Here is a 226,394-nt window from a genome sequence, read left to right as displayed (position 1 = left end):
AAATTATAGATTTTTTTGTTCAGTTTTGGTTTAATTACATCTGAATGTTTTTTTTCCAGCAAATTAACTTTTTGAGTGAAAACTGAAGTTATTGATTAATCGATTACCAAATTAGCTGATTATTATTTTAATAATTGATTAATCTTCATTTTATTGACATTTATTTTTCTTGATATTGAAATAAAAACTAAATTCAAATATAAACATATAATAAAATGTAGAAAAAGTCAAAATAAAATATTTTGTCTTTAACAGTTAAAACAGATTAAATGAAGTAAATATTTAAAATGTGGTTTTGTGGCTCTGGACCCGTTTTATTAAACTGGAAAATAAAATAAAATAAAATGTCTCTAGATTGTAAAGGTTGCAGACGACTGGACTAAACAAAGGACCAGAACCAGTACCAGGACCAGGAGGGATGAAGGACCAGGACCAGAACCAGGATCAGAACCAGGACCAGGAGGGATGAAGGACCAGGACCAGAACCAGGATCAGAACCAGGACCAGGAGGGATGAAAGACCAGGACCAGGACCAGAACTAGGATCAGAACCAGGACCAGGACCAGGACCAAGATCAGAACCAGAACCAGGACCAGGACCAGGAGGGATGAAGGACCAGGACCAGAACCAGGATCAGAACCAGAACCAGGACCAGGACCAGGAGGGATGAAGGACCAGGACCAGAACCAGGATCAGAACCAGGACCAGGAGGGATGAAAGACCAGGACCAGAACCAGGATCAGAACCAGGACCAGGACCAGGATCAGAACCAGGACCAGGAGGGATGAAGGACCAGGACCAGAACCAGGATCAGAACCAGGACCAGGAGGGATGAAAGACCAGGACCAGGACCAGAACTAGGATCAGAACCAGGACCAGGACCAGGAGGGATGAAGGACCAGGACCAGAACCAAGATCAGAACCAGAACCAGGACCAGGACCAGGAGGGATGAAGGACCAGGACCAGAACCAGGATCAGAACCAGGACCAGGAGGGATGAAGGACCAGAACCAGAACCAGGATCAGAACCAGGACCAGGAGGGATGAAAGACCAGGACCAGGACCAGAACCAGGATCAGAACCAGGACCAGGACCAGGAGGGATGAAGGACCAGGATCAGAACCAGGACCAGGAGGGACGGAGAAACGGCAGCAGATTGTCTTCAGTTCTCATCCTGAAACTCTGAACTCATCTGTGGAGAAAACAAGAACTAATTAATTGATCTGAAACAGAACCAGTTCAGTTCAGAACCGTTCGTGTTCAAAGTCCCAAACTAAACCCTCTGAGCCACCAGGGGGCGCCAGAGCTGCAAGTTCAGCTTCATTTCAGGAACATAATAATTTTTACTTTTATTTGACTAAAAGTAAAAATTGTTGAAGTGATTCTACTCTAACTTTAGTGCAACCTTTGGTTCCTGTTCCCATCTCAACGTTTCATAATTATTTCCAATTATTTTCCACCAAATCGCAGCAAATTTCACCAATAAACTGATTTAAACATTTGTGGAGGTAAAGCGGTTCAGGTCCTCCATTTTAGGGACATTTACTGTTCTCTGATTGGTCAGCTGCTAACCAATCCGGTAGATTTATTGACGGGTATCAACGTCCAAACCAAAAGTTGCTCAATCTGTGGTTCCGTTGCCGAGAAGAGGACGGAGGTGAAAGAGTTTGGGTCGGCCATGCAGAACTACAGGAGCTACACACCAACATGCAGCAGCACTTTACCTGAGGGACAAAGTCCTGCAGGTCCATCTAGAGACAGGAGACGGACAGATTCAGAGCAGGACAGGGGGACAAGGTCAGAGGGCGTCGCTATAGCAACAGTCACTGTCACCACATGATTTGTAGAATCAGCTGATTTGCGCTAAAATAAATACTACAAAAATAAATACATCTAATGCATGTCACGACTGTTAGCATAAATAGCTAACAGGAGTGTTAGCTCCTGTTAGCTATTTATGCTAACAGTCTTAACTGTAATTAAAAACAAAAACACTGAAAATGTTGAAGAACCAGCAGTAGTTTATTGGATGGCCAGTTTTAAAGGTTAATTCTGTCAGTTTATCTCCTCTATAGTTTCTATAAGCACCTCTAATGTTTCTTTTTAAATAAAATTATTATAAAAGATTAATTTAAAGCTTCTATATTTATATGGATGTGAATGTTGGGCGCGCTACACAACTTCTGCCAGCAGGAGGCGCCTCTGGAGCATCGTTGAACAGAAACAATCAGATGTTGGTCTATTAAATCCATGTTTGGCAGTGAGGAGGTCAGATTCTGGCCGAATGTGGGTTTTGGGGTGTGGACAGATTTAAATGAGACATGTGGAGGTGAATGAAGGACTGACCACAGCGTCGATGTCTCTGGGACTGACGTATCGCTCCAGCACCTTGTAGTCGTCAGGCGACATGGGCATCATGTTGTCCTGCAGTCTGGACGGGGGTCTGACCCACAACAAGGCCGTTAGTCCATTTCAATCACGTTTCAGACTCAAAACATCATTTTATAAAACCACAAACTGTCAAAAAGGAAAAGATTTGCTTCTGCATCACAAATAAATTTTTTAAAATAAAAATATTATTTTTTTTCCTTCTAAATTATGCAAATTTATTTTTGAAATGTGACAATGAGCAACTGTACATGAAAGAAAGAAAAAAGGACAACGAAATAGGAAACATGCAGCAAGGCAGCGAAGTTTCTGTTTGTAAAGTAAGTTAAAGTAAAATGCTACAAAATAAAAATAAATGGTTTTGTGAACTTAATCTTTTGAGACATTCAGTTGTTAAAATATGTAAAAACGTCTGATTAAAATGTTCATGTCTCTTTCTGCTAAAACATGCGCTGTGTTTCTGATCTTACACTTCAGACACGGAGATGAGCTCCGTCTTCATGTAGCCGCGGATCTCCTGGACGTCCGTGTCCATCGGCTCTTGAGCTGCAACAGAACCAGAACGTTAACAAGTCCGATCGGGTCTGTAGAAGCGGCGGGACGAATCGGCGCGCGGCTCTCACTCTCTGAGGGTTTGGGGTAGTATTTCCCGAAGGCCTTGTCCTTGTGGATGTCGGGGTAGAGGAAGCGCAGCGGGTTCTCCGGGATGTTCTCCACGGCCATCACCTTGTAGGTGCGGATGATGTCGGGCAGCGACACGGCCGACAGCTCCTTCTTGGTGTACGGCTCCACCGAGTGATAGACGGGCTTATCTGGAGAAACAGAAACACGCTTCAATCATCTGGCAGAAAGAAACGACTAAAGAAAGGAAAACAAGCATGATAAATGCAATCACAACTAATCTGGAAGAGTCACAGCTGCAGCTTCTGCTCCAATGGGAGCCCAGCAGAGTCCTTTCACAATAAAAGCCTGGCCTGCGTTACCGTGGACGTCGTGCTCGATCCAGGTGAAGGTGATGGCACCCTCCTTGCTGCTCTCGCTGAACCTCAGCAGGAACGTCCCGGGACATTTGTCGCTCAGCAGCGCCTTCTCTCTCTCCTTGCTGATGAAGCCCATGATGCAGCTGCACACAGGACGAGACTGTAACCATGGAAACGCCGCAGCAGCAGCGGCCAGACCGGCGGCGGCGCTTACCCGTCGTTCCACAGCGACAGCAGGTGTCTCTTGATCAGGTCCAGGATTCCTTCGATCCACAGCCAGAAGGGGAACGATTTCTCATTGGCGCTTTGCTGCAGAGACGACAAACACATGAACCAGATCCGCCCGACGACGACCCCGACCGCGACCCCGACGACGACCCCTGAGGCTCACCTTGCAGAACTTGGTCCAGGGGATCGTCCCGTCTGGATTCCTCTGAGCTTTTGCTCCTGCCAACAAAAACAATCATGTTACATCAAAACCTGATAATCTGGTGAGAATCAGACTTTTCTACTTCACATGGTTTGGAGATTAACGTCTAGAAATCTGGAGAGAATCCAGAGTAAAACCAGAAAGAAATTAAATCTGAACACAAAAATATCAAGTAGATTCAGAAGAAAACTAGAAAAAAATGAGATAAAAGAGAAATTAAATTAAGAAAGAAAGTGAGAATAACCCCAAGATAAAATCACAAACTAGTGAGAAAAAAATTAGAAATGAGAATCAAACTGAGGCATAAGCAGAACAGAGCTGAGATTAAACAGGATTAAAAATAAAAATAAAATAAAATAAAGATGAAACAAAAAGAAAAACAGCAAAAACACAAAACCAAATAAATTCTTCTGGTTTCTAGAGAAAATATCTTATTACACTTAAAATAACTTTTCGTCAACATGTAGCAGATTGTTTTAAGTCAATAATTTCTTAACATTAATGAAAAACTGAAACTTTTTACTTATTAAGAAATTATTTACCAGTAAATTAGTTTAATCTTATTTTAAGTGTAATAAGATATTTTGAGAGGAAGACAGACGTTGTGTTTTGGCAGTGTGCCTGTCCAGTGTGTTGGTTCTGGTTCTGGTTCTGGTTCTGACCCAGCAGCTTGTCGGCCAGCATGTTGAGCTGCTCCTGGTTCAGGCCTCTCTTGGTGACGGAGGAGAACTGCCAGCTCAGCACCTCGGACAGCTGGGACCACTTGGCGGACGGCGGCGACAGGAAGAACTTGAGGTTCTGTTGGACAGAGCGGGTCGTTAAGTGTTGGGTCGGCACCGAGGAAGAGGAGGAGGATGAGGAAGAGCGGGCCTCACTTTGGGTTCTGTGGTCAGCATGTTGTACCAGAGGATGGAGGCCCAGCCGCTGGGCAGCTGGCAGACGTTGGAGATGACGACGAGGGGCATAGCCATGGCCTGAAACACACGCAGGGTTCAGTTCTACTGGGCCGACCCGGTTCTGGAGCCCGGCTCCGGGTTCCGCTCACCTCCACCTTGATGTGGAGTCCTGGAGAACCGGACTGGTTCAGGTGCAGCTCCGACTCGAAGCTGAGCGAGTGAAGCTCCTCAGTGACGATCAGCGGACCCTGAGGGACGCCGCAGGAAACGGGTCAGAGAGAAACCGAGCCGGACCAGAACCCACTGACCCGGTGGAGTCAGGAGGTTCTGCAGGCTCACATGTGAGTTTAAACCAAACCCGACTGAATCATCTCAGTTCAACAGTCTAATCTAATCTGAAGCTTCTTCTGAGGCAGTTTTTATTAGGGTTGCTACGGTAACAACACTTTGAGTCCAGATTTATTGTGAGAAAAAAAACACTTAGAGAGCAGCAACTAACTATTGATTAGTTATTGATTATTCTATTGATTATTCTTCCAAAAGAAGAAACATTTAAAAAAAACATTCAGCACATTTTTCATTTTAGTCGTTTTTAGAAAATATTAGAAATATACTAAAAGATCAAACAAATACCTTAAAACCTTTTTTAAATAATAAAACATTTTATTGTTTAAAATCCAATACCAATCATTTCATCTTCTGCTAAAAATTATTTCAATATTTTTTATTTTTAATGAAAAATGTTTAGATTTCTGTACAATTTTGTCTTAATAACGGCTCTGAGTTTGCTGTTCTTTCAGTAAACTGTTTTTAAAATTAATTACTAATTATTGATGATTATTTCATTGATTTATTGATTTAACAGATGAACTCTCTCACCTCGTTGGTTCTGTTTCCGGCCAGTTTCTGCTCCTTCAGTTGCTGCACAAATTAAAAATTAAACTTTTCAGGTTAAAAACATTTTTCACAACAAATATGATATTTTAAAGTTTTATTTGATAAAAATCAAACTTTAATCAGTTTTCTCACTCAGTGTAATATCCAACATGACCACTGGGGGGCGACACGTTTCTGCAGCTTCACTTACATTTTATTGTTTCTTTACCTTCTTGATTGTATTTAGGTTACATAAGCTTTATAATTTCCACCTTCAGTCTCATTTGTGTTGTGTTGTTGATAGAAATAATAAAAAACGTAATTTTTATTGGTATTAAATCTAAACCACGGTTATAAATCAGACGTTGTGTTTCTGTTCCTCACCAGATGCCTGAACTCGGCCGCCAGGCTGCCGTTGGACTCCTCCATGTTCATCACCTTGGTGTTCGTGCCCAGGATGTTGAACTTACGGAACCTGGAAACAGACGACATGTTTCATTTGACGTTGGAGATGTTGACCTTTGACCTCTGGAAGCATTTATTGACTTTTTCGATCTATAAAAATGCAGCAGCGCTGATATAATATCATGAAAAATTATTTCAAAACTTCTTCTCAACCTTTAAACTCATCAATTTTTCTGCACAATTTAAAAAACATGTTAGAGAAGCTTTTAGCAGAAACAACCTGGTTGCATTAAAGTGAAGTTCCTCCATATTTAATCAGGTTTTTGTGTTTTCTCAGATGTTAAAGCTAACCCAGCAGGATGCAGCTGTTTCCTAGGTAACGGGGAAAGTTTCAGACGTACCCTTTCTTCTCTGTGACGTCCCTGTGGGAAACAAACAGCAGAGTTATTGCCGCAGACAGAAGCGGTTTGAACTGGTCCACATGAGCTGAGCTTACTTATCGAACACGGCTTTGACTTTGAGCTGGTAGTTGAACTCATGAAGCTTCACCAGGAACCTGAACACAGACAGGAAGTTAAAGCTTCCAGTAAAAACATTCAAGCTGCAGTAGAAGAAGAAGTGACGTCCTGCTGAGTTTTCGGGTCACATTCAGAGGAGTTTGGTTCTTACCGGAGCTTGACGGTGAACTGGACGCCTGTTTTCAGCACCAGCGGTCTCTGTGGGTGTGTGGGCATGCAGGGCTGCCGCTCTACCACCAGAGAGCTGCAAACACAAGCAGACGCCATGTTGGCCCGGCAGCAGCTGCGGCTCCAGAGGACGGGTCGCGGTCGTACCTGGACAGCAGGTTCTTCAGCAGGTCCAGAGCGCGGTTCTCCAGGTGGCTCTTCTTCTGGGAGATCGGGTCGTTTTCGTAGGTGAACTTCTGCTCCAGCTCCAGCATCTTGTTCAGGTGCTGCCGGACCTGCTGCAGCGACTCGGCGACGGCGGTGAACCTGCAGCAGGAGAAACGCTCGTTCAGACAGAAACAGACCGAGAAAACGCTTTTACAGCTACTGAAGTAAAAAATTACTTCAACTAATGATGGATTATAATGGAAAAATTCTGAGATTAATTTGTAGAAAATGTTGACAATTCCAAACGTAAACAAATAAATATACCTTTTCTGATTAAAACTAATTAAGTTCAAGATGTTTTTCTGATAAAATTGCATCAAGATTCTCGTAATTAAAAAAAACTTCCATAGTTATCCTCCATCAGACAAATAACAGAAGGAATGATTAAAATAAAAGAAACTTTTTAAAGATATTTCCTGTAATTTCTGATTTCTGAAAGCAAAAAAAACCAAACTGAAATCTAATCTGGTATAAAAGAAGTAGTCATTGGAAATCAGATTCACCTTTAAAAATAAATAAATAAATACATGAAAAATTATTTTAAAAAATGAAAATAAGGTCTGGTATAATAAAATTAATGAATGAAAATGAGATTTCATATAAAATAAAATAAAAAAACAAACAACTTTATAAAAATATTATTTAAAAAATCTGAGATAAGGTCTGATAAGAAAAGATATTCAGAAAACAATAAAACCAATAATTGGAAATCACATTTGATATTAAAAAAAACTAAATTAATAAACAAATAAATACACAACAAAATTTGAAATAAGATCTGGCATGAAAAAAGTAACAGGAAGAAATCAGATTTGCTATAAAAATAATTAAAATAAATAAATAAAAATCAGAAATAAGATTTTAAGAAGACACTTTCAGAGCAGTAAATAATTGTAAATCAGATTATATATAAAAGCAAAGCCTGTAAATGATATTTAAACTCAGCCGCCTCACCAGTTCTGCAGCTGGTCCACGCAGGCGTTGGGCGGGCCGCCGATGCAGGCGATCTGCTGCCGCTGCTTCCACTCCGGCAGCTCCTCGTTGATCAGGTCTTGGATCAAACTCTGGGTGAGGTTCAGCAGCTCGCTCAGGAAGGACACCACGTCCTGCCACACAAAACACACCGTGAGACAGCGGGACAGGAAACAGCGCAGAGCAAGGAGAGCAGAGAGCAGAGCGAGGCGGCGTCTCTTACGTGGCGTTTCTGCTTCAGCTCGATGCACATCCTGGCCGTGTTGAACTTCTCCTTCTCCAGCTCCTTCGCCGACATGCCGTTCAGCTCGTTCTCTGCAGGAGGGAAGCTCACATCAGCCACACAACGAATGTTACACATGGAGGAACATAAACGTGGCGACACAGTTTGAGTAAATGTACGCAAACTTTGACCTGCTGGGAAAACGTGAAACAAAATGAAGTTACAGCGATAAATAATACTGTTGATTTCACAGACTGAAGATCAATAATCTTTAAATTATGTTGAACATTTAATAGTGGAACTTTTAGATATTCTATTTATCCACAAACAACAGAAATCTGGTTGGATTATCATGAAGCTGGACCAGAGCCCGTCCTGCTTACGGTTCTTCAGCGTGTTCATCTTGAAGTCGTACTCGTCCTGCAGGTCCTCCAGGTTCTTCAGCATCTGATCCAGGAACTGGAGGAGAAAAACTGGACCTTCAGCGAGGTTTAAACACAAACCTGACAGGATGAACGAGCAGCTGTAATCGGACTTTATCAAACCTGAACTTTGTCTTTCAGTTCCTTCACTTTGTTGTCCAGCTTCTGCTTCTCCACCACCATGGCCGACACGGTTCCTTCTCCTTCCTGCTGCAGAAACGGCATCAGGCTAGTGAGGGTCTGAGGTTTTTACCACGTGAAAAACACGCAAAAAATACAGAAAGAACTGGGAACGTGTTCACAGGAAGCCAGTTTATGAAACGGGAGAATAATTGTCTGTCTGTTTAGTCAGAAAAACAGAAGAAGAAGAAGAAGAAGAAGAAGAAGAAGCTAGCAGCAGCTAGCCACACCTGCTAACTCATAAACATTTAAATCAGTGGAAGGAGATTTAGATTATTTAGGAGTTTTTGAAATGAAACGATTAATCAGATCAATCAATTATTTAAATAACTGTCAATTTAGTAGTTGATTAAATGTTAATTGGATTATAAACTCTAAAATTTGATATTTGCTGAAAAAAAACACTCAAAGCAGAAATTAAGGCAAAATTGTACATAAAATATAAACATTTTGTATTTTAGAAAAGTCCTGAAATGTCGTAGTTTTTGCTTATCCTGGTTAAAATTCTGTTAAATTCTAAAGCAACTTTTGTTATAAAGTTATTAATATGTTAATAGATAAAAATAGTTCCCACATCGGTACTAATGTCAAATGAAGCAGAAAAAGCTTTTTTAACTCTTTATTTAACTGTAGATGAATAATTTTTGGGCAATAAAATGTTTTTCTTATTTAGAAAAATGCATAAATGAATTTTTAGCTAATAATTCTTAGCTGCAGGACTATTTTATATTATTCACAACATGATTAATGAACTTTTTTAATAAATTTGGTTAAAATGGAAAAAACGATAAATTCTCAGGGTTTTACCTCGGCTTCCTTTGCACAGGCCACGATCTTCTGCTCCTCCTTCAAGTTCCTGGAGATGATCATCGCCATGGTAACGGGGTCCTCCTGGAAGCGATCCTGCAGACAGACAGACGATGGATGCCGGTTAGAGCGCGTTAACCTCTGACCGCTGGGCGGCGGCGGCGTCTCCGACCTGCAGGTTCCTCTTGATCTTGCGGAAGTTGTGCTGCTGCAGGAAGTTGCTCTCCAGAGCGAAGCGGCTGTGCTGGTCGTCCAGCTGCGCCAGCAGGTCGTGGAAGCGGATGGTGGCCAGCGAGTCCTGCACCGCCACCGTATCCCTGACGACGAACAGGAAGAAACAACATGGCGGCTTCGCTTTGGACGGGAAGAACATCGGAGCAGCTCTTTTTCAAACTACCGCTCCTTCCTGTTTTGGTGCATTTTTCATCCTTTGCTCATTTGTTGTCATAGCAACATGGTGTTTTACAACCTGGAGCAGCTGATTAACATTTGGAAAACTGTATTTCCTTTAAAATTTGTTGCAAAAACATTCAGTTTCACTTTGGGATCAATAAAGTTTCAGGGTTTGTTCTCGTTTCTCACAGGAAAATTCAAACACTTCAAGGTAAGTTTACAAATTTTCCAGCAACAAACCTTGGAGATAAAAACATTAAAATGAACTTAAAACACAATAATGTCTAATTATAAGAGTTGGGTAGTAATGTTTAAGAGAAAATGTACTTTTAGGAGTATTTTACGCGATATTTTCATAAAGTGTCGCTGCTGTTTGTGAATAAACTTGGACTGAAGCAGAATCAGTTTCTTACCAGTCGATGCTCTCGATCCACCTGCTCAGGTACTGCCGGATGTCCATGGGGAAGGAGTCATCGTACAGCTGGTCCACCTGCTCCAGGTACTTACTGTCCAGCATCTGCAGCTGGCACCACTGCGCCATCTGCTGGCCACAAGCAGCAGCTGCATCAGGACTCACTTCAACTTAATTAGAGGAAAAACTGGAAACTACTTCTGCTCTAAAATGTTATCATGTCCACAATTAACCCATTTTAGGGGCTTAAATTGTAGGTATAGTGAACAAATAGATATTTCTGATGTATATTTTAGTATTGGAATCAGACTGCCAGAATAATAACGAGCATTTTATCAGCAGTTCTTCTCATTAAAAGCTTTTGATGCTGTTAAAATATCACCAGACCTGATTATATTTGGCCCTAGAGGGAGAAAGTATTAGGAAACCAGAAAGCTCCTCCTTAGGAGGATTTCATCAGAAACTGAAAGCTAAGAGGAACCCGTTGTAAGCAGCTGTGGAAGATGCTGTTACACTGCGATCGGTGGCCTAGAGGCCAAAAAACACTGAATAATTCAATAAAACAGCCTTTTTGTCTGCTTACAAACGCTTTCTCAAATACCCGGATGTATTTTAAACAATAAATAAAAGCACTGTACAATAATCCTTTAAGAATTTTGGTTTAGTTTTTCAGTTCAGGTTGTTTAAAAACAACAACAAACAATTGTTGTACCTGTTAGCTAGCAGCAGCTGTTCAGGTGGGCGGTGATGCAACTTATTAGCATATTAAACATTAATAACACCGACAACATAGCAAAGCACTTCTACTGCCAACATGTATCCATACAGACCATAAAACCCGACAATTGTTATTTTCTCAAACTTGTCTAGAACTACAAACTTTAGCAACTAGCTTAGCCGAGTGTTTTGTTATGCTAATAAAAACACGTGCATCATAAAACGCTTCCATGGTTATTCAGACATTAAAATAAACTTACTTTTTAGTCTGTGGAAGGTTATTATCTCGCCGTGAAAACAGGTTTTATTTCCTGAAAGCTTGTTCTGTTACAAGGACGCTAGCGGATCCTCCTGTCAACTTTACGTCCCCTTTCCATTAATGAAACCTAGCTAACAGTTCTCAGCCAATCATAACGGAGAACCAACTACAGGCTCCCGCCTACTTCCTGGTCTTAGCCAATCGGAAGAAGAAAAAGTGGCTGTTCCGTCAATCATCACGTACATGCACAATAACAATATCTTAACACCTACTTTTTACGCTCGAGCTTCATTTTGTGTATTTTAGTTCACATTTACAATTAATCCTATACTTTTATGTATTTTAGGTGAATCAGATTGCATTTGAAATACATTTTCAAGCGTCAGATGAAAAACAATTCGTATTTTAGGGGGAGGAAAGACGATTCAGAGAACAGCTTGGAGAAATCACGTGTTTTCAGAGAAAGAAGGTACAACTGCGTCAATCATCCGAAACTGAAACTTAAGGAGAAAATACACATTATGTAGAATAAACTGGAGTTTGTCCAAAACTAAAGACAAACCAAAACACTAATGCTCGAATTCTAAATAAAAAATGTAGTGACTTTTGTTAAAATAAATTATTTCCCAAATATAACACTTAAATCACAAGTCTATATGGAAAAACGTTAGTTATAAATGTTTTATAACATTTATAAGTAATTTCAGTTCACTTTTTCTAAACATTCAGTCAGAAATACAGTGAGTGGTTTAAGCCAAAGCATGTGTGTTAGAGTGGCCTAATCAAAGTCCAGATGTAAATCAGGGTAAGACCTGAACATTGACTGAGATTGAAGCATTTTTGCAAAGAATGGATGGAAATATTAGTATTGAATTATGTAAAACTAACAGAAACATACCCGAAAATATTTGCAAGTGGTGCTGCAAAGAAAATTGATTCTAAATATCGACTTTATAAGCAAATTCACACCAAAATGTTCTGATTTTTATTTGGAAAATATGCAAAAATCAATAAGAAAACACAAAAACATGATTAGTGATAGAAAAACAATGACACTTTACAAAATAATCAAAGATTGTTTCTTAGATTTAAAAAAAAAAAAGTGGTTTTGCTTCCTTTAAAATCAAATGAAACAGACAAAAAATTTGTGCAAATATATAAAACAGGACTTAGCAAATATCAAGTCAGCGGATGTTTTAAACAGGAAATCCATTCAGACTCCTTTGGTTAAATTTACTTCTTAAATTAAGTAAGTTGTGACACAAAAAAGAAACATTTTAGTGACAAGAAGACAGGATGGGAATCAACATGGTTATTAAAGGTCATTTTATTATTTATCAATCAATTTATCTCCAGAAACTGGTTTTAAATGCAAAGTTTGATGGAAAAGAGATAAAGTGCAGATTTAAGAGAAACGTACAACTCAAATTATTTTAAAATCTTAAAAGAAATAAGATTTTTAAAACTTATAAAAGGACAGGATGTGATGTTTAGAATCAAACCAGTTTAATCTGAGTGAGTTTCAGCAGAACAAAGTCTTTTTGGGTCAGAAACCCCCATGAAGACAACAACAGTCAGCACATCTGCTCTGGGAATTAAACTGGGATGGCGCCTCCAACTGGGATCCCAGTTTCCGGTCCGACACTGATCCATGTTTGGGCCCGGGGAAAATACGGATTAAATGTTTCAGATCGACTCAAACATCAACATTTCACATTTCTACCAGACAAAAACTTCAAGCTGGGCTGCAGTTTTCCTGATGCACCACTAGATGCTGCTGTGCTACATTTAGATCACTTCACAAAAATGATTAACAGCGTTAAAATAAATGAGAATTTCCACGTTTAGGCCAAATACTTTAATGATTTGTAGTTTTGTGTGTAAATATAAGAAGATTATATATTTCATTCACCTTTGATGATCTTCTGAACAAATCTCAGCGAGAAATGAGCAAACAGACAAAAGGTGGCGTGTCATTCGGTTCATGTTTTCAAAATAAGCAGGACGTCCTGCAGGGTGTGCGCTGGTCAAGGCTCAAATCAGGACAGGCAGCAGCAGGAAGCCTCGTTTCAGACACCAAATCTATTCCAGGTCCAAACTTCTTCACTCACACAAAACTAAAACTCCTGGATTTGTGGTGAAAATATTGAGGAGACATATATATAAATTTAACAGGAATTTGGAATAAAAAAATCCTGCAGTTTATTACAAGTGCAAACTCAGATGTGATCAACTCACAATAAGGTGCAACACATGAGACAAACTCAGTTTCTCATATTTCTATGTAGTGAGCAGCACAAACGTTGGAATAAAATCATCTATTTGAATAAAAAGAAACTCTTTTCCTCCTCAACATGCTGAACTATTAATGCTTCTCTGTGGAAACAATACTGGCAAAATCTACAGTCATATTTAATGATCAAAGATAAACTGTTTCCCCTCATATTTAATGCTCAGTATTTAAAAATCTTACTCACAAAAATTACAAATATTTGCAGAAAATCTGCAAAATATAAAAATACAATTTAGGGAGGTAAAATACCTAAATTCAATGCTATTGGTTGGTGTTTGTAAACCAGCCAATCCAGGAGCTTCATTTACTTTACTTTGCGCTGATTGGATGAAACCTTAAAAGTGGAGGTAATAAAAATATTAGCTTCTGCAGCAGCACAAGACAGTTTTCACTGCATGTATTAATGCATATTCAGGTTTATTTGGTGTCTGTACTATTAAAATACTTAGCTATAGATGTTTTTAGAGAGTTCTTCGAGAATCTGCTAATTATAAATCTGCAAATCTGTTTATTTTGTAAGTAATTGTATATGGGAAAAAATTAAAAGAACATTTCTGCCAAAATATTTATTAATCTGAGGAATTTCCTTGCTTTCTCTTGAAAAAATGTAAGCTTGAAAAGTTAAAAACTTTCCACTTTTAGAAAATTACACATAAAAGTTGTGAGTTTTAGTTTTTTTTGAAACTCAAAAACTTCCAAGGTTTTTCTGGAATTTTCTGAGATTAATCTAGCAGATTGTTGGATCCAAACTTCTCAGTGGAAGCTGGTGATTCCTGCAGGTTTTCTCCCCAGATCCATGTTCCGACTTCAGAACAAAACAATAAATCATTGTTGGACCCGACTGGTCCAAACCAGAACTACAGTTTATAAAGTGATTTGGCCTGGTACATTCACAACTTGTCAGTGAGAATTTACATTCTTCTCCAACGTCTCGGTGCTTTAAAAATATTCAGTTTGGCTCCTAAAAGTCTCTTAGTTTGGTCTCAAAATGGTCAAAATATTTAATAGCTCAAAGTGTTTGAATGTATTTCCACTCTGTTTATAGTCATATTTATGACGGCATATCAGGGCCACTGTAGATATAAAACATAAATTCTGCCAACAAATTTCTGAACTCAAAATGTCAAATATTTGCAAGAAAAAAAATTAAGTTAATCTCAGAAATTTTCTGAAAAGAAACCATAGAGATTTCTGAGCTAAAAAAGTTTAAAATTTACAAGGACAAACTCAGAAAAGTTTAGGTTAATAAATGGTCAAAAAACCCTGAAAATTACTGATGTCCAAAATTTGAACATTTGGGGGGGAAAAAATTAAAACTTGGGATTAATCTCACAAATACCTCAGAAAAAAACTTGAAAAATTCTGAGCTCTAAAAGAGAAAAAAATTACAAGAAAAAAGAAATAAATTTGGGATTAATTTCAGAAATGTTCCAGTAAAAACATGAACATTTCTGAGATCCAAAAATATGTAATTTCTTACTTTTGAAACTGAAAATTTTCAAAATTTGAAAACGGTAAATCTCTGAGATTCATTTAAAAATCAAATTTATTTGAAATTCATTAAGAGTTACTTTCTCATAATTTTACTTTTACTTTTGGAGCTCAGACATTTCCAGGTTGTTTCTAGAAAAAACGTTTGGATCTCAGCAATATCGTTTTTCCCCTGAGATTGATCTAAACAATTCTCTGTTTTTCTTGCAAATGTTTTAGTTTTGGAGCTCAGAGATTAAAAAGAGATTAATATGAACATTTCTGAGTTTTTGGCAGAAATTGACTTCTTTTTTTCTACCTATAATGACCCTAACTAGAAGTTGTAAATATTTGATCTGCTTTAAATGTTATTTTATTGAAGCTACAGTGTTTTGTTTGGAGAACGGTTTCTGGCGGTCTTCAGGATGACGGCCATTCCTTCAGACGCTTCGTTCATAAACAGGTAAATGAACCTTCGTCTTCACAAACAGCCACAGTTGTCCACCACCATGGACGGGATCTTCCCGTAGATGATTTGCTCCTTGCGGTTGAAGTAAAGCATGTTGATGGGCGACATCTTGGTGGGTGTGCAGCAGGGCCCGGCGGAGCCCCGCGGGTTGGCTTTGTTCACCAGGTGTGCGTGCGGATACTGCTGCAGGTGGAGGAACTCGCACTCCCCTGAGCAGTAGTTGGCGCGGTAACGTTTGGGAGCGATGATCCAGTCCCAGCCAAACTCCTCGAAGTCGACGGTGAGCGGGTAGCGGCAGCAGCGGGTCTCTGAGGATTCCTCGTCGCAGTCCAGTCCGGAGTCTCGCCGGGAACGCTTGGAGCTGTCCAGAATCTTCACTTCGATGAACGGTTGCTGGAAGGAAGACAAACATTCAGAGTCCAAGCAGGAAATTACAACGTTTTGGACATTTGTAAAAGACATTAAAGAATTCAGAAAGCTGGATGTCAGACTTTGGAAGGACAGAAGCTGAGTTTCCTTTACAAATGTGAGCAAAACTGTCAATATTTCACTAATGTAAGAACTATGAAATTTCTGAGCTCCAAAAGTTTAAAATTTACTAAAGAAAAATCTCTGATGTTTTCTGGAAAAAACATGGAAATTTCTGAGCTTCAAAAGTTTAAAATTTACATGAAAGAACCTTAGAAATGTTGAGATTAATTTCAGATCTAAATGTTAAAGAAAAAACCTGGACCTTTCTGAGATCCAAAATTAAAAAAACAACAACATAAAAATCAACTTGTGGATCTCAAATAATTTCCTAAAGTTGAGTTTCCCTTACAAATGTGAACAAAACTTTGTCAATATTTCATTAACGTAGAAAAAACTCAATTTAACAATTACTGAGTTTCAAATAAATAATAGACACAAATAAAAATCACATTAATAAGTTTATTCAGCCAATGATCTGTTAACTATTTTTTGGATTAACCTATTTTTGTTTAGCAAAATTAGGAAAGTGAAATAATCTGCTAGTCTAGCTCTTGCTTTTTCATTAATGTTAAGGATCAATATTATTTTAAAACAAGCTTCTGTTTCTTCCTGAAAAGTTACTGGTAAGTTATTTTGAATTATTTCAAGTGTATTAAGATATTTGCACTAAAAACTAAACCAAAAATACTTGGTAAGATTTTATGAAACTAAAAACTGTTTAAATTCAAAGTGTTTATACAGTTTTGGCTTAATTATTAGGAAGTTGTTTCTCAACAAATGGATTCTATTTGAGTCTGTTTCCTCCAGTTAATAATTCATGGATTACTAAACTAGTTGATTGTTTCCTTAATGAACGTAATGAAAGCAGTTAATCTCACCAGTCCCTCCTCTCCAGGCTCTGCTGATGTGACGGCCAGGTCTTCTCCCCTGTTGCTGAAGGCGTTGATCTCCAGGCCGTAGCTGCTCTCCGGCTGCCGCAGCCAAGCCTGCAGCAGGGACTTGATGTCGACGCTCTGCCAGGAGCCGGCTCCGGCCTCTGTGTCCACCTTCAGGGAGCGGACCCGGACCCGCGTGCCGTTTTCCTCCCTGGCCGGCCGGAGGCGTGACACCTGCAGGAAGACGGTGGTGACGGCGAGGGACGGCCGCAGGTGAACCCACAGCTGGGCGCTCAGGATGTTCTTAGGCTGGATCTTGGGACTGAGGCTGAAGAGGCAGCAGGAGGAAAGCTGCTCTGCAGGGACGGGATTGGCTGGAAGAGAGACAGAGGAAACAAAAACTGTACTCTAGTAAGAGCAGAAAGTACTTGGTTAAAAAAGGCAACTAAAAGTAACACAATTACATCATCAGATGGATCAAAATAATGTAAGTGGAAATATTGGTGTTTTAAAACCAAATAAAAATAATCATATAAATGATCAAATCAGACAAAATGTTGTTTTGTTCCAAATCAATTTCTTTCAGTATAAGAAATAAAACCTCAGTGTTGGGCAGCAACTACTAACATTTTTTCAGTAACTTTTTTATAAAAAAATTACTTTTAGGAGTATTTTGACTGCGCAGTACTTTTTACTTTTACTTGAGTAATTTTATTATGAAGTATTTCTACTCTTACTGGAGTAAAACTTTGGGATTTTCTACTTTTTGAATGAAAAGCAAACATTTTTTAAACTCACCAGACACACCTGTGGTTTTTATTAAAGTTTCATTTGTTTAATATTGAACAAAAATTATTTGGAAACAATTTGTTTTGCCTAATGTTGTTATTTATGCACATTTTTGTCATTTTTGTCCCCAAAAATACCATAATTTCCACTTAATTTATATTTGGTTCGCCTGCTGAGGTAATGTTTAAGTATGAAATAATTGATCATTTGATCAGTTACTCAATACATGAGTAGATGTTTTACTAAATACTTTTTTTTATCTTACTCTAGTATTTTTTTTACTTTTACTTGAGTAAAAATATGTTGTATTGCTACTCTGCCCATCTCTTATCAAAGTTTTCACCGTTTCTGCTCTTAAACCATCTTTACGCGCGGGATTAACGCACAGACTTCGTTTTTTCCCCACTTACGCTTCGTTGCCATGGTGATGATGGTCTCGGTCGTAGCGTGCTCCTCGTCCTCCACCCGCGGGTCGTACTGGTCCAGCAGCTGCGTCAGAGGCGGCGCCTTGGGGATGAGCTGGCGGATCATGTCCCGGCTGATGTTGGGCGCCTGCTCCAGCCGCAGGATGCTGAGGATCTGCGAGCGGATGCTCTGGAGCCGCAGCTGCTTGCTGTGCTCACGGAAGTCGCAGGCTGAGCACTGCTCCAAACTCTCCGCCAGCAGCTTGGAGGTCTGGTTCATCTCCATGGCGCGGCCCGCAGACAGGACGGCGGCGGCGAGGGAGAGGAAGAGGAGCATCCTGCAGAGAGGAAGGAGAGAGTGACTCTGGATTGAGGCTGGACTCAGGACTTTATGATTGGCTGCAAAGGACTTTTTTTCCCTCTTTTGTGGAAGTGATTTTTAAAGAGGCAGAAGGAGTTTTAAAATATTCAGTGATGGGATTTTAAAATATAGAGCAGATTTGCAGAAGTCGGCAGAGTAAGAGTAGCACTACTATAATATATTTTTAATCAAGCAAAAATTAAAAAACGCCTTCAAGAAAATACTCAGAGTAAAAAGGTGTTTGGTAAAATGTCTAGTCAAGTACTGAGTAACTGATCAAATGATCAATCATTTAATATTTAAAAATTACATCATCGCATGGACTAAAATATAAAGTGGAAAGTTTGGTATTTTAAGGATAAAAATGATAATAATTCATATAAGAAAATCAGGCAGAAGAAATATTTCCATATCTTCTTTCAATAAGAAAAAAAGGAAGCTTTTACAAAAACTGCAGGTGTGCGTCTGGTGAATTTTTGATTAAAACATGTTTGATTTTCATTCAGTGGGTAGAAAATCCAGAAATTTTACTCATGTAGGAGTAGAAATACTCCATAATAAAATTATTCAAGTAAAAAAAAAATACTCCTAAAAAGTTCATTTTTTCAAAACTCAAGTAAATGTAACTAGTTACCATCACTCTGACACACAAATTAGCTGAAAACCAGGAAACACTGCAAGCATCTGCAGAACAGAAACGTTTTCTAAAATACAGAAAGAAATTATATTTTTCTTTCATGCGATTTTCCCTTCTGATTATTTAACATGATCAGAACTAAAGTCTGAACACATTTAGATTAAATCATAAGTATAAACAGAGCAGCCCAACCACTTACCTACATTTTTATTTCAGCCTTGACCTAAAAAGTGAACCAAGAAAATATGAACTTTAACTCATTTTATACAGTTTCAAACATCTGCCAACATTTTATTGTCTTAAGTCCAAAATTTGTTCATACATTTTTAGTGGAAAATTTTGCTTTGTGAATGTGGGTTTTTGTAGCTTAAGAACTATTTCATATCAGATTCTGCACAGATGATTAGTGTACTGGTGAGGCAGGATATAAAAGTAATGTTTCCTCATGAGATACTTTAATTTATTGGAATAATCCAGGAGCAGGAATCTTTTTGGAGTCACATTCAGCTCTCCTGTGCCACCTGCTGGTTCAACTAGTCACTGCAGGTTAACGTTTCTTCAAACATTAGCACAGCTGGACTCCCTTTATAAATCTTTTATTTTTATTTTATTGTCTGAAACTTCCAAAATGTCTTCTTTGTTTTAATGGGGTTGGTATCTTGAGCCTTGTTTTGTGCTCTACCCATTGCATCCTGGGAAGTGTAGTAGAAATGCATAAATTAAAGTTGAGCAAAACATCAAATTCTTTGCTTTTAGAGTAAAATAAATCTGCCACATAGAAATCTGTCCTGACATGAAAGAACCATGTAAACATGCCCCAAATATTTACACATTATATTAAATTTTGCATTTATTCTGGTTAAAAACATTTTTCTCAGACGTTTCATTCAAACATGACAGGAGGCTGTTCAATAATTGAAGAGGCTGGATAAAACCTGTTTTATTTTTAAAATCCTGAAGTGTCTGATTAACATCTGCTATTAATTCAAGTTTAATTACCGGCACCATGTTAACAACAAAAACTTTATATCTGGATATAAACAAAGACGTTTCAGTTTATTTCATAAAACCAGAAAGCAGGAAGCATTTTCTTTACATTTCATAAAGGCTGCTGGAATACAAAATACCTGAATAATCAGTTACAACAAGTTAAATGTAAAACATACTGACAGATTTAATATTTCCTGATTTCTTCTTTGGTCGGAGCGCGATCAGCCTGTAAGACAAATTAAAATAAAGGTTAGTTTTCCATTCCTCCTATTTGTGTTGTTTCCATGACAGGATGAACAGAACTAGTTTCTGTTCCCATCATGATGCGTATCGATGTTTGAATGTCACATCCTGATTGGCTCATAAAGTTCAAACACAAACACTTTAAAAGAGGAGGAACTCAATTCAGATTAAGTAATTGGAATCCATGTTTACAAAAAATTTTAATTCAAACCCCTGTTTGCTGTTAAATTATTGAATAAAGAGACATATTTATCGTTTTCCCTCTTTTATTCAGTTTATTGAACCATCAGATTCCCAGTGTTTCAGGAAGCCCTGACCATTTGTGCAGCGTTTTTAGAAATGTGGCTTGTGGACATTAGAGTTAGCAACATATTTAGCACTGAGATGCTATTTTAAACTTGAAAAGCTTCGCTGATAGGCCAACTCCTTGTAGCACAATAACAGTCTCATCCAGCCCCATCAGATCAGGTTTTGAAGCAAAAATTAGCCACCAGAACCAGATTAGTTGCTCATTGCTGTTGACAGTGGTTGTCGTTTGCACGTTAGATTTAGGAGCGTACCAGAAACACAAATACAAAGGTTCCTGCTTGGGACTTTTGTATGTAAAAAAAACAATTAAGTGTGAATATCAATGTATTGAATTAATAAAAAGTAAAAGGTCCTGGCTCTGAGGAAGAAAGGTCAGGGAAACAGAAAGTGACTAAAATACAGCTCAAAGTTTAGTTAAGTCAGCAAAGCTGACTGAAAAAAAACAAAACACTACAAAACCTAATCACCTGTTTTTACTCCTCTAACAGTGTCCACCACGTCCACGGCCACGACCACGACCGTGTCCATGGCCGTGGCCATGACCGTGCTTGCGGTCGCCGCTGCCGCTTCGCTTCCTTTCGCGGCTGCCGCTTCGCTTCCTTTCACCGCTGCATCTCCCAGGACTGTGTCTGTCCTTGTCATGGTCCCGGTCACGACCACGGTCCCGGTCATCGTGTCGGTTCCGGTCGCGGTCATCATGTCTGTCTTGGTTGCGGTCACAATCTTGGTCACATCCCCGGTCATGTCGGTCACGATCTTTGTCCTGGTCAAGAGCAAGATCCAGATCTATGTCGGACATGCCCTTTCCCTTGACCCCATGATCTTTGTTGTCTCCCCCACGGCAGCCATCTTGTCCATGACCCCCATCGCCTCCTTGCAAGGGCTTGTCCCCCGGTTTGGGGCCCAGGTCATAGCCTGAAGGGTGCTGATCTGAGAATGCATCCGTAGAAAGTCAATATCTAATTTTTTAAGAAATATATCCTAAAAAAGTACACAGATGAGTTTTATTTACCAGAGGTGCCGCTGAACATGTCTGTCTCTGCTACAGATGATCCGTTGACAACGAGCTTGTAAATAAAAGAAATCAAGGCGTTGGCCTCTGATGTTACAGCAAAACCAGTTCAACAAGAACCAGGGATAATTACAGGCTTCAGATTTTAGTGTGCAGCACCAACATGACATCTTAGACAAAGAATCAAAATTTAATACTTAAATGTTCCAGCTTAACAATCAAACATGTCTTTGCTTCATATATTCAAGCTTAACTGAAAACTTTGCTTCCATGTTGAGATAAAGTTATGAATTTTTCAATCTAAGAAAAAAAGCAACATTCCTGGCTTCAACTCTGCTGGTGCAGAATGAGCTAAATTCATTAATCCAACATGTTTATCTAAAAACACAATGAGAAACTGTCCGGTAATGAGAAAATAGGAAACTACTTACGATGTGAACAGCAGCCGACGGTCCTGCCTTCTGTCACTGAAGAGGCGGTGCGCCCAAAAGTAGCGCGCACTTTCTGGCAAGACTGGATTTTTGTCCCGGTGACTCATTACTGGCTGTGGAAGGGGAAAGGTGTTTCATGTGAAACATCAATTTAAAAAAAAAAAAAAAGTTTCATGAGCAATCAGACTAAACGTGTTGCTTTATAATTATCTGCCGCTAAACCAAAAAACTTTCTTAATAAAATGCATGCAACGTGTATCAGTGGGAGATTAGAAAAGCTATGTAAGAAGGTCATATATTCCATGGTGAAGACACCATGGAATATATGAACCAATCAGCTCACTGACAGAAAACCAGGAAATTACACCATATTCATATACACCATATATATATATATATATATATATATATATATATATATATATATATATATGTAAAAAGACCACCACCACTTTTTTTTAGCCAAAAGATGAATTGTGCAAAAAAATCAGCCAAGTGAGGGATTGGTGACCTGTCCAGTGTGTAACCTGCATCTTGCCCTTTGACCCCTGGAGATGGGTACCAGCACCCTCTCAACCTGAAGTGTTTAACACTTACTCTGCTGCCAGCTGGAGAGGAACTGCTTTAGAGTCTAGCACAAAAAATGAAAACGCCTGAAATAATTTAATAAAAACAGGAATAAAAACTTATTAATTGGAGGCCAGGCTTCAGTTTTCTCTGCATTTATGTAATATAGTTCAGTTGAAATTGTTCTTTTTCAATTGTTTGCCCAGTCATCTCAAAATTCTTGTTCAGTAATAAACCTTTAAATTTCAATTCAGATTTGTTTTTCTCCCTCTTTAAACTGTTTGTCCCAATTTTTAATAGAAATGTTAAATAACTATCAGATACTGAAAGCTGAGGTTGTTCTGGAAAAAAGAACAACCACAATGCACATTTTACAGCCATAAAAATAAAAAAAGAATACCAGGCGGCCCAGTTACAATTTTGGTCATAAGAGGGTTAACAGGAAGAATTTCCAAAATGAAGAACTTCTTTTTAACAGGAAAACTTCCAAACAAACCCAACACTGCATCCTCCTACTGAGGATCGATGTGAAGTTGTCCTGCAAAAGAAATGAAAACAAGATTCAATTTCAAGAGGCCGCGTGCAAAACCGTTTTTCGCAATTAAATTTAAATTGTTGAACGTAAATTAAATTTGTTTCAACTATTGACTTATTAAAGTATGGACCTGTCTTTGAAATATGTAGATTCAATTTAAAACTAAATATGAAGTAGATACAAACAAATAAAAAGATGTGTATTTTCAAAAGTAAATAAAAGACACTATTTTCACCCAAAAACATACAATATACATCCAAAAGATAATTATCTTAATGCAGCTATACTATGTCAACATAGCCACATTCAATTATCACTAATATATAGCTATGCTATGAAGTTTTATTATAGTAATTTACTAAGCTGAGTCCCTTCCTGCAGTCTCTAAAATGTATTTGCCAAATCCTTAGCAGCCATTTTCTTTCATATCACAACTGATTTTCAACCATGAAAACCACAGAACTAAAACCCCTAAAGACAAAATGATTTGCAACACAGAATCCTTCTCAGCTCATTGGCTCTCAGCAGAGAATCAAACCAAACCAGCAACTCTTCGGCCAAACGCTTAGGCCTTCAACAGCGTTAGCATCAAACAGCGTTAGCATCAAACAGCGTTAGCATAGCATCAAACCCCAGAAGACATGGCTGGTCGAACAGAACCTTGACTCAACTTACCTTTGATGGGTCGGGTGGATCCCCCGGGCAGCTTGAAGCGGTCCTCAGCTTCATTGTCGATCACCCAAGATATCCACTATCGATCAGCTGCTAGTTCCAGACACCATTTTCTTCCTCCTCAAACAAACAAACCGCCTCTGAAACGCCATTGGTCGCTCGGTCGCTCCTCCTCTGCTGCTCTGTTTAAACACAAAAAATAGCTTCAATAACTTCACCAGGTACAAAACAAACAACTTTGAATAAAGTTTCCGAAAAATAACTTACCAAATAACCAACGCAGCTATTTCAAACATGGCGCTTTCGCGGCCTACTCGCCCTCAGTAGCGTCTTCTCAGCAGGTCAAGTACATGGCGTCATATTACTAGGCCTCGATAACGGAAACAATTTCAGGCAGAGCCGCAAGAGTTTGGAGCTATTTAGGCTGGGAGTCCAAGAGAACTCGGCTTCTTAGGCGATTAGAAAAGATTATTTTCAATCCGGGTTCCAGAGTTTAGGAATACCAGACCGCTGGTTTGATGACTGAGTGAAACCGGATGCGAGTGGCGTCTGTTTTTTAAAAAAATGATGACGTAGATGCCCCGCCAAATTTCTATCAAGCATGACGCATGCGCATCACGCTCATAAATAACAAATATGACGCCATTCCACTTGGTTGCCAGATTTGACATTTTCCAGGCCAAGCGCAATTTAAAACCCGCAAAACCTGCCCAAATCTAAACCTCTAATAAAGCTAATAATAGTTTATTTCCAATATAGTTTTAGAATAATTTAGTATTTAATCTGGTATTTATATGTTACAATGTAGGACTGAAGAAAATAATTGTAAGTTTTGAAAATCTACACTTTTCAAAGAACACACCACTTTATCTCTAATACAGTTTTAGAATAATTTAGAGAAACAGTGATTCTCTAATCTATATATTTTTATTTTTATAAAAATATTTATTTAAATACAAATATAAAAATATTTATTTTAATTTTTTTTCTTTGCTCTTGGGGACAAACTGGCTTATTTTTAGAAAAATTAACATTTTCCAAACTCCAGTCCTGACTCTTATGGAGAGTGAAAAATGCCAAATGACAAAAAGTAAATTATGAAATAATTATTTAAATGTATAATTAATTTATTAAAACTCGTCAGTCTACATGTATTCTGGATCGTTTGATCCACAAAGTTATGTTTATGGATAGCATAAGTTTATCCATAAACTGCTTATTAAAAAGAAGTACAATCAATCCTTCTGGAATACATTTTTCTTTATTTGTAATTTGTTTGCATAAATATGACAGACACAAGGTTTGTGTTTTACTACTTTTTATTAAAACATTATTTATTGTCAAACATTTTGATTTGAAATTAAGAAAAAGATTTATAACAAGCATAACTAGTTGATTCACATATTATTTACAAGAAATATAAAAAACAACATAAGAATAATGTTATTAGTGGTAAGAGTTCATCTTTAAAAGATGCTAAGAATTGTTTTTCTTACAAACAGCAATAATTTCTAGACTTTCAAAAAGTAACATTAATTCAAAGATTATATCATAATGAAAAACAGAGACAAGCACAAACTCTATTATTTGTTGAGAGTTTTTCTCTGAGCGGCTATTTTATTTTTTGTCTTCCTGCTCAATTTAACAGACACACTGAGGAACCAGAACACCAGACTGCAAATCCGGGGTAGAGAGGTTCAGTGAATGTGTGATTGAAGGTGTGGAGGTGAATCAGGGAGTCAGAGGAGACTCTGTAGAAGGACAGAAAGCCACCAGGACAGTCCACATACACTGCTACTCTGTTAGCGACAGAGGAGGGAGAGGAGGAGGAGATGGGTGTTCCTCTGTTATTGTGACAGACGGAGTAACGGTCATCAGAGCAGTGCAGACTCCAGGACTGATCATTCCATCCCAGCACACAATCATCACTGCGGCCCTTCCTGCTGATTCTTCTGTAACTCACTGATATAAAAACCCCTCCTTCCCACTCAACCTCCCAATAACAGCGACCAGTCAGCCCATTACTGCACAGTAGCTGAGGCCAGTCATCAAACCTGTCTGGATGTTGGCTGTAAGACTGAAGCTCCTTCACAAGGGTCACCTTCCTGTTGTCTTCAGAAAGCTGGAGTTTTCCGTTCACTGTGTTTGTATCGATTATGAGCGGACAAGAATCTGATAGAAAACAAATACAATCACACCAAAGATAGTGATCATTGATTTACACTTTGATGATCAAGTGAAAAGGATACTTACACTTCCTCAGACCAGGTTTTAACCATCGGACTCCAGCAGGTTCCCTGAAAGGAGGAGGGGGTCAGACCATTAGTCTCTTATGACAAAACATGTAAATCACTTTGTCCTCATATAAACTGTGTTGTTCACAAATGTAAAATAAGGGAGCACTTCAACATCTCCCTGATTTAGAAATATGTAAAGTCCTATTATTGACAAGTTTGAGTACATGAGATAAGTCAATCTCATTTCATCATCAGCAATGAACCAACTGTTCCACATATTAATACAAAGACACACATTTATATAGGTTAATAATGGTTTCTACATTAAGACATAACATAACCATCTTGAGAAATATAACACCAACAAATTAAAGAAATCCAAATTTTGCAGACACACTTCAAATAGTTTGATCACTGCTTACCTAAAAATTTCAAGCATAAAATTGGAAATTTTCAGTTCACCAGCAAGCATCTTTTCCCCTGAGTCCTGTAGGTTGTTGTTGTTACGTAGGTCAACTTCTGTCAGGCAACAGGACTGGGAGCTCAGAATGAATGACAGAGCTTCACACGTTCTCAGAGAGAGATTACAGGACCTGAGGCTGATGGGAAACAAAAAACCTGAAGTAAAGTTCAGCTTTAAAATGATAGAGGAGATGGAGACTGTTTACTGTTTACAATTAGGTGGAAGCTAGGCAAGGTAAAAAGTGCATGTATGTTCGAATACTTAATAAAATCATAGTGGCCTGGCATGACATGTACAGCCTATTCAAGTGTCTTGTTCTCTTCCCAAGACATAATTTTCCACTAGTAAAGAAAGAGAAATGTTCACTGAAATTCAGAGTTATTTTACATTTCCAGAGCAGGACGACACCACAAGGCATCTGTGCTTTGGTCACCCAAATGGCTAGTAAAAAAATTTTAAATCTCAATACATTTTAGTGTGCATAAACTTAAATTGCCCTGCAAAACGTTACAAGTTATTGTATGAAAAAATATCTTACCTGAGGATTTCTAGTTTGCAGTATGGACTCTTTAGTCCAGACAACAGCTGCTCTGCTCCTGAGTCCTGCAGGTTGTTGTTACTCAAGTCCAACTCTCTCAGGTTAGAGGAGTCAGAGCAGAGGACTGAGGCCAGAGCCTCATAGCTTCTTTCTGAAAGGTTACAGTCACCCAGTCTAAAATGACTATAATAAAAATTAATTAAATATACAGGATTACATTTAGAGGGGTAGATTCACAGTGAAGGAGTTCAGTTACTCAAGTCAACAATGGAGCATTTTCTAACAAGGTTGTGCTGAATTTGGTCTATTTTTCTATTTTACTCTAATGAAACAATAGGAGAATTTCCTTTCTCTAAATATAATATGTCTGCTCCAACTTGAAATAACAAGGAATAAAATGATCTTAAAATCCTAAATAAAAATATTCAAACCTGCAAACAAATTTGAGAATTTGTGCTTGTTGGCTGTAGCCACTTATTTTCTAAATAAGTGGCTACAGCCAGTGATGGGCACCTTTTGTTTACTTTAGCATTTTTGATAACTTTGAAAATATTTATGCACTTAGTTTCTTCTTAATTCTTGTTTCCAGATTAATTATAAAGCTCTAATTGACTTGGCTGTTTTGTGAACCTTCAGTTACCAAAAAAGGTCAAAGCAATGGTTACCAAAGGAACGCAATTAGCTTACTTAGTATAATGTGATTGGTTAAATCAGTACTGGGGTGCAAAATATAGCACCGTGTAACTCTGTAGTCTTCAATTGTTTTCAGCTTTAGCATATTAGCATTAGCAGTAGCAGAACTAATATTTCTAATATTAGCACAACTAACATTTTAGTTAGCTGTGCCCACCACTGCTACTGGGTGCTTGATAAAGCTGTAGATCTAAATCCAACTAATGTCAGAACTCACAGAGCTTTTTTGGACGCTTTGACAACCGGCAGCAATCTCAGAAGATCCTCCTGAGAAGCAGAGTATTTCTTGAGGTCAAATATATCCAGATCTTTTTCTGATGACAATAATATGAAGACCAGAGCTGACCAGTGAGCTGGAGACAATTGACCAGTGGGGAGACTTCCTGAACTCAGAGACTGTTGGATCTCCTCTACTAAAGAATGATCGTTCAGTTCATTCAGACAGTGAAACAGATTGATGCTTTTCTCTGCAGACTGATTCTCACTGATTTTGTCTTTGATGTACTGAATTATTTTCTGATTGGCATGAGAGCTGCTTCCTGTCTGAGTCAGCAGGCCTCGTAGGAGAGTCTGGTTGGTCTGCACTGAAAGACCCAGGAGAAAACGGAGAAATAAGTCCAGGTGACCATTTGGACTTTCTAAAGCCTTGTCCACAGCGATCTGATGTAAATGTTGTTGTTTCGGATGTTTAAAAAGTGAAGACCAATTAAGTGAATTGTGTTTTTCTTCCAGCAGGTTAATGCCATGTTTAACAAATGATAGATGGACGTAAAGGGCAGCCAGAAACTCCTGAACACTCAGATGGACGAAGCAGAACACCTTGTCCTGGTACAGCCCTCTCTCTTCTTTAAACATCTGTGTGAACACTCCTGAGTACACTGAGGCTGCTCTGATATCGATGCCACACTCTGTCAGGTCTGATTCATAGAAGCTCAGGTTTCCTTTCTGCAGCTGATCAAAAGCCAGTTTTCCCAGAGACTCTATCATCTTCCTGCTCCCTTGACTCCAGGGTGGATCTGTTTCAGATCCTCCATCATACTTGACCTTCTTCACTTTAGCCTGAACTTCCACAAAGTGGATATACATCTCAGTCAGGGTCTTAGGCAGCTGTTTTCCATTTTGTGGTTTCAGCAAATCCTCCAGAACTGTAGCAGTGATCCAGCAGAAAACTGGGATGTGACACATGATGTGGAGACTTCTTGATGTCTTGATGCTGGAAATTATGATGTTGGCCTGTTCCTCATCTCTGAATCTCTTCGTGAAGTACTCCTCCTTCTGGGGGTCAGTGAACCCTCTGACCTCTGTCACCATGCCAACACACTGAGCAGGGATCTGATTGGCTGCTGCAGGTCGTGTGGTTATCCAGAGGAGAGCAGAGGGAAGCAGTTTCCCCCTGATGAGGTTTGTCAGCAGAACATCCACTGAGCTGGACTCTGTAACATCAGTCAGGATCGGATTGTTGTTGAAGTCCAGACCAAGTCGACTCTCATCCAGACCATCAAAGATGAACAGAACCTGGAACTGTTCAAAGCTAAAGATTCCTTTGGTTTCAGTAAAGAAGTGATGAATCAATTCCACCAAGCTGAACTTTTTCTCTTTCAGCAAATTAAGTTCTCTAAAATTAAATGAAAATATGAACTGGATGTTCTGGTGGGCTTTCTCTTCAGCCCAGTCCAGAGTGAACTTCTGTGTTAAGACTGTTTTCCCAATGCCAGCCACTCCCTTTGTCATCATTGTTCTGATTGGTTGATCTCTTCCTGATTGGACTAAAAAGATGTCTTCTCGTCTGATGGTTGTTTCTGGCCTATCTGTTGATCTAGAAGCTGTTTCAATCTGTCTGACCTCATGTTCCTGGTTGACCTCTCCAGTTCCTCCCTCTGTGATGTAGAGCTCAGTGTAGATCTGGTTCAGCAGGGTTGGACTTCCTGCTTTAGCGATTCCCTCAAACACACACTGGAACTTCTTCTTCAGACCAGATTTAAGTGTTTGATGACAAAGTGCAGCGAAAAGTTCTTAATGAAGACAAAAACAAAATTCAGTAAAGAAACCTTTGATTTACCCTGAAGGAAGCATCTCTCAATTACTGGAAAACCTTTTAATACATGAGGAAAGCATCACATTAGCAAAACAAATGTTCTTACTGCTTTGTAGACAGTTGGCCAAATTATCTTGCTTCATTCTCCTTAGGAAGTACAATGTGATCTTCTCAAAAGCCTCTGTACTGCTCCTTTTCTGCTCTTCATCTTCATCCTCCAGGCCCTCCTCACCATCAGTCTGACTCACTGAAAATTCTGGGTCATCTAAACTCAAAACGTTTTGAATTTTTTGCAGCTCCTTCTTCACAAAAGTGACAATGTGGTCCTCAAGCAACTGGAACAGAACAATATAACACACCAGGCTGATTGTAGAACCTATCAATAGATTTATGCTGGACAGACTGACTGTGGCTAGTTACATATACCGACCATAAATATGGAGTCCAGCTGTGTTTGGTCATTCTTGTTTGACTGATCACTGGAGATGTCTGAGGACTGTTGGTGCTCTCTTAAAAATCAAAGCAATCACAAAATAGCTTTCAGTCAGACCTTTAAAGGATTTGGTTATCATGTTATACATCAAAGTTTTAGATATTTATCACTGATCATATCAGGAATGTTTGATAGTATGGATTTATGGCCACTATGTGTAGCAGTTAAAGAAAATAAACATTTAGTGCAAACCCACTTTTTACACCACTGACAAGCAATGTGGGTTCATGTGATTTAAGACATCACATGAAGTTGTGTCTAAAATCCCGTTAAATCACATGACGTTGTGTCTAAAATCACGTTAAATCACATGAAGTTGTGTCTAAAATCACGTTAAATCACATGAAGTTGTGTCTAAAATCCCGTTAAATCACATGACGTTGTGTCTAAAATCACGTTAAATCACATGAAGTTGTGTCTAAAATCACGTTAAATCATATGAAGTTGTGTCTTAAATCCCGTTAAATCACATGAAGTTGTGTCTTAAATCCCGTTAAATCACATGAAGTTGTGTCTTAAATCCCGTTAAATCACATGAAGTTGTGTCTTAAATCCCGTTAAATCACATGACGTTGTGTCTAAAATCACGTTAAATCACATGAAGTTGTGTCTAAAATCCCGTTAAATCACATGAAGTTGTGTCTAAAATCACGTTAAATCACATGAAGTTGTGTCTAAAATCACGTTAAATCACATGAAGTTGTGTCTAAAATCACGTTAAATCACATGAAGTTGTGTCTAAAATCACGTTAAATCACATGAAGTTGTGTCTAAAATCACGTTAAATCATATGAAGTTGTGTCTTAAATCACGTTAAATCACATGAAGTTGTGTCTTAAATCCCGTTAAATCACATGAAGTTGTGTCTAAAATCACGTTAAATCACATGAAGTTGTGTCTAAAATCACGTTAAATCACATGAAGTTGTGTCTTAAATCCCGTTAAATCACATGAAGTTGTGTCTAAAATCACATGTGTGATTTAAGACACAACTAAGAGTTTTAAGTGATCTAGAGTTGAACTTTTTGCATGAGAAACGATGATTCTTTCAGTCATTTATAGAAAAATGTTTTCAGAAGAAGATATATTGACTTACTCCAGTTTAGAGGCAGATTGTCTCTGAAAATTGACCAGTGGGTGATCGTTCGACCAGTTGCTCTTGAAAGACAGACGATTAGGTCCAGATTCAGTAGTATATGATCTTTCTCGAATCCTAAAATTGATTTCATCATGAATTTACTTTGACATTTCCACTGTAGTTAAGTTAGTTAAGCTGTAAAATTCGTCAGACCAGTAAAATGTGAACTTACTCATGTCTCAAAGCGAAATGAGCTTTAAAGTTGCTAAATGGGTTGTCCTTTGACCCACTACTCTTAGCAGACACACAGTTGGGTTCAGGCTCAGGTGGTTTTCTGTAAAAATAAAAGGTTTGGTGATGTACTCTGAGTTGGATAAGAGTCCTGGTCAATTAGAGATGGTAATCTAACCTCTCACTCTCAAGTTCCTCTTGCAGAGTTGGAAGGAGTCCATCTTTTCTGTCCTTACATTCATCCATTCTATTCAGTTCACATGAGCTTATTCACACACACACTTTCCTTCTTCAACTGTGCAGGAAACAAAAGCTATTCCTACAGAGTGAGTAAGAAAAATAAAGTTTAGCTTTAGGGAATTCATTGGGGGAAACCCAGGATAACAAAGTCTGAGAAAAACGTGGACAAGAGAACCACCACTAAATATAAAACACCAAACCATGGGTCAGTCAGAAGAGTGAAACAGAAACTCACATGAGCTGCTGTACTTCTTCAAAAGTTAAACAGGTCAGTGTATAGGCTAAATATTCTTGCATTTTAAATGTAATTTCATGTTTTATTTTAAGCTTTGGTTTTGAGGCTGTGGATAAATAAGCTTTTGATGTGCAAAATCATTTTGAATTTACCATTAAATCCATAAGTTTTAGGACTAAAACTTTTGTATAAAATACAAAAAAAATCACTTTTTATCAATTGCAAATCAATACTTCTGATTTGTTCCAGCAGAAATGAGCGATGTAAAGGAGACTGAAGCATGCTGTGTACTCACAAGTTATTCTTTCCAGGACTCTGTTCCTCGTTGCTCTGATGTTTGTCTTTGCAGGTCAAAGAAGAAACGCAGCAAACCAGGTTTATTTCTTTCTTTTCAGTCAAATGATCGGGTCCATTTTCACTTCCTTTAACATGTGATGTGTCAGAACTTGCATGTCATATGATATGATCCCACTTTACTCCACTAATTCTAGCATTTTTATGACTTTATAGATTCATTAGATGCTGGCTAAGGAAAATATAAACTGTGTAATACAAGAAATCAACAGCAGTTACTGTGGAGACTATTTACTAAAACTGAATAAATGTGCTGAAAATGAAAGTTCAGCACAGAGAAAACAGGAACTGAAAGCAAAATGTATTAGGAAATAATGAGAAAAAGGAGAGCATGAGATTTTTTGTTGTTGAGATTCACTATGTGTAATTGTAGTAATTTATCACATGCCGAGAAAAAATATATATTTAAAAATCTCTTCATTTAAAAATTATTCACATTTAAACAAAAATCTACCCCAGAGGAATTTGGACCTTTCCACAGTGATCATTACTTTCTCAAGTCCAGATGGAGACAGATTTTTTTCTCAGACTCAGAATGTTTTAATTATTTATGCACCACAAAGAAAATCTAGCCCTATAACACAGATCTACTAATTAAATTTGGGACAGACGTTCAGTGTGGATAAAGTGCAGATTTACATATCCTTTAACAAGTAAAAAACAGCTATGTAATCAAAAGCTTTCTTTTATTTTTTTATAAGAAATGCTGAGTTTTAAGGCAAATAAGTTGGAAAACAATCTGGGCAGGATTTTGTTCACAAACAGGTCATCAAACTGTATAAGTTGAAAAATATACAACCAGGTGACCTACAAAAAGAAACCTCTGACTTGCATTTATTTCCTATCTTTTGTGAAAAAATCATCAGAGGTTGTATCAAAGTTAACGTGTCTGGACAGGAAGTTTCACACAGAAGCTTTAAAAGTTTGCAGCCTGTTAAAAGCTCTTCTGGAATCTGAAAATCTATGAAGCAGTGAATAAATCACGTTTTACATAAAAGGCTGGAAATATAAACAGGAATGAAGAATTATACATTTTCATGAAAATAAAAAAGAAAAAGCTACTGTTTCTTCAGCTTTACAATATGTCCTGTGTTGTTGCGCAACACCCCCCCCCCTCCTTTCTGTCTCTACTCTCTCACTCTCGTACTTCCTCTTCTGAGAGGGGAGATGTGCTACCAGCTCTCCGTCTAACGGGTCCGTTGAGTTTCCTAAATCTGCTGGGATTTACCCTGTCCAGAACTGAAGTAAACTCTGTTTAAGCTGGTTTCGAGAAACGATTCGCCTGGTTATCTGACGGCCTACATCCAGGTGTCCCACCCTTCTTCCCCCTGTGAATTAGCCAGACTGAGCAGCCTACAGCCAACTAGTTTCACAGAGCACACCTGTTAACGGTCGCTCGTTCTCTATTTTACAACGTGCATTTGTTATTGAACCAGGTAGGTTTTAGTGACTCGGGCGAGTCCCAAGGATGATGTTTTACATATGGGCTACCAGCAACCTAAAAACATTTTCCACTTTTTCCTCTCCAGAATCAAACATCATAGCTATTTTACAACCATCAAAGAACTTTAAGGTGACTCATTAACTGAATGTCCACAACATCTTTAGATTTTCTTTATGCTAAATATTTTATTAGTAAGGCATTTTTGCAAGGGTCAGTACAGCTTAATTCAGTAGCAGAAATAATCAAATAAGTAAAATCAATCATCTAGTCTATCTTTCCCTACTGCTGATACTGAGAACTAAAACAGGGAACCTTTGAGAGAGACGGACGGAGTTTGGCGTTTCGAACCCCAGACCTGGCTTGATGATGAAGAAGGTGTGGCAGCAGGAGGAAGATGTTGATCGGCGAAGGCCAGGATCTCCGCAGGTCCGATGAGCTTCTTCTCCGCATGGATGCTGAGGTCACACAGGACTTGGTGCTGGCAGGAAAAAAGGCACCAGTTCTTCTTCCTTGTCTTTGTCTTCATCTTTGTCTTTGGGGTCAGAACCCAGCCGATGAGAGAAGTGCGATTCGAAGCCACAGATTGTGGGCCAGACGGGTTGGTCTCCATGTGCAGGACAGTCTCCGGCTCCGTGGCCCCGGCTCTTCTTCAGCTGCAGAGTTCTTTGTCCATCTCGATCTTGGCTCGAAGCTGCCCGGAGGATCCAACGAACGGTTCCTCTTTTGCACCCACCTTATATAGGGTTTATCTGTCTGCTTAGACAGATGATCTCATATCCGTCACTGTCTTAAGAGACATCATGTCATGATGTCTGTGCCAATGTCTCAGGGCTGCTCAACCTCCTGTTTCCATATAAGGTGCTGATCATCTCGGCTCTCCTGTTAGTTCCCCTGTTTCCCTTCCTGTCACCTTTCACCTACCATCTACCTCCAACATATCAGTGATGTTTAATTGCAGTTTTACAACCTTTTACACCATTTCAAGTTCAATGTCAAAATCACATTTATATCACATTTATTTTCTTTAGCTTCTCTGATTTAGCATTCATTTATAATTTTATAACCATAACTTAATTATTCTTATTATAATCTTAATGTGAGTTATTACAGATGTTTTTCTGAAAAGAAACCAAGAATAATCTATTATTCTAATTATTTGATACCAAAGTTACATTTGCTTGTTTTTCTTATAAGTGTTCTCACAAATGTAAGTGTAAGTATTATTACAATTAAACCAATATTAATATAAGTATTTTACTTTGAATCTTATCCAATTACTCAAAATGTTTAGATTTAATTTTTTTAAACTTTCATGCTTTAAAATAGTCTCAGCTATTTTTATAAATCTGCAGGCTGGAAACTTCCTCTTTTTCCAGGAAACCTGCTTTTCCTGTTTAATGAATCTCTCTGACAGACTATGATTTCTTATGATTAGATAGAAAAAAGTAGAATTAAAGCAAAGTTTGCATGAGACAAAAACAACACACACAACTAGATTTATTTTATTGACACTTAAGTCTACTGCTGGGCCTTGATGTCACTTGAGTGATTCATTTTAAAGATAATTTTATTTATTATTACTGTTAAACTTAAATCTCCAGCATGGGGAAGTGGGATGAGCTCGGATTTTCTTGACACCTGTTATAAATTTCTTACATTCTTTTCTTGCTAAAAATAATGTATGAAACTGACAAAATCTTCTCAACATGAGAATATCTCAAAAATCTGATGATTCTGGTAGGTTTGTGAGAAATTCTTTATTCCATCTGTGAAATTCAGTTAAAAAATTTTAAAAGTTACAATTACTGTAAATATCACAAAATATATTTGTTAAAATAACAATAGTCTACTTTCAAATAGTTTTCTTTAAAAAATTGATTTTTTGCTGGATTATATTAAAATGTGTTTCTTCTGCTCTAACTGTAGATAGAACTTTATAATCACATGTATAATAATGTATTTAGAAAGTCTCAGGGGACTTTCTCAGGCTTGTCTTTGTTTCTTTTATATTTCCAGGTTCTGCATGTTTCAGCCTGATTACATGTATGATACCAGTTTATATTACATGTTGCAGATCATTGTTTCCTGTTTGAGCCGATTGCTGAGGGCGGCACTAAACTCCGGAGTAGAAAGTGATCGTACTCTTAGAGCTGATACTCACTATTTTAGAGTTATTATAGCATTAGGTGGTAAAGAAACAAATACAAACACATGGAACAGTTTCATTAAAGCAGAAAGGCAGATTATCACTAAAATAGAAAAACACAACTTTAGCATAAAAACAAAATTAGCACATTTCACTACAAGGAGGGTCTGACTATTGTTTCGTTTCTCCACAATAAAAGAACTGAGCTTTTTTCACTGTAGCAAACTTACATTTGTGACATTTTCAGCTGATGCTGATTCACTTCCACACTAAACTGTGTCAAACAATCCAAACTGAAAAATCTGTTCCTCTCCTCGCCTGTAGTGGTGCTCCACCAGGAACTACTGAAGGAAAATACACTGAAACTACCAAAGAAGACACTGACCACAACTTCCTTTTTCACAAAATGGAAACAACAATGGAGTGGCATCAGATTGTAGCAATTGTATGATTTCTCTTTTGTCTCTGGTGAAGGACCACAATGACATTTCTCCCGCTAGTGCTAGGCTAATGTATTTGTTTTGGTTGTATTTGCCGCCCTGCACTGTAGTCCATTATTCAAATGCACCACAGTTCACTTGCACTTTTTTGATCTGCTTCAGAGTTTGATTACGCATTCACATTTTCGCAAACAAACCGGATTCTCTAAAAGAACTAGAGTTTGATTAAAGCAAACTAAACAGGGCTGGTGTGAATGCACCGTAAAGCTCCAAACACACCCCACTTACTTGATGACAAATATTTAAATATAAGTGATAATTTTCCATCAAAGATGATTGAAAACAACTTCAGTTTGTTCCCCATCATTTTTCTGTTTCATCTAGAATGACACAAAATATTTCTTTTTACATTCTTAACTCAACCCAATCATGTTTATCACTGATCTGGAGATTTTCTGTCACCATGAGGACAAAACTCTACTTAACAAAGAGTGACTGAAGATCCCGTCCAGAACCCGAAACCAGGATAAAGAGGTTGAGTGAATTCTGTCTTGAGGGTATGGAGATGGATCGGTATTTCAGAAGAAACTCTGTAGAAGGACAGAGTGCCACCTGAATAGTCCACATACACTCCTACTTTGTGGTAGGGAGCAGAAGATGAGCAGGAGGAGATGAACTCCCTTTTGCTCTGATGGCAGACAGAATAACGACCCTCATCGGAGCAGCTCAGACTCCAGGACATGTTGTTAAATCCAAACTCACAGTCATTACTGCCTCCTTTACGTTGGACTCCACTGTAGCTCACAGAGATCTCAACCTTCCCACTCCAAATAACCTCCCAGTAACAGCGATCAGGAAGGCTTTCCTTGCACAGAACCTGGGGCCAGTAATCAAATCTCTGTTCATGGTCAGGGTAGGACTGACTCTCATCCACACCAGTAACCTTCCTGTTGTTCTCAGACAGCTGGAGTTTTTTGTTCACTGTGTTTGTGTCGATGGTGAGTTGACAGGAATCTGATACAAAGACAATGCAGATACAGTTATTGATCATTTCTTGACACCTTGAAGATGGCATGAATCAAATAAAAACACACTTACACTTCTTCAGACCTGGTGTCAACCATTGGACACCAGCAGGCTCCATCCTGAACAGAAGAGGGTTACACCATCAGTATCTTTCAGCAGCAAACATGGACATTACATGTTTCTCAAGCAGCTGGTTTACAAAACAAAACAAAGTGAGTGCTGCTTTCTTTCCTCAACCAGCTATCGGTATTGCTGCAGTTAACATTCCCATACCTCAGTTTTTCTGGTTTCCAGGTAGAACCCTGTACAGTCAGCTTCTTCACCCCTTCCTCTCCTGGATGGTTGTAGCTCAAGTCCAACTCCTTCAGATGGATGGGGTTGGAGTCCAGAGCTGAGGCCAGAGAAGCACAGCCTTCCTCTGTGATCAGACAGCCTGACAGCCTGCAGACATGCAATGATCCATTAGACATATTTTTTTAGGAATTGCTTTTAATTATTTAAAAAATACAAATCATAAGTTAATTCTGCTTTGTTTGCAGTGTGGCTCAGTGGCCTACAAAATCTCCCAAAACCGCAACTGCTACAACCAAACAACACCAGCACAGATAATGATCCCACCACCTGCAGATAACGACCATGCTAGTCTTGCCCCCACAGTTCAATGAACTCCCAAACTTCCTCAGGGTATAAACATCCACAATACACAGCCAAAGAACCATTAAACAAAACACACACTCACATTTGGCACAACTGATTAACCCTTAAACTTCCACTGCAAAAAAAAGACATGTTCATAAATCTTATCCAGGTTTCTAAAGCCTGCATGAACTGGAGAAATAAATACCTAGCATATTCTCTGGGTTAAATTCTTGGTCTCTTTTCATAACCAGGCTGAAAGTCACCAGGAACTTTCCAAATCTGCTTTTTGGTTAAGGCTTCCTTTAAACCACCCTTAAACCAGATGCAAAATGTTGCTTATGCAACTACATAAGGCACAGTCCTCCTGCCCACTTGGTACCAATATGGTACACCAGGAGTCTCCTGAGCTTCTCCAGATTATTTAGCTGTTGCCACAATTGGCAACAATGAATTTTGGGGCATACTGCATGAAAGCCATATCTGCATTTTGGATCTTGAACATGTGCTGTTTGAATTTTCTGTCACTTTTATATTATATTTCCTATTATGAAAAAAACATCTCAAACAAATATATATTGAAAAACAAAATACCACTAAGATTTAGAGAAGAACCATTCTTCCAGATCATACCTACACAAAAACCCACATGGTCAGTGAAGTCCTCCAGAGCACAAAGGAATTCCCAATTTTTAAATGTAAATTACCTTATTCAATAATAACCTGCAGCTAAATTGTATGTGTTCCCTTTCATGTGCTATTAGATATGATTTCCTCAAAATTGTACTATGAGAGATTAACACAAATACATAAAGAAAAAAATTACTGGTTCAAGGAAGGTTACCTTAGAGTCGTTAGAGTGCAGTGTACACTTCTGAGTCCTCCACATAGAAGCGTTACTCCCTTATCCCTCAGGTCATTGTTACTCAAGTCCAACTCTCTCAAATGAGAAGACTGAGAACTTAGAACTGTGGAAAGGGTTGCACATGTGCTTGGCGAAAGGTTACAGACACTTAATCTGAGAAAACACAGCAGGAGAAGTAACTGTCAACACCTGACCTTCTCCACCAAATGCAACTCAGCAGTCTATTGTTACTGAATAAATACAAAGTGTGTCATACTCACAGGGCTTTGCTGGACACATCAAGAACTGGTAGCAACCTTGCAAAGTCATCATCTGAATTGATGAATTTCTTCAAGTCAAACAGATTCAGATCTTTTTCTGACGACAGTAAGATGAAGACCAGAGCTGACCACTGGGCAGAAGACAGCTTATCTGTGGAGAGACGTCCTGAACTCAGAGACTCTTGGACTTCTTCAACAAGGGCAAGGTCATTCATTTCACTTAGGCAGTCAAAAAGATTGATGATTTTGTCAGCAGCCAACTTTTCACTCATCTTCCTCTTTATGTATTGGACTGCTTCGTCAGTGGTTTCTGTGCTGGGTTCTTCTCGTGTCAACAGGTCCTTCAAGAGAGTCTGATTAGTCTGGAGAGAAAGACCCAGAAAGAAGCGGAGGAACAAGTCCAGGTGGCCATTGGGACTTTGTAAGGCCATGTCTACTGCGCTCTGGAAGAACCGATGTTTTTCATTTCTTTTAGATTTTTGGGGAAATGTCAGATTTTCTTCAAGAAGATTGACTCCAGAGTTGATGAAGGTCAGATGAACATGAAGAGCAGCCAGAAACTCCTGAACACTCAGATGGACGAAGCAGAACACCTTGTCCTGGTACAGCCCTCTCTCCTCCCTAAAGATCTGTGTGAACACTCCTGAGTACACTGAGGCTGCTCTGATATCGATGCCACACTCTGTCAGGTCTGATTCATAGAAGATCAGGTTTCCTTTCTGCAGCTGATCAAAAGCCAGTTTTCCCAGAGACTCAATCATCTTCTTGTTGTCTGGACTCCAGTGTGGATCTGTTTCTGATCCTCCATCATACTTGACCTTTTTCACTTTGGTCTGAACCACCAGGAATTGGATGTACATCTCTGTCAGAGTCTTCGGCAGTTTTCCTCCTTCTGTGGTCTTCATCACATCCTCCAGAACTGTAGCAGTGATCCAGCAGAAAACTGGGATGCGGCACATGATGTGGAGACTTCTTGATGTCTTGATGTGGGAGATGATCCTGTTGGCCTGCTCCTCATCTTTGAATCGTTTCTTGAAGTACTCCTCTTTCTGTGAGTTGGTGAACCCTCTAATCTCAGTCACCATGCCAACACACTGAGCAGGGATCTGATTGGCTGCTGCAGGTCGTGTGGTTATCCAGAGGAGAGCAGAGGGAAGCAGTTTCCCCCTGATGAGGTTTGTCAGCAGAACATCCACTGAGCTGGACTCTGTAACATCAGTCAGGATCGGATTGTTGTTGAAGTCCAGACCAAGTCGACTCTCATCCAGACCATCAAAGATGAACAGAACCTGGAACTGTTCAAAGCTAAAGATTCCTTTGGTTTCAGGAAAGAAGTGATGAATCAGTTCCACCAAGCTGAACTTTTTCTCTCTCAGCACATTCAGTTCTCTGAAGGTGAATGGAAATATGAACTGGATGTTCTGGTTGGTTTTGTCTTCAGCCCAGTCCAGAGTGAACTTCTGTGTTAAGACAGTTTTCCCAATGCCAGCCACTCCCATGGTCATCACTGTTCTGATTGGCCAATCTCTACCCGGTGGGGCCTTAAAGATGTCTTCTAGTTTTATTGCTGTTTCTGGTCTGTGTGGTTTCCTGGATGCTGTTTCAATCTGTCTGACCTCATGTTCCTGGTTGACCTCTGCAGTCCCTCCCTCTGTGATGTAGACCTCAGTGTAAATCTGACTCAAATGCATTGATTTTCCAGCTTTAGGAACCCCTTCAAAAATCTGCTGAAATGTGTTCTTCATGTTTGCCTTAAGATTACTTTGGCAGGTGACAGGAGAACCTAAAATAATAAAAAAAGGAGAAGTTAAAATCACTTTTCCCATGCTTGTAATAATATCACACAACACACTTCACTAAAACCATCAAGTCAACTCTTTGGTACAACAAGGCAAGTCTATTCGTGTTGGGTTTCAGGATTCATCTAGCTCTGTGTATTTAGATTGTTTACTTGTTTTTCCTCACAACTGCACCCAATTTCTAATCAACCAGCTACTCATTGTCTTCAATCAACTCTGTTGCATAAATCTTGGTAAGAGATAAAACCATTAAAATCACAAATTTTTTCCAGTTCATCCTTGGCCAGTTTGCAACACAACCAGTCTGATAGTAGACCAGCACTTTATAGTAGTGGAACTGAATTGTATGAAAGAAGTATTTTTAATTTTAAATGTCATTAATGAGGAAAGGAGAAATAAGAGTATTAACCAAAGCAACATTGACATCAAGCTGCTTAAAAGCTTTTGGAGTGGTTACAATATTGTCAAATAGCTGCAACTGGAAATATGGTCAAGTTTTAATTAATTTAATGGAGATAAAAAAATAGATATACGTCACCAAGTCTGTCAACTTTACAATTACATACAATTGTCTGTCCATAGCAACAGTGTTGAAAATCATTCAGATGTTTAAACCTAATAAATATTTACTGTTCCCAAAAAGAAACCCAGCTAAAAAGATCAACATCACTGAACATTTTGAAGAAGCTAAAGTTAAAGCTGTATTGTTAGAAGATAAATGATATGTGTGTGGATAGAAATGACTATTCAGAGTGAAATGATCACTTACTGTTGTGCAGGCGTGTAGCCAGACCCTCCTGGTTCGACCTCCTCAGGAAGTTCACAGTGATGTTAAGTAAGTGCTCTCTGTTCTTCCTCCTGTGCTCCTCATCCTCACCCTCCGTCTGACTCTCTAAATACTCTGAACCAAATGGACTCAGATATGTTTTAAACACATTTAACTCTTCCTTCATAAAAGTGAACATGTTTTGTTCCACCTCCTGAAAAACAACACGAGATGAAGGACATCAGACTGGATCAGAACATCTGGTCCATGTTGGACAGACTGAAGGTTCTCTGGTCTACAAAGACTGAGCAGAACCGATGTACAGACCATAAATATGGAGTCCAGCTGTGTTTGAAGCTGCTGGGCAGACGGACCACTGGGAACCTCTGAGCTCTGCTGGTCCACTCTGTGGAGGAACCAGGAACAATTAGCAGATATTGTTTTTTCTAAAATGATACAAACTCTGATTAATTATTTACTTTACTTTCTGTATGGAAGAATATTTACTGAATGTTCATCTTTGTAGCGTTCAGCTCTGGTTAAGGTTGTCCTAGTTAAAGCCTCCCTCTCCTCCCTATATCTGTCCAGCTGCAGCTGACTCGTTATACTTGGTAGCTCCCAGTAAAACTGTCTTTAACTCACATAACTGAATAATCTCACCTCTATATTTTACTTGATGCTTCAAATTTCCAACTTTTCCAGGTTTAGTCAATTTTTTCTTTTTTACAACATTTTTAAATTTGAGCAGAAAACATAGTTGAGGGTCTTATTATCTACACAATCAACATATTAAAAACAAAATGCTAGAGATGAGTTTTCTGTTTTATTTGGACAAACTTAAATCAGTAATATTTTTTTTAAATGGAATAGAAGAACCAGAATAAACTTTGACAAATGATCTAAAGCTGGGAAATATCCTGCATGATCTACTGTACTTATCCATTTTCCCCTTTTTTAGTCCCAAGGTTGTGAAAAAACTCCCACCAAATAGGGGTGAGTGACACTGAACTATTTTTAAATAAATCCATTACTTCAAATTTATCTCAATTTCACTGCATTAAAACATTTCAATTAAAAATATGAAGCAAATAAAGAACATTTCAGAACATTTTGATCAGGTTCAGAAACTTTACTAAACAACTGTTAGAATGTAAAAACCAAAGCTACATTTATCACAGAATGCTGAAATATCCCCAACTGCTGTGAGGAAACGCTGCGGTTAATAAAAAACAAGAACTTTCCATAAAAGTGTAACTGAGCATGGCTTTTATGGTAAATGTTATTCTAAAACTGTAAAACTTTTGTGGTAAAAATGAAATGCTCATCTAAATGTTGAAACTTTGACATGTTCAAGTCTTTTATGATTTGATATCTACCTGAAATAAAATAAAACAACCTTAGATGATTAGAGACAACTCACTTCTCAAAATTAATGAGCCGACCCTTTGATGAGTCACTGCGTAGGGAGGCTGAGCTGGATCCAGAGTCTGGTTCTGGTTCTGGTTGCTTCCTGTGAAAACATGAGGTTTGATGATGTGAGGACAGCAGGAGATGTTTGCCAGATGAGTCGGTAAGATTTAAGCAGCAACACTGATTCATCTTTGCTTCACAGAAATGTTTCAACTTTGACTAGGCCACTTCATAGCCTTCATTTTGTTTGTCTTTCTAAGCCAATCATATGGTGGACCAGGTGATGAACTTTGGATTGATGTTCTCCATCAGGTCACCTTCAGGATTTACTGCTGGAGAGACTCATGGTTCCTCCAGCTGCTAAAGCTGTTTAGCATTCCAGACCATCACACAGTGACCATCACCATGCTGATGGTCACTGTGTGGAATTATGTTCTTGTTCTATATATTATTGCTGAGCTTTTTCCCCACAGAATGCACATAGCATTGTATGAGTTGGTGATACAATGACAAATGCAAAAAAAAGCTAACAAGGGTTTATTAGCGGTAGCATCAACCACCCCAAGTCACAAAACGCAATGAAAATATCTGTGTGCTGCTCAAACTTGCCTGACAGAAAAAACCCATGACAATAAAAGATAAACATAGAATATATGAGATTATATAGTTCTGTCATGACAGAATTTAAGACCTGTGTTTAAGACCAAATAATGTTTTAATGAATTTAGGACATTTTAAGGCCTTAATTTTAGATAGGGGTGGGCATTTATTGTATCGTTTATCATTTATGTGATAAACTTCTTAATATGATTATTCCTGATTTATGATGTTTAAAACTCCCAACACTGTCCATATCGTTAGTTTGCTTTATTCTCCTCTTTTTGTTCAATGAAAGTATCAATAAAACTGGATTAATAAAAAAATATGATTAAATGAAGTTATTGTGTGCAGTTTAATAAAGAGCTTTACTTTAATTGCTTTAAACTTTATCACATTTAACTGTTGTAACATCTAGAGATAGCTCACCTCTTTCTAGAAGGCTGGCTTTGTTTAAAATCAATGAGCCGACCTTTTGACCTGTCACTGAACAGGGACCCACTTCTTTGTCCTGATCCAGTCTCTGGTTCTGGTTCTGGTTGTTTCCTGGGAATAAAAATGGTTTGTGATGAGAGTGCAGAGCTCTGACATGGAGAGGACTCGGTAGAGACGGTGATCTCACCTCTGGTCCTCATGTCCCCCGCTGAGAGGCATCTTAGAGGGACGGACTGCGTCCTCTCCATCCTCACACTGATCCATCCTGCTCAGCTCACACACCGTCTACCTTCATCTGAAACATCAACACACACACACTGATAAAACCTGACACCTACACATAAACAAAATTAAATTTAATATTCAGATTCACTGGCAGTGATTTTCTATATCTGCTACATCTGATGTCAGGTGAAAAATATCTTAGTATCTTTGAATTAAGACAAAACTAATTTACAAGTAACTTTTCAGCAAGAAATATGAGCTTGTTTTAAATCGATAATTCCTTAATATTCTTAAAAATGTAATTATTCTGGCAGATTATTTCATTCATAATATGGGAGCTGTAATCTACCAATGCAGTAAGTACTGATATTTATTACTTAAAGGTAAGTAACATCTTACTTACCTTTAAGTAAGATATTTTCACTAGAAACTAAACAAAAATACTTAATTAGATTTTGTGTTTTTGCAGTGAGAACATATTCTCAAAGATCAATGACATTTAAATTTTAAAGAACATTTAACACTGGAACTGGAAAACATTTTAAATATCCCAAATAAACGAAACATCAAAAACAAACACATACAATTATTTATGAAGTCTCTGTAAACAAAATTATCCTTAAAAAAGGCTTGTTGAGACTAAAACACAAGTCTGGTGACTTTTATCTTCCTGTTTTTGTTTTAGCAGAAAGAAAAAGAAAAGAGAAAAATGATAACTGATCATGAAACTGGAAATAGTTTGTTTTCATTCATAATTTGATTAACTGATTTATTGCAACAGGCTTATCTCTTTGTTGTTTAATCATTAAAGGAGAAATTGATTTACAAACTCTTCCCTGACTGAAGAATGGTTCAGATACCCTCAAGTTACCCCACAGCATATCAGTGGACTTTGACTAGGCCCAGTTTTATGACTCAGCCACCCCTCTGTGGATTTCCTGGTGCTTTTTGGGTCATCATCATGTTGGATTCAGCTTCAGTTTAGTCCCAGATGGTTTCAGATTTTCCTGATGCATGGTAGGAATCTATAATTCTGAGCTGAACAGGGTCTGCTGCACCTCCATGCTGCCGTTAGCATGGGGTTCTGTTCCCACAGAGCTGGATTTGGGTTATAATAAACATTATTCCAGATGATTCAGTTTTAGGCCCATATTTCCAGAACTTCTGCTCGTTTTCTGCGTTCTCTCTAGGAAACTTCAGCTGGACTTTTATGTTTTTATTAGAGACCAAAGGTCGCCTGCTTGCTCATGTTTCAACGGAGTTAAACTTGTTCAGCCTCTTTCTGAGTGGGCAGATATGAACCGTCATATCAGCAGGAAGCAATTATCCAATCAGCATCGATTCAACCAGACAATTATGAAGAAAAAAACCAATCAGAACCAACAGAGCTGCAGCACCTTGCTGCCACCAGGGGGCGCCTCATACATTGATCTGACACACCTGAGATTTTAGCCAGTTTAAGGTGGAATAAATGTGAAATTGAATTATTTCAGGCATTCTCTTTTTCTTGTTGTTTTGACAAAACATTTTGTTTTTACTTTTGTGCAACATTAAGGTTATTCTTAAATACCAACATTTCCAAACAGAAATTAAAACACTGTACAGCACTTTGGTGCACTTGACAGTTGTTTTTAATGTGCCTCATAAATAAATTGATGTTGACAAAATGCTTTATGTTGTCCATATTTCCTCACATAATTTAAATATCTCCAGATAAAGATTGGACCTCACAGCAGCAGATACTCTAATTTACTGAATATGATCCTCAATTTCATATATTATTGACTTTTTCTGCCAGATTGTTTCTAAAATGTTCCAGAAAAAGTCACAGTCATAACAATATTGTATAAACGCTACAGTTTATTAAACAACATGGAGTCACTCTGAAGAATAAAGTTGAGCTGAAGCACCTTATTGATTAGCTTATCTGACTCTAAATCAATTTTTTTCTTTTTTCATTATAAAATCACTGTTTAGTCCATTTAGAGAATTAACGTATCAGGCCTTTTCAGTGACGTATGACGTTCTTCCTGTTTGCAGATTGACGCAGCTGCGCCTTTTTCTACGTGTTTATTAGAGTTTATACGTTGTTTCACAATCATTAAAAAAATCTCCAACAGCTTCTGACCTTCATCTGTCCTTAATAACTTGTAGCGTAAATAAAAAGAGCAGGAGCGTCAGAGCTGCTCTCCAGCGGCTGTCCGTTAGAACTGTGTCCGGTTTAAGTGCGTCACACTGCGCGGACAGCAGCGGCTCCTCTCCGGCCCTCCGGAGGCTCAACAGATGTTACAGCAAAATCTGCAGCACCTGTTTGGAGAAGCTCCATGTCTCTCTTGTCATCTGCTGACCGGCATCTAATTCCGGCGCTGCTCCTCTAACTCTGCTCAACCATCATGGCGGACAGGAGTAACAGTCCCTTCTTATTACCGCGCTCCCAGTTTCCGCTACTGTGAAAAATGTCTGCAGAGATCAGCTGTTTCTGCACGAGCTGAACTCTTCACAGCTGATTTGAACAAATAAAGCATTAAAAACTGGTTACGTCACCTTCAGACGGAGGCTTGCAGGTAGAAAATCAGCTGCGCCACAACGAGGATACAAGTGAAAGTAAAACTGCAGGAACATGCGGAGTAGTGCAACCGTAAAGGGGCGGCATCGAGTCACCCTGAACCACCAGGACAGGAAGCGTTTTATTTGATCTCAGTGGCGAACTTTCTTTTATTCCTACCTTGATTTGTCAAAGTTTGCTGCCCCTCCACCTCAAGCTTCTTCAAATCTAATATGGTGTCAAACGTTTGTGCAGCAAAAGCTTTTTGTTTGCGCCACGATCATAAAGATAATAATAAATGTGAATAAATAGATACATAAATAAACCAACCAAATGAATGTTTAACGGTGAAAGGGACAATCAGCCACCCTCCTCCACAATATTCACATCAAACTAAATTGGTGTCAAATGTTTGTGTTACTTTTGCGCAGTAACATTTCTTTTATTTGTGCTGTTATTATTTTTTAGATAATACAAAAAAATTTACACAAGTCATCAGAGGTCAAAATATGACCTCTGATTTATGACGTCATTACTTAAAAAAACACTTTGATGTTTGAGACAGAATCTAAACACTTAGTAAAATAGAAATATTTTTGTACTTCAACATTAACTGTCTGCAAAGAGACAAAGGAATTTTAAACTTTGAAATTTGGAGTTACTTGAAATATTTTGCAATGTTTTGAGAAAAGATTGTAGCAGAACATTTAAAATTATGATACATAGCACAGACTCTACAGACACACTTACATCCATGCTTTTAAAATTGACAAACAGTTTATAGATTATGAAAATGAACTTGAAAATGACTGGACCACAGAGTTGCACCTGTGAAACAACAAATATGGGATTTATCTTCACACTACCAAAAGTTCTTGGTATTTGGTTTAAATGCTTCTCTAGCAAAGAGGGGCAGTGGTTCTTACAGACGATACAGAACTATTGGTGAAAAAGAAGTTCAAACCAACATAAAGAGGTTCTGCAATCACTGCGTTGAATGTGCGGATGTGGCTCAGAGAATCCGAGTCAACACTGAAAAAGGACAGAGTTCCAGCCGGACAGTCCAAGTACATCGCTATTTTTGGAGAAACAGGCTGGTTGGAGAAAGCTACTAAAGATAGTTTGCTATTATCCTTCCTAGTTGAGTAACCAGTATCAGAACATCCCAAACTCCAGCTGAAATCCATCAGTTCCAGTGGAGAGTCTCTGTCCTTTTCTTCCTCTTTCCTTTCTCTGTTTACTGACACGTCAATCTCTCCTGTCCACTCGACTTCCCAGTAACAACGGCCAGTAAGACCATTACTACAGAGCAGCTGGTAAGACTCCTCATATTCAGGAAATATCTTCTCTTCCACACGTGTCACCTTCATGTTGTCTTCAGAAAGTTTCAGGTTTCCAGTCACTGAGTTTCTGTCGACGGTGAGTTGACAGGAATCTGATGGAGATAAACACAATCCAGCTATTGATAATTATTGATCATTTATTGACAGCTTGAATGTCATGAATCAGATGAAAAATACTTACACTTCCTCAGACCTGGAGTCAACCATCGGACTCCAGCAGGCTCCACCCTGAATGGAGGATTCAGATTTAGGCAACTTTGTTCATCACAACAGGCAACCACTCCATTCACCTTTGACATGCATACACTGAGCAACTCATCAATTCATTGAAGAAAAACATAGTCCAAGAACAACAAAAGATAAACACAAACAAAAACAACCAAAAGCTTAAGTGCAACTGGTCACTTCATTTCCTTGATTTTTCTGATTTAGGAATCATATGTTGGATTGTTCATAGCATCAGGACTCACCAGTGCTTCTCAAACAGAGCTTTCACTAATTAAAAACTAGGTCTTAAATATTTGCTTTTGGTGTAGAATGGTGCCTGGGCGGCACTTTGGACACCTGTGACATGATTCTACAATCGTCCAGGCATTGTTTTTACAATCTGTCTTCCCATCAGAAGGTAAAAAGGTAAAGTTCTTTTCAAATAACAAAATGTAAAGATCTGTGAGTTTTATCCCCTCTCTTTCTGCTAAAACCAGATGTGTCTGCATACCTGAGAGTCTCCAGTGCCCAGTTTGGGTCATCCAGGCCTGTTGACAGCAGCTTAAGTCCTGATTCTCCTGGATGATTGTAACTCAGGTCCAGTTGCTTCAGCGCTGAAGGCTTGGAGCTCAGAGTTAAAGCCAGGGAAGCACAGCCTTCCTCTGTGATCATGCAGCCTGACAAGCTGCAAATGGATAATAATAAAGCTAAGATAAAGCTAATTTTAGCTTTATTTGATCAAATTTGGTATTTGTTGTGTTATTACATACCTGATGCTGATGATTGTACCCTGGCTTAATGTTTTACTGTCTCCCTGTTTTGCAGTAACTATATTTACTTTGATTCAGTTTTTATAGTTTTGCTTTTTTGGAGTTTTGTCAAAGAAATAGTAAGGAAAAACAAAAAGGTAAGGTCATTTTATTTATATAATGTGGGGATTTGGTTTTCTTTGTCTCTTTGCTCACCTGTTCTGCCTGGATTCTGTGTTTTTCATTAAACCACCATTTTACTCCACAACCTGGGTCCACCTCATCTACTCTCAGAACCTCAGAACCTCAGTATCATGACATATAGCACATTTTCAGCAACAAGGCTGTTAAAACACAGCCTTGTCGAAAGCTGAAAGATAAATAAGTGCTTTTCTATTTATCTTACACTATTTTGAACTCAAAACCATCACAGTCCTAGCGCCTCAAACACTGGGCTTAGCAGGATTTTTGAGGGAAAAATCTTGTTTTTATTACCTTAAAATGAATGAATGAATGATGAATGAATGAATGAATGAATGAATGAATACACATACCAGAATAGTTAAGGTTTCTTAAGTAGCAATGCTAATCTCTCACATCATTCTTATATTTATATACTCTGCTAACATAGTGAAATATTGGAACCGTTTCTCTGAATATAATGCTACAATGCAAAAAATATATATTTTATGATTTCCTTAACTTAAGGTTATTATCATATTAACTAATGATCAGTAGCATTAATGTCTTTGTGATTTCCAAGTAATTTTAACATGAATATTGTCTTTAACATTCATGCTTGTTAGTTCTTCGTAATTAAAAAAAATTAAATGTCTTACAGTTACAGTGTTAAATGTTCATTAGAATTTAAAGTTTATTTATATCTGAGAATGTGTTATAACCATTATACTACTGGAAAATGGTCTCAAAATAAAAATATAATTTATCACAATAACCTCTGTGACAATCTATCATCCAGAAAACTTTATCATCGTGACAGAACCAACAACTTCCCCTTTTGCCTCAGTTGTTTCTTCATAAAAACAGACAACAGCAGCAGGACACAATTTATTTTTACTTTCTGGTTATTGATCCAATCAAGCCTGTAACTCAGACTGAGCTGAAAACACTAAAGACGTTTTACTGAACTTACCTGAGCGACTCAAGCTTGCAGTTTGGACTCTCCAGTCCCTCGCACAGCAGCTGCACTCCAGAGTCCTGGAGGTCATTGTTGCTCAGGTCCAGCACTCTCAAAAGTGAAGTTTGAGAAGAGAGGATGAAGCAGATGGCTTGGCAGCTTTTGTCTGACAGGTAGCAGAGACTAAGTCTATAAAGATAAAAATAAAAAAAATCTGTGAACAATAATGTAATTCTGATGAACACATTCCAGGCTGCAGTAAACTATTTTACTCAGATTGCCTAAAAAACTATAATTACTAGACTGTGTTTTTCAATTGTTTCTTAATTCAAGTTTGATTTTATTCCCATTAATCTTTTATTCTTTACATTTCCTGTCAAATATTGATGTTACTTTACAGTACCTGAGAGTTTCCAGTTTGCAGTGAGAACTCTGCAGCCCAGCACACAGCTGCTTCACTCCTGAATCCTGCAGGCTGTTGCTGCTCAGGTCCAGCTCTCTCAGACTACAAGGCCGGGAGCAGAAAAGTGACGACAAGCTCTCACAGCTTTTATCGGACAAGTTGCAGCGACTCAATCTGACGACATAGCAAGAAAGATGACGTGTCAGGCCATGGTGAGTGAATATATGATGTGCCACGGCAAAACCAGGAACAAGTTAACAGAGTAGAAATGGAAAAAATTAAAAAACAAGACATTAGAAGCCAAGTGAAACTTAATGTATAACATCTACGGAAAAAGTCACTAAAACAAAGTGGAACAAAAATTAATATTTTTGAAAATTGTGTAAGCAAGGGTTGGGCTAACCACTTTTGCCCTTCAGTTTTTCTTCAACTTTTTTGTACGATTATAACTGAAAGGTTATAAAACAAGCAAAAAAATTAGCACAGAAGAATTTTTACAAAACTTATTTTAGGGGAAGCAAAGTGCACTAAACGTCCCAAAGTTACTAAAAATGCAAAACGGAAAATTAGCTCGGCTGTGAGCGCATTAGTGGATGTGGCATTAAGAGCAAAAAGCAGCTCAGTGAACTCAGGCTATGAGTTGGCAATGTTGTAATGTAATAGCTAGTTACATTTACTCTTTTTTTTTTTAAAATCTACTTTTAGAAGTATTTTTACTATGCTGTACGCTTTGCTTTTACTTCAGTAATTTTATTATGAAGTATCCCTACTCTTACTAGAGTTGTTTTTACCAAAATTCACCAATTATAGACACCTGCAGTTTTTGTTGAAGTTTAATTAATTTTTTTTAAAAACTTGGAAAAATTTATTTTTCCTGATTTAGTTATTTTTTGTTGCTTATATAAATTATTGCACTTACAGCCTTAAAATCCCAACATTTCCATTTAATTTATATTTTGGTCTGTCTGATGATGTACTCTTTAAATATTAAATGATTGATCATTTGATCAGTACTTGTAGACTTTTTGCCAAATGCTTTATTACATTTGAGTAATTTATTGGACAGCTACATTTTATTTTTACTTGAATAAAAATTTGTTGAAGTAGTACTACTCTTACTGGACTATAATTTCTGGCTACTCTGCACACCTGATAACCCATGAATTAGATGTAAACTAACCTCACAATTTCCAGTTTACAATCAAGATTTTTCATTCCAAGCAGCAGAAGATTTAGTCCAGAGTCCTCCAGATTGTTGTTACTTAAATCTAGCTCCATTATGCTACATGTCGGGGCGCTGAGAATGGAGGACAAGGCCTCACATGTTCTCCTAAAGAGCCCACAACCTGCCAGCCTGTATAAATCACAAATGAATGCAATTAATGTACAGGAAATTAGAAATGAGAAACGTCTGTATTTGTCTATACTTACAGAGCTGTAATGGAGACCTTGACCACTGGCAGCAGCATCAGAAGAACGTTCTCTGAATCATCATAATTCTTGAGTTCAAAGACATCCAGATTACTTTCTGAAGACAGAATGATGGAGACCAGATCTGACCACTCAGCAGGAGACAAGTTGTGCGTTCTGAGGCGTCCTGAAGTCAGGTACTGCTGGATCTCCTCCACTACTGAATTATACTTAATTTCATTCAGACAGTGGAACAGACACAACATTTTCTCAAAGCATAGAGATTTTTCAGTGTATTTCTTTATGCACTGGACTGTGTGCTGATTCCTCTGTGAGTTATTTGTGGTCCATTTAAGCAGGCCTTTAAGGAGAGATTGGTTGGTCTGGAGAGAAAGACCCAGAAGGAAGCGGAGGAAGAGATCCAAGTGTCCATTCAGACTGTCTAAGGCCTTCTCCACAGCACTCTGGTAAAGAACATTTAGATCAGGCTCTTCCACAAAGGTGTTCTTGTCCATCAAGTTCTCACAACGTTCAGTAAAGGTTAGATGAACATGAAGAGCAGCCAGAAACTCCTGAACACTCAGATGGACGAAGCAGAACACCTTGTCCTGGTACAGCCCTCTCTCCTCCCTAAAGATCTGTGTGAACACTCCTGAGTACACTGAGGCTGCTCTGATATCGATGCCACACTCTGTCAGGTCTGATTCATAGAAGATCAGGTTTCCTTTCTGCAGCTGATCAAAAGCCAGTTTTCCCAGAGACTCAATCATCTTCTTGTTGTCTGGACTCCAGTGTGGATCTGTTTCAGATCCTCCATCATACTTGACCTTCATCACTTTGGTCTGAACCACCAGGAAGTGGATGTACATCTCAGTCAGAGTCTTTGGCAGGCCTCTACTCTTGCTGGTTTTCTCTATATCCTCCAGAACTGTAGCAGTGATCCAGCAGAAGATTGGGATATAACACAGGATATGGAGGGTTGGTGATGCCTTGATGTGGGAGATGATCTTGTTGGCCAGTTCCTCATCACTGAATCTCTTTCTGAAATACTCCTCCTTCTGTGGGTCATTGAAACCTCCGATATCTATGACCATGTCAATATATCCAGGTGGGATCTGATTGGCTGCTGCAGGTCGTGTGGTTATCCAGAGGAGAGCAGAGGGAAGCAGTTTCCCCCTGATGAGGTTTGTCAGCAGAACATCCACTGAGCTGGACTCTGTAACATCAGTCAGGATCGGATTGTTGTTGAAGTCCAGACCAAGTCGACTCTCATCCAGACCATCAAAGATGAACAGAACCTGGAACTGTTCAAAGCTAAAGATTCCTTTGGTTTCAGGAAAGAAGTGATGAATCAGTTCCACCAAGCTGAACTTTTTCTCTCTCAGCACATTCAGTTCTCTGAAGGTGAATGGAAATATGAACTGGATGTTCTGGTTGGTTTTGTCTTCAGCCCAGTCCAGAGTGAACTTCTGTGTTAAGACTGTTTTCCCAATGCCAGCTGCTCCTTTAGTCATCACTGTTTTAATTGGTTGATCTCCTCCAGGTGGGACTTTAAAGATGTCTTCTAGTTTTATTGTTGTTTCTGGTCTGTATGGTTTCCTGGATGCTGTTTCAATCTGTCTGACCTCATGTTCCTGGTTGACCTCTCCAGTTCCTCCCTCTGTGATGTAGAGCTCAGTGTAGATCTGGTTCAGCAGGGTTGGACTTCCTGCTTTAGCGATTCCCTCAAACACACACTGGAACTTCGTCTTCAGGGAGGATTTGAAATGGTGCTGATGAACTCCACCATACATTTCTAAAATTAATAGTAATATATTGATTCAACATAACAAACCCCTTCATATGACAGATTTACACAGATTTGAATGTATGATTTTGAGTTATTTATGTTTTTAGAAAACAAATCTTACTGTTCTGAATCTGATCAGCCAGCTCCTCCTGCTTCATATTTCTCAGAAATTGATGGGTAATTTTCAGAAAAGCTTCTCTGCTGATCTTCTCTTCATCTTCAACATCCATCGAACACGTTAAGCATTCAGGATCATTTGAACATAAAACCTGGTGGATCTTCTTCAGCTCGTTTTGCACAAAAGAGACAATCTTGATTTCCAGCAGCTAAATAAGAAAGAATTTAGAAAATTTAACAAAATATTTTATGTCCAGTGTATGAGATGCAGACTGACAATGAACTAATATCCCAAGTGCTCTGTAGGAGAGAACAGAATCTGTTGTGAACACAGGTAAAATTTCAGGTTAATCTGTGTAAGGCAAAGCTGAGATCCACACTGGTTTTTACTGGAAAACTAAACATTAACACAAATTTCTTTAAAGAATAAATCCATGTTAAGGTAGCCTCTGTTAACTTTCTCAAGTCCTAAAGAACCAGTTTCTTTAAAAAAAGCACTAAAGACAGGATGTCTTCCTGTCATCGCTCATATTCAAAGCACCCAAAAACACCCTGACCTTCAACTCAGAAACAGACTTTGTGGAACTGCTTTTAATCACAAATTGCACAAACACCACAAACAGGATTGGTGACAAGACCTATTCCTACAGAACCCAGATCTTCCTTCTTGTCCTGATGCAGACACAAGGGTCTAGAAACGCTTTTCCTTCCTGGACACCATTAGCAAATGTCTCAAGGGGACATGTACTTTAACCATTTCCAGAACCCAAAAATATGTGGAATGGCTAATCAAGTCTTCAAAATTTCTCAAGACGTCCAAGAAGGTGAAAATGGACTGTTTCAGAACAGAACAAGGAGGCTGAAAAGAATGATGCCCCAGTAAAGCTATGACACTCCAACATTGTTGAAAATGTTCAAACCTTAAATATGGAGTCCAGCTGTGGGAACGCTGCATGTTCAGGAACCCCCGAGATCCTCTGGACACTTCTGTGACAGAATCAGGGAAACTTACTGCGAATGGTAAAAACATGATGCACCGAGAAAGTAAATGGCCCTAAAATGGAAGGCTTGCTTTGAATAAAAAGGTAATCTAGTGATTTTTTTATCCTTCTGAGAATAGCATGCCACCTTAGAAGTTGTTTTCATCACGTTCATCTTTGAACTTTTTTAAAAATTCTTTGATCTAATTCTGAAAATTAAAAAGCAAAACTGTGAATTCAGGAATCCTGCACTAAATCTAATTCTTTTCATCTTTTCTTCTCTGTTCCTACGTCCATTTTATTCTGCTTCTCCAAAAACTGGGTCATGGGGACAACATGTCCTGGAAGGACTCAACTATCAATCTATTATCAAAGAACTCCAATAAAAACCCCATCCAGACAGTTTTTGGCAATTAAAATAATGTTTTTTGATGTCTGGAAAATGAGCCAGTTTAAAAACCTCTAGATATAACGTCACAAATCAGCTGGCACTGCCTGTTACCTAGCAAACCCAGCAGAGTTCCACCCATTTCCTAGCAACCATAGTGGAGTTATGCCAGTTTCATAGCAACCCTAGTGAAGTTCCAGCATGTTTGGTCAGCTGGTTTTCCCGCTGTATGCGCTGTATAATGGCTGCTGGAAAAGACAAGTGTTTTGTTGTTGACTTACCATCCAGAAACCACTAGATGCATTCTTATTGGCTGTGTAGGAGGCTCTTGTTCTACTTTTCAAAGATGTACAGTTGTATAATTGTGGATGTGTTTGTAGTGATTTTCACATACAATTGTAAACATTGAGTAGGGGCATTATTTGGATTTAGAGTGGCAGAACCCTAAAACAGCTCATCTTGAATGTAAAATAGGCAGAAATGAGCAGAAAAAATCTGATTATCTAAGAATGATTTTGTTAAAAATATAATGAACATGTTCTTTAGCTGTTCAAGGCAGGTTAACGGGTCACTTTTAACTTACTCAGATTCAGGGATATTTAGTCTCTTAAAGTTAACAAGTGGGTTGTCCTTTGACCCGTCGCTCTTAAAGGACACACAGCTGGGTCCAGGTTCGGGTCCGGGTTCTGCTCCAGGTTCTGTTCTGGGTTCTGGTTGGTTCCTGTTGAACAAGAAGGATTTTTCACTCAAGTACTGAGCTAAAACATGTGGGAGCCCCTCAACAGTGCAATATGACTGTATTATACTACAGTCATATCAATAACTCAGCATATGACTTCATTTATTGGATGTACAATAATTTAGATTTTATCTGTATGTCTGTTTAATTCTGAAATACATGCAAATGAAGCTCCTAAACTAAATCTGCAAACATTTATTCATACAGTATTAATGTAAATTAGAGAGACGTAAAATCTGATGGCTTTCCATGGAAACTTAGTCAAATATTTAAACCATATTCAAGCAGAAACAAATCTGTTTTTCATTTACTATAACAGGATCTTAGAATGGTACATATTTACAGAGAGTTCAGCTGAGGATTTAACATTCTGACACGTTTCTGGCTTCATTATTCTCTGACTCACCTGATGTCCTTGTGTCCTCCACACAGAGACGCTTTAGAGGGACGGACTCTGTCCTGTCTGTCCTCACGCTGATCCATGCTGCTCACAAACCCACGAAATTCACCTGAGCAGAAATCACAGAAAACATGATCACAGCTCTACAACCATCACATGTGATGAAAAAGTAAAGTCCTAGCATTCATTTTCATCATGGATTTCCTTGTTTTGAAGTTTCAGACACTAATTAAGACTCTAGAGACTAAAAAGCTCTTAAAAATGATTTAACCATAGCAGAAAACTGATGTGTGTCGCAGTAAAAGCTGCAGACGTGGTTATTAAACAGTCTTATTATAAAAACAACACAAATCCTCATTAAAAATGATTGATTTAGCTTTAAATGCTTCCAACATTTTGGATCAATATGAATGTTAATGTGAACCACTCTGAGTTTCTGACTGCTTGTGTGTTTTCAAGTAAATAAAACTTTATTGCGGTCCTGAATTTAAAACACGTTTGATTTTACTTTTTGAAATATTCCCTATGAAAAACACAAAAGTCCCATTTTAAATTATTTTATGAAGTCTTAATGTTGTGCTTTATTGTTGTAGTTTTGTACTTGTATGATATTTTAATTGTATGATTTTTTAATTTTTTTGCTTAGTGCCTTGGAAAAACAAGTTTTATCTTAAATCTAAATAAAAAGAAAGCTGGAGTTTTAATTCTAACAGCTATTAAAACTCTTAAATTAGAAAAGTTATTTTTATGTTAGTTTTAGAAAAATTCAGATATTGATGATTCATTTAATTAAAGCTCAAGTTTGTATAAAAAAAAGTAAAGAAAATCAACAAAAACCAAAGTATGATTGTTGGTTTGGTATATTAGGTAATGTGTTGTTATTCTTAATTTGACCACTAGGGGTCAGAAATTGGCACGTACGTATTGTATGAATTTAGCAGCTTTGTAAATAGGAACAGAGACAGAAGCGGAAGTCAGACAGCTACAGAGAAAAAATCACATTTCAGGAGAAATAAAAACTTTCAACTCGTGTTGTAATTCTGACGGTTTAATAAATGACTGTATTGATCTGCAGAGACTCAGAGCTGCAGGAAAAGCTGCCATCATTTACTGCTGCCCTGATTCTGCTCCGCTTAGTTTCTCTAAGATCTTCCTCCACTGGACTACAGCTCTGAATAACAGATTCCTGCTACTGGTTAGAAACACAAACACTAAAAACTGCTTACTTTACCATCCAACTGAGAACGTCGTCTGAGCCGAAAACTTTCTAAAAGTGAAACTAGAAGAGAAATCAGGAAATGCCATCTGCACCCAGAGAGGGAGGAGGAGGAGGAGGAGGAGGAGGAGGAAGAGGAGGCTCCTTTATTCAGTAAGAGACGTTTCATCATTCAGGAAACAATCAAAATATTCATTAATCAGAGAAAATAACCAACAAGGAGAACAAGAAGAGTTTACATGTTAGGAAAATTACTTACCTGAAGTTTCCGTAAAGATAAAGTTCATCACCTTTTACACACAGTTCTATAATTTTATTTAATGAACATAATTTTACCAAAAAGCCAACAAAGTTCATGGATGAAGGAAACAGAGTTTTCCTTAACGCATCCATTTCTATTTTACTTCAGTTTGACCTTTTCTGTTTTTAGTCACATTTCTAAAATAAAATATTTGACTTTGAAGAAAATATTCAATGAAAAAAAAAACAGATTTCCAAGAATCTGCTTCTGTTGACATTTCTGACTTCCTGTTTCCTCAGCCGTCTCCGTCATGAGTCCAGACGTTTCAACTCTGTTCAAGTCAAAATCTGCCCATCAGAGTAAGTTGGTGTCACAATTTTACTAATAAACTTTCAAAACACTTGCCGCACTTTGCTTTTCCTAAATTAATTTGATCAGATAAATCATGAAACGCTAATTCTTTGTAAAGTTTCAGTTTCATAAAGTTCAACGTCTTTAAGTTTTGGTTATCAGCTGTTCGTCCTTCAAGTAGTCAGATGATGATGTTCATGTTTTTAACAAAAGCAGATAATCCAGATGTGTTTTAATGATCAGGGTTTGTTTTTATCTTAAATCCTTACAGAAATCACTGCTTTGGTTCTGGAAGGTTTAGATGTATTTATAAGAAACAGAGACGCAGTGCTTTGCTACTAATTGTCAACACAATAACTAGATAACAAGGTCAGGAAAAAGTTTTAATTTTAAAAAATGGCAAGGAAGAGACGGTGAAAACATCAAACATGTTTTTACTGTGAATTCATGGTCTTAATAAACTATATGAGAATTTTTAATCAGACCTTATTGTTTTAATAAATTAACAAAGAAAGTTTTTGTCATTTAAAAGTAACCAAACAGTCACTGAAAAAACTTATTACTTGTAGATGAAACATGTTTATGATCCGTTTTTTTACCGCTACATAAAATGCTTCATTATTATCCAGCTGGGCCTCTAATACACACACAGATCAGGAAACTTCATCTCATAGACGGGCGTGGACCGCTGAGACGGCTGTCCTGACGGAGACGGAGGAGGACGGACGATCAGGTCAAAGACCCGGTCCAGTTTGGACTGAAGCAGCGACGTCTAAGGGGAAAGACGATACCGTCTGTCAGTCAGACAGTTTGACATGTTTTCATTAAACAGACAAAGTTTCTAATCTGACCAAAACCAAAAACAGTTTTAAGATAAATTGTTCGGTTTGATTGGGGACCAGCTTGTTACATTTTCTGCTGCTGTAGTTTTCTTTCTCTCTGCTTTCAGTCAAACAATCTAAACTAGTTGAACACCTGTTCCCCTCCTAGCCACTAGGGGCGCTGCATGAAGAACCACTGAAGGAAACGAAACAAAAACCTCTGAAGACACTGAGGGCAACTTCCTTCTTTATGAAATGGAAACCAAAATGGAGGCGTCAGATTTTAGTGGTTATTTGTCTTTGGCTAAAGATCACGAGTCATTTCTCCTGCTAGCGCTAAGCTAGCTGTTTGTTTTGGTTGTATTTACCCAGAATGCACTGCGCTGTAGTCCATTTACTGCTTGTGGAGCGGTCTCTGGTCCGCTCGATGTTCACATATACATTTTAACTGAACATTTTCACTTCCACCAAACCCAGACTGAGGTCTGTAGGCGGACCAGTTTGATTAGCATTCACACCAAGCCAACGGTTCGGTTATTAATCTGAATAATAATTCAGATTAATCTAACTGGAGTAGGATTAAAGTGAACTGACTGGTGCCGGTGTGAATGCAGCCCAAGTGTCTCACCCTGGATCCACAGAGAGCTGCTATTTCCTCAAAAGGAGCCGTCTGAAACCTCTCCACCACCTCCATCCTCTTCCTCCTCTCCTCCTCCTCCACACCTCCACTATCCTCTAAAAGAAAAACAACGTCTCAAATAAACAGAGAAACAAATTAAATCCACATGCAGGTAAAAGGCAGCGGTTTACCAATGGCGTTCTTCAGCATCTCAAAGGTGATCTGCTCAGTCTGAGGTTTCTGTGGAGCAGAAAGTGAAACTTAAATCAACGTTCAGATGAACAGATGAAGTTACAGACAGAAACAAACCTGAGGATCAGCGCTGGCCTCCTGGTCTATGGCGATCTGGAGGGAGATGGTGTCTGCGATACTCATCTTCCTGGACAGACGGTCTTCATCTGGAACAAAACTAAAGTCAGAGAACTAAACACTTCACACTAAACATTTCCTGTCTAAGAAAATCCTGAAACAAACTTGTTTACAGGTGAGGAGTGTTTACCGGTCAGCTGAGGAGTGTAAGGCGTGTTGAGGCGTTCACACTGCGTGCTGTAGCTGCTTCCTGTCAGCGCCTCGCAGACCTTGGACTGGACAAACAGGAGATCTTTGTCCACCTTCAGATCCCCGTTTGGGATCCTGACAAACCAAATCAATCAATCAATACTTCTTCCAATCCAACCGGACGTCGTCTGACCGGCTTGTTTTGGTACCTGGGTTGGTCACACAGGACGCTTTCAGGCAGCAGGTGTGGCGCCCCCTTCTGTCGACTCTCTATGACCTGCAGAAATATAAAACTAGAGTAGACACGCTGAACACACCTTCACTCCTTATTTCTACGCTCTGATCACCTGAGTGACGTGCTGATGGAGAGGCGGCGGCGGCGGGCCGGTCTGCGACAGAACATGGAGGGCGGCGGCGCAGACGGCGTGAAGACTGCAGCGGTTCCAAACAGACAGACTCTCCTGATTGGACACGCCCATTTCCTGAGCAGCCAATCACAGAGGAGTCCATGAGAGAGGAGGACAGCAACATGGAGACCCGCCAGGTGATGTGAGCTCACCTGCAGAGCCAGGATGAGTCGGATCAGGTCCACCAGAACCTCCTCACTGACCAGTTCCACACTGAGGACAACCAGTAAGATGAAGAGCGCCTGGTAGTGGCTCGGCCCGTTGGACTCCTCCTTACAGGCCAGGAAGACGTGTCTGTAGAGCCGCTGGGCGTGCTGCACAGCAGAAACACACATCTCAGAAAGATACCTTCAACAGCTGCAGCCCCCGGCTTCTCTTCCTCGTTTTTATCTCTTTATTATCTTCTTTTCTTCGTAATGTGATGAATTTTGTTGAGCTTCTGAACAATAACAATAAAAATCATCTGGATTCTAAATGTCTGCCGAACATGAACACAGAGCAGCAGCTGTGATCATCATCCTCACCTTCCTGATGAACAGGTTGTCCTGCCGGGAGCATCTGTCCTCCTTCTGCTCCAGAACCGACACGTCAAACGTCACACTGTCCACAAACAACCAACCAATCAACAGCAAGTTCAATTCTGCCGCCTCATTGGCCGATTCAAGCTGGTTTGATGAGTCTGCCACTAGATAGCGGTGTTCGGCATGCCGGTCCTGACCTGACCGCGGTGATCCTGGCTGCGTTGTGACGGCGGTCGATGAGCGAGGTGAGGATGGACAGAACCAGCAGGCGGATCTCCGGGTCGTCCATCAGGGTGAAGGACAGCAGCGGCTCCAGGAAGGAGGAGGGCAGCGCGGTCAGCAGGTTGCTGCTGTCGTAGCGCTCCGAAACCTGAAGAGGAACCACATTTGTTTATTTATACATTATTGATTTGTCATTGTAGTGCTATCACTTGCTTGTTTAGTAAACTAAATAAATATATTAAAAATGAATAAATAACATTTATTTATTTAAACATGGCTCCCCACCTGCAGCAGAGACTTCAGCAGCATCACCTGGATCATCCTGCTGCCTTCAAACCTGAAACACGGGCTCTGTTACTGGTCGTCATGGTAACGACTAGATGGGACAGGGAGGGGGAAAGCTACCCGGTGTTCGGAGATCCCAGAGCCGGGTAGATGCCGGGGACCGGAATTTTCCCCATGATGAACAGCATGACCTCTGACCTCTGGTAGACAGGAAGTGTGTTGGCAAAGGATCCTGCAGCAACACAAATTAAACTTTAATTAAAAAAACATTTAGTGTTTAAAATAATAATTCAGATTAAAAATCAGATCAGGTGATTTCATTTTTAATCCCGGTTCTGACCCGGTTCTGACCGATGGTTTTGATGACGGCATCCTGCAGCGTTTTCTCGTGAAACGACGTGGTTTTGTGTTTTCCGGCATTGTCATAGTAACCAGTCAGCTGGTAGTCGACGCTCTGCCTGAGTTGCCGCAGCAACGTGTTGAACACCTCCAGCACGGTGGGACCTGCAGCACGGAGCAGAAAACTGTCAGATGGGAGAACCCGGTCCGGTCCGGTCCGGTCCGGTTCTGGTTCCGGCTCACCTACGGATCCAGTGGCTTCGATCACAGCTGCCTCAGACAGAACCTCCACGATCCCGGCCCGGACGGACGCCGGACTCCTGCTGTTGGCGTCCAGGTGACCCAGCAGCTGCTGGATGACCAGGTGGGAATGCTGGGACTGTAAACACATCATTTGGTCACAGCAGCGCCACCCGGTGGAAACACGGCGACACGGCGGAGCGGTTCTGCTGACCTGGATGGAGAACATGATGATCTGGAAGCAGCGAACAGCAAAGCCTCCTCCTTCCCACAGGCTGCGGCTGTCCAGGTGCCTGGAAACACAGCTGACCCTCAGACACACTTCCTGTCCCAATGCTAACGCTAATGCTAACGCTAACGCTAACACACCTGCGCTTTGGGAATAAGATCCACACAGTTTACCAGAAACAAGTTCAGATTTTCATAAATCAAATACATTAAGTCAGAGAAAATCTCTTATTTCAAAAAATGGAAAACTGAAACATCCAAAAACTAAATCTGACCATTTTTTTCTTGTTCAAATATTCATTTGAATATTGATAAACAGTAATGGTGGATTATTTAAATTATGTAACATTTTTCCATGTTTTCAGTGAAATAATCTGCCAATAGAAGTAAAACTTCAGGTAAGTTAGTTTTGTTTATTTCAAGTTAGTCAAGATATTTGGTAAGATTTTGTATTTTTGCAATTTGAGGTTTTATAAAAATAAAGAGGTTTTCACACTAATAAAGACATTATATTCTACAGATGAACATTTTAAGTTTCCAAGTCGTCTTGAATCAGCAAATCTCTCCTCAGCTCGACTCACCACTTCACAAAAACTGAATACGGGCCGTAAAATTAAGTAAATTAAATAAATAAAACACTCATGTTGGTGTCAGTTTGTTTGTTGCTTTTGGAACGACTGACATTGCTAGCTGCAGGTTAGCCTGAAGCTAACCTCTGAAAACATGACAGTAACTCAAGTTTTAACCAGAAAACATGAAACTAATTTGCTGATCTAGCAGGAAAATGATCTTATTAGATGAAATGTTGCTGATCTAGTCAGTGAGTTAGAACTGAGGTGATTCTCACATGAGAACGGGTCTGATGGCGTTGTTGATGTGTCCGTACGCGGCTCGGCCCAGCAGCTCTCTGAAGCAAACCTCCGTCTGCTCAGCAGGAGAGTCGCTGCAGGCAAACACATTCACTGATTCATCCTGAAGAAACACACATTCACTGATTCATCCTGAAGAAACACACATTCACTGATTCATCCTGAAGAAACACACATTCACTGATTCATCCTGAAGAAACACACATTCACTGATTCATCCTGAAGAAACACACATTCACTGATTCATCCTGAAGAAACACACATTCACTGATTCATCCTGAAGAAACACACATTCACTGATTCATCCTGAAGAAACACACATTCACTGATTCATCCTGAAGAAACACACATTCACTGATTCATCCTGAAGAAACACACATTCACTGATTCATCCTGAAGAAACACACATTCACTGATTCATCCTGAAGAAACACACATTCACTGATTCATCCTGAAGAAACACACATTCACTGATTCATCCTAATGAAACACACATTCACTGATTCATCCTAAAGAAACACACATTCACTGATTCATCCTAATGAAACACACATTCACTGATTCATCCTAATGAAACACACATTCACTGATTCATCCTGAAGAAACACACATTCACTGATTCATCCTGAAGAAACACACATTCACTGATTCATCCTAAAGAAACACACATTCACTGATTCATCCTAATGAAACACACATTCACTGATTCATCCTAAAGAAACGCACATTCACTGATTCATCCTAATGAAACACACATTCACTGATTCATCCTAATGAAACACACATTCACTGATTCATCCTAATGAAACACACATTCACTGATTCATCCTGAAGAAACACACATTCACTGATTCATCCTGAAGAAACACACATTCACTGATTCATCCTAAAGAAACGCACATTCACTGATTCATCCTGAAGAAACACACATTCACTGATTCATCCTGAAGAAACACACATTCACTGATTCATCCTAAAGAAACACACATTCACTGATTCATCCTAAAGAAACGCACATTCACTGATTCATCCTAATGAAACACACATTCACTGATTCATCCTAATGAAACACACATTCACTGATTCATCCTAATGAAACACACATTCACTGATTCATCCTAAAGAAACGCACATTCACTGATTCATCCTGAAGAAACACACATTCACTGATTCATCCTGAAGAAACACACATTCACTGATTCATCCTGAAGAAACACACATTCACTGATTCATCCTAAAGAAACACACATTCACTGATTCATCCTAAAGAAACACACATTCACTGATTCATCCTAGTGAAACACACATTCACTGATTCATCCTAAAGAAACACACATTCACTGATTCATCCTAGTGAAACACACATTCACTGATTCATCCTAATGAAACACACATTCACTGATTCATCCTAAAGAAACACACATTCACTGATTCATCCTAATGAAACACACATTCACTGATTCATCCTAAAGAAACACACATTCACTGATTCATCCTAAAGAAACACACATTCACTGATTCATCCTAATGAAACACACATTCACTGATTCATCCTGAAGAAACACACATTCACTGATTCATCCTAAAGAAACACACATTCACTGATTCATCCTAGTGAAACACACATTCACTGATTCATCCTAATGAAACACACATTCACTGATTCATCCTAAAGAAACACACATTCACTTATTCATCCTAATGAAACACACATTCACTGATTCATCCTAAAGAAACACACATTCACTGATTCATCCTAATGAAACACACATTCACTGATTCATCCTAAAGAAACACACATTCACTGATTCATCCTAAAGAAACACACATTCACTGATTCATCCTAGTGAAACACACATTCACTGATTCATCCTAATGAAACACACATTCACTGATTCATCCTAAAGAAACGCACATTCACTGATTCATCCTAAAGAAACACACATTCACTGATTCATCCTAATGAAGCACCAATGAAACCAGAACGGTCCAGGTGATGCGTCTGAACTTCCTGTTTCGTCATGGAGGCGGGGTCAGCTCACCTGTTGCCCTGCTCCAGGTTGACCAGCAGGGCGGGGACGATCTGCTCCATGTGCCGCGGCTCCCAGATGTTGACCTGCAGCTCGTCGTCCACCGTCTTCCTGATCACGCCCTGCAGGCCGCGGATCCCCGACACGCGGATCCTGAACCACAGAAAGTCACGTTTGTTCTTCCTCAGAGCCAAACAGAAAACTGATTTCTGTCTTTAACCAGTTATTTTAAAATTAAGATTTGTTTGGCAACCAGAAATATTTATATTTACATTCTCTATGAGGAGAAAATACCTTTTTAGAGATCTGGAACATCAGAAGCAAATGAAAAATTATCAAAATATTTCTAAAGTTTTTTACAGATTAATGTTTTCTTCCAAAATCTTGATAATTTAACAGTTTTGCTCATTTGAGTAATTTTTTGCATAGTTTTGACAGCAGAAACCGTAAAAGTTTCACGTAAAGCATCTGGAAACTGACTTGATCCGAGTGTCGGGGTCTTCGTGGTCGGAGTGACACATTTCACTGAACCGAGACACGAAGAAGTCGTAGCTGCGATGGTACGAAGGCGTGTCCTCCTCGATGTTCGCAAACTTCACAAACTGCAACCAAAACAAACACAAACCATAAAAACAAGATAGAAACATTCAGTTTCATTTTAATATTCAAACACCATTTGCTCCATGTTTCCTGGCTGATTTCATACAAACAATCAATTTACCACAAAAACTAGTTTGTATGTTAACTTTAAATTATGTGAAAAACAACAAATCTAAACATCCTGACCGAATTCTGTGTAAATCTATGTCAAAATCAGAATAAAAAAACAAACATTCTCAGATTTATGTTAATTATATTGTTAGTAAATGGAAATATTTAAACAACTGTTTCTTCTTATTTGGTATGTTTGAGTTTTAAGACTAAATTTGCCTGATGAAGCACAAACACTTCTGATTCTGAGAAAAAAAAAGAGATTAAGTTCGAAATTCTGAGAAAAAAAATCTGAGAAAAGTCAACAGTCTGAGAAAAAAGTCAAAATTATGAAGAAAGAAAATCAGATTTTTTAAAAAAAAAGTCAGAATCCTGAGTAAAAAGTCAAAATTAAGAGAAAAAAAAACAAAATCCTGATAAAAAAAAAGTTTGCATTCTGAGAAACGTGAAACTTTTGCAAAAAGAATAAGATCAGAATTCTGAGGGAAAAATTCTGAGAAATGTTTGAGAAAAAAAGTCAGAATTAATTTGAACACATCATCAATAATTAATTAAACTCTCTCAGTCTGGCTCTGCTGTAAAGCTCACAGAAAGGATGGTAACATAAAAGCCACTTTATGAAGATATTTTCTGTCATTTGTAATTTCCTTCTTAGAAAAGAAATGGATTAAAGCTGATCTGCTGTGGTGTGTGGACCCAGGTGTGTGTTCGTACGGAGCTGGTGGCCAGGATGTGCAGGTGCGGCCTGTCGGCCTCCAGCAGCAGCCGCAGCGTCCCGAGGAAACTCTCCACCAGCAGGTTGATGCTCTGGCAGTGGCAGGCCAGCAGCAGCTGCTCCATGGCCTCCAGCGCGATGCACACATACCTGGAACGGCAACAGCTGCTTTAACAGGGCACTGACTGCTAAACCAAACCCGACATGGTTCTGGTTCTGACCCGTAACGGTGGCGGTTCAGCTCTCTGGTCAGACGCTCCGACAGGTAGGCAGCGATCCTGTCCAGCTTCTCCGGCGCCGACAGAGCGAAGAAGGTCAGCTTCTCCATGTTGGCCTTGACCAGCCCATCCTGAGCAGACAGCACACGACCTCATCATGACCTCACCATGACCTCACCACAACCTCACCACCAGGGACAACGCTCTGTGTGTGTGTGTGTGTTTACCTCTGGGTCCTCAGGGAAAATGTTGTCCACCAGCCGTTTGTAGCGAGGACGCAGCGCCCAGCAGCAGCCACACACACCTGGAACAACAAAACATAAAGATTCTTTACGTTTGTCCAAAATTATTCAGATTAGTCTCAATCATTTAATATTTAAAAATTACATCATCAGACAAAACAAAATGTAAAGTTAAGAGGAAATTTTAGATTTTAAGGACTAAAATGACAATAATTCAAGAAAAATAACATATTCAGAGCAAATAGATATTTTTTTCCAAATCAGTTTTTTTCAAAAAACACTTAAAAAACTTTAATAAAAGCTGCAGCTGTTATTGTGAATTTTTGGTTAAAACATGTTTGTTTTTCATTCAGTGGGTAAAAAATCTAGAAATTTTACTCAAGTAAAAGTAGAAATACTTTAAAATATAATTACTCAAAGTACTGCGCACTAAAAATACTCCTAAGGGTAAATTTTGTTCAAATAATTACTCAAGTAAATGTAACTAGTTTCTACAAACTCTCAGACATCAGTTCTCCTCTCAGCCAGCAGGGGGCAGCAGAGCGTCTGCTGGCTTTAATCTTTAATCTCTCATATTGAGTTTCAGGGATTAAAAGGTTGTCAAACCGTCACAGTCAGGAATCCCCACTTCTCCACCTTAATCCCAATCTGAACCAGAGAGATGAGGCTTCATGTTGTGGGTCCAGATGGACAGAACCGGGCCGGGCCGCAGCAACGCTGCATCTCAGCAGTTAATCCTGCTGCTGCTGCTGCTCGTTGCATAACGTCTTTATACTCTTGTTGTTTTCCGTCAAAAGAGCTTAAAGAGTCCAGAACGCAGTTCAACACACACAACTGGATATGTGACCCGTTTGGACCTCAGAACCAGAAACATGCCTGTAATCAGCTCTGCATAATCTGGTTTATGGGACCAGAGAATTACTGGATTCAGTTTAAATCCAGCCGTAACGCTGAGCTATGAAGGCTTTTCACATGAAACCTGCAGGAAAAGCAGAACTTTCTATTAAAATAAAAGGTCAGGTGCAACTTGTTTGGAAAGAAAAGGATTTTTCCCAAAAAAACAAGTTAATAGTTGCAAAAACTAAATAATAGGAAAGTAACTGAACAATGTTTTACATGAGGCAACATGAAAATATGACTCACATCTAGAAGATTATGACTGACCTGCATTTGCTCTAATGAAAGTTTAAATTCTGCTTTAATTTATATAAAAAGGGACTTAAAGTCTTAAAGGAAGATTTATTAAAGCTCAATATCTATTTTGTTCAGTTTTAGCTGCGTTATATTTTACAATTCCAAACTTTAAAAAACATTTCTCTCAGAATGAGAACCTGAAGGAAACTGGTGCAAAATTATATTTTGAAAAGTTAAATCTTGCTAAAATCTACAACTGGTAGATCTGTATTAATTTATCCCACAATAAATGCAGTTTGTAGATTTTTGATACTTTTATTCTGTTTGTTCAGCAGCAGTGAAATAAAACCATCAAACTTTATTAAAATAAACGATGGAGTTTTTATTTTTAGATTCTCACTCAGTAACTACAGCAGCATCATTTTTCTGTCTGATTTTTAAGGTTTTATCGTTTTAATTTCATCCTAAAGTTAAGAAAAAAAATCTGGACTAAGTAGCCAAAAGGATTTGATCTGAAACCAAACCAATCGATAAGTTATTGAATAGATATAAATACCATTGTACCAATGAAATCAATAAATCCACCAGTTCTTTATGAACAGAAACATGTTTGGTCAGAGTTATAATGTTGGGAAGTTATTATTATTATTTAAACATCCAATAATCAGCATCAGTTTGTGAATATCTGCAGAGATTGGACGAGGATTAAGACTGAAATCTGTGGTGGGGAATTATAAATTATAAATTATGAATTATGAATTATGATTACGCTCCAAACCAATAGGTTGGGTTTGATAAAATTAAATATATAATAATCAGCTGATAGCAGGAAGATGAAAAGGTCAGATGGAGATAAATGAAACAAACTGAGAAATTTAAAATATTCTAAATTAATTTTACATTTTATTTCTTCTATAAATAACAGAAATGTGATTAAAATCCCATCATTATTCTAAATAAGAGCAAACAACCTTTAGAAATATGAAACATTATTTTTAAAATATATAATTTATAAAGAGATTTAGTCGTATTTAAAAAAACGCTAAATTTAATTCGACGATGATGCAGAAAAATTAGATTTATGGTTAATAAATGATAAATATTATCTTACCATACATGAGGATGATTCCTTCAGCTCACATCCACACACCAGTGGAGATAATCCTCACACACACACACACACACACACACACACACAGAGCATCATGGCTCCGCCCACTTTCATTCATGCTCAGCCTTGTGGAGTTTCAGGATCTCAGAGGAAAAATGTTCTGAAAGCTGGAAATGTTGTCAGATTAATAATGAAGAATTGATTAATCGGTTTATTATTGAATCTTTTAAATTTGCAGACATAATTATTTGAACCTTTTAGATGCCGAGGTGAAGATTTTTTAAATAATCCTTCATAATGAAACAGACCCACAGCATGATGCTTCCACCACCGTGCCTGGTAACCTGACCTCCTTCTGGATAATTTCAATTCTTCTTCTCTCAGATTTAAACTTCTAAATAAGTGAAAACTCGCCTGAATGTGAAATAATCAGAGGAAATAAAAGCTAAATAAAACTTCTGCCTCTGGTTTTTCTTTTAACGTTGAAATAAATGAGCAGAATGGACGGGTGGTCCGGTTACCGCCAGAGGCCTGGTGGTCCAACACGGAGCAGCAGTCCTGCAGCAGCCGGCGAGGGGCCTCCGCCACGGTCGGCATGGCAACCACTCTGGGCAGGCTGATGCTGGGGAAGCTGGGCAGACTGGGAGGGTTGGCGCCGCGGGGCAGAGAGCTGAGCAGAGCCGGGACCGTCACCACACGGGGCAGAGAGCCCGGCATCGCCGTGGGAACGACCGCAGAGCCACAGGAGCAGAAGAAGAAGAAGAGGCGGTCCTAAAGTAGAAGAAGAAGAAAGTTGCTTCAGCACATTTCAACACATTCCTGTGGGAATTAATTCAACTGGACCCGGTCATTATAATTATAATAATAATAATAATAATATCTGCTCAAATTAATTAAAAATATTCATTATTCTTTTATTTTGGTGATTTTTGAATTAATTTCAGACACAGTTGGGAGACAAATGAGGAAATAAATTATCATTTTGCTGAAATTACGTTTTCATGTAAGCTGAAATATGAACTTGAAGCTATAAAAATTAACTTTAATATTTTAAATGATAATTTCTGGAGTTTATCTTTAATTAACCACTGCATATATAAAGTATATTTATTGATCACTGTTTTACAGACGATCATTTTGTTTTCATGCTTTAGAAAATGAACTAAAGTTTGGAATCCAGAGAGAATTGTAGCCAATATTCAGACAAATAAAAATAAATTCATGTTGTTTTGTCATTTCTGACAAATATACAATAAAGTCAAGATTATTTATTTCTGAAAAACTCTGCAGCTAAACAATAAACAGAAGAATGAAAACAGTAAAACTGTCTGCTCATCCTTACAGAAAAGTGAATAAATTAAACATTTGGTCTGAAAACGTTGCTGCTATAATTCAAACTCCAGCTAAAGTTTCCCAACAGTAATAAACAGTCGACCGTCTGACTCTGACCTCTGACCTTCAGCTCCTGCAGTGAATCTGTTTCTTACCTGCTGCTTCCCTCCAACGCTCTGATCAGCTGCAGCTTATGCAACATCTGCTGTCCTGCTGCTGCGATCTATAATCAATACGCTGCTCCGCCTCTGACGTCATCACCCATCAGGAGGAGGAGCCGCCGCTAACCGTCGGAGCGTCACATTCTGCTCTGAGGGGGAAGAGGAGCAGCGGCGCCTCCTCTTCCTCCTGACTGGGATGCAGGAACGGCTCCCTCTGCTGGCCAACAGAGGGAAGTGCAAACATTTCTCTGACCCCTCAGGTCCAGTTGGTGACATTTACTGGAGTCCTTTCCACACACAGACAGCAGGAGGCGCTGTGCTCTGATAAACTTACATGTTTTATTAGAGACAAAAACAAACTTCACATATTTCACATCCTGCTGCTACAGCTTCACGCCGTCCACCGCCAGGCCTCCGATAAACAGTCCTCCAAGCTCCGCCTCCAGCTCCGGCAGGTGGGCGGGGCCTGACTCCGCCCCCGTGTTCGTGTCTCCCAGCGTCCGCCACCAGGGCAGCCGGCTCGCCTGCAGCACGGCATTGTGGGCGTTGCGCCCGCGAACCGCGATGGATGCTGACGGGCTCAGGAATGACTCCGCCTGCGTCGCCGTGACAACCGAAAGGGGCGGGGCATCTGTAGGGGTGATGCAGCTGATTATCGATCCTCTGTGTGTATGTGTGTGTGCTCGCGTGTGTGTGTGTCAGACCTCGCAGCAGCTCCAGGTGTGTGTGTGTTTGCGCCAGCAGAGCCTCCACCTGCTGCTCCTCCCTCCTGCGCTGAGCTCCACCCTGCAGCTCTGCCTGCAGCAGCTGCTGCACCTCCTCATGCAGTGCAGCACACGCCTCCACAGACACGCGTGTCGACTGCACACACACACACGTTAGAAACACTGATACGTTGAGGTTTGATTAAGGCCAAATTTAACTTTCAACCTAAAGTACAAGTTTCTTTGTCTGCAAAGATTTTGTATTATTAATCAATAAATGTGGACGTCCTGCTTGTAGAAAGAAAGTCAACCTCACCCTGTGTTCCTGGATGTACTCCTCCACCTGCTGCTTCAGCTCCGCCCGCCGGCTGTCCGTCAAACCCTCCTGACCAATCCAGAGCGGTGTTGGGGGCGGAGCCTGAGCTGCGGGTCGTTTCTCCAGAAGCCGACGGCCCTGGAGGAGCAGACGGCGTTTCATCAGCAGCTGGACAGGTGAGATGACATCATCGTGTTTGTGTCTTACGGCTCTCTGTAGCGTCCTGGCGGCGCGCTGCCGCCTCGCCGAGTCCCTCAGAGCGTCGCTGTAGCGACGTCTGTCTCTGAAGCCTCTCCATGCGCTCTGGATCACCACGGCGGCTCGGTGCTCGCACTCCTCCAGGTACGGACGCACCTGGTCTGGAGACACTAAGGTCAGAAGCTGCTGCTCCAATCAGAGCAGAGGAAGGCGAGGGGGCGGGGCTTACCTGCAGGAAGCAGCTGGAGCAGCTCCCTCTGCTTCTGATGCAGGCGCCGCCTCGCCTGCTGCCGCCGCACACACACCTGCAGGAGCGTTCATCAGGAAAAACTAAACACTGAAATATATTTGATTTTTATTTTGTATCTATAACATATAAATAATTTTACATTTGCTGGATTAAACGGAGGAACCTGGACTGTTATAAAAAACATTATTCTTTCAAAATGTGAGTTTAATAAATTACATAAAGTTGATCTATTAGTTAGTTTTTCATCTTGGGTTAAAGGAACTCTTTTCGGCTCTTTTGTAGTTTTCTGGAAGTTTATTCCAGATCTGTGGTGCCTAGAAATTGAACACTGAACACACAGACCTTCAGCTGCAGCACTGACCTGGTAGTGTAGCTGCTCCTCCCACTGCTGCGCCGCCTCCTGCTGCTGCAGACGCCTGCGCCGTGCCCTGAGGCCAACATGGCGGTAAAAACGTTAAACATGTGATGAGGAGGCGCGTCGCTCTGATGTCGATCTGATCAGATCCTGATCAGTACCTGTATCTACGCTGCAGCGCACTCACGGCTCTGCTGAGATTCTTCACTCTGCGCCGGGTCAGAACCGAACGCCACGCCGCCTGGATCACACACGCCGCCCGCACGCGCTCACTGCTCTCCTTCACACACACACAATTTATTGAGAACGTTTGGTTAAATTTGCTCAATCATATAAAAATTTGCATAATGTTGCTTTATTCCGATTTAAATGACAGGAACTAAATGTATAATTTAGTGATCAATTTATTGATTATTATTACTGATTTATCAGATGAACCTCTGACTGATGGCTGGCGGCTTCTTCCTGCCGGATGACTGCGATCAGCTGATCCACTTCCTGTTCAAAGCCCCGCCCCCTCCAGTCTTTCTCCAGCAGGCTGTCGAGACCTGCAGACACATCGAATGACCTCTGACCTCCCCAATATGTGATAACACAGTCTCACATCCTGCTGTCCGACCTCTGACCTTTAAAGTTGAACAGGAGAGAGCGCAGGCGGAGTCCCAGCTGATTGGCCATCAAGAGCATTAGCCTGATGGAGGCTCCGCCCACAGCGGCGTCCGAGCTGAGAGCCAATTGGGCGACGGCGTCGTTGAGCAGCAGCAGAGCTGATTCGTCGTTCAGCTGGGACAGGAAGTCTCTGCAGTTTCACCACATTAAGGTTGAAACATTTTTACCAGGATTATTTTATCAACTTCAGGCTTAAAGTCTCATTAACTCAGGTAAACAGGAAGTGGTGTGATGTGTTTCTGAGCGCTACCTGTTGACTGTACAGGTTTGAGTCCACATCTGGATGCAGAGCAGAGACACGGTGACATCATCACTCATCTGGATCTGCTCGTAGTGGGCGGAGCTTAGCACTGCAGAGACAAAGTTTGTTTGTGAAGAAGCTGCGGGTGTCGGGGACTACTTTCTAGGGCGGATGAGGTGAGCGGACCCTGAGCCGTGAGGTGGGGGTGAGCAGAGAGCAGCCAGCCCACGGCGTCCATCACTGTCCTGAGGAGGGGCGGAGCCTGAGACAGACCACAGGAGTTACTGCTCTTCATCGCTGCTCTTTATCACACCTGTTGCTCCTCCTCCTCACCTCTGAACGGCTCATCAGCTGACCGGCCAATGACAGCAGAACGTCCACCACTGACGGCAGGAACAGCCTATGAAAAGCCTCGGAGCGGCTGCCTGGCTCCGCCCCCACGCAGCAGGAGCTGGATCACAGTTTTAGAATATCAGACTAAATAAAATAACTAATAATCGATTAAAACAGCTGCTAAAGCTTCTAACAAGCATCATTTAAAACATGTCGCATGTAAAAAGAAAATATATTTTCCAAATAACTTGAATGGTGTCCATATTTCCTTACTAAAGCATTTAATGATGATGTAAAGGTGGACGTTCACCTGGTCAGGTGGGCCAGCGTGGCAGCAGAGGCCCAGATCCCCCTCAGCCTGCTGGGGCTCAGAGACAGAACCCGGACACAGTGACTCAGAACCCCGCTGTGGTAGAACCGAGTCTTGACCCGAGTCAGTGCTCCGCTGTCTGTCTGCACCGCAGCAAAGTTCAGAACCTCTGGGGCAAAAACGGGATGAAATCAGAACCATGCTGACCTCTGACCCCGTCCTCCTCAGCAGCACACTCACTGTTCAGGGCTTCATTCAGGAGGATCATCTGCTCCTCTGGGCTCAGACCTTCATCCTCCAGCTGCCTCCTCAGCTCTGACATCACAGCCTCTTCTTCCTCCATCAGCTCCACCAACCTGAAACAGATTCAGGGAAATTTATCTGGCTAATTTTGATTCAATGACAGATTACATCAGATTTCATTCCTCTCACTTGCTTAAAGTGAATTAAAGAGAAACTAACAAAGGTTTACCAGGTCCTGCTCCCTGTGGAGCCTCAAATATCCAAGCTGGACCGACCTGGACACGTTTCTGGAAGGTGACGGGTTTCTCTCAAACACCTGCTAGCGTTAGCAGCTCTGCTTTCTTCGCCACTTTTCTTCTAAATAAAGATTTAGTTCATATTTCTTGACATCAGTTCAACATCAAAACTACCTTTTGAGTCATTTTTATGCCTCTTACATTATGATAAACTCTGCTGTACTGTAAACGTCACCTAACTACTAGCAGCTAGCTCTCCGATAGAGCCGGCGACGCTTGTTTCCAGGGTAACCTGACGTCACGAGTACGCGACAGCAGAGCTTTCAAAAAAAACTTTATTAGCAATTGACAAAATTATTATCATAACCTCTTTAACAGAAAATTTATACAACAGAAAAAAAGAGAGAACAAGAACCGGTATTATTTGACACATTATTTACTATTTTTAAATATTGATCTTTTAAATGTTGATCTTTAAAGTTATCATAAATAATAAAATCAACAAAATTTCAAAATTTAGCGCAGCTGTTGCTGAAACTCAACTTAACAGTCGATCTCTGCTCGATACAACCAATATAATAAAAGTTTTGCCTAATATTTTATTCTGAACTTTTATTGTAGATAAATATTGATTCACTGCAGCTGCTTTTATCTGTTATTTAGTTTCTGAAGCAGAATCAAACTGATGTGATGATGATTAAGCCTTTCTTTATTTATTTAGGTCATTTTTTTCTTTTGTTTTGTCCTGTTATAATAGAAGGCTGATTAATTTATTATTAATAATAAACTTTTTCCATGTTTGCATTGAATTTATTCCATTCTTTAGCTTTGTAATTGTAAATGTTAAATATATTTTATAGAAGCCGATTTAAACCAAAATCATAATAAAAGTGGAAATCAGTTTAATGTTGTCTTCTAGTGTCTGGAAATATTAACCTCTAATAAACATTTATAAGCAAATGATAAATGTAAAATTTCATTTATAATGTTATTCATATTATCCATTTAATTAGCATGTTATTTATTTTTACTTTATGTTAATTGTCAGATCTAACCATTTTCATAAAATGTCAAAAGGCAAAACAAATATTTAAAATAGGAATGTTTTTTGTGAAAACAAATATTTTATGCTGTTTATGAATACAACTATGTAGGATAAAACAACTATTTAGCTAAATAATAATACAAATGTAAATATATGAATGTGTAAGATGCTTGTAGAATAACTAAATATCCAGCAATGACAATAGAAGTATAATAAAACATAACTCATCTAAATGTCATTCCCACTGTCTTCCTGCAGGTGGCGCTGCTGCTCCAGCTGAGAACATGGAGAACATTTCCTCTGATCAGAACTCCTGCCTCAGATACAGATGCTGGTTATTGTAGCTGACTTTATGATTTATTTATTATTATTCATGAAAATAATTCAACTGAGTCATCAGACATTATCAGAGAAATTATGAATCACCCAAAAAATCACGGGCTGTCAATAATCTATAGCCTGGATTAGGAGTTGATCAATAACTTCCAATTTAAAAATTAATAAACGCTATTAAATAAAAAATATATACCATATTATACTAACATACTATATTTTACTATATTATATATTTTTGTATTATACTAATTATATTATATTATATTATATAAATCCTGATGGTCCTCATGTTGATAGTAACGGTACCGGCAGCACCGGTAACGTTGTAGTAACGGGTGGAGGCGGTGTGTGTGTGAGGGTGTGTGTGTGTCGGTGCAGCAGATGCTGCAGCTCTCGTGCACAGCGCCTCTCTGTCTCCAGTGCGCCTGCGTGCTGAAACACACACCGAGCGGCCGCAGGAGACACTGAGAGGGGATACCCGGCCTGCGTGGGCTCCACGGTACCAGTAACGGCACCAGTAACGGTCCCGGTAACGGTGACGTGATGTGATGCGATGCCGCGCGGGATCACGGTAACGTAAGCGCAGCAGCAGCGGCGGAGGAGGAGGAGGAGGAGGAAGAGGAGCAGGACGGACGGTCGAGGCTGAGCCGAGCAGGATGCAGCACTGACGGTCCGATCGGTACCGGGAGGAGAGGAACGCATCCCACCGAGCGAGCACCGGAGCCCGCGGCTGGTACCGACCCGATCTGATGTGAGGCTGCGGGGATGGACGGGTAGCAGGGAGGCGGAGCGGACCGACCGAGCGACGGCTAATAACGGAGGAGGAAGAGGAGGAGGAGGAAGAGGAGGATGAATCCGGCTGAGGGAGGAGGAGAAGCGGGCCAGGACGGCCTGGCGACGGCAGGTGGGGTGTGAGCGCGTGCGCGAGGCGCGTGCGTGTGTGAGTGTGTGAGAGGGAGCTGCTGTCGCCATGATGCTCCAACATCCGCCCATTGACGGACCGTCTGTGTGTGTGAGTGTGTGTGTGTGTGAGTGTGTGTGTGTGCATCCCTCTCCAGCAGCATTGAGGCGCGTGCACGCGCATATGCAAGCGCGCGCTGTGAGCGTGAGTTGGGGGTGGAGGGTCCGACCAAGGAGGATTGTGGGAAGGCCTGCTGGCCCTTGGAGCTGGTGTGTGTGATGTAATGTGGAGTGTGTTCACATCTGTGGAGAACCTGAGGGGCCGATAGCAGCTCCAGGGGCCCGGAGACAAACTGAGGGTCCCTGGAGGATTCTGAGGGGCCCAAATCTGGTACTCAAGGGACCTGAGGGGCAACCAGGGACCCAAATTCTGCCTTGAAGGGCCTTCAGGGCCCCAAATTTGGTCTTAGATTGGCCCTGAAAGGTTCTGAGGGGCCACCAAGGCCCCAAATCTGGTTGTGATGGGCCTTTTTGCCCCAAAGTCAATCCTGAAGGACCATCAGGACCCCAAATTTTTCCCTAAAGAGACCTGAGGGGCCGCCAAGGCCCCAAATCTGGTCATAAAAGGTCCTGAAGGGCCACCAGGGACCCAAACTCAGTCCTGAAGGGTCACCAGGGACCCAAACTCAGTCCTGAAGGGTCACCAGGGACCCAAACATTTATCTTGAAGGGTTCTGATGGACCCTGCTGACCCAAATTTGGTTCTGAAGGGCCTCCAGGGTCTCCATGCTGGGTCCTGCTGACGTCTCCTTTATGCAGAAGTTTGGCTGAAACTCATAGAAAACCTGAATCTGATGAAGGATTTCTGCAGAAACTAAGAGCCAAATGAGGAAAAATGTCTGCAGTGGGTCTTTGTTAATCCAGATGGATTAGGATTGAACAGATTAGATGATAACTGAGGTGAAAACCTGAACAGACGGTTGTTATAATTATGAATATTTGATCCCATTACAATTCAGATCAAACCCAGAGAGTTTAATGGGATTTCAGCGGCAGGTAACTGGGAGAAATCATTTATTAACGACTTTACAAATAAAACAATAAAATGATTAATGATGTTTTTATGTCTCATATTTAGAATTTTGCTTCTTAAATAAATTTTAGTTACTGTTAGTCACGTTGGAGACAGAAAACCTGAATGATGGAGCTCGGTGGTGGCAGCATCATGCTGGGGGACTTTCAAGTTAACGCTTAAAAAAATAAACTTTGATTTTAACAATTAACTTTGAAACAGAAACATATTTCAAAAATCCAATTTGTTGTTTAATCCAAGATTAAACAACAAAAAACAAATAAAGCAGAAATAAAAAGACAATAATTAATTATAAAATATTAGTAATCAAAATGCTAATAAGGTTTAACAACGATGTTTATTCTCTAATGCTTCATGGTGAAATCTATAGAGGCTTTTTCAAATTCGCTGTGACACAGACTGCTACAGGAGATCCAAACGAGTCAGAACATTTCATTTCTCTTTAGGAAGAGAAATCAGATTTGTAAATTTGAGAAACTCCAATATAAAAAAATAAAATTGCAAGAAGAAATCTGATACGGATTGGTATCAATGCTATCGATATTTTGGGTCAATCTACCCAATATGCTTTTATTTTGAAGAAAGCATTGTATTAATCAGAGTTTGTTACATTTACTCGAGTGACTTTGAAAAAAGTTTCTTTTAGGAGTATTTTTACACGCTGCACTTTTTGCTTGACTAATTTTATCTCTGCTCTTGTTGAAGTGGTTCTGCTCTTACTTTGTCATAACTTTGGGTTCTCTGCCTCCTCTGGTGTTGGTCGGATCTGTTCTGCTGCTATATTATTTTGGTGGATTTCTAAACAGTAAATCTCCATGGCAACGGGGTTTTGAGTAGTAAAACTGATTTAATGTGTTGCTGAATTGTAGCGTGTTCAGCGTTGATGGTAATTATCCAAATGGCGGCGGAGAAATGCCAGAGAGACACAGTGAGGTCATGGAGGGCCCTGCGGCTCGGGTCGGGCTCCGGGTCGGGTTCTGGGTCGGGTTCCGGCCTCTCGGAGGCAGAGTGAGTCTTCAGACCCTCCGGCCCGACATTTCAGGCTGGAACGCAGTCATTAGCTGCTGTTGCGTAATCATCAGTTGATGAGTCCTGACAGACTGACAGCAAGTTCCTCCAAAGGCTTTTTCATCTGCTTCTATTCTGGGCCGAGCGCCGACTCACAGAGGAGGGGGTCCGACTGGAAATCCCCCTGATTGGCAGCTGATTAGGGATCAATCCACTTCCTGACAGAACACGCCGGCGCCAGGCATGTTAGCACCCAGCAGATTACAAACGCCCACCACTCAGTCATTAGCTTCTGCTCCATGCTAACACCAACAGAAAACTCAAGACACGGCAGTGGCAGCTGCAGTGGCACTTCTGGTGGCAGCTGCCACGGCTTCTGTGGGAAAATTAATATATACGTTTATTTAGAGGGAGTAAATTGAAATTTGATTTTAAAAATTCATAAAGTCGCCACTGATTCTGTGGCAGCTGCCACGCTTTTACGGCAGATTGGACAGAACATAAGTTTATTTTGAACAAGTCAAACAATATAATTTAATTTAGAAATTCATAAAACTGATTCAGTGGCAGGTGACATGGATTCTGTGACATATGACAGCTTTTGTGGCAGATTGAATATGAATAAGTTTATTTTAAACAAATCAATTAAAAATTGTCTAAAGCTGACACGGATTCGCTGTCACCAACGTATATGTATGTATTCTTGTTTCTGTTGTTTTGTTTGTTCAGAATGAGCTTCTTCATATTAATCATCCAATCCACCAGTGAAGCTGTGGCAGCTGCCTCTGCCACGGTTCGCTCTCTCCGCTGCCTGTTGCTTTCTGCTCTGTTAGCAGCTGGAATGAAGTTTAGATCAAACAAATTATCTCCATGTTTCTGCGACTTTCATCTGATTTCCAGCCACGCCTCCCTGGACTGGAGAGAATCGGCTCATAGATATGATTTCACTAATCGATTGGTGGAAAACGTGATTGAAAAATGGACTCAGACCGTTTGGATTTCTTTTAGAGCAGATCGAAGCCCATCACGGTTCAATTTGCTCCCTTGTGAAGAATGAACTCAGCCCATTTCCAGCTCGGTCTGTGAAACGTGTAAAAAGGTTCTGAGTTTCTGTAATCACTGCAGCTCAGCTGGAGCCTGATGAGTTTCCACCAGCACAACGCTTGATTATGGAGATGATCAGAGGCAAATCTAAAGATTCCCTTTGTTGGTTTATGCTAACAGACTTCACACCGAACTCTTCCTGAGGCAGAACTCTGCCTCAGGAACCGAGCCGCTTGGACTCCCAACTGGGTCCAACATTCAGCCACTTCGCTGTTGAAATCAACAGCGAAGTTGATGATCAACAGGATGATTAGAGGGAGCGCTCCTTCCTTTTTGCATCCGCTTTTCAGTGTTCGACCCACAAACCGGTGGTTTGATAAGCTACAGGCTCAGTCATACTGAAGATGTGTGGAATACGTCTAGGAGCCGATAAAAAAACTAACTTTTAAACGCTTCAGTCCAACTCCAGTCCGTTTGTCTCGAAAGCCCAGTCCGGTTGGTGCGGTGTGAATGTTAAATCGAACTCTGGTCCGTCTCCAAACCTCAGTCAGTTTGGCTGAACTGAACTCTGGTGCAGTTCAAGTGTGAACGCCAAGCGAGCTTGAGACAGCCCAAAAAACAGGAAGTGGGCTATTGCGCAGAGCATTCTGGGTAAATACAACCAAAACAAATGCATTAGCCTACCGCTAGCGGGAGAAATATCTCGCAGTCTTTAGCTAAGTTCAAATGACCACTAAAATCTGACGCCTCCATCTTGTTTCCATCTGGTGAAGAAGGAAGTTGAACTCAGCGTCTTCAGAGGTTTTTGTGTTTCTTTCAGTGGTTCTTGGTGCAGTGCCCCCACAGGCCAGGAGGGGAACAGGTTAGTTTGACTCAGAGCAGAGAGAAAGAGAGCAGCTGGAGGTGGAGCAGATGATGAAGTTTGATCAGAACCAAATCTACCGGACTATCAGCCTAAATAAACTCTGCCTTGAAGAATGATACCAGAAGATGCTGTTGGCTACAAAACTTAATAATTTTAAAGCTGAGCGACTAAAATCAGTCATGGGAAACTGTTTTTAGTTTTTGTTACCCAGTGATTCTGATCTGGAAAAGTTCTGATAAATTATTAAAATCCCAAACTTGGCCGGTTTATGGCTGTAGTTCAATGGAAACATCTGATCTAAACTATAAAACTTTTAAGGAATATAACTGCCTTTCTGCTGTGTTTTTTCTGGTGTCGTCTCTTTATGCATAATTCTTATTATTGCTTTTGCTGGAGCAAAACGGCTCAGAGAGAAACAGAATATTCAATACCTTCACTCAGGATTTTTCCCAAATCGCTGAAGCAGAAACGTTTCCCACTTTGCATCCCCACATCACCAGTAGTCATCTGGAAACCAGGGAGACGTTAGTGAAGTTTCCTCTTTCTTTTGATAGAAATATCAGTCTGTAGGTTGGCAAACAGAGAAGCCTGCTGTTAGGTAAAGATTAAAGACTCAAAGATACATCCATCTGAAACAGAGTAAATATAACTGCATAAAGACATCAAAACCATCGTAGGCTTCAGAAAAGGCCTGAGGGGAAAGAAAAGGCGTCTTAAGTAGGAAAAGAGGTTTGTTTATTATAAATGGTGAATTCTGGAGTTATTCCAGTTTCATCCAGATGTAAAATAGACGACAGGACCAGAATATATTAGCTGTTCCCAGGATGGCGTGGAGAAAATTCATAAACCAGTAGCATCAGTGGAAGATGGTTGGAGTTGAACTCCAATCGACTTCGCAGCAACACTAAAACCACAAAGGTTTGAATCCCAAGTCTAAAATGTCGCTGAACAACAACAGGCCAACTTCTGATCTGATTATTCTTAGAGGCAGAAAGAAAAGAGTGTGATCGTCATCGTTAGTGAAGTTTTCAGCAGATGTATCTGCAGCTGTCACTAGGGGGCGACGTAGAGAGAAACTGACAAAAGTGGTTAAAATAAAAACATGAAAACATGTTCCACTTTGCTCAATTGTCAAACTTATTGATCCTAGGATGTAATATTCATTGTCATCAATCAGGAAGATGATCAGATGAAATGAGTTGACTAAATCCAATCAGCAGACGGCCTCAGTTTACGTCATTAATAAAATCTTAAAGGTTCCCAGTAGAACATTCACTCCTTAGTTCTCTGTTCACTGGATGTAAAGAAGTTCATCTGAAGATTAAAAAACCCAACGATTGGAAACATTCTGCATGAGGAAGCAGAAGCGTACAGCTATCCTCTCCTTGTTAGAAAACATCCTCTCTTTATTTCACGCAGACATCAAACATTCTTGTATCCCAAGGTCGTCTCTGCTGTAGTTGCTGGGTGTTTTTGGTGTGTGAGATGAAAGCCCGTTGGGTGTGGAGGAGACGGAGCAGGACGGCGGTGGAGAGCCAGAGACGTTTCTCTCTCTCAGGGTTATCTCTGCCTGTTGGGCTGCTAATGTGAGGCGTTTAATGCCCTCAGTGTGCGAGTGTTGGATTAGCTTCCTCCTGCTGAGCGGGATGATCTGACGCATATGGGAGGCATGTCTGAACACACACACACACACACACTCGTGTTTCTTTCTGGGGATCCTGGTTACATTGTCTCTAAACCATCAAAACCATAAAATCAGCTTATTAAGGTTTTAACACCAACTCTAAACCTGTGAATTTGCCAAGTTAAATCCTGACTTGTAAACTGTTCTCACACTCCTTCATTCTGTTGAAATTATTTGTTTCATTGATTAGAAATTTATTGCTCCAAAAAGCCCAATTAAAGCAACTACTCAACTAGTTTTCAGTGAATAATGTCACATTCTTCTAACCACTTAAGTTTAATTTATACAATATTTGATAATTTATGGATTAACTGTCTAATAATTTGATGCAAAAGGTGCTTAATGAGAGCCAGCTCCTGCCTGAACGTCGGTAGGATTGAATCTGCTTTGGATGTTTTAGGTGGATTTCTGGGGGAATAAAAAATGTCTGTTGGGTTGGAGGACACAGACTGGACACCAAACACAAGCTAAAGACGTTGATGTTTGTCTTCCAGGTTCTGGTAAAGCAGAGACTGTTCGGGCCGTGGATGTCCTGACGGTGCTCAGAGAGAAAGTGGCCTTTGTATCAGGTAAAACAGTACTGGTTTTATTCTGGTCCTACTGGTTTAATTCTGGTCCTGCTGGTTTTATTTGGAAGAGTGTTGAAGTCACGGTTGTATGTGATTTCCAGGTGGAAGAGACAAACGAGGCGGACCAATTCTTACCTTTCCAGCAAGGACCAATCACGATCGAATAAAACAGGAAGATCTCAGCCGACTGGTCACCTATCTGTCAACAGTTCCCAGGTACAACTCTGAATATCTTTACTGCTTAGACTGATAAGGATCGGCTTTAATGTTTTATTCAGACATTAAATGCTCTGTCTTTAGTTTTGTCAGCAGTTTGTTGAAGGAAGAGACGTTGGTTTCATTGCCGCTCTGTGTTTCCCTCAGTGAGGACGTTCGAGCTCGTGGCTTCACCGTTGTGGTGGACATGCGCGGCAGTAAGTGGGACAGCGTGAAGCCAGTGCTCAGGACGCTACAGGAGTCGTTTTCCTCCAACATCCACACAGCACTGCTCATCAAACCCGACACCTTCTGGCAGAAACACAAGACCAACCTGGGCAGCGCCAAGTTTAGCTTTGAGGTACCGCCAGCTGTTCTTCAATCGTGGGTTCTTGACTTAAGGCCAACTGGAAGATGTTGCAACTTAAAAGAAAGAGGAAACATCTTCAAGTGCCGCTCCCTTATGTTCAAGCTGTTAAGGTTTCCAGAGTGTCCTGCATCGAGGCAGTAACCCGTCTCTGTCCCCAGACCAGCCTGGTGTCAGTCGAAGGACTCTCCCGGCTCATCGATCCCTCCCAGCTCACGGCGGACCTCGGCGGCTCTTTGGAGTACGATCATGTGGAGTGGACTGAGCTTCGTCTGGGACTTGAAGAGTTCTCTGGAGCTGCAACGCAACTTCTGGCTCAGTTGGAACAGCTGGAGGCCGGCTTGAACCGCATACCAGAGCCGAAAGACGTGGACGAGGCCCGCAAGTGAGTACTTAGGATGTTTCATAGGTCAGGGTCATTCAGGGTCGACCTGAACGGTAACTTTAGGGTATTCTCATCATTAGACTTCTAGAGGAACACAGTCGTCTCCGGAACACGATCGCCACCGCACCAGTGGACGCCCTCGACAGAGAGGGGAAGAGCTTGCTTCAGCGAATGCGCCTGGGCCCCTCACATGGTGATGGCTCCACTGAGGGCGGGGGCGGAGGTGGAGGAGGCGGAGGCGGCGGCACCTGGCTATCAGGGGGGGCCGATTTCCAGAGTGTAGCCCCAAAGGTTTCCTCTCTGCTGGACCGGCTGCAGGCAGGTCGCACCCACCTGCTCCAGAGCTGGAATGACAAAAAGCTGCACCTAGACCAGGGTCTCCAGCTGCACCTGTTTGAGCAGGACGCCACCAAGGTGAGGTCATGACCCAGCAAGAAAGCTTTGCATTATTTTTCCTATTGTTCAATCAGGTTTTGCATCATTATATGCAAATCCAGAGCTGCTGTCTGACCCGTCTGTGTTGCTGCTGCCTCTCCTTGTCTCAGATGTCGGAGTGGATCGCCCACAGCAAAGAGCTCTTCATGCAGAGTGTGGCAGAAGTCGGTCAGAACCACCAGCACGCTGTCGACCTGCAAACACAACACCAGCACTTCACCGCCAACTGCATGGTCAGTGTGTTCGTCTCTGTCTCTGGCGCCTTGCTGAGAATTTCATGACTGAACGAACATGGCGGCGCCTGTGCTTCTACAGAACGGGAGCGTAAACGTGGACAGCGTGGTCACCGTGGCAGTACGACTCGCCGAGGCCGGCCACTACGGAGCGGAGCGCATCACCATGGTGTCGTCACGGTTACAGGAAGACTGGAAGGCCTTGACGACCGCCCTGGAGGAGCGCAGCAACACGCTTGCCATGGCAACTGGCTTCCACCAGGGGGCAGAGCAGGTACGGTTACGTCCAACACTCAGTAAGCTGTTATGAACTGAAGTAATGTTTTATACGCAGCAATGCCTCACAATTCATTGACTGCCAGAGTGTCATTGAACTGTTCTTTGCTTTATCCGTTTCATCGTCCTCATTTGACCTCACTAACCACAAGTTCGTCTGTTTCCTTCTCTGCATTACTCTTGTTCTTTCTACTTTCCATTTTTTAAACTCCACCGACTGAGAGCAGACCTTTTACAACAGGATGGACCTCCGGAGAAAAAAAATTAAGAAGAGCTACCAGTAGAGGCGTGTTGTGGCTTTATGCTCTCTGCTGATCTAGCATAAAGCATAATCTATCTTTATGTTTCCACCAAGGGGCAGAGAGCGTACCTTTATATCAGTACAGTATAAACCATTATGACCTAAAGTAGCAAAAAAGTCCAATGGAAGGATTCTTTCTCAGCTCCTGGCTCTGTTTCTGGCTCTAAATCACATTTTATAAATGCTCAGAGAGAAATCCTACCTGTCCTCTCTGAACTTGTGGCCTTATGGCTGTTTGGAGTTGCATCTTTCTTCTTGCTATAAATATTTAAATTATGCAACAATACAACAATTAATGAATTCTTTACCTTACCCGTTTCATTGTCCTCATTTGATGTCACTAAAGTCTCCAAAAGTCCAAGAGAAGGTCTGTGAAAGCCTGTAAAAAGTCTCAGCATTGTCCTTTACCCGTCTACGTTAAGGCGTGTCTGTCTCTCTGTCCAGTTCCTTCTGCGGGTGGAGGGTTGGGTGAAGACGTGCTCTGATGGTCCCTTACCGACTGCAACAGCAGAGCTGGAAGCTGCGACTAAAAAGCACCAGGAGCTAAACGAGGAGATATCTGCCAACTACACGCAGGTATTCACCTGAAGTCCCCCACTAAAACCTTTGTGTCTGCATGAAGGAACCTGAAGTCTTCCTGTCTGTTTGCAGGTCAGTGAAAGTGGAAAGGCCTTAATGGACGTCCTCCAGCGTAACGGCAGCAGTGAGTCTGAAGAGTCGGCAGCCAAGCCAGACTTCGCCCCGGCCACGCACACCATCATGGGAGTTCTGCACCAGGTGATGCAGGTGAGGCTCGGTGCAACGTGCCGTCAGGGCAGGATTACGGCAGACAGACGTGAAAACGGACCAGGACTTTCTCCTGTCTGCTCAGGGTCATCATGATGTGGAAGGGGCCTGGCAGCACAGGAAGCTCCGCCTCCACCAGCGCCTGCAGCTCTGCGTGTTCCAGCAAGACGTTAAACAGGTCGGACCACCAACACCAACGCTTACGTCAATCAATCAATCAATATTTGCATAGCCGAAAACACTTGCTTTAATGACCGCCCAGATTTTCCTTTCACCTAATTTTCCGTCAGGTGTTGGACTGGGTGGAGCAGCATGGAGAGGTTTTCCTCAACAAACACACCGGGGTGGGGAAGTCCCTGCACCGGGCGCGGGCCCTGCAGAAACGGCACGACGACTTCCAGCAAGTTGCTCAGGTGACCCAAACATTCCCAGATCCTGATCCTCCGTCATGCTGGACCGACCTCTGACCAATCTCTGACCGACCTCTGGTTGTCTTTCAGAACACCTACACCAACGCAGAGAAGCTTCTGGAGGCGGCCGACCAGCTGGCCCAGGCCGGAGAGTGTGAGGAGGAGGAGATCTACCAGGCGGCCCGAGACCTGGAGCTGCGAATGCAGGTAGCCGGGGGTGTCTATGTCCTGGAGGGAGCAGGGGAATGAGCTTCTTCTACATGCTGGGAGGAGCTGGGTGTGTCTAAATGCTGGGTTGTTTCTACATCTTGGGTTGCTGGATTACATCTAAATATTGGTTGTTTCTGAAAGCTGGTTTCTGACATCAGTGCGGTGCTTTGCAGGCCTTCATCCAGCGTGTGGAGCAGAGGAAGCTGCTGCTGGACCTCGCTGTGTCCTTCTACACTCACACTAAGGAAGTAATAGTCCTAGAAACACTGACTCATTGTTTCTAAACGTTCATGATATTTCATAGCAGTAAAAGCGCATAATCAGAACAGATTTGTAAAAAGAAAAAGCAAATACAACTTAAAATCAACTGAGATTTTCAAACATTAAGGTTCAGAAAGGCGATGAGTGAATGAACTAAAACGACCTGCTCTCTTCTTCTTCTGCTCCTCAGCTGTCGGTGTGGATGGAGGGCCTCCAGAAGCAGCTGACCTCTGACCTCTTGGTGTGTCCAGACACGGTGGAGGCGCTGCAGGCTCTGATCAGCCAGCAGCAGCAGCAGCAAGCCAACACACAGGTACGCCGTGGCCTCAACCCCAGCGTCTCCATAACAACCTAACACTCCCTGCTGACCTTTGACCCCTTGCCCCGCACTAACACTCTAACCCTGACCCGCAGGAAGCTGCGATGAGTGTCATCCGGGAAGGAGAAGACCTCATCCTGCAACTCAGGTGATTCATGGCATCAATGATACAGAATCTAGAGGGTGTTTTCTAGATCAGATAATCTTTATAGATTATTATTAAAACATTGATTGGCTGATTGATTGATTGATTGAGTGGCTAAGATTTTATCAGGAATGTGATGAAAAGATACCATGTGTTGTCGTTTAGGTACACTAGTTGCACTTCTATTCACTGTAAAACTGTGCAAATTGAAATGATAAAATTAATCCCTTAATTTAAAAAAAACTGCAATAGAAACACTTTTCTACTTGCAATACCAGCTGGCTCCACTAGAGGCCTCCAAACATCGCGTTAAATTCATATTCTGTAAAATCCTCATGGTCGCTGCCGGGATTTTAATGACTAATAATTGTGTTTCTTATTTAATAAAAGCCGTAAAATTGTATTTTTGTAACATTTGCAACGGAAACACATCCACTCTATCAAAAAATAGAAAAAAATAAAACCTTTTTTCTCACTTAAAATTAAGACGCAATGTAAGTGACTTAAAAAAATATATATTTTTAATTTCAGACAACGAACAACAACAAAAAAAAAAACAACAGAAAACACAGTTTGAAAAATCTGTTTAAAATAATTTTGCAAACCAAACTGAGACGGTTTTGTTTCAATCATAGTGAAATTTAGCTTAAAAATGCTTTTGTTTGTTGGTTTGGATGTTTTATAAATTTAAATGCAGAAAACATCATCAGGTGGTGAATTTCTATTTTAATTAGAAATTTTGGTGCCATGTTTTATACATTAAGTGATGTAGATGCTGTTTGGTTTTTCTTTAATAATATTTAGAATTTGGTTCTGAAAGGCTCATTGTTGTTGAAGGAATTGAAAATGATTTTGTGCATCAGATGAATAAATGTTTTCAGGTTTCTTTAAGCTGTGGGATTTTGTTTTAATTTCTGTCTTTGCTTGAATTATTTAACCTTTTTCTGTGCAGATTTTTTTCACAAGCATGCATATATACCTGTTCTGTTTTCTTGGTTATAAATGTGTTGGATTTTAATTTGATTTATTCTGTATTTTTGTGTTTGCATCTCACATTGACTTTTGTGTTTGTAGAATTTTTGTTTTGTATAATTTAGTAAAATTATGTTTCCTTCCAGGTTTGGATACTCTGTGGTATTTTTTCAACCTAATTGGTTTAGTTTCTTTTCTGCTGTATATACTAAGAGGTGCGCTTGTTTTAGGCCCCAGGGCAGCTCGGTGGCCCATGTGGAGTCGGTGTTGCAGCAGTTGGAGGAGTCCCACACTCAGCTGGAGGAACTTTTCCACCAGAAGAAGATCAGACTGGACATTTTCCTGCAGTTCCGCATACTGCAGCAGTGCACCCTGGAGGTAACGCCCGGTTCTACACTTTTCTACCAACTGAAACCTTTTCCTGCTGTAATATTCCTGATTCTTTAACATCATTTGATCTTCAGGTAACTGGGGAAATGGAGGCCTGGAAACAGGACCTACAAAAGCAGTCCCAGGACTTCTCGTCTGAGAAGCTAACGTCTCCACGGCTAGCTGATGCTAACCCGGAGCAGCTAGCCCAGGACAAGCTAGCCCTGGGCCAGTCTCGCCTGGCAGAGGCCACACCTGAGTCGCTGACTTTGGCTCAACAGCGTATCCACAGGTAGGCTGAGCAGATTGGCTCAGTCATCTTGCTGAGTTATGGTAAATATTATTTTTTATCAGGCTTTAATTTATCATCTGACTGCTCTGCAGGCACATGGAGCGAAGGCTGGCGATGAACAATATGATCTATGAGGTGATCCAGCAAGGTCATGACCTTCAGCAGTACATCACAGAGGTCCAGGCATCAGGTAGGTTACAGGTTTTACTTCAAAATGAGAAAAGAGGTAAAATCTACTGTCATCTGCATACAGAAAAAACTAAGATACAAAGAGGCTAATGACAGAGCCTTGAGGTACACCATAACAAAAGACAGGGTTCAGATAAACAGGTCAATCATTACAGTAATCCAAGTCTTCACTAAAACTGAGATTTAGAGATTTCTGAACTGTCTTGTTTTAATACGAGTTCCAGAACCATGTTTAGTCCGACTCCAGTCCAGTTTAGTCTGACTCCAGTCCAGTTTAGTCTGACTCCAGTCCATTTCCCTATTTCCTCCGGTCCGTTTGGTGAGGTGTGAATCCATAACTGAACTCTGATCCATCTTCAAACTTCGGTCTGAGTTCAGGTGAATTAAAATCTGGTTCGGTTCAAATGCATATGTAAACGTAAAGAGGACCGGAGGCCGCTCCAAAGGCAGGAAGTGGACTACAGCTCAGGGCATTCTGGGTAAATACAACCAAAGCTAACATGTTAGCTTAGCACTAGCGGCAGAAATGTCTCCTGGTCTTTAGCCAAAGACTAAAGAGAAATCCTCCAACCGCTAAAATCTGGTGCCTCTCCATTCTAGTTTCCATTTGGTGAAGTAGGAAGTTGTGCTCAGTTTCTTCTTCAGTGGTTCAGCGCCTCCACAGGCGAGGAGGGGAACAGGTTTTTAAATTAACTTAGATTGTTTGACTCAGAGCAGAAAAAAAGAAAATAAATGTTGCAATTCTGGTTCCCAGTCGAACCGAATCTACTGGACTGTGAGGTGTCAAACATCCTGAGTGATTCTGGATTTGGTATCAAATGTTTGTAGCTCCATCGGTGCGTTAGTGTTTGTAGGAATGACGGAACCGGGTAAAGTGAACGAAATGATCCGTGTTGGGCATCGGTAAGATGCGTAAGCAGGTTCAGATCCCCTGATTTCAGAAAACACTGACACTTCTTGGACCATCTAATGTCCAACAGTCCAGTGATGCGAGACAAAAAGGTCCAACAGATTTCGGCCATCTTGAATCCAAAGCCTTTCTATTATTAGTGGTTCAATCTGAACAGAATAAAATCCTAGAAAGCCACAAGAATCCGTCAGCAGATTTTCCCCAGCAGCGACCAGCCCAGCATCACACTGATGTCAGGGGTGGAGAGGGGGGAAAGGGGGACGGGTTGCTATGGAAACTGCTCTCTGAAGCACACAGCTGATCCCCATGGAAACCGGCGTATTGAATTCGCCATGGAGACACACACATCAGTGCGTGCATGCACAATGAGGCAGCTGGTGCGTGTGGTTTCTAAGGTGCGGCGTGTGCTGCAGGTATGGAGCTGTCCGAGGCGGAGGGAGGCCTGATGGCGCAGGTGGAGGAGCTGCAGCGCCTCCTGCAGGACAAACAGAAGGAACTGCAGCAGATCGCTGACCACACACACACATACCTGGAGCAAAACCTGCAGCTCAGACACCTGCAGAGCCAGGTCAAACAGGTAACACACACTCATCCCTCTGCACACACACACTCAGACTTCCTGCTGCCTACCTGCGTGTGTGTGTGTGTGTGTGTGTGTGTGTGTGTGTGTGTGTGTGTGTGTGTGCGTGTGTGTGTGTGTGTGCCTCTCTCAGGTGCTGGGCTGGATCTCTGAGGGGGAGATGAAGCTGTCCTCCTGCATGCTGAACTCCAGCTGTCTGTCTGAAGCCGAGCAGCTGCAGCGGGAGCATGAGCGCCTCCAACAGACCATCGAGGTTACTGCAGACACACCGACCAGAAATAAAACATTTAATCCTAAAATCTGTCACAATAAATAATCAATTAACTGCATGATCAATTATAAATTCCTATTCAGACAACAGAGACGTCACAATGTGGTTTTTATTTCTGTTTAGTTTATTGTTTTGGTTGTCATGTTTTATTTTGGATAAATTAAAATATTTTCCAGCTCCAGTGTTTCTGCAGCTTTAGCAGTTTTATACAAAGTTAGTTTGTTGGTCTCTACTATGCCATCATTATAATACTTGAAAATGATGTCAAAACAATATTATTGTTTATCAAAATCATTTATTGTGGCAGCATGCTTTACATTTTATATAAAAAGCAGCAGAAAATTGACTTTTTCAGAAAAGCAAAAAGCAGGTTAAGGAAAGAGACTCACGTTGTGTTGCAGGCTCTGCTGCATGCAGACTCCCTGCAGAGAACCCACCAGGTGGCGCTGGCTCTGCAGCAGCGAGCCGAGCTGCTCGTCAGGTAGGACGCAGAACTTCCTCCATCAACGCTGGACGGACCCGCTCACCAGGAAGTCTCTGCTTCTGCACAGGTCAGGCCATTACGACCCGGATGCAGTGAGGGCCTGCGCCCAGACGGTGGCGCTGCACTGGCAGACGCTGATGCTGAGAATCGAAGACAGACTGAAGCTGGTCAACGCGTCCGCCGCTTTCTACCGGACGTCCCAGCAGGTAAACGCAGCGCCGCTTCCACTGCAGTTCCACGTTTAACCACTGGGGGAGCTTCATGTTCATCACTGTACTGACTGACCAGGTGTGTGGCGTCCTGGAGAGTCTGGAGCAGGAGTACCGCAGGGAGGAGGACTGGTGTGCAGGAGGAGAGCGGCAGCCGGAGCAGCTGCTGCCGCTCATCAGCAAACACATGGAGCAGAAGGAGGCTTTCCTGAAGGTAACAAAAAATATGTTCAGTTCCCTTTAGAAATGCTCAAAAATGGATTTAAAAAGCAATATTTACCCTTTGGATTAACTTCAATTCTGTGTTTTACTGAGGAGTTCCTCCTGGTTCCATGTTTTCTGGAAACAAGCTCTACCAGATCTGTTTCTTCTGCGACAGGCGTGTACGCTGGCCAGACGCAACGCGGAGGTCTTCCTCAAGTACATCCATCGAAACAGCGTCACCATGGCCAACATCTCTGGCCACAACGTCACTGTCTCCGCGGTGATGGGGGTCACCGAGGTCACCAGGCACTCCAGAGTGCCGGAGCAGCAAGTCAAAGGTTCACAGAAACAGAAATAATCCACATATTGTCAAAATAAAGAGTGTAACCAAAACAGAGCCCAGAGGGACGCCACAGATAACTGGCTTCTATAGTTAGGGATTTTGGAGGTAGTTTAGCTGACAGAGATGCTTCTTTGTGCTAGGAATCCTCAGCGAGCTTCTCCAGAGAGAAAACAGAGTTCTTCATTTCTGGACTCTGAAGAAACGCAGACTGGACCAGTGCCAGCAGTACCTGATGTTCCAGAACCACGCCCAGCAGGTAAACCCAGAAATGATCAAAATAACTCAGAATCATCCCTCTGGTGCTTCTGAACTAATGTAAGCTGCTGCTTTTCCTCAGTTTGTGTAAATATCTTGCTTAGAAATCATTACAATATTTTTAATATTGCATTAATAATGATAAAAAAGGAGCAGAAAATGTGCATTTTTTAGCATAAGCCCAACAAACAAAGACAGTTGTAACTTTCTATAAATCTCTAAATTTCAATCTGTTCGCTTCCAGGCTCTTGAATGGCTGCAGCAGTCAGGTGACCATTACCTGGCCACGCACACGTCACCGGGGGCAACGGCGGCCGAAACGCAGGAGCTGCTGAACCAGCACAGAGAGTTCTGCGTTTCTGCAAAGGTTGTTCCAGAAACCAGTTTAAACTAAGTTGATCTGAAAGTACGACAGCATACTAAGGCCAATGCAGCAAACTAATAAAAAGCCAACAAACTAAAACTTTTAAATTAATCTCAGAAATTGTCTAGAAAAACTTGAAAATTTCTGAGATTTTTCTTGCAAATTTTTAACTTTAAGAGCTCAGGTTTTTTTGTAGAAAGTTTCTGAGCTTAATTTTTTAAAAATCTGCATTTTTTCTTACAAATGTTAAACTTTCAGCTGATAATATATATATATATATATATATATACAGTATATACTGTATATATATATTAAGTTCGGAGTTTTTTCTTGCAAATTTTTGTCTTTTCAAAGTTCCTTGTTTATTTGAGAAATTTTTAAAAATTGATCTCAGAATATGGCAGAAATTGTATTTTTTTCTATTGACCCTGACATGCTGCCATATAAAACTCATTTAAAAATCAGACGTAAATACTCCACAGCTAATTTAGCATTAGCTGTTATCCTAGCATCAGGCAACGTGAAGCACCTTTGCATCTAGACAATGTGAAGCTCAAAGCCAACAGTAAACAATAATTATTTCTGTCCTTTTTAGATGTTTTAATTTGATAAGATGAAACTGTCAAAACAAACGATGACTAAGTAAATTTCTCCCAGCACACACAGGAGAAGGTTCACCTGCTGATCCAGCTGGCTGAGAGCATGCTGGCTAAAGGCCACGCCCACCGCGCCGAGCTGCGCCGCTGCGTTTCGGCGGTGGACAAGCGTTACCGCGACTTCTCGGTCCGGATGGGTCAGTACCGCCACCTGCTGGAGGCCGCACTGGGCAGCAGCTCTCAGGTGACTAAAAGCCTCCACTGCTGCAGATGCTAACAGTTATCTGAAGGCTAACAGCGACGCTCGTTTAGGACAACAAGGACCTGGAGCTGGAGCTCATCCCTAACAGCCTGTCGGACTCAGACCCTGAGGTCAACCTGTCTGACCCGAGTCACCAGGTCAGCGACGAGAAGAGGCGTTCCGCCCGCAAGAAGGAGTGAGTACGGTGTGTGAGCAGCGTGCCGGGAGCAACGCTCTGCTCTAATAATGCTGTGTGTGTGTGTGTGTGTGTGTGTGTGTGTGTGCAGGTACATCATGGCCGAGCTCCTCCAGACTGAGAGAGTTTACGTCAGAGACCTGCAGGAATGCATCGAGGTAAAACCTGGAGGATTAGCTCAATAATTAAACATCTGAACTTAATGATTTAATGTTTTTACTGTGAGTACATCACAATTCTGGTTACTAAAACGTTCCTGAAGTGTTGCCTTGATTCTTTCATGCATGTTTGAGAAGTCCTTTAATCTCCATGGCAACCATTCAGCTGCGAAACACCTGATTGGACCTAGCCCCGCCTTTGAGGTGCAGCTCCTCCCCTTCTCGGCTCCTGCAGACTAGCCAGCAGCAATTAGCAAACAGCTGGTGGAGCTGGTGGAATTTCAAGGAGTTCAATCAGGAAGCAAAATGATTGATATTTATAGCAATTTTATAACAACTGAAAGTAACATAGTTACTTGGTTTTGCAACAAAATGCCACTATGTCCCTTTAAATGTCCACAGTCAGGAGTTACTCAGCTGATTGAACAAAGATTGTTCCAGAAAACATTCTCTGACCAAATGAACCAGATATTCTGTAAATGTTTGAAGTGAAAGTTGTGTAGGAAGTGTTGATTTCCCCGTAAGAAGTGGCAGGAGAAGCTGAAGTGACTCGGTTTGCCGTTGCAGACGTACCTGTGGGAGATGACCAGCGGCTCGGAGGAAATCCCACCTGGACTCACCAACAAGGACGACGTCGTGTTCGGAAACATCCAGGACATCTACGAGTTTCACAACAGGTAGACAAACAGAAACTATTATTATACGGCTGAGTGAAACAACCAGAACCGTTTAGCTTAGCAGCGCTAACCTCTGTGTTCCTCAGTATCTTCCTGAAGGAACTGGAGAACTACGAACAGCTCCCAGAAGACGTGGGGCACTGCTTCGTTACCTGGGTAAACACAGAGGAGCATCACCCACTGATGCTACATTTAGCTGACATAACCAAGCATTAAAGCGTCTGTGTTTGTTTCTGTGCAGGCTGATAAGTTCCACATGTACGTGACGTACTGCAGGAACAAACCGGACTCCAGTTTACTGATCCAGCAGCATGGAGTCGGATTCTTCGAGGTCATTTTCTAATCAAAACTAAAATGATTGAAACTATTAAATGTTTGAAACAGATTTATATTTGCAGCAGCAGCAGAGATTTTTACATGATGTTCAGTTTGACTGAGAAAAGATGAGATGACAGAAGTGAAACGGTCCAAATGTTCTGCTCTGTGCTGGAGGATGAATGTGGATGAATTTTAACATTTTGTTTTGAACAGGATGTCCAGAGGAGACACGGCCTGGCCAACTCCATCTCCTCGGCTCTGATCAAACCAGTGCAGCGGATCACCAAGTACCAGCTGCTGCTGAAGGTAAAAACACATTTAAATCAGAAAATATGTTTTCTCCTCTGTCTGCAAAACAAACCTGGAGATTTGAAACCAAAAGGAGTCAAAGTTTGTGTTTGGAGTAACAAATGAAAGCTGCCATGTTTCTACAGCCAATGAAGCAACCTGCTTCTTCTCTCAGTGCAGATTTCTAATCTGTGTGAACATCAACTGCCTGTGTGTGTTTGCAGGAGTTGCTGGCCTGCTGTGAGGAGGGCAAAGGTGAGATTAAAGAAGGCCTGGATGTGATGCTGAGTGTCCCAAAGAGAGCCAACGATGCCATGCATGTCAGCATGCTGGAAGGTAGAGCTTCAGCCTCACCGTGACTCTGCTGGAGACTTTTTTCTGTTTGGTCTGATCTGACTGATGTTTCTCCAGGTCTGGAGGAAGGCCTGGAGGTGCAGGGCGAGCTCCTCCTGCAGGACACCTTCCTAGTCTGGGAGCCCAAATCCCTGATCAGGAAGGGCCGAGACCGGCACCTGTTCCTGTTCGAGCTGTCCCTCATCTTCAGCAAGGAGATCAAGGATTCCTCTGGACGCACCAAGTATCTGTACAAGAGCAGGCTGAGGGTAACGGACCGCCGCGCCGCACTGCACCGCTTCCTGCTCTGAAAACATTCTAAAGATTTATCACTTCACCCAAACAATGCAAATAATAATTATTCATAGTTGCTTTTGTCAAATAAAACAACAACAAAAGGAGATTAACCAGAGAAATGATCAGATTATCACTAAACACTCAGAGGAAAGAGGTTTAACTAAACTGCTTGTCTCCATGTCAGACGTCAGAGCTGGGCGTCACAGAGCACATCGAGGGGGATCCATGTAAGTTCGCCCTGTGGGTCGGACGAACGCCGACGTCCGACAACAAGACCGTCCTGAAGGTACGCGCTTAACTTCCTCAACTTAAAACCGTCTGAGCTAAACGTTACCCAGAAATCCTGCTGCTGCTTTAAAATGTAACTTAAGCTGTTTAGTGAAGTTTATTATTTAAGGATATTTCAAACCCTCAGGCGTCTTCCTTGGAGCTGAAGCAGGAGTGGGTTCGCAGCATCCGACAGGTGATCCAGGAGAGGCGGGGCCACCTGCGGGGGGCGCTGCGGGAGCCCATCCCCCTGCCCAAAACCCCCAACCCGACCCTGGGCCGGCAGCGCAGCATCACCCGCAGGTGGGAAACACAACCAGCGTCATCATCCCAGCTGTGGCCACAGAGAATCCACTCACCTTAAAATACCAACTCAGGATGTGTTTTCTATTAAAACGAGTCTAATTAAAATATTAAACTGAAGCTGATTTTCCAGAGCAGCAGTTTTGTCTCTAACTGCCTCCCGTATTATAATAATAATAATAATGAAATCCAGATGGGTGTTTGGGTGTGAGGGAAACTAAAGCCGCTGTGGTTTCCAGGGAAACGAGCGAAGACGCAGACAGCCTGGGCGACGCCAGCAGCCAGCCCGACACCGTCTCCATCGCGTCCCGGACGTCGCAGAACACGGCCGACAGCGACAAGGTAAACACTCAGGGCGACGCCTCAGAGGGGCGTGAGCGGCCCAGTGATGACCTCATCACAGCTGCAGGGTGTGTGAGCTTGGTGTGCGTCTGAGGGATTTTCCACTCAGCGCTCTTCTTCTGCAGCCGCTCAGACGAGGTACGTTTGATTTTCTCACCTAACGAGGGCTAGAAGAAGTTGGGGTTAGGGTCAGCGACCTCTGACCTGGTGAACCTGCCAGTCGTGGTCCGCTGGTCGGGGTCAGGGGTGAAAACGCGGCCGGACAGGAGGGCAGGCTGAGAGCAGCGCGGCGACGCTAACGGGGTCAGTTTAAAGATTTATGGCGTCTTTTTGTTTCCGTTTGGTTTAAAACTCCTGAACATGATGCAGCTCTGAAAGTTAAAACTAAAATGATCTAATTAATCAGAAGAATTATAGAAATTAACTGAAGCATTAAACAAGTTTTTATAAGAAGTTTGAAAGAAAGAAAATTCTGAATGTTTTAAATAAAAGTTTTCAGGCAGGTGATAACCTTTAACAAATGTTTAAATTGAATGAAATCTAAGTACTTTGCAGTGCAAAACATTTTTGAATATATAAATGTTTAAAAAATATACATATAGGAGCGCTAAGACTGATTTTAATAAAATGTCTTTGTGCAACAAATCCTAAAATTAAAACATTTCTGTCTAAAAATGAAATCCAAACATGAACTTTAGGATTTCGTCCTTTAAAATGTTTTTTTATTGTTAAGCTCGACAGTTTCTGACCCAAACGGAGGTCAGTGAAGCGTCTGTTTTTCTGCCCGACTCCTCAAATTTTCTCCTGGTTTCTGTTGTTTATTTTCCCTCTCCTGGTTTTCCGATCTTCTCGCCTGTTTTCCGTGTTTTGGGATCACAGCTGTGTTGGATTTAATCGGGGAACTCCCCTCTGGTCCCTGCGGACCGCAGTGAGAGTGGTTCCTCCCCGACCCAGAGCCAGCCGTAACCATAGCTACCTCCACCTATAGCTCCAGTCATGTGACGCCGGCTGGACCAATCAGAGCGGCTGTGGAATGATGTATGTGGCTGTCATCAGTCGTGTGTTTAATCTGCTGAGAGCAGCATTAGGTCAACGCTCATGATGCTTTCAATTACAATCCGTCATCACAGTGTTTCAACGTAGGAAAAAAACTGGAAATATTACTGACAAATACAAAAAATCAGTATGTAAATCTAAACAGAAACATCTTGGTATGTAAATTTGTTCAAATTCTAAAAATAAATGCAATAAAATTATAAAATAGACAAACTAATTATATATTTATATGAATATACAGTAAATTTTCTGTCAGTTAAAAACATTTTAGAATCAAAAATAAAATCTTAATAAATGAATAAAAGCATATATCTTTGATAAGTATTAGTTTAGCCTCCTGCACAGAAGTGGTTTCTGGATGGCAAGTCAACACAAAAAAAAACCACTTGTCTTTTCTAGCGGCCATTGTACAGAGCGTACAGCAGGAAAACCAGCCGACCAAACGTCCTAGAGTTTACTCAGTTTCAGATTTGGTTAGTTTTGGTTAACTGTAATAACCTATTGTGTGTGTGTGTGTGTGTGTGTGTGTGTGTAGCTGTCTGGAGGCTGCGAGTTAGTGGTGGTGCTGCTGGACTTCACCAGCGGCGGCCCCGGGGAGCTGAGCGTCCGCTGCGGTCAGACGGTAGAGCTGGTGGAGCGCTCTGCGGACCGGCCCGGCTGGTGCCTGGCCAGAACCACGGACCAGAACCCTCAGCAGGTAGGACCAACCTGACCGTAGGCAGAGTATCACACAGTCTGCTCCTTCCTCCTGACCAGAACCGTTTCCTCCCAGGAGGGGCTGCTGCCCATGAGCGCCCTCTGCCTGTCACACTCCCACAGTGCGGCCGACATGGAGGGGCTCGTCACGGCCTCCACCTCCACCACCGCCTCCACCACCACCACAACCACCTCCTCTGTCTGCAACTCCTCTTCCTCCTCCTCCACCACCAACACCACCACCTCCTCCTCTGCTGGGAGCACTGGGAGGGGTGAGCAATCTGATTACATCACTTGTTTACATGGAGGCAGATGTTAGCAGCTGCAGCTGTCATGAGCTTCTCAGAGGGGCTTTGAAAAGACAACAGTCTGCTCAGATTTAATCACCGATGTCACTTCCTGTTAAAGCAGAAACATCCTGTCGCTCTAAATATTTAAATCCCTGATTGTTGGCTTGTAAACACAGAGGGCTCGTCCCAGAATATGAAACATTTAAACTGGTTTGTTTACTGGGATCTTCTGCTCCGCGTTGCCGTCAGAGTTTATGTTTGACCAACTTTCAGCTACACGTTGTGCTGCAGCGCTCAGGAAGCCCACAAAAAGGGTTCAGCAACACAAATCAGCAGAAAAAAACCTTCACCAGCGTCGCTGTTTACACATGCAACGATAAATCCACACAAGAATCTGTTCACAGCCAGGCAGGCAGACAACAACCAGCGGTGAAAAATACACTCAACTCACCCAAAACTAATGCAATAATCAAGTAAAATCAAAAAATGCTCTTATCAGCAATTATACAAATATATCAACTGTTTCATTAAATAAAATATTCATTCAAGGTGCTAAATGTTCAGCCTTAAGGTAACAAAGTAAACTTTACTGATCTCAAAAAGCTACAACCAGTAATCAGTGGTGATTCTAACAGGAATGATGCTCAGGGCAAACCAATTAAAATCAATGCAATTATCACAAAAAAAGCCCAAACTGACCAATATTTTATCTTCTAGTTTTTGGGCGCCCCTCTCCTTTATGGCTCCCTGGGTGAATATCATCTCCACAGCCTCTAATCAAACTCAAAACCCCAAAAAGTTACAAACTAATCTCACTGTCTGGCTTCTTCAAATACAACATAAACAAATTAAATATTTAAAAAGTTATTTAAACCCCCAAAATAACAAACGCTTGATGAAAAGTAACCAACAAGTAAAAAAGTAAACAAACTTTACATCCAGTTAAAATCTATCCATAATTACAAAAAGTGGAGGAACTGAGTAGAAAAACTATTTTTAACCAAAAACGCTCAAAATCAACAAACCAAATCTCCCTTAAAGTTACAAGCTAACCGTCCCAAAAGTGACATAAAATAAACAAAAATTAAAGTAGAAACAACAAATACCAAACCAAACAAGCATCATCTTTGGTAGTTGGTCTCAGTTTGTGATTTCAGAAAAATCCCTTAAATGTGAGCCGTGCTAGTTGTTAGCGACCAGCTGCTGTGTGACAGGATATTTAGTGGTGAAGTGGAAACATGAACTCTGCTTCACTTCAGTTTGTTTATGTCGCGCCAAACCTCAATAACTGCACAGAAAACAAAGCTGCAGACGCCTGAGATCCGGCTGGACCCGATTCTGGTCCAGAGGTAAACACTGACCTGAACGCAGGAACCGGCCCGCTAACATCCTGATGTGTGTGTGTGTGTGTGTGTGGTCACCTGCTGTGTTCTCATTTGACAGGCAAACAATATTTCTGATTCCATAAATGAGACGTTACCAGTGACTTCAGCGTGACAGGGTTACACCAGAAAGAAACTTAAGGTGTGAATCAAACATAAACTGGAGGTGCGCTTTTATTTTGGAAGGAGTGTACCCTAAAAAATTTTTTCTTCAAATAAATCTTTGAAGTTGTACGCTGAAGCAATTATATTAATTTAATTTACACTCTACAAACATATTGCCCTATTTTGGGAAGGAAATGTTGAATTTAAAATTAAAAAATTCCACAACCATATAAGTGAATGCTACAAGCCCCGCCCACTCACCTTGTGGCCCAGCCCCCTGGGGACTGCCTCAGCCTCCACATGCCAGCGCCTCGCCAGTTCCACCAAGCCCAGAGTCCGGCTGGTTCTGCTGTTTCTGCTCCTCCATTCCCTCTGGATGGACTGATGAGGAAGCATGCGGCGAGGCAGAGGTGCATGCTGGGATTGTTCAGGAGTTTTGGGATGGATTGTGGGAGCGGATGAGCGAGGTGGGTTCACAGAGAGAGAGAGAGAGAGAGAGTGTGGTGGTTAATGAGTGGCAGGATGAGGTCAGTAACATTCCTGCGGGTTGTTTCTGGTGGACAGGATGAGCAGGTTTCCTCATTGTCAGGTTTCGTCTTCTAACGGGGAAAACAGGAAGTCCTGTCGGCCATAAACTCACCACAGAGTCAAACATCAGAGGTCATTTCTGCACATTCCTCACAGAAATGAATCACAAAATGTCTGCTTCCTCTGTTAATAATTAGGCGTAAAGGGCAAAGTTCACTGAGGAAAAATCCACATAAACCAGAGCAAAACTAAAATCAGAGCCATGAAGCTTTTTCTACCTGCTGGTTTTATCTGGAAACAGGTCGATACATCTTACCGTTACGTAACGATGTCCAAAACGTGCTGCTCTTTATAATCACTGGGCTAAAGGAAGCGTTACTGCCGGATAAAATTTACATTTTATTTTTAATTTAAACAAAAAGAAAAATGTGTCAAAAGAGAAATGTTGCTGGCAGATTTTTAAATGAAAAATAAGCAGCTTAATAAAAATATTTACCTTTTTTACATCAGTTTCATAATTTAAAATGATTCCTGCTACATGTCCTTAACTTGCTCATCAGTCTGGCAACTATTTAGATTTATTTCTTAAAAATAAAACTCCTCAAATTAATTCTTAGATGGATTTTAAAATATTTCACTACACTTTTAATATTGATTTTATGAAAGCTAAACATGAGCTTAATTAAGATGCTTTTATTTTTTAACAATAAACCCTTTTTACATTTAAAATGTATTTTATTTTAAGTAGAATTGCTTTCTAAGGTCGTATAAAATGAAAATATAAATAAAACTGTATTTATAATTATTTGATAAATTTCTAAACTTTGTTTTTATGTATTTGAACAAGATTAAGCGTTTTTCATATGTTTTTTACTTAATTTTGGCTTTATTAATAATGACTGTCAAAAAGTTTTTAATATTTCTTTAAATCTAGTAAAGAGTCTTATTTTGAAAAACTATCATACTTAAATAGGATTGCTTTCTAATTACCTATTTACCTAAATTCTCTATTTGTGTTTTCTTAAATCTATATTTACTTTTATTTTATGTAACTTATTCAACTGACATTATTAAAGTTATTCTTACTTCCACCATCAGGAAGCAGCAATATTCTTTCCAAATGGTCTATTAATTTTGTTTCCGTTTTCCAATTCAACGTTAATGTGCTTTTTTTAAATAGTAATTTGATTTATATATGTATTTTTGTGTTTTTGTGCAGAGTCCAGTCTGTGCAGCTCTGACGGTTCAGGACTTCAGATTCAAACCAGCAACCAAAGTGAGAAAACCATCCTCACTCTGAGTCGACACGATAAAAATCTAAAACTAAAACTTGTTTTTATTCTGCCAGGCGTCACTTCCCCGACTGTGTTTGGTGTCAGTGGACCACCGGGGGGCACTGTGGGGTCTCCAGGTCCGAAACGCACCAGTTCTGGAACTGGAAACACTCTGAAGGTATCAGTTTTATTTAGCTTTACCTCAACGAGGAGAAATAATCGAGCAGCATTCAGTTTCCCGTTTGCTTCCTGTAGCGTTGGCTGACGAGTCCCGTCCGAAGACTGAGTCAAGGAAAAGCCGACGGACAGAAAAAGCCCACAATCAGAACCAGGAGGAGGGACAACAGGTCCGATGTGGCCACGCCCTTCCCTGGGAACTCGCAGGCGGTGCGTAAACAAACACTGAACCAGTGAAGATGGCGGCCAGCTGGCCACATTCTGCAAACTAAAGCCAAAATGTTTGTGTGCGTAAAGAAGGCGAAGAAGGAGGAGGCGGGGCAAAGTGGAGGAGAGGAGGAGCCTGAAGAGGAAAGCCACACCCTTCTGCCACCGCCCATGCAAATCATCAAAGACCCCAACAACCCGGAGGTAAAAACACTGAACCATCCTGCAGGTACCTGAGAAACCAAACGTACCGAAGATCTTTTATCGTCTCAAACTGATTTCACTCATCAGCATTCAGATTCCAGACAGAAAATCATGTAGAACCAGCTACATATGTGGATATAGAGTAAACAAACATGGCCGACCAGAAGTAATGGTGATAGTTTGTGGACTTATTTTAAGGTGTTGGATGTGGAGGTTCGTTCTGTTTTTGCTCCACCTCTTCTCTTTGTCATTTCTGTTGAATGAAATGTTTTTGCCACATAAAGAGTCGGTCCTCCATGTTGGATCTCCACTGGGCCTTGGTTCTCCATGTCAGCTGTCCCCTCCATGTTTACATCACCGCGCTTTCTGATTGGCTGCCTGTCACATTCAACAGGCTGCGTTCTCACTCCTAATCGATTGATCACCACACACGACAGGATCCTGATTATTTCAGAGTCGTCCTGATATTCGAGGCATTCCTAGATTGTTGGAAGAAGGAAATCAGGACTAAAAATGAACTAGGCCTTAGCGTAATTTATGTTAACTTTTGTCCAGGCTTTGGACTCGGATCAGGGATCCAATGAATCGGACACAGAGCAGCGAAATAAAGCACTGAGGGGGCGAATGTAAGTCAAGCCCAACGATAAATGAAACATGGCTGAACTTGAAGAAAACAGGAGGTTTCACTGACGCTTTCTGTGCAGGTTTGTTGTAAACGAGATGATCCAATCAGAGAAGGACTACGTGAAGGACCTGGGTGTGATCGTCGAGGTGAGTCCTGATCCAAGTTCTCATCTCATGAAATGGTGAAAAGAAGGAACTGCCTCCCCTAACGACTGCGACCTCTCAGGGCTTCATGTCCAGGCTGGAGGTCCGAGGGATTCCCGAAGACATGAGAGGCAAAGACAAGATCGTCTTCGGAAACATCCAGCAGATCTACGACTGGCACCGCGAGTCAGTCCCTCTGGAGGAACCAGAACCATCTGTCCAGCGTTTGTTCAGACAGCCTGACGCTGACTCCTTCTTTCTGTTTCAGCTTCTTCCTGGTGGAGTTGGAGCGCTGCGTCCAAAACCACGACCTGCTGGCCGACCTCTTCATCAAACATGTGAGTTCTACTGACCCGGACCGATTCAACAACACGCTACACACAATCGCCAAGACTTTCAGGTCCGGAGATTATGGATAAAAAAACCAGACTGAACTCGACTCAAATGGATTTGAGGCTGGAAACATGGCTTCATGTTCTTGATTTTTTGGTTTTAAAATGGATTTTGGTAAAAATATTGCAGCCCGTTAGATAATTTGATGTTTTATCAGTGCTATGCTGGTTTAGCCTGCTGATCCTTTGAACTTCAGTTTTTAACTTAAAACAAAATGTGAAATTTGTAAGGCATCAGCTCAAATAGAGTCTACTTTATCAAGGTGAAGCAAACAGTGGTAGAGATTTGTCTGGAAAGACCTCCAGATTGGTAAATATTCATTACTGTAATGTATTAAAACATCTTATTGTAGATTTTTGGTCCCTGGTGCATCAATATATTTCTATGATAAAAGTTTTTCTCTTGTTTTCCAGGAGCGCCGACTGCACATGTACATAGTTTACTGTCAGAACAAGCCAAGGTCAGAGTTCATCGTAATAGAGTACGAGACTTTCTTTGAGGTAATTTAACAACATTTTTTATGGTTCTTTTTAATTCTAGATTATTAGATGGTAATAAACCAATAATGTAGTTTTGTTTTCAGGTAAAGTGCTTTTGAATTGAAGTAAATGTCCATTTGTAGGAGATCCAGCATGAAATCAGCTGCAGGATGTCCATCAGTGATTATCTGATCAAACCCGTCCAGAGAATCACAAAGTACCAGCTGCTGCTAAAGGTGCTTATAACTGTGTCAAATAAAAACAATTAGATGGAAATTAATACTAATTTATGAGCTTTGACACTTGGATTTGTCCATCTTTAAGACTTGAATCTGGAACAGAGACGTTGACCTGCTGGTTTAGACTTAATGGTCTTGAATTTATTAAATTATCTGTTTTGTGAAATAATGTGTTTTTCCATCTGACAGGATTTCCTGAAGTACACAACCAAAGCTGGTCTGGACTGTGAAGAGGTGGAGGTGAGTCTCTTCTGTTAATCATTGCATGATTCCTCTAAACTTATCTTCATTTAGGGCCAGAAAATTACATAATGTGAAATCCAGGGAGATTCCTTGTTCGCCCCCTGGTGGCCGATTGGTGCGTGTGTCAGATTAATCACCTGGTATTGTTGTGATTCATGTAGTGTAAAATGTTCTCTGATCTCTGACCCTGACTTTAACATACTTCTATTGGTTTCTGTTTATTCTCCTCTGACCTTTAAGAAGTAATCACGTTTTTAAATCAGGATTTGAGTTCAGAACAAAGACGTGACAAAGTTTGTCAGTTTTGACGTCTGGTTTTGTCTCATGCTCAAAGATCTGATGAAGACAAAGAGGCGGCATTGTGAGGAAGATAATAAATGATTCATACAGGATGGTGAATCATCAGCCTGTGGAACAGCTCTGACCTTTGCAATATTTAACATCAGTCTGTGTGTGTGTGTGTTTTGTTTGCAGAAAGCAGTGGAGTTGATGTCGCTGGTTCCTAAACGCTGCAACGACATGATGAACCTGGGACGCCTGCAGGGATATGAGGTGCTGCAGCGCCCCCTGTGGCCCGAAACTTTCTATGATTCTACTAGATTTTGATAAATGATGTGTCTGAATATAGAAAATAACAAAAAAGAGCTCTGGAGATCATATGTCTATCTGTTATCAGCTTTAATCATATGGTGATGCTGCTGAATGTGGAGTTTTCTGAAGATTTGTATTTTTCTGCCCCCTAGTGGCAAAATATAATTAATGCACCTTAAAATATGCTTAACCACAAAAACCTGTTATTGCCATTGTAGATAGTAAAACCAAGAGTAAATATCTGTCAAAGATTAATATCAGAAGAAGGGATTTCTGTTTCAAAAATCCAAAAAATTCCACTTTTGAAAGTCAAATTTCCAAGTTTTTTTTCCTGAATAATTCTTGACTATTACTCACCTAAATGTAGCTGGTTTTTCCTCTGACTGGCTGCTGCTGTTCTCCAGGGGAAGCTGACGTCTCAGGGGAAGCTGCTGCAGCAGGAAACCTTCTGTGTTTGGGAGCAGGACGGCGGCGTTTTGTCCCGCAGCAAAGAGCGACGAGTCTTCCTGTTCGAGCACATCGTCATCTTCAGCGAACTGCTGCGAAAAGGCTCCAATAACCCCGGATACCAGTTCAAAAACAGCATCAAGGTGAGACCAGTCCCACTGGGAAGACAGCAAAACCAGTACATTACCATTGGGAGGCTTTAATGGTGCTGGTTTGTGTGGGGCAGGTGATCTACCTGGCCATGCAGGAGAGTGTGGACGGAGACCCCTGTAAGTTCGTCTTGTGGTCCCGTGGGTCAGCGGAGCGTTTCACGCTGCAGGCCTCCTCCGCCAGCATCAAGATGACCTGGGTGGAGACCATCGCCACCCTGCTGGACGCCCAGAACAACTTCCTGTCAGGTGGCAACATCATTTAAACCTCACTGAACTCTGAGAACCCTGAAAAACCTTAAAGTCTCCATTTTCTACAACTGTTTTTAAATTAGTCAGTAACTTCTTGTGATTGATAGATTGTGCCAGTAGTGGAAACAGGTAAAACAAAGCACTGAACAGCACCCAGGGTAAATCTGCTCAGCCTGGCACTAGGGGGCACTAGAGCGGTCCATCGGCAGGCCGCAGGGTTTTTGTTATAAATGTTAAAAATGACAAAAACTGAAGTCAACCAGCAGTTGGAGGGACAAGTTCAATGTGTCAACTATAAACTTAGCTTAATACGTCCTTACTGCTGCTGCTGGTGTAATAAAAACACTATTTAAAATAAAAGATGCTGAGTCTGGTGGGGGTAAAGTAAAGCCTGGTGGCCCTCCGGGCTTATAAAACACTGGAGGAATCGCTGGACACCAACCGGATCCACTCAGTGGAAACGAGGCTTTAGAAACCACTTTAACCCGGTTAAAATCTTGTGGTCGCTCCATTACGCTCCGATACGCTGATGACGTTGTTTTTTATTTGAATGTTCTGATCAAATCGTCTCTAAAGTTAAACATCTCCTCTAATCCCAGCTCTCCAGTCGCCTATCGAGTACCAGAGAAAAGAGGCCGGGATCTCCGTGACCCGGCCGCTGTCGTCAGGGCGACCGCCCTCGACCCCGCCCACCCCCAACGGCCACGCCTCTCAGCCTACTCCGGACAGTGAGCAAGACGACCAGGTCTGGGTTGCTTCTGCTGCTCCGACGGTTCCCCTCAGTCAGACTGGACTTAAACCCGACTCGTCCCTGCAGGAGCTGGTTCTGGTGGTGCAGGACTTCCTGGCGGTTCGGGAAGACGAGATCACAGTATACCGAGGAGAGAAGGTCCAGATCCTGTCGTCCAATCAGCAGGGTCAGAGCCTGGTGTACCGGCCGGCCAACACAGAATCGCCTGCTGCCGAGGGATGGGTGCCACGGAGCGTGCTTAACACACCCTGATACACACACACACACTGACTGAGGTCAGAGTCGGGTTTACGCTTAACACACACACATCCCTACACACGCACACACACCTGCCCCCTGCAGGCCAACAGGGTGAACAGCACTGAGGGAAATCCAGAGAGAAACTGAAGAAGAATAATGATGATCAGCTGCTGACCACAAACTCTGATTGGATCAGGACAAAAATCAATAAAGCTATCAATACAGTTATCAGATGAGTTATGTTCACATGTGCCTTAGTTACGACTTTATTTGGATTAATGTAATGTTGAAGGATTTATTTCTGCTTTTTCTTCCTTTTGTATGTTAGACTTTATTTACTGAACTTTCTTTCACTGATATCGATATTAAATTCCAACCAATATTTTACCAAATTTAAGAAAAAAATAAATTAACTCTGCAATGTTTTACTTAGGAGGAAAAATCAGTTTCATTAACTTATTTCATCTTTATTAAGTTTTAGATGATATCCAGCCTCTTCTGGATTAAACCAATTTAAACTAATAATCCGGCTCTTAAGCGTCTAATTGGACTTTATCACCATAAATCAAAGGAAAGAGGAGTTCATTTGCATAATTAAGTCTTAAATCTTTACTGGTACAGAGTTGACATCATCGTCCTTCAGGCTCCTGGTGACAGTTCCCACACACACACACACACACACACGCCCAACACACACACACTCCCAGCAGCGGCTAATGCTAGCCTCTCTCCTGGTGCTTCATCTCGTCCAATCAGATGCTGCCGTCAGCCTGGCAGCAGCCAATCACACTCCCTCAAACTGTTTACTGCGGGTCAGCGGGAGGAAGGCCTCACCCGGCTGGGCGGGGCTACAGGAAGCTGCCGTTGCCTGGCAACCAGAGACAGTATTTAAGAAAAAATAAAAGCCTCCAGAAGAAGGAGGCGTGAAGACCCGTCAGCCAATCAGAACTGAGCTGTCAGTTCTGATTGTCACGTTTATAGTGTGTATAAAGACTGAGGACACACACACACACACACACCCTGCTACGATGAAGATTACCGACATGATAATTATGAGATTTAGACTCGGATTTTCTCCTCCGTCCTGAGGAAACAAGAGAAACTGTCATTAATATCAGTGTGTGTGTGAGAGTGTGTGTGCTTGTGACGCCGTCCTCTGCGTGTGTGTGTGTGAGAGAAAAAAAGAGAGAGAGAATGTGTGTGTGTTTTTCCACAGAAAGTCGCGGTGTCCCGCTGTAGCGTAGCCATGACGACTTGTGTTTACGGTGACGTCATTTTTACTTCGATTACTTTTGATTTTGGAGGGTTTTTTTTTTTTTTAGTGGACCGCCTGCAGCGACGGTTGCCTCGGCAACGGCCTGTTTGGCTATTCTGATTATGCATCGCTCGTTTCTGTAAATAGACCAGAAGTCCAGAAAAGCAACTCCACACGCGTGGACGTCATCCGTCTCTCATCCGCAGCAACCCTCCACACACACGCGCCTGTCTGTCCCCGTCCTCCTGTCTGTCCCCGTCCCTCAACCCGTCCACGTCCCCATCTCTGGGTTTCTCTGGTGCCATTCTCAGACAACACCCCGGTCCTTAAGGAGCTCTGCAGGTCGCTCGGCATGAAACAAGCGCACAGTCCCCGGTTTAAGGTGGAACACCCTGTTGTGAAGGGTTTAAGGTAGAATGCTTGGTTGTTTCCAGTCTATTTTAATTCGGCTCCTGTCCCTCATCTCATTGGTTCCTCTGCAGTTACAGATTATTACCTCCAAAGCTTACAGGACACTTTCCAGAGCGAATAAATTATCTTTCAATTAAAATTAATTGAAGACAAAACTAGCAACATCTTCCATTTTTGCTGCTAAATTATTGACTAAAATGACTTACTGACTTATTCAGGTTCTTCAATCAGCAGATTGGTGCTACATGCTATTCTAGTCACTCAACATGTCAGTGCTAACTGCTACATGTTAGCATTAAGAGGCTATTTTATGCGAGTATAGCTTCACTGCTAGGCTAGCTCCTTTAGCACAACTAAACAGTGTCTTTTCCAGATTTTGAAGCAGAAATGAACCCAGTGGGTCAAAAGAAACAGAAATCAAGGATTACCTTTTATAACTTCCATTTCTGGAACTTGCATCGTTGGTTTAAACGCTTACAGGTCAGGAGAAAGTTAAAAGTGCTTGGTCATCGTTTTAAAACAGTCAGGTAACCGTTCAGTATATTTCAGTAATGAAACCTCAAAGTTACGTTTGTGGAAAGTAACTTCTAATTTCACAGTAGCCTCTAAATCTTGGGAAAGAATTAACTGCTGCTGAGCATTTTAATGAACTGCAATGGTAGAAAGTTGTAGTTTATATTCAGTGTTGAGGTGGTTCTGTTTGATCCGTCAGAGGATCTGAAGGGAGAATTCAACCTTGCTTTAAGGGCGTTCAGGCAGAGTTAAAATAGACTTGAAAAAGACTGACATCTCGCCACGACCAGCTCCAGGCTGCAGTTTATCACATTCCAGCGGCTGCAACAACACCACGACTTTTATGCAACAGAAAAACTGTCAAATAAACCAACGAATCCAACAGAATCTGCTTGGATCGCACCGATAATCTACGACTTTATCATGACACAGGAAACATGAGATCAGCCAACAGCTCTTCTTTACGACGTCCTTTCAAATCTTTTAGTTTAAATGTAAAAATTAACAACTAGAAACCAAGATTTTCAGTGACTGGTTGATGCTGTCATGTGTGATGCACTTCAATGTGATTCAATGCTGAGTTCAAGTTCTGTAGGAGCTGTCGTAATTATCAGTTTTACCTAAAAACATGCTGCTGGAGTTAAAAAAAACAAAAAAACAATCCAATCAGACAGTAAGAAAACCAACCCTAAACGTCTCTGATCCCACACAACCTGAACTCTGGTTTTAACGAGGAACTGAAACTAACAGACGCCTCTTTGTTGCCTGTTCTGAAATAGAAAATGATTTTGTGTTTTTATGTCGGTGTCAAGACTGTTGATGCAAAAATATTAAAACAATAGGAGCCCAAACCAGACAAACACTTTCCTCACAGCAGCTGAACTCGGAGTGCATGAAGGGCTGAGGGGGGGACGCAGCGCAGAGAACCTGGCAACCCAACTTCTACTAATCCAACTAAACTGGTGTCAAACGTCTGAGCAGCAACAATATTTAAGATATAAATAAATGTTTCCAGAGGTCGTGAAAGGTCAACCAGCCCTTGAAGTTTCTTCAAATCTAACTAAGCTGGTGTCAAATGTCTATGCAGCAAAAGTTTTGGTTTGTGCTGCTTTTGCAAACAAATGTTTTTGCTGCACAAATGTAGCCAAATCGATCAACACCAAATTTGTGTGACCTGGTTGACCTGTGACCTCTGATGATCTCTGCTCACATTTACAAAATCAACTCGGCTACATTTGTACTGCAAAAATATTAATTTGTGCTGCTTTTGCTTTGAAGTCATTGATGATAACTTTTGTAAACTCTTAATAATATCTTTAAATGCTGGCGACACAAACGTTTGACAGTTTAGTCAGATTTGAAGGAGCGTTGGTGGTCAGCGTGGCTCGGCGGCGGCTGCAGCGGCGGCTGCAGCGGCGGCTGCAGCAGCGGCTGCAGCAGCGGCTGCAGCACCCTGAGGAGAGCTGGTGCACTATGAAGAGTTGAGATGGAAACTGGTTCAGGACTGGACCAAGGGCTCTCCAGACAGCTCCATTAAACATTGCACAATATTAACGGTGAAGGTGGAAACGCTGCGCTAAGACAGAAGGGAGCGCGTTCTGAACAGAGACTGGTGGAAGATAGCACATTATGAAAGGTTAAAGGTTAAAGGTCTTTAGTTTACGGTGAGAGGTGAAACTGGGAAGCAGCGAACCGGAGGGCGAAGGGTGCTGTTTGAGACCTCGCCTTGTTGCCGCCTGGCAAACTCAACTAACCAATCAAACAGTGTTATTTGTACAGAACTAACAGCTGCTAACTGACTGCTAACAGCTCTCTGTTGTTGTTTGTAATAAACTTCATTTTTCATCCAAACCACCAGCGTCTGCTGCTCTGATTTAAGCTGCTCTGATTGTCTGCTTTCTAAATGTTTGAAGAAACCAAAACGTTGTCTGCAAAAGTCAGAGCCGAATACGACTGAAGAACTGGGATAAAGTTCCTCTACAGCGAAAATATCTGGAGGAATTAATATTTAACCCTAAATCAGTGTGAAAACAGTCGGAAGTGCAATCTTGTTGAAGTGATGCATGCTGGGATAAGATCCGATAGGAGCGGCTGTAAACCAATTCAAAGCCGGACGCAGAAGCACAACTTTAACCCTGAAAACGCTGGAAGGACGTAGCGCTAGCTAACCCTTCCCCCGGTCACCACGGAAACAGGCCAGCAGGGTAATTAAGGACACCGGAGATTTTTCACTGCAGTTTATATAATGAATTCATCCTGATTTTTTGAATCTTTGCAAGGACTGCTCTAAGTTGCTTTTGATATTAACAGCATTTTATATTTTTACAATTCATAGCATTTTATATTTTATTTTTATTTTTTATTTTATCTACAACTGCTACTCAGTGGTAGTTGTTATTGTGTCTTGTCTCTATGCTGTAACTGCGAAGTAATTTCCCTGCTGGGATGAATAAAGTACTTCTATTCTATTCTATATCAGTTAGAGCCTGCTGTATAGTTTTACAGTGTTATTCCTAATTTAGATAAGAGATAACAGGTGTGATAACGACAGCCGGACTTTCTCACTTCCAGGTCCAAATATTAATCCATCAGATTAATAATCCAGCTGGACTGATCCAGAATCATTCAGTCCTGTTGGTTTTCCAGATATTTAGTGTTTTTTCACAGTTTCTGACGATTAGAGGTTGGTTAGAGAAACCTGAGTGTTACGATGGAAATCTGACCAAAGTCCGGTCCGGCCCGGTCCGCTTACGCAACGCTACGAAGTCCTGGAGCGGATCACGTGGACTGGAGCCGGCTTAAAGGAGGCAGGATCCACAGCGGCACCGGCCACTCTGCAGGACCGCAGCATGCAGGATATCATCGCCAGGAACGGGCTCGAGACCCCAGAGCCGCTGAAGGCTGAGGTCAAAGGTCAGTGGCTCTACAACAAGCTGGGTCTGCTTGGTGAACGTGTTAAACAACAGAACCGTTTATTTATGGCTCTGGGAGCCGTTTATCCAGCTCCAGTCAGTTCTGACAGTTTTAGATTTATTCGTTGACATGAAATTTAAAGCTGCAGTTTGTAACTTTTATTAAATATATTTTTTACATATTTATTAAAGCTAATATGAGACAGATCAATGAGTAGATTAATCTCCTGCTGTTGCCGTCTGAAGAAAGGCACCGCTAACAACCAAAAACAACCAATCAGAGCCAGGAGGCGGGTCTTAGCACTGTTAATCAATCATGGGTACACGCTGCTAAATGTGTTAATGATGGAGAAACAACTTAATGTTTATCTGCCATCATCGGTGGCTATGCTAACTAGCCTTACCATTTACAGCAGGATCTGCTAGCTGCAGCGTATCAGAGAGCCAATAGGAAGTGATTGGCAGCACTAAGACCCGCCCCCTGGCTCTGATTGGTTGTTTCTAGTTAGCAGTGGGAGAAACAAGAGGAGATGGATTTTCTGTGACAGATTATCTCTCATTTTATCACAACAGTTTCAATAAATATGCAAAAAACATTTTTTATATATTACAGCTTTAATATCACCCTTCATATTCATTGATAATGTTTGAAAAACGCATCTAAATCCCAATCAGTGAGATTAGAAAAAGGATTACAACACAATAATCTGAGATGAATTCCTTTACAGGATTAGATTTAGCAGCATGACATCACTTCCTGTTTTGTTGTTCAGTTTACAGCCAGAGGGAATCAAAAGTTAGTAAAAGTTATTTTGAGGTTCAGTTTGGCTGCTAAATGTTTATTGGAAAACTTAGAGCAAATTAATAACTAATGAAAACTTATGTATTGATTTGAGATCAGATAAATAATTATCTACTGATTTTAATCAGCAGATTGTTGAAGTTGTTGTTAACTGGTTTAGTAATTGATTAATTTTCAAGTTGAGAATACAGATGATAAAAACGTCAATTTACTGAAAAACAGAACTTTAATGGAGCCAAAACTGAACAATAAATATAAATATTTAAGACAAAAACATTCTTAGTTTTAAATCTGTAAAGTTTTAATGTCGCTGCCTCTATGTTCAGATTCTAGAAATAAATCTTTATAACTTTTTATGTCTATCAACTGAAATTCATGTTGTATTTTATGCAATGATGTGTTTTAATTTTTTTTTTAAAAAGGAGTTTAATTGTTAGCATTTTTATGTATTTGAATAATGTATTAAATAAGCCTAAGTAGGTAAATGAAAAATATAAAGTACCTGACAAATTTTATTTCATTAATAGTTACAATAATCAATACTGATCAAATCTCTATTTCAAAAAAGTGTAATTTATATCACAGTAATATTATATTTTACAATTTATTGGTCCTATCTTTGAACAGTGGAGAGTATAGAAACATTTATTTTCCTTCAGTTGTTCATCATTAGTTTTAGTTTATCAAGACGATAAAATAAAATTCTCAATAAAACCAAATGCTGGATCAAAACACTCCAAACGTTTGTAGCAAAAACAGCATCTTGGTAGTTAATGAAAGTGTTGTGTGTGTGTGTGACCTTTGACCTCCAGGGTCGGTGCCGCCGTGGCTCCAGGGCACTCTGGTGCGGAACGGACCCGGACTTTTCTCAGTGGGGAAATCGGAGTACAACCACTGGTTTGACGGCCTGTCGCTGATCCACAGCTTCACCTTCCACAACGGTCAGCAGGGGGCGCCACTGAGACCAACCAACCTATCGATCAATCAACCAATCGATCAACCAATCGTGATTATTTGTCTGGCTCATTTCAGCAACAAGCCAAAAGTGACAAACTTTCCTTCATCATCAATACACATTAAATTACTCCAGTTATTCCTTTAAATAAAGCAGCTCTTTGTTTAAGGGAATCAGTGTTTCGGCTGTTTTGCAGTTTTCTGGACGTTTGTCCCAGGTTTCAGCTTGATTTTTATTGGCTCCGCACCGTTTTCAGGGGAGGTGACGTACCGGAGCAAATACCTGAAGAGCGAAACCTACAGGAGGAACGTGAAGGCCGATCGGATCGTCGTGTCCGAGTTCGGCACCATGGTTTACCCCGACCCCTGCAAGAACATCTTCGCCAGGTAAAAACACCAAAACATCTTCGCCAGGTAAACAGCAAGAGCATCTAAATGTGTTGATGAAACCCAACAGGCTGTTAAAATATTAAACAGATGTCCCTCCAGGATTTTGTGATTGTTTTTGTGGATTTTGTAGTCGAAGTCACAGATTTTGTGGAGCTAATTTAGAAATATTTGTATGAAATCTTTGCGATATTTGTGCTAAAGTAAAAAGTTAAATGTAATTGTTTATTACTCTCTGTATCGATCACGGACTATAACCTGACAGCAAGTAAAGCTGAGGCAGCAGTTTATATTAAACTCAATGTTTGACAAATTGAGAAAAAAAAGTGTTGATTTTGTGTATTTCTGAAAAACTGGAGCAACTTTTTGATGTAATTTGGAGTTTAGAGGGCCACATAAAAAGCTACAGCAGGCCAGATTTGGCCCCCGAGCCTTAAGTTTGGCATACTGCTCCCATTAGATCCCAGCATTAGTTTCAGGTTGTTTTTGAGTTAACAGACCACAACAGAAAACCTGAAGTCTTTTCAGGACATTCAGGATTTTACGAGACTTTAAAAGCCTCGTAAAGCTGGATTAAATAATTCTAGATCATCATTACAACCAAAAACTATCCTCAATATTTCCTCTGTAAACCTCGTCACCAGGACAATGACACATTTCCGCAACATCATCCCCGATTTCACAGACAACAACCTAATCAACATCATCCGCTACGGTCAGGACTACTACGCCTCCTCTGAGGTCAACTACATCAACCAGGTCGACCCGTTGACCCTGGAGACGGTGGGCCGGGTGAGTCTATACGCCCTAAAGCTCTTTGACTCGTCTCACAGGACTGACACGCATCGTTTCCAGACCAACTATAGGAACCACATTGCTCTGAACCTGGCAACCGCTCACCCTCACTACGACAAGGAGGGCAACACCTACAACATGGGAACCGCCATCATCGGCCTCGGACGGCCCAAATACATCATCTTCAAAGTGCCAGCAAACGCCTCAGGTATTAGAGTAAACATCGCTTTTCTTGGCCAACATGTTCGTATCCGAGTCAGATACAGCTAATGGATTTATGACGCCACAATCTAAGAGCGTGTTTCAGATGATTTGTCACTAGGACAAAAACCAGAGTCATCCAAGGTTTTAACTAGGAGCCATAAACATTAATTAGCATGACGTGACTGACTGCTTGTAGACAGTTGTGAACTTTGGTTGCATTGTTTAAAGGGATCAAAGCATCATGACCGTTTAGACCCATCATTACCATTTGCTCATCAGAAATGAAAAAATACCGTGTGAATAAGTTTGGTTTCTGTATTTTTCTGTCCGTTTCAGATAAAGACCCCAAGAAACTGGCTCTGAGAAAGGTTCAGCAGATCTGCTCCATTCCTTTCCGATCCACTCTGTATCCGAGCTACTTCCACAGCTTCGGCATGACGGACAACTACATCGTGTTCGTGGAGCAACCCTTCAAACTGGACATAGTGAAACTGGCAACCGCCTACTTCAGAGGGGTCAACTGGGGGAGCTGCCTCAAATTTGATGAGAAAGACAGTGTAAGTCCAGTTCCTGTTAGGTTTACTCAAACAGATTAGCATGAATGAAGCACGACGTAGCCTCAAGGTTTGATAAAGACACTTTCTTCTTTAGTTCACAACGTTTTACAGAGGTATCTTCCCCGTTTCAGACGTTCTTTCACATCATCAACATAAAGACGGGACAGGTTCAATCTCTTCGCTACCGAACCGATGCTCTGGTGGTTTTCCATCACATCAACGCCTACGAGGACGACGACCACGTCGTGTTCGACATCATCGCCTACAATGACAGCAACCTGTACGACATGTTCTACCTCCACAACATGACAAAGGAAACGGACAACTTCATCCAGACCAACAAGGACTTCTCCCCTCCGGTCTGCCAGAGATTCGTCCTGCCGCTGAACGTCCACAAGGTAAAACCAGGCTGAGGTCACAGCCACTGAGTCTGTTCCAGTCCATGACCATCACCTGCGTGTCCTGCAGGATTCTCCCAAAGGAACCAACCTCGTGACTCTGACGGACACGACAGCGCAGGCGGTGATGCAGGACGACGGATCCATCTACTGCAAACCCGACATCATCTTTGAAGGTTTGGTGTTTTTGATGTGGAGGAGAAACGATGAGATCCACTGGATCTAACGAGTCTGACTGCTCTGCAGGGATGGAGCTGCCGGGGATTAACTACAACTTCAACACCAGGAAGTACCGCTACTTCTACGGCTCCAGGCTGGAGTGGTCACCTCACCCCAACAAGGTACACCCATACCTTCAACTCGTCTGTTCTACATAGTCTGTATTTTTAACAATTAATCATCTTGAATTTTATTAAAAACAATAAATTACGGGCGTGCCGTGGTGGCGTAGGGCATAGCGCGACCCACATTTGGAGGCCTCAAGTCCTCGACGCGGCTGTCGTGGGTTCGACTCCCGGACCCGACGACATTTACCGCATGTCTTCCCCCCTCTCCTTCCCCCTTTCCTGTCAGCCTACTTTGTAAAAAGGGACTCTAGAGCCCACAAAAAGACCCCCTGGAGGGGTAAAAAAAAAACAATAAATTACACACTAACACTATAAAAATATTAATAATAGTTATAGTGCCTGGAAACAGGATGTATCGATATGCTGACGATGTGACCCTTCTTACCAAATATTTGCCAATTTTTCTAAATGAATCTACTTGAACGAATTATTTGTGTGTATATGATGAAAATGTTCCTGTATTTTGAATATGTTGCTGATAACGGAAAGATTTTATAAATTTGAAAATATTTCTAAGCATTACCAACAAACCAGAACCACGTAGAAAACATTAAAACGGCTGAAAATAACCGGCTCAGCCTCCTAAAAACTCACCATCTGCTTGAAAACCTCCCACCAACAGATCGCCAAGGTCGACATCGTCACCAAGACGCACATCGAGTGGCATCAGGAGAACTGCTACCCGTCAGAGCCGGTGTTTGTCGCCTCTCCGGGCGCGGAGGAGGAAGACGATGGTGAGAGAAAATCGTAAAAACGGATCGAAGGAGAATTTTTTCTCTCCATTTCTAATCGTTTTGTTTCTGCAGGAGTCATCCTGTCATCCATCGTTTCCTCAGATCCAAGCGTTTCTCCGTTCCTGCTCATCCTGAACGCCAAAACGTTTGAGGAGGTCGGCCGGGCCTCCATCCCGGTCCCGGTCCACATTGACCTTCACGGACTCTTCATTCCCGCCAAATCATAAAAACGTTTGGTTTTAAAGCAGATAGATACTACTGAAATGAAAATAAAAGGTTTTTTCTTGTTTTCATTTTGTACCCAAATCTGACTGATTTTACTCCGATTTAGTCATAAAGCAACTTCTAGAGTCATATTTCTATAAAGTGTTTACCAAAATGAAACAAGCTTCAAAATCAGAGCGTTTATTTGAAAAGTTAAATTTAGTACTTAAAAACATGGCTTCAGTTCAGTGTAAAATATTGAGTTTTGTATTTTTAAATCCAGTGTAAAATAGTTAAATCTGTTTTTTGTTGGTTTCTTTTGTTTCCTATATTTAAATTCTGTGTTAAGTTTTCTGCATAACATGAATATCTTAGATATTTTAAGATACATTAATTTGTAAAACAGTATCTGAGATAATAAACTAAGTGATATTGATCTTGAGTTCTGCTTCAGCTTCACCAGTTTGTACTGGGAACCAGTAAGATTCTGAACTGGACCTGGATGAGCTAAGCGTCAGTACCTGATGGAGTCCTGTCGTGATCATTTGCCACCAGCAGAGGGCGCTCCACCACATGATGTCAAACCGCTTCTTCAGGAAAACACAAACAAAAGACAAGAGTTAAAAATTGTAATCATATTTTAGACCAAATGTCAGATATTCTGAATGGAACAAAGAAAACAAAACATTAAAACACAAATTTCACTTAAAATAGAGTCAAACTTTCTCCACAGTACTTACATTTAATTCCATGTTTTCCAAATGTGGACTTTATAAATTTATTTCCTGCTGATCCATAAATTTTAACTCAACACCATTTGTTTCCAGACAGCTGTTGACCTGAGGGAGGAAGGTGTGTTATACATTTAAACTAAAAACATTTGAGCATAAAAAATGTTGTAGATGTTTTTGTGGTTAAAGTTTTGGAATCAGAAGCTGAACTGTAACAAATACAGGACAAACTTAATTTAACAATCAGAACATACAGAGAACTAAATCAACTGAAATCAAAGAGGCGACAGGAAAAACAGATTCCACTGATTTGAGTTAATAAAAGCAGGTTAAAGACATTTAATCTTTCTGCACAATTCATTATTTTTCCAGCCAAATGCATCAGGATGGAGGCCGACGTGAAATAAAGAGCAGTTTGATGAATAATTGAAAATATTTCTAAAACCTGGACGACAGGAGAAAATCGAAGCGACGCCTCACAGACAGGAGGAACTAAACCGACCAAAACAGAACCAGAATCTCATCCCAGCATCTGGTTTTACTGTCGTCCAATAAAATGACAGAATATCATATAAACGGTATTAAATATGCTAATCACAGGTTATAAAATGTTTCTGGGTTTTTATAAAGTATTTTGACTGAAATTAATCGTCGTTCTGCAGCTTTTATTAGAATCATGGGAATTTATTACATCAGCAGTTGCAGCAAAAACAGTTTAAAATCTTCTGTTTCCCCGCCTTCCAACATGGCCGCCAAGACAAACAGACGTCAGCGTGTCAGAGTCTGAGCTGCTCGCCGCCTCCGTCCGGAGCTCCAGGCTGCTGGGAAAGGGGGCGGAGCCTGGGGCAGGAAGTGGCGGCAGCACATCAAAGAGCGAGGGCCAAGAGGAAGATGATGATGATGATGCTGAAGAACAGGCACGTTGGAGTGAGTCTAGGCTATCGCTGTCACACAGTGAGGAGCCGCTGTCCACAGAGACACGCCGCTCCGCTCCGCCGCGCTGCCGCTCCGACTGCAGGAAGCGTCTGATTGGTTGGCTGGCTGGTTGGTGTTTCTGTGGCTCCGCTCCGGTTGGTCCGGTCCGGTTCAGATGATCTCAAAGGTTTTCTTCAGCTCCATGATGAGCTGCCAGTCCGATTTCTGCATCTCGTCTCTGAACCAGTTCTTCAGGGCGTCGATGGACGCCCGCGTGATCTGCACCCACACAGAGCAGCCGTTGTTATGGCAACAGAAAGAATAAGCCCCTCGTCCCCACGGGCGTGTCCTCACCTTGCTGACGATGACGTCAGTGGCTTCAAAATGGCGGCCATACATCTTGGGCGACTCCCCGGGGATGGGCTCAATCTTCACGCAGATCTCCTGGCCTTTCTTCGCCGTGTCCACCGACTTGTGGTTCATCTCGATGCTGGTTACCACGCCGATCTCCACGAACTGCAACGCCCAGCGCCGTGGTTACACAACGCAAACAAAACAGCGCCAACGGTTACACCGGTGCCTCTCACCCCTTTGCTGGGCACGCAGAGCGGCGTCCCCTGCTTCAGAAGCCCCGCCTCCACAGACACGCCCATCACGATGGGATCTCTGGAGTTGAAGATGAACTGAGGAAGAACGCGGAGCTTCACCGGGAACACGGCGATGTGCCTGGGCAGAAACACCGTGAGCATGGGGGCGTCAACCCAGACTCACTGCATTAGGCTCTAAAGGTCAAAGGTTACTGGAGACTGCAGACTTTAAGACACTTTAAAGGGTTTTGAGGTCTGGATGAAACTGATCACAACCCACCAAACCTGCTGTGTATCGATGTACTGTCAATAAAAACATGGAGTCCAAATACACAGACCTGGAATCACCATGACAACAGGAGGTAATTATAAACTGATAATTACTTAAAGCTTTTTGGATTTAGTTTGTTCTGAAATCTAGTTTTTTGGGTTATTGTGATGAAATCGTGACAACACTGCCCTCCTGTGGTTAGAACATGAACTGTATTTCTATTATCTGTGTCGGTGAGTTTTCCTACTTGAACTCTTCCTGTTTGGACTTCTTGTAATCCTCTCTGTACTTGGTGAAGGCATCAAACAGGTGGTAGATGATCTCAGCAGAGAAGATGCGGACGCCCAAACTGTCGGCCATCTCCTGGCTCTCCCTCTCCACCTTTACGTCAAACGCCAGGATGACAGCGTATCTGCGGATGGACGGACAACCGGCCGTCAGACGGCGCCTGGAGACGGGTCAACGTACCAGCAGGGGGCGCCACGTACTGTGGGTCGTGCTCCAGCATGGCGGACGCCTTCATCACGTCCTTTTTATGTACAGGGCCGATGTTGATGCCTGCGTACTGGAAGAGAGGCGTGGTCAGCTGGAGGTGACTTCCTGTTGGAGGTGTCGGGGGGGGGCAGTTACTCACCGGGACCTTGGAGGTCCGGAGGAACTCCAGCAGCGCCTCCAGGGAGCCCAGTGTGGAGGCCTGAACGTACACACCCTTCTCCTCCAGCTTGATGGAGCTCAGCGTCTGCTTCAGCTCCTTCACCAGCTCATCCTGACCACCAGACGTTAGCCGTTAGCGGGTAGCCACAACACAACGCAGCGGAAAACAACAACAATACCTTCAAGACGGGGACCTCGTCGTCCCTGTGGGCCACCAGCAGGGGGAGCCCTGCCAGCGTCTTCTCCAGGTCTTTACCTAGAATCTTCACTCCCTGAGCCGTCGACACTTCCTTGTGCTTCTCATACTGACTCTGGACAACAACAACAACCAAACAACGAGAGCAAATTATTTATGATTCATGACATCTCAGCCATGAGAGGAATTAAAAGAAACATCAACATTTTTGACCCAAAACTGAATCAAAACGGAAAAAAATAGGAAAACAAATGATAATAAATCAGGTTGTAGTTTGTCTTGCTAACCTTGACCCTCAGCTCCTTGAGCGGCGGCGGCAGCAGCAGGCCCCTGATCTGCGTGACGATGGGCCCCTCCACCCCAGGGACAATGATGGTCTCTCCCTCCCGCAGGCGGCCGTTGATCAGGATGACATCGATGGTGGTTCCCATGCCGGGCAGCGCCTTCACCTGGACACACACAGACACACCGCCGTCATGACGACGATGATGATAGAGGCAGAGGGGGCGGGGCCAGGTGCCGGCTCACCTCCATGACCTGCGCCCGCAGCTCGTCGCAGTGCGCCAGGCGGCGGGCCAGCATGCTCTGGGTGAGCTCCACCAGCAGGGCGATCAGGTTCCCCATGCCGTCGCCGCTGTGGGCCGACGTGGGAACCAGAGACACGAACGTCCGCGGGTCTTTGTTCTCGAAGAACAGCGCCGCGTTCAGACTCTGGGGACAGACAGGAAGCAGTCAGTCTGGGAGGGACAGGAAGTAGAGCTGTGATTGGCTGATGGGAGCAGAGCTGTGATTGGCTGCTCATCACCTGCTGAGCAAACTCCACGATGATGGCCTTGGTCCTCTCGTCAAACTCGTCCTTGGTGTTCTTCTTCTGCTTCTTCAGCGTGGCGACCACGTCCGTATCAGGACTCTTCTTCCAGTCGTAGAGCCGGTCGATCTGATCAGAGCACACAGAGTCAGACGAGGAGAGGAAGAGGACGAGGAAGAGGACAAGGAGGAGCCGGAGACCTTGTTGAGGGCCACGATGAAGGGACACTTCTTCTCCTTCAGCAGGTTGATGGACTCGATGGTCTGAGGCTCCAAGCCGTGCATGATGTCCACCACCAGGATGGCGATGTCACACAGAGAGCTGCCTCTGTTCCTCAGGTTACTGCAGGGACACAGAGACACTCAGGACACTGGGGACAGGCAGAGGACAGGCAAGGGACAGGCTGGGGAAAGGGAGAGGCTGGGGACAGGCAGAGGACAGGCAGGGGACAGGCTGGGGACAGGCTGGGGACAGGGAGAGGCTGTGGACAGGCAGAGGACAGGCTGTACCTGAAGGACTCGTGTCCTGGGGTGTCAATGATCAGCATACCGGGGATCTTGATGTTCTCCCTGTCAAACTACACACAGACACACACACACACAGAGAGCTCAACAAGCTGCAAACCATCACTGAATCCAGCATGGAGTGAGTGGTCGTACATTTTTAACCATCTTGGTCTGCTCCTCGATGGTCTCCTTGGGGACGTTGGTGGCTCCGATCTGCTGGGTGATTCCTCCGGCCTCGCCGTCCTGGACGTTTGTGTGACGCAGCTGCACACGAAAAACACAAAAAACAATAAAACCACTAAAACAATAAAACTTCTGCCTCCAAACAGGGAGGGACACCACCAGCAGGGGGCAGCAGCGTCACCTTGTCCAGGATCTTTGTCTTCCCTGTGTCCACGTGTCCCAGCACACACACCACTGGCGCTCGGAGCCGGTCCGGGTCCGTGTTCTTCAGGTTCTCCGCTCGCCGTTTCTGTTCCCAAAGATAGGCCAAACTCAGACGAGCTCTCACTACGCTCACTTTTCCCACAGTACAATTCAAACAATTTCAAGGTAAGTTTTCTAACTTTTCCAGCACCAAAACAACACAAATTAACTAAAATAGACGGTTTAAATTCACAGTTATATCATATAATTTATTACTGTTAATATTAATATCTTGTGGTAATATTACACATCCTACAGCAGGACAAGGAAACTAAAAGATAAAACATTTGAAATGTCTCTCACACCTGACTCGTCTGAAGAAGTTAAAAATAAATTTCTAAAAAATATCACAAAGTTTTCTGGCATTTAGCAAATAGAAATAATTTTGTTGATTCTAACTAACGTAAAATAATAAAAGTTACATCTGATTTAACTTCAGACAGATGGAAAACTATTTTGTATTATCTGTAAATATTTGGTTTGAACTGTGGATGTTTCAGACATTTAGGCTTTTAAAAACTTCATCACCAAACCGTGAAACGCCTGACAAAAACTCCAGCACCGTAGGAACACTGACTGCTGCTGGAGCTCACCTCTATCCTCTTCCTGGCTCGGTCATACAGCCGCTCCTCCTTCGTCCTGCCATCATCATCGTCGCTCTCGCTGCTCTCCTCTTCGCTCGCCGCTCTCCTCTTCCCGTGACTCACTGGCGCGCTCTCTTTCTCCACCTCAGCTTCCTCCTCGCTTTCCTCCTCCTCCTCTTCTTCATCCTCCTCGTCGTCCTCCTCATCTTCCTCTTCCTCCTCCTCCTCGCTGGCAGCCGGCTGACGAGGAGCCGGCGTCTCCTCTTTGACCTCGATGTGAACTTTCTTCAGCTCTGGTGAACAATCACCACACGGATCAAACAGTCGGGTAAAAAACTGAACCAAGATGGCCGACATCAACAAAACAAACCAAACATGCTTTACACTCTACAGCTAAATAAATACTACTCTACTTTAAAAATACTAACTACAATAACAGAGAAAATCTAGGAATTAAAAATAAATTATAGAAAATATTAAATAACTATAAATAATAATGACTTAAAATAAAGCTAAAGATTAAGCTTAAATAAAATTGTTTCAAAAAAATATAATAAATTTCAAAGACTGAATGTAGCTGCAAGTGAAAAAAAATTAAATAAAAATAAATGAGTTATTTAAAAAAAAAATAATTTAACTAAAAAAGAAAACAGAAAAAAAAAATTAAAGTTTAAGATGAGATCAGATGAACAGTGTAAGGAAGGAGCTGTGATGCGGTCAGTAATAAACCGTCAGGCTGTTAGAGGATTTAATCTCTAGTTTAAGGAATCAAACGCACACCGAGCAGCGGCCTAGTCAAAGCACCACAAGGAGAAGTACCTGCTGCTCGTCTTCTCTTTCTCTCTGTTTGTTCATGAATAAAAGGAAGAAACGGATCAGCTGCTGCTCTCCCTTACAGCAGGAAGCAGTGACCTCTGACCTCAGTGACCTCTCACCTTTCTCCTCGTCGCTGGCCATTGCCTCCCAGTCGTCCAGGTCGGCGTCCGCCTTCGCCTCTGCACAGAAACATCAGTGGTTAGCGGCTGCTTGGCCTCCGCCCGCCGCCCTCCGCCCGCTCCACCCACCTGGCACTGCAGCCGGCGGCTTGCTCTCCGTCTCCATGGCAACAGGCTCCGGGGTCTCCGAGACTGGCGACGTGACCTCCGATGTTTCTGACAGAACAAAACAAGATTTAGAGGAAGACGAGGAAAAAGAGGATGAAGAGGAGGAAGAGGAAGAGTACCTTCAGGTGATTGGACGTTGGGTTTCTTCTTCCTCTTGTCTCCATAAAATGGTTTCTTCTTTGGCACGCTGTCTTTGGATGGCACCTCAACGCCTGAACACACCAATCAGAAACCACTGAGGAGGAGATGCCACGCCCCCTCAAACTGACCACGCCCCCTACGAGAGGCCCCTTCAGACTTACATTCACCATGAAGATATGAGAAGAAAGAAAACTGCTGACATGACTCATGATTCTTCTGTATTGGAATCAGCCGATACTAAACCTCAGATATTGGAAGTGATAAAAGTGGATCTGTGAATCCCTCTGGCCCCGCCCCCTCACCCTGCGCCTGCAGCAGCTTGAGCGTGGCCTCGGCTCTCGCCCGCGCCTCCCGCTGGGCCTTGGTCAGCAGCTTGCCCTCCTTCTTCAGACGCTCCTTCCTCTCCTTCTCCTTCTGCTTCTTCTTCTCCCTGCGCTCCTGCTCCAGCCGCTCCTGCAGGGTGAGTTGAGGTGAGTTGGGGTGAGTTGGGGGTGATCGAGCAGCGCTGTTTGCAGCAGTAGAAGACGCTGCCTACCTGCTCCTGCCTCTGCTTCTCCAGCTCCTCCAGCCTCCTCAGCTGCTCCTCCTCCTCCCTTCGCGCCCGCTCCTCCTCCTGCAGACAGTCACAGTCAGACTGCAGCCTCAGCAGGACTACGTTTCCCAGCATGCCCCAGTCAGCCTCCCACCTCCTTCATCTTGGCCAGCGCCTCCTGCATGGCCTTCACCGTGGCCTTGCTGGGACCCTTCTTCTTCTCCTCCTTCTCTCCCTTCTTCTTCTTCTTGTCCTTCTTCTTCTTGTCTCCTTCGTTCTCGTCTGCAGAAGAAGAACACAAAGTCATCGCTTTGCTTCCAGACAGATAAACACTCACCTGATGACATCATACCTTCTGCTGCTGGCTCTTCCTGCTCCTCCACAGCTGCTGCCTCTGTCATCTTCTTCTCTGGTTCTGGTTTGGACTCCACGGTGGCCTCCTTCTCCTTCATCTTCTTCTGCTTCATCCTCTCTTCCTCTTTCTTCTTCTTGTCCCTCTCCTTCTTCTCTGCCTTCTTCTGCGCCGCCGTTTTCATCTTGAAGCCGCCCGCCTCGTCCTCCTGCTCCTCCTCGCCGTCGCTCTCTGCCTTCGCCCCCTTCCCTTTGCTCTTCTTCTTCTTCTCTCTCCTGGAGCTCACCTCCTCGTCGTCGGACTCCTCCTCCTTCCCTCCGTCTCCCTTTGGCTCCGCCTCCTTGGGCTCCTCATCATCAGACACAGACTGTCTCTTCCCTCCTTTCTTCCCAGCCTTGGCCTTCAGCCGGGAGCGGGAGGAGCTGTCGTCATCGGAGTCGGAGGGCGGCGTGGCGGGAGGCGCCTGCAGAAACAACAACAAATAACCAATAAATGAGGATTTATTTATGAAAGGTCAAAGTTGAAGTCCAGACGTTATGATGCTAATGCCATCAGATAAACACGTGAACGTTTCCTCGCCTTGTTCTTCTCCTTCTGCTCTCCGTTCTTATCTCCATCAACATGGCCTTCCTCCTCCTCATCCTCAGGACTCGCTCCTCCTTTCTTCCCCTTCCTGGTTTTCTTCTTCTCTGGTCTGGGAGGCTCTGGAGCGTCTACTTCTTCTGTGGTTTCTGCTTTCTGCAGCAGGAGAGAGGCAGTGAATGTGAGGAGGTTGGCGGTGCGTTCAGGTGCATTCCGGTGTGTTCAGGTGTACCTTGGCCTTTCCTCCCTGAGTCTCCAGGGAAAGCTCCTCCAGCTCCTTCAGGATGTCGTCCTCACTATAGAGAGAGAGAAGAGTCAGAGCGCTGCAGCAGAGGGAAGAGGAAGACTGGCTGATGGTGGCCTACTCAAAGTCCTCTCTCTTGGCTGCTTTCTTCTTCTTCTTCCCTTTCTGCTCTTTGGAGGCGCCGGCTCCCTCAATCTCTGCAGCCAGAGCGTCGATGTCCACGCCGTCATCTTTGGCACTGGTCACACACACACACACACACACCATGAGGTCAGGTGACCAGAGCTGCTGCTGACTCTTCAGTCTCGTTGTGACCCAGCTCCCTGAACTCAGCCTCACTTTGTTCTGTGTTCAGGGCTAACCGTTAGCAGCCACATTTTGACCACCTGCAGCAGGAACTCATATCCAACATAAAAAACTCCAAGTTTTACATTTCTAGAATGGTTTACGCTCCAGTGGTTTGATTCTCCGAGCAAAGAGGAACACAGTCTGTCCAACCGGTTGCTGCCTGAAATTAGTTGACTAAACATTTAACTAATTGTAAATAAGCAATAAATCAATTAATCACATGATAAATTATAATGAGTTCATTTTTTTTATTTTTGCATGATTTACTGTTTTTCTCTTTCAAAGTGTGTATGATAAAACTCTTCAGTCTGGTTCTTTGGTCTTTTTTTAAGGATAATTTTGTTTCCAAAGATTTTATAATTCATTTCTAAATGATAATTTAAAATGTCTTCTAGTTACAGTGTTACATATTCATCAGAATTTAAAGTCCACTGATCTTTGAGGATGTATTATTGCATTATTATCCCATTACCATTATATTAATAGATGAACAGTTGGCTGAACTCGCAGCACACCTGTCTCAGCAGACTCAGGTGTGCGGCAGGTGTCCTCCTTCCCTCAGCTAACGGTTCCAACACACCTCTCGCCCGGTGAACGAGTCTCCAGGGAATCTCACCTGGGTAACAGTAAGAGCAGCTGGTCGCCTCTTTAAACTGAAGTGCGGCTGGTGGCAGCTGTTTACAGCCAGGACTGTGTCGGAGCTAACGCGGCTAGCCGCGATAGATTCTGACGGTAAGCCCCAACCTGCGGCCTGGAGCCCGGCTCAGGGTTACGTCACTCAGAGATAGTTCACCACAGCCCCGGTGGTTGTGTAATTAATCCTAACCCACTTCCAGACTGTTAGCAGCCTCACCTGAACTCACACACCTACAATGACTCGTGGTTAGCATCTGTTAGCATCATTTAGCCGATAAGCTAACGGTTCAAACAGCGGGGTACAGGCCCGTTTCAGGGATTTAAGACGACGGGGAAGTTCTCTCTGCCCGGTCCCACCCTGGACAGATGTTTATGGACAGCAGGACATGTCATCCCTACCTGTCCTCTCCAGATTTCTTCTGTTTCTTCCCCATGGTGCCGCTGTGCTTCAGATGAAACTTGGCTCTCTGCTGGCCGACGAACACGACGGCTCACATTGGACAAAGATTATATATTGAGAACACAATGGGGAGATATCTCACTCTGCTTTTAAAAACTTAATCTTAGTAAGGTTTAACAGCGCATTTCGTAAAGAAATATGTCAACGTATTTTTTACATTTATAATACAGGTTTACATTATTAATTAAAATAACAGTTAAAGTAAACGAGTGAATTAATTTAATATTTTCTTGACCCAACGTTAGTGACACATCTTCATTTTAGCTCCTCCTGGTGGACACATGGCTTGGAGATGAACTGCTGCGCATGCGCCTTTTTGTATTTACGTCTTTCTTTTTCAAAACATTAATTATAACTATATTACATGTTGTTGTACTAAAAATGAGTAAAAATGCCCACATGTAAAAATAGTCTTTATTTTCAAACACATTTAAACTTTGGTTATTAATATTTTTTTTATGTAAACAGCAGCCCATAATAAGTCTCATATAAGGTGAGACTAATGTTAGTGTGATTGAAAAAATACCTAAAGCTCTTCTTGAATTCATTCTTAAGGATACGGAAGAGGATTAGGGCCAAAAAAAGATAGATGGAAAGAATTCTGGGGAACTTTTAGACCAAAGTCAAATTTGGAGAAAAAATAAATAATTTTGAGATTAGAGTCAGAATTATGAAATTAAAGTTAGAATTCTGACTTTTTTTTTGTTAGTTTTGAGACTTTAATCTAGAATTCTGAGAACAAAACCATAATTTTAAGAATAAAGTGTGTACTCTTTTGTTTTCATCAGCCTGAATCTTCTTCTGTACATATTTGTTATGATTGTATCCTGGTTAAAACAGTTTACTATCCACAGTATGTGGAGCTTGTTGTGTCTGACAGCTGTAATGACAGTAGCAGCCTGCAGGGGGCATCAGTCCTCAGCCCATGGCAGCCACTAGGACATCACAGAGGTTGCGCAGGCGGCTGTGCAGCGGCCCGCTCTCGCAGCGCAGCAACGCGCTCAGAGCAGCGGCGGCCCTGTGAGGACAGAAGCGTTCTCCCAGCAGAGCCTGGGCCAGCGAGGCGCTGAGCCGTTCAGGAAGCCAGGTGGCAGGTACCTCCACCCGGCAGCTCTCCACCCGCCCGTTCTTCACCTCCAGCTGGAGCTGAGCGCTGCAGCGAGCCGCCGGCCTCTCGTCCCTCAGCTCGAGCTGCGTCTCCACACTGAATTTTGGTGTCTTCCCAAACGTCCACTGCCAACCGCGTAGCTCCGCCTCCATACTGCCCACGCCCGGAAACAGAGCCTCGTCTGCTGGGTCGACGCACTGGGACGAAGATGTGAGGCCAAACTCTGCGGGTCAGAGAGGGAGAGTACAGAAAGACGTTAGCCAACCGGACCTCACCGTTTTCACCCAGACAGCGAAGAGCACAGAGCACCTGAGCTGTACTGCTGCACCACAGCCTCCAGCAGCTCCTCCCACTGCAGGGAGGGGGCGTGGTCTGTCAGGTTAGTCACAGGTGAGGGGATGCTGGGTGTGGCATTGCTACGGATACCGGGACAGGAGGGGCGGAGCAGAACGGCAATGGCAGAGCGGTCTGCCGAGTGGAGGAGGGTACAGTGATGGTAGGAGGACTTCCTGCTGAGTCTGGATGCGGTGCCTGGAAACAACATTAATGACAACAATAGTGATCAATCAATCAATCAATCAATTAATCAATCAATCAAGTTCAGGTGTATAGCATATTTCAGCAGCAAGGAAATTCAAAGTGCTTTCCATCATCAAAATACAAAAATAAAAACATCAGTCACCACTTTGAGAAACTAATAAACATTACATTTTGTGAAATGTCATCATCAAAATCATCAATACACATCAAATATATTGATCAATACAGTGATGACAGTTAAAAGCAGCTCTAACCAGCTGGGCTTTTAGTCCAGATTTAAAGGACCTCAGTGTTTCAGCTGTTTTCCAGAAGTTTGTTCCAGATATGTGGTGAACAGAAGCTGAATGCTGCTTCTCCATGTCTGGTTCTGGTTCTGCTCTGCATCCAGAACCAAAACCTGGGAGGTCTGGAAGGTTGATACAACAGCAATGTGTATCAACATTTAATGTGTTGTGGTGCTAAACTGACCAGTGATTTTTACTTTAAAGCCGACTTTGAAACCATCTTTATGTGGCTCTGAAGATTCGGGTCAGAGTTCATCCTGATCTGTAGTTTCCAACTGTAATAACTGAAGCTGTGACTCTGGATTGTCAGCAGGGGGCGCCAGCCTACCTGAGATCTTGTAGCGTCCGTTCAGTAAAATGTCCAGCCTGTCCGTGGCCTGGATGTCCAGCTGCGGCCGGACTCTCCGCAGGGCGTCCGTCACCACCTTCAGGTTCCTCCGCCGGTCGTACGCCTTCTTGGAGGCGAAGAAGGTCAGGTTGAGGTTCCCAAGGTCATGGTAGACTGTCCCGCCGCCGCTGCGTCTCCGGGCCACAGGGACCTGAGCGCTCCTCATGGCTGGCAGGTTGCACTCGGCCCACGGGTTCTGATGACGGCCGATGACGACGGTGGGCCGGTTCCTCCACAGCAGCAGGATGCTGCGTTGCTGCAGGTCAACGTGGGCATCGATCCAGTCCTCCAGCGCCAGGTTCTGGAACACATCAGTGGACTGAGACTGGAGGACCAGCCCAGGACTGGACGGGTCCATGAAGAGGCAGCTGGAACTGCTCCAGGCCCGCTGGACTCCAGCGCTCAGGACACAAAACGTCCCTCTGAGGTGGGACAGCATCGTCCTCCTGAGGTCTAAAGCTTCATCACACCTGGGGCCAGGGGTCAAAGGTCACATACAAGACGCAGTTTATTCACATTTACAGTAGGTAGTGTTATTGTCAGAGTTGGGTAGTAACTCAATTACATTTACTTATGCAACTTTTGAAATAAATTACTTTTGGTAGTATTTTTACTATGTTGTTTTTTTTTCTTTTACTTTAGTAATTTTATTAGGAACTATTTCTCTTACTTGAGTAAAGTTTCTGGATTTTCTCCCCTCTAAATGAAAAACAAACATGTTTTGACCAGAAATTCACCCGACACAGACACAGACCTGCAGCTTTGGTTAAAGTTTCATCAGTTTTTATTGAAGATTTAGATCATTTTTCTTTTGCCTCATTTTGTTATGTTTTGTTACTAATATAAAATTATCAACATTTCCACTTAACTTTATATTTTGATCCGTCTGATTATGTAATTTTAAAATATTAAATGATAAAAAATTTGATAAGTTATTTAGTACTTGAGAAATTTTTACCAGTTTTTACTGTCAACGTTTTGGATGGCAACTTTTTACTTTAACTTGAGTAAAAATATTATAAAGTTTTGCTACTATTACTTGAGTGTAATTTTTGGATACTCTGCCTACCTCTGGTTATTGTTAGACTTTTAAAAATTAGTAAACAAAACATAATCTGGAGTCAAGGTTTATTTTCTCAAAAAAATTTCCATAAATGTAAATTATATTTAAATAAAATTAAATTTTACTTTTAGTTAGCATTTTTCCACCAAAAAAACGTTTCCATTTATTATTTTTAATGATTAATATTTATTTAATTTGAGGAACCGAGCGGACGCTTGACTAGCCCCGCCCTCTCTGAACACCAACAGCAGCGTTAGCATTAGCTTTAGCATTGTTCTCTTCCAGTTTTTGCTGAGAAACCAACAAAAAAACAGTTTTATGAAGGTCACGGCTCAAAACCGCACATTAAAATATGGATATAGCTGTAAAAAACCTACTGACCTGACCCAAAGAGACGCTGCTTCTCTACACCAGCGGTGTCCGTTTAGCCCACTAGATACACAACTTCCGTTACACCCTTCAGAATAAAAGCCGAACGCTGATGTGTTTGGAAATCATATAAACATATAAAAATAACTGTCATGGTACAGTTTTCCAATAAAACTTCACATGTTTTCTATTTTGGAACAAATAAAAAAAGCAAGTTTATTATTATAAAGAATGTTAACTTTCATAACCTTTTTAACAACATCTTACACTTACCATCTGTGTTTGAAACACTTACGTGCTTTTCATGTTATTTGACTGATTTACATTTCTTTTTATTTATATAAGCCTTCATTCTTTACTTTTTCTCTAACCAGACTAAATTTGATGGTGTTGGTTAATTATGTTTTAAGTTTAATTTACATATTTGTGCTTTAATACCTGTTTTTCCTCAGTTTTTTAAAAATCTTTTACATACATTTGTCATAAAATGTATGTCTAATTTGGTAATCTGTTTATGATTGGGATTGTTTTGTTTCTATATTTAACATCCCTCTTTTTGCAGCTAAAGTATCACTTTAACTTGCTCTTAATATTCTTGTTATGACGGCTGATATTTTAATCGAACCACATTTTCGGATAATTATCATATTTTTCATATTTAATCCGATTAATTGGGTGCTTGTATAAAGCTATGTGAATTAAACTCGAGTTGTATCTGTGCTCTTATTCTGAAGTAAAAGGTCATGTTTAATACTAGAGTTTCCGTTTAGTCCGTCCCTGTAATGTTTCCGGAGTTGACATTCTTTTTAACTGGCAAAAGTTCCGCTTGGTCGATTTTTCGTTCATCTGAATTTGTTCTATTAGATTTTGTTCTTAAGTTTTAACATCTGTCTGACTTTATTGTTGTCATCTCTTTGTAGTATGGATTGATTGACTGATTGGACTACATTACTATAATTTAGGCTTATCTTATACAGAGGAAATAAGTCAGTTTATTATATTTAAATGCCACCATGACCAACACTAATGCTCCAACATAAATAACTGAAGCACATGCTACATAGTGTCTACAAGAAGTATTCACCTTCTTGGGTCTTTTACCCTTTTATTGCATTTACAAATCAATTATGATCAATAAAAACTGACTTTGACCTGAAAAGGTACAAAAATGACAAAAATATGCAACATAACACAAATAACTGCCCAAATATCCCCCCTCCTTTAAAATGGCTGACCCAGTTTGGCAGAGGTCCAGTCAACTAGTGCCAGTAGTCTCAACAATAGAGGAATGGAGACAAGGCAGAAAATACTCCAGCAGTGGTAGATGTAGCAATCCCAATCAATAACAACAGGTGAAGGTGAAACTCCAGAAATACCAACGGCTGAAAGCAGAAATAGAGAAGTTGTGGAGAGTGGAGGCCTCAGTGGTGCCAGTGGTCAACCTGGAGCGTTAACCCCGGTCTGAGGGCGTGGCTGCAGCTGATTCCAGGAACAACCACGAAGTCTCGGTTCAGAAAAGTTCAGCTGAGATACTTAGAAGAACCTCAGGTGGAACCGAACAAGATGATGGGCGGAATGTCTAAAGAAAATTAGATTAATGTATTAGAACATGGATCTGATGAGTCCTGTTTGTCAGATTAAATGTACTTTTTGAAAAGAACAATCTTTAAATAGGTATTAAACATACTTTCATTAAATGTTATTTTATTGGTCTGATACTTTAACCTAAAATGTTATGCTTTCATTAACTGTTTTATTAACTCATAAAAGCTTAAAAACATCCGTCTGTGTTGATCTACATAATGTGTTTCACTGAGTGATGTGACTGTAATGTGTATATATATACATATATGTAGATATGTAGGTGTACATTAGGTTAAATTAGAACTAAACACGTTCCCTTTGAACTGAGTTTTATTTGAGTCTACTCTATTTTTGAGCTGGTTGATCTAAAGTCGTCATCATGAGGAAGAAGCTCAGAGTCTAATGAGTCGACCAGAGAGAGGAAGAACATGTGACCACTTCCTGACAACACGCAAACACACAAAACCAGACTCACACACACTCAGCCGGAGTTGGTGAGTCGGAGTCGGTGATGTTTCAGGTGAGAAATGTTCATTTAAACTACATTATTATGCTAACATCTCTCTGCATATGTTCTACATATTATCATTTTACTGTTAGATTATTATGTGTCAACCTTTAAATGTGTTCTATGAACTTTTTAATCGAGATGTTTTATGGTTTCTTTGATGATATCTGAATTTCCAAAGGAGAAGTTATTGAAGACGAGTTCACAGTTTAAGCTGTTTAAAATCTATAAAAAGCTTCTTCCTTCAGAAATTCAGACTAAGGTTTTAATCAGTTTCAATCAAGTCCAGTTTTAAAAAATCTAAATGTGCTTGTAAAACTAAGAGGGTTTTAGATAGAATGTAGTTTTCTGTTTTGAAAAGTTGAAATCATTAGTAAGAAGAAAGCTGGGTTTATCATTTCTGGGTGCGAACTCTTAGATGTGTCCTGTTATCACACGTTCACACTTAGTCATACAGATACATGTCACTTCTGTGTAGTCTGTACATCAGCACCAATAAAAGATCTGCTCCGATAGTCGCTGAAAGGTTAGCATTTCGGCCAGAAATACGGCAGCATTAACAAAACTTAGTCCTAATGTTGTCATTTATCCTCTATATTTAAAAATGATTCCTGAAATGTATTTGATTCTCCTGAACTGAGTCCATAAAAATTACCCAGATCTGTCCACATGGAGACAACCATCACCCCAATATGTTGAGCAGAGAGTTTACAGGCAGCGGTTGGTACAGCAGGCCTGGATTGAGGCCACAGATCGTCTGGTAGTTGAAGGTCCACATGGCTGGAGTTCAAGAGTGAAACTGTGTGGTGGTTCTAGGGTTCTGGTGATCAGGGCCGTGTAGAGACAGAGCGAAAGTCAGTAGGCGTACCCAGATGTGGGCCGGGGTTTACTGGAGGCGTCGAGGCTGAGCTGGCAGCCGGGATGTGGTGGAGGATCGGCTGAAGTTCCTCGGACTTCAACCGATCCTCACCACCGAGTGCTTCGGTGGTGACCTTGGAGGGACTCGAGTCTTAGCAGGACCTTACCGTTGTGGAGAAACTTTCCTGACCCAGTTAGGACCCAGTTACTGCAAGGTGCCCCAGACCTGTGGCTGAACAAGAAGCTCAGATCATCACTCCTCCACTTCCGTGCTTACCAGCTCACCAGATGTGTCTAATGACATGAAACGTTGCTCTGCGCTTTGTGGTCAAACATCTTGTCTTTGGTCTCTTCTACTCAAACAACATTGTTCAAGAAACCTTTTTTTTTTTTTTTTTCCATTTTTTTCTCCGAAGAGTTTTTGCGGCGCTAGTGGCTCGTACTTTTTGTACAGTAGGCAGACAGGAAGGAGGGTGAGGAGAGGGGGGAAGACATGCGGCAAAGGTCGTCGGGACCGGGAGTCGAACCCGCGACGTCCGCGTCGAGGACTAAGGCCTCCAAATGTGGGGCGTGCTAACCCCCTGAGCCACCACAGCATGCCCCTTCAAGAAACCTTTTTGATCAGTCAGACTCAGTGTTAGACCCAGTTCACCACTAATGGTATCGGAGGAAAGAAAAGGTCTGAATCATTTTTGAAACTTGAACTGAGCAAAGACCTGCTGCTCTACCTCAGCCTTTCAATGAATGTTTTTCTAATTGACAGGTCAGGAACATTTTGGGTTTGTTGTGATTGAAAGTGTTTTCCTCTGTAATCTGTCTCTTTACAGGTGATGCTGTCCAGATAAAACATCACCTGCTGCACATAAACCATGTTTCTATCCATCCATGTGCTCAGGATCCACAGCAGTGTGTGTGTATGAAGACATGTCTGACTTGTGGACATTCCCGGCAGCGTCTCCTCCTCCCATCGTCAACCAGTCGCACTCCCTCCCTCCTTTCTCCACCTCCTTATTCAGGAACCATGGAAACCTTTCTCCTGCCAAGGTTCCTGCTTAGTTCATCAAACAGATTTAATATTTCTAAAGTTTTGCTTGTTTCTAAACATCTGTTTTTTCCAGGTGTCCTCGCCTCACGTATATCCGCCCCAGAATACGTCCCCTCACATGTGTCAGGTAACCTCGCCGAACCTCAGACTGCAGACCCAGACTTCCTCCTTTCAGTTCCCCCAGTCCCAGATGACCTCCACTCACCTCACACAGCCGCAGGTCGCCTCCCCACACCTTTCACCGCAGATGGAGGTATCCCCGTCCCACCTCTTCTATCAGCCCCAGATGACCTCTGCTCACCTCCATTCAGCCCAGGTCAACTCCTCCTACCACTCCCCTCTCCTCCACAGCCCTCAGGTTAGCTCCCCTCACCTCACTCCCCAACCTCAGCTCTTCCTGTACAACCAGAACCCGGACCCAGAGTTGGACTACACCGACTGGAACAAGTGTGAGGCGTCCTCTGATCTGTCATGTTATCTCAATGGGAGCACTTTCTCCTACCAGGTAAGAATCATAATCCTGATAACCCAGCAGAACCAGCAGAGAGTCTAACAGTTCCCTGATCTGATAATCTGTTCCAGAACCAGTCACCCTCCCAGTACCAGTACAGCACCAGTGAGACACCCCACACCGATGAGGTGGAGCAAACAGCTAAAGCCTATAACACTCCATCGATTCATGCCGGTGGCATGTTTGATCACAGCAACCCAGCAGGTCAGGCCCCGCCCACCTGGGACTCCATGTCCCCCACCCTGTCCCAGGTCCAGTGTCCTCCTCTGGGCTCATCCTCTGCAGCCGATGCCATGGGCAGATGGAGCTCCATTGAGATGAGCTCTTCCCCTGCTGAGGATTTCCCCAACAACCAGTTCTACCATGAGGGTTACCATGGAAACAACACCCAGCAGCCCTTCTGTAGCCCAACAACCCCAGGTCCAAGTCCTCACTACCCTCCAACGCCGGCCGTCTCCAGTCCAGGTCCTCAGATGCGGACAGGTTGTCCCAAACAAACGTCCAACCAGCTGAGCAGAGACCCCGCCACCGCGCTTTCTCCCAGCGACCCCAGCAGCTACTTCCCGTCCTCCGACAGCACCCATCCCCACCAGAGAACCCAGCACCTCCTGCCGGGGCAGAGCGAAGTGGAGGAGGCCGCCGGCAGCCTTGAGACCAGCTTCTCCCCTCTGGACAGAGGTCCAGTCTGCAGTGGTTCTGGTCCAACCTCTGGCCTATCTGCGGGACGGAGCTGTAAGGATGAGTGTAGAGGAGGAAGAAGAGGGTCAAGAAAAGGGGCTGAAAGCCAACCAGACTGGAACTGGGTTCGTCTTGATGCTGTTTAGCTGAAAATGAATCAATCCGACACTTTGAGATGTCTAAGTTGTGTTTTCTCTGCTGGTTCCAGGGGAAGCAGCTGCAGCCTTTAAGAGCCACTGGGGTTCTGGACTCCAGGTAGTCTGGTCGTTATTAGCTGGCGATCATCAGCAACGTCTAAGATGGAGATGGTTTCATGTTGTGTTTCTGGAAGCAGGTGCCGGCTGCTGTGCACGGTGTGTAACCGCGACTTTAAGAGTCTCCCAGCATTAAACGGACACATGCGCTCCCACAGCGGCTTCAGATCGCCGACACGCCTGAAAAAGGTCCGCACTATGCCTCACTGGTTCTGATTGACAAAAGTTGTCAGAAATGCTTATTAAAACATAGTTTAGATGTTCACACTTTTGTTCCAAAAGGTAATTTCTGGAAATGCTTAGGTTTATAAAGAAAGCCTGCCCTCTAGTGGCCAGAATAAAGAGCAGTTTAAAAAGTTTAGGCTGAACATCATTTTGACGTTTCTCTCCTTGCTGTCTTTAGGACACCTCTTCTCCCACTCAAAGCCCAGTGTCCATCGTGATGCCCGTTTCAGTCCCGGTCCAAACCAGAGGAATGTCCGGGCAGAAGAAAGGCGTCATGCCCACCCCAGCCAGCGGGGGCGCTGTGCTCTACCGCAGCATAATGCATCTGAAGGAGCAGGAAGAGTCTGGATCTAAGGGCAGCCGGGTTCAGATGGCTGATCTGGGTCACTACACCCCTCCCCCGATGCTCTGCCCCAACAGGCCTGGGACGGGGCTGTACCGTTCAGTCACCACCAGGAGGCAGCAGAGAGCAGACATCATGCAGCTGCACAGTAAGTCCTGAAAAAAACTGAGAAACGAGACTGAGTGGGCGACATGTTGGGTTACAGCTGCAGCATGTGAGTTTTATAAAAATATGTTCATAAAACTGCAGCTTTAACACGAGTCTCTGATTGACAGTTTTAGGTGACCCTGTTCCTATGGCAACCGCCTGTCCTCCACCAGAGCCCATAGCAACAGGAGGCATCAAGCCGTACGTGTTCGACTTCTGAAGTCCGTTTTTAGGAATAACGTCCCTTACTAACTGTGAGCTGTTAATCTCAGGCGGATCAACTTTGGAAAGAGCTTCCAGGCCGAGATCCCGTCTTTACGGGACAGAAAATATGCCTGGGCCGACTCCCATAATGCACTGCTGCTGTGGACGCCGTATGACGAGATGGAGTGCCCCGTGGATCAGCAGAGAGGTCAGAGAAATAAAAACAGCTACAGAACATTCTTAATTTAGAAATGAATTGAAAACGTTCTTGTTCTGTTGTTGCAGTGGAGGCTCTGCTGATGATGGCCCGGTCCAGTGTGGTACCAGGAGCCCGGGCCCGACCAGAACACGCCCTGCAGCTGCTGGCACAGTGCAAAGGAGACTTCCTGGTAAAACATGATCATAAAGCAGTTTTCAGAAGGAATTTATTAATATGAGGAGAATCATCAACTGGAATGGTTTTATTATCTGAAGAGGCCTTATGGGTCCCATAGAGTTAGAAAACCTTCATCAATAATCCAAAGAGACTGAAACCATAAGAAACAGGAGGGAAAAAACAAATACACCAAACCAGACACACAAACAGATGGAAATATTAACGTAAAAAGAGCCAAAATACATCCCAGGCTCTCAAAACAGAAATAAATTTAGTGAAAATGTGAAAAAAAAAAACAATGCAGACGTAGAAATATCCACACAGAAAAAACAAACAAACCCAAAACTGAACAAAAATCAGAACAAAATAATAAAATGCAACAGTACTGAATCTCACCTCAAGGACACAAAAAAAGAGTAAAAACCAGTAAAAATCCTCCAAAGAGACAAAAACTTAATCAAAAACAGTACAAATATGTTTTTAACTTCTAGAATAATTATCTATAGTAAGAAAAAAATAGAGATGGGAATGTTTTCCAGTTTAAGTGACTGCTGGTGGTTTGTTGGTGTGTTTTTATTTTGTTAGTTTCTTCTGTTTGATCTAATCGTAATCTGTTCTCTCTGTCAGCTGACGGTGGAGAAGATGTTATCAGAACCAAAGACCTTCCCCAACCAGACTGGTCAGTTGGTTGATCAGAACCAAGCAGTAATGTCTGACTGAACCCAGAAATACAGCAGGTAGATGTTGCATTAACATCTTGTGTGCTGCAGGTGTTCAGTGGAGCGCCGCTGAGAAGAAGCTGCTGGTTAAATCCCTGCAGATCCACCATAAAGACTTCAGCAGCGTCCAGAAAGTGGTGAGTTTGGGTCTCGGTCCGGTTCTGATCCAATATGAACCAATTAACATGTGTATGCAGATATGTCTGATTATATGACATATGTGACCCGTTTTGTGTGCTTAAGGTTCGGTCCAAGTCCCTGTCAGAGTGTGTGGAGTATTATTACCTCTGGAAGAAGAAGCTGAGTCTGGGAGTGAAGACCCCGAATGGGCTGACCGTCAGTCTGCCTGAAGGAAATGTAAGAAACAGGAAGTTTGTCCTGATTGACAGTAGAAACATTTACAACAGGAAGAACAAGTACAATGGCTGCTGAGAGGAAGCTACCTACGATGTGGCTAAGCTAACCGAGAACCAAGGTTGGGTCTTCCACTTGATGCTGTAGTTTACATCTATAAAACAGTAGAAAGACGTTTGAAGTACCAACCACTCGGTCTTTCCTTCAACATTGTCTAGTCTCGACTCGTCAGGACTTCCATAGTTTTAGCTTTGAACTGCAACAATTGTCCTACTTGGTTTTAAAGTTTGACTCAAAACCTTCCCAGCTTTTGACTTGCAGCTGGTTTGTGTTGGTCTCAGAGAGAAGGCAGGAACTCCAGGTTTGACTTGTTCTTGCATGAACAACCATTGGACCTTGATGTCTTTAAACTGGATTCCTTGTCTTAGTTCTCATTAGTTTGAGTTTGGAACCTGACTCTTGTGACCTGACAGTGAACTTTGACTAGGCCCTGGGTCTTTGGGATCCTGCCCAGCAAACTGACCTTAACTTTTTGACTCTGGCCAGTTGACCTGACTTTGAACTTGGTGGCTTCTTGTGGCATCTGACTTTGGTAATTAAGACTTTTATGGGAGAAATTACCCCATGTTACACCTCAGAAATGTTCTGAATGTCTTATGTATTTCTCATTTTCTGTTTCTAGAAGATTAAAGAGTCTTTTTTGAGCCATCCACTCAAACATTTGGAGAGAATCTAGTCTTACTGTTGTGTCAGAAACATTTTAGATGGAGTTTGAGTTCCCATTAAGTTGATTGGTGCAGCGTTTCAGGTCAGTGAACATAAATGAAACTAGAGGGCTGAGCAAATGAAAACCACTGAAACCAAATTCCTGTTATCACTCCACATAGACTCGTAACTGAAAACACACAACGTCGAACACACACAGGATGCCCACTTCCTGTCAGCGCTGACAGGCTTTTGAACAAACTGTTACATGACATTTCAAGTAGCCAGCAACTTTCTGAATGCGTGGTCACACCTCAGTTGACTTTATTTCCATTACGCTCATTTAGGTTTCTCCAGCAGCTGCGTTCTGCCGTCACACTCATGTTTCCAGAAAACTTCAAGAATGTGACTTGGCGTTTAGTCTGTCATTAGCAGTTTTTGTAAATGAAGTTGAAAAAGAGACAAGTTAGTTACAGAAGGAGACTGAGTGGTTGGAGAGCTTTTTACCGGTTTAACAAAAGAATAAATCAAGATTATGTTAATATCTGCAACCACTTCTTTTTCTCTTATTTTTGTTTATCTTTCTTCAGGGTCAAAAAACGTCAAAATCCCAGAAAGCCTCATGAAGCCAGAGAGCATCAGCCTCTCGGGGAACACACTACTTAACAACACAAACCCACACATGTAGATTAAAAAAACAGAAAACATGGAAGCCATTTTCTTCCGGGTTTGTTGGTTAATTGTAGTTTGTTTAGGGTAATGTGACAATGTTTGAAATGATGACGTCTGTATTTATCCATGAAACTGTTTAAATGTGCAAAGCTGCTTCACCCTGAAGCCTTAGTCTCCTGTCAATGTATGTAGGAGCGGATCTATGTGATCTATTTCTACACAGCACTGGACTTTCCTGTTGTGACAATTTAATAAAGCAGCCAAATGTGAACAAGCTTCTGACTTAAACTTATTATTTTCTTCCATAATCTTCTGAACTTTCCTTGGTTTCTTCCTCAAGGCCCTGAGGATAAAAATAGCTGTTCTTGTTCCTGCCTGAGTGAAAAATGAGAGAAAAGCATTTCACTGTCTGACTGGTACAGTCATACAGTACAAACAGAAATCTAAACTCAAACCAGGAAGGTTCTGAGTTGATGCTAAAGTTTTAGTTCCTGGTCAAAGTTCAAGTCAAAAAGGAGTCAAAGGTCAAAAAAATCCAGGACAAAAAAAACAAGATTAAGATAAAGATGTAATTCATGGTTATCCCATCCTATCAGAAGATCCAGGTGATTAATTAATCACATTTTAATGAGAAACCAAACAAATGAAATAAGCAGCATTTTCAATTCAAAATCCCTTTTTACTGGTAAGTTATTGGATACTTTGTAGTTTTGAATCCGTCGTTCATCAGAGCAAAGTTCATGATCATTCATGGACGTCCACATTAGCATTAGCAACATGTTTAGCATTGAAATGCTATTTTAGGCTTGAATAGTTTTGCTGATAAGCTAACTTCCTTTAGCACAACAATAATCCAATCAGATCAACTTAGAAGCAGAAATTAACCCCCAGTGGACAGAGAAAGACAACTTTGTTGTCCATCATAGTTGTTAGTGGATGTAGCTTGTGCGTCAGATTTATGGGTGTACCAGAAACGCATGAAGAGAAAGGTTCCAGCTTGGGATTTTTGTATGTAGCAAAGAAAAATACGATTTATTGCTTTAAGATCAATGTAATTAATTAAATGAAATGAACTCTTTAAAGTCCCGTCTGTAATTAATTAATAACATTTGAATAAATTGGAGGCAACACTGTGAATTTACTCAAACATTCCTCTTCTTTGAGTGACATCATGAAAAAAATCAAAAGAATCAGCCAAGATGTTCATCAATCATATACAAGAACAAACATCATGGAAACCAAAGCTGTGAAGACGCTGGCTGAAAACGAGAAACAACTTCTGTACCGACCGGGGCTGAACGGAAGAAGCCATGACAGCATGAACAGTAATCTGTGCTGTAAGGTGTTTATGGATGGTGCAGTTTATGAATGATGATACATAAATGTATCTGGGGAAGATCCAGAACCAAGTGAAGACCAAGAAGATCCAGTTGAGGTTGAAATCACTGGATCCTGTTTCACATCAGAACTGAAACTAACAAGTGCGAGAAAAACTGTTCTCTTCAACGACAGTCATCTATTTTTAGGAGGCTTTCAGTTTACTTTCCAGAAAAGAAAACATTCACAGTTTAGAGGAATGGCTTCATGTCTTTGTTGGTTTTCAGGGTTTTAGTAATTTTTCTTCAAAGCAAACAACCTGCTGAACATCTGAGTTCCTCTGATTTCCCCAAACTTTCCACATTCCTCTGTAATCTGATGTTCTCCCGTGTTTCCTGAGTCTGCGGGGAGCTTCAGGCTACTCATAAAGTTTGACTCCTCCTCGTTTCAAAGGTCCTTCAGCCGTAAAACAGGAGCAGGAGGTTAAAGGAGAGGAGCGAGGGATGGGAGCGGAGGAGCAGGAGGAGGCCGCAGCTCCTCTGGAGGGGAAGAAGCAACAGAAAACCTCCAAAGACGTTTATTTCTGCGTCCTTCCAGATAAATATGAACCGCTGATAGAGGAGGGAGAGGAGGAAGGTGAGGAAGAGGATGAGAGGTGGAGGAGGAAGGAGGAGAAGAAGAGAAAGAGGAAGAAGAGGTGTAAGAAGTGTCGGAAGGTAAGATGACCTTTGACCTGGTTGGACATTCTTCTGTCACTTTTCTGTTCAATAAGGATTCTCAGCATTAATATAAAAATATATCAATGAAAATAAAAAATGTTTTTTTGTGAAGTATAGTCAAAGTTTTACCTGGAAATACTAAAACATGTTAATGAAGAACATAGATGTGTCATATATGAATATGAAACATTTATTAACAGTAAACTTCAGATTTTTCTGCTTGTTGACATTCCAGCAGTCTTTTAGCTGCAGCTGTTAAACATTGACTCTGCTTTGTAGTCCTGACCTTTGACCCCACCTCCCTGAGCAGATAACCAGAGAGTCTCAATCACTGAGAGAGAGATAACATTGTAAGGAAACGTCCGGGTCCAGACCCAGAGGACGGCGTCCAGATGGACATTTTGTCCCGTTCTGTTGATCCAGTGGACAGTTTATCACCATAAAACCTTATTTTTAGACGCAGTACCGGAAGAGGCCCCTAGGTGTCACTATAATCCTCCATATTTGTTTATCTGTGAGCTGGTGGAGGCCAGTGGAGTCACCTGTCATGTTTGTGGACTGTGGGAAGAACCAACTGGACCACGGTGACGACCTGCAGGCGCTGAAAGCTGAACTGGAGACCAGAACCGTTTTCCCACCAGTCCTACTGGTCTCACTGGTTCTGGTTGGTGTGAGAGTGGTCTTCACTTCCTCTCTCCTTGCCCTCCTTCCTCTTTCCAGAGGAAACATAAAAATACTATCGCTATAAAATATGATCGCTTCTGGATCTGAAATCTCCAGACAGATTCTGTTGTTGGTTTGATCTTTGGTTTAAAAGTTCAAACTGGAGACCAGAGAAGGCTTCAGCTGGGGCTGGACGACACGACTGAAAACTGTACCATGACATGAGCGTTTCATATCAGTGTATTGATAATTACTGATTAGTTTCTTTGCGGCGTTGCATTTCCTGTTTTATTAAAAGTTTTCAGTTTTAAGCAGTTTTGAGGAACAATGGCAAAACATTAAACTGCTGCTGTGCAAGTTACTCAGCAGGTTGTTGCTAGGTAACCACCAATTACTCAGCAGGTTGTTGCTAGGTAACCACTAGCTTTAGGTAGTCGTGAGAGTTTGAGCAGCTACGGTCTTCCCTCTGCCTACATCTCCCAGAATGCTGTGCGGTTCTGGATGAGAGTTCAGTGACTATTCCATTACTGAATATTCTATCAGTTGTAATATCTGATGATATTGATCATGTATCTATTGTGATATATACTGATTTATTGTCCAATCGTAGTTTCAGCATGAAGAAAGATCCACTAACCTTCTTCTTCTTCTTCTGTGGTGCAGAACATCCGTAAAGCCCTGCGGTACAGCTGGCGCATCCTGCTGGCCGGCGTGCAGAGCATGGCGTCCGCCTACTCCACGCCGCTCTCCGCCATGCCCACCGTGGTGATGGAGATGAGGCGACCTGGAGACAGCATGGCATGATGGGACATCTGGAGTTTACTGTGGACTTTTCTGTGTTTTATGGTTATATATGAACTGATGCTGAGGAAATGTTTACTGATGTGTTGAATAAAGTCATGATGTTGAACCTGCTCCCTCTCTGATGACTCTGAGCTGCTTTATCCTTTGTTAACCCAACAGACAGATAATCTTCTCTTTCCTTCCCTTTACATCACTTCCTCGTTTCACGACCCAGTTTTAGACTTCCTCCAAACCTTCTTTCATTTCATTTCCTCGCTCTGTGGTCTTCTCTCTTTCAACCTCATCCTTTTTCTCTTTATCTTTTTAAATCTCACTTCTTGGTCTTTGGTTTATTTATCCTCAAAAAGGAACTTTAACTCTCTTTTCTTCAGTCGTATTTTAAGCTCTTCATTCCTTTACTTTCTTCCTCCAACTCTAACTCGATCTGTATTTCCTAACATCCTCATTTCCAGGCAATGGTCAAGTCTTCCTCTTGTCTTGTATGATGAATTTTTAGCATCTTCTGCCTTTGTAAACCCAACCTTAGCAATCACTGGCAAATAAACATGAGCACTCAATGTCTGGATGAACTTGGATTTACTCAGGATGCGGATCAGTTTGGGGATGTTCATGATCTAACAGGTTGTGTTTGGACATTGATCTTCATCATAGCACATCCTATCAGGGGCAACTGGGAAATAATGAGGAGACCTATAGAGACAAAAAGAAATTAGAAAAATAAAGACATCAGTTTGTTGAGTTATGATATAAATGTATAAAGAAAAAATGCTGTTATGCTGCATGAATTTGATAAATAAAAGTTGTTCTCATGGGAGCTGGAAATGAAGTGCTAGATTAACATTTATTCAGTATTGGACTAAATTTAATGGCTCCATTTCAGCTCTATATTGGTCCCACAGCATGATGCTGCCACCACCATGTTGCATTGTGTGATATGAATGTGTTCACACTGAATCATATTGTTCGTATCAGATAAATAAAATGGAGACCAGATACAGGAACCAAATGTGTTATATTGCCTGTTTGGTCACTAGATGGCGCTGTAGGCTCATGTAACTGAGCATAGAGGTTGGTCTAAATACTGCTGCTGTGTATTTGGGACTCATTAGGTTTTGTGCACTAATTATCTTGTTGGAGAAGAATAAACTGGTTAATCTGCAATCCAAGAAAACCAGTGAGACTCACTGTTACAATAAGTACATTAGCCGCCTAGCATGTGATAACAAAGCAGCTATACTCATCACTTTAATCCCACAACACTACTTTGTCTGCAAACTGTGGTTCTTGAATTTCTTTTATTGGTGTAATGTGATATTCTAATTTTAAATGCCGTGTTTTCATTAGCTGTAAGTGGAAAATCATCATAATTAGTAGAAATAAAGGTTTTCAAACATGCATCTGGGTGTAATTAATCTATCTAATGTGCTTCACTTTCTGATAAAGTTCCTAATAATAAATAATATTCTAATTTATTGAATAGATCTGTAATGGAGTTAACAGTTGAGTGTTAGTGCCCTCAAATTTAATAGGGCAATTTTGACAGATAACATTACATTCAAAGGGAGTCTATATATTTAATTAGTCACCTGTATTGGCTATAAGTTTGCATTTTAGTGAATAATTGAATAAATTGTCTATTTTATAATATATATATATATATATATATATATATATATATATTAAAACTCTTATTTTTTGGTATATTTAACTAATGATTTAATGATGTGTTTATTTAATTTTGTCCTTGTTGGCCCTCCATACTTCTGATCTCCTGATCTTCCATGCAGGGCGCAGCTTCGACCACCAGGTGGCGGTGTTGCACACAGCGCTCCGCTGCTGCACCATAAGCGGGAAAGAAGGCTGGCCGTGAATCCGACCCGCCTGCTGGGCTCAGTAACTGTCCCCGCAGTGACAGCAGCAGCTGCTCACAGAACCGCTCAGCAGCAACATGAGCAGCTCCTGAAACTTCTCCCAACTCCGACCAGAACCAGACCCGGACCTGACCCGGACCGGTCCAGCGGGACAGCCGCCATGTCCCCGCTCCAGCTGTCCGTCTACTGGCGGCTCGCCCTCCTCTTCTTTTTCACGCCTTTCCTCTTCTTTCTAGACATTTTTACAGCCGCTATCGCTGACAGAACTTGTCGCCATAACAACGGTACGGAAGCGTCGTCGTGGCTCGGAACGGTCCCACCCAGCGCAGACAACAACCAATCACAGTACGGGGAAGTTTCGGAGCTGAGCGCTGATTGGAGGACGGATAAATCGGAGGTACATGGGAGTTAGCAACTTGTTTTTCTGATAACATTTACACTTTAAACACGTGTTTATGTCCACGCAGTTATTCTGTTACTGTTTTATTTTATTAAAGAAAACTCTTAAATACTTCCCTTTTATTACTTACTTGCACGAACAACGTAGCTATCTTTTTTTTTGACATGATGGAGTTTCGTCGGCTCCTTCAGTGGGGGGATTAATTTATCACACATGTGGATTGCATAACTGATGGTGTACACTCTGTTAATGTGCAACATGCGGCTGTAGATCAGCTGGTTAGAGTCAGACCTGAACATTTTGGATCCTGCTGTTCCTGACAGTTGGCAGGAGGCTGCGGACCCACACGTGGGCCGTCCCGGGTCATCTGCGGGTCATGTGTGGAGCAATGCTGTGCTTCTAGGAACTCTAAGCAGCTCTATTACAGCTCAGTTTAGAGCCTCTGTAACTTTACACACTACCTTTTATTGTTAAATCATTATTGTCATCCAAATATACAGCTGTGATATATAATATAAAACAGATTTAGCATCTGTTTCATACCAGTGAGATGCTATTTAAAAGAAAATGACTGATTACTAGAAGCAAACTATTATTTCCTGCTGGTTTGATCTGCTCAGCACCATTGCTGATGTCATTTCCTGTTAAATATTTCACTCCAGCACCACCAGGGTTTCAGCTGATGCTTTCAGAACCCTTTCCACAGTTTGTTGACCCTTATGGGGCTCCGTACTGTCAAAAAGTGGAAACCCTTCTGGTGGCAACCATGGCTGGTGTCCATCTACCTTCCAATGTGTATTAAGGATGTCTTTTCGTCGCTGTTTTAGAATCGTAGTTTGTTTGTAGTTTTATCGATGGCAGCAGAGGAAGTGAACGAAGTTGTTCAGTCGGTGTCGGTAAACTTCAAAATACTGAGCAGTTAAAGTCAGAACTAGAGGAATGTTTAAAACGTTTTCATGGACAAACATCAGCTTTTTTCCTTTGACTTCATCAGTCACTATCAGTAACGTATCTGTGTCTTCTGAATGTCCACGTGTCAGTCAGTGTGCGGTTGGACAGACTGGCTGTCTTATGGTCAGACGGTCTACATGGTGGGACTGCTGCTCGGATCCCTGGTGGGCGGAGCTATTTCAGACAGGTACACACTCACACACATGCACACCTGTAGGAGGTGGAGCTTTGCTGACCCAGTCGGGTTTCCTCTGCAGGTACGGGAAGCGCCCGGTGCTGCTAGCGTGCGCCTGCGTCCAGGCCTTCTGCGGCCTGGTGCCCGCCGTGTTTCCTCAGCCGCTCCTCTTCCTCGCCATCCGCTGCCTGACAGCCGTTTGCTGCTGCTGCATCAACATCTGCGCCTTCAGCCTCGGTAACGACCATCACTCTGCAGCATCCTCTTCTCAGACGGTTCAGTGGTTATTCAGTGAAGAAGTTCTGGTTCATTTACAGAATGAAAAGAAAAGACAGACATACTTAGATCCGTCGCTCCAATCGAAGGATATTTAGTAGATGGGAATTAGCACAGACTCCAAATCATGCGACCAACCTCCTTCCACACCATGCAGGACAGAAACTCTTTATGCGTTCTCTACCTTTGGATGTGACTAACAGCTGCTGTCTTCAGATGTTGAAGCTCTGCTGGGTTTATGTGATCAGAACAGTTTTTGCTGCAGCAGTCAGTAACGCATGGATCTGAGTGGACTCACTAATAGCTGACTGAGCCCTGCTGCCCGGGCCGACTCCTCAGGATCCACATGTTGCTTCATGTCCCTGCTGTGTGTTTGTCTGGCAGCGGTGGAGTGGACCCTGCCGGCCGCTCGGCTCTGGCCGCCAGCCTTCCTGCCGTTCTGCTTCAGCCTGGGGACGATGGGCGGAGCCCCGCTGGCCTGGCTGAGCCCCAGCTGGACGTACCTGCACCTGCTGCTGGCCCTGCCGCAGATCGTCTGCCTGCCGCTCTACCTGTACGCCCGCGTGCGCCGCGCATCCGTCCGGCCCGCTCAGCAGGAACTCTCTCATGGTTTCTTTTCCCTCATCTGCAGAGCCATCCCAGAATCTCCTCGCTGGCTGTTGTTACAGAGGAGAAAGGATGTTCTGGAGGGTTACCGTAGCAACAGCCCTGCAGATCAAAAGTGTTTGGACCTGGTAAAACTATCTGGTGGTAAAACATGAGCCTCCTGACATGTTTCTGCGTCTGTAAGGCTGAGTCCCTGTGTTCCCGTCCAGCTGCTGGACTCGGCCTGGTCCGACCTGCACAAAGCCTCTGAAGCTCAGACGGCCAGAGGCCACGCCCCCAGTGACATCACACAGCTGAGGCACCCGACTATCCTCCTGCGGCTGTTCATCATGAGCTACCTGAGGTACTGCACACACCAACTTCCAACAGGTACACAGGAAGTTTGGTTTAATAACATTTCATAAGGTAATGAGTGATTAGGATTATATCATCTGTGAACTTTGACTCCTCGTCTAAACATCTCAGAACCACATCAAACAACAACTCCTTCCCAGATCCGCTCCCATTGGCTGCCTTCATGCCACAATTCAGTTACATAACTGAGCTGTTATCATTAACTGGTACTTGGAGGTGGAGAGGAACCGGAGCCACAGAACTGAGACAAACTGAGACACGACAAAGTCCAAACCCGCTGAAAGAAGTCGATAGGCCAAGTCACATGTCCAAACTGCAGCTGGGTTCCTTCATTCTGCAGATTACTGGGGTTTAGTTGGAAAAACAGACACACTTGTTATTCTGAAATATGATCGATATGAACACTGACGTACGCCGTCATAAAAAGTGATCACTGCACCGTTGTGTCTGGCGAACCTCCACTTGGAGTCGCCTGTGTTGTTGCATCCTGTGTTCAAAATCTGATGCTCTGTGCTGCTGTTCGTTGCTCCCTCTAAGTCTTGGCCCAGTTCAGGCTCCTTTACCATTTCAGCCAGGCCGTCTGGATCGATGGGTTTAGTGTGAGAAGCATTAACTCCAGTTTATTTTCTCAGCGCTGCCACGGCCCTGACCTACTATGGGATTTGCCTGAACATCGGCTCGTTTGGCGTTGGCGTTTACGCCGCCCAGTTCTTCTCCGGCCTTTCAGAGGCTCCCTGTCTGCTGGTCCCGTTGATCCGGATCGGGCGCCGGCTGATCTCCATGTTGGCCCTGTTCTTGAGCGGAACCGCCTGTTTGGTATCATTACTGCTGTCCAGATACGACGGTGAGAGGGTCGACCTTTCTGACCTGAAGCCATGCAAACATTTTAGTCAGTGTTTGGACTTGTATCTATTAGCATCTGTATTTACTTTGAGGTTACAGAACTAGAACCGGTTTGGCTTCTGGACGGGTTACTGGTCCAGTATCACAGATGTTTCCTGTCATGCAGGAACGCCGGCGCTGGTCATGAGTCTGGCTCTGCTGGGGAAACTCTGCATCCTGGCTGCCACCTTCATCTCTGTCCTGTACTGCATCGAGTTGTTTCCCACGGGGGTCAGGTACTGAGACAGAACCGTCACTGGGTCAGTGTTAGCTTCAAACAGGCTAACAGGTGGCTGCTCTCATCCAGACAGCTCTGCATCTCCCTGGTCAACCTTTCGTACCGGCTCGGCTGCCTGGTCACCACCTTCGTCCCGCCCAGCCCCTCCGGAGCGATCTCATTGGCCGCCATGATCGTGTACAGCAGCGGACCAATCGTGGGCTGCGGCCTGTGCCTGCTGCTGCCAGAGACCAGCGGGGCGCCGCTTCCCGACTCCTTGGAGGACTGCAACAGGCAGCCCAAGAACCAGCCTGCCAGCGCCCTCTGGAGGCCATGGTGAGAACAGCTCCAGTTTTAAAGAAACAGTGGCGGGTTTGGACTCAGCTTGTTATTTGTTGAACAGGAAGCCGGTGAGCAGCCGGCCCAGGACGGAGCTGGTCCTGCCAGAGAAAGTCGACATCCAGACACCGAACACGCCGTTTCTTTAGCCGCAGCGATAAACCTTCATACGACCAAAGAGACGAAACACAGCAGAACTCCAAAGGTCCATTTGGGTTCTGCTTTGGACTGGACTGCGGTTCCGACGGTTCGGTTCTTAGAGTGAAAGGAAGAACTGTTAGTTTTTATTTGTTTGTTTTTTATGCATTTTGTTGTTTTTAAACACTGAAAATAAATTGATATGAAAAAAGTTTCCTGGAAATCAACTTTAAAAAGGTGAAACGAACAAAAGCAGTCAGACAGCGCCCCCAACTGGCCAAAACATAAAGCTAGGTTGAACTGTCTGAGCTCTGATTCTTTAATATAATATCATTACTGATGTTTCCCTGCTGGTTGAACGTGGTTTTGCAGTTAATGTGAAAGTATATTACTAGATTATTTCATTCTGCATCAAGATAAGCAGCAATAGTAAATTGTTTTTGCTAGTTTCTGTTTGATTCAAGTTTTTGAAGCATTTATAAAAAAACAAGACGAACAGAATCAGTAAAAAATAATCTGTTTAAAAAATATTTATTCAAAACTCTCAATGAAACCGACACCATCATAATGGTTTGAGTTTATATAAAAACATTGTAGCAGTCCTCATAACTGCTGTAACAGACAGAACTCTAAACCAAACCCTTATTTTGAAGGGGAAAACAGGAAATACTTGCCCTTGTTATAAAAAAATAATCATGAAATTAATGAAAGTTACCTAACAAAGAAAACTATGAACTTCTCTTAGATTTTAATATTAGAAGTAAAACCAGCAGCTTGTGTTAAATTGAAACCATTCCAGGTGAAACATTAAAGAAAATCCCCACAGCTCCACCAATTATATTAACTTTTGTATTTTATGTGTCAAATCCCTAAAATACTGAATCCCTTTTATTCAAGTGACGATAAAAGCTTCATTCATGTGGCTATTGATTAAAAAATCCTTCATCCTAAAAGTTAATCAGAGCCTGCAGCTTTTGTCCCGTCATTTCATGAATCCTACCACCAGGGGGCGACGTCAGTACGACACGAAGTTGGCAGGAAAAATCCCGACGCGGCCATCGTCCAGCTGTCCTTCCCACCAGTCGTACTGGGAATCCGTCTTGGTGATGACGGTGATCCGGTCGCCGGGGACGAAGCTCAGGTCGCCGGGCTGCTGCCCTGTAAACGGGTGGGTCGCCGTGACGACCAGAGAGCCAGTAGCTCCGCCCCCTGACGCTGACGAGCCTTCATCTATAAAAAATTTACAAATGTTAACTTCCTTCAGCTAAATTTGGTCATTTGTTTTCCTAAAACACATTGAATTATATTTTTAAAAATCATTTTGAAATATGAATACAAAAAGTCATAATTTGGAAAAGTTTTAAATATTTTAAAAATGTGTGTATTATTATTCTTACCATAACCCGGCGGTTCGGGGTCAAACTGATCTGCAAAAGTAAAAACATCAAGAAACAAATCAGTTTTACATTTACAATGATAAAATTATGAGACAAATATCAATAAAAACAGCAACAAAAAATTAGGCAGAAATGTTTAGAATTTGTAACATTTAGATTTTTTGTGGAAAAAGAGGAAAATTGTGATTTTATTATTCCTCAAGTACTAAAGACTAACCCAAAGAATAATTCTTCAGTTTCACTGATGTAGTGGCACAATATTTTATCCAAAAACATTAAAATGCAAAACTGATGGTGATGCATGAACATAAAAACAGATAATCCATGCAAAGAGTGAGAGTTTTGGTACCGTAGCGCGGAGGGTCGCGGGATGCAAACTGAGCTGAAACAGAAGATAAACAGGAAGTCAGAACACAACTGAACATTTAACGACAGCTTTACTCTGTTCTCCTTAAATACTTAACTTGGGTTCATTTTTTTATTTTTAAAACTTATTCACAACAAAGTTAGGAGGCACAAAATTTTAATACTGTTGAGATAAAGTTCATTTTAATTTACGTTGCTGCTGTATTGGAAATGTTAAAACTAGCATCCCAAAATTGTTTACTTCAAAAGTTACAGTTTTCCTCGTTTAAAGTTGAAAGTTTTTCTATAAATTTAAGTAAAAAAGCAGCTGGTTGGGTTTATCTTAATCTGCTATAAACCTGTTTATGTGCTTATTATTTTGATAACATTTTTGAGAAGTGTGACGTTTTATTGGTTAATTAAATGGACACACTTTTAAGAGCGTCAGGACACTGAATGCAGGACTGTGTTGTAAACACTAGAGGGAGCCACAGCCTGAAACGACTCAAACCATTAATAGCAAATAACGTCTGATTCTCCCCCACAAAAGTCCAAATCAAACATAAAAGGAATTAACGTGCTGAAGATTATTCCCATTGTTTTTAAATCTCATCCCTAGTGACAAAACATTTGTTTATAATCATAAAATCTCATAATTTTGCTGTTTTTCATTTTAATATGCATTAATTATGGTTCTTATCTCCTTAAAGGCGGAGCAACGACTCACTGGATGTGTCCGACTTGTAGACGGAGACGCTGGGATACAGTTTGTCCTTCCTCTCTGCTCAAACACAGAAACACTGAGATGAAACAGGAAGTAGAGATGCAGTCAGAAACAGGTGGGGCGCGCTGAGGGGCTCACCGCTGTTGGCCGGCTGCCGGTAGCTGCTCTGCGTTTTCTTCTGGGACGGAGCTGGAGGTCTGGATGGAGGAACCGACTGCAGACACAAACGCACAACAGTTCAACCCAAACGGGACGAGGAGAGACAATCGGACAGGAAGGACCAGCAGGACCAGTACCGTGCCCCGCAGGTTCTTGTTGGTCCAGTCAGTGGTGTAGGCCTCTGTGTACACGTCCAGGATGTGGTAAAGGTCGAAGAACTCTGTCGGAGGCTCAACGTCTCCATTTAGGATACACGAAGCTCGGATGTCTTGACAGTAGAACCTGCAGGTGAAACGTCACGTTATGAAGGAAACACGCTGGCGCCTCCAGTGGCGGCTCTGCATACTTGCGGTTGGTGTCTTTGCGTTCCATCAGGTAAGATCCCTCCAGAGAAATCCCTGCAAACAGCCCTCTGGATCGGCAGTAGGTGAAGACGGCCGCAGTGCTGCGCAAGGCGATGTCCGCCTCCAGGTTCCTGAAACACAGAACCTCCATTAAAGCCTGAGGGGACGAACCGGACCGGAGAGAGCCGGATCAAAGTGAACCTTTGGTTTAACTCCTGGAGTTAAGATGGTTTGGACATCTGGTAAGCTAGCTTAGAGTCTCTGTCGTCCAGAACGGTGCGGACAGCAGAAAGGATCATCGGGGCCCCCCTTCCCTCCATCCAGGACATTTCATCCCAGCGCTGCGTGTCCCGAGACCGAAACATCATCAGTGACCCCTCACACCCCCACCATGGACTGTTCTCCCTGCTGCCCTCTGGAAAGAGGTTCTGCAGCATCCGGTGCAGGACCACCAGGTTCCGAAACAGCTTTTTCCTACTTGCCATCAGACTGCTGAACTCTTAACTGGACTGCACTTAAAATCTGGTCTCCACTTTATACCTTGCACATGTACAGAGCTAAATAACTTTTATTTTACTGTCATTACTGCACTTTATATTCTATATTTATATTCATATTTTATACTGTATTTTATTTTATTCTGGAGTAACCTCACAACATTGAAAGCTCAAAACATTGTCCTGAGCCGTATGCAACGAAATTTCGTTCTGTATACAACCTGTGCATGCAAAATGACAATAAAGTCAGTCTAAGTCTAAGAACAACCAAGGTGCCCAACTAGGAGGCAACTGGACTTCTTCTCTTGTTTCTAAAAGATCATTCCCGTCTGATCCAAGGTTTTGGATGAAAAGAAGAAGTCCAGCTGCCATGAGATTCCTGGTAAGGAAACCGTCTGGATGTGTTCCTGAGGAGAAGTTTCTGGAATGTCCCACAGGATGGACAGAAGACATCTCAAGGTCACAGCTTGTTCTCCTCAAGCAACTCAAGACAACAACTGGGCTGTAAATCAACCAAAATACCTTGGAGAGATGGAAGGAAAATGATGAGTGGGTTTAAATACTTTGGAATCAAAAAGTCAAAACGTCTGCAGATCTGGAAGTTCCTCCCAGTTGCTCTTTGACTAGGCCATCCTAACACAAACATAGTCTGATCTAGACCATTCTAGTTGTTCAGGTGAAACCTCAGTCTTTGATGCAGTGGTGTCCAGAGTCAGTCCTCAATGTCCTGAATGTTATGAGGTGAATTTTCCCCAATGTCTAGTATTCAGGGTGGTTTTCCACGTGGTACCAGTCCCTCTTTTAGAACCTCCTTTGCCTTTTCAAGCTGAAAACACAACGTCAGAAGGCTGTTGGTCACTGATTGGGTAACTCCATTCCTCCAGGGTTTGGTGTCCTGCAATGTTTAGATGTGTTTCTGCTTCGACACACTCAGACAAACAATCAGACCTTCAGCAGGACTCTGGAGACTGAACAGTGAGGAGGAGATTCAGTCATTTGGTTCAGGTGTTGGACTAGAGATGAATCTACAGGTTGCAGGACGCCGGCCTTTCATGACTGGGGTTGTAGATATGAAGTCTGTGGCTGCGTAGCTCTTTAGGAGTCTGACAACAAGCTGCTCTGGAGCCGCCTGATACGATGACTCCGCCCACCGGAGCAGGCACACAACTGTATTGAAAAACAACCCAAACAGCTTATTTATGCTGTAAAATTCTGTTACATTATAATCAGGAACTTTAAAAGCAGTCAATTAAATCAGGTCTAGCTTATTTGTGTCTGCAGCTGGTGAGTCAGACTCCAGGCCACGCCCACTAACGCACGCCAGCCAAAACTTCCAGGTGAAACTTGTCGAGCCACCCTGAGTCAGGCTGACCTTGTTCTAAATTTACTCCGCTGTCACAAATCAAACCTTCTGGAATCAACCACAGCTGCTGGTGCTGATTCTGTTTGTTCCAGGTTCAGACCTGAAAACACAAACTGTCAACAACTGGCAGCTTATTAAAGGGATAGACACAATTTATGATCGACTGTAAATATTAGAACCAATAAACCAGCAGACAGACGGAGTGAGGGAGGCAGGATCTCACCTGCCCATGGGTCCCACGGCGACGGTGCAGTTCCCACCCAGCGTCAGGTTGCCTCCCTTTGTGAATGCTTCAATCGCTCTCCGTTGGTTCAGGATGATCACCAGGTCTGACACCTGAACACAATACGCTGCCTTCAGGGACCATTCACCATCAACACACAGAGAGCTGATTCCAGTCTGACTTACCTCCACACCGAGCTCAAAGCCTCCGCCGAGGCCCGCTATGCCGATGGCGGACGGCGCTGACCAGCCTGGACCCAGGAAAAATCGTAAGAACCAGCGCGACCACTTCAGGCGACGCACATCGTTACAGAGCTACTCATAAAAAATATCTGCTTCTGATGCGGAGAAGAACTACTGAATATTAAAACCCATCCAGAACGAGACGAGGGTCAACGAGAGACACTAGGACCGCCACAAAGACTGGACGATGGCGTCAAGAGGACGATACAAGGGGACAAAATGACCTGGACGATGCTAACAGACTGAGGTCTTACGTCTGTCGGCGAGTCTAGCGATGACGACGCCGCTGCCTCCTCTGGCGGTGACCATGAAGCCCGCCTTGATGACCGAGATGATGGCCAATCCTTCAGCCTTGGCTATGATATGAGCTGAAACAGAAACACACTGATGAGCCTGAACCTGCAGGCGGCGAGGCGCATCATTGATGTTCTGTACCGGGGATGAGTTTGTCTGGTCCAGCCCTGTTGGAGATCTGAGTGAAATCTCTCAGGATCTTGGCAGCTTTCTTGGCCTCTGACCTCAGGTTGGAAGGGATGGGATTCACTGCAGACAGGAACAACGGAAACGGGACATTTTCACCTCATCCAGTGAACTCTGGAACTAAAATGTGAAGAAATCTGAAAGGTGTGGCTTGCATATGTATTCAGCCAGTTACTGTAGCTGCGTTTCCGCTACAAATGTCCATAACATTTTGCTATTGTGCTAATGTCAAAAAAGAAAAAAAAATCACAATCGCACCATTTCTACTAAATAAGAAATGCTATTAAAAATCATAAGTTAAGTTTGTTCACATGATAAAGCATTAAAAATCATGGCACTAATGAATGTTAGCATGATATATTCACATATAGGTCGGGGCTCCAAGTGAGGAGAAAAACCAACACTGCTCATCTCCCTGAACGCATCACCAGAGTAAGACCAGCCAGCGGCAGCATCATGCTGTGTTAGAGTTGATTAGAAGATGGATGGAGCTGGAAGACCTCAGGTTCTCCTTCCAGCAGGACGACCGCCATGAACACCCAGCCAGAGATACAATGTTAGAATGGCCTAGTCAAAGTCCAGACTTAAAAACAACTAATCTGTGGGAAGATCTGAAACTTGATGTACCAAAATGTTCTCCAGTCAATCTGGTAGATGTTCAAATCTACCAGAGTCGCTTCTTTAACCAAAGAATGCACCTGCACACCGCACTTTTCAGATTTTCATTTGTAGAAATGCTTAAATCATCGTCCGTCCTCTTCACAGTTATTCACACCGACTCTTCTCCTTTCACATAAAGTCCCAGTTTGAGCGATGTGAATCCTTCTGCAGTGCAGCAGAACCCAGAGAGCGGCTCGCCGGTCCGATCTGCTGCAGCAGCACATTCCTGACCCGGTGACGCAGCAGGAGGCCCCACTGGAACCCGATGGGTCAAAATGAAAAGAACTGAAATAAAGAGACTTTCCCTGTATTTTCAGTTAAAATGAAACCAAGGAGGTTCTTGGTGTTCTGGTCGGCTTCGTTTTGTTTATGTTTCTGGATTGTTTTGGTCGGTAGAATTCAGGGAATCATTATTGGGTTTGTGTTTTCAGTAAACAAGAAGATGATCAGGGCTTTAAGCATTTCATCAGTCTGAGGAGGTTCTGGTGGTCTTCAGTACGGTTCAGTTCGGTTCTGCTTGGTTGAACTCTGGTTCTGATCCAGATTCAGGTTCTGCTCACACAGAAACATCCTGCGACACTCCGATCCGTCTGCCTATAAGTCCGGTTCGGTTCTGGAGGTGTGAATGTGAACTCTGGTTCGACTGAATGCTAAGCGACCGCTCCAAAAGCAGGAAGTGGACTACAGAGCAGGGCATTCTGGGTAAATCCAATCAAAACAAACATGCTAGCCTAGCGCTAGCAGGAGAAATAGCTTGTAGTCTTTTACCAACAACAAAATATTTGCTAAAATCTGACGCTACTCCATTTTTGTTTCCATTTGGCAAAGACGGAAGTTGTGCTCAGTGTCTTCTTCAGAGGTTTCTGTGGTGTTTCTTGGTGCAGCGCCCCCACAGGCCAGGAGGGGAACACGTTGCTCTAAAGAAAATCGCAGCACCTGGAACTGGAACAAATGTTGTAGTTTTTATTCACCAATCGAGCATAGTTTAAGGGACTATCAGGTGGAAAACATCTTTAGATTCTCTTTGTAGTCGTGTTAAACCCAAACGCTTAAGTTAGCATCATGCTAGTGCAACAAAAGTGACATGCTAGCATGTCTTGTCCTTGTCTCAAGCAGAGACATTTTTCTGTCCCCTGATAAACAGACAGTGTTTATAACCAGACCGGACCGGACTGGACCATTGTTCTGTGGATCCTGAACTGAAGCGGGTCGGTTCGATGATTTGCTTCTACAAATGAAAAGCTTAGTGGCCGGTGTGTACCGAACCGCACCGACCCGTAAAACCAGGCTTTAGCTTCTGAGAGAAATGACTCACCTAACTGATCATTTACTGCTCTTTGGTTGTTATGTTTATTTTATTATTTTGGTGACATTTCAAAAACAAAATAAATAAATAGAGCACAAGAATTTTTTTAATTAAAAAAAAAAAACAAAACAAAGAAAACTGCCTAATTCCTCGAAGCAGATTATTAAACTATCAAAAATGTAAATATTAGAAACTAAATCATTAAATTTAGTCAGATTCTGCTGTTGCCGGGCAGAACATAACCAGCCTCGAGTTCAACTTTAAATCTGTTCTTTGGTTTGTCCCGAGTCCGTCTAAAGGGTCACGGACCTGCGGTTGATCATCAGCTGACTGAGCTACCTGACCCACTACACGGAACAACCGGACCGGTCCTGAACTTGCTGTTTCCTCCAGAACCCGGACAAGACAGAAAGCAGGACAAAAACAAACCAGAAGAAGAAACTTTATCCTTTAACTTACTTTTCTGTCTTCCTCTGTGGTTGTTTACCTGCCGACAGGTGAGCTGACGGGATGCCTCCTCTTTTCTCTTCCGCCTCACCTGATGGCCGGAAGCTGCGCAATGCTCACGATTACGTCAACGCAGCGGACACACCTGGACAGGTGGAGGCTGTCCTTAAAGAGACAGACACCACGCGGACAGGTTGATTGAAGTGAGCGTTGTTCAGTCAGCTGTGCGCGTTCCCGTTCTTACGTCTGCGCATCTACGTCGCGCGTTCACGTGACATCAGCACCTGTTTGCCCTGCGTTTTGTCTCTCAGGCTAAGCGAGCCTGACCTTCCATTTTTTTATTTATATTCGGTGGAAATGAAAATATAATCAGAGGTAGGGAAGCCAAATACTTCAGTTGGAGTAAAAATACTTCAACTTGTTTTTACTGTGAAGGTAGCTGAACAAGACATCACTGAAGAAAGACTAACAAATATTTGGGCAAGAAGTTATTTCTGGAGTGTCAAACTTATTTTAGTCATTTAATCCAAAAAGTGACTCAAATAAATTTAACTAGTTACTAGTTAGTTTTTTAAAATACTGGTTTATAATAATTGTTTTTATTATTAATTAATAATAAAAACAAATTTGCATATACATTAAAATCAGAAATGTACGTTCCTGACTGTAGCATACAAATTATGTCCAATACTATAACTGCTACTACTATTACCAATAATAATAATAATAATAAACTACAATATAGACATTTTATACAAATTACAGAGACTGTTATTTGTATAAAAAAACACCGATATGAAATCAATTACAGTAACGTATTTCACGTAAATTTCCCAAAACATTTTTTTAGTTCATCATAACACAATTCTAAATATCAACAAAGGAGACAAAAGGAAGTGACGTTTCTTTTATTTTTATAAAAAAGTAACATCCACTCCTTTTATCTGTCTTTTGTTTTTATCTGGATTCATTTCTAAATTTATTTGTAAATTTTTGCAACAACATTTCTTAAAAATTTATCTAAAATTCCTAAATTCCACCCAAAACCTTTTTTCTAGCTTTATTTACGATAAAATCAGCATTTCAGCTTTAATCAGGGTGGAAACTAATCTTCTGATCCAAAGTTTTAAAATAACTTATCATATTTGTACAATTCATACATTTCAGTTTTGAACCATGGACATTTTACTCTGAGTTGATGAATATTTTGGTTGTTAGATGTTCAACATGGATTTAAAATCCTAAATATCTGAGCTGCATTCTCATGTTCCGCCAGCAGATGTCCTCAGTGAGGCGGGGCGCCGCCGTCAGCGATCCGACTGAAGAGAAGAAAAATCAACATGTTTTCATTTTGATTCAGAAACAAATCAAACCTTTAGTTAGTTTGTTCATTTTAAAACCAGCTGATGAAAGAGATTCGTGATATTTCACTAAACAGTATAAATTAAAAAATCTGTGAGTTTTTTCCAAACATCTCCTCATGTTTTTAGGATTTTCCACGACTCGTCCTCTTTAAATAGCCCGCAGGATAAACAGCAGACTGACTGCAGCCATCAGTTTCCCAGCGTGAGGCCACCCAAACTCCCGGACCCGACCAGAACCAGAACCCCTCTCTAATGGATCTCCTACACTCCGGCTCAGCCTGGAGTCTGTTTAATAACATCCTCTCTAATGTCATTCTTCATCCTCCAGAACCGGGCTGACCCGGTTCCCTAACCAGAACCCAACCAGAACCAGCTTTTCTAAGTAAATAATTCCTGATGGAAAAGTTTGACTTCTACTGGCAGATTATTAATCTTATGGGAAAATTATCTTATTATAAATGATACAATCTGCCAGTGGAACCAGTATGTTTTTATCTGTAATTATTTTCTTAAAACAAGCTTCTAACTGTGCTGAAAAAATACTTTTACATAAGTTTTGTCTCTTTATAAGTAACTATTTGTGTTTTTCTGCATTTCTGGTTTTGATTCTCATCATATTTTAGTTTTATTTGGTTATTTTTTGTCTCTTAGTTGTTATTCAAACCTCGTGTTGCCCCAGTTTTCTGTTTTTGAGCATTTTAACGCTTTATGACCGTTTTTCCATGTGATGTTTGTCATTATATGCCTGTTTAACCGCTTTGATCAAATTTTCTGTGTTACTTGATTTAATTGGCATAACTTCAGATTTTCAACCCATTTCAAGGGTGACCTCTGTAACCCATTCTTTGGTTAAATCTCATTTTTGTGTCTGTAACACATATTTAAGGTTGGATTTTCAGATTTAAATCAACTTTTATATCTAATATAGAATATTTTATCCCCAAAACAAACCAAAAATCATTTTGGATGTTAGAAAACGGTGAGGAAAACAGCCTGCGGTCGGTGTGTGTGCGAACAAACCGGGGCGCAACAATTAGTGACAGACTGTTAAAGAACAAGTCTCACCTGAGCAGAAACCCCACCTGGCCACGCCCACAGCCGCCAATCACGGCCCGCTCCCAGTACTGAGCTGCTGCGGTGTGTGTGTGGGTGTGTGTGTGTGTGTTTTCGTGCCTAAATTAATCGCAGGAATGTGTTTATTTAAAGAAGCTGCTGTGAAAGTGAGTTGGTGTGTAAAGACGGCAGCAGCGCTGGCGCAGGTTCAGGAATAATTCATCCAGGTTAGTCATTACCTGCCGCAGCTGTTACTCACCTCGCTGCTCTCACTCTTTTGTTTCTGCTCATGTAACTTGACCCGCTGACCTCCCGGTCCGCCGCTCGCTGCCAGGACGCTGATATTAATATGCAGCAGCATCTTCCTGGTGTTTTCCTCCAGAACCGGGCGGAGCGCCGAACTAAAAATAGCAGGAGATGAAGATCTGCTGCTGCTGGGTCAGCCGGCCACACCGACCAGGTTCAGGTTCTGGTTCTGGTTCTGGTCTCCATCCAGAACCAGAAGCAGCATTCAGCTTCCACAAATCTGGAACAAACTTCCAGAAAACTGCAAGAGACAAAACACTGAGTTCATTTAAAACATTAAATAATAGAGTTACTTTTGAAACAGGAAACATTGACCAACAAACTGAGTTTACTTTTACTTTAGTAACTTTTTAGACAAAAAGAACTTTTAGGAGTATCTTAACTACGCTGTACTTTTTACTTTTATGTGAATCATTTTATTTTGAAGTATTTTTACTCTTCCTTCAGTAAAACGTCTGGGTTTTCTGCTCACTGAATGAAAATCAAACAAGTTTAAACCAAAAATTACAACGTTTTTAATTGAAATAAAATAATTTGGAAACATTTTCTTTTGTCTGATTTTGATGTTTTTTGTTACTTATATGAATTATTGTCATTTTTATCCTTGAAATACCAAAATTTCCACTTAACTTTATAACTTGGTTTGTCTGATGATGTAATTTTTAAATATTAACCGATTATTTGATCAGTAAGTCAATACTTCAGTAGACTTTGTACCAAGTACTTTTTTATTCTTACTTGAGGATAAATATGTTGAAGTGGAGCTGCTCTAACTTTAGTATAATCTTTTCTACCTCTGATTATTGATTATTTGACAAAACATAAAGTCTGTTACTGATTTTCACAACTTTTCACTAAATGATTGATTTATTTTATGTTTTTATGTTGCAAAAGATAAAGAATAAAGATTTAACAGCAATATTTCAGCTGATTTTGCCTGTCAAATAGAAAAATAAGTGGTTGTTCATTTTTCAGTCATATTTTCTCCAAGTTATTCATAAATTTATAAACATTAGAGTTCTAAGTATTTAATTCACAAACAAAATATTTGCTTAGTTTGTAAACAAATATTTCCAAACTAATAAATATTAGTTTTTTAAATTAGTTTTGTTGTGTTGCAAGTTTACCATAAGACACTAAATATTTAGTTTGCAAACTAAACATTTATTTTTCAAAGTAAATAATTAGTTAAGAATATTTAACTTGTTAACTAAATATTTAGGTGTGAATTAAATATTTAGTTTGGAACTCTGACATTTATAAATGTAAGAATAACTTGGTGAAAATATGACTGGAAAATGTTCATCCACGTTTCTACAACAGACTGCAGTCAGGTTGAGCTCTGGACTTTGACTAGACCACCTGATTCTTTCATTCTGCTGTAGAGCTGATGTTCCAACCTATGACTGCAAGATATTTAACTGAGTTAATTTCTGGGTCTGTAATTAATGAATCACATTTTAAATCAGCAAAATGAGGAACATTCTCAACCGTTCACAGCAGAGCTGCAGCAAACACCACGTCCATGTTTGTTTTTCTGGGAACAAAGATCTCCAGTCTTCATAACAACAACAAAAACCCCCAGCAGCAGCAGCAGGAGCAGCAGCAGCAGCAGCAGGAGCAGCAGGAGCAGCAGCAGCAGCAGCAGGAGCAGCAGCAGGAGCAGCAGCAGCAGCAGCAGCAGCAGCAGCAGCAGCAGCAGCAGGAGCAGCAGCAGCAGCAGCAGGAGCAGCAGGAGCAGCAGCAGCAGGAGCAGCAGCAGCAGCAGCAGCAGCAGCAGCAGCAGCAGCAGCAGCAGCAGCAGGAGCAGCAGCAGCAGGAGCAGCAGCAGGAGCAGCAGCAGCAGCAGCAGCAGGAGCAGCAGCAGCAGGAGCAGCAGCAGGAGCAGCAGCAGCAGCAGCAGCAGGAGCAGCAGCAGGAGCAGCAGGAGCAGCAGCAGCAGGAGCAGCAGCAGCAGGAGCAGCAGCAGCAGCAGCAGGAGCAGCAGCAGCAGCAGGAGCAGCAGCAGCAGCAGCAGCAGGAGCAGCAGCAGCAGCAGCAGCAGCAGCAGGAGCAGCAGCAGGAGCAGCAGCAGCAGCAGGAGCAGCAGCAGCAGGAGCAGCAGCAGCAGCAGCAGCAGCAGCAGGAGCAGCAGCAGGAGCAGCAGCAGCAGCAGCAGCAGCAGCAGGAGCAGCAGGAGCAGCAGCAGCAGGAGCAGCAGCAGCAGCAGCAGCAGGAGCAGCAGCAGGAGCAGCAGCAGCAGCAGGAGCAGCAGCAGCAGGAGCAGCAGCAGCAGGAGCAGCAGCAGCAGCAGGAGCAGCAGGAGCAGCAGCAGCAGCAGCAGCAGCAGCAGCAGCAGCAGGAGCAGCAGCAGGAGCAGCAGCAGCAGCAGGAGCAGCAGCAGCAGGAGCAGCAGCAGCAGCACACCTGGTTCAGACCAAATGACTGGAGGACGTCACGGTGACGGCAGCAGCTGGTGGCGTGCAGAGGAGGTCAAAACTGTCCTCACTGATAGCTGCTGGCAAGAGCGGAAGGAGAGCTACTGCAACCACACACACACACACACACACCTAATTACTGTAAAATGACGGAGCAGTCGCTGCAGAAACACAGACAGTCACACTGATCATTACCTTGTCAAAGGAGCCATTATCAGTCCAGGTGTGATCTGTTACCTAACAGCTTCCAAAACATGCAGATGCCGACATGTTCAGAGGATGGAGGTCGAGACTTTCCCAATGCTGGCATGTGAGGAGGGTAAAGGTTCATCCTGAGAGGAAATATTCACTTTACCCTGAAACTGTCCAGGAGCCAAAGTCAACAAACATGTAATGCGTTTCACCCTGTCAGAGACCAACAGCGGCAGCGCTCTGCCTCGCCCTGAGGCAGGAACGCAGAGCGCCAAAACACCTGAGCAGTTCAAAACGCTTAGAGTCAAAATTGAGAGAAAATACCATTTAAACTGGGATAAAACCATCAAACATCTGCTGAGAGAAAATAAAACAAAAACAACCCAAAGCTGCAGCTACTTCAATCAAATACAGAGGAAAAGGTGACAAAAGGTCATAAGGTCACAACATGCTAACGTTATCTGATGTAAAACAGACACGAAGACCAAAAATCAACAATTAGACCAACAATAAATGACCACAAACTAAAGACATAAGGATCAGTCAGGATAGTCAACATGCCTAAATAATTAAATTGTCAACTCAACTAAACTGGAAGAATAAGATGCCAGAAGCCAGATTATGATTCAGCTGCCTCTCCCAATATGTCTGACTTAATTAGAGTGGAAGGAATGTGTTTGACGCAAAGCAGGGAGATCCTCCACAACGTGACGCCAGCAGCAGGACGTCGTCATGACGATTCCTCCCAATGAATCAAGGAATCGTTCAGAGGAATCCTGATGCGTTCGATGTTCTGTAGGTCAGCGAACGCATCAGGTCAGATTCTCATCGGTTAAAGATTCTCAGCTCAGCAAACGTATCAAATGTGTCTTTATTCCTCTTTCAGTATGTACATATTGCACAGAGGGATTCAGTTTGAACAATATAAATATACTGGAATAGCTTTACTTTAATGAACTGATGACCTTTGAACCCTGAAGGTTCATTGGTCATCAATGGTTCAACTCCGCTCCTGGTCCATCGTCCAAACAAGTCAAATTCTGATAAAAATGTCCCAGGTTTGTTTCCAGAGCAGACAGTCCATCAGAAACCAGTAAAGCCACTGGTTCCAGTTGCTCTGGAGATCAACTGGAATCAACATTTCAGCTGTTTAAGGCGCGAGGTGGAAGATTCAGAGAGTCTGTGTGTCCGAGAGAGAGAAGAGAACTGAACGAGTTCATCTGAACGGTGGAGACTGTTCTTCGTTGCTGGATTTGAACGGTTTGAACTTTGACATCAAGTTTCTCTTGGCTTCAAGACGTCAACTGCTGGTGATCAGAGGGAACCAACATGGCGTACGGCGACCACTTCCTGTCCACCGGCTGTAGGGGAAACCACTTCCTGTCCACCGGCTGCAGAAGAGACAGAATAAACACTGGAGATGAAGATGTTGGACTAAGTTTTTTAGTGGCAACTATTTAGAAATGTACTTTTCTTCTCTTTCTATCTACACTGAGGAGAATCAGTGGCTGTAAATTTCCTGCTTTATGTCAACAAACATGATGATGAATGAAGGATGAAGTTGTGACTTTTCTGTTTTTCTCACTGCTGAGATTTTCCCACAGGCTGGTTTTACGTTTATTCTTTCCAGAAAGAACAGAACAAAGTGAATTTCTTTCTCTTTCTTTGCTGCTCATTTCCTTCTCATTAACTTGATGCTGGATATGAATCCTCTGTTTTGTGATTTGATCAAATTCTGTATTTGTTTTAGTGATTCTTTAAATCAAACCTTTTGGTTTGGTCAACAAACAGAAATAAGCTGGTTATAAAGTCATTTTGTGGCTGATTTCCAGCCTTTATTCTCTCATGCGCTTGTTGCACGCTTCACAAAGTCTCCATTGTGCAGAAGATGTTCTTCTTCTGTGGTCTTGCGGTCTGGCTGGATGGCAGCTCGCCTGCAGCGCTGCAGACATGTCAGATAAAGATGCTAATCCTGTGTTTGAGTCGATGTTTGCTTGGACAGAAACCAAACTTTATGCGTGAACTAAAAGCTTTTAGGAAAACACAAAAGTGTTCTTAGCCTAAATCTCCTGACATTACTGCTCAGGATTAACTGAATTCCTTATTTATCCGTCGGACTGATGCAGCACCTGAGATAATCTGCAGCATGGTTGGAGTCAGGAGGATTGTGGTGCATGTTGGCGCTCAGCTTACCGTCTCGCGGTCTGTTTATCTCTCGGCACAGCGAGGGCTCTTGGCCAGTTGAGTCAGCAGACGAGCACATCTTTTATAAACTGCAGCAGAAGGAAACAACAAACGTGTTTATGAGGCTGAAGAGGATCTGCTAAAAGGAGACACGACCTGCAGCATCACGAGGTTTACCTAGCCTGGCCTGGCCTGGGGGTGCGGCGCGGTGCGGCCGGCCGCCTGCAGCCACCGGGCCTGACTGCAGCAGGACAGGAATAACTCACCGAGTCGCCACAAGGCTGCAGCGACTCCAACAATACTTTACATCTCTGTACATGCAGGGCATCCATTTGCTTTAATTTTAACCATCCCATAATAGTTCAGAAAAGGCAACAACTCAATTAATCTCATGATAAATGAAAACAAGCTCAATAACTTCCAGTTGCAGGATTTATTATTTTTCTTTTTCTATCAAAAACTGGATGATAATAAAACTGAAGATTTGGTCTCAACAAGCTGTTTATTATTTTTTAAGAATAATTTTGTTTACAGATACTTTATAATTCATTTTATTCATTCTTCCTGTTGTTTTGTTTATTTATTGTGGATATTTAAAATGTCTTCCAGTTACACTGTTAAATCTTCATAAGAATTTAAAGTTGTTTTATTGCATTTTTACACCTTACTGTTATATTTTACTGCAAAAACACAAAATCTTACCAAATATTTCTGGTCTGGTTTCTAATACAAATATCTTAGTTTACTTGAAATAAGACTAAACTAACTTACAAATAACTTTTCAGGAAGAAATAAGAGTTTGTTTTAAATCAATAATATCTTTATATTGATGAATAATTTCTAGTTCCATTGGAAGATTATTGGAAAAATGTTTTATTATAAGTGAAATAATCTCATATTTCTTGCTGAAAAGTTACTTGACACTTTGTTTTATCTTATTTCAAGTAAACTAACATATTTGCACTAGAAATTAAATATTTGGTAAGATTTTGTGTTTTTCCAGTGTAACTTGAAAATAGTCTGAAAACAACAATAATATCGTTTATCATAATAACTTCTGGAACAATTAATGATAACACAATTAAATGTGTTACCATGACAAGACTAGTCCAGGATACGAACAAGGAAATAAAATACAAAAACCGACTGAAAAGAACTGATTTTGTCCTCAATAAAACTATATAAAATATATTTTGAAATGTTTTCTTTGATCCAGATGCAGAAGGATCGTCATGCCTGAATCAGATGTGTGTAAATCATGTGGTTCTGTCGGGTCGGCTCTGTTAGCTGTTACCTGCATGCAACATTAAGTTTGATCTGTTGATGCACAAAGACACCAGCAGCTTGTGGTTAGGAAAACTCAACTTAAGTAAACAATTCCCACTAGAGACTCTGACAGGCATCAGCCAATAACCTGCCAGGGTTATGTAAACAACCACTAGACAAGTTTGAACCTTCCCAGCTCCTGTAACTTTCACCTCTAAGAGCAGGAAACTGAGCTGCTCACACCCACACAGGTTCACATTTGTGCAATTATGGGGACAGTGACAAATTTAACACACTCCAGATTCACCGTGACGTTACAGAGGATTCATGTAATTATGAGACAATGTGTGGAAAGTGGACGTTCGTCCCTACATGTCTTCATGTGATTAGTGAAAGTGGGACATTCTGGTCAGAAGGAGCCATTTTGGTTTGAATTATTGTTGTATTTGCTCCACTGATTGGAAAAGATTTTAAACCCACAAAATTAGAATCTTTTTACTGTAAACTGAACTTCCTTCTTCACCAAAACAAAATGGAGGCATCGGATTTTAGCTGGAATTTGTCTTTGAGCCACTTCTCCCTGCTAGCGGCAGGCTAACATGTTTGTTCTGCTTGTTTTTACCCAGAATGCCCTGCGCTGTAGTCCACTTCCTGCTTTTGGAGCGGTCTCTAGTGCACTTGGTGTTCACATATGAACTCAAACTGAACCTGAGATCACTTTAACCGAACCAGATTGAGGTTAAATCCAACTGGAGTCGGATTAAAGCGGACTAAATGATGTAGCTCTAAAAATAAAACGGTCAAGGTCAGATATTATAAAGTTATTAAAAACAATTCCTTGGATTAAGAAATAAAAATCTCATGGTTGAATTTGGATAATAATTTTTGGGATTAACAGTCGGAAGCATTTGATTGATTCAGTGAAACAATTTGAAGTCAGGATTTTGTGATAAGACATAAAAACAGATTATATATTAGATGTTATTTCTCTAATGTAGTTAAAAACAGGCACCAGGTTTTTCATTTCAGCCATTAAATAAACTTTGTTACAATTTAATTGGTTGGTTGGTTTAGGAAGCATTAAACTCACTGTTTCCATTGAATAAACTTCACTAAATTTAAATATTCAAATCTTATTTATTGATGTAAGACAAGAAACTAAAGTTTGAGTAGTAAAAGTTTCCTCTAATTTTGGTTTTTATCAGTTTTACTGTATAACCGATTTAAAACATAACTAAACTGTAAAAAGATCATTTTTTGTGAAGCTCCAGCAAACATTAAAGTTTCTACCATCCAGGTTTTTTGGTTTGAGGCATTAAACAGTAAAAACATTCAGACTGAAATCAATCAGCAGCTGTTTGCACTGCAGAGCGTCTTCATGTAGAGCCTGAATGCTAACACTGAGTCCCAGAGCCGCATGGAGGGAACATATTTGTGTCTGAGCGTTCGCTGCCTTTCTCTCCAACACAAACATCAAACTGCATGCATGGTTTAAAATCAGAGGAGTTGCAGCTGTTGCGACACGATGGCGGTGTGACTGTGTGTTAAAACATGCTTTATCTTGCTCTTTATCTGGGAATCCTGCAGCAACACGAATCACTAGCAAATATTTAGCAACCAGCCGAGTTTAGATTAAAACGGAGATTGAATCTTTAGGTCGGGTTACGGATGGTGAGTTCATGGTTCAGGTTCTGTGAAAAGGAAAATCTACTCATTTAGTGCAGCTTCCTTCAACGCTTTGATAAAAACTGTTAGAGATTCAACCATCTGACAACTTTACAGCTGGCAGCTCATTTTACAAGTAATAATAATAATAATAATTAGTGTAGCAGCCTGCGACAGACTGGCGACCTGTCCAGGGTGTACCCCGCCTCTCGCCCGGAACGTAGCTGGAGATGGGCACCAGCAACCCTCCAGACCCCATTAGGGCCAAGGGTGAACAGAAAATGGGTGGATGGATGGATGGATAGTGTAGCAGCAAAAATGTTATTTGTGTCACTAAAAAGATTTTTAAAGATAGTAAAAATTTGTTTGATTTTGTAAATGTGGGCAGGAGGGATGGTTGACCTCTCATGACCTCTGGAAACTTTTATTAATATCTTTAAATATTAGAGGCAAAAACAAAACTTTGACACCAGTTGAATAAAGTGGGGTGGAAACTTCATGTTGCTGTGGAAACATGGTTTTTGTTCAGCTGGAGCAGGAAAGCGGCCGTGTTACTTACAGGCGGGGACAGTGCAGTCCCTGGTGTGGTTGTACAGGCGGTGGAACTGTTTCCGGCACTGAGGCTTGAAGTAAAGAGGACCTGAGGGCACAGAAAGGAAATGACCCATCAGGCAGGCTGCTTCTATAACCTCTGAACTCTGGCAGAGACCGAGACTTTAAACCACAACAAACACAATGAGCAGCTAGCAGCTAGCAGGGCTGGGAGCTGCCATACCTGATAAATATAGATAATCGATCTGACAGAATATTCAATATATGGAATATTCACTGAACTCAAATCCAGAACCACACGGCATTCTGGGAGATGTAGAGAAAAGGCTTTAGCCGCTCAACCTCTCACGATGAGCTGAAGGTGAGCGGGACCAACTAACTCACTCACTGGTTACCTAGCAACAATTAACTCTCTCACTCTTTGGTTACCTAGCAACAACCTGCTGAGTACCTGACGCAGCAGCAGTTTCAGTTTTCTCCTCTTAACTGATTAAACTAAAAGATAAAACAGGAATGTCACCACCAGTTTTTGAGTATTTCAGATATTTAAAATAAAAAACTAATCAATAATTATCAATAATGTTTGGGGCGCTGCGTTGGAGCAGCCATGGAGAAAAGAGAAGCAGCTCCATCGGCGCCCGAGGCGAAGCGAGGCGGGTGATCAGACGCAGCGCGTGACGGGAGGAAGGGATGTGGGTCCAATACCACCAGGACAAATGCTGCTTATATTTACTAATTAAAATAAATGACTAAGTATTATTAGTCTTATAGCGATAAAAATACTGCAGTAGGTTGAGGCATAAATAACTTGTTTGGTTGAGGCAGCAGAAAGTTTCATCCTCAGGAGGAAAACCTAAACACTTCCTGTGTGAGTTCAGTTTCAGAGTAAAACACATCATTTCTCTGAAACAGTGTTGCTAGGCAACGTACGTACCTGTCATGTGTGTGATGAACTTGTCCTTGTGCTTCTGATCGCTGAGGCGACCTTCTGAGAAACAAACAGATGAATTTGTTTCAACTTCAATCTGACATTTTAAACACATTAATCCTGAATCTGACAGAGTGACTTCAGTCAGGAGCATTTATGAAGACCCTCCTGGTAACACAAGCAGCTGCTGGTTGTGAAATTCTCCAGAGTTCAGAGTCAATAATTCAAATTATTAGAGATTTACTGAAACAGCATAAAGCCTTCGCTGTGAAACAAAGAGCTTAGAGTAGAACGGCTGAACTGTAAAACAAACTGCTGGTTAGAGAAAAATGTGGGAGAAAAGTTAGAGCGACAGGAAGCGTCCTGAAGGGAACCTTGTGATGCGGCGGCTGTTTCCACAAGGCTCCGCTCAGCCCGGCGCCGCGGGTCGGCCCAATCCACGACCTGCACCGGGTCACGACCCCGAGCAGCAATCAGCACCCTGGACAGAGGCGGCAGCCGCCACACCCTGAACCGCAGCTGTTCACTACAGCCGATAATCAATACATGATAATTACTGATTAAACCCGATAAAGAGCTGAATTAAAGTAGATCTTCATCTGTTTGTAGAATATAGATATAGATGTGTTCACACTTTGGAAAAAAACAGAACAAGAATCAAATCTCCCCTCTAAGATGGAAAGAAACGGGTTTGAATGTAGCAGCGCCCCCTGCTGGGGAAAATTATATATAATGAGGAAAAAAAATGTTAAAAATTGTTTTGAGTTGATTGCAAAGTCTGTAATTAATTCAATACAATTATTACATTTTGATCTAAAACTATCTCGACAAATTAGCAATATTTTGATTCCAAAACCATTTTTGATGCTAAATTATTAAATAAATAAACAGACGAGTTCAACAAAAACTAATATTTATTGTTTTAAATCGTTATTTAGGTTCTTCAATCATCAGAAATGACAAATTTTTAAATGTAGACGCTGACATATAGCACTAGCATCATGTTTAGAATGGAGATGCGATTTTAGCCTTTAGCCTAGCTGATGAGCTAACTCCTTTTAGCACAACTTGAACACAACAATCTTTTCCAGCGTCCAATCAGAATGTTTTGAAGAAAAAAATTAATCCTCAGTGGACCGAAAACTACTGCTTTGTCCGCCATCGATGTTGTTAGCGGATGTAGCTTGTGTGTCACATTTACAAGCGTACCAGAAACACGCAAATACAAAGGTTCCGGCCGGAACAGAGTAATTAATTAATCTAAATTAACAAGTTAGAGTTCTGGACGCTCTAAAGTTTTACTGGTCTGTTTGGACTCACCAATAAAAACTTTCTAGGTTTCTGCTGTCAGAAACTAAAAAACTAAAAAAGGTTTAGTTTGTTTCACTGTCTGCAGTGAAACAAACTAAACCTCAGCATCCCGTCAACAGAGCAGCTCTGCTGAAAAACTCCATCCAAATCTGCAAAGTTTGATGGTCAGATGAGACAAAGGCTGACCTGTTTGAAGCACGGTGGTGGCAGCATTATGCTGTGGGCGAAGTAAAGAGTGAAATGGAGAAGAAACTAAACTGTTTATATCTGCTGTTTAATTGTTCTGGTTCCGACCAGAGACCCGGCGCTGTCTGGACTCACCGTGGTTCGACCGGCTCGGCCGTTTCGCACTCGCCGCTTCGTGCCCGCTGAAGCCCACCGGGCTGCTCCGGTACCGGTCGGACAGCTGCGCCAGGCTATGGAGGCCCCTGCGCGCCTCCGCCCGGGGAGCGGAGCCCCGGTGCCGGGCGGCCGCGTGGCAGCGTCCCGGTGTCTGCAGCAGGATGAAGAGGAGGAGGAGGATGAGGAGCGCGGACCGGACGGAGGTCCGCGGCAGCAGCATCACTGGACCTGCAGGGACGAGACAAAGTTCAGCTTCTGTTAAAAAACAAAGTCGATGTTTGACATCTGGGATGAAACAGTTTCCTGATGAGAGTTGAAGCGGGATGCGGGATTCCCCGCAGCGCCCCGCAGCGCTCGGTTACCTCTCCTCTCCACGCCGCTCCGCGCTCTGCGCCCGGGCTCTCCCTCTCCCTCTCCCTCTCCGTCTCTCTGGACCCGAACTTTCCGCTTCCTGTCGTGTCTGTGTGTCGTGTTACCCCGGGTTGGTGTGGATCCGCGCTCCGAGTCCCGGTGTCATCTTAGAGCTGCGCGCGGGGCCGCCGGAGCGCGTGGAGCGGGACCTTCATCATCTTCATCAGCAGGAGAGAGAGCCGGTTCTGCAGGCTGCAGCTGGAGCGGGTCCGGTTCGGCTCATGCCTCTGAGCAGCAGCGGGAGAATGGACCCGAACCGACCCGAAGCTCGTGCTGATCAGAATCTGAACCCTCTGTGGAAACGGACCTGCGTCTGCTCTGCACGCGCAACTCAACTCCAGCAGATCACGGAAATGAGGAAGAGGAGGAGGAGGCGCGTGCGTGTTGGCATGCGCGCGGTGGATGGCAGCGTGACGCAGCAGCTCTCCTCTCAGCGGAGGAAGGTTAAATATTCCACACCGACACTCCTCGTGTAGCTCTGGACTTTGACTAGGCCGTTCTAACTCTAGCTGGCTGTTCAGGCTGGTTCTCCTGCTGGAAGGTGACCCTTGACCCCTGACTGAGGTCTCTGTTGATGGATTTTGCTCCATCTGTCTCCCCACAGCATGATGCTGCCACCTCCTGCTGGAGAATCAGACTTTATATAGGGAAATTTTATAAGTTTCTGCCAAACAAAAAACTTTACATGAAGTCAGAATACGATAGTTTGTTTGTTGCTTTTCTTCCTCAGTTATTAAATATTTTCTCTTCTATCATATTAAATCCCAATAAAATTAATTAAAGTTTTGTGTTTGTAACAGGATTCAGTATTTGTACGACGACGTTTTAAAAATCAGTAAATTTGGGACTAAAAATTCAGAAATTTTTAGATTAATCTCAGAAATGTTTTATAAAAAACTTGGAAAAGTTACTTGTCAGTATTTTTCTCTTATTTGAAGTGAACTAAGATTTAAACCAACATGGTAGCAGAAAACGGTGATTATCTGAAACACACACCTCCTCCTGCTGCTCCTCCCTTATTTGTTCTCTGCCATCAGCTCAGACTCCGTGAGCTTCAGGAACATGTTTGCAGGTTCTGCAGAGGGAAGGTGATCGGATCCGACCAGCAGGAATGTGAATGAGGATTATTGATGTTCTTTATTCAGCCTGCATCTGTTTATTCATGCCGTTTCTCACAGCCAATCGCTCGGCTGCGTTCAGATCCAGACCTGCTGCTGCGTTCCCTGCATGCCCGTCTTTGGAGCGACTCCAAGAACTCACAGCAGCCTCCCACTGGAACCACTGGAACCCATTAAAGGTCGTTTTAAAACCAGTTGACCTCTCTGCGTTGCCGTATCAGGGGGTCAGACTCCCACACCGAGGAGAAAACACTGCAGACTGATGAGTGTCAGACTAGAAAAGGCTGGAAGAAGTTCAAGATCAGCTCAAACTCTTGAACCAAAGAAATTGATTTTACAGAAACGTTTACAGAGAGCATTGCTGTCGTCATTATGCGACTGTTGCTGCTTTTGATCAGGTTGTTTCCACTGGTTTTCAGTCAGATAGAAGAACCATGAAGCATTTAAAGGCAACATGCTTCCTGGTCAGATTCAGGATGAAATGTTTGCTGCTGCAGCTTTAAGTGTTGAGAAAAATCCAGAATCCAGCAAGTTTGATTCTCATTTCCCTCCAGGTCTCAGTCCACGACTTCTCCCATTGAGATGGATTTCTCAGAATGGATTTCTACCAAACCAATCAGCAAACAGAAGGAGAAATTATGAATGATGAGTTTCTACAATGTTTTAGGAATATATTCTGCCAGAAGTACATTTATAAATATCTGAGTTACAAACTAAATATTTAATTCACAAATTAAATATTTAGTAAGTTATATATTTAGTGTCTGACTAAATGTTTAAATCTGAGCTAAATATTTAGTTATCAAACAAAAAATATCAAAATTAAATATCCAAGGATTTATTTTCTAAGCTAAATATTGAGCAAGCAGGCAAAATGCCTGGTTACTAACTAAATATTTATGTTTGACCTACATATTTAGTTTAAAAAATAAATATTTAGCTAGAAAAATACTTAATTTGGAACTAAACATTTAGTTTGGAAACTAGATATTTAGCACAGATTTAAATATTTAGTTGAGAATTAAATATTTACCTTCCTATCTAAATATTTAATTTGAAAGCTAAATATTTTATTTGGAAAAATTATTATTTTCAAAGAAAATAAATATTTAGTTTGAAAACAAACTATTTAGTTTACACTTAAACACTTAGTTGGACATAAATAATTTAAAAGTTAAATATTTAGTTTGTCAACTAAATGATATTTTAAACTAAACTAAATTTTAAAACTCAAAATTTAGCTTTTAAGCTAAATATTTAGTGTGTGAACTAAATATTTTGTTTGTAACTGTGACATTTGGTGAAAATAAGGCTTTTTAAATAAACTAAATTATTGCTGTTAATGTTTCACTGTGTCACTTTACAAATTCATTCCAGACGTTGTTTCAGTGATTCTGTCTCGTCAGCAGGTTTGAGGAGAGACGGTTTGATGATCTGAACTTCAGGAAACCTGCAGACGCTCCTGAAGTTCAGAGAAGAAGAGTGAGATCTGCAGCGTGCGGCTGCTGGCACGCCAGCGGCGGGCGGCGAAGTCTCGCTGCGATGACTGAGATGACTGAAAGCGTTCCGTTCTGCCAGCCGCCCTGCGTGCTAACGCTCCTCCACTGTCAACAACATGTTACCGTGACAACGGGAAAACACACAGACGCACTCACGAGAGATTTCTCCTGATTCTTCTCCACACAAGCGATTAGGAGTTTGAGACACGTGATGGTCTGGATCAGAAGGCAGTGGGTTGGGACCAGAACCGGACCTGTCGGAACCGGACTTGTTGGTACAGCAGCTGAACTCCAGAGCATTACAGCACAACGATGGAGAAAAACACAGCACTGATGTTTTTGGCTCAGTTTTCAGACAATCATAAAGTTGTGCGCCTCCCTAATGACACGCATTAAACACATTAAGTTAGAGTTCAGGTCAAAGGTCAGCCGGGCCGTGGTAAACTATGTGTTCAGGCTCCAGAGACACCAGTAAATCTTTTTTTTTTCCAACAATATTTTTATTGTATTTTTTACAGATATATCTGCCATATAACCAATACAATAAACCAGACCAACAAAAGCCCTCTTAGATACATGTCTGCATACATTCCTTTAACTATACAGGAGATAATAGTCCACTGCTGAGGATCCCTGGTTTAACATTATGGTTTGACATCAATCTTGTCTTTAGCTGGTTTCTTCGTCTTGTGACAAGTCCTCTCCGTCAACAAAATTTCTGAAGGGTCTCCAAATAATTCGCTTTTCCAGTAAATTTTTTTATTCCCTGCAGAACCAACATCAGAACCAAACATCCACACCACTGAATGTTAGAACAGGATCAGTAGGTTCCGCTGTGTCAGCACTTTGCACGTCTGCAGGCGAAATGTAACGAGACGAAAACCGTTTCCTGTTGGATTCTGTCTCCAGGACCGACTGAGTCTTCATGACATGAATGCTGAGATTTGTCTGAATCTGCTGGCAGCGAGACGAACAAATTCCACTTGTTCTTCACACAGACCAGTGGAAATATCTGCATGAGTTAACCAGCGGCACCGTTCTGCACATCCAAAACACTCAGGGTCAGGGGTCAAACTGGGGCATCCTTCAAAATTCTCTTTAATTCCTGCAAAATGACCCAAAAATCTCTAAACTTGAACCTTCAGAACATTTTAAAACCCCAAACCTTCAATGGTTTCCACCACTGGTGACTGGAAATAGAAGCGCCTGAGTTGAACTGAAACCTGCTGGATGAAACCATCTGGAGTCCGTCCATCACTACCATCATCATCATCATCATCTGCTGATCCAGGACCGGTCTGCTCAGGTACCAGGTATAAAGCATTTCTGCAGCTCCCTTTGGGTTCCCCAACCCTTCAGATCTGCATAACAAGGCTGAGACTTACTTTCAGTTAAATATGTTGCATTTTCTATTTTTCTATAGAAATCCCAAACAGGAACCTTTTATTTACATGTTTCCAGTACACCTGTAAATCTGATGCACAAGCTACATCCGCTAACAACGATAGACGCTGAAGCTGATTCTCTCGGCCCTCTGGGGTTTAATTTCTGCCTCAAAATGATCTGATTGGTTGCCAGAAAAGACTGTTGTTGTGTTCAGGTTGTGCTAAAAGGAGTTAGCAATGAATGTATTCAAGCCTAAAATAGCATCTCAATGCTAAATATGTTGCTAATGCTAATGTTAGCATCTAAAGAAGCTCCCTGAGGGATCAGAACTTCCTGAAACTCTTTAAAGATAAACTTTGCTCCAATCTGAAGAACAGATTAAAAATAATAAATATATTTGTTGTTGAGGAAAAATTGTGTTTTTGCTAAATTCCTGACAAATGTAGCATCAAAAAGGGCTTTTGAACTGAAATATTTCTTTTGTCAAAAGTTTTAGATTAAAATGTGATTAATTACATACCTTGTAATTCACTCGACTACGTTCTTTTCCCTGCAGATGTAATCACAACACACAAGACAGCAAACAGCATAAAAACAGAGAAATTCTACAAAACTGTTTCAAACTCCAAACTTGTCTGGTAAAAACAGAAGAAAATTGTTCATGTTGTATTTTTGTTGTTGCAAAAATCCTTCCTGTGTATGAACAATGATGCAGAACTATCTAACTCTGATAACCGTCTTCCAGGGAGGCTCTGGAGAAATTAGAAACCTGAAGTTAAAACAGAAAAACCTCTGAACTCAAACAGTGTGAAGCTTCACTGAAACGTTTAAGAAACTTCAGATCATCTTGAGAAGCTTCAGGAAGTCATAACATCAACTGAACCGCTGGAGCTTTTCAAGAACCCTTAACAACCCAAACCCATCTCAGTCCTCTTCAGACTGTTTGGGTCAGTTTTATACATCCAGAACCTTCTGAAAACTCTTTGTTATAGTTGGATTCACTCAGCCGGGCCTCTAAAGGCCAGATTCGCTTTTTGGATCAAACTCAACTCTCAGAACTAGTAATAGTTAAACCATAAATCTGAAGGTAAACTAGAACTTCTCTCTGCAGGCCAACAGTGGCTCAAGGTCACCACCTAGTGGCCAAACAAAAACTGCATCCTGTAGAGTAAAGACTCAAAAGAGGAAAAAAATAAACTAAAAATGGATTACTGCTGAAAAATATCAAAAAGATCAACAAGATAAAAATGAGTGAATCTTCTTTAAATCAAACAAAATGGGTGTTTGTGCTGCTACCACTTTAAAGATATTAAATGTTTCCATTGGTCGTCATTAATATCTTATAAACAAAAGCAGCACAAATTAACATTTTTGCTGCCCAAATGTGGCCGAGTTGATTATTGATTGGGAGCTGTTTGACCTCTTATGACCTCTGGGAACATTTATTAATATCTCTAAAATGATAACTGCATAAACGTTTGACACCAATTCTGTTAGATTTGACAGAAGCAGAGAAATAAAACGACACTCACCTTAAAAAACAGAAACAAAGATCAGAACTGAGCGTCCAGCTGCCATTTAGGTCGTCTGGTGGCGGCTCTAGATGCTCTAGCTCTATGAATCAACCCTTCCTTCAGGATGCAGAACCATCATTAGCAGTCAGACACTAGAGGTACAATAAAACCCCAAAGCACAGAAAGTTTGAATAAGTGCAGATAGGATGGAAGTGGACGGGAAACACAGAAGATACATGCAAAGAAAAACATAATGATTAAAAAAATAGAGTCTACAGGACTGATGAGACGAATCCAGAGTTTTTTCTTTATTGCTTCAGTAATATGTCTTCTTACATATAAACTCTTCTTTCTAAACACATTCAGTTCCCTTCTCTTTAAATTACTTCACAGTGCTTCTTCCTTTCTAAACTGTTTTATTATTTAACATTTATTACATCCGACCTGCTTTTACATTCACACTGAGGAAACAAACGGATCCCCAAACTGAACAGCAAACATCCTCTTAGCCATTAAATGTCTTTTTTCTACTTCCTCTAGTTCTGGAGAGTCAAACAGACTTTTACTTATTGAGATGCTACAAATACGAAATCAGGTAAAAACATGAAAACAAGATAAGAAATTAGAGCCAACCAGAGTTATTTACAGAAAACAAATATTACCGCGTTCATTTCAGTCGTCTTGACAACAGAGGAAAGCAGGTTAAGAAATATCTCAACCTGTAAGAAACAAAAATAAAACCAGAAACACTTAAATTCACTTAAAAATATGTTTTTTTCCTAATCCAAACAAAGTTATAGTGGAGTTCAGAGTAACTGTTAGAAACATGATGTATAAAAAGACTAAACATTCATAGTAAATATGAGTTATGTCTCCAAGTGTAGAGAAATAAAACCTTTACAGTCAATAGGTTTCTACCTGACTCCAGGTTATTAAATATGGGTATTTAAAGATTGTTGTTGACTTTGTGCAGCTTTGTACTTTTATACTGTAAACAAGAAAAGTTCAGGAGTAATGTTGGCGAACCTGTTATCTCATGGATAAACTGCACATCTGGAGATGAAACTGTGGATTTCAAAGTGTGACATCATCACTAGATAAGAGAAACATCCAGTAGTAAAATCTGAAAAAAGTGAAACTAACTTCAGTGGAAACTGCAAACGATATCAAAAAGTAAATCAGGTAGATAAAGTCCAACGTTTAAACAGAGTTCCTAGAGAAGAGTCCGACTGAGAACTGGGTTTCTCACCATTTACATCAAATTCACAGGATTGTAGAGGCAAAGTTACATTTGTAAAATATTTAGAGTATTGCTTTGAGTGTGTTAAATGGTAAATGGTCATACTGCGAAGCCTTTGCACTCGCTGTCCTGCAAGCTAACTGTCAGTTAGCCACTGCTTTACTGGTAAGTTTTCAAATATAACTAAGTTATCAATCATAATTACAAAAAAAACCTAGAAACTTTATGAGAAAAAATGAATCAGAATTTTGTTAAAGTTAGAAAAATCTCCTGTCAGGAAACAAAATTTTCACCAGAAAGTGCAAAACAATCAATGACAGTAAAGAAATGAAATTGAACATTAGATGTTTCCATCCGTCAGGAGAATTTTGAGTGAACTTTTCACATGTCGCAAAAAAGACGATGCAAGTTTGATGTGTTTCCATCAACCAGGTCGACGCTACGCATGGCTGTAATAAACAGGAAGTAGAGGCTTTTAGCTAGCATGGACTTTAAATGTTTCTGGTTTGGTGCCTCTGGTAAGGCTCAGCTCCACCAGTGGATTGGAGAATTTGACTGTTTCCATCAACATTTTCTAATGCAATACTTAATGGAAACATGGCTAATGAGTTTAAGTTCTGGAGGAATTCAGTCCATGGTCATGAGGGGACCCATAAGGGCTGGAATTAGGCTTATGTGGGAAGCTTGGGTCCAATCAGCTAAGCCAAAGTCAGTCCAGGTAGATCCACACACTTCAGAGCTGCTTTTGTCTGTAAACGTGTCGGTTAAGAAGCCTCAACCATGCTCAGATTGGATTCTCTTCCAACTAAAATCTCCCCATCTTCCTCCTCATCTTCCCCTTCCAAGATGGCGGTCATGGGGGCGGCGAAGAGGCGGCAGCGTCCGGCGAACCGTCGGCTGCTGGAGCAGGGGGGAGTGAGGGAGCGAGGTCGCATGTGAGAGGAGGAGAAGACGAGGACAGGCGAGGAAGAGGTGAGCAGCATCAGATCCCGGCGCCTCCAGCCAAACATCATGGAGAGCTCACAGGGAGATAAAGGAGGGGCGTTCACAGACAGAAAGCTGCTGGACCTCCCATCATCCAACGGGTCAGAGGTCAGGGGAGGAGGAGGCATCTTCTGAGGGTCAGCAGGAGGCGGAAACTGACCGACACAAAGTCGCTCCACCGCCGAGATCCTGGAAGACGCCTCGACTCGACTGCCCTTCCTCAGCAGGAGAGCCTTGAAACTCTCACTTCTGGCTGACCTGGGGTTCCTGAACCCTGCTGCCCGGGTCAGACAGGGGTCAGTGGGAGTCTCCAGAGGGGAAGAGGAGGAGGACGAAGAGGAGGACAGAGGGACTTCTCCAAAGTCTTTTCTTCCAAGCATCTTTCTCTTCGATCTGAGAAAATTAGACAAGAAGCATCAGTTAGAGCCTTGGGTCTGGTCAGTTTGAGGAGTTTTTGATTTGGCCAAGTACTTTTCACAGCTGTGACTGGACCAAACATCCAAATCACATCAAGTGCCTCTTAATGAGTTTAACCTGCTTCAGCCAACTAGATTTAAAGGGACAGGTCTGTGGGAGGAAAGCTGTTGAAACCTAACTAGAGGGTAAGGGTCAGAGGGTCAGAGGGAATGAAAGCAGCAAGGAAACAAGATAGGAGACAGATGGACCTCCAAGCAGAGAGGTTATAGATGCACATATTTAGGTAACAAGGGTTGATTTCACTTTACGGTGTGTCAAGAAAATCCGAGCTCATCCCACTTCCCCATGCTGGAGATTTTAGTTTAACAGTAATAATAAATAAAATTATCTTTAAAATTAATCACTCAAGTGACATCAAGGCCCAACAGTAGACTTAAGTGTCAATAAAATAAATCTAGTTGTGTGTGTTGTTTTTGTCTCATGCAAACTTTGCTTTAATTCTACTTTTTTCTATCTAATCATAAGAAATCATAGTCAGTCAGAGAGATTCATAAAACAGGAAAAGCAGGTTTCCTGGAAAAAGAGGAAGTTTCCAGCCTGCAGATTTATAAAAATAGCTGAGACTATTTCTTAGTTTAAAGCATGAAAGTTTTAAAGAATGAAATCTAAACATTATTAGTAATTGGATAAGATTCAAAGTAAAATACTTATATTAATATTGGTTTAATTGTAATAATACACTTACATTTGTGAGAACACTTACAAGAAAAACAAGTAACTGTAACTTTAGTAGTAAATAATTAGAATCATGGATTATTCTTGGTTTCTTTTCAGAAAAACATCTGTAATAACTCACATTAAGATTATAATAAATATAATTAATAAGTTATAGTTATAAAATTATAAATGAATGCTAAATCAGAGAAGCTAAAGAAAATAAATGTGATATAAATGTGATTTTGACATTGAACTTGAAATGGTGTAAAAGGTTGTAAAACTGCAATTAAACATCACTGATATGTTGGAGGTAGATGGTAGGTGAAAGGTGACAGGAAGGGAAAAAGGGGAACTAACAGGAGAGCAGAGATGATCAGCACCTTATATGGAAACAGGAGGTTGAGCAGCCCTGAGACATTGGCACAGACATCATGACATGATGTCTCTTAAGACAGTGACGGATATGAGATCATCTGTCTAAGCAGACAGATAAACCCTATATAAGGTGGGTGCAAAAGAGGAACCGTTCATTGGATCCTCCGGGCAGCTTCGAGCCAAGATCGAGATGGACAAAGAACTCTGCAGCTGAAGAAGAGCCGGGGCCACAGAGCCGGAGACTGTCCTGCACATGGAGACCAACCCGTCTGGCCCACAACCTGTGGCTTCGAATCGCACTTCTCTCATCAGCTGGGTTCTGACCCCAAAGACAAAGATGAAGACAAAGACAAGGAAGAAGAACTGGTGCCTTTTTTCCTGCCAGCACCAAGTCCTGTGTGACCTCAGCATCCATGCGGAGAAGAAGCTCATCAGACCTGCGGAGATCCTGGCCTTCGCCGATCAACATCTTCCTCCTGCTGCCACACCTTCTTCATCATCAAGCCAGGTCTGGGGTTCGAAACGCCAAACTCCGTCCGTCTCTCTCAAAGGTTCCCTTTTTTAGTACTCAGTGTCAGCAGTAGGGAAAGATAGACTAGATGATTGATTTTACTTATTTGATTATTTCTGCTACTGAATTAAGCTGTACTGACCCTTGCAAAAATGCCTTACTAATAAAATATTTAGCATAAAGAAAATCTAAAGATGTTGTGGACATTCAGTTAATGAGTCACCTTAAAGTTCTTTGATGGTTGTAAAATAGCTGTGATGTTTGATTCTGGAGAGGAAAAAGTGGAAAATGTTTTTAGGTTGCTGGTAGCCCATATTTAAAACCTCATCCTTGGGACTCGCCCGAGTCACTAAAACCTACCTGGTTCAATAACAAATGCAAGTTGCAAAATAGAGAACGAGCGACCGTTAACAGGTGTGCTCTGTGAAACTAGTTGGCTGTAGGCTGCTCAGTCTGGCTAATTCACAGGGGGAAGAAGGGTGGGACACCTGGATGTAGGCCGTCAGATAACCAGGCGAATCGTCTCTCGAAACCAGCTTAAACAGAGTTTACTTCAGTTCTGGACAGGGTAAATCCCAGCAGATTTAGGAAACTCAACGGACCCGTTAGACGGAGAGCTGGTAGCACATCTCCCCTCTCAGAAGAGGAAGTACGAGAGTGAGAGAGTAGAGACAGAAAGGAGGGGGGGGGTGTTGCGCAACAACAGGTGCTAGGTTACAGGAATCAGGACTTGGAACTGCACCATCTACATATTTACTGCCCAGTTTGAAGGTTTACCTGCAACTTGGTTACCGACACGTTCATGCGGTGCCTTCCCATACTGCACTGCTCCAGAGGCAGAGGAAGGGATCAAGCAGATGTGAGGATGTGCATTGTCAGTTGTTAGAACACCAGAACTCAGTATCAACTGAAGACTACCTGTGGATGATGGTGAACAGATCCTCTGTAGTTCGAGGACGACCAGAGATCAACATCTGATCCGCCGAAACGTTGACGAACACATCGTCTGAAAAACAAATTATTATCAATTCTGTTTCATTAAGTCTAAAATAGACTTGATAAGAACAACCAATTGATCTCCAGGTTTTCCAACAGTGTATCATATCAGAAAAAACTTCAAAACTAGAACATTTAGACACAACAAATGACAGATTTTCAGTTCATTTCAACAGTGAGGGCAGCTGAAGAGCTTCCAGGTTGAGTTAATCATGGGATCCTATACAAACGTTTTTGATAAATCCACATGTCCAAACAGGACAAGTTGATAAATGACTACAGGCTCTCTGCCACTTGGTTCATGGACACTGAAAACCTGAAGACTAAAGCAGTTTGCTAAACCTGTCACTGGATGATGACAGGAACCCAATTATGATGACTGATTTTAGGGTCACTACTAAGAATGTACTCTTACTGTGTGACTCCACTGCTGCTGTTTTAGATTATACTAGTCCTACAGTGCAAAACTAAGAAAGTACACACATCCAATATTATGTCCTGTCAACCTTGGAAGTTGGTCATAATTCTATAAATTCTATAAATTCATTACTTCTACTGTATCTGAAAAGTTCAACTTTTCAAGGCTCTGATGAGAACAACCTGAAGAATCCACCATCGCCTCAACGTCACTGTAACCAAAATGTCTGCAACTCACCATCTGAAGACCTGCTGGCCTCCTTGGCCTCATCATCTTTCTGCTGGGGCTCTTCCTTTCCTGGTTCCTCCTCCTCTTCATCTGGTTCTTTGATCAGGAGGTCTGGCAGTGATAGCTCCCCCTGCAGGCTCTCAGTTGACAGCAAACTGCTGAGGGAAATCCTGCTCTGACCAATCAGAGTGTACGAGCTTTCAGAGTCACTTGTCTCTTGGTTGCACACTTTGAATTTCCTTCGCCTGCTGATCCTTTCTTTTATCACATCTGGTTCATCTTCTGATGATGATGAAGATGATGATGAAGAAGATGAGGAAGATGACGATGACGATGAGGGAGAGGGCTCCATATTTTGGGACATTATCAACAAATGTCGGCCTGGCCGCCTCTTCCTCACCCTCCTGGATTTACCTTTTTTGTTGGATGACGTCATCATCATCATCATGACTGTTTTCTTCCTCTCCTTCTCTTCCAGTCTATCTTCCTCCTCCTCCTCTTCCTCATCTTCAGCAAGTGAGGACTTCATAAACCTCCTGTGGTTGGTAATCTCCTCATCCTGCTGCCTTGTCCCAATTATCCTACCAAAACCAGGCTCAGCCACCGCAGGCTGAATTGCCTCTGTCCAGGTAGAAGTGGTTTTACGGGCTCCTGAGGGGCCCATCCCCATTAATGGGGACCCTGAAGAGTGATGGGTCTCATAGGCATCAACCATTTGTGATGAGCTGCAGGATTTGTTGTAAGTATTACCAGCTGTAGTTTCTAAGGTGCTTCTGGTTTCCATTGTGGTCTGAGTTTCTAAAGTATCACCGGTTGCTGAAGTCCAGTTGAGTTTCTCTCCAGTGTGTTTGGATGTTTTGGGAGAGGTCAACGAAGGATCTGGCTTCTTGTGGAAAATCTGTGGCTTCTGCCTTTGAGGAGAACTGACAGGTGAGTTTCTTGACTTCATCAAGCATCCTGGTATTTCTGAATTGTCAGAGTTGACTGTCAAGTGCTTTGGCAATGGCATGTTGCTAGATGAACATGTATGGGACTGTGTGTTAAAGGAATCTGAAGCGTTATGTCTAGGAAAGGACTCTGTGATACGCCCAGGGCTATTGGGCCCTCCTGGCCCTCTTCTAGGCTTTGGGGATGTCAAGGGACCCAGAATGCCCAGATCAGGCTTCTTAGGGGGAACAGGTTTCTCTGGGGAGTACAGCTTCCTTGGGTTGCTTGACCGAAGATCCGTATTATTGTTTTTCACATCAGTCTTATTTTGTATTTCTGATTTATTCTTTTCATTTCTTTCATATTCGTTTATCTTTTCTGTTATGCTGGTCTTATTTTCTCTCAAACATTTTATATGCTTTGCAAAGTCTGCTTCTGAGGAAAGTTGCTCTAATTGAGGATTCTGGATATTATTATTCATACAATATGTGTCACCATCATCAGGACACATTTTTACCCACGGACTGTCAGGACTGGAGACATTTACACTCGCCACAGGGGGACACATGTCAGAATCTTTATTCTGTTGCCCATTGACTCGGACATTTTGTGTGATTTCTTTGCTAAACTTAACGTCATGGTCTTTCTGACTAACTGAGCTGCCTTGTTGTCTTTGAATCTTTGCTTCACCTGACTCTGCAGTGGAAATCCTGCTCTCACTTTTTATTGGGTCTTTGCAATAAAGTTCTGACTGTTTTACTTCAGTACTGACTATTAATGGATTTGTGTTCCAGGTAGCTTGTTTTGCTCCAGACACCTCTGCATCAGCATTGGCCAGACAATTAAGAAATGACTCATTTAACACATCACAGTCCTGTTGAGTCTTTTCCCTTTGGCTTCTGTTAGCTCTAACTTCAGGGTGAAGTTGGCTGTCAGTTGGGTCATGTTCAGTTTGCAGTACTGCCTGATTTTTGACCGAGCGGAGCTTGACACGCTGCAACGCTTGAGCGGTGATCAGATGAGAGTGGGGCCTTGGAGATGTGCCCAAACTTGATGGGAGAAAAGAAAAGGAGGAAGGTTCAGGGAGAGCAGGAGATGGAGGTGAAGGTGGCAGAGGAGGAGAGTCAGCTGTGTCAGATAATTCAAAAGATGGTTGAGAAGGTTGGCAGAGTGACAAAGGATCAAAGTGGGATGGTACTGTGGAGGCCAGAGAGTGATGCAAAGTCTGCCTCACAGCATAGGAGTAGGGAGGAGGAGGAGGCCGGGTCGGGATAGGTAGAGGAGGGGGAGGATGTAGAGATAGAGCTGGGAGACCATTGGGAAATGGAGGAGGCTTGGTAAGAGACGGAGGAACATGGAAGCAAAATTCAGGCTTTGAAGGAGTTTTAAGTGGTGAAGGAGGAGAAGAAGAGGAAGACTGTACAGGAGGTGGAGGGATAGAAGTGATAGCTGGAGATATAGGGAGGCAGAATCCAGGGATTGTAGGAGAAGACTGTGGAAGAGGAGGTGGAGGAGGAGGAGGAGGATGTGGAAGACAAGAAGCATGAAGGCAAAACTCAGGGACTGGAAAGGTGTACTGTGGGAGTGGAGGAGGAGGAGGAGGAGGAGGAAGATCAGGAGTTGGAGGGCAGAACTTGGAAGCAGGGGGAGTGGACTGTGGAAGTGGAGGAGGAGGAGGTGGAGGAGGAGGTATTCCAGTGAGAAGTGATTGCCTGGCTAAGGAGTCAGATGAGGTGTAGGAGGAGAGAGAGGAGGAGGAGGAAAATGAGGAAGAGAGAAGTGATGACTTCCTCTGTGGCACTGGAGGCCTTGGCTTCTCTTTTCCTCGAGACCTGGTCCTGGAGAGGGAAGAGGCTGTGGGGGAAAATGGTGAGGTTGAAGAGCATGAAGTAAAGAAAGGGGAGGTTGGAGGAAGGGAAAATGCTCCTGGGCTTGCTGTAAGAGGAGAGGAAGGATTCTGGGGGGAAGAGACTGGAGTACCAGGACTGGGAGTGTTGGACTGGCTGGAGTAACCACTGGATGGAGAGGCAAGGCGCTGAAGCCCAGCAACAGAGGAGTCGGGTTGATGGTTGAGAGAGAGTTTCAGGTCTTTATCCTCTGAACTTGGATATCCAGGGTTAAGCGCTTGGCAGTGTTTGGGGCTCATTGGGTTGGCACTGGAAGGGTCGGAGTCAGTGGTAGTTGCCTTTTGCGAGTTTGGACTTAAAGGCTCAAAGGTTGTGACTGTCCCGCAGTTCAGACCACTCTGACGGCGTTTTGCATTACTCCGGGGCACCCAGGGGTCAGGGAAGGTCTGAGGAGATGATTTAGGCGTATGCAAGCTGCTGCGATCCACACGGGGGCTCCGGTCAGGACGTGGGCTGGTTGTTGAACGAGAGGCTTTGCTGCGACCTGGCCGACGCCTCAAAGAGTCGGAGCGCAGCGGTGGGGGAGGTGGGCGCTTGGACTTGCGTAGGGAGATGCTGCGTGTCATAGAGCGAGAGTAGAACGCTGAAGTGCTGGACTTCCTTTTCTCCCGGTTCAGCAAGGGAGATGAAGACATCTTCTCTGAACAAAGGGAGGTGTTGTCAATGCAGAGAGGGGTGGAGCGACCAGAAGAAAGAAGGGGTTCACAGTTCCAGCCTTCTTCAGAGACACATCTTGTGTCCTGAGTGAAACCGCTGTGGATGCTGGAGGCAGGGGAAAGAGGTCTGTAGCTCCAGCTTTCCCCACTACAGGAGTCACCATCAGAGAAGTTCTGGGTATTTTCCTGGGTCATGGTCTGATCAGCCAGAGCATGGTAACTAAACTGAGACACAGAATCAGCGATGCTTGAAGAGGAGAGGTAGTGAGAGGAGCCGACATTTAAAGGCCCATCACTGGGATAAGACCACTCCGATTGCAATTGGCTGGGGGTGTCAGAGATGCAGGAGTTGACAGGAGAAGAAGGAAAACAAGACGATGAGGAAGAAGGAGACTGGGGTATAACTCTGGTATTGGAGTCATAGGGCAACAGCGGCTGGAAATCACTTGGGAAACCTTGCTGATCCTGCGACTGCAGAGAAAACGACAAGAAAAGAGACAATCTTTAACTTGGCTGTGGTTAATTCAGTGTGGCACTACTTTTCCTTGGACTGACCTGGCTGTAAGATGAGGAAGCACTGAGTGTCCTGTAGGTGGTGCTGTTAAAGCTGACCTCCGAGCTCAGAGAGGAGTTGGTAGGAATACGGGGGAGGCTGTCGATCTCAGAGGAAGACGAGTGACAGGAGTTGGGCTGTTTGCCAACATTTGGTGAGGAGGTGAGGGAGGCCATGAGGCTGGACATGACTTCACCCTTTGGGGCTCTGATTCTCCTGGAGGTAGACGGTCCCTCCTTTCTGCCCCTTTGACTCTCCTCCATCACCTCCTCCATGCTCTTTTGCTGATGTGAGGAGGAGGATGAGGAAGGAAGTCGACCCACTGTTGAGTACTGGCCAGGCAGATTCACTGGAGCCGAAGGCTTGGGGATGACATCGTCTGATATCACAGAAACGGTTTTACGACGGCTCAGTTTATGAGGTCTTCGATTTAATGAGTCGCCATTAGAGATTGTTCTCCGAAAACTGGCCTGTCGGTCAAAACTCTCACCTTAAAGGCAAATAAACAAGAAATTACAAATTACTCCATCTTTGGAGTTTAGGCAACAGATTACAAACAAATCAGAATACTTTGTTATTCTGAATAAATCAAACTATTACAGAACAGCTGCTTCTTTAAGATGATGGACTACTTGTTGCTTTTAGGACTCAAGAATAACTGGTTTGGTTTAGGAATAAAAAATCTTTACTTTGGTTGAAGATCCCAGAATCTTTTTGGGATAAACTTTTGAAAAATTATTTTACAGTTCTCATTCCAACTTCATCTTCACTTTGGTCTAAGAAATAAATGATTCGACTTAATAAATAAAACGACTTTGTCACATTAAAGGGTTGCACAATTGTTAGGACTGTTGCCTTGCAACCTGGTTGCTACATGGTTGTTTGTCCTGGTGTCTCCATGTCTCCAAGCTTGATAATAACTTTTTTGTGGTAAAAAAAAAAATCTATAGTCTTTGGTTGGATTGAGGAATTAAGAAACGAGTTAAAGGTAAAATAAATTGTGGTATTAGCTAAAACAAATGTGTTTTTTCCTACTTAATGTTCAAAAGTGAAGCTGAAGTGGCGTATGATCTGAACTGGTTGCTAATTCAACGGTACTGCCAGGTTCTGGTCTCTGTACCCGTTACGTTGATGGGAACTATATCAGCGGCGACGGCCTCCGCCTGCTGCCTCATCTTCTCCTCCGGCGTTGGAAGGCGCTGAAGAGGCTCCGTGTCGGATCCATCATCCCAGCTGGAAGTGAGACTGATGGGATTCAGGACCAGTGGGGTCATGGGTCGCGTGTTGGGGAGGAAGAACTTCTCATCTTCATCTGAAGACGCTGAAGACTGAAAAGAAACAAGGATTAATTTAAACCCAAGATCAACTAGGAACAGTTTGAATCCAGTTTTCTGCTTCAGGGTTTAAATGTCGACTAGCAGGGAGCTAAGGGTACAGGAGACTATCTAAACTAACTTTAGGAAGTTTGGTCTCTGTTTACCTTTCTCCTCCAAAATGAAAACTTGAAACAAACTGAAAAACAAGACTGAGAGAAAAAGTCCAAGACTCTGGACCTCTGAGAGGAAGAGATGAGTGAGAGAAAGAGGACAAAACAAACGATTAGAGTTTTCTGGATGCAGCATGATGGTGGAAGAACAGTGGCAATGCCTGAGTTTGACCAGCAGGTGGCAGCAGAAGTCAAACATCTTCATAGCTGCAGAGTAAATTAAGGGTTAAATCAGAATATCAAACCTTTAAAATGAAATAATGTGAAAGCAGAACCAGAATGAGTCAAGATGTGTAACTGATAACAGAATCCTGTTGGCTGCAGAACCGGGCCTGAAGTCTGGATGAATAACTAATGGATGTGTTTCTGTTTATGAGGCTTCCTATGAAATAATCCCTGCAGGATTATAATCTGCAGTGTGTAGTCATCGCTTCATGACTCATTAGGCCGCCGTTCCCCTGCGGTCGTTTCAGCCTCATTAATATTCATGAGTCACCATCTCACCATCGCTCTGCCTCTGCTCCGCCAGCCTCTGTGAGCGCCGCCCTCTGATTGGTCCAGACCACACAATGGAGCAAAGGTGGGGCTTGGTGGGCGGGGCTTGAAGCGGTCATGCTGAGTCAGCCCGTTGTAAGCTGTGGACAGACAGAAAGAAAAGGAAGAGCCAATCAGCAGGTAGATCTGCCACTGCTGGCTGTGAAGAGGAGCAGTGCTGCAGCTGCTGCAGCTGCTGCAGCTGCGATGCAGTCTGCAGCAGAGCAGTGCTGCAGCAGATCAGTGCTGCAGCAGAGCGCCACTGCAGTCCAACTGCAACATTCATTTCTTCTCTCACATGTCTGCAGATCAATACCTTTAAAGATCATAAAATCTGAATCAAAGCTTCAGGGGAGAGAAAACTAAAACCAATCAATTTATTCCTCTGGACTGTAAAGCAGAAAAAACATTTTATTTTAATTCAAAGCAGAAAGACTAAACCTGTTAAAGTGGTCAGTGATGCTCCAGACTTTCTGAAGGTCAGTCTCTGTTTTAATTTGACTTTAGTTGATTTTAATACATATTTAATGGTTTTATAAATCCTTCTGCTCTAAACTGTGAGACAGAAACTCCCTTATCTTCAACCAACAGTCTGTAGTTTTGTCTCTTTCTCTCTTTGTCCTTTTTCTCGTCTCTCCTCTCCATCTGGTCAGACTACCTCAGTATTCATCTCACCTCGCAGGTCATCAGCGCTGCCCGACCGCCGTTTCCCAGGAATGAAGCGCAGACCCTGCGGAGGCTTCTGGGTACTGTAGTGAACGGACCATTTGCTGTCCCTGTCCCCTGCTGCAGAGACAAAGACAAAGACAGAGACAGAATAATCAGTGAGAGGCTTTCTGTGTTTAATCTCGTTTCAGCAGATTTCCTCTCACACCGAGACGGTTGATGATGGAAGTTGCAGCTCTCAGCAGCCGTCAAGGTGACCCTGGTTCTCAGCTTCAGGGGCTTTTAATTTGAAGGAAAGGCCGTCTGACTTTCAGGGGGATTCAGTGGACAGATGTGTGGACAGATGTCCCATTCAACTCTCAGTTTTCTGTAAATCGGAGCCAGAACTCTGGCACATAAAAACAGACGACCATTTAAATGGTGACAGGATGTGACATCCTGAAACATTTTGGTTTTATTTGCAACATGAATAAACTCAATCAGGACCGAAGGCAAATACTGAATAATCAAACGCGTGTAAAACAAGATTTATGGTCCATAAACACAACAAACCGACTTCTGCATTGGGTCCAGAAAATGTTTCTGTTCATCTGGAGACGACACAATAAGTCTGACTCTGCAAAACCAAGTATTGACCTTTGACACCTGATGTCACGCTTTCAGAAAGCGGTCCTCTCCGCCATGATGATCACATTCAGCTGGACAGTTTTATTTATTTGATTTCACTGTAAAAACAACGATAAAATCTAAACTTTTAATTTTATCGTTCTGATGAGGAACGAACGGCGAAGGAGAAACGGCGCCAGGACTCGGTGAATTCATGAGTTTTCAGCAAAAGATTATTACAAGTAAAGAAGATTAACGTTTATATACTTTGTAAGTAAGTAAGATTAGAAAGATCAAATCAAATATCACATTATGGAGAAGTGAAAATGCCCATCAGTCATGTAGCTTAGCATGTGTGAAAAACACTGGTAATCATAAATGATGCTTAAGACACAGTAATAAATCATTTGGAGAGAATTTATGCTATTTGATCAAATCAATAAACACATCAGTGCTAATAATGAGACCCCACTAAATCATCTCAAAATGCGATGATTTATCTGTGTTTTGTAAAACTCGGATCAAGGTTGCAGATTGTTGGAGCTGCTCTGTTTAATTTCACTTTGAGATGAATAAAATATTTTTGATTTTAATTGTTTCTATCATAGATCTACTTTGGATTTACTGACATTTTAGATCCTCAAAACACAAGAGCAGAAGTTCTGCTGCATTTTATGAGAAACTTTAACGAGAAAACAAACATTTTAAAACATTAAAGTCATTTTACCAAGTCGAGGTTCAGGGTTTTTTAGGATCCATGTAAGAAGGTTGGACCAGAATTTAATAAAGTGTCTATCTAGTTATTACCGATTAAAATGTTCAAATATTGGGTGATCATGGATCAATCGCCTCTTGTTTCTACTGGGAACCATTAAAAGCTCTGGTACTGTCCAGAACATCTCCTGAGGGTCCAGTTCTCCCAGCACAGCAGAACCTCCACAGATGAAATGTTTCCAAACATACGAACATAAAAAGTGAAGTTCTGGTTGGAGTCACTGAGGATGAGGAGAACGAACCAATAAACCGATCAATCAATCAATCAATCAATCACCTCTACTGTCAGTCACTCTCAGTTCATAAGACAAAGAAATCTGAACACAGATCAAACTGCCGACCTCAACTATGTTTGGTCCGATGTAAAAACCCGACAGCCAATCACAGACCAGGATGATATGAGGTCATCTTCATAGATCCATAACTGATATCTATTGATCCTGACTGACCCAGTTTCTGCTCCTCCTCATCGTCACGGCTGCGTCTCCTACCTGTGGTCCTGGTCAGGAATCTGAGGACGGATTTGATGGCCGCTCCGATCAGAACCATGACGACGCCACGCAGCCTCACACACACACACTCACACACACTCCTGCGGCTGCAGTAATGCAGCTCCGCTCGCTGCGACGCCGCTCTCCTCCCACTCCTCTCTCTCTCCCTCTCTCGTTCGCCCCCAGCCTCTTTCTCCCTCCCTCACTTCCACACACACACACACACACACCTGCCACGCTGGCAGGACGCCAGCGCTGCTGCGCCCTTCAGGAGTCACCAGGTGATGAAGGTTACCTGCAGCCGCTGCAGGAACGTGTTGCTTTGAAGATGAAGGGGAAGTGTGTGTTTGTGAAACGTTTTATCTTTTATTCTCTGTGTTCTGGACAATCCATCCGCAGAAACCCAGAAAATAATGAGCCGAGTTCTGCATCAGCTGAGAGATAAAAGGCCTCATTATGTCTCATTTTATGAATCCTTCATGTTTTATTCTGTCACTCTGAAGATCTTAGAGCAGCTGGATGTTTGGAGGGTTTGTGTTGCTTTAATGCCTTTTTCAATCCAAGTCTCAACATGTTTATTGGGGATATGTAGATTCTATCAAATATTTAATGCAACATTTTCTACTTTAGTTCAGGAGGTTGACGTCTCCTCTTTATTTCCCTGTTGTTCACTCTTTGTTTTTCCTCGTTGTTTTGTCCTTCATATTGTTTTTGCTTCCATCTGTTTGATATTATATTGTATCTCTACATTTCCTTTGGTCTGTCGTCATGTTTTATTTGCAGTATTGATGTTACTCCAGGCTTCAAGGTGGTAAAAGCTGAAACGTGTCCAGTTTCTCCACAGACGTTGCAGATTGCAGATGATTAAAATGGATCCAATAAGAGTTTTTATAATCTTTAAAGAAACCTCTTGGTCTTGGTGTAACGTTTTCCAGTCCAAGTCTCTGAAGAGGAGAAATATTTACCTCTAAATTGTTTTGTGTTTCCTGTTCAGCTGATGGTGAAGCAGATCCAAACTGGACTTTAAGGTTCTGAAATAAAAACTTTAGACTCTGAGTGTTGGACCAGCAGCTGACCCGTCCTTCAGCTCCGTCCTCCATAATTAGTTTTAGTGGTTAATTGGGTTCACCTCCATCACCAGTGCCAAACTGGGACAGTTCCAGTTGGTAAATGTGTCGACAATGTGGAGCAGCTAATTACAGTGTTCAAGGCTGACGGCCTCCCTGTCTGTTCATCTCCATCTTCCCTCTGTTGTAATTAGTTTCAATAATTAGACACCAAGTAGGTCAAATTATCTCACTGCTATATTTAGTAGCAAGAGGCTCAATCAGAACCGTCAGAACCTCAGGAAATAAAGAAAAATCTATTATTTATATTCCTAAGTTTCTTAAAGATGCTGAAAGTGACAGAATTATGTTTGGTTCACATGTAAAATATTAAAATGGTCAATAAACATGTTGGATAAATCAGATTTTAGATGGGAGCGGTTCCAACGTTCTACTAAATGGATGGGATCCCTCTTAACACGCAGCAGGAAGAAATAATGATCAAACTTTTGCTCATGTGGCCAAAATTGTAGATTCAAAAGATTCAAAAAAACAAAACTACAGCCTATAATTAAGCAAAAAACATAGCCTGGTATTTATTATAAATCTAAAACTTGAAAGGGATTTTTTATGATGGTGCATCAGACAGAAAAAAGGAGTAAATTTAGAGATTAATCAAGTTTTTGGAAGAAAATTTCTGAAATTGCTCTCAAAATTTTAAAAGAGTTTTTATGCAAAAATTTACTACTTTGTTTTCCTCCTACAATGACTCTAATACACTGTAGCAGATTTAGCTTGTTGCTGTATTAAAAGGAAAGTATTTACTTTTCTTTTGTTTGTTTTTTTGGGCTCGATTGAATAAATGTATTTTCAGTAATAAAAACAGAATTTAGGTCACTTTGTTTCACAACGTTTGCTATATTTAGCCAAGTTTATGAAAGAATAAAAGCTGATTTGGGTGCAGAAAAGTTGACTTTTCAGTAAAAGTCTCTTGGTTTCACCTTTTATTAAAACTTAGTTATAAAAACAAAAATACTTTGTGTTTTCTTTACATTTTCCCGTGTAAAAAAATCATGTTGGTAATGATTTTTATTGTGATTACAAATTTAGTTTCCTGTGTCAGAGTGACTATTAACACAAAGACAAAACGGTTAAGCAGCGGCTCAAGCTCTAAAATCCATAAATGTGGTTTAATTGGATCAATTCTGCAAGAAATGATGCAAAAGTAGAAAAATACGACAGCAGTGAGATTTTAGGGAGAAACGACTTTTTTCCAGTGTCAACATGGCTGACGGAAAAACAAGGAGGTGAAGCTGCCAGGCAGCAGCTGCTGCAGCCATACGGGCCGGGCCGCTCATCTGCTGGAACAGGAATTAGCCTTTAGCTTAGCATATGGAGCTGCTGCTAATCCAGGCACACAAATACACACAGAGCAGATTACACACAGAGGAGGTCATTAGGAGAAACACAGGTGGCTGGTTGTGTTACGAGTTATCTGAGAAGAACAGGATCTGTGACGCATTATTGATCAGACGATGAGAGAGAGAGAGAGAGAGAGAAATGTTCACAGAGCTACAGGTTCTGACCCAAACACATTTCCGGATCCAACCTTCAGCAGACTTGATGCAGTTTAGTGTCAACACTGATCATGTGATCAATAATGCAGCAGAGATTCCTGCTGAGACACAGAAAAGTAAAAGGGGCCAAACGGAGGAAAACCCAGATAATCCTCATTTAAAGAACCTCGATCTGCTCAGCATCAAATATTCATGGCTTTGAAACAGTTTGAATAACAGAAAATGGAAACTTTATTTCCTGAACTGTAAGAACTGCAGCTAGTGTTCCTTCTACTCTAGCTCTAGACTCTGGTTTAATGAGAGTTTTAAGGCTGAATTCTCACCAGTTCAGAGGGAGGTGAGAATAGGTAATCGTTCACTTGAAGTGAACTCTGTGTGGTTCAATATGTGAACAAGGGAACAGCAAATCGCTCCAAAAGCAGGAAACATGCTACAGCGCAGGGCATTCTGGGTAAATACAAGCAAACGCACTAGCAGGAGAAATGGCTGGTGGTCAAGAGAGAAAATCCTACAACCACTGAAATCTTATGCCTCCATTTTTGTTTCCAGGAGGAAGTTGTGCTCAGAGGTTTTCATGTCGTTTCCTTCAGTAGTTCTTGGTGCAGCGCCCCCACAGGTGAGGAGGGGAACAGGTTGCTCAAGGGATGTCTACCCAAAAGAAAAGGATCAATGGGAACAAACAGGGGAAAAAAGGTCAAAGTTAAAAGTACTTTGTAGAAGACAATCACGACGTTTCTTTATTGGAGTTTAACTGAATCTTTATTGGGTCATTGTGAAGACCAAACAGATTCAGGTCAGACCAGCTGCCACAAGTTTGGATCAAGACGTTTGGTGAGTTTAAACCAAATGTTTCAGGATGAGTTAAACTGACCAAACAGAGGTTCAGTATGAAGTTATCTTCTACAAAAGGATCCAAACACAGAGGGAAAAAGAGGTCGGACAGGTACTGGTGGTCAAGACCAGTTGGCCACAGACCAAGACTTTGAGGAAGGCAGCAACTAATCTGAGACCAAGACCAAACCAGTGTGAGACCGTTTTCAAGACCGTTGCTGAAATCATGACAATGTAGCAAACTTTAAAATAAAATTTCAAGCTTTCAAAATTCTGATTTCCCACTGAAGTAGGTAAGAGAGGTACTGTCATGAGACGATCCTGAGATCAGACCCAAACCCAAAGGGACATCCAGAACCAAACCAAGACCAAAAGGTTTGCTGGTTGGGACCAAACTGGGACAACTTCACACTGGATAAGGGACAGAACGATTCAGACCATCAATACTCGCTCCTGATTACCAAAGCTAGCAGAAGTAGTCGCATCCAATGAACTGAAACCAGAATAAGTAGTGAATGTTTTATGGGAGTATACTGGTTCCTAAACTGGTGTAAAATGAGAACATTGTCCAGGCTGAGAGTCGTACCTTTCTGGAGAAGCGGTGTGGTTGACAAGGCTTCCTGCTTTGAGCCGTTCCCCTGGCGAAGTCGGAACCAAAGAAATCTGGTCTTGCGTCTCTTGGTGGGCTGGTAGCAGTACTGCGGTGGCACCTCTGGTTCCTTTGGAGGGTTTGTGACGCTCAACAGGTTGGGGGCAGGAAGGGCGTAGCCGGGGCGGGGCTCTGGGGACGGGGGGCAGGAACTGGTCCGGCGCCGATGGCTGAGGATGGGACAAGAGGGGCGCGGCACCTGCAGGGGCGAGGTCTGACTCTTCACACATGACTCAGGGGAGAAGAAGAGTTTCCCATGAGCCTCCAGTGGGAGGGAAGGGTGAACATGCTGCCGCGGTGGGAGGTGCCAGGGGTTTCCCTGAAGGTGAGGTGGGAGGGGCTTCCTGTCACCTGAAGGCGACGCCGGCCTGGCGTTCAGCCCCAACATGGCGCTCTGCTGCTGGTAGATCTTGGCGCTGAGCAGGCGCCGCCTCAGGCTGCCCTCTGTTTTCGGCTGCAGGGCGGCCATCTTGCGTGGAAGAAGCTCATCGCGCTCTTCATCGGGTCCCCGGTTCCAGCAGTGTGACGACGCTCCAGGCCCCGCCCCCTCGCCGCCCAGACAGTCAACGTAAGAAATCATCCTGTCTGATTGGCTAGATGGTGAATGAGCCCTGATTCATGATATCAGCACCAAACTAGATCCACTGTTAGCTTAGCAACACATAAAATAATGTTTCAAAAAACAGGAGAAAGACTTTTATTTCTCCCACTTAAGTTGAAGAAAAACATCAAATGTAAAACTGTAGCATTTCAAATTAAAAGCCTTTAACTCTTTTAATCTTGCAGAGGATAATAATCAGTCGTCCTGCATGTAGCAACCTTTTAATCTCAGCAGTTGAAGCTGAAAATGGGCCAAAGGAGATTCTTCAGAGTAAATCCAGAAAGTTCATCGCAGTCTTTCCCACGACAGTGAAAATAAATTTGTTTTTTCAGATTAAAAGAAACATTTCCAAGATGTCTGACGACGTTTCCAGATAAAAAACAACCAATAAACGTCCAGATTTAGAGTGAAACTCTGCAGCTTCTTCTCATTCCTTCACAGAACAAACCAAACATCCCAAACCTTCGTCTCCTCCGCTCTGCCTGCGCTCTGCAGGTTTAATCTGCTAACAGGGATTATCCAGGTCTGCAGATGGTCAGAGTCAACAGGTTTCCACCTCCACATGTTCCCGCCTCATTTCTGACCCTCCACAAACCAGAAGGCGGCATCAGCCAGGTGAGCTGCAGCTTAGAGCCGCTGACATGCAGCCCCTTTCCTCTGGAGGAAAGAAGAGCATCAACACAACGTCTGACAGCAGGACGAGTTCAAACATGGATTAATCCTCCGCTGAAAATAGACCCTGAAAACATCCATCAGCCGTTTAGTCAAACAGTTATTGAACTAAAAAAACTAAAGTAAGTTTAGGTTTAACAGTAGCAACAAAATAATTCAACTAAAGCAGAAACAATACATATAAATAAACCCTAATAAACTAACCCTAACCCATAGAAAAGTGTTCACACCCCTGTCTACCCATCATATCCCCTACTGCAGCATCTTCCAATAAACAACCAAACAGCAAAAGCAAAGGATGTGGATCAGCAGCTGATGATGTCATCAGGATGCTAATGTGGAACAAATATTGATCTGTTAGCATGTTAGCATGATACCATCAGTCTGAGGCGTCCTGCAACACTGACTGCTACTGGAAACTGAACTTTCTCATCATGTTTCATCAATGATAGATAAACACAGGAACAAGAAGCAAAACTACTGGATGTTTACCAATAAAAATCCGTTTTTTATTTACTTATTTAGCCAGAAAGGCTCAGTTTACCGTCACAAATACAGAAAAGCTTCAACTCTGCAGCTCAAAAAGCAGCAAATATGAGCAGAAACCTCCAGAAAAAACTTCCTCAGACGTGTAAAAACAGCACAAAGACAAACGCTGAACTTGCTGTTGCGTGAGATTCCATCAGGATTAAACCTGAAAGTGAAAACTGAGGATCTGTGAGGTGATTTTTTAATGACACTGAAGAGTAAACAAGTCCAGGCGAACATTAAATCATCCCAGAGCCGAATGCAGCAGAACAGAAACCAAACAGAGAGACAGACGAGTTGATTGGTTTGATTATTGGCTGATTGGATCGTCTGACCAACAGGAACTCGACTCCGTCCATTAGCCGGTTCTGTCTGCTCTCATACTGACAAGATAATCCAGTTTCTGGAAGTCAGACTCTGTTTTTCTGCTTTATTACAGCTGAGTCCATTTCCACTCAGTCATGACTTCAATGATAAGCTGATAAAAACAGGAAATTACAGTAAAACGTCCTGCAGTCAACAGGAAGCAGGAAGATGGACTTTAACGGGACAATATGCCGTTTTCATGACTTTTTATTTTTATGTTTTTATGATATAAAGCACTTTGAGCTGCCATGTTGCTGAACTGTACAAATAAACTCAACTGATTGAATAAAGGCTGATTCCTGTAACTGGATCCACATTTGGTGCCACAGTTTTCTTGTTGCAGAAACTAAAAGAAACAAATTTGCGCTAAGTTAACTAGAAACTTTGCTTTTCTTCGACCTCTTCACCAAAAACTTCCAGGAAGTTCCAGGCAGAAACATGGATTTCAATTTTAGCTAAACTCAAAACGCTGAGATAGAAAAAACTTTCCTTCAGTTTTTGACCTGATTCTTCTTCCATAGAAAGTTTTCCTGACCCTGTTTAACTGAATCCAGTTTAGACAGAGACATTACAGACAAACTGAGTTTATTCTCCGTTTTCATTGCCAATTAAAGTTAGTGATGTCATTTACCAATTTCTCCATCTCTATTGTTTACTTTCCCATATTACTGGAAAGTAATACAGTAATCCTGGATCCATTTGTGCAGCGAAGTTCCTCTATAACTTTCATTTAATGTAGATGCAGAAATTATTGCATTAAAGATGAACTAAATGATCAGCTGCCATTAGAGAATGAAAATATACAAAATAACTCAAATAAGAACAAAATATTCACTTATAAGACACTTTCCTATAAGTAAAATAATCTACCAGTGAAACTAGAACTTTTTCATTAATATTAAAGAAATATTTACCTAAATCAAACTCCTATAAGCATCTGAAATAGAAAGTGGACCAAAATACTTTGTAGGATTTTGTGTTTTTGCAGTGCAGGAAACAGAAAAAGCAGAAAACTTCATACATGAGAACCAAAGATGAAAAGTTATGCTGTCAGGAACTGGAGAGGAAAATAAAAAAATGAGGAAAAGACAGAAACAAAAACAGATTCTGGAGAAAAAACTAAGATCAGAACTAAAGTTAGAGAAGAACCAGGTTGATTCTGCCTGTGCAGCTGCAGCCGCTCTGTGTGTGTGTGTGTGTGTGTGTGTGGGTGTGTGTGTGTGAAGCTGAATGGGATATTTCGGCCTGCCTCGACAGGCCGGCGCTCATTAAACACACAAACACACACAGAGGCGGCTGACACGCAGCAGAGAGAAGAACCCACAGACCGACCGCCACCAGAACCGACGCGACTCTGAGGAGCATCATGGCGGTAACCATAGCAACAGCAGTTCAAAGCGCTGCAGCAGCACTTTGTTGCCTCCATTAGCCGCAGCGCTGCGTTGTCAGAAAGAAAAGAAAACACACTGAAGTCTCACCTTTAAAGCAGAGCATGTTCACCTCACTCCGTGTGTGTGTGTGTGTGTGTGAATCCAAGTAAAGACAGAATGAAAACACAAATCCTCCCTCTGGCTCTCTCTCCTCCTCCATCCCTTCACAATAAAAGCCTCCATTTAGTAACAGCTCGCTGTCGGTTTGTGCAAAACAAAGACAGAAACGAAACGAAAGTTTACAGAAATAGAAACAAACTGTGTCTTTAAAATAATAGATTAATTTGTTTTATGATCATATCTAAACTCCAAATAATGTTGGATTCTTTACAATCTGTTTCCAGCTGCAAACTTTTTATCTGACTAAAACACACAAATAAAACTCAAATCCTGCTGCAGACCAACTGCTTTTATTATTTTAATATTTGTTGTTTCCAATTAAAAATGGTTTTATGCTTTTGGCATCTTGTTTTCTATTCATCTGAGTTTGACTGAAAGAAATAGATATTTAATCTATTCTCAGCGAAAAGTGGAGAATTCTCCAAGTTTAATAATTTTATTGAAAATTATTTAATTTAAATGGTATTAGATTAATTAATTTTATGGAAAATGTTCAAACAACATTCTCACACTCATGTTACACAAAGATATAAAAAGCTAATAATATTAGGTAATAAACTAAAGTAGTAATGTAGAAGTAAAACCCAGATACATACATGTGTAATTAAAGCACTTATAAAGCATTTAAAGGACACAAAGTTAGCCGAGAAAATTTAATTAAGTTATTAACTATATTTTATTAAATAACGGTATTGAAGATAAGAAACGTTAAACTTGTGGTTAGACCTCCGTCCAGTTGGTGGCGGTAATACACCAAGATTGTAAGCTGCCAATAAACCTTATAGCAGAAGAAGACGTTGGCGATCTCGCGATGTTTGGGTTCTGTTCTGTGATTGGCTGCGCAGGAAGTAAATACAGCAGTGCATCAGGTAACCCTCGGTTGGTTATAACAGACATTTGACTTCAAACCAGTGACAACTAGTCCTCTATACTGGTTTCAATGGTCCAACGCAGACAAATAGAGGCAGCAGCGCGGAGAGGTGGGTAACAACCGTGTTTAAAGGGATGGTTTTAAGGCTGTTAGCATGTTAGCTTAGCTCCGTTGGTGCTGTACCGTTATTACACTGTAGTCACATCACCGGGATTCATTTAATGGAAAAATAAACATAAACCATAAAAAAGGAGTTAATTCAGCTACAAAATGATTAAATCAGTTCTTTTAACGTACAGGAAGAACCATATATGGACTGAGGCTACTTTAATGTGCTCACTGATTGAAAACAAAACCTCCTACTTATGAATGAATGAATTTTATACTAATAATGACTTTAATTTAACTGTGTTGGTCATTTCTGCTTAAATATTGAAGTTTGTGGTTATAATACCTCTCTGCTGGTGTTTCCTAGCAACCATGTCCGTCTTCATCCACACCCGGGGCGAGGCGGGCGGCGGGGTGGCCGCCCACCTCCGGTGCTCTCACTGCGGCCACCTGTCCAAGAGCCACGCCCAGCAGCTGGCCCACCTGGCGGCGTCACACCCCACGTGTCTGGATGACGTGGCCGTGGGTCGCCTTGGCAACATCCTGATGTACCAGAGCAGCGTGAGGCTCTTCCACTGCTCTGAATGCTTCCACACCTGTAAGGACTTCAGCAAGCTGTACAAACACATCATCGCCCGGCACTGCATGGTGGAGAAGGAGGAAGAGGGAGGAGGAGGAGGAGAGGAGGGGCAGGAAGCAGAGGAGGTGGAAGGAGGGAAGGATGAAGAAAAGCTGGAGGGTCCGAAAAGAAAGAGGAGCAGTGATGAAGAGGAGGACAGCCCTGAAAATAAAAAGAAGTGTGAAGATGAAGATGGAGAGAAAGCAGCTGCTGAAAGGAAGCAGGGTGAGAAAGAGGAGGGAAAGATGAAGAGTGAGGAGGAAGAGGAGATAAAGAAGAATGAGGAGGAGAGGAAGAACGAGGAGGAGAAAGAGGAGGGAAAGATGAAGAGTGAGGAGGAAGAGGAGATAAAGAAGAATGAGGAGGAGAGGAAGAACAAGGAGGAAGAGGGGAAGAGGAAGAGTAAGGAGGAGGAGCAGTGTGAGAGGAAGGCCGGTGAGGAAGAGAAGCAGTACGTTCTGACGTTCGACGGCGTTCTGTTCCACTGTAAGATCTGCGGCTGGAGCCACAGGCAGCGCTCTGTCTCCGTCAGCCACATCGTTCGCAAACACGAGATCCCCAAGAGTTACGCCAGCCACGCCCTGGCCAAGAGCCGGCAGCTGCAGACGGGCCGGGCCGAGGAGGAGGACGGCGCCGGGATGAGCGAGGAGCTGATGAAGGAGGAGATGGAGGTGGCGGCGCGGTGGGTGGGCTCCGTCTCCCACCGCTTCGTCTGCCTCGTCTGCAACTGGAAGAGCAAACTGAAAGGTTAGCCAGCTTGGATGTTTTTCCAGATGTTTCAGCCTCTGGATCAGAACCGGGTCGTCTCATCCTCTCCCTTTCCTGCAGGCTTCGTTCTGACCCACATAGAGCGCCACCACGAGGTGGAGCGGCCGTACCGCTGCAGCTCCTGCCCCCAGAGCTTCTTCCTGCCCAGCCGGCTGCAGCAACACGCCCGCACCGCCCACCGGCCCGGCCGCTACGCCTGCCCCTTCTGCTGGTTCCGCTCCGAGGTCCTGGGCGGCTTCAGGAGGCACTGCAGCCGCTGCAGCGCCCGCGAGGAGGAGGAGCTGCCGGGGGAGGAGGAGGAAGAGGAGGAAACGAAGGAGCCGGAGCTGGAGGAGAGGAAGGAGACCAGAGGGATGAGGAGGCGCAGGAGCCTGGGGAGGAGGATGGAGGAGGAAGAGCTGGAGGAGGAAGATGATGACTAACACTAATAAACTAGAAACATCTCCATTTTCTATAAAAACTCTGTGAGTGATGTGAGCTGAATGTTTCTGGGGAAAAATGTAGAAACATTTGAAGTCAAATGTAGAAGAAATAAACAGAAGCAGCAGAATAAACTAAAATCCTGCAAAACGCCTAAAGAAAAACTGTTGAAGAGAGAAAACCTTCAGCAATCCAACACAAAGAAAACTAGACATTAGTAGAGAAACATCTAAACTGTAAGGTCACAGCAGGACTCAGATTCACACAATCTGTTTTATTGAACCCAAACATAAAAACTCAGAATCTGCATTCACCCAAAACAGAAGCAGAACGATTTCTAGACAGCAGCAACACTCCAACCCAAACGCTCGTCAAAATCATCACAGAGATCAAAATCACCAATTTAATCTGTCCTGACCCAGATTCTCACCTGAAAATGTGACTTCTACTAAAGTTTTTTAACTTTTTACTCTTTTTATGTAACAAATCAAACATCTCAGAAAGATAAACAAATGAAGCTGTAATCCCAGGTTTATCCACTAGATGGCAGATTAAACCCGTTCTCTAAACAACAGGAAACACCTTAAGAGGTTAGCTTCCCTGGCTGCTGCCTGGCAGGTTGAGGAATGTTTTGATTGGTTTGTTACATGAGATGAAAAACCTCTTTTCTTCTTCTTCAACCTAAATCTGGTCAATCAGAAAAACTACAACAGAAGAAGAGAGCTTGTCCTACTCGGATGCAGTTTGGCAACTGGAAGTTCAAGTGATTCAGTTCATGGCTCTGCGGCCGTTAGCGTTAGCGGCCGTTAGCGTTAGCGGTGTCTCAGGTGAACTTGGGACACCGCGAGCTGTCCAGGCTGGACATGTTGATGCCTCTCAGAGCACCAAACCTTCCTCTGCTGTCACCATCGTCTTCATCGTCGCTGTAGGGATCCGTGTGGCTGGTCGAAGCTTTCTGTTCACAGAAATAAAAGCAGAGAAGAGTGTCAGGTGGTCCAGACTAAAGGAAGAGGAGACAGAAGGGGGTACGGGGGACAGGGTGTCTTACAGATGGAGACTCCGGCTCTCTGTAGGGAGGACAAACCATGTGGAAACGAGGGATGGCCACCTGGAAAACCTCTTCCTTATTGGCTGGAAGACAGAGAGACATCAGACCAATCATCCCAACACACTGTGTGTGTGTGTGTGTGCGCATGTGTGTGCGTGTGCGTGCGCATGTGTGTGCGTGTGTGTGTGTGAGGAGCAGCAGAGCGCCACCTAGTCTGTGGAAGGTGTAGTGACCCTCCATGAACTCCGACGGCGTAGAGAAGGTGGTGCAGCTGGCGTACTCGTGCACCTTGCCAGGCGTCATGACCGGGAACTCCCCTGCACACACACAGGACACACTCAGCGCCACAGCTGGACCAATCAGAGCACAGCAGGAGGGCGGGGCTTACCGACCACGCCCGGACCCGCAACCTCCTCCACGTTTCCGTCGGAGGTGGTGATCCTCCAGTAGCGGCTGTCCAGCTGACACGCTGCGTCCGGCGAGGCGGTTCTGGACATCTCTATCCTGCAGACAGACAGACGGACGGGTCGACCCGTTAGAACCCCATCAGAACCCGGCCCAGATCTGTGGAGCTGCGGCGGCGCTACCTGATGCGGTACGTGAAGAAGAAGTGCGGCGGGTGGATGGAGGACAGCTCCGGCAGGAAGGAGGTAGAGACGGAGACGGAGATGTCGCCGGTGGTGGCGACGCAGCCCTTCTCATGAGAATACCTGCAGACCCAACAGAGACGGGTCCACTTTCTACCAGAACAACTAGTGACATCTTCTGCTTTACAATGAGGCTAATAAATAGTTCATTAGTGTCATTAATTAATTTCTAAATAAATCATTAATAACTGTTTATTATCCATTAATTAAGAGTGAGAAGCAAACTTTGTTCACCTATATTTTAAGTGGAGTTTTTATACTAAACATTTCAAACTACCTTGTAAGAACAATGAGTATTTACAAATATTTACAAATACAAATATATTTTTAGCATGTATTCTCCTTCTCACCCTTAGTTAATTCATAATAACAGTTATTAATGATTTAAGGGTTTATAGATGAATGGATCACAGACTCACCTGAAGATCTGCTCTTTGATGATGGGAAACTCTCCTGTGACGACGTTGTTGACGTAGCTGCTGAACCAGTCCAGGAAGCTGGAGCCTGCAGACAGGAAGAGAACGTAAACAAAGTCCAGACGCCTCCCAGCCGGAGCGGAGAGCCGCTGACCTGTGATGAACATGTCGATGGCCGACGGGTCCTGAGCCGTTTGGTCCTGGAAAACAGAACCAAACCCGGTCAGAATCATCTCTACGCTTTACTGTGAAAGGACAGGCAGACAGGAAGTGTACGGACAGGGCAGGGGTAGAAGCTCTCTCCCTGGCGGCGGCCCTCGGCGTCCTCCAGCGCCACATACTGGCTGAGGCCGGTATGGAAGCAGAAGGTGAGCGGCAGCGAGCGCCGCATCCCCTTCCTGTGCTGGAAGCCGCCGGCCGCCGTCTCCACGTCCAGCAGCACCTCGGAGCGGTAGTGGTTGGACAGGGACATGCTGCCCATCAGCCTGGAGACACACACTGGTTAGACTGGGAGGGCCAACCAGAGGGACGCGGGCTCTGGCTGGACACCCACCCTGGGATCACCAGCTTCTGGCCGTTGTGGATCCGGTAGGAGCAGCGGTAATCGTCTGGAAGCTTACAGCCGATCTGAGCCTCGATGTCGTCTAGCTCCTCCTCCGTGGCGCCGTCTGCAACAGAGACAGCGATCAGCACGGCGGTGGGCGGAGCATGCTGTGGGTAGCGGCGGGTCGGGTTACCTTTGAGGGAAACGATCATGCGCGGACATCTCTGCTGCAGGAAGCTCTTGAGCTGCTCCCAGGCGTTCTTCAGCTCGGCGTAGTAACGGATGTAGCGACCCAGATCGGCAAAGTAGAGCTTAAAGAGGCTGTACCAGGAGAGGCCGCGCTGCAGCCGCTCCGCACTGCACACACACACACACACACACACTTCAGGCTCCTGTTGGGTGAAACTGGTTCTGAAGGAAGTGAAGGTGGACCTACTCTGTCAGCAGCCAGTGTTTGCAGCAGTGACGCTTCCACAGTGGGTTGTGTTTGGACAGATCACTGAGCCTCCTGCTGACGTAGCTGCAGCTGCAACAGCAAAAGAGACCAAAAGAGGGTGGGGTTATCCAAGTCTGAAAAAACACAACTTACAGATCCTCACTTATTAGTAATATTAACAGTTCCATCATGGTAAATATAAAATGTTATGAGTCTGGAGGTCTGCGATGGGATGGTGACCTGTCTTATAAGATTAATCTCAATCTGATTAATTCTTTAAAAATGAAATGATTACAAAATACTAAGTTATTTATCACTGAGAAATCAACATTTACATAATCACAATATAAAACATTTTAAAATGTATCTTAATAACATAAAAGAACAAGGAGTTTAAAAGAAAAAGGCATAAATACAGACATAAAAATTAAACCCTGATTAGATCAAACCAACTAATACATTAACTTTAATGTTTAAACAAAACCACAAATTCACAGAAATAAATTGCATATTTTTACTAGATGAAGGTAGAAAACCTCTACTTTAACAGAAACAGCCAATTGGACTTCAGCTGCTTTTTAGCAACATACGAAAATAACAGGTTTAATGAGGCTGATAAAGTTTCTGACCATGTTCAGGTGGTGGTTTGTTTACTTCCTGTTGATGAAGTTCTGCGTGTTGATCAGCTGTTAGCAGGTACATAACAGTGAATTGTGCATTTCTTGTTTACTTTATATATTCTCTGACATGCTGTTCAACAACCTGCATCGTCCCAGGAGTGTTTTATTCATCACTTTTCCTCCAAACACAGAAGCTACAGCTGTTAGCAGGAAGCTAACTGTAAACAAGACCTTTATCTTTTCTTTTAAAGTCGTTTCTTCGTCTCTCGGGCATGAACGCTTTCAGTTTAGTTTTCAATCTACACCCAAAAGCCATGATCAGCTGACAGTAATTTTATGCATCATATTTTCGTAGAAATCAAAACAAAAACAGCAGCTAGTTGGAGTGTTAACTAGCCGCTGTTAGCCGCTAGCATGCTGTAGCTAGAAAACAACGTCCGCTTATCGCTTCCGGTCTGCTTGATGCCGATACCTACTGGACCAGGTCTCTGAAGCTCAGGTAGGACAGGACGTGGAGCAGCGGGTCCGAGGGGAGCTGGTCCAGCTGCAACTCCGAGGAGGCTGCCATTGTTAGCAGGAGATCTGGCTGGAAGCAGCGCTGCTGTAGCGCCCCCTGCCGGAAGGAGGATTAAGGAGGCCTTATTCTCTAAGCGGAGATCTTTCGGCTCTGAGTGATGCACCATAGAAGGCTATGGCTTCCGGTTTGTTTCTAGATCTATTAAACATTTCATGCATGTTAATCATTTTGCTTGAAATAATATTCAAGATTTACAACAAGTTGATAAAAGCAATTCCAGTATCCCTTAAATTTTTACTTAAAGAAGATTTGTGTCACTCCGTAATTTCCCTTGGTCTGAGTTAACTACATATAAAATATAAACAAAGGTCACTGAGTTTTACAGGTGGCTTACAAAACTATTCATATACTTTGAACATTTCCATATTTTGTCACATTACAACCACAAATATTGGAATTTAATCTTAAAGACCAACACAATTATCAAGTGGAAAGAACATCATGTGATCTCTTTAGCAATAATGTTAAAGTTATTTATTTTTTCAGCCTTGGTAAACCTTGGTTATCTTATTTTTCATTCTGTTTCAAAATGTTTCACCTGCAGATATTATCTTTCCCTCTGATTCATGGTGGAAAAATAGACGAACACGTCATCAGAAACTTTGGACAAACAGCTAAATGAGAGCCGACTCCTTTAAACTGTTGAACAATTTAATCAATAGACTCCAACTGTAAGTTTTGAAAACAATCATTTATTATGATCTTGTCATGGCACAAAGAAATTTCACTTTATAATTTGTCATTTTGATACAACATTTTCACTAAGGTGTAAAGTTATTATCTTTGGTTTCCATGGGAAGAATATGAATACAAGCAGAATACTGGAAATTAATCTCATTATCATATTTGACATATTTGTCTCTATAGAAATGTAGTAACTGAAAAACTCATTTAATTAAAATTCTCGCAGAAATATTAATTGTGGATAATTTTTAAAATATTAGCCAACTGTAGTAAATAAAAGATTTTCTGTTTCTGTCTTTACCAGGCTCGCTCTCTACCGCCATCCTGTGGTCAAAGCCTGTAGATACACACTAAAATCCTTCAGACTAGTTTAAAGATGAATGAGATTAATTATAAAACTGAGCAAATATTAATTAACTGAAGGAAAGATGCTGCTGTTCATGAAATAACACAGCAGAAGAACCTTCTCAGTGGAAATTTAAAGCCATTTTTATTGACTGAAAAAGAAAATCTACAAGAACAAGAAGACGTTTCATTGGAGGACAAAAGAAAATGGAGTCAAGATGAAGATATGAACATGAACAGAGGATCTTTGTAGAGGAAGGAAGGAACCAGGAAGTTGAGATCTAGTTTAGAGGAAAGAGTTTTCTGACTGAGGGCAACATTTAGATGGAGAAACATTTCTATGAAGTTCTGCAGGAAGAACAGAGAAGATCCTTCAAAGCAGATCTGAAAGTCTCTGAAAAGTGTTTCCAATGCTACCAAAGGTAAAGCTGCAGCAGATGAAACTTTATCTTTATTAAGATTTAGATTTGACCTTCAGAAAGACAGAAATAAAACTATTTGATTTAAAATCATGAAGAAAATCTTCATTCTCTGATTGAATAAACCATCAATGACTCATTGACCTGTTTGCAGATAAAATGAGCTTCATGACGCAAATATCTGCAAAAAACATCTAATAAGATGAAAACGTCCAGAAACTGAATCAGGATGAAGCAAATGCAGCCTGGAAACTGTTAATATTAATAATAATATTAATTAATATTTCTGGTTCCAGGATGAAAATGAATCAGAGAGAAAAAAGATCAACTTTCCAGTTGAATCCAGTTCAGATCAAAACTCCATGAAGCCTCTAAATGGAGCCCAGTTTGAATTGGATCTTTATTGATCCAAAGAGACAAACAATATCAGACATGAGAAAATAAACAGGAGGGAAATCTTGGAGGTCAGAGGTCATCATCATGATCCAGTCAGAGTCTCTTTAGACTCAAACTGCTGCAGCTTCAACCTCTGAGGATCAGCAGGACACAGAGACCATTTTCTACTTTGCACAGATCACCAATCTGTCCTCCAACCTGCAGAGAGAAGAAGGAAGGAGAGAGCAGATCAGTGAGTGTTTCCAGCCTCTCTCCAGCAGCAGTCAGTGACGCAGCACATCCACTAGATGGTTTCCAGCCAGGCTGCAGTCAGACTGATCTCAGAGCTGTGACCAAGATGAACCTGATCAGTTGTTTCCTGTTGAACTGAGAGAACAAACAGATCTGAGATCAGATCTGCTGCTGCCACAGTTTGATGGATGAGGACCACTGTCTCTAGACATGTTGGACGGCTGGACGCTGGAGTCCAGCTGGACTTCCTGGAGACATGGACACAGCAACAACACTCATCTTCACACCAACACAAACGCAGGAGCACAGCAAGCTGCTGCTCCTCTGATTGGCTGATTGCTGTCTCTGTGTCCAATCAGGAAGCCTGAACCATTCTCCTCCCACTGAGAAGCTGCAGCTTTACTGGGAACACTGGATCTTTGCTTTGATGCTAACTGGGTTTAGTTCAATATGCTAACAGCAGCTGGACTCACTACAAACATTTACTTACCAAACAGTCTCTACAAGATCCTTCAGCTGCTGAACATCTGAATCCTTCAGGTTGTTCAATCTCAGGTCCAGTTTTGTCAGACGGGTCGGGTTGGACTTCAGAGTTGAGGCCAAATAATCACAGCTGATCTTTGTCAACCTGCAGTAAAACAATCTGGATAAAGAATAAAAGATGTGAGCTGAAGCCAACAGGATGCAGGTTGATGATAATTTATTTCAGACGTTTCACCAACAAAACATAATAATAATAATAATAATAAAGATTTTCATGTTTCTAAGTGTAAATATTATACTTTACTATCAATTTACAAACTCAAATTCATGTTTATTCAGTGACTGTGAGTCTGATGAAGTTTAACTTATATAATCAAAATCCTTTTTTATTCATTAATTCATAGAATAAATAGTATTTCTGTTTCCAAAACAAATAAAACAATAATAATAATAATAACAATAATATTTCCTGAACCAGATGAAAGTAATACATACACCCATATACAGTATATAGATACGCATTTACCTGCATATATACATAAATAATATTATCAAATATTTGTTGTTTCATGTGCCTTTATAATGTTCTTGTCTTATATGCCTTGATTTGTTTCATCTTAGCATAAAGAAAGTTTCTGTGTTGTTGAATTACTTTGATTCCTTTCTCAGAAAGCCTCTCTGAGGAAGAGCAGAGAAACCGTTTCCAACAGGTTATCGCTCAGCAGAAACCTCTGCATCCTTGACCTGTTGGGTGGCTAGAAAACTGTGAAGACGTACAACTTGCTCTGTGTTATCCTGTGTCTGGAACACAATAATCTAGTGTGTAGATACCGTGTGTTTGGTTAGTGACTCGCGTTTGCGTTGCAATCGTGTGACTGAAGTGTTTTCCCCGCCCCTTTCAGACGCTCTCTGTAACAGGGATCCTAACGGCGATGAAAAGGGAGAACGGACACATATGTTGTCAGAACGGAGGAGATGTGTGACTGAAAACATCTCTGGCTGTTCTCCTCGCGAGGACAAAAGAATGTAACTCTCTTGTCTTTCTTGTGTTTGTTAAATCTCTCAATAGTTGTTTAAACCTGACAGATCATATGCTTTATCCATGTCCTTTTCTTTCAATACTGACTCCCAGTTTTGTTTAGATAATTTATCTTTAAATGATTTTATAGATTCTTCTGTCCTTAATCTTTTAGAAATTAGATTACTCTTATCTTTCATTAGTTTTCACAAACAACAAAATCAAGTAAATGATCACTAATATCAATAACTAATAATCCACTTATTGTATTGTTATGTATTAAATATCTGATCTATTGTAGCTGTTAGACGTGATTCTGCTGGTAATTTGAGGGAAAAAGCTCAGACTGCATATAGTATTAATAAAGGTTAAACTGAAATATGAACAAATACATAATAAAAATGTAGAAAATTAATTTCCCTGAATGTAAAAGAAACATGATGAACTGATTCTAACATCTGATCCAGTCAAACTGGTTTAAAGAGTCCAAACCAGCAGAACCAGAACATTTGAACCAAACAGAAACTCAAAGTTTTCTACCAGCCTGGATGAGGTGAAGATATTTCTGCTGCTTCCTGATAATCAGCTTTTTGTTCATCAGTAAAAACATTTTAAAATCAGAAAAACTGAAAAACAAAGTTCAATAATCTCAAAGTCTGAAATAAGAAAATAATTTATTTATAATATAAAATGTTTTAGAGATTTTATTCTGACATTTAAACAGATTGTTTTAAAAGAAAATATATTAAATTAACTTATTAATTAAGCTAATGATTGAAGAATCAATGAATGATTTTATTGTATAAATAGAGAAAACAAACCTCAGTTTCTTCACTTTACTGACTGAACTCTCCAGGATCTCAACCAGAGGCTTCAGATCAGAGTCTCCAAAGGTTTCACCTCCCAGTATGATGTCACTTATTTCCAGTTCAGTCAGATCTGGGTTGGACTTCAGAGCCGAGGCCAAAACTTCACATTCAGCCTTTTGGATCCAACAGCCACCAAGTCTGTGATTAGAGAAGAAATAAATTCAGTTCTAATGAAATCAATCTGGATCATAAACAGACTAAAATATGATAACAGTGATGTCATCATCTGATCAACATCTGATCTTCAATTTACTGAGTTTGACCCCACAGAGAATCTGTGCAGGTCCTGGTTAAAGTCCAGGTTCTGGTTCTGGTTCTGGTCCAGGCTTCATGTCCTCAGACCTTCAGCTGCAGTCAGATGTTGAAGATCTTCTATCATCTGTGAAGGAAAGTTCAGTTTTCTCTGCAGCATCTGATGGAGCTGCAGCATCAGAGCCTCAAAGGAGCTGAAGCAGCTGATGAAGAGGCTGACTGAGCTGATGAAGGAAACTACTGGAGATGACGGAGAGGAGGAGGAACTGCTCACAGCTCGGACTTGGACTAGGCCGTTTGGCTCCTTGAGATCTTCCACCAAGCAGGAAGTGAGTTAGAAATGAAGTGAGCAGAGCAGGAAGTCCAGCCTGCTGTGGACCTCTGGCATCTCTGGGTTTGTTTAGCCAATATCTGCTGCAGCATCTAGAATCATCATCATCATTAATAATAGTAGTATATTCTATAGAACCATAGTTCCCAGCAGCAGGTTATTAAATGCTGCCACAGAGGCACTGGGAGCAGACCAGTATCTTGCCTCTGCAGGAATCATCAGCCTGGGATCTGATCTCCTCAGAGATCTACCTGCCTTTAAATGCTGATTACCTGTCTCGCTAACAAAGCAGCTGTCCTCTGTCACTGCGTCTTCCATATATGGGCAAGAGGAAGAGTGCGCAGCACATCATTCCGGGACAAGATGCCCCGGCTACATTAGGCCATCGTCTCCCTCTGCTAGCTACCATCGTCTCTGCCTGCTAGCTACCATCGTCTCTGTCTGCTAGCTACCATCGTCTCTGCCGGCAAGCTACCATTGTCTATGTCTGTTAGCTACCACCGTCTCTGCCTGCTACCAACCATCGTCTCTCCTTGTTAGCTACCATCGTGACTGCATGCTAGCTACCATCGTCTCTGCCGGCAAGCTACCATCGTCTCTCCTTGTTAGCTACCATCGTGACTGCATGCTAGCTACCATCGTCTCTGCCTGCTACCAACCATCGTCTCTCCTTGTTAGCTACCATCGTGACTGCATGCTAGCTACCATCGTCTCTGCCGGCAAGCTACCATCGTCTCTCCTTGTTAGCTACCATCGTGACTGCATGCTAGCTACCATCGTCTCTGCCGGCAAGCTACCATCGTCTCTCCTTGTTAGCTACCATCGTGACTGCATGCTAGCTACCACCGTCTCTGCCTGCTACCAACCATCGTCTCTCCTTGTTAGCTACCATCGTGACTGCATGCTAGCTACCATCGTCTCTGCCTGCTAGCTACCATCGTCTCTGCCTGCTAGCTAACATCGTCTATGTCTGTTAGCTACCACTGTCTCTGCCTGCTAGCTACCATCGTCTCTGCCTGCTAGCTACCATCGTCTCTGCCTGCTAGCTACCATCGTCTCTGCCGGTGTGGCAGCAGGAGGAAGATGTTGATCGATGAAGGCCAGGATCTCCGTAGGTCCGATGAGCTTCTTCTCCGCATGGATGCTGAGGTCACACAGGACTTGGTGCTGGCAGGAAAAAAGGCACCAGTTCTTCTTCCTTGTCTTTGTCTTCATCTTTGTCTTTGGGGTCAGAACCCAGCCGATGAGAGAAGTGCGATTCGAAGCCACAGGTTGCAGGGCTGACGGGTTGGTCTCCATGAGCAGGACAGTCTTCGGCTCTGTGGCCCCGGCTCTTCTTCAGCTGCAGAGTTCTTTGTCCATCTCGATCTTGGCTCGAAGCTGCCCGGAGGATCCAACGAACGGTTCCTCTTTTGCACCCACCTTTTATAGGGTTTATCCACCCTTTTGGTGCGTTTTCATTGGCTGTCTGCTTAGACAGATGATCTCATATCCATCACTGTCTTAAGAGACATCATGTCATGATGTCTGTCCTAATGTCTCAGGGTTGCTCAACCTCCTATGTCCCTTGCCTGCATGACCTTTTCTCTAAATAAGGCGTTGATCAATCTGTTTCCATATAAGGTGCTGATCATCTCTGCTCTCCTGTTAGTTCCCCTGTTTCCCTTCCTGTCACCTTTCACCTACCATCTACCTCCAACATATCAGTGATGTTTAATTGCAGTTACACCTTTTTACACCATTTCAAGTTCAATGTCAAAATCACATTTATATCACATTTATTTTCTTTAGCTTCTCTGATTTAGCATTCATTTATAATTTTATAACTATAACTTATTAATTATATTTATTATGATCTTAATGTGAGTTATTACAGATGTTTTTCTGAAAAGAAACCAAGAATAATCTATTATTCTAATTATTTGATACCAAAGTTACAGTTACTTGTTTTTCTTGTAAGTGTTCTCACAAATGTAAGTGTAAGTATTATTACAATTAAACCAATATTCATATAAGTATTTTACTTTGAATCTTATCCAATTACTCAAAATGTTTAGATTTAATTTTTTTAAACTTTCATGCTTTAAAATAGTCTCAGCTATTTTTATAAATCTGCAGGCTGGAAACTTCCTCTTTTTCCAGGAAACCTGCTTTTCCTGTTTCATGAATCTCTCTGACTGACTATGATTTCTTATGATTAGATAGAAAAAAGTAGAATTAAAGCAAAGTTTGCATGAGACAAAAACAACACACACAACTAGATTTATTTTATTGACACTTAAGTCTACTGTTGGGCCTTGATGTCACTTGAGTGATTCATTTTAAAGATAACTTTATTATTACTGTTAAACTAAAATCTCTAGCATGGGGAAGTGGGATGAGCTCGGATTTTCTTGACAATATTTACATGAATGTGTTTGAATGAAGCTGCTGTCATTAAAGAGCCATTAACTGCTTTACTGTTAAAGACTAAAATAGTGACTGAGGTCAGTTATGGAGACTGAAAGAAACATGAAATATTAATGAAAGCATTTCCATTTTGTTATGAATTAACAGCAGGTTTATAGGAAATAAATCTGTTTCCATAGTAACTCAGATTATAGAAATTATTGCATTAATAATAATTTCGTTATAGAAATAATCCATTCATCCATTCCTTGGTTATTCTGAGTTATTCTGGGGATGGTCTCCATGGTTACAGACACTATGAACAATTATTAATTTTCTCATTTCAATAAATTCATTCATAGCATAGAACTTTAAAATAGGGTGTGCTGCTTGTTTATCTGACCTTTGACCTTCAGATGAATCTGTTTCAGGTTCCGTTCTTCTCTTCCATCAGAGATGCTGCAGGTGTAGTTTCCTCCATCAGACTGCTGAGGTTTCCTCAGAGTCAGGCTGAAGTTTCCAGTATCCAGAGCGTCAGGATTCATGGAGGTCCGGTTTCTGAAACGCTGGTTCTGGTTCTTAAGATCGTCACCGTTTTCTCTCCGTAGGTGGACGGAGTTAGGACTGAGATCACTGCGAGTCCAGATGAGGAACGGATCTTCAGGTGTTTGACCAGAGTAAACGCAGGGCAGCAGGACAGACTCCGCCCCCTCATTAACCTCCACCACTCCACCCAGAGCATGCTGGGAAACTGAGGACACAAGACGAGAGTTTAGTGTGTAGAAATACTGATCAGTTATTCACTAGTGATGAAAGATTTCAGTCTGTCTGCTAAACAGCTCAGTGATACTGAACTCTGATTGGGCAGCAATGATCTCTGTTCATGTAATATATAACTCACATTAAGCAATAAGTCATAAAACTGATAAAAGTGCATTAAAATAACTGTTAAAATTTAAAAACTGAAAGATTGAAACAGATGAAACTCAAAACGAGTTGGCAGCTTCTTTGTTGTTATTTGCAGAAATCCTGCTGTCAGTTTTCAGGTTGTTTTATCTCATGAACTGATTTGATAATAAAGATTTTTGTTTTAGTATCTTGGTGATTGTTGGGGCAGATTCTGTTTCTGTGACTTCCTGAAAAACTAAAATTCTTCTAACTTTATTTTTCTGGGATTTCTGGTCCTGATTCTTTATAGTTACAGAATTTAAACCTTCCAGTAACTTTCAGTCAGTTTCTACTGTGAAACTGAAGCGTCTTTGTTGATCAAACAACAATTTGGAAACTGTATATTCTACATATTTTTATTACTTCAATAGAACCTCATTGTGAGCGATCATCTCAAAAGGAGCTTTTACACAATTACAGTCTTAACCCAGATATCTAAACATGTAATTCTAGTCATAAATACATTAAGATATTTGTTAAAGGATCCAGGATTAGTTCAACATGTTGCAATAAATATGTTGCAGTTTTCCTGTTGACTAAAGAATTGCTGTTTGTGATACAAAAACTCATCATCACATCCTGAATATCATCCATAGATCAGGTTTGTTTTTTATAAAACCAGTAAACCAGAGAAGAACCGGACCCACCAGAACCTGATTCTCCATTAATGGTCAGACCAGCATCATGCATCAGCAGCAGAACATTATGACCACCAACCTGTGAGACCCAGGTGAATTCAGGAGAAACAAACTACAAACTACAACCACCCAGGCGGCCATCTTGGATTCAAATGAACTTTTATGTAGATAAACTGAAGACAGGAAGGAAAAGCAGAACCAGAACCAGAACCTTCAACATCTGCAGACATTCATCACTGGTTTCTGAGGTTAATGTTTCTGGGAGCTAATGTCCAGATTACTGGTCTGATTGGGTCTCAGTGGTTCTGATGCTGACAGAACTACAACCTGATAGAAAACATCAGAACCAGATCAGCTGCTGAACCCAAACCAGAGAAATTAGATCCAGACAGGAAACGGCAAAGTGGAGCCACTGGTTGGATGGAAGAGACCAGAGTCCAACAATAAACCAGTGAGATCTACTGGGAGGACTGGTGAGAAACGAGTCGCTGGAACCAGAACCTGAGGTTCTGATCCAGAACCAACAACCAGCTGAGGTCACCAGGGGTCAGTTAGAGAGAAGAACGAACCAGAACCAAGAAGCTCTGAGGCTGATCAGCAGCTTGCAGAGACTGGAGAGGATGAGGAGCAGAGAGAGGAAGGTGATCTTACCGAGCAGGAGGATCATCATCATCATCTTCTTCCTCTCAGAACCACAGAGAGGCTTCCATCAGATCCCAGCAGCGGATCACCTCTGACACCAGATCAGCGTTTCTACTGGAACCAGCAGAGACACACAGGAGGAAACTCCACTGCTGATTGGCTGATCCAGATGCTGCTGAACCGGTTCTGATCCAGATCAGTTCTGAGGAAAGGCGTGGAGCTTCAGTTTCCTCATAGCTTTGTTAGAGTTCAATCATTTCTGTCTCTGTGATCCACCAGGTCCGTTTACCAGTTTCAGAACCCGACCAGAACCTCTGAGTGTAAATCACCTTGAGAAATAAAGAGACTTGGTTATTTATGAAAACAGGATTTAATGCTGAAAATGATCAGGTGTTACAAGCCATACATGTGATCCAAATGGATCAGAACCAGAGTTACATTCACCGTCCAGCCTGGGAAACATTTAGCAAACCTGATGGATGAAACCAAGTCATTTTTTTGCTTGTCTGATGTTTTCTTCAATAACTTTCATATTGTGTGCCCCATTGACTAAAACTCTGTTTGAAATTGTTCCACTAAACTGTATATATGAGGCACACACACTTTTATTCCATTTTAACTCATTCGACTTTAAACCAACGTCACTGCTGTCGGTGGTAACACAATAAAAACACTGGGATAAAGTTTGTTTTGGTCTGTGGCCTGTAAAGATGGAACCGAACAACTGAGCGAGACGTAAACGTCCCACAACGTCTGACGCAGTGACTTTGGTTCCAGAGTTTTATTGGCCGATAGTAGAGGTCATAGGCAGCTCTCCTCATTAACATAAAGGTGGACAAGCAGAAAAAGGAGAAGGAGAAAAAGAAGAGGAGGCAATGACAAAAGAAGGAGGGCTTGTATTAGGAAGACAAAGCAAAATATCTACTTTTCTTGAAAAACACGTTTAAGGGAAATGAAAAAGCACCCTAACCCTTTTCTTGACGAAAACACGTGTAAGGAAAAGTAAAATTTATATTTTTGGATGACAGCACATGTATAAAGGGAAGGAAAAACAAAACATATACATTTCTTGACGACAATAAATGTGTAAGGACAAGGAAAAACTAAATATATATTTATGCTTTTATTTTTTATGATGTCAGTTTTGGTCCTCCATAGGACTGACATGAAGGATGACGAATAATTTGGTTGAAAATCTGAAAAATGTTCATCAGTTTCTTTCCACTTCATAATTATGCAACAGCTCATATAATACTAATAATATAAATTAATATATTACTTTGTTTTGGTCTCTGGAACCTGATAAAATATGATGTTTAAAAGGTGTAAATACTTTTGTACGGCTTTGGATTTAAAGTCAGACTTTAAGCTCAGTTTCTGTTTTAAAAGTTTAGATTTATTTTCCAATCATGCCACTTATTACATCTAACAAACTTTAATATTTTACTAATAAAAACCAGTAAAGTGAATGATCTGTTTCTCCTGATCTCATCACACCTGACTCACCTGAGGCTCCGCCCCCTGACTCACCTGAGGCTCCGCCCCCTAACTCACCTGAGGCTCCGCCCCTCCTCACTACCCGTAGATGTCGCTTCAGTTCATGTTCCAGTAATTCTACACTAGATGGCGCTGTTTAGTTATTTTTCACCAGGTGATTTCAGTCAAACACATTTGATAGTTTTAGAAAAGGGGATAGACTACCTGACTGCAGGAAGGAACCGAACCACAAGGGTCAAAGGTCAACATCCTGCCACCAACCCAGAGACGAAAAGCTGCAGTGATTCTAAAGAGACTCTCAGTTCATTTATATTACATGAACAAACCCAAACATTTAACACTGAACAAAACAAAACATGTAAATATTCACAGATAACCAGACTGTGGAAACAACAAGCAGATTTATTTAATTCAACAGGAAATTTGATTTTAGTTCAGACTAAAGGAGAAAATGAAGGCTGGAAACATCAGGTAGAGAAACAATTAACTGATTAAAATATAGAAAACAAACCAGGTTTACTAGTAAGAGTTTGTAAACAGTGATGGAAATTATCACTGGGATTCAACCAATAAATTCACAGATTTTTGTGATTTCCTAAAACATTTAAAAACCAGAAACACTCAGAAACAGAAAGTTCATCATGGAAAGTTTCCTTCATCTCCACATTAAAGAACATGATTACATTAAATAAATGAATAAAAATCCAGAGAGAGGAGGAAAGATTCATTCAGAGAGTTAAATATCTGAGATCTCCAGGACTAATCTGACATTTTTATTAGTTTTTTTAAATTAGGTTTTCCTTCTAAAGTCAAAGTGTAAAAAAAAGAAAAAAAGACAGTTGATCCAAAATGGCCGACTTCCTGCTGGGTGTGTAAATCGGGTCCAATAGTCATTTTTATCGGTTCTGATGGTTTGATGTTTTAACTCAGTTACATAGATTTAAATAACAGCAGTGGGTTGGGTGGATGTTTTTACATACTCTAGGGGGCGCTGTGTTGTTATTTCACCATAATCACTTATTATTGGTCAATAATTGATTGAAATGTGATCAGCTGTCCTCTGTCACCACAGACTGATTCAATCTGGATTTTCTGCTGATAAAAGCCCAGAGAAATCCTCTCTGATCAATAAATTATTGACTTCATATTGAAATATTTTCCATCCACCAACCAGGAACCCAGATATCTCAGCCGGGCCACAAACACTCAGAACCTACTGGTACCAGTTTGACTCCACTATGAAACTGGGAGCAAACTCAGCTTGTTGTCTGGGTTACAGATGAAAACTCAGAGAAAACCAGAGTTCCTGATTGAAACCAGGTGCTGCAGCTCTGCATCATAAACAGAACCAGAACCAGAACCAGTTCTGGTTCTGGTTCTGTCCAGCAGCTCAAAGAGAGAAAACCCAGTCAGGACTGGAAACCAGAAGAATGTGGAGTTAAAACTCACCTGATCAGATCTTTGCTTCTCCTTCTGTTCACACAAACCGAGTCGGAGCGACTGGAGAACCGGACCTGATTCTCCAGAACTTGAACCGGACCCACCCGAGGCTCCGCCCCCTCTCACAGCACAGGTGTGGTCACCTATTGAAATGACAAGAATCCTGTCTGATCATCGTTACCAGGAACTAAATGTTTTTTAAAAAAAACAACTAATTAACATTTTAGTTTAAAGATTCTTTATGTTTTAAAAATATTTAGTTTTTTAAATCAATATTTTATTAAATTAATGGAGATTTTCAGCTTTAATCAGATTTTTATCTATAAAGAACTTTATGAAACAACCAAATGTTGCACCAATTTTCTTCTCAGCAACAATAAAAGAGCAATAAATCACTAATAATATTTTCTTCTGGTTCTGATCTGATCAGCTTGTAGATATTAAATCTGAGGGTCCAGGATTGAACCTTGGGGTTCCCCACATTCTCTTCAACCTGATGAGACGTTTCCTACTGACACAAACAAGTCCCAGTTCTTCAGGTCAGACTGGAACCAGTCCAGAACTGGACCAGAGAGTCTGACCAGTTCTCCAGTCTCTTCTATAAAATGTCATGATGCTGCACTGAGTCCAACAGAACCAAGAACCTTCATGTTTCTCCACATGTTGACACGACCATCTGTTAATATGTTCATATTTTATTAAATACAGATTTTATGAATTTATGTAATCATGTTTAATGTTGATATGAAGGAAACTTTCCATGATGATTCTCACCTGATCCTCCCTCCTTCATTCCTGAACAGAAAGTTTTTTAAGCTTTGGCCTCTTTTAGCCTGGAGGCTTTAAGTTTTATAACTGGTTTGTCTCAAACGTTTCCAACAAAAAGTTAAAAACCTGCTGAGTTACAAACAGGTTTTAACTTGCCGTTTGCTGGAAGATGTTTCTGAGTTTCTGTCTCTGCTGTTCAGGATTGTTTCCTCGTTCCTCAGTTTGGGTTCATTTGTCACACAGATGAACCAGGAGTTGATGGTCGGCACAGAGACATATAGCTGGAAAATAAAACCTAAACTAGTCAGTTCTCTACTGTTGGGTCCCATCAAACAATTGGTAATATAATACACTGCTCAAAAAAATAAAGGGAACACTTAAACAACACATTATAACTCCAAGTAAATCAAACTTCTGTGAAATCAAACTGTCCACTTAGGAAGCAACACTGATTGACAATCAATTTCACCTGCTGTTGTGCAAATGGAATAGACAACAGGTGGGAATTATTAGCAATTAGCAAGACACACTCAATAAAGGAGTGGTTCTGCAGTTGGGACCACAGACCACTTCTCAGTACCTATGCTGTCTGGCTGATGTTTTGGTCAGTTTTGAATGTTGGTGGTGCTTTCACACTCGTGGTAGCATGAGACGGACTCCACAACCCACACAAGTGGCTCAGGTAGTGCAGCTCATCCAGGATGGCACATCAATGCGAGCTGTGGTAAGAAGGTTTGCTGTGTCTGTCAGCGTAGTGTCCAGAGGCTGGAGGCGCTACCAGGAGACAGGCCAGTACACCAGGAGACGTGGAGGAGGCAATAGGAGGGCAACAACCCAGCAGCAGGACCGCTACCTCCGCCTTTGTGCAAGAAGGAACAGGAGGAGCACTGCCAGAGCCCTGTAAAATGACCTCCAGCAGGCCACAAATGTGCATGTGTCTGCACAAACGGTTAGAAACCGACTCCATGAGGATGGTATGAGGGCCCGATGTCCACAGATGGGGGTTGTGCTCACAGCCCAACACCGTGCAGGACGCTTGGCATTTGCCAGAGAACACCAGGATTGGCAAATTCGCCACTGGCGCCTTGTGCTCTTCACAGATGAAAGCAGGTTCACACTGAGCACATGTGACAGACGTGACAGAGTCTGGAGACGCCGTGGACAGCGGCCTGCTGCCTGCAACATCCTTCAGCATGACCGGTTTGGCAGTGGGTCGGTAATGGTGTGGGGTGGCATTTCTTTGGAGGGTCGCACAGCCCTCCATGTGCTCACCAGAGGTAGCCTGACTGCCATTAGGTACCGAGATGAGATCCTCAGACCCCTTGTGAGACCATATGCTGGTGCGGTTGGCCCTGGGTTCCTCCTAATGCAGGACAATGCTAGACCTCATGTGGCTGGAGTGTGTCAGCAGTTCCTGCAAGATGAAGGCATTGAAGCTATGGCCTGGCCAGCCCGTTCCCCAGACCTGAATCCGATTGAGCACATCTGGGGCATCATGTCTCGCTCCATCCACCAACGTCACGTTGCACCACAGACTGTCCAGGAGTTGGCGTATGCTTTAGTCCAGGTCTGGGAGGAGATCCCTCAGGAGACCATCCGCCACCTCATCAGGAGCATGCCCAGGCGTTGTAGGGAGGTCATACAGGCACATGGAGGCCATACACAATACTGAGCCTCATTTTGACTTGTTTTAAGGACATTACATTAGAGTTGGATCAGCGTGTAGTGTTATTTCACTTTAATTTTGTGTGTGGCTCCAAATCCAGGCCTCCATTGGTTAATAAATTTGATTTCCATTGATGATTTTTGTGTGATTTTGTTGTCAGCACATTCAACTTTGTACAGAACAAAGTATTCAATGAGAATATTTCTTTCATTCAGATCTAGGATGTGTTATTTGAGTGTTCCCTTTATTTTTTTGAGCAGTGTATTATTTATGGGAGAAAATCATTGCCTCAACATTTAATGCAGACTAAATGCTCACTGTGCGTGACAGAATGTGGTTCAGTGCAGGGAGAATAGTTCAGATTGTACAGATTGAACCTGACAGCTGATGCCTGTCAGCTCTGCAGCCTCCAGGCTGTTCTTAAGAAGACCAGCCTTCATCCACCTCCACCAGTTAAACCATTTATTTAACCTTTACTTCAGAAGCAAACAGGGGAGGAGTCATCGTTACTGAAGTGGAGTAGAAAGATTAGGAGACAAAATAATATCTAAAAATGATCATCACTGTGTAAAAGTTTAACAGCGGCCATTTTGTTTAGTTTTCTTTCCCTCCAAAGATTCGATCTCGGTGTAAAAACTTGTTTTGACTGTGATCACCTTTACAGGGACCAGGTGGTTTTACAGAAACAACATGAAGTGTGTCGGCTGTCTGCAGTCGGACCTTCAGCTCCAAACTCTGGTTACATCAAACAGAAATGAAACAATCAGTTTCTGTCAGTGGAGCTTTTAGATGATTGTCATGAATTAATGAGCTTTTTATTTAAACAACAACAGAGAAATAAACAGATGTAGTTAAAGTAGAAACTGTTGATGAACAACATGAGGTCATCAGCCAGTAACTGCTGCTACTGAAATACTTTACAGCAGCAAGAAGCAGGTTGGGACAATAGATTTATGAATATGTTCATAAATAATAAACGTCTGAGCTTAGATCTCATTTCAGACAGACATGATAACATCAGTGCTAACAGCAGATGGACCCTAAGCAGTCACAGTTGCTTGTTACATGGGCCGGCTCCACGTTACAGGACCGGCAACTTGAATACTTTTCCCTCTATTGTCAGATGCATCATGGGAAATGGAGTTTTAACATCAATATTTTCTCGTTTTGTTTCTTGAGATAAAATCTCAGTAAAACAAGAAACATTTTAATGTCCATAAAATAGATAAAGACTCCAATAATTACACAGAACTAAAGATTCTTGATAAATTTCTAAAAGTACAAGAATATGGAACATTTTTCAAGTTCCTGTCGTTGCAATGTTCTGTTTCAGAGAGTAAAATGTTTCTCCTGCTAGCAGAAGTTGTGTTCATATTAATACAAACTAAACTATTACATCTGCAATATAACATTGTGTGTTTTCTGTGTCTCTAGTTTACTGTGGGATTTTACTAATAATCCTGGTTATTTTAATGTTATAAATTAACTTACAATTGTAGATCTGCCCCAAATCTCAAGTATTTTTGAATCAGCTTTAAAAAAAACATTTTTATTTGCATTTACTTATTAAGAGTTTTATTCCAGATTATCTTTTTTAATTATTAGCTTGTTTTGATCTTTTCTGTATATTTTATTTCTAACTCTGAACCTTTTAGCAGCTCATTGTTTCCATTAAAAAATTCACCTGATCATCGCAGCATAAACTGGTTTTTCTCCAGCTGAAATACCGTCTGATGTCGTGACTAAAGCCGTGGTGACTATGTGCAAATGTGAGGTTTGGTTTGTTATTTATCAAAGGCCTTTATTGGTTTTGATTAGTTTGTAATTCAGAAATTTAAATTTGATTAAACAAAATCTCTTCCTGAAAGATGTGGAGCAGAATATAGAAAAAACAAACTGTGTTAAATAATTTCTGTAATTTGTGCATCTTTAATCTTCCATTATTCTAGTGTTTGTTTGCATATTGCTAGTATTATAAATACGATGCTTTTATGTAGCTTCCACTGATGTTGTTGTTCCAAAAGCTTATTTAAAATAAAAAAAAACCTTGTACATAATATTAAATATTCATGACAAAAGAGTAAAAACCCTGGCTCTTTATGATTTACTAATAAAATAAACTGAGTTTTTCCCAGAATTGATAGAACTGGATATCAGGACAAAGATCAACAATAAATTATGTTGAACAAGATGTTTCACTGACTTTCTTTCTAAGGTGGTTTCCTCCAGAAACTGTCTCTCTACCGCCCTCTGGTGGTCGCAGCTTGTAATTACACACTAAAATCCTCCTGGTTTCTGACAGGTGAAATAAATCAAGCTCCTCTGTCTTCTCACAGAGCTAACTACACAAATACACAGCTTGGTCATATAGAAGCGATCATTAGCAGCTTGTGTAACATTCCCTGAAACATTCTCTCACTATGGAATAAATGTTTTTGCTGTAACTTAATCAGTTTTAATATATTTTAAGCCTTTATGGTGGTTAATATATGTTTTCTTGTTTCTGTTTCTAAATGTACATAGGATAGGAAAGAAAATAAGTATCTGCAGACAAAAAAATCCTCATTATAAAAATCTTTAGAGTCAAAGCAGAAGAAGCAGATTGTGAAAAATCAGCTGCATCACTGACCGGATTCTTTAGCGTTCAGAGTCGTGATCTTCTTGGTCGAGCATTTGAGCACCCAGGGTGGAGAAGACTCCTTCAGAGGGCAACCTGTGTCTGGGGTTGTGCTGCAGCAGCTTGGCCTCCAAGTCTTTAGCTTCGGCACTAATGGAAGCAAGTGGAGGGTAATAAAAGAAAAAAAGGCCTTCCAGTAACTGTGGCTGCATCAGCGCCTCCTCACACACACACGCACACACACACACACACACACACACACACACACACATACACACACACACACACACACACACACATCTCTTCCTCCTCACCTTGCAACACAAAGTTACATCCTTGCATTCAAATAATGATACATGTCAGATTTTTTATTTATTTTTCCTGCATGTATTCTAACGTTAGAAAAACGTATCTTGAACGAGAATATTAAATAAAAGTACAAGAAGTAATAAAAACTTTAATGTTAATCCTCAACTTCCGGTTCCAGCTTCTCTTCTGAAGGTGAGCTTCTATGATTGTCCTGCAGGTGGCGGTAAAAGCACCTGAAGTTGGTTTGCCAGCCGCCAGTAAAACCCAGAAGAAGAAGAAGATCAACAGCGGTTCTGTATTTCATTTAAAACCGATCCGCTTTGCTCGGTAAGTTATTGGTTTCATATTTATTTGTGTCATATTCTGACCAAACATCTAGAACCCA

At 42.0% G+C, this 226,394-nt stretch overlaps 19 protein-coding genes and 5 long non-coding RNA genes across 60 annotated transcripts; 7 read left to right on the top strand and 17 right to left on the bottom strand.

Moving 5' to 3' along the window:
• Positions 1-627: 627 nt before the first annotated feature.
• Positions 628-11,399, bottom strand: stat1a (signal transducer and activator of transcription 1a). 9 transcript variants are annotated; one of them, XM_028010582.1, is made up of 26 exons: positions 11,255-11,399; positions 10,279-10,406; positions 9,645-9,789; positions 9,473-9,568; positions 8,609-8,695; positions 8,447-8,522; positions 8,064-8,155; positions 7,823-7,974; positions 6,809-6,967; positions 6,645-6,737; positions 6,472-6,531; positions 6,377-6,397; positions 5,955-6,045; positions 5,574-5,615; positions 4,844-4,942; positions 4,674-4,772; positions 4,461-4,596; positions 3,760-3,815; positions 3,583-3,677; positions 3,372-3,511; positions 3,012-3,200; positions 2,859-2,934; positions 2,347-2,443; positions 1,725-1,751; positions 1,130-1,192; positions 628-658 (listed from the first exon to the last, which is right to left on the bottom strand). In XM_028010582.1, exons 2-25 carry the CDS (start codon positions 10,404-10,406, stop codon positions 1,163-1,165), a joined length of 2,286 nt encoding a protein of 761 aa, XP_027866383.1. In that variant the 5' UTR covers positions 11,255-11,399; the 3' UTR covers positions 628-658; positions 1,130-1,162. The 9 variants fall into 9 exon arrangements, with proteins under 9 accessions (XP_027866383.1, XP_027866390.1, XP_027866389.1 ...); XM_028010581.1 differs by lacking the exon at positions 628-658 and adding an exon at positions 1,005-1,023 and having other exon boundaries at positions 1,124-1,192; XM_028010583.1 differs by lacking the exon at positions 628-658 and adding an exon at positions 1,062-1,076 and having other exon boundaries at positions 1,124-1,192.
• On the top strand, positions 3,822-23,426 carry LOC114140682 (uncharacterized). The gene is made up of 3 exons (XR_003594636.1): positions 3,822-4,253; positions 18,614-18,622; positions 22,591-23,426. It is a non-coding gene; the product is annotated as an uncharacterized LOC114140682 (long non-coding RNA).
• Positions 15,344-23,878, bottom strand: LOC114140601 (growth/differentiation factor 8-like). Its single transcript, XM_028010692.1, has 4 exons — positions 23,785-23,878; positions 18,031-18,362; positions 16,835-17,205; positions 15,344-15,878 (listed from the first exon to the last, which is right to left on the bottom strand). The coding sequence occupies exons 2-4, from the start codon at positions 18,359-18,361 to the stop codon at positions 15,498-15,500; spliced, it is 1,083 nt and encodes a 360-aa protein (XP_027866493.1). The 5' UTR covers position 18,362; positions 23,785-23,878; the 3' UTR covers positions 15,344-15,497.
• On the bottom strand, positions 19,930-22,278 carry LOC114140638 (negative elongation factor E-like). Its single transcript, XM_028010757.1, has 4 exons — positions 22,008-22,278; positions 21,577-21,632; positions 21,032-21,494; positions 19,930-20,238 (listed from the first exon to the last, which is right to left on the bottom strand). Exons 1-3 carry the CDS (start codon positions 22,112-22,114, stop codon positions 21,046-21,048), a joined length of 612 nt encoding a protein of 203 aa, XP_027866558.1. The 5' UTR covers positions 22,115-22,278; the 3' UTR covers positions 19,930-20,238; positions 21,032-21,045.
• Positions 23,879-25,155: 1,277 nt separating the features above from the next.
• LOC114140519 (protein NLRC3-like) lies at positions 25,156-32,462 on the bottom strand. The gene is made up of 11 exons (XM_028010483.1): positions 32,320-32,462; positions 31,728-31,868; positions 31,551-31,652; positions 31,337-31,453; positions 30,178-30,256; positions 29,854-30,082; positions 27,930-29,724; positions 27,020-27,193; positions 26,441-26,617; positions 26,035-26,078; positions 25,156-25,953 (listed from the first exon to the last, which is right to left on the bottom strand). The coding sequence occupies exons 2-11, from the start codon at positions 31,793-31,795 to the stop codon at positions 25,418-25,420; spliced, it is 3,321 nt and encodes a 1,106-aa protein (XP_027866284.1). The 5' UTR covers positions 31,796-31,868; positions 32,320-32,462; the 3' UTR covers positions 25,156-25,417.
• A 583-nt stretch (positions 32,463-33,045) lies between these two features.
• On the bottom strand, positions 33,046-47,095 carry LOC114140520 (NACHT, LRR and PYD domains-containing protein 5-like). 6 transcript variants are annotated; one of them, XM_028010484.1, is made up of 12 exons: positions 46,972-47,095; positions 44,390-44,497; positions 44,197-44,313; positions 43,181-43,270; positions 42,088-42,166; positions 41,764-41,974; positions 39,196-40,978; positions 38,915-39,088; positions 37,708-37,875; positions 37,507-37,553; positions 35,461-37,422; positions 33,046-33,465 (listed from the first exon to the last, which is right to left on the bottom strand). In XM_028010484.1, exons 2-11 carry the CDS (start codon positions 44,464-44,466, stop codon positions 36,890-36,892), a joined length of 3,279 nt encoding a protein of 1,092 aa, XP_027866285.1. In that variant the 5' UTR covers positions 44,467-44,497; positions 46,972-47,095; the 3' UTR covers positions 33,046-33,465; positions 35,461-36,889. The 6 variants fall into 6 exon arrangements, with proteins under 6 accessions (XP_027866285.1, XP_027866287.1, XP_027866288.1 ...); XM_028010486.1 differs by having other exon boundaries at positions 43,193-43,270; XM_028010487.1 differs by having other exon boundaries at positions 43,181-43,253; positions 44,279-44,313.
• Positions 47,096-47,729: 634 nt separating this feature from the next.
• Positions 47,730-58,035, bottom strand: LOC114140510 (NACHT, LRR and PYD domains-containing protein 3-like). 3 transcript variants are annotated; one of them, XM_028010465.1, is made up of 12 exons: positions 57,867-58,035; positions 56,642-56,744; positions 56,080-56,217; positions 55,049-55,115; positions 54,133-54,337; positions 52,244-54,017; positions 51,993-52,166; positions 50,813-50,986; positions 50,425-50,598; positions 49,034-49,207; positions 48,497-48,543; positions 47,730-48,431 (listed from the first exon to the last, which is right to left on the bottom strand). In XM_028010465.1, exons 1-12 carry the CDS (start codon positions 58,021-58,023, stop codon positions 47,872-47,874), a joined length of 3,747 nt encoding a protein of 1,248 aa, XP_027866266.1. In that variant the 5' UTR covers positions 58,024-58,035; the 3' UTR covers positions 47,730-47,871. The 3 variants fall into 3 exon arrangements, with proteins under 3 accessions (XP_027866266.1, XP_027866267.1, XP_027866268.1); XM_028010466.1 differs by having other exon boundaries at positions 47,730-48,407; XM_028010467.1 differs by having other exon boundaries at positions 57,862-57,955.
• A 339-nt stretch (positions 58,036-58,374) lies between these two features.
• Positions 58,375-71,384, bottom strand: LOC114140530 (protein EFR3 homolog B-like). Of its 2 annotated transcripts, XM_028010517.1 has the most exons (23): positions 71,141-71,369; positions 70,175-70,424; positions 67,394-67,470; positions 67,170-67,297; positions 66,948-67,098; positions 66,003-66,124; positions 65,535-65,675; positions 63,471-63,566; positions 62,610-62,688; positions 62,399-62,534; positions 62,168-62,320; positions 61,937-62,048; positions 61,817-61,868; positions 61,507-61,679; positions 61,313-61,388; positions 60,941-61,102; positions 60,729-60,863; positions 60,591-60,658; positions 60,383-60,516; positions 60,193-60,281; positions 60,075-60,123; positions 59,893-59,999; positions 58,377-59,215 (listed from the first exon to the last, which is right to left on the bottom strand). In XM_028010517.1, exons 2-23 carry the CDS (start codon positions 70,368-70,370, stop codon positions 59,081-59,083), a joined length of 2,571 nt encoding a protein of 856 aa, XP_027866318.1. In that variant the 5' UTR covers positions 70,371-70,424; positions 71,141-71,369; the 3' UTR covers positions 58,377-59,080. The 2 variants fall into 2 exon arrangements, with proteins under 2 accessions (XP_027866317.1, XP_027866318.1); XM_028010516.1 differs by having other exon boundaries at positions 58,375-59,215; positions 62,168-62,534; positions 71,141-71,384.
• Positions 71,385-71,466: 82 nt separating this feature from the next.
• Positions 71,467-91,365, bottom strand: iqcb1 (IQ motif containing B1). Of its 9 annotated transcripts, none has more exons than XM_028010612.1 (16): positions 91,305-91,365; positions 81,724-81,799; positions 74,763-74,878; positions 74,523-74,691; positions 74,213-74,330; positions 74,066-74,141; positions 73,889-73,988; positions 73,596-73,768; positions 73,408-73,517; positions 73,131-73,249; positions 72,976-73,042; positions 72,594-72,669; positions 72,374-72,525; positions 72,167-72,304; positions 71,851-72,007; positions 71,467-71,777 (listed from the first exon to the last, which is right to left on the bottom strand). In XM_028010612.1, exons 3-16 carry the CDS (start codon positions 74,863-74,865, stop codon positions 71,530-71,532), a joined length of 1,806 nt encoding a protein of 601 aa, XP_027866413.1. In that variant the 5' UTR covers positions 74,866-74,878; positions 81,724-81,799; positions 91,305-91,365; the 3' UTR covers positions 71,467-71,529. The 9 variants fall into 9 exon arrangements, with proteins under 9 accessions (XP_027866413.1, XP_027866417.1, XP_027866412.1 ...); XM_028010616.1 differs by lacking the exons at positions 81,724-81,799; positions 91,305-91,365 and adding exons at positions 75,041-75,122; positions 75,237-75,724; XM_028010611.1 differs by lacking the exons at positions 81,724-81,799; positions 91,305-91,365 and adding exons at positions 74,995-75,122; positions 75,237-75,723.
• On the top strand, positions 77,153-111,827 carry LOC114140503 (kalirin-like). Of its 2 annotated transcripts, none has more exons than XM_028010435.1 (57): positions 77,153-77,286; positions 83,471-83,545; positions 83,647-83,761; positions 83,909-84,101; positions 84,269-84,492; positions 84,573-84,906; positions 85,038-85,160; positions 85,243-85,434; positions 86,182-86,313; positions 86,389-86,523; positions 86,609-86,701; positions 86,814-86,936; positions 87,024-87,140; positions 87,317-87,391; positions 87,595-87,717; positions 87,819-87,871; positions 89,071-89,218; positions 89,305-89,501; positions 89,594-89,691; positions 91,014-91,177; positions 91,314-91,433; positions 91,853-91,932; positions 92,003-92,141; positions 92,224-92,358; positions 92,524-92,686; positions 92,832-92,947; positions 93,191-93,313; positions 93,968-94,150; positions 94,219-94,343; positions 94,435-94,501; positions 95,069-95,178; positions 95,265-95,334; positions 95,420-95,509; positions 95,710-95,802; positions 96,009-96,120; positions 96,196-96,386; positions 96,599-96,700; positions 96,830-96,984; positions 97,224-97,326; positions 98,918-99,079; positions 99,155-99,350; positions 102,603-102,659; positions 102,732-102,835; positions 102,913-103,044; positions 103,135-103,245; positions 103,801-103,871; positions 103,950-104,016; positions 104,096-104,199; positions 104,282-104,351; positions 104,820-104,906; positions 105,029-105,121; positions 105,314-105,364; positions 105,842-105,919; positions 106,363-106,548; positions 106,632-106,803; positions 107,406-107,551; positions 107,624-111,827. In XM_028010435.1, the coding sequence occupies exons 1-57, from the start codon at positions 77,232-77,234 to the stop codon at positions 107,807-107,809; spliced, it is 7,119 nt and encodes a 2,372-aa protein (XP_027866236.1). In that variant the 5' UTR covers positions 77,153-77,231; the 3' UTR covers positions 107,810-111,827. The 2 variants fall into 2 exon arrangements, with proteins under 2 accessions (XP_027866236.1, XP_027866235.1); XM_028010434.1 differs by having other exon boundaries at positions 103,132-103,245.
• Positions 94,495-101,249, bottom strand: LOC114140683 (uncharacterized). 2 transcript variants are annotated; one of them, XR_003594638.1, is made up of 3 exons: positions 101,117-101,249; positions 95,250-95,330; positions 94,495-95,160 (listed from the first exon to the last, which is right to left on the bottom strand). It is a non-coding gene; the product is annotated as an uncharacterized LOC114140683 (long non-coding RNA). The 2 variants fall into 2 exon arrangements; XR_003594637.1 differs by lacking the exon at positions 101,117-101,249 and adding an exon at positions 96,139-96,272.
• Positions 111,828-112,454: 627 nt separating the features above from the next.
• On the top strand, positions 112,455-118,712 carry bco1l (beta-carotene oxygenase 1, like). The gene is made up of 11 exons (XM_028010642.1): positions 112,455-112,889; positions 114,503-114,631; positions 114,902-115,031; positions 115,676-115,823; positions 115,887-116,034; positions 116,367-116,587; positions 116,719-116,985; positions 117,056-117,161; positions 117,232-117,326; positions 117,955-118,066; positions 118,139-118,712. Exons 1-11 carry the CDS (start codon positions 112,826-112,828, stop codon positions 118,291-118,293), a joined length of 1,575 nt encoding a protein of 524 aa, XP_027866443.1. The 5' UTR covers positions 112,455-112,825; the 3' UTR covers positions 118,294-118,712.
• Positions 118,713-119,645: 933 nt separating this feature from the next.
• eif5b (eukaryotic translation initiation factor 5B) lies at positions 119,646-128,415 on the bottom strand. Of its 2 annotated transcripts, XM_028010470.1 has the most exons (27): positions 128,286-128,415; positions 127,024-127,140; positions 126,891-126,954; positions 126,656-126,814; positions 126,077-126,539; positions 125,879-126,006; positions 125,728-125,805; positions 125,495-125,645; positions 125,171-125,263; positions 125,013-125,099; positions 124,884-124,943; positions 124,768-124,791; positions 123,958-124,241; positions 123,303-123,410; positions 123,092-123,202; positions 122,942-123,009; positions 122,633-122,774; positions 122,430-122,561; positions 122,153-122,335; positions 121,912-122,073; positions 121,608-121,739; positions 121,409-121,540; positions 121,263-121,339; positions 121,022-121,186; positions 120,504-120,642; positions 120,271-120,432; positions 119,646-120,195 (listed from the first exon to the last, which is right to left on the bottom strand). In XM_028010470.1, exons 1-27 carry the CDS (start codon positions 128,318-128,320, stop codon positions 120,088-120,090), a joined length of 3,564 nt encoding a protein of 1,187 aa, XP_027866271.1. In that variant the 5' UTR covers positions 128,321-128,415; the 3' UTR covers positions 119,646-120,087. The 2 variants fall into 2 exon arrangements, with proteins under 2 accessions (XP_027866271.1, XP_027866272.1); XM_028010471.1 differs by lacking the exon at positions 124,768-124,791.
• Positions 128,416-128,742: 327 nt separating this feature from the next.
• On the bottom strand, positions 128,743-145,068 carry lipt1 (lipoyltransferase 1). Its single transcript, XM_028011685.1, has 6 exons — positions 145,064-145,068; positions 144,618-144,764; positions 139,836-139,896; positions 130,607-130,967; positions 129,764-129,985; positions 128,743-129,677 (listed from the first exon to the last, which is right to left on the bottom strand). Exons 1-6 carry the CDS (start codon positions 145,066-145,068, stop codon positions 129,265-129,267), a joined length of 1,209 nt encoding a protein of 402 aa, XP_027867486.1. The 3' UTR covers positions 128,743-129,264.
• LOC114140543 (transcriptional-regulating factor 1-like) lies at positions 133,708-141,557 on the top strand. Of its 3 annotated transcripts, none has more exons than XM_028010569.1 (14): positions 133,708-134,202; positions 135,944-136,092; positions 136,167-136,598; positions 136,676-137,407; positions 137,491-137,537; positions 137,614-137,725; positions 137,940-138,252; positions 138,380-138,452; positions 138,524-138,663; positions 138,741-138,844; positions 139,459-139,510; positions 139,602-139,687; positions 139,794-139,907; positions 141,200-141,557. In XM_028010569.1, exons 2-14 carry the CDS (start codon positions 135,973-135,975, stop codon positions 141,233-141,235), a joined length of 2,361 nt encoding a protein of 786 aa, XP_027866370.1. In that variant the 5' UTR covers positions 133,708-134,202; positions 135,944-135,972; the 3' UTR covers positions 141,236-141,557. The 3 variants fall into 3 exon arrangements, with proteins under 3 accessions (XP_027866370.1, XP_027866368.1, XP_027866369.1); XM_028010567.1 differs by having other exon boundaries at positions 133,709-134,202; positions 135,876-136,092; XM_028010568.1 differs by having other exon boundaries at positions 133,710-134,202; positions 135,876-136,092; positions 137,617-137,725.
• A 1,511-nt stretch (positions 145,069-146,579) lies between the features above and the next one.
• Positions 146,580-151,205, top strand: LOC114140570 (solute carrier family 22 member 13). 2 transcript variants are annotated; one of them, XM_028010643.1, is made up of 10 exons: positions 146,580-147,058; positions 148,096-148,193; positions 148,264-148,418; positions 148,842-149,010; positions 149,089-149,191; positions 149,273-149,406; positions 150,050-150,261; positions 150,427-150,535; positions 150,607-150,852; positions 150,920-151,205. In XM_028010643.1, the coding sequence occupies exons 1-10, from the start codon at positions 146,816-146,818 to the stop codon at positions 151,002-151,004; spliced, it is 1,554 nt and encodes a 517-aa protein (XP_027866444.1). In that variant the 5' UTR covers positions 146,580-146,815; the 3' UTR covers positions 151,005-151,205. The 2 variants fall into 2 exon arrangements, with proteins under 2 accessions (XP_027866444.1, XP_027866446.1); XM_028010645.1 differs by having other exon boundaries at positions 146,583-147,052.
• A 300-nt stretch (positions 151,206-151,505) lies between these two features.
• sh3yl1 (SH3 and SYLF domain containing 1) lies at positions 151,506-159,342 on the bottom strand. The gene is made up of 12 exons (XM_028010691.1): positions 159,193-159,342; positions 156,723-156,830; positions 156,542-156,655; positions 156,231-156,295; positions 156,046-156,158; positions 153,965-154,093; positions 153,756-153,900; positions 153,598-153,673; positions 153,463-153,516; positions 152,740-152,772; positions 152,391-152,420; positions 151,506-152,223 (listed from the first exon to the last, which is right to left on the bottom strand). Coding segments are annotated over exons 1-12 (1,083 nt in total). The 5' UTR covers positions 159,194-159,342; the 3' UTR covers positions 151,506-152,008.
• A 1,048-nt stretch (positions 159,343-160,390) lies between these two features.
• On the bottom strand, positions 160,391-162,138 carry LOC114140692 (uncharacterized). The gene is made up of 2 exons (XR_003594649.1): positions 161,857-162,138; positions 160,391-160,499 (listed from the first exon to the last, which is right to left on the bottom strand). It is a non-coding gene; the product is annotated as an uncharacterized LOC114140692 (long non-coding RNA).
• Positions 162,139-165,364: 3,226 nt separating this feature from the next.
• On the bottom strand, positions 165,365-173,253 carry LOC114140654 (ALK and LTK ligand 2-like). 3 transcript variants are annotated; one of them, XM_028010778.1, is made up of 6 exons: positions 173,123-173,253; positions 172,740-172,988; positions 171,114-171,167; positions 170,187-170,267; positions 166,706-166,785; positions 165,365-165,903 (listed from the first exon to the last, which is right to left on the bottom strand). In XM_028010778.1, exons 2-5 carry the CDS (start codon positions 172,978-172,980, stop codon positions 166,721-166,723), a joined length of 441 nt encoding a protein of 146 aa, XP_027866579.1. In that variant the 5' UTR covers positions 172,981-172,988; positions 173,123-173,253; the 3' UTR covers positions 165,365-165,903; positions 166,706-166,720. The 3 variants fall into 3 exon arrangements, with proteins under 3 accessions (XP_027866579.1, XP_027866580.1, XP_027866582.1); XM_028010779.1 differs by having other exon boundaries at positions 165,365-165,873; XM_028010781.1 differs by having other exon boundaries at positions 171,114-171,164.
• Positions 173,254-178,969: 5,716 nt separating this feature from the next.
• nhsl1a (NHS-like 1a) lies at positions 178,970-202,875 on the bottom strand. Of its 5 annotated transcripts, XM_028010447.1 has the most exons (9): positions 200,923-200,981; positions 191,313-191,423; positions 190,608-190,738; positions 189,738-189,945; positions 188,620-189,107; positions 184,584-188,535; positions 183,851-183,938; positions 183,710-183,757; positions 181,195-181,305 (listed from the first exon to the last, which is right to left on the bottom strand). In XM_028010447.1, the coding sequence occupies exons 1-8, from the start codon at positions 200,936-200,938 to the stop codon at positions 183,733-183,735; spliced, it is 5,019 nt and encodes a 1,672-aa protein (XP_027866248.1). In that variant the 5' UTR covers positions 200,939-200,981; the 3' UTR covers positions 181,195-181,305; positions 183,710-183,732. The 5 variants fall into 5 exon arrangements, with proteins under 5 accessions (XP_027866247.1, XP_027866244.1, XP_027866245.1 ...); XM_028010446.1 differs by lacking the exons at positions 183,710-183,757; positions 200,923-200,981 and adding an exon at positions 202,320-202,875 and having other exon boundaries at positions 178,970-181,305; XM_028010443.1 differs by lacking the exon at positions 183,710-183,757 and having other exon boundaries at positions 178,970-181,305; positions 200,923-200,980.
• On the top strand, positions 202,520-203,931 carry LOC114141202 (chromosome alignment-maintaining phosphoprotein 1-like). The gene is made up of 3 exons (XM_028011684.1): positions 202,520-202,712; positions 202,791-203,339; positions 203,421-203,931. Exons 1-3 carry the CDS (start codon positions 202,520-202,522, stop codon positions 203,780-203,782), a joined length of 1,104 nt encoding a protein of 367 aa, XP_027867485.1. The 3' UTR covers positions 203,783-203,931.
• A 108-nt stretch (positions 203,932-204,039) lies between these two features.
• On the bottom strand, positions 204,040-208,125 carry fbxo3 (F-box protein 3). Its single transcript, XM_028010670.1, has 12 exons — positions 207,968-208,125; positions 206,872-206,961; positions 206,629-206,792; positions 206,445-206,559; positions 206,172-206,376; positions 206,046-206,091; positions 205,895-205,979; positions 205,416-205,538; positions 205,217-205,332; positions 205,038-205,145; positions 204,829-204,911; positions 204,040-204,735 (listed from the first exon to the last, which is right to left on the bottom strand). Exons 1-12 carry the CDS (start codon positions 208,057-208,059, stop codon positions 204,604-204,606), a joined length of 1,359 nt encoding a protein of 452 aa, XP_027866471.1. The 5' UTR covers positions 208,060-208,125; the 3' UTR covers positions 204,040-204,603.
• LOC114140690 (uncharacterized) lies at positions 205,617-221,745 on the top strand. The gene is made up of 3 exons (XR_003594647.1): positions 205,617-205,627; positions 207,255-207,262; positions 221,358-221,745. It is a non-coding gene; the product is annotated as an uncharacterized LOC114140690 (long non-coding RNA).
• LOC114140669 (uncharacterized) lies at positions 208,739-214,173 on the bottom strand. The gene is made up of 3 exons (XR_003594620.1): positions 212,466-214,173; positions 210,639-210,786; positions 208,739-210,110 (listed from the first exon to the last, which is right to left on the bottom strand). It is a non-coding gene; the product is annotated as an uncharacterized LOC114140669 (long non-coding RNA).
• Positions 221,746-226,394: the final 4,649 nt, after the last annotated feature.

This window comes from Xiphophorus couchianus, chromosome 24 (genome assembly GCF_001444195.1).
Source record: "Xiphophorus couchianus chromosome 24, X_couchianus-1.0, whole genome shotgun sequence".
Classification (NCBI taxonomy): domain Eukaryota; kingdom Metazoa; phylum Chordata; class Actinopteri; order Cyprinodontiformes; family Poeciliidae; genus Xiphophorus; species Xiphophorus couchianus.
This window is presented reverse-complemented; position numbering and strand designations above follow the sequence as displayed.

What these genes read in the sequence shown, in the direction of transcription:
- stat1a (XM_028010582.1), bottom strand. Translation starts at nt 10,406, where the DNA reads ATGGCGCAGTGGTGCCAGCTGCAGATGCTGGACAGTAAGTACCTGGAG. An exon ending in GATGAACACGCTGAAGAACC is followed by an intron (nt 8,156 to 8,446) that starts GTAAGCAGGACG and finishes TCCCTCCTGCAG; the next exon opens with AGAACGAGCTGAACGGCATG. An exon ending in GATCGAGCACGACGTCCACG is followed by an intron (nt 3,201 to 3,371) that starts GTAACGCAGGCC and finishes CTGTTTCTCCAG; the next exon opens with ATAAGCCCGTCTATCACTCG.
- LOC114140601 (XM_028010692.1), bottom strand. Translation starts at nt 18,361, where the DNA reads ATGCTCCTCTTCCTCTCCCTCGCCGCCGCCGTCCTGTCTGCGGGCCGC. An exon ending in CATCACCATGGCAACGAAGC is followed by an intron (nt 17,206 to 18,030) that starts GTAAGTGGGGAA and finishes TCTCTCTTCCAG; the next exon opens with CCAATCCCGTCCCTGCAGAG. An exon ending in AGCCTGGAGAGGAGGGACTG is followed by an intron (nt 15,879 to 16,834) that starts GTGAGATTAACT and finishes TCTTCCTTCCAG; the next exon opens with CAACCGTTCATCGAAGTGAA.
- LOC114140638 (XM_028010757.1), bottom strand. Translation starts at nt 22,114, where the DNA reads ATGAGTCACCGGGACAAAAATCCAGTCTTGCCAGAAAGTGCGCGCTAC. An exon ending in CGTCGGCTGCTGTTCACATC is followed by an intron (nt 21,633 to 22,007) that starts GTAAGTAGTTTC and finishes TTTTATTTACAA; the next exon opens with GCTCGTTGTCAACGGATCAT. An exon ending in CATGTTCAGCGGCACCTCTG is followed by an intron (nt 21,495 to 21,576) that starts GTAAATAAAACT and finishes ATGCATTCTCAG; the next exon opens with ATCAGCACCCTTCAGGCTAT.
- LOC114140519 (XM_028010483.1), bottom strand. Translation starts at nt 31,795, where the DNA reads ATGGATGAATGTAAGGACAGAAAAGATGGACTCCTTCCAACTCTGCAA. An exon ending in GGCCAACTGTCTACAAAGCA is followed by an intron (nt 29,725 to 29,853) that starts GTAAGAACATTT and finishes GTCTTCATTAAG; the next exon opens with AACTTTTCGCTGCACTTTGT. An exon ending in AAAGCGTCCAAAAAAGCTCT is followed by an intron (nt 27,194 to 27,929) that starts GTGAGTTCTGAC and finishes TAGTCATTTTAG; the next exon opens with ACTGGGTGACTGTAACCTTT.
- LOC114140520 (XM_028010484.1), bottom strand. Translation starts at nt 44,466, where the DNA reads ATGGATCAGTGTGAGGATGGAGAGGACGCAGTCCGTCCCTCTAAGATG. An exon ending in AGCCAGCCTTCTAGAAAGAG is followed by an intron (nt 43,271 to 44,196) that starts GTGAGCTATCTC and finishes ATGTTTTCACAG; the next exon opens with GAAGCAACCAGAACCAGAAC. An exon ending in GATGTGTCCAGCAAAGCCCT is followed by an intron (nt 39,089 to 39,195) that starts GTGAGTATGACA and finishes GTGTTTTCTCAG; the next exon opens with ATTAAGTGTCTGTAACCTTT.
- LOC114140510 (XM_028010465.1), bottom strand. Translation starts at nt 58,023, where the DNA reads ATGATGAAACGTCTCTTACTGAATAAAGGAGCCTCCTCTTCCTCCTCC. An exon ending in ACGACGTTCTCAGTTGGATG is followed by an intron (nt 56,745 to 57,866) that starts GTAAAGTAAGCA and finishes ATTTCTGCTCAG; the next exon opens with GTGAATTTCGTGGGTTTGTG. An exon ending in TGCAAACTGGAAACTCTCAG is followed by an intron (nt 50,599 to 50,812) that starts GTACTGTAAAGT and finishes TTATCTTTATAG; the next exon opens with ACTTAGTCTCTGCTACCTGT.
- LOC114140530 (XM_028010516.1), bottom strand. Translation starts at nt 70,370, where the DNA reads ATGCCGGGCTCTCTGCCCCGTGTGGTGACGGTCCCGGCTCTGCTCAGC. An exon ending in ACAACCTGTTCATCAGGAAG is followed by an intron (nt 61,103 to 61,312) that starts GTGAGGATGATG and finishes TCTGCTGTGCAG; the next exon opens with CACGCCCAGCGGCTCTACAG. An exon ending in GATGCTGAAGAACGCCATTG is followed by an intron (nt 60,000 to 60,074) that starts GTAAACCGCTGC and finishes TTTTTCTTTTAG; the next exon opens with AGGATAGTGGAGGTGTGGAG.
- iqcb1 (XM_028010612.1), bottom strand. Translation starts at nt 74,865, where the DNA reads ATGGAGGAAGAAGAGGCTGTGATGTCAGAGCTGAGGAGGCAGCTGGAG. An exon ending in CCCCCACCTCACGGCTCAGG is followed by an intron (nt 73,989 to 74,065) that starts GTCCGCTCACCT and finishes TTGTCTCTGCAG; the next exon opens with TGCTAAGCTCCGCCCACTAC. An exon ending in AGTACATCCAGGAACACAGG is followed by an intron (nt 72,008 to 72,166) that starts GTGAGGTTGACT and finishes GTGTGTGTGCAG; the next exon opens with TCGACACGCGTGTCTGTGGA.
- LOC114140503 (XM_028010434.1), top strand. Translation starts at nt 77,232, where the DNA reads ATGAATCCGGCTGAGGGAGGAGGAGAAGCGGGCCAGGACGGCCTGGCG. An exon ending in GCCGGAGCAGCAAGTCAAAG is followed by an intron (nt 92,687 to 92,831) that starts GTTCACAGAAAC and finishes TCTTTGTGCTAG; the next exon opens with GAATCCTCAGCGAGCTTCTC. An exon ending in CAGCGCAGCATCACCCGCAG is followed by an intron (nt 96,985 to 97,223) that starts GTGGGAAACACA and finishes TGTGGTTTCCAG; the next exon opens with GGAAACGAGCGAAGACGCAG.
- bco1l (XM_028010642.1), top strand. Translation starts at nt 112,826, where the DNA reads ATGCAGGATATCATCGCCAGGAACGGGCTCGAGACCCCAGAGCCGCTG. An exon ending in TGCAAGAACATCTTCGCCAG is followed by an intron (nt 115,032 to 115,675) that starts GTAAAAACACCA and finishes CCTCGTCACCAG; the next exon opens with GACAATGACACATTTCCGCA. An exon ending in GGTCACCTCACCCCAACAAG is followed by an intron (nt 117,327 to 117,954) that starts GTACACCCATAC and finishes TCCCACCAACAG; the next exon opens with ATCGCCAAGGTCGACATCGT.
- eif5b (XM_028010470.1), bottom strand. Translation starts at nt 128,320, where the DNA reads ATGGGGAAGAAACAGAAGAAATCTGGAGAGGACAG. An exon ending in AGAAGCAGAGGCAGGAGCAG is followed by an intron (nt 125,646 to 125,727) that starts GTAGGCAGCGTC and finishes CTCACCCTGCAG; the next exon opens with GAGCGGCTGGAGCAGGAGCG. An exon ending in CCAGGACACGAGTCCTTCAG is followed by an intron (nt 122,775 to 122,941) that starts GTACAGCCTGTC and finishes GTGTCCCTGCAG; the next exon opens with TAACCTGAGGAACAGAGGCA.
- LOC114140543 (XM_028010567.1), top strand. Translation starts at nt 135,934, where the DNA reads ATGTGCTCAGGATCCACAGCAGTGTGTGTGTATGAAGACATGTCTGAC. An exon ending in GAAACCTTTCTCCTGCCAAG is followed by an intron (nt 136,093 to 136,166) that starts GTTCCTGCTTAG and finishes TGTTTTTTCCAG; the next exon opens with GTGTCCTCGCCTCACGTATA. An exon ending in TCAGCAGCGTCCAGAAAGTG is followed by an intron (nt 139,688 to 139,793) that starts GTGAGTTTGGGT and finishes TGTGTGCTTAAG; the next exon opens with GTTCGGTCCAAGTCCCTGTC.
- lipt1 (XM_028011685.1), bottom strand. An exon ending in CTCAGCTTCTTCTTCCAGAG is followed by an intron (nt 130,968 to 139,835) that starts GTAATAATACTC and finishes GATGTGTTCCAG; the next exon opens with AACCTGGCGCTGGAGGACTG. An exon ending in CGGACGCTACAAGATCTCAG is followed by an intron (nt 129,986 to 130,606) that starts GTAGGCTGGCGC and finishes TGTTGTTTCCAG; the next exon opens with GCACCGCATCCAGACTCAGC.
- LOC114140570 (XM_028010643.1), top strand. Translation starts at nt 146,816, where the DNA reads ATGTCCCCGCTCCAGCTGTCCGTCTACTGGCGGCTCGCCCTCCTCTTC. An exon ending in CGGATAAATCGGAGGTACAT is followed by an intron (nt 147,059 to 148,095) that starts GGGAGTTAGCAA and finishes TCCACGTGTCAG; the next exon opens with TCAGTGTGCGGTTGGACAGA. An exon ending in TTGTTTCCCACGGGGGTCAG is followed by an intron (nt 150,536 to 150,606) that starts GTACTGAGACAG and finishes GCTCTCATCCAG; the next exon opens with ACAGCTCTGCATCTCCCTGG.
- sh3yl1 (XM_028010691.1), bottom strand. An exon ending in GCTTTGAGCTCGGTGTGGAG is followed by an intron (nt 156,159 to 156,230) that starts GTAAGTCAGACT and finishes TATTGTGTTCAG; the next exon opens with GTGTCAGACCTGGTGATCAT. An exon ending in CTACAAGTCGGACACATCCA is followed by an intron (nt 152,773 to 153,462) that starts GTGAGTCGTTGC and finishes CTTCTGTTTCAG; the next exon opens with CTCAGTTTGCATCCCGCGAC.
- LOC114140654 (XM_028010778.1), bottom strand. Translation starts at nt 172,980, where the DNA reads ATGCTGCTGCCGCGGACCTCCGTCCGGTCCGCGCTCCTCATCCTCCTC. An exon ending in GTTCATCACACACATGACAG is followed by an intron (nt 170,268 to 171,113) that starts GTACGTACGTTG and finishes CTGTGCCCTCAG; the next exon opens with GTCCTCTTTACTTCAAGCCT. An exon ending in GGACTGCACTGTCCCCGCCT is followed by an intron (nt 166,786 to 170,186) that starts GTAAGTAACACG and finishes CTTCTGCTGCAG; the next exon opens with TTTATAAAAGATGTGCTCGT.
- nhsl1a (XM_028010444.1), bottom strand. Translation starts at nt 193,232, where the DNA reads ATGGTTCTGATCGGAGCGGCCATCAAATCCGTCCTCAGATTCCTGACC. An exon ending in AGTTCCCATCAACGTAACGG is followed by an intron (nt 189,108 to 189,737) that starts GTACAGAGACCA and finishes TTTGCCTTTAAG; the next exon opens with GTGAGAGTTTTGACCGACAG. An exon ending in GGCCAGCAGGTCTTCAGATG is followed by an intron (nt 183,939 to 184,583) that starts GTGAGTTGCAGA and finishes TTTGTTTTTCAG; the next exon opens with ACGATGTGTTCGTCAACGTT.
- LOC114141202 (XM_028011684.1), top strand. Translation starts at nt 202,520, where the DNA reads ATGTACCAGAGCAGCGTGAGGCTCTTCCACTGCTCTGAATGCTTCCAC. An exon ending in GGATGAAGAAAAGCTGGAGG is followed by an intron (nt 202,713 to 202,790) that starts GTCCGAAAAGAA and finishes ATGAAGATGGAG; the next exon opens with AGAAAGCAGCTGCTGAAAGG. An exon ending in CTGGAAGAGCAAACTGAAAG is followed by an intron (nt 203,340 to 203,420) that starts GTTAGCCAGCTT and finishes CCTTTCCTGCAG; the next exon opens with GCTTCGTTCTGACCCACATA.
- fbxo3 (XM_028010670.1), bottom strand. Translation starts at nt 208,059, where the DNA reads ATGGCAGCCTCCTCGGAGTTGCAGCTGGACCAGCTCCCCTCGGACCCG. An exon ending in ATCAAAGAGCAGATCTTCAG is followed by an intron (nt 205,539 to 205,894) that starts GTGAGTCTGTGA and finishes TTGGGTCTGCAG; the next exon opens with GTATTCTCATGAGAAGGGCT. An exon ending in TTCTTCACGTACCGCATCAG is followed by an intron (nt 205,333 to 205,415) that starts GTAGCGCCGCCG and finishes GTCTGTCTGCAG; the next exon opens with GATAGAGATGTCCAGAACCG.